Source organism: Haliotis rufescens, unplaced genomic scaffold (genome assembly GCF_023055435.1).
Source record: "Haliotis rufescens isolate VD_foot unplaced genomic scaffold, xgHalRufe1.0.p SCAF_11, whole genome shotgun sequence".
Taxonomy (NCBI): domain Eukaryota; kingdom Metazoa; phylum Mollusca; class Gastropoda; order Lepetellida; family Haliotidae; genus Haliotis; species Haliotis rufescens.
Genome location: NW_025963791.1, coordinates 22,511,830 through 22,800,187, shown reverse-complemented (window position 1 = coordinate 22,800,187; position 288,358 = coordinate 22,511,830). Strand labels below are relative to the sequence as shown.

Sequence of the window (288,358 nt, the reverse complement as noted above, 5' to 3'; positions counted from 1 at the left end):
TATGTATCGTGAATCGGGTTTGCAGATAATGTAATATCTTCATAACGACTGAGGGTGCTATTAAGCTAGCGAGGGACAAGTATGAATATGTCAATAGATTGGGCTTGGATTTAATTATTTTGTTTTGGTAGTCGCTAAGTTGCAGTTGGGGGTTAGCGTTTGGAAACCCCCCAGATCATATTGGTTTTTGGTTTTGGTGCTGGATTGTATGCTGGAATGGTGCTGAATCAACGTGTGGGCTTGTGGGGAGAGTGTTGTGGTTGCTATTGTTGTTGAGATGGAGTAGGGGTGTGGGGTAGATGCTAGGTGGTTATTTTCATGTTTTGATAGGCTGTAGCCATCAAGGATACCATGTAGTGTTGCAATATTCTTAAATGCGGCAGTCGTCAACATTTATCCGGAGGTAAAATAATAATAGAGCTTGGTACAGATAGTGAGGTGAGCTACAAGCTTATTGCACTTCTATAGCGACCTTCATGCACGTGTGTGTGTCTGCTTGTACCAGTCTGGACTGATGCCGAAAAATAGTGCAAGCCCACTGGAATACCATGCCGCAGTTCAACATGAATACCCACTCAGAGACGACCAGTCCTTGTTGTTGGAACTAATGCCGAGCGCCAGTCAGGGGAACAACAAGTAACATTTTTCTTTTGGTATGACGCGACCGGGGATCGAACCCCGGACCTTCCGCTCCCCAGGCGGACGCTCGCTCTACCACTAGACCACGGAGGCGGTCGTCCAGATAGTGAAACGAGTGAATGAGTTGGGGAATATATTTTTTTCTCACAAATAGTCGAGACTGGCCTAGAGTGACCGGTAGTTCATGGTGAGAACAGCGCTCATCGACGTCAGACTATGGTGACGTACAATAAACCGTAATAAAGCTTTCGTTCGTCACAACGAAGGCCCGGGTTCGATTCTCTATGTGAATACAATGTGCTAGGCCCCATATTGATACCAAATGACATATTGTTGTTGTATTGCAACAGTAACATAGTATTTAAGATAGTTTTATTACACAAATGGATTTATCTCTTTTTAAAATAAAATAAGTAAATATAAAAGTACAATGGTAATTTCATATATCCAGCCAAACTTGACAATTGTTTTCCATCTGGTTTTGATTACAATAAATGCTTATATTTCATAGTCAAGATACCATGTTACTATAGTTACAGGAGTAGTGCTAAAGACCGAAAAAAACATACAAATTGATTCTCAGACCTGTTAGAAATAGAAGTTCAACCCTTTTTAGAGAATTGTGTGTGGTCAGTTGGCTTGTTAGCTAACTTCAGTTGTGGATACAGCATGTCGGTCAACGTGTCAGTTACATCGTAATAGAATACCCCACTCATGGTAATGCAACGTCTTCTCTTTTTGCGAACGTTGACAGCATAGCAAGGCACATCTTATCGTGTTCTCCTACAAGCTCGTCGTGGAAGGAGTTCAGTATGGATTAATTAACATGATAAGGCTGTTGCCGTATCGTATGCATATCGATGTTAACGTTTTCAAACACACTTCCTCCGCTGCCGTCGAGTCACGACGCCACGTGTAAATATCAAACATGCATCAAAACTGTCCTGGGAGATCGGAAACGAACCATGATTTCAATTATTAGTTTAATGACGTGCATTGAGTGCGAGCATGCGGGCGAGTAATGCACTACTGCAGTGAGATAACCCACCTGGTCAGAGTGCCCTTGTTGTATAAAACATGGGCTGATGAAAGGATCACCGAGACATGTACTCTTGTGATTCAAAGAGCCACAGCAGCAGTAATTAACCGATGTAAATTTATTGTATCTACCATGCATTCGTTAGTTACTCCAGTAAAACAAGTTTCAGCTCTTAAAAGTTTTTTCCCCGCTAACTCGGTTTCTCACGCGATGTTTGGGACTTGGCAAATTCCACATATTAGCAAGTCATTGGAGTCGGCGCAACGTGCTAATTTGCCGTGATGCTCTATTCCTCGCAACTATTTGCTTTTTCTTTTCCGGTCGACGTGACCTTGTGTGACCTTGGATGAGGTGGTCAACTAATGTGCCAAATTCAAGATGGTGTTGACGACGTGGGTGTTTTGACGCAACTCAGTGGCTAATATTTGGGTTGTCAATAGCGCCTATCTCTCAATGTCAATATCCAGCGTCTGGGTGTCCCAGTCTTCTCGGTCTATGGACGCTGCAGCAGAAAGATGCGGGAACTAAACTCCATCTCAAACGCATCGGCAGATTACTGATGCTAACAGTGAAAACCAAGCATGTTCCTCTGGCGACGGGTTGGAGATGGTTTTCATGGAGGATGCGCTCTTTAGTTTTTTTGTCTTGCTGTTGTAGACCTGTTTATTGGCATTTCCATTCTCTCTTCGCCTATGTTTATGTTTGGATAGCATTTAATGGCAAAGCATCAAGTACGACTGCTCTTTTCGCCCAAAGTCTTCACGAATTTGAACACGGCTATAACTTAACAAAGAGCATGTTCTTCGGTAGGCCTTAATAATGTATAACCCCATTTTTCACTTTCTTTCAACACTTGTAAATATGCCAAAACTATAAAACAACAATTGAGTATTCTTATACTATAGACCCTAATTTTCTACCAAAACTAATACATAAACTGGTTGTGAAAACTCGACAAAGGCAACATCAAAATAGATCAAGCAGTAGGCATGTGTAGGTGAGCTGGATTTACTGTCAAACACTCAACGGTCGTTCTCAGCAGTTTGTAAGCTAACTCATCTCTTTTACTCACAACAAAACACAAACCATTCCAGTCCCATTGCAAACAAATACACAAACAACAATTAAGGATTAAAAACTTAAAATGACAAAATAACAAACCAAGTCATGGAATGAAAAATACCAAGAAATAAAAACGAACAGGCACTCAACAAAAAATAAACTTGCATCACAAGAAACTTGTAATACGTCATATATTTCAACGCTTAACATTTACTCTCATTCTTCCACCAAACCCCACAAACAGCACTGCATCAGGAGTACATCTTCGCCTTTCAAGACCGCATTAACTAGTGCCTTGTTCACACATTTCAAACAGCTGTTTGCTACAAGTGAGAATCACTAAATAGGCACCCCATCATTTTAAACGAGAAAAAACCCACTAAACTTTCAAACGCTCTTTTACGCCAAAACGTAAGTCAGGCGCTCGAAGCAATTTAAGCTTCCGGAATCTCGGAATTACCGGACTTATTTTCGTTCCAAGACATTTTTGTAGCTTTTAACTTTGTAGCTCAAAACGCAAATATTAGTTTGTGTGATTACTGTTATGAACGAGCCTAGCGTGTGTGAACACTTGCGTAACATGTGGGAGGCATTAACGAGCCTTGTGTCCAGAGTGCTCTTCAGGCGTTTGTCATCCTGCGCTGTAGCCTAGTGGTCCACGCGTTTGCTCGCTGCGCTGAAGCCCTCGGTCAATTCCCATATGTTTAAAGAAGGTTCTTGGTGTCACCGAATATTGCTTAAAGCATCTTATAACCGTACTCACTCTATGTTATTGTCATGTTAACCAACTATTGTGTAATCGTCATATTTAGCAATGATCGTGGTGATTATTGCCATCATATTCATCGTAGCTGTCACCCTCGGTTGTTGACAACGTTATAATTGTAGTCGTGTTTCAATCAACGACGGTGGCAATATCTGCAACATACGCGTCCTTCTAGTTTGTAATGATGACAAACAAACCCGTGATTGTTGTTCCACGATTTTCTGCTAACTCCTACAAGGCATTATGTACCAGTATTGGAACAGACAAGTACATGTATTTGGTGTGTGTGTGTGTGTGTGTGTGTGTGTGTGTGTGTGTGTGTGTGTGTGTGAGAGAGAGAGAGAGAGAGAGAGAGAGAGAGACAAACGCGTCCATGTGTTAATTTTAAAGATGCGAAGGATGTGTCTAGTGCTACAGTTTTAACTGGTGTTAATATAAAATACTTGTTGCAGTACATAATAATTAAATACATTTATGTTAAGTGAGTTAGGGAGTATGGTTTTTCGCTGCTTCTAGCAATAGTCAAGCAATTTCACGAAGGGGATTGGGGGGCACAAGAAAAGGGCTTCCCTTGTTTGTACACGGTTTTTTCCGCGTGACGACGTGCAAGACATATGATGATAATTGCCTATATGATAATTGCCTATACAGTTTCTGTATTAGAAGAATGCAATATTTATTATCATGGTTATCATGCAAAACGATGATTATCAGATTGAATTCTCTGTTGGTTTAACGCGAAGTTTATTTCGATTCAAAAACGACATTTATCAGTTCATTTCCGCGTCGGCTACACATAAACAGCGACTGTTACATGCTAACGTCGTTTCCTTGACAACCTCATAAATGTGCAACATTCTAACTGATATACAAACAATATAAATCCAACCGCTGATTCATTTGGTCCAGGTACATTTGTTCACGAGAGACAGCAATTCTCATAATGTGCACACCGTCCACGGACCGACCACATAAAAATTAACAACAGTACATCGACGTGGCAGACCGACGTGGACGTTACGCCTGGAGAACGCGGGGGCCAGGTATTCCTGCCCCTCCTTCGATCAATGCAGGCTCTCTACCTGGCCTCACACCTGTCTGGCGGTCTCTGCGGGGGGTCCATACACACCTTGCTTAACGCTGCACGTCGTCACTGCAGAAGCTGCAACGCGACAGAAGTTCCAGATACATGCGCCTTACCTTGAAAGCATAACGTTCAGAGCTGGCATATCATACTATCTGGTGAGTGCTTTCTTTGGCTAAATGTGTCATTCTTTTGCTTACTTTGGCAATACGTGTAATTCTTTCCTGGTTCAACGGTGGCCAAGCTATGTTCCAGAATACATGTACATCATATTATCACGTCAGTTGATTGGGACGGTGATTTACTTCAAGACTTTGATAATAACGGGATTCTATCTGTTATTGTTTTAAATGAGACATATATTTAGCTAAGGATTTTCACAAATGTTAATAATGTTTGAAGATTTTGTCATCTGGTTTCATATATGAGTAAAACTAATTCATCTTGGGATTCCAAGAATACTGGAATGGTAACTTTCTTACACAATTTTTCTATCATAATTTTGTCTGTGCACATTTGAAATAGAATTTCTCAGACGAATGTTATAACTAATTTCTGAAGGCGTCGTTATTATGTTTGGATATGTCTCATATCATCGTATGGAAATATACAGCTAAAAAAACGTTAAGTACAACCCGATTATATTATATTACTATTATTAATCTGTCATGGCGAGAACGATTAACTTAAGTAATATGAAATAATCGGGTGGTCCTTGACTGTTTTTGAGTAGTTTAAAGTTTTCTGCTATAAATATTATCTTACCATCACGTTATGTAGATTTATCCCTTTACCTGGTGAAAGAAACATATATAAGTTCGGATTGAGCTACTCATTTCTATATTGATGGAACTATAAGAAAGTTTGCTACGCCTAAATAGTGAAAATATCAGTGAAATACACAGTGATTGAAGTAATCAGTAAAAGACATAGTGAGTGAAGTAATCAGTAAAAGACAAAGTGAGTGAAGTAATCAGTAAAAGACAAAGTGAGTGAAGTAATCAGTAAAAGACAAAGTGAGTGAAGTAATCAGTAAAAGACATAGTGAGTGAAGTAATCAGTAAAAGACACAGTGAGTGGGTGAAGTAATCAGTAAAAGACATAGTGAGTGAGTGAAGTAATCAGTAAAAGACATAGTGAGTGAAGTAATCAGTAAAAGACATATTGAGTGAGTGAAGTAATGAGTAAAAGACAAAGTGAGTGAGTGAAGTAATCAGTAGACAGTGAGTGAGTGAAGTAATCAGTAAAAGACATAGTGAGTGAGTGAAGTAATCAGTAAAAGACATAGTGAGTGAAGTATTCAGTAGACATAGTGAGTGAGTGAAGTAATCAGTAGACATAGTGAGTGAAGTAATCAGTAGACATAGTGAGTGAGTGAAGTAATCAGTAGACAAAGTGAGTTAGTGAATCAATCAGTAAAAGACATAGTGAGTGAAGTAATCAGTAAAAGACAGAATAAGTGAAGTAATCAGTAGACATAGTGAGTGAGTGAAGTAATCAGTAGACAAAGTGAGTGAGTGAAGTAATCAGTAAAAGACATAGTGAGTGAAGTAATCAGTAGACATAGTGAGTGAGTGAAGTAGACAGTGAGTGAAGTAATCAGTAGACATAGTGAGTGAATGAAGTAATCAGTAAAAGACATAGTGAGTGAGTGAAGTAATCAGTAAAAGACATAGTGAGTGAAGTAATCAGTAAAAGACATAGTGAGTGAGTGAAGTAATCAGTAAAAGACATAGTGAGTGAGTGAAGTAATCAGTAAAAGACATTGTGAGTGAAGTAATCGGTAAAAGACATAGTGAGTGAGTGAAGTAATCCGTAAAAGACAAAGTGAGTGAAGTAATCAGTAAAAGACATAGTGAGTGAGTGAAGTAATCAGTAAAAGACAAAAATGAGTGGGTGAAGTAATCAGTAGACATAGTGAGTGAAGTAATCAGTAGACATAGTGAGTGAGTGAAGTAATCAGTAAAAGACAAAAATGAGTGAGTGAAGTAATCAGTAAAATACATAGTGAGTGAGTGAAGTAATCAGTAAAAGACAAAGTGAGTGAGTGAAGTAATCAGTAAAAGACAAATCGAGTGAAGTAATCAGTAAAAGACACAGTGAGTGAAGTAATCAGTAAAAGACATAGTGAGTGAAGTAATCAGTAAAAGACATAGTGAGTGAAGTAATCAGTAAAAGACAAAGTGAGTGAAGTAATCAGTAAAAGACAAAGTGAGTGAAGTAATCAGTAAAAGACAAAGTGAGTGAAGTAATCAGTAGACATAGTGAGTGAAGTAATCAGTAGACATAGTGAGTGAGTGAAGTAATCAGTAAAAGACAAAAATGAGTGAGTGAAGTAATCAGTAAAATACATAGTGAGTGAGTGAAGTAATCAGTAAAAGACAAAGTGAGTGAGTGAAGTAATCAGTAAAAGACAAATCGAGTGAAGTAATCAGTAAAAGACACAGTGAGTGAAGTAATCAGTAAAAGACATAGTGAGTGAAGTAATCAGTAAAAGACATAGTGAGTGAAGTAATCAGTAAAAGACAAAGTGAGTGAAGTAATCAGTAATAGACAAAGTGAGTGAAGTAATCAGTAAAAGACAAAGTGAGTGAAGTAATCAGTTAAAGACATAGTGAGTGAAGTTATCAGTAAAAGACAAAGTGAGTGGGTTAAGCAATCATTAAAAGACATAGTGAGTGAACGAAGTTTTACGTTGCGTATAAGAGTATCCCAGCATTCACACGACCGGGTAACATAATCAGGGATCCGTGCATTGTACCTATTCAGAGGATGGAACCCAGGCCTTCAGAGACGAGCGAGCGCTTTATCACATCCTGTTTTAGACCAAGTTATCCACGCATCGCGGCACAGGCATAAAACCAGTCTCGAGGCAAAGATCACGCTGCTCTGTTGGTTTTAGGTAATGTTCATGGGCGTTATTGTGAATTTATTACACGATAAATCTCGTATTTCAACTTAAATTGACAACAATTAAAGCTGCCTGAGCTGACGCGGTAACAAGCATGCACTCGAGTTGAGATGAGGTTGAATGCTGGCTGCAATGTCGCTTTAGAACCCGTGGACAGAGTCGGACCAGCTGTCCAAATTAATCACAGTCTGGGCGGTGAGGTGATGGAGACAACAAGTAGCATCTTATACCGTCTATTGGTATGTCTTCGGCCGTTAAACCCCTTGCCTCGGGAAGATGGCCAACTGACTTTCGGGCTCTCCGGACAGATGCTCTAGCCACGAGGCAGTCTCACAGTTTCGGCATGACCAAGATCGTTATGTGGACAGGTTTGATATACCTGCGCTAGTGGGTTTCGCCGAAGTGGTTAACGTTTCTTTGTGTTTCCACTGACACGCCAGGATTCATGAAATTTACCTCCGAATTATGATATATATCATATACCAGAGGATGGAGACATACATGTATTACACTTGATAATCGAGCATGCAAGTGAAATCATGTCTAAAGACTGTTTTGCACCTTACGTAGAGTTGTATTTCCATGGCAATGAAGATCGGTAATTTACCCCACTCAATGGTTTGTTGGTTTGTAAACAGAGCTGAATTCATCATAAAGCAGTTTGCAATGGTTCGAGGGGCGGTCGGGTAGCCTAGTGGTTAAAGCGTTCGCTCGTCAAGCCGAAGGCCCGGGTTCGATTCCCGACATGGGTTCAATGTGTGAAGCCCATTTCTGGTGTCCCCCGCCGTGATAGTGCTGGAATATTGCTAAAAGCGATGTAAAACCATACTCACTACAATTGTTCGACAGTATATTTCATTAAAAAAAATAAATTATGACATGACCTCATTATTTACAACGGGATGAAAAAGTTACTATACATGATAAGCAAGGGTCAATTGCACCAATCAACCGTATAGCTAAGGTCAACCTTAGAGTGTAATTTTAAAATTAAATTACCCCCACTGTTACATCCGCTATGACACGTCCTTGCCTCTACATTGCAATCCATGGGAACCTCGGCACAATTTGATTGCATAATGATACCGTTTATACTCAGCACTGCCTCGATATACCGCAACAGCAGGCAAGGAGCAGAACCTACAGAGCCGTCTTGGTGAGACTGTCGGAGCTTTGCATGTGCGAATTTAATATAGGCCATCCTCGGAAAACAGCGCACCAACTCAGCATATAATAGCTCCGAGGATTTAGGATGAACGCAGGCATAAACGCAGACAATCGTAACATTTAATGTCACTGTTGTCAGCCCAGCTGTGTCTACATTGACGTCGCGTGGATCATCGAACATATTTCGAGCTATCCGCAGTTGGAGAGAACGAGAGTGCCGATATTAGACCAATTTGGGGAGAATAGTTCTGCTGGAACTTGGACCAAAATGTTACATCGTCTTATACTCGATATTGAGTCAAGGAAGTGTCAATGTATAATATGCATGGTATTTGCGACATTGCCTCCATTCTGGTTATAGAGATCAATTCATTCTTCATCACGAATTTGTCTTTTGTGCCCCATGGAATCTGTTTCAGTAGAAATTGGGACTGATTATTTTCCTGGGTTGACATTTTGAGTTAAACAAATCCAATGATTGAATGGAATTTTACGGAAAGTGCTTTCTTTTGTTTTGTACATTCTGTACTTGGAGATTATTAAATCAACTAATGTTTGTCATAACATTCCTATAACCACTTTCACATAAAGATAAGTAAATAACACTCAGTTCTTACACAAACAAGTGTGCGTATTTATGGGTCGCAATGCAGTTAGGACGTCGTAAAGGTAGAATTAATGTGGACATTATTACGATATGCTGTGCTGGGTCTACCGTTTATCATCTCAGTGAAAGTTTGTCTCTATAACATATACTAGTTTGTTTAGAGCATGACGTCATTCAATACTGCCACGTAGCGGATTTAACGCCTATTTGAACAATTAATTTGAAATTACAGTCAGGGCTGGGAGGAAGAGAAAATAATCAGGCTCAGGGACAGCGAGACAGACTGGGACGCAACTCTGTTCAGCGAATTGCCGCTTGTTAGACAACTCGGCACCCGTATCACGTGGTTGCATAAAGGCTGTCTTGTCAAAAAGCACGTTCATCGAATGGTGAAAATTGATATTTTGAGTGGCCCAGTCACTGAAAATATCAGCGAGTGAGTATGGTTTTACGCCGCTTTTAGCAATATTCCAGCAATATCACGGCGGGGTACACCAGAAATGGGCTTCACACATTGTACCCATGGGTCTTCGGCGTGACGAGCGAACGCTTAAACCAGTAGGCTACCCGACCGCTCCTCTGAAAATATCAACTTTCAAAAGACACCAAATAAGTAAACCATATTATTAGACAAGAAAAACCAAATACTCTACCGGTTATGTCATTTCTTAATGCTCTTCGTATGATCTTACTCTGAAAACCGAAGTGCCAGCAGGCAGACTTGAACGAAAGTGTCATATCAGTAGAGTTAAATATCGAATTCATTAACCTCGCATACTATTGTAATTCATCAAAACCATATAATGAATGTATGATCCCATAAATGGAATATGAGAGTCATTTGCTAGCTTTTGAAATCAAAGCGCAAATATGATGATGAATGTTCACTGGTGAGTGTTTATCGAATGCATTACTCATAATGAACTCCCCAACACCTGACTCCGAATCCGTTACATATCTAATTTCCCTGGTCCTGCTTAAAATAAGATATGGAAGGAAATGTGGCAATATAACTTCAACAAAACAAGCTGATTCAAAAACTCGAAATCAGATACGGACAAATATTCCCAACACGGAGTGACCTAAATACACCAAACTGTGTTTTGAAACCACCGTTTCTGTTTGCAAAATTGCAATTTTAATCAATCAGAATAAAAATCCAAATGTTCTGGAAATATTTAAACAATTTCAAGTAATGAACTTTTATTTACGAGTTGTTTTCGCCGATGGCCCCAACCTTGGAAACCTCCCACTTTCAAACAGTGGAGTCATGCTTTCCCCTCAGATCCATCCTTCTAGGAAAAAAGACGTATTAGTCGTGAACATAAAGTGGCAAATTGTTGTTTGTCTGGATGTCGTTGACCCGGGAAACTTAACGGCTGAAGAATACATTCTGTTATTTATCCTTGCTGTGTCGCTAACATGGCAATCGGTTCAGCCAGTTATGTAAACTCCTCACACCAATGAAGTTCAAACTCCAACATCACTTTAGGCGAGCTGATGAGCATAAATTCCGGGTTGACAAATGTTGACACGGCAAACTCTCACGTGATTCTAATGAATCAGATTTATTGTTCAAGTGGTCGGGGATTAAAAATCGGTTGACACGGAAATGAACAATATATTTGCGTGGTCAGTTTTTATGTTACTGAGCTAATTTTAAAGATTTCTTTTCGGTTGACGCCAGTTAAGGTGATACGCCGATTTCACTGCCTGTCACAAGTAATATTATAGGACATTCTTTTAAATTCAAATGTAATTGAATTCCGATGCCTGAAAAACAAAGTCGAGGTAACATTGAAATAACGTTTGTGTATTGTTAAACGCAGCACTCGGCAATATTCCGGCTATATCACGGCGGTCTGTATATAATCGAGTCTGGGCCCGATATTCCAGTGATTGACATCATAAGCATTGGTCTACCCATTTGGGATACGATGAAATGCATCAACCAAGTCAGCGAGACTGACCACCCGATCCCGTTTGTCGTCTTTTACGGCAATCATAGTCGCCTTTTACGGCAAGCATGGGTTGCTGAAGACCTAGTCTATCCCGGATCTTCGCGGGTGTTGAAATAACGGAAACGTGAAGAAAGTGACTGGGCGTTTTCCGTCGCCTTCGGAATCCCATCTGTATGACGTAAATACAGCGGGGGAAAATATCGAATCTGGACTTATGGGTGACAACATGAGCAACGATTCAGCCGCCCGTCTACGACCTCACACATTGCACAACAACCCGAGCGATACCTTAGCCGACTCTTTCGTGTCGACAAACATGGGGTTACTGTGTACCTTCCTGTGATATCCCAAAAGGATGCCCAGAGAGAGAGAGAGAGAGAGAGGCTGGGACTACAACTCCTTGATGAAGTTTTGGGTAGCTCTACATCAAGATACTGATAACTAAAAGGGGCGGTCGGGTAGCCTAGTGGTTAAAGCTTTCGCTCGTCACGCCGAAGACCCGGGTTCGATTCCCGACATGGGTACAATATGTGAAGCCCATTTCTGGTGTCCCCCGCCGTGATATTGCTGGAATATTGCTAAAAGCGGCGTAAAACCATTCTCACTCACTCACTCACTCACTCACTGATAACTAAACAGTCAACGCCTAGTTCTCCAGTCAAAAGAAATGACGATGAATACGGACATATTTGCAGAGTTTGTTTGTTGTTTTACGCCACACTCGGCAATATTCCAGCTATATGACGGATAATCGTCTGGATCAGACAAACCAGTGATTGATATTATGACAACGACCCATGCCTTCGGGGTACGATTATCAGCAATCAAGTTAACACAAGATCAATGGGTCAAGGTGGGTGATGTATCACATACCATAGACAGGGCAAACGAATCAAAGTAACTCAAGAGTCCTATCAACGCCACTTCTCTTCACTATGATGTAATTCCGGTTGTCCACTTTGTTTGTCTCGAAGTACGGATGACTCGATGTAGTTGCATCACTTTGGTGTGCCAGAGTCCTATGAACGTGGTTTGAGCCCTAGAATTGCCTTGATCACGATCTTTGCTCTGTCGGTAATTCCCGCTCTCGCTTTTTCACCAAAGTGGTAAACGTTTAAGACCAACATAGCTTAGGAGGTTTTCTTTCCACATTAACACCTCCGTCAAGCGGCTGGAATACCTTAAACCCTACCCTTTTCCTTCATTCACTTTGAATTTAAACATAGTTATCCACTTATAGTTCTTCGTGTGGGTACAGTTTTGTGGCTAATGTTCATTTAGGCCTCGCGCAGCTGCAAATAAAAGCAAGCTGCCAAGTTTATTGGGTATAAAAGATAAAAATGCATTCTAGTTACCATTAATTCACTTTCCCATACCTTTTCAAGATATCAACATGTGGTCGCCACAAATAACACGAGTCATCTAACCAATGATATTTTCAATGGCTTCTGACCACCGAGCGCAAATGAGTGCACTAACCAGACCATTAGGGACGGATTAGTGGCATGTGCAGTGTGTCTGTTGACGCCACATCAGCATGCGGACAGACGGCCCAACTCAAATTAAATCTGCAATGTGTCTGTTATCGGTATAGCTGATTCAGACCAGATTCCAAAGCATCTAATCGACATGATGAACTAAAACTAGCTCTGTGTTTACCTGGGCACGGTCTGCGAAGTTTTTTTAAACGGCCTTGGGCAAGACTGGGTTCCTGTCTACAGATGAATGTGATAAAACCTACGGGACGGGGTCGGGCCTTGTTGTGACTAGGGAGTTTTGCCGATGATTGATTGTCTACAAACTTCACGAATGAGAAACCTAACGTTTCACATCTACACGTATCAGGTTTATTTGCAATCGAAATAACGTCATTAAAGAAACAAGGACGACGAAGATAGGATTCTTCAGACTGTTTTGACAACTGTCTATTGTTTGCTGTTTGTTGTTTAACGCCGCACTCAACAATATTCCCACTATATGGCGGCGGTCTGTAGTAATCGAGTCTGGACCAGACAATCCAGTGATTGACATCATGAGCATCGATCCCTGCAATTGGGATACGATGACATGCATCAACCAAGTCTTCGATCCTGACCACCCGATCCCAGTTGTCGCCTCTTACGACAAGCATAGTCGCCTCTTACGGAATGAAGACCTATTCTGACCCGGATCTTCGCGGGTGTGACCTTGTCAACTGTGACATAGTGTAGCCCTTACATAGAGATGATCGTGACATGTTTCATCCCTGACTGAAAATACATGCGTGGGTTTGTGTGACTCAGATCAAGATATTTAAGCATATCTAAATCTCCAATTTCAGTCACCTGTCTGGTGACATTAAACTTGGCCAGGGGCCACATAATATAATACGTAGGAAGATAACGGATTGTTTGTTTGTCGTAGGATGGCCGTTCATGATAAATATTTATTATCATACCAGAATGATGAGATCTGACTAGTCCACATGATCTTGATAAAATACTGTGTAACCCGCCTTGGAGGGTAATAAATTTCTCAGCGGGGGAATAAATCTCTTATACCCCGCCACGAGCAATACAGGATCACTCGGGCTACATGTGTTTTTTATGCGTCATTCGCCTCCGGCTCGTGGTATAAAACCTAACGCGGGACGCATAAAACCCCACGTACCCCGAGTGATCCTGCTACAACAAATTTATCTTACCGACATGTTTAAAGGTGACACTGTAAAAGATTTAACACAAATTCAAAATTGATAGAAATGTTACTTATGTGGCGGTTATGTCCGGAACATTGTATCAATCGTCTCGGTAATGGCGTATTAATGAAAATCAAAATCTTTGACAACTTCTAGCCGTGCAAGGATCAATCGTGTCCCTGAGTAGAGTCCTCTGGTCTGTTTACACCATAATCTCATTATAGTTTGATCGTTGGTTTCGCCAACGCCAAAGTAATGCAGGTCTTAGACGTGAACCACTTTGGTTAGACCCACGAGTATGGGCATGATGCTGACAAATCGAGAAACACGGGATTCGAACCCACGACGCAAGGAATCCCGACGCCTTTGACCGACAGTACCACCCGTGACCACAGATACAGCGAGACCTCATGAAGACCGAATGACATTGACCTTTTGACATTTTTTTATGCAACATAACTCAAGTAATAGTCTATACTGCAGCGTAAATGATTTTTATCATTCAAGTATCGAGTTCATGTAAATACTTCTCAAATCGCTGCGTCAGCGGAAGTAAAAATGTCATCGTAATATATGTACTATATTATACGAGCCAAGGCCTTATCAGAGAAGTTTCTCTGAACACACGCCCTTGGAAAAGTTTACAACTGACCAACGCCACCAGTTGACACACCATCTTGGTTCTGTGTTCTTGTTTGTGTGTGACAATAACACCAAACGTTATGTTTTCTAATCGATTTTCGTCACGAGTACTCGAAAAACATTGCAATTCATTGCTTTGCAAACACTGTTACTGTTTGTCTATTGATCGGTACGCAGAGAAAATAATTTTATTGGAACCACTAAGGTGCAATTTGATCTACTGACCCCATAGGAGCTCGACGGTGAACTAAACTGCCGGGCCAAAGAAGGTATACACTTGAAAATGAGATTTGACCAATTAATTACAAACTTTATCGAACCGTAACTGGGATGAAAACAGTCGCCGAAACACCGTAAACTGAAGATCCAAAACACAACTATGCTACCCGTATCAAATACATCGTCAACGAATAACCATTTCTTGTTTGTTTCATGTTTGCCGCCATTAAACACGGGTGAAAACTTACTTTTGCCCGTGTTTACCAACCAACTGAAGCAACGGAATAAATATAGTTTCTGATTCAGAACTCTCGACATATGAACCACCAGGTCACGTGTAAAGAGTACCACACAGTATAGCTGTGGCATCAACGAGCTTTGTGCAGTATTCCCGTTATATCACAGCGTGACAGCTTAATGTGGCGGGCCAAGGTGCTGACAGGCTAAGGATTATAACCGAGAGGAATCTAGGATTCGAACAAACAGGTGCGCATCCTGGCAAGACAAAGGTACGCAACTCTGCACTTCGTAGGCGGCGCCTTTAGAACATTAGGCAGGCTGGGGTGGCACGATTTGCTGTATCAGTGGCTCCGGGTAAAAATATAGGTCACAGCAACATAAGCATGTAGCAAGAGGCGAGTAAACGGAGCGGGGGTGGGTGGGGGGTGTCAGGTTCGCATGTCATCATTTCTGAGTTGCCTGGATTGCCTGGTGTGTCATTATGAGGGTGGTGTTAAACAAAACAATGTAAGCTGTAGTGGACAGTGACTGACAACAATTATATGCCATCATTCCTTGAACTTCGAAAAATGAGTTACTTTAAGGCGAGAATTCTGGTTATACGTCATATATTCGTGTTGTCATTGTATTTGAGGCAGGGTTGGGAAGTCTTTATACAAAAAGAGTTAAGTTCGGTTTTCTGTGTGTCAGCTTAGAACGGGCACACATGGGTTCTATTCCTACCGATAACACCTTTAATTCAATCCATAGTGCACACGACCATAGTTCTTTCCACCTGAATACTCAGCAACAACTAAAATATAAAATTGTAATCCACCATCGGGCATGCCAGAACAGTAAAATCATTGTCCGAATCTCAGATTATAAACCTTGGTTTGTCAGCACCATGTGCTTGTTTGTGGGTTTCACTGAAGTAGTAATCTCCGCGAAGATCCGGGTTAGCATAGGTCTTCAGCAACCCATGCTTGCCGTAAGAGGCGACTATGCTTTTCGTAAGAGGTGACTAACGGGATCGGGTGGTCAGGCTCGCTGACTTGGTTGATGCATGTCATCGTGTCCCAATTACGTGGGCCGATGCTCATTATGTCAATCACTGGATTGCGTGGTCCAGACTCGATTATTTACAGACCCCCGTCATATAGCTGGAATATTGCTGAGTGCGGCGTTAAACAACAAACTAGAGTGGTAAACGTCTACAACCTTCACCATTACAGACCTTCCTCCCACATCAAGCTGACACGCCGTGATATAACACTAAAATACTGTTCAACTCTATGTTAAGCCAAACCCACCCACCTACCTTGTTACTCCGTACAACCGCAACATGGACGCTCAAGCGTATGCAGAACGCCCTTACGCATATGCACATGAACAAAGAATTCATACTGACGTTGAGTAATGCAGAAGTTGAATAATTTAGTACATCATGTGATTCTGCAGAAGAAGCGGTTATAACTATGTGTTCGTGGGTAACGTACGGTATTGATGTTTCCTACTAGTTGAGATGCGCGTAGGATTAACCGATCCGAACCTATTACACAAGCACATTCGCCGATCATATCAAAACTCAACTATCATAATGAAAAGGGCCTGCTGATTCATCAACAAAGGAACTAATCTATAATTCATGAAACACATTGTCCGACAAATGTGAACAAAATGATTGACTAACAGAACCAGTCTCCTTAGGGCATGCGTGCCGCGTTACGCAGGCATTCAAATCTTCAGATCCATTATTATAACGAAAGCATCATTTCTAAACCTACTACCAGAGGGGACCAAGATGCCACGGCCAAATTCTATTATCAGCGTTCACAGCGGAACTCGATGTCCACGAAAAGAATTTCGTCTCGCATCAGTTTTCACATTTACTGTGTAGGAAGCGAATTGGAGCAAATAAACACAACCTTCTGCCACAGAGAACCAATCAGGTAAACTAGCGTTCTTCTCACCTGAAATTTAGCACAGGTGTGTGATTTACCTCAATGGACCCTCCCGCCCATGGAGCTGAATGCAGTTATTCTATGTTTATTCTTCATGACCTGAATGGATCGTCTCGCAACCCACCGTACATTAGAATTAACATTGGAGGTAAACAAGTTGTACGTATATGCATTGTGGCTGCCCACCGACGCCCTACATGTTTCTATTATTAAGGTGGGGTGAGGTGAGGTGAAATGGGGGATTATAATAAATTTTGGATCGCGTCCAAGATTATTGCACTTATAAGCGACGTGCATGCACGTGTGTGTGTCTGCTTGTATATACTTGCCCGGACTGATGCCGATTTTATAGTGCCAGCCCACGGAGATACCATGCCGCAGTTTAACATGAATACCCAACTCAGACACAGTATACTGACTCAGAGCCCTTGTCCTTGTTTTAGCCCCTTAATGGCGAGCGTCAGGCGGGGTAACAACAAGTACCATCTTTTAACGTCTTTTAGTATGAAGCGGCCGGGGACACGGTCCTATTAAATAAGAAGTCTATGTAAGACTCCCTGATATTATCATATAGCGAATTTTACGTATATGTTGTACATGAAACAGGTATTATATATTATGTTTTGGAGCTACCATTAGTTGGACGCCACTATTACCAAAATCAATAAATATTTGTCGATTTTTGCGTTTGTATCAATCTCAAACCTGGTGATAAGACATTGTTTGCCCTTAAACAAAACGTAGGTATCGGGAAAACATAAACCCTGATTACACAGGAGTAAAATTATATTGGTCTAACTGAGGTTATCGACGTATGTTTTATAGCATTGGACAAACAAATATATTGACCCAACTTTTAACAAGATCAAAGCAACAAGCATTGTTTTGTACCGACACATGCGTCTTGATAAATAAACTGCGCACTTAAGGCTGTTACCGAAATCCCCATCAGTGCGATCTGAAATGCCAGAACCAGTTCAACCGTAAAAACCTTGACAATAATACCCGCTATTGACCTGCACGATGTCAACATTGTTTATTGTGCGGCTAAAAACAGATGTAAACAAACGTTCGCCGCGAACGTGACAGCTGACACAAGAAGTGATTTGGGTTGACTACTGTTTTGGGTTGCTTTGAAAAGCTGGTTTATACAGGTCGTTTGTACCGCATTTTCTCTCTTAACAGTCGATCTCGCTGGGTGGTTCGCTTCATAGTCTGGTACCCAGTCTGGGTCTTAGCTTTTAAATTGTGCCCCGTCAAGCTCCTCACATCGATAACCCGGTCGTGGAGCTCTTTATACCATGGCTACCACCGGTCACTGGTTCCTACCCGACTCACCCTTGTGTTTACAGAAAGGTAAAAAAAAAAGTCCTGAAGGCCGAAATTGAATGGCAGTAACTTCCAACAGGCTATGAAAAGTCTCTTCCGTTTCAGATGTTCATGGTAATTGTCGTTCGGAATATGTCCCGTGTTAACCTTTTCGAGGTCACATGATCAAAAAACACATTCAGACATTCACTTTCGCGATCTCGTAATCGACGTTGTATTGAAAGGACGTTCTGAAGCGACCTGTAATGGTATGTCCCCAAACCTTTGTGTAGCGGAAGCGAGCACTAAAAACTGATTTTTATGGGCTTGTATAAACATTCGACTGTATCATTAACATCAATCTCGGGTTCTGAACCTCCCATCTTACTGGGACTCCTTTTCAAGTTGCACATTAAACATCGATCTACACACCTGGGCCCACTTGCACAAAGCGATCTTAGCGCTACGACTATTGTAAGCCTATGTTAAAGTATGGAGTTACGATCATCTTAGCGCTACGATCGCTTTGTGCAAGTGGGCCCTGGGTTATGGTACCTCAGCCAAGACAGCGAGCCTGACCACCAAATCCCGACATCAACTGGAGATGCCTGGTTGCAAAATAACTTCTTCCACCATTTGGTAACTCAGGAAAACATCTTTTCCAGCAAACAGCTCTTTTGTTCTGATTTGACTACATATATCGAGGATTCGCTCGGACTAGGCTGCAATTCTAAGTGTGTATACTCTCGTTCTGAAGAGTAATTTTGATAGGTTGTGGATTTCAAGGTCATGAGCGAGAGCGAGAGAAATTCTGTGCGAAGTTGGTGATTAGAGACGGAGATAGTGACGTCACTTCCGAAAAGAAGCTTTAGCGGTGAACGGGTATTGGATGGGTATGAATGGAAATATAATACACTAGATACTCTAGGATTTGCAACAAGCGTCGTTGAGACTTCCTAATGCATTGTATATAGATCTCGTGGGGTAATTACCATATTCCTCCGCGATAAACTGACAATTTACGCAGTGTTCTACCGCCAAGAGAGACCAGTGTTCTTATCTTAGCGCGGCAGCCTATAACGCCATCAGCACAGCCGACAACTCAATCTTATACCTACTATGTAAGTACATGGTAATGAGGCATCACAGACAGCCCCTCTCGGCCGTGAGTCCTCGACACGCCCAGTAAAACACAGATTAGAAAAGACCTCAATCACCTAAGTCAGTTCCCGTGTTTGTTTTTCGATTAAATCTAATGCTGTGTAATTCAAAAGCAAACGTAACCTGTTGTTGCAGATAACGATATTTCTTACTTGCGCGAAAATCAGCCTGTTGAGCAAAGAAAACAATGTGATTAGTTGCCAGGAGTTTGGGGGGTATCCGGCTAATCAGCTACGAGGTAAAGAGTTATCTTTTAACAAAAGGCTTCAGTCTTGTATGCTTCACATCAAGTGACATCTCGTTGTCTAGACTGGGCGAGTCTACCTTCGTTAATAATCATCTGATATGGTTCGTTAAATTACACGCAAACTATTGAGTTTGTTTGTTGTTTACCGCTCCACTCGGCAATATTACAGTTTTATGTCGACAGTTGTAATACTATCGGAAGACAATCCAGTGACTGATATTATGAGCAACGGTCCACGCCGTCGGGGTTCGACGACACGCATTCAACCAAGTCACCGAGCATGACCACCCGATCCACTAAATCGCCTCTTACGACAAGCATAGTTTTAACTCGTTGGTTGGTTGATGCTTTGTTGTTTAACGCCGCACTCAGCAATATTCCAGCTATATCACGGCGGTCCGTAATAATCGAGTCTGGACCAACCAATCCAGTGATTGACATTATGAGCATCGATCTACACAATTGGGATCAATGACATACATCAACCAAGTCAGCGAGGCCGACCACCCGATGCCGTCAGTCGCCTCTTACGACAAGCATAGTCGCAGTTTTAAGGTTTGGTTCACAAACCTACTCAACGAAGTACTGAGGTTTTGCAAGAATTAACGTTACAATATCACGAACATAAGGATCTCACAACATATTTACGTTGAGAGGGGAATAAGGCTTACTGACTCGCCAATAAATCTGGTCAGCGGCTGTGTATGTATTTGAGTTACGTGAAAACCACGACTGCATGTGTGCGTTCATCATCATTATATGACTGGACTGTTGGTAAAACCGCGTTCACTGACTAACCCACTGTCATAACCCATCTGAAGTAACAATGCTAACACTTTGTTAGTTGGCCTGGACTGAGTGAGTGAGTGTGTGAGCGAATGAGTATGGTTTTACGCCGCTTTTAGCAATATTCCGGCAATATCACGGTGGGGAACACAGAAATAGGCTTCACACATTGTACTTATGTTAGGAATCGAACCCGGGTCTTTGGCGCGGCGAGCGAACGCTTTCACTACTAGGCTACCCCACCGCCCCTAAACGGGACCGACTTGGTCTAGTGGTAGAGCGTCCGCCCGGAGAGCGGATGGTCCGGGGTTCGATCCCCGGCCGCGTCATACCAAAAGACGTTAAAAGATGGCACTCGGCATTAAAAGTTAAAACAAGGACTGGTGGCTCGGAGTCAGAATACTGTGTCTGAGTAGGGTATTCATGAGCTAGCACTATAAATCAGCATCAGTCCGGACTAGTACAAACAACCACACACGCGCGCGCGCGCGCACACACACACACACACACACACACGTGCATGCACGTCGCTATGTAAATGCAATAATCTTGGACGCGACGTTTAAACCCAATTTCACCTCACCTCACCTTAACTGGGACTGAAACCAGTCTATCTCGTGATTTCTCAAACGCTGTTGGTTTTGGACACTGTGCTAATCTCCCCTTTATAAGAAAGATACGACATAATCCCCCAGTTTGTACTTGGCAATGTAGTTGTTTCTTCAAATAACGCTGCAATGCAGTGAGTAAGCTTACCTATATGTGCACTCCCGTTAGGCTGCTTTGCCATACTCGGTCCTACGCACAATGGCGTCCGTTTGGTTACTTAAGAGCTCACTACACGTGTATTCGAATCCATGTTTGCCTAGATAAATACACAAGCAGACCCACCTGTCGGTGCGCGGAGCTTGAGGGTTTGTTTGTTTCTCCTGGCTACTTTGACATGCACGCGCGCCACAGTTGTTTCTGAGCTCCCACCCTAAGACGAACAGATGGTCGTGTTGAAAATTACCTCTCACACTGATGTGCCCGGAGCATGTATTGATATAGGAGTATGTAGTCGCAAAGTGTTTAGTTTTTAAAACTTCTGGATATTTCTTTGATGAAGCATTTTGATTATTTCTCAAAGACCGTTATCTAGTTTTGAAACAGATGTTTAGTTGAAGGTTTTACCAAGTCAACTGATTTAATACCAAGCCCTGGGGTGCAGTTCTATATGATTATTGTTCTTCTGATTAAACAACCGTAATCGTTGTCAAGAGAACAACTCAAGCTCTTGTTCAATCAGAGCGCGTTGTTTGATCACGTGATGTACATATTTGTCTTACGATAAGTGCAGTGTAGACAGTACATTTCGTGAGACAGCGTGATGCAGGTGCGTTTCGTGAAGTTTTTTATAGATATTTTAGAGAGTTGGTGACAATCACATACTTGTAAGATATATATATATTTATATTTTCCGAGAGAGAGAGAGAGAGAGAGAGAGAGAGAGATTGCAAAGCGAAATGTATCCACCCTTGCTATTAAGTTACTGAAGATATTGACAAATTGATCAAAGGACATGAACACTTGTCGCAGTACTAATTCCCTCTTGGTCTCCCTCAAATGAATCGTTATATAACCAAGTAGCCAGCATAGTTCACACAATAAAATACTAAAGCACGAATGGCTCCTCGCGTCGTTGTCGATGAAGCCACCACTGGTATTTCGACCTCCCAGCCTAGACTATTCAAACTAAATTGCAAATCGACACAAATTCTTATATTGATGCACAACTGCGAACAAACGACCACTGTTTGGTTATACCCGCGTGACGTCATTTTTCATCTACAGTTTCTGAAAACCCGGAAATTTTGTTTCTCTGCCACGTTATAGTTAATCTGAGACAGTTTGCAGATTCTCCCGATATCTTGTAGGATTCCATTGTTCCGCCAGCGGAACAGAACAGAGATACGCGAATGCACCATAGCTATGACAATACCATTATCGATTCCATTCACTTCCTGGATCAGGGTATTGAACCGTTGAGTTCCACTATGAGGAATTACTCTTTGAACCAATCTATAAGACACAACTACATACTGTTATATATTCTGAACGAGCTGCCGTTGGTGTTGGGTGAGTAAGGCTTTGGTTTATTTAGCATACCACCTTTCTAGATATTTATCCCCATCAGATGATTATTAATTTTGGAAAATGAGTTTACAATTATTGTGTCAATGGATATAATTCAATGGTTTGCAATTAATACCTAAAAAGCCTTGGTGGCATGGCTATACCTTTGGTGGTCTGTTTATTGTAAAGGCGAGGAGCATTTTAAGATGATACAGGGAGAAGCAAGTTGCATTAGTCCCATGGTGCCACCTTCAAGAATTGACTGACAATGTTTGGTTGGTCCCTGGCACCAATTTCTGTTAACGCCAAATTTGAATCTTTATGAATCGATGAATCTATTTACACGTACGTGTTACATGGAACTGTTATTTAGGCAAATATGTAAATTCAATTTAAACAACCCAACTGTACTAGTGACTTATTATATTGAATTCCGTGCTGTTTCCGGACAGAATAAGCACACGCATTCCACTTCAAATATAGTCGTCAGTATTAATTCGTATAGCTTCTAGCGAAACTATCGATAGTGTAGTGTGGCATCGATCTCAACCATTGACATTTTGCCTTGGCATCGATGTAGCGATAGTACCATCATCAATCCTTGTCCCAAGGCTGTACCGATTGATAATCCATGGATGTATTATAATTATATCCTAATAATAGATACGCCGACAGTACGCTAGTCTTTTATTGGGAAAACATGTTGTTGTTATTTGTATAATCTAGGAATTAAGATTGAAAGTAATAATCATTTCCTTATAGACTTGTGCAAGTCTAGATCAATCGTTACACCACCAACTAGGCTGCTGCTGTAACTGCAGCACGAGACTCATTAATTCACATACTCAATATTACATTAAATATCTCAAGTATAGCGAGTGTAGATTGTATTGATCTGTTATACTCTGAGGGAAGTGGTTTATGTTTTTTTAAGAAGCGTAAGTGTTCAAGAGTGTGTTTGTCTTAATTTTGTAAGTGTGTTACACTTGTGAGTGAACACCAGTTTTGTAGCATAACTACATAACTTGTCAAGTGGACAATGCATAGCTTGTTGCGTCCTGAGATTCTTGGGAATCAAAGGGGAGAAGAGGATTGTACTGAGAGAGGTTATTTCATTTGTATAGCGACGCGCGCGAGAACGCGCGCGTGCGTGCGTGTGTTTTTGTGTGTGTGCTTGTACTAGTTGTACGGACTAATACCAGGTTTATAGTGCAAGCCCACTGAAATACTGTGCCTTGGTTTAAATATGGACCCCCACTCAGACTAAGTATAAGAATAAGCATCATATAACGTCTTCAGATTGTTATTACGCGGCCAAAGAAACGGTGCATCGACCTTGCGCTCTCCCGGCAGACACTATCCACTAGACCACGGAGACGGTCACCTATTGATTCGGGAATGTTGGCGACAGCATGTTCATTTGACATTCTGGCGGAGTACCCCCCCTCCCCCCTCAATCCCCGAATATTAAATGATTGGACCCTAATTAAGCGTCTGTATCGTGTGTTCACATTAATATTTAATTAAATCGTTCCGACGAAGAAGAACACCTACTCATCTGCGTTAGTGGCCTACATCTTGTGTGTCTACCATTAAGAGTTCATTCGAGTGTGGCGCAATCTACAATAAGTGTATACTGTATATTAATATTTAAAAAAAATATTCGATAGGTTGTACGTAAAAGAAGGACGCCGTTATGCGGGTAACAGAGTGCTTGGGAAGGCCTGAATCACGGGAGATAACTCTTTTGATGTTGGAGTAGCTCACAACTTCGACCTCCTTCACTGCGATTACTCTGATTACGTGGAGATCAGGTTACAGCCGATCTCCGGTTACCCCCCTTGCTAAAGAACTGACATTGTAGTAATTTCTTTCAAATCTGGTATTAGACAGGCATGATGTACAAGCTGATGTTAATTAAAACCACGACCTGGCAGAAATTGCTTTCAGTTTGAGCTGAATCCCGACCAAGATGCAGCCTCCGATTCCAAAGGAAGAGCGTGCACAAAGACGGCGTGAAGTCGGATTTCAGACTTAATCCGGCCTCTGATTGGATGGCGGCTGAGTGTAATTAGTTTGTCAATTCGTATCTTTTGAAAATTCTCCTCGGATTCTTTCTAGGGGGGCACTCGAGCATAAAGTTTCCATAATCAACGCTTAAATAACCATTGTGAGTGTTCTTTTCACTCCAGACCCTCGACAAAATTATCCCACGTCTTCTCGTTGCTCGGCCACCAGGCTGAAAGGTCGACCAATGCAGACAGTCATGCTTCGCGCAGTTTGAGCGACTCCGTTGAAATCCTCCATATAATTTTATTTCGTCTGGGGTTTTTTCCCTCCAAGTCGTGTTTTTGTTGAAATTTGTCGATTTGTAAGAAGATATTTTGAACTGCAGTTCGCGACCGCCATTACCCCGTATTCAAACACCCTGTGAGCTCGGATATGAAACAATCGAAATATTTCGTGTGATCACTGAATTAAGTAAGGATGAGACATATGGATGAACAAGTTCTTTCTCGCAAGTAGGAGCGACGTTTCGGTGTATCAAACAAGTGATGTACAGAGTATGGCTGACGCACATATTAACAGGTATGAGACAGTGTTTATACAGTTGGGTGGATTAGGATGTAATTACACTGGAGTGGAGAAGCCAGTTATGTACACTGAAATGTGTCACGTAATGTATGTATATAGCGATGTGGATATGTAACGTGATGCATGTATATAGCGATATGGATATACAATCGGATGTTTTCCTGCGTTAACTTACGAATCTTGGATGAAGAAGAAGAAATCGGCTTGCCTTGATATACCAATTTGTATTTGGGTATAACAACGACCATTAGATATCCTCGTGTATATGAAAGGAATAACAGGTAATTTAAATCTTCGTAATCTTTGAAATTCACACATGTTTTCGGGACTGTCTAAGCGTACCTTCACCCGGGTGCGAGTTTGAACATAATCGGTAGGTCTATAACAACGTTACAGGTATTGAACCCATCAGTATATGGGTTAATTTATCTGTTCAAATTGGACTTGCGATTTCATATGAGGATCCAGAGGGATGGGGTGTGTATGTTAAAATTAATTTTTAATTTTATTTAAAATTAACTTTTTTCGACTGTATAGCTGTAAACCACAGCAAGTAAATGGCCAGGAATAGTCATTGTTTTGACATAAGGTAATAATGTTGAGGTACAAACACGATCCTTTATGTATACAAATTTAGAACATTTCACCTATTAACATGTCAGCCAATATTAACACGAACTGTGTTACGTATACATAAATCCTAGATCACACAGTTTTGTTTTCTAGTGTTGTAATGACGGCGATGAGGTTTCTTGTTGAAATGATTTTTCTTTTGATTCTGTATTCATAAAAAAACCTGCGTCAATCCGCAAGATGCTAAATTCAATCAAACATAAACAATGTCCAGCCGACTGAGTAAATATTGAGCGTGAACTGAAGCCTAGGAATATTGAAAGGGCAAACAATGTTATTTTTACCACTGTAGAAACAGAGAATTAAAATTACCTTTCAACAGCGTTCCATTGTTTAGCTGTTGTGTCTGTTTTACTTGAGTAAATAGACGTTTATTATGATATTCCAGTTTGTTTGTATAATTCATATTAAAAAAACCCTAAACATTTTAATACAAATACATAAAAAATAATTGTAGTGCAGGAGAAAATATTGTTTTTCAATGCTGCTTGTATTCTAAATCATACATCACGCATTACATTAAAACATTCCCTGGTTCACGTGGTAATTATACCTTATCAATAGAGCGATCAGAGGTCACTCCTGGCCTAACTGACTTAGATAAAAAATAATAATAATCCAAATCAGCACTTAACTTTAATCAGTCCCCCGCCTGTAGTCCGGAGGGTGGATATTTGGATGAGTTTACCCAAGCCGGAATCAAATCAGCTGTTGAACGTGAAGTGTAATCATTTTGAAATTTGTTGTGTACCAAGAGATCGCGGAATTTCCCGTGAAAGCGTTTCGAGAAACCACGTGGTTTCTTTCTGAACGTTTTTTGCTGGTATACACATAATGATTTACAATGCATATATATTCACACTCTAGTGAACTAAAAATATGCCTGATTACACTTATTTATGAATGGGCTTTACTGATAAATCCATCAAACAAACGCAGTATGCGGCTGTGTATTTCAAGGGGATACTCGAGTTTCAAATGTCATTACAAATCAACCCCAGGTTCAAGTGGGTGTAGTTTATGTTCTTCCTTGTCGAACTAGCAAATACGTTTCTCCTCGGTTATAAGTTTAAGTAGAACCTTAAATGTGCAAAAAATGTTTTATATCCCCCCAAGTGGCCTAATCTTGCATTATATGATGTTGTTTGACACAAACCGGTTTATCTCTTGGTTGTCTGTATTTATCAGTGAGGCTTGCTCGCGGGGTCGGCTAACTGTGTAAACATTAACCATAGCTACTGACCTAGTAAGTCTTCAAACACGCTCTTTCGTTTTTCCTTCACAGATCAACATCCAGAGAAGTTCTGGGAGCGCTGCGAGCCGAGCGGTTACCCTGATGAGAGAGAGAGCAAGCCACTGAGGCGAGTAGAGAAGCTCCACTCGAGTGACTCTGGTAGGTTGACCCTGAGCGGAGAATACGCCGTGCTTGTCAGTCCGGTGTGAAGTGTGGCGGTGTGAGGAGTTTAGCTGCACTCCACTGCTGGTGTGGAGTCGGTATATAGACAGACGGAGAGAGCCATTCATCATGAGTTGATATGTGAAGCAAGCAATGCCTCGTTGTAGACGGAAACTTTCTGTTATAGTGTGTGTCATCTGTACATTTGTACTCTGTCTCAACACTTTGATTGTCCTGAGACTATCCAACACTGCCACCCTCGCGGAGGGGGGTGGGGGCAGTCATCCCCACCCCGTACAGGACTTCGGGGACTCGGCCGGTTTGGCCCACCTGCCTGCATGGCGGAAAAGACTAAACAAGAGCAACTATACCAGCGACACTAGTCCGGAGGGGGAGGGTGTTGGGGTGGGCGACCACGAACCCTATAGACTCAACTATATGCCCCAACAGAAGGCAAACGAGCGAGATCCAGAGAAACCTTTAAAACACGTGCAAGAAAACAACAGTGTCAGTTCGAACCCAAGGACGTTCAAATCTAACTATTCCGACCAACAACTGGATAATTTTCTACGTGTTCTGAATAGAATAAACAACGAAAGCTTCCCCTTTTCTACACACGATGAAGTCCCATATTTTAAGTTTTTGCGGATGTACCGGAAAAGCTCGAGGAGGAAAGGATTTGGTCTACCTGTTTACAAGAATTACAAGGGGTAAGTGAATGAGAATTATCAACACCCTTGTGTTATTTGAAGCTTGTGTATATGTCATATGTCCATGTAAAATAACTATAGGCGGTACCAATGAGCTGTCTTCTCTGCAGTACCAGTGATGTCAAACTACGAGACTGCACCGATGAAAAGCGTCAAATCGGTATCAGCCATGTTAAAGAAATGCCCCATAGTATTGTGAGGAATTGAAACGCTAAGTAACATTTGGACAATTTCAAAAGTTAAGCACACATAACCAAATGACTTGTTTCTGTATAATGTTTTATGATAAATTCTAAAACGATGTAGGGATAGAAACAATAATACTTAATAGTTTAAAATAATTTTAAATAATACTCTAACACAACAGCTTACGCACACTTGGCTATTAGACCATTACGTTACCCTGACAAACGGTACACTGCCAGCTTGTATCCCATTTAAACAGCAGATGACCAATGTAACGACACTTATGTGGTGGCTGTGTATAATTGTATATTATTTATTTATTTCTGAGAAAATTGGTAAATTATTCATATATTTTTCGACGCCGGTGCATCAGATATTTTGTATCAGCTTTAAAGATACCCTCTGTAAACTCGTTTTTTAGTTCATTAATCCTCTTCCACACATTGCATCCATACACTTCACACATTATTCTCGCAACTAAATGGGTCGTATATTTCACCTGAATAATTAAAGGAGCTTGAAGGTACTTTGGTCGCTTCACTGAATGTCACCTCGCAATGGCCAGTTATGGAACAGTCACGTTGATGCTGACGATACATTTGCCATTTTCACTTTTTGGTTAATAACCAGTTTAAAGGGAAGTGGTATCCATGTGCAGGTCGAATGAAACATTTTCATGCAATGCATCCGCGATAAACAACTTATGTATGTCTATGGTTCTGTGTGACGCTAAATACGACCGTACATCCTTACGTATTGCGCGTATCGAAAACCGGAGAACATACAGGCAAGCTCATCAAACGCACGAACCCACCCTTTTCATACATTTATTATTCAAACATGATCATACTCATTTCCATCGCCACGTACAGTGAATATTCATGAACGCTGTTATAGAATAGATGAGACAGGATATCACACGTATTAAATGTAGCCAATGCTGCATAAGTAAAGAACATACTTAATAAAATATATATGACAATATGAATGTATGAACTTCTTTAAAGCACTATAGTTGATTGATATCAAAGTACGGCATAACATGTTCCGCATCTGTTCACATGAGATGGGAGTGAGTGAGTATGGTTTTACGCCGCTTTTAGAAATATTCCAGCAATATCACGGCGGGGGACACTAGAAATGGGCTTCACATACTGTACCCATGTCGAGAATCGAACCCGGGTCTTCAGCGTGACGAGCGGACGCTTTAACCACTAGGCTACCCGACCGCCCCACATGAGATGGGACGCAAACAGATTTGATGAATGTGACCATCAGTTCTTTTCAATGAGACCAATCCTCATTAAAATGAAGACATGAAGGACAATGCTTTCTAGCAGGTAAGGGTCTGGTAATTTATAATAGGGATGGGTGGGTCATAGGGAATCAGGGGAATGTATTTATGCACATATTTGGGGAGGGTCCGGAAAAAATGGACCTTGTATAATAGAAAATATAGTGCTTTTGCATTTTGTTCTTTCGGAAATGTCATGAAAACAATGTACACGGGGAGGGACATCCAAAAATATGACAAACATTGGGGATCCCAGGTGTCGCATGATCCTGTCAGTCAAGCAAGGCGTCACCTATGTCGCCGTCATTCTGTCAAGCATGTACGGGCCCTATTGATGCTGTCAGTCGTCTACGCGGTCATATGTTTCGCTCGCGAATCTGGCAGACATGTACAGGGTCCCATTAATACTGTCAAGCCTATTAGGGAAGCCATTTGTCGCTGTGATACTATCAAGCAAATTCGGGAACCCATGTGTCGCCGTGATACTGTCAAGCATGCCCGGGGTCATCCGTGTCGCCGTGATACTGTCAAGCATATACGGGAACCCGTGTGTCGCCGTGATACTGTCGGATATTGTCCCGGCGCGGGGTCACCTGTGTCGCCATGATACTGTCAAGCATGCCCGGGGTCACCTGTGTCGCCGTGATACTGTCAAGCATGTACGGGTCCTCTGGGTCGTGTTAATACTGTCGGATATTGTCCCGGGGTCACCTGTGTCGCCATGATACTGTCAAGCATGTACGGGTCCTCTGGGTCGTCTTAATACTGTCGGATATTGTCCCGGGGTCAGCTGTGTCTCCATGATACTGTCAAGCATGCCCGGGGTCACCTGTGTCGCCATGATACTGTCAAGCATGTACGGGTCCACTGGGTCGTCTTAATACTGTCGGATATTGTCCCGGGGTCACCTGTGTCGCCGTGATTCTGCCAAGCATGTACGGGTCCTCTGGGTCGTCTTAATACTGTCGGATATGGGTCGTCTTACTACTGCTGGATATTGTCCCGGGGTCACCTGTGTCGCCATGATACTGTCAAGCATGCACGGGTCCACTGGGTCGTCTTAATACTGTTGGATATTGTCCCGGGGTCACCTGTGTCGCCGTGATACTGTCAAGCATGTACGGGTCCACTGGGTCGTCTTAATACTGTCGGATATTGTCCCGGGGTCACCTGTGTCGCCGTGATACTGTCAAGCATGTACGGGTCCACTGGGTCGTCTTAATACTGTTGGATATTGTCCCGGGGTCACCTGTGTCGCCGTGATACTGTCAAGCATGTACGGGTCCACTGGGTCGTCTTAATACTGTCGGATATTGTCCCGGGGTCACCTGTGTCGCCGTGATACTGTCAAGCATGTACGGGTCCACTGGGTCGTCTTAATACTGTCGGATATTGTCCCGGGGTCACCTGTGTCGCCGTGATACTGTCAAGCATGTACGGGTCCACTGGGTCGTCCTAATACTGTCGGACATTGTCCCGGGGTCACCTGTGTCGCCGTGATAATGTCAAGCATGTACGGGTCCACTGGGTCGTCTTAATACTGTCGGATATTGTCCCGGGGTCACCTGTGTCGCCGTGATACTGTCAAGCATGTACGGGTCCACTGGGTCGTCCTAATACTGTCGGACATTGTCCCGGGGTCACCTGTGTCGCCGTGATACTGTCAAGCATGTACGGGTCCACTGGGTCGTCTTAATACTGTCGGACATTGTCCCGGGGTCACCTGTGTCGCCATGATACTGTCAAGCATGTACGGGTCCACTGGGTCGTCTTAATACTGTCGGATATTGTCCCGGGGTCACCTGTGTCGCCATGATACTGTCAAGCATGTACGGGTCCTCTGGGTCGTCTTAATACTGTCGGATATTGTCCCGGGGTCACCTGTGTCGCCATGATACTGTCAAGCATGTACGGGTCCACTGGGTCGTCTTAATACTGTCGGATATTGTCCCGGGGTCACCTGTGTCGCCGTGACACTGTCAAGCATGTACGGGTCCACTGGGTCGTCTCAATACTGTCGGATATTGTCCCGGGGTCACCTGTGTCGCCGTGATACTGTCAAGCATGTACGGGTCCTCTGGGTCGTCTTAATACTGTCGGATATTGTCCCGGGGTCACCTGTGTCGCCATGATACTGTCAAGCATGTACGGGTCCACTGGGTCGTCCTAATACTGTCGGATATTGTCCCGGGGTCACCTGTGTCTCCGTGATACGGTCAAGCATGCCCGGGGTCACCTGTGTCGCCATGATACTGTCAAGCATGTACGGGTCCTCTGGGTCGTCTTAATACTGTCGGATATTGTCCCGGGGTCACCTGTGTCGCCGTGATACTGTCAAGCATGTACGGGTCCTCTGGGTCGTCTTAATACTGTCGGATATTGTCCCGGGGTCACCTGTGTCGCCATGATACTGTCAAGCATGTACGGGTCCTCTGGGTCGGACATTGTCCCGGGTTGAGGTGTCACGTTCGGGAGTAGTCGGGGTTGTTTGTTTGTGACGTGTTTAGTGCGACAGGACACATTACCACAAACTTAACTGTGACAACGTCCGGCTTAGGGAGTCTTGAGACTGTGTCACGCCCACGGGCCTTAACAGATTTAGTATTTTGTTAGTCGTAATAAATGATATATGTGTACATGAACTTCTCACTTTATGCAGAGAGAGAGAGAGAGAGAGAGAGAGAGAGAGAGAGAGAGAGAGAGAGAGATGTATCCACCTTTGTTGTCAAGTTCCTGAAGATATTGATAAATTGATCAAAAGACAGGGTTCGCTTAAGAGAAAGTTTTTGAAAAAGCGATTGAGTGAGTCAGGTTTACCGCCGTACAGTTATATCAGATTAATGTGGGAAGAAAGCACGAAGTGTCGTTTGGAATGAACAATATTCAGGCTATGTGACGGCGGTCTGTAAATAATCGAACCCGGTCCACACAATCCAGTGATTGACATCATAAGCATCGATCATCAACCAATTCAGCGAACCTGACCAATTGATCCAGTTAGTCGGCTCGTACGCCAAGCATGGGCTGCTGAAGACCAATCCTCACCCGGATCTTCACGGGGGCCAACGGCCAACTAAGAGCCAATGCATACTCCAATATATAAAGTCACTGTCACCTGTGTGTCGCTATATGTCATGTCTGTGTCACTACATTTCATGTCTGTGTCCTCGACACATATGTTCTCTGTCCACAGCGACACGGGTACTACATTTGCATACTTAAAGTACAATGTACCTGATGAAGTGAAAAAACACAAACCTAATACACTGCCAGACGTGCTAACAGCTGTTAATCAAAGCTACATATTGTGCACAAACAGGACTTTTTATGAATTTTACAGGATTGACGAACACACCACAGATGTTAAGAGATGATATGCTGGATTGATTCGATGGTTGCAGATGTCAAAATGGAATAGTTTAACTAACAGTACATCACTCAATGCTTCAAACAAAACACTGAACGTCCTCAGGCTTAAAGCATACAATCGTTGGTTTGGTTTGGTTTGTTTGTTGCTTAACGCCGCACTCACCAATATTCCATAATAATGACGGCGGTCTGTAAAATAATCGAGTCTGGACCATACAATCCAGTGATTCACATCATGAGCATCGATCCACGAAATTGGGGTCGATGACATGTATCAACCAATTCAGCGAGCCTGACCACCCGATCCCGTTAGTCGCCTTTTGCGACAAGCATGGGTTACTGAAGACCTATTCTACCCCGGAATCTTCAGGTGCCTGTATACAATCGTCATCACGGATAAGTCTCTCACAAAGTATACAATCGTCATCACGGATAAGTTGTGAGACACTTTTACAGTGCAATTCTACGTATCTCTCGTAATACTGCAAACTGTCGAATGGCCAAGAAGTATTTCGATCTTCAACCATTTTACGATACACTACCACTAATTTTGATCTGAAACCCAAGCCATAATGCATTCAATATACAGCAATGGGGATATGTCACGTTCGCGTACGGGTAATGTCATCGACGTATGCTCCACTTACGGGTAATGTCATCGACGTACGTTCACATACGGGTAATGTCATCGACCCTTGTTCACGTACGGGTAATGTCATCGACGTGTGTTCACGTACGGCTAATGTCATCGACGTACGTTCACGTACGGGTAATGCCATCGACGTATGTTTAGGTACGGCTAATGTCATCGACGTACGTCCACGTACGGGTATTGTCATCGACGTATGTTCACGTACGGGTATTGTCATCGACGTATGTTCACGTACGGGTAATGTCATCGACGTACGTTCACGTACGGGTATTGTCATCGACGTATGTTCACGTACGGGTAATGTCATCGACGTACGTTCACGTACGGGTATTGTCATCGACGTATATTCACGTACGGGTAATGTCATCGACGTATGTTCACGTACGGGTTATGTCATCGACGTCGACGTATGTTCACGTACGGGCAATAATGTTATCGATGACTGTTCAGGCACAAGTAGAATCGGATTGATGTACGTTCAAGTACAAGTTATAATGACACCGACATACAATCGGCTACTAGTAATACATTGATAATATTCTTACTTTGATAATATGCAATTATTTTAATACAGCTTTTGTTTAAAAAAACACAAAGAAATGTTGTTTTTAATACTGTTTGCATCTAAACTGTATTTCGTTTGTACGAAAAGGCCCAAGTACTGAATACAGTGAGGTACTCATAGTGATATCAGGAAGAGAATTAATGAATGTCAGCTTCATTATTATGACCAGCTCATAATAATGAAGTTTGTATCCATAAATTCTCTTCCTTATGTGTAACACTTCTAAATGCCTTTCAAAGACGTAATAGTGAAATCGACATTCATTCACAAATCAGTAACATTAAAACTGAAATAGAAAAGAAAGCAATTTTGATTAGAAAGTCTCATTAAACAAATCGTTGCTTCTATTACAGTTACGCAAATCATTTTTGAAAACTCAACCAAGGTCATTGTTACGAGAAATGTAACAAGCGAGCTGTTTTCAGCTGTGTTAAATCAGGAACGATTGTATCCCCGAGAAACAAAGATACAAGCGTCTTTCATTCCGTCTTATCTCCAAGCATCCATCTCCACTCATTTAGCTGGCAGAACCACGACGTATATATACACTGCTAAAAATCGACTCTCAGAGACGTGTTTGTGTTTCCTTTCTTTGTTGTTTAAGGCCGCACTCAGCAATATTCCAGCTATATGACGGCGGTCTGTAAATAATCGAGTCTGGACCAGACAGTCTAGTGATTGACATCATGAGCATCGATCCACGCAATTGGAATACGATGACATGCATCAACCAATTCAGCGAGCCTGACCACCCGATCCCGTTAGACGCCTTTTGCGGCAAGCATGGGTTGCTGAAGACCTATTCTACCCCGGATCTTCAGGGGTGCTCCTCAGAGACATGTTTTAGTGGACTGTCAGTGGGAGGTTTGTACTTTACAATAGCCTTCCTGTGTCGACCCATTCGTGACCAACCCGTGTTATTCCGGCACAAGCCGAATAGCTTGCAGGTTACGGAAAGAGGCGAGTGGTGACGAATGGTGTCGACCTTACCCTGTTATATTCTCTCTGACGTTACAAATAACACTCAGTATTGTATAATTGGATGTAATTCAACTGTATGCCATTAGCATCACAACGCCCATCGATTTCTGAAACGCATGACTTTATCTCCACCCGTGCTTCTTTGAAGTTTAAGAGAAATGTGTATGTAATAATGTAAAGCCTTCAGCCTGTCACTCTGTGTTAACTTTTTGAGAGAAGCGAAATCGTCTCGGGAATGCTTATCTTTTTGATTATATGACACACATTTTTTAGGTACTGACCCCTGACCTGGATATTAACGCCAAACAAGGAGTGATTGTTACAACCACGCCTGACCTAGAGATAAACCAGGACTATATTATCTCGCGGATGTGTTAATCTTGACACTTTGCCGTTTAACGTGTAATAATACTGTTATGCAACATAGAAGACCTCTCAATGTGACCAAGCGCGGAATGTTCACAGAATTTGATATTTACTGCGAGACTGCCATGATGTATTGTTGAAGAGAAGAGAAATTCGATGGAAAGCGGATGTTGCTGTAGTTTTATATGTTTATGTCAAACATATTTGATTGTTGAAATTCAAGATGACATTGAACCGACAATGCACGGAAGCAGTCACAAGTCAGCATGTCAAACATATGTACATGTTCAGACTTCGATAAGAATAGCACGTGCACGTGGAACTGCGTGTTCAAAACAGACTCTCAAACGTTCTGACAAGTGTGTTTATTTACTTATCGCTATGTCTCATTAGCCAAGACCACACTTTTCGAAATACATACACAATTATTGTAATCATATAAACTAAAATTTATAATCTAAACCAACACAATGACAATGTCAAACTCTCATTAACACCATCACAAAAGAGGATGTCCGTTAAACTGAGGCCGTTTCAAATCTGTATACTCGAACTCCGCTCAGTTTATACAGTAAACTACGTTTATAACGAACACGCTTATAACGAACTGTTTCTTGGTGCCGTCCATTTTCTGTATGGATGTTGTACATATGCTTGTAGCGAACTACGGTTATAACGAATTAAAATTAGTGGTCCCTTTGAGTTCGTTATAACCGTAGTCTACTGTATATCATTTAAGATTACAATTTTATGGTACTTGCATCTTCCTTATCGGTATTAGGGGAAATTATTGAATACAGACACTCCGCTTATATCGAATTGCGGTAACTTGATACATCGTCGAAGTGTTTTGAATTTCATGCTACATACACATTCCTTATCGGTATAAGGGTCAGATTTTTAACTATCGACTCTCTGCTTCTATGGAACTACGGATATCTCGATACATCTATCAGGATTCCTAGTATTGCGAGTAAACGAGGCTTCAGTGATCGTTATGTTTATCGATACTATTCATGCTCCGTCGGACGCGACATACACTGTCCTACCGTGCCTTGAATATAACATTCAACTGTTTAATGAATTAAAATAATTCTTCCTTTCCCCTCGAGATCCACTGCAATGTTAATAATGTCCCCTTTTGAAAAGCAATAATCCTTTTCAGACTACACCGGATAATGTATTCGCGGCAACTTGATCTTGAATGGTAACGTCAGAAGCGGGATACATTATGCATGCGCTACTGAACACAACCGGATTGACTGCACGGGTAAAAACGAGTGCATCAAATCATACGTCATGTTCAGAGCATGACACTCTCAACACACGGCTCCGCTACACAAAAAAAGATCTTGGCGTTAAACTGCGACAACAACCATACTGTATATATAATCAGAAAGCCTATATACCTTTATTTAGACTCCCTTCTCTGAATTATAGCGTTACGGCAGTTGTAATATCAGCCTGGCTCCCTGCCTATGTTCAACCAGGCTGTAACACTCGCTTTGTTGAACCAGGCCTAAGGGCTTCGGGATAAAGTAGATCCTAGTCTGTCTTCCAAACCCAAGAGCGGGGTATCGGATGATCACAATGGCTGCGAAGTATGGACTCATATGATATATAAATATAAAACACCGCTTGGTCATGGTTATGTAGTCATTACAATTAATATCGTATATATTATTTTATCTTCATTTTCAACTTATCATCAACCATGTTTTCATATTGTCTATTTAACAGTTAATCTGCGACATTTACCTTGAGTAATATACAGACAGTTCTTGAATTGTCAATCATGTTTTTTGTATGGGCTGGAGACAATGATTGGACAATGGATTTCCACTGAGGGGCAAAAGAAAATATACCGAGTTTGTTGTTAAATTTGTTGTCTTTTAAATAATCATTCATTCCTGCAACAGACTGTAAAAGGTAATTGTTGGCTGGGTAATTTTGTGTACAAATAAATTGGGTCAACGAAGACTGAGGTAAGAAATGAATTTGCCACCACAAAGCCCCTACCGTGTTTGATATTTACCTCTGTGCTTAAAAAGCAAATTTATTGATTTTTACAGATACGATGTGTAGGATACCTGTTAGCAGTTGTGTATTTCGCGAATAATTGTTTTTAATGTTTAAATTTTTTAAGTCATTTTATTTTTTATTAAAAACACCCTGTAGAAGTATTCTTTGTGTGCTGACTAAGCGCCTGTGCAGCTTATGTTTGGATATAAGATCGCCTATTTCAAATGAATATCAAACGTGATATAACAATATATATAATCACACACACACACACACACACACACACACACACACACACACACACACACACTAACACACACTAACACACACACACACACTAACACTAACACTAAAACACATACACACACTAACACTAAAACACACACACACACACACATCCACACACACATACGGGTATTCTCACGAAGAACCAAATTGACATAGGCGCGGTCACGTTGACCCTGCGGGTATGACGTCACGGCGTCGACGTCAGGGCAAACATAACCCCGATGGGGCACAGAGAAGCGTTGGGGAAGCGGACTGGGCAAATAGAAACAAGGATGTAGGTCATTTTTTAACAAATACTAGAAACACCAAAACGACAACGATTAATGAGTGTTTATGTAGGATACCCCTAGCAGAAAGCTGTTGGCGGCAACGCAGTTTTAATAAGGTCAAAGTCATTACGGTCGTATGTTAAGTCATGTCTAGCTTTTGTTTGGACCAGAAATGCCAAAAGAAATGTGAGGGTCAGAGGTTAATATTCATCATTTACAATCCCTCCTCACATCTTGTTTACCGAATCAACTAAAACACCTGACCTTTAGAGCGATTTCGCTTGCAATTCTTACATGTCCAAGTAAGAAGCTTAATGTAAGTAATTTATTATAGGCTGATGTGTCATCCTAGGTTCAAAGGCACGTCTTCAAAGAGTGGACGTGTTTTACAAGATCGTTAGCTAACGGCGTCTATCACTACCTCGCAACGCCCTCTGTCGGGAAGATGAGTTCGGCAGTTTGTTAATATATTACCCAACTTAAGTATGGGGTATATTTGTACTATGATTGGAAGCGGGCCCAATAGCTTCCAAAAATATGTTTATTTAGTTTTGTGTATCGTGGAATAATACGAATATCCTTAACAAGAGTTGAGTAATATATTTTCAATGTTAACAGAAGATGTGAAAAGGGGCTAAGGGTATTAAGAGCTCTTTTAGGAAGCGCGGATACAGCGTTGTTAAGGAGGAGGGAGCACTTTGTGATTTGGCAATTGGGTAGTCGTGAAATTTCTATTGAAAACATGTCACTAAGTGAGATACTTATATTCTAGTAATACGTTTGTACTTGCTATACACGATCACGTATAAAACGTCCGAATAAATAAATATTGTGTGTGCTTCGAAAAGGAGGGTTAGCACCCTTCGCCACTCTTCAGATAAATGTACAGTGAGTGCCTCCTGACACTATTCATTTCTGGTGTCCGTGATATGGCTGAAATATTGCTTAAAGCGGCGTAAAACTATACTCACTCACTCGCCCACTCACTCACTCACTCGCCCACCCACTCACTCACTGACTGTAGGCGTTAAACATTCGACAAGGGTCGAGGCTGCTCAGTGAACTGGTTATTATTTTTACACGAGTGAGCTTACATGCGTACACACTTTATATCAACCTCACTTAAAACATATACAGTAATCTACGGTTATAACGAACTAAAAGGGACCATTAATGTTAGTTCGTTGTAATCGTAGTTCGTAATAGGCACATATACAGCCTATATACAGGAAATGGACGGGACCCGTCAGTTCGGTATAAGTGTGTTCGTTATAAACGTAGTTTACTGTAATGTCATTTTTGTGAGATTCAAATGCTTGTCGCCCCCTCTGTGATTACAGGTTGTTTGTAATCGTGAAAACTGTACGAATTGTAACATCAGTTACACTGTTGTACATCTCTGCCACAAAGCGTGTCTATTTAAGTTTCATGTCTTACCCTTTTCCTGAGCACCTGGTTCCCCCAGTGATCTATTCCTATTATTTGAAATAAGAGCCCGCCAACAGAAGAAATATCCAACAGATTTGTAACTTTCGTCCACATTAGTTACTTTTTCACATAATCTCCACATTAATTCATAATTAATTTCAGCGAATATGGGGAAATATATAGCTATATTCACAATAAACAGGTAACAGCCCAAACTGTATAATAAAGTATATTCATTTTGCCAACAGTATGTAATATCCAGTCCGGTATAATGTGTATTATTCAATGAATAGTGTTCCGTGAGTGTATCTTTCCGCCCGATCGAATAATCAGTGACTAATCTCTGAAACCCACCTCTGTCTAATAGAGTACACACATTAATCTCGTCAAGCAAAACGTCTGTGTGATATTCATGCACATTTATTATGTCGCGTAGGCAACATGAATGCAGTCTGTTGCTGCAAAAACACAATTTAGAAGTAATTTCCCAACATAAAAATACACAATCAATAAAACTGACTCACTCGCAACAACAGGTTGTCATTAATTGGTACATCAGATGTTTCGTTATGGGTACATATATGGATAGTGCTTAATTAATGTACTGGTATATCGTGTCTATTTTGTATTAAACACATCTGTCTCATAACGTGGGATGTAAACTGCCGTTAAAAAATTGTAATTTATTGATAGTGACTGAAAATGAGACAAACACAAAAATATTATTTGATTGTGACGTATTTGATACGGGTATCCTAGTTATGTGTTGGACCTTAAGTTTGCAGTGTTTCGGCAACTGTTTTGAAAGTTTTGATAACGTTTGTAGTTTGCTTGTCAAATCTATTTTTCAAGTCTATACTCAAATTTACCCGGCAAAGCATCTGCTACTCATAATAAGTTACAGAACACCCGGATGTCCATGACAGATTAACTGTAGTCCCGTGGGAAAATGTGTTCTTAAGCTTCATTATTGTAGTCATTGCGTTAGATAAGGGTCGAGGCTGCTCAGTGAACCGGTTATTATTTTTACACGAATGAGCTTACATACGTACACACTTTATATACCCTGCTGTAATGCCCTGCTGTGGAAAAATGTGTTCTTTAACTTCATTATTGTAGTCATTGCGTAAGATAAACGTTGTAGTCTTTTTTAACTGTGTTGGTCAACAAATGTTTTCTAACGAACAAAGTTTCGGCTATCCTATAATGTATTACAAACAAAGAAAACCAGTGAGATTTGTTGAAATAAAAAAGGGGAGAATATTCCCTTTCCCCGGACGCTAACATTGAAACAAAACTATGAATATTTCTAGTTGTACCTTCATCGACTATGGGGAGCATGGGTGCCCCAGTCGTCCAAGGAACCGAAATTCGAACAACAGAGTTGCGTCCCTTACGCGGACCAGGAACCAATGATTTGAATCACGATTTCTACATTTTTAGCACCATGTCCGTTCTCGTGGGTTTCACTAAAGTGGTAAACGTCTGAGAACTGCATCACTTCGGGCTTTCCTCCCACATTAAGCTGACACGCCGTGATATAACTGCAATACTTTTCCAACTGTGTTAAACCCAACTCACTCACATCCACTATTTTGAGTAGGTATACGTTTTTATTCGCGACTGCAACACTGACATCCTAAACTAAGTTTGGCAATACGTGAAGCAGATGATTGGGAAAATGAATGCACTTTGTGAAACCATGTTCAGAGACCGAAATATAATTGTTTGAATCTGCGTGAAACGAGGGGATCAGACAGGGAATCCACGTTGCAGCATCGTTCTTCTCCACGAACTGCAGTGTCGTACATGTTTTATAACTCACAGCAGTGGAAACCGTAGTCTGTCTCACAGTTTCTTAAACCATATAATTTCCCTCTGCCCAGCCCTTACTGTAATGTAATAGTCCTAAATGATGTAAGTCTAGATTTTCCACAGGTTCAGGCCTGAATCTCCTATCCCACTGGGGCTCCTTTTCAGCTTGAATGGTGTTGTTTGTTTCTATCCAAATTACAGATTAGTCTAAGTCCATCTCTGGCTTGTCTGGTGATGCGTGGCTTAGGTAGCGAATTAGATGGGGGTGGGGGTGGCGTTTGACAGAGCTGTTTGTTTCTGTGGTTTGAGGGGGAGGGGGACGGGTGTCATTTCTATAAGTAGGGATGGTGAAATGCAACTTGTGGCAATGAATTCCTGCCTATTCCTATTCGTAAGTAGTCCGTGGGGATTCCAGGTTAGACGAGGCCCCCAACAACTTGTGCTGGTAGAAAGAGGCGGTGAAATGGATCGGGTGGTCAGGTTCGGTGACGTGATTGATTCCGTGTCATCGTATCCTGACGGTGTGGATCGTTCTTCACAGTATCAATCACTGTATTGTCTGGTCCAGACTCGATGATTGCAGGCCGCCATCATGTAGTTCGAATATTGCGTATTGAGTGTTGTTGAACAACAAACAAACTATGCGGTCCGTTTGCTCATTCCGCTGCCGATTAAGATCCTGCTCCGCAGTTATATATTTCGACACTGACTTACGGCTGACATAACGCTAAGATTACGTTGTGGAACCACTCAGAACCGGTTTTACCTGTTTTATTCCCTCCCATCTCATTTGTTTACCGCTGTCAAAACGATCAAGTGTGTTTAGCTGTGCTTGAACGATCGTTTGAGCTTTACCTGTGCAGCTTTTCCTGTGCCAGAACGATCGACTGAGCTTTACCTGTGCCAGAACGATAGTTTAAACTTCACCTGTGCAGCTATTGTAGTTTGCCATCTTCGTTTATACGGATGCTATGGCGATGATACGACCCTTGTTTTGTATGAGGCCATCTTCGTTGACACGATCCCTGTTCTGTATTAGTCAATCTTCGTAGACACGGACCCTGCTTTGTGTTAGGCCATCTTCGTAGACACGGACCCTGCTTTGTGTTAGGCCATCCTCGTAGACACGGACCCTGTTTTGTATTAGTCAATCTTCGTAGACACGGACCCTGTTTTTTGTTAGGCCATCTTCGTAGACACGGACCCTGTTATGAATTAGGCAATCTTCGTAGACACGGGCCCTGGTGTGAATTAGGCAATTTTCGTAGACACGGACCCAGTTTTGTATCAGGTAATCTTCGTAGACACGGGCCCTCTTTTGTATTAGGCAATATTTATAGACACGGATCCTATATACTCATGGACTGCTTTCATTAACCGGTAACAGTTAATCTTCGTTGACTACGATCCAGTCACACCCAGTGATCTTCACCAACCATATGTTCAACTACGTTTGATACACATGGGTGAACTTTAACGTGGCTGACATTGTATGTTAACATTACTATCGGGTATTGTGAGCTGCTTTCATTGTTACAGAAGGACTTCGTGGACTGATCTGTAGGGCAGAACATGTTTGAGTTGCAGTGCTGACGATTGTTGTATGGATTTTAAAATTAAACTTGTGTCGTTTTACGTTGAAATAATTTATTTATTGATATAATTAATAATGTTTGAAATGATATTGCATAAATTAGTCTCATGGGCTCCAGGATGAGTGTTTTATCGTGGTTTAGAAATGAATACAATGAATACAGCGAGCACTTATTTAACTTGCCAGAATGGTATCGATTTTAGAAATCTTAATCGCTGAATCAAACAGCCCTGACACTGTCTCCCTTCTTTGTTCGACGGCCACAAAGAGACGAATGAATTAAACCCATCCAAGGATTCAAACACATTTTAACGGAAATAAGCACTAAAACATCGGGTTAAACCCTAAAGGCTGCAAGGTAAAGGCTCCAAGGCGAGGGTACCGTTCCAAACGCCAGCCCATTCTTTAACATAGACTTAAAACAGTCGCAGCGCCTCGATCTTTTTGTGGAACTGTGAGTAAGTGGATTTAGCGCCGCTTTGAACAGTATTCCTGTTAAAAAACTTTAATGTTGAATTATCTTAATAAAAATATGATAAAAAGCAGCCCAGAGACTATCTGCACTGCAGTAATCTAGACTTACCAAACATTAGAATCTTGCATGGGGTGTTTCAGGGTCTGTATGACAGACTAAGCTTGTCGTTTTAGTTTCACTTTGTCGTGTAAATAAAACTGATTGTTTATGATACGTTACATTGTATTTACTCGTATTTGCCCTTAAATCTCAAACTTTTGCAAAGGTTGTGATCACCAATATCATGCTCTATCAAATATATAGAATGTCAACGTCAGAGAATAATCAAAATATAGTCACCTATTTAGCAAGTTCCGGGAATACGCAGACTACTAAATTACAACAAACAAACATAGATTACTATATCGAGTGGTTCCACAAAGTATCTAACTTGCGAAGGCGTATCCAATCATGGACCTGGAATTCGATCTCACACACATGTTTGTTGCCAGTTATGTCATGTGAGTTTCCCAATCATTAGTGTGTAAGAAATGTGTACTGTCTGTACCAGTCTAATTTTGTTTGGTCAAAGTCTTGCTTTGTTACAGCTAATTTGTAATTTGAACGTTAGGCTGATAACATGCAATATTAAAGTCGTTTTATAAAGTCAATTATTGCCTTGCAATAGATGGATAATTCCTATCAAGGACGTATCACAAGTTGACATTGAAGGACGTGTTATATACCAGTATATGTACCGGGTTTGACATGTACTAAGAGTGTGATGTTATAACGAGGGACGTTGTGTATAGTACGAGAAGAACGACCTTGAACTAAACACGCTAAGGTCAATATATATTTTGATATTCCCCTGTCATATTAATCGTTATTCCAGATTTTCTTCTATTCTCTTCGCATATCCCATCCTTAATATTTTATTTTTTTTAATATTCTGCTCGTGTAGATAGTCCTTAATGAACTCTCAGTAGTTGTTTTTATACATACATATATTCATATTTTTTTATCACTTACAATTTCTGCGTACAACGTTTACCGTGCCACCACACACATATTCCTGAGAGAAATGACCCATGTGAAAATGGGTCAGCGTGGAGTAACTCAAGGTGATATGCTGTGTCACTGTTTTTCATGTTTTAGACATGAGTTATTCCTTTTAAGGCCACAGAGCTTCCAAAATAACAAACAGGCGGAGAACATGTCTTAGAATTTCTTGAATGTGAAGCGATGCCTATCTTTGTCCATTTATATCTGATAATAGTTTTAATGAAAGCCGCTCCGTGCAGTTGTATGGGTGTAGTACAGCCTGTTTAAAAGGACACGTTCTTCGTGTGTTTGCGTTGTGGTAATATACAATGAGGTTGTGTTTGTTTTGGGTAGCAGTGGGGTAGACTATTGTCTGTCTCCTGGCCCAGTAGGGTATTTAGACGGGACGATTTATGCATTAAGCAAGGGCGTATCCTGACTAACACGAGATCAAACTGTACTTTTTATTAGTCCGGTGTTATTATGTGAAACGGGCGTGGTTGGGATCTTTTAAAGTGGACATTAATTGAAAGGTTGAAAAAAGTATAAGATGTCTATCAAGGTGCATTTTTATACCAGCTTTCAGCAATTTTCTTTGGGGTATGTATGACAATAATAAATTTTGATGTAGGTCTCTTGTGAACAGTATATAAAAAACGTCCTTGTTATGCGATAGTAAGTACTCTGTTCAAATAATATCATTCAGTTGATGCTCTTAGGGATGCATGGTTGTATATATACTACTCAAAGGAAGTTAAAGATACCATGACAAATTAAAAATTGTAATTTGAAGGAATCGTGTGTTCTTTTACATCTTTTGAGTAGTATAGATATGACAATTGGCAGTAGCATGAGGTGATTACCATGGTATGTAGAAGTATTCGTTTCCCCAGTGGTAATGTCTGTCGAACAGTATGGATTTGAAACTTTGCCAAACGTAGTGTAGTCACTCAACTTATGTCCCTGAGGTGGTATATCATCAGTAGCCTACATCGGTGTTCTGTTTAGCTGATTTTGATTTAACCTTTTCACGGTATCTATATAGCTACTGACCACACCCTTCTCCTCTGTCTCACGCATCACACCCCCACCTCAACCTCATCCTCCACATCGCACACCGCCACGCCCAACCCTCACCCTCAACCCCAATTACACACCGCCAACCCCAAGCCTCACCCTCACCAACACCCCAACATCACACATACACCGCCACGCCCAACCCTCAACCCCACATAACACACCGCCAACCCCAAGCTTCACCCTCACCAACACCCCAACATCAAACTCCGCCACGCCCAACCCTCACCCCCACACACTGCCACGCCCAACCCTCACCCTCACCAACACCCCCACGTCACACACCGCCACGCCCCACCCCCACACACTGCCACGCCCATCCCTCACCCTCACCAACACCCCAACATCAAACCCCGCTACGCCCAACCCTCACCCTCACCCCCACACACCACCACGCCCAACCCTCACCAACACCCCCACACACTGCCACGCCCAACCCTCACCAACACCCACACGTCACACACCGCCACGCCCCACCCTCACCCCCACACACCGCCACGCCCAACCCTCACCCCCACACACCGCCACGCCCAACCCTCACCCCCACACACTGCCACGCCCAACCCTCACCAACACCCCCACGTCACACACCGCCACGCCCAACCCTCACCATCACCCCCACACACTGCCACGCCCAACCCTCACCAACACCCACACGTCACACACCGCCACGCCCCACCCTCACCCCCACACACCACCACGCCCAACCCTCACCCCCACACACTGCCACGCCCATCCCTCACCCTCACCAACACCCACACGTCACACACTGCCACGCCCCACCCTTCACTCAAAATAAAACAGTCATGGAATATCATTTCAAGTGCTCCTAATGACTTCTTGGATAAGACTCCCACATTGGGTGGTGCCGCCCTCATGTATTCTGATGGCATGTCACGGCGACCTCTGCAGCCTACAGTCTGGTAGGCCGTCATTCTGTGGGCTATCCGAGCATGGCGAGCAGATATGATGAAATGAATATGAAACTCTTCATCTGCGAGGATCATTCCTGTATATAATGATGTAATTAACAGGTGGAGGCTCCTGTGTAATTATCTTCTCATGTGCTTCATCTTCTCGGCGTATTACCCTAATTCTATTCCATGCGCAGATACAAGGCAAAAACTCGAGCTTGCCACTCAGGCTAATTTTGTCGCCATTTCGAGAAAGATGTCGGCAATGTATTTGATGAAGATTGACTCGAAAACAGTTTAATCCTTTACATGTTCCATCTCTGATTTTTAAGTACCCTAATTTCGCCGACGTCTCCTTGTAAACGTGTTCGTTTGGGGTGTATCAAGAAAATACAGCTTGCTGAAGACAGGGAATTTGAGTGATTGAAATGTGGAATAGATAGACATTTCACATGTTGAAATGGCGAAGAGAACTGTGTACCAACCCAATTAGCCAAAGGAAAGTCTGATTATTGAGTCTTCGTTGTAGAAGTGTGATTTGTTTATTTGTCTTGTCTCTTATATGGGTGAGGACTAAATAACATCATGGTGCATTCCGACATGCTGATTTGTGGTATTACAAAACACTAGTGTAACATGAGTTGCCACATCTTGACACGTTACCTGACAAATCTGTGTGATGAGGCAGTTCAGGTGCGATGTGAAATTCTGTTCATAAGTATGCATAGCTGCACTTCTTGTTGGCAGATTCGATGCGCTGTATTTCGTTTTTCAGCTACTCGAGTAATAAATTGGATGCATTGTATTTCATTTTTCAATTACGAGAGTAGCTGATTCGATGCAATGTTTTTCATTTTTCTTTCTCGAGTAGCTGATACGATGCGTTGTATATCATTTTTCAATTACTCGAGAAGCAGATTTGATGCATTGTATTTCATTTTTCAATTACTCGAGAAGCAGATTTGATGCATTGTATTTCATTTTTCAATTACTCGAGCAGCAGATTTGATGCATTGTATTTCATTTTTCAATTACTGGAGAAGCATATTTGATGCATTGTATTTCATTTTTCAATTACTCGAGTAGCAGATGCGATGCATTGTATTTCATTTTTTCAATTACTTGAGTAGCAGATACGATTCATTATATTTCGTTTAGAAATTACTCGAGTAGCAGATATAGTAGCAGTGGTATTGTTTTGCGTTTTCATTGACTCTATTAGCAAATTTCGATTATTTCCTTTGAACAGTTGTTGGCTCGAGTGGCAGATTCGTGGAAATATGTTGCATAATCATTTAATCTAGTGGCAGACTCCATTACTTCCTTTGAATAATCAGTGTCTGTGTTTGTGGTGGGTGCCCCGGTTGGACAGGATCTTCAGATAAACAATTGGCTTTCCTTTGCATGTGTTTGTGACGGGTTAGATGTTCACCTGGTATCATCGGTATTTGATAGTGATTCATAAACGCCTGCTAATGGTATGGTCGGAATCGTACAAAGGATATTACTTATGAATATGGAAAGGACTTTGTCGCTTTTATTTATTTGAATAATCATTGGCAGATTCGCGTGGCATGATTTTTCATTTTCATTGACTTGAGTGGCAGATGCTATTGATAATCTTACATTAACATGGACTCGATTGACAGATAGAAGATTTTTGTATTACCATTGACTCGATACATTATTTTGCATGCCCATGAAAACGCGTATGAATGCCATTAACTATTTAAGTGATAACCGACTAGTCGACCCCATGCTCGTCAAACACGAATAAATGTAATACATTTAACTATTGATAAATGAAGATGATTTATCTTTGTTATATTCTATTTTTTGGCGTATAATAGGTGCATGATAAAGAACTAAAATTGGTTCATAAATTATGAAGTTGCGTCCCTTAGCACTACCAGGATCCTACTGGTCGTGGGTTCGAATCCCAGATTGGCCCCGATTATGAACTGAAAAATTGTTCAGAGAGGCGTTGGAGGCAGGGATGGCACCAAGTCTAAGGTGCAGAGTTGCGTCTCTTAGATGTGCCAGGATCCATGGATTACGGGTTTGAATTCTGGATTCTCACAGATTATGACTCTTGGTATGTCAGCTCTGTACCCATGCTCGTACCTTGGGCTTCCCGACCACATAACCATTATTAAAGATAACGCAGCATCAAACCCAATGAAGCTCAACTTACTCACTCACTCGCTTCCTCATAAATGCAAACTGTCTTCTCTTTTATTATAAACGTTGTTTCCCCCCTCCAGAGTGACGAACTGGGAGCGCTTCCACATGGGAATACACCAGTACGGTCTCTACAGCCAGGACGACCACTACATTGACGACCTGCTCAAGGACCTCGCCACGCTCCCCGTCGTCGATGTTGGTAAGTACTCTGATGTCGTTGATTAAACCTCACACTGTCGGACACAGCTAACACGTACATGGATCTGACTATCAAGTGTGGACAGGCGTGCAATCAAAGTATGGCACGTTGATAGGTATGGAAAAATAGAGACTGACGACTGATACAAATACAGATTACATATTGGACACTGTCATATAGAAACACGTACAAAACAATTCGAGGTTGATACTTATAAAATGCGCTTACAAAATAACATCCCCACGAATCTGGTCGCACCTTCGTTTCGCGATCTTACAAGATATGGATCGCGATCCGGTCCCGACATGGTTGCTATCGAGGTGGCGTTAGTTTTAAAGTGGTACTTCATACCATATTTAAAATGAGTATGAAACACCCGATACAGTTGTACTGGACACCCAGGTACATTATGGAATAAGTCTTTAGCAATCCATACTTGTCGTAAAAGGCGACTATGCTTGTCGTAAGAGGCGACTAACGGGATCGGGTGGTCAGGTTCGCTGACTTGGTCGATGCATGTCATCGATCCCAATTGCGTGGATCGATGCTTATGTTGTAAATCACTGGATTGTATGGTCCAGACTCGATTATTTACAGACATATAGCTGGAATATTGCTGAGTGCGGCGTTACACAACAAACCAAAACCAGGTACGTTGCCAACAGAGGGTGAGTGTAGTGAACCCAGTTAAAGACCTCTGAAACACGTTACGCCTGACACAGACTGTTATGTGATAGAGATATCACTTGAAACACCAAGGCTAAAATCTTTCCTAATAACTAACGACCAACCACACTGGACACTATCACGTCATGATATGACTGGAATACTGTTCAAAGCGGCGTTAAACTCACTCACCCACACACTCACTATCTTACGTCATTTCATATCCCTCGTGCGGTATCCGGGTTAAAATACGTTCCTAGTAACCTATGCTGTTCTTAAGGGTGAGTGTGGATTTACGCCGCTTTTAGCAATATTCCAGCAATATCACGGCGGGGGACACCAGAAATAGGCTTCACACATTGTAAACCCATGTCGGGAATCGAACCCGGGTCTTCGGTGTGACGAGCGAACGCTTTAACCACTAGGCTACCGTACCGCACCCTGATCTTAAGAAGATCGGATGGTGAAGATCGGTTTGGTGAATTGGTTGATTGTGTGTCATTCTTCCCAGACAGCATCATAAAACAGTTGCTCATAATATCAGTCACTGGATTTACTGGTCCTGACTCGATTACATACAATTCGCTGTCATGTAGCGGCAATATTGTGCGGCGTTAAACTACAAATAAACAAACAAAGGCCATCGTTATGAAGTAATACAGATGCTGACGCAGCTTAAAATGATAATTATTAACTCACTCACTCACTCTGCGAATCTTGCTTCGATACGATTTCTGAGTTCGGTGTTAAACAACAAATAAACAGACACTGCATCAATAGCCCTTCAGAAAGGAGAAAACCGGATTTTTCTTTAGATTTCGGTCAGAATGTAGTCATCAAAAACTAACACCAGAGGACATCAAAGCGACATGCCTTTAACCTATACTGTCTCAAATCGAATCTTCCGAACAGAATTCGGAAAATTCTCCTTTCAAATTTGTAACATGGTTCAGATCACTGTTCCTGTTTATTTGTATACCAAGCCCCGCGATCTTGTCTATAATGTTTTCCTAACCCGAACAATGTTCTAATATGTACCCCGGCCGTGTCTGTATTCGTGATTCTTACTGAGATAATGGGTAGTGCCGGTGTTGGTTCGGGAGTGCATCGGAACAGAAAGGGCCGGGGCCTGCTGCGGCTGAGAGGGTTCATGAGTAGGAGAATGTGTCTATTCTTAATGAGATAAGAACACTGGCCCATGCTGTTGGAGAGAGGGATCCCGTTTCACGAACCTGGCTCACATGCCGAACATGTGGCTTAGATTGTTGCGAAAACGGCCTTTACCTTCTTGATGTTTTCATGCAGTTTGACGGATTAGGTTGCATGTGGTATTATTTGGCAAATAAATTAATTCATATTTAACAGATAAATAGTTAGCTAAATGATGAGATGAATGGATAAATAATATAGAAAGGTATAAAACTAATCAGTGAATGACCGGTAGGCAGGACTTGCTTACTTACCCTTTTCGCGAACATGGTGTCATCACTAATTTTCAGTGATCCATTCATATTATATTCACTCCTATTTTGATTCTATGACCAATGGAATCTGTTTAGGAAGATTATCAAGACTGATTTTTTCTGGCCTTGACGTTTTATATATTTGATAAATAAATACCTTTGAATAAATGAATTGTGACAATTTTGAAAGAAAAAAGATATATTTGAAACTGAGTGTACATCGTGAGCGATGATGAGGAAGCATTTTTATACGCATTTTTAAAAAAAATAAATGTCCAACATTTTTATAAAGTATTCTGTTTTAACATTGGTACTTTAAGGAGTGGTCACTCAAAGAGAACACATTATGACCATATTTAGACTTAAAGACGTCATGGATATTTTTGTGACATTATTTCCTCGTATTTGGACTGGAAGCACACCATTTTATAGTGTGTTTAGTTCATTCGAAACTGAATTATATTTGGTTTGGGATATTTTCAATTTTGTCATTGACATTCCTTGAGTTCACCCAGTCCGCGTCTCTATCACCCAGGCGAAACTTGGCACGAATGCAAATCTTCTAACTGCCGACAACTGTGTTAATGAGAGTAATATTTTCTCAAATTATTCTCCGGTTGATATGTTATTTCCTAAATTTGTAAATTTGATGGTAAAATTGCACCCCAATTCGTTTGATCTGACGAGAAACGTGTGATTGTGAGACAAACTTGAGGAGACACGAATACCCAGACATCGCTACTCAAGTTAATCCACGACATGCAAACCGTTGCAAGCCTAACAACAGACGTACCAGACAAATGTTCAGGTACAATACTCCAGGCAATGACAGCCTCCACAACAAAAGAGTTCCTGGAAGTTTTTCCATGGCGAGAACGCAAAAAGTAAACCCGTGAAAAGAAACGCAATATTGAAAACGTCGCAAAGAATCAACTACGAGGGAGTACGTTATCCTTTGTGACATGGCAAGAAGCGAACTGCCGACATTTTCATATTCCGTGAATTTTGTTTGCGTTTTGTTGCCTCCAAATATGAAGAGATTTGTTTGCCTTCTCACACCACGGGGAGAACTTGGGGAGGAGTTAAAAACTGCGTTATTTTGTGTTGTGTGGTCGATTCATTTGAACTTAACGTTTCCTCTGCAGACAAGCTAATTGTTGTGTCAGGAGCATTATATTTGAATTAGATTGACATTTGATTGTTGAAACCCTTGTCATACTTTAAACAAGAAATAAGATCGCTACTCCAAGTTTCCAAATGGTACACATGAGTGCATTAATAATTTGGTTACGATTTAATGTGCATGTTTGATAGTTTTAAAATAAGTTGCAATGCTTTGCTTATACATATTGATACTACGTACGGATAAACCTGGACAGAAAGGTTACTTAAACTTATTTTTTTAATAAATGTTATAAAGGTATATATGTTACAGGGAATATGTATAATCAGGGAATATGTATAATCCCTGAAATTTTCAGGGAATAAATTTAATGTCTGATTCACTTAGGGAATATACATAAGCCCTAAATTTTTCAGGTATTATACATATTCCCTGATTTATCATCAAGTTTTTTAGACATATTCCCTGAAATTACTTTTGAGGCTCTTATATGGTCAAACTTGATAAAAAAATATTTATGAGAAGACAAATTTATTTGACATGATAACAAATACCTTTCACTTAAAAACTAGTCTTCACTGTAATCAAAACAATGCTACATCAAACATAGGATAGACTTAACAAACAAGAACAATTTAGTTTTTGTTGACACATGTCAGATTTGAGTGGCACCTTGAGTTACAAAGCAGCTAAGCCTTGAAACATTTACATCTGTTGGTCTGACATTTCTTTGTACCAGCACAGTAACTTTAAAAGGTTAAGAAGTTAAGGACCATATTCTTTAATATTGCTCTAGTTAATCTGACATATGCGTATGAAACCGATGAAGCAGTTCAGTAGAAATCTCAATCACTTCCGATGGAATAAGGTTTCAAGTTGTCTCATTTCTTATGTTTTCCCGGGCAGGGGGGCTCCATTGGTGAAAGGCGGTTAAATTCGCTGTAGAGTCCGCTTGTCTCTCAGTATTACATTCATGCTCGTTGTTTTCCTTTTGGGTAAGTTTGGTGTTCTCCAGCTAGAAGCTCACGCACCGATATATCACTTAAATACTGTTCAAGCTCACCCTCATTTTAATGTCGACCAATTTTTGATAAAGCCATCTCCGTATGTTTGGGCCATCACTAGAAAAATAAGATGAACGCAATCCTGTCGTAGTTTGAACCGTCCGAATGACGTCATTTGACATTCTGCGCTCCCGCGACATGCCATTTTTGATTCTTTGTGGCACGTTCTAAAATAATCAGTTCTGACATGCGCACTTGTAGTTCATGCAATCCCGTGACCTCATCTTTAACATCTCCAGCTACAATAATGACGGTCCCTGCATTGTTAGAAAATGTCAGATTGTATCTAACTTTATCGTTTCGACGACTTGACGTTGCAGTGTCCATTATTGCGTTCCTTTCAGCTGACTCTATCACATAACAGGGTGGGAACAAGCCGCGACTTGCAGTGCAACAATGAACAAGTCGTTTTCTATTTTTCCCAGTCTCTTTCTATTTAGTCCTGGCTCCACTCAGTCTGTATGGCATCTTCGCCCCATACCCAGATTGTACACAATTCACCCAATCTCTGCTTCACACCAAGACGTAGACCAGTCTCCGCTTCATACCCAGATATTGCTGAGTGCGGCGTAAAACAACAAACCAACCAATCATACCCAGACTGTACACAATTCACCCAATCATTGCTTCACACCAAGACTGAACCCAATCTCCGCTCCATACAAGACTGAGCCCAATCTCCGCTCCATACAAGACTGAACCCAATCTCCGCTCCATACAAAACTGAACGCAATCTCCGCTCCACACCACGACTGAACCCAATCTCTGCTCAACACCAAGACTGAACCCAATCTCCGCTCCATACAAGACTGAACCCAATCTCCGCTTCACACCAAGACTGAACCCAATCTCCGCTCCCTACAAGACTGAACCCAATCTCCGCTCCATACAAGACTGAACCCAATCTCCGCTCCATACAAGACTGAACCCAATCTCCGCTCCACACCAAGACTGAACCCAATCTCCGCTCCATACAAGACTGAACCCAATCTCCGCTCCATACAAGACTGAACCCAATCTGCGCTTCATACCAAGGCTGTACACAATTCACCCAATCTCTGCTTCATACCAAGACTGAACCCAATCTCCGCTCCATATAAGACTGAACCCAATCTCCGCCCGTCACCAAAACTGAACCTTATCTCCGCTCCACACCAAGACTGAACCCAATATCCGCCCCATACCCAGACTGAACCCAATATCCGCCCCATACCCAGACTGAACCCAATCTCCGCTCCATACAAGAATGAACCCAATCTCCGCTCCACACCAAGACTGAACCCAATCTCCGCTCCATACAAGACTGAACCCAATCTTCGCCCCTCACCAAGACTAAATCGAATCTCCGCTCCATACAAGATTGAACCCAATCTCTGGGCATGCTCCACACCAAGACTAAACCCAATATCCGCTTCATACCAAAACATCTCAACTCATACTGTACTAAGACTGAACCATTAGTTAAAAGTGGAGTCAATTCCACTGGCAAATAAGGGACATCCAGACAAAATCTTTACTTTACAAATCCGCATGGTTTAATAAATATTCTGATATGGATTCCGAACTTTGTTGTTATGAATATTTCATAAATCATCGACAGAGCCGTCACTTAATGAACTCACCCTATGTTGGCAATAGCAACGGAAACTATATCGCTTCACTTTGCCACGTCATATGTATATTGCCGCTATCTGAAATGTCAAATCTTGTTTTCATCAGCAACACATGTATTTTAATATTCAATCCATTATCTGAAAACAATTACTGTACAGCACAAGCAGGTACAGGAACGAGACCGGATATTGCTCACCGGAAGTGAGTGACATCTGTTTTATTCCAGCTATAACCGGCTGTCGTAGTTTCATATCCTGTTTTATTAATTCACATTTATGCATGTACTACGATTCATGTTTTTCACAGCAGCATTAGGAGATTTCTTTCTTCAAAAAACATTTTTTCATAATATTTCAGAATTCTCGTTACCGTCGTCACATGTCCGTGATGTTAAAGTTATACAACGCGAGTTATCACATTTTTCTTGTGTTTTCTTCCCTAGGTGACACGTATAAGAAATAGGGGAACTAAATATGTCACATATCAACGCTCGGCTTTGCGAGACTTACGAGACTTTCTGAAGAACATCTGTAGGCTGATAAATTTGGTGACATTTTAACGTCCCGATATGAAGTCACGTGGTAAAGTTGCCAGGACTTGTTTTTGTGACCATCTACTCTTGGCATGACTAAAGAATTGTGGTTTTCAAGAAATGAATAACTTTGATATGACTTATGTTTTCTTGCTTAATCATCGTCACGACTGAAGATGAACTGGTGACATCATCGTGTGAATAAGATGTTTATCCGGCACTTGATTTTTTTCTGAAATGTTCATGATGATTTAACTGAGCATGATAGGGAGTCGCCATCACGAAGTGTGTCCTCCTACATCTTTCTCCATCACTTTGATCTGGATCATGTAGACTTTCTTGTAACGTGTCTAGGTAACGAAGGACCTCTGCTACATCTGATGGCATAATACTCTCTCTTGCTTTCTAGGAAAATATCCAAAAGGTCCGATGCGAGTCCCTAGTCTGGCATGTCTATATATTTATTCAATTCCAAAACAGGATGAGTATGTCGGGGCTCATTTCTATTACATATAAAAGACAATTTTTATATTTTACCATTTTCTTTTCTCGAAACCCATTTGTGTTGAAATAACATAATTCACATTATAATTGCATCTCTTTACTTATTTATTCACACAGCGTTCTGTTTCTCGAAACACGTCCGTAAAAGGTGACTATGCTTGTCGTAAAAGGCGACTAACGGGATAGGGTGGTCAGGTTCGCTGACTTGGTTGATGCATGTCATCGATCCCAATTGCGTGGATCGATGCTAATGATGTCAATCACTGGATTGTCTGGTCCAGACTCGATTATTTACAGACCGCCGTCATATAACTGGAATATTGGTGAGTGCGGCGTTAAACAACAAACCAACCAACCAACCACTCTAAGTATGTGCGAAAAACGTTTGTGTCGAACCGAGCCTAAGATCACAGTTGAATCTCTAAACGCCATGTTTCAATTTGAATTTGCCCATAATGTGCTTTTGATTATTAAATATTGCTCTTGAGAAGATAAATCTAGTAGACGCCTCGAAAATGTTGAAAACATTCTACGCCAAACTTCAAAGCGTTTGTCCAAGGATTTCGCTTTTGAAGTGTTACATTGAATGCAACATGAGAGAATGTTGGCACAGAGACCACTTTGCGCGGCTACATGAAACTGTCTGAGGCATGAAGGCGGACAGGTTTTGTGTAGCGACATGTCTTTTTAAATAGAAGGATGCCCCGAGCTTGTCTGCCGCCAGGCGGGAGATTGTTACATGGTTCAGCCGCCTTAACAATACCAGTTGCGTCTGAAGCAGGTTCTTTTACTATGAAAACCAGTACCTTGTACTCAGTGTCGTGTCATCTTTTTTTAAATTGTTAGGCTACCATGTGTCATCTAACTAATTCTAAAGTGTCATCTCGGGGGACATTTCAAAGTGTTTTTGGTCTTGAATAGTTTAATTTTGCAATTCTGCTTGTCGGACAAATTATGATAAAATTTTAATAAACCATAACGTTAAGAACAAATAAATACAAAAAAAATGAATAACAACTCAACCGCATCCCAACTCTTGAACCAAAGTTCAGTACACAGCCCCTATCAGGTGTATTGTCGTCGTGTTTATGCCGTCATCTGGTCGCCGTGCTGGTAACCGAGCCCCCTCAAAGAGATAACTGGTTTTCTGAACCAGCTGCGCACTTTCTATTTCGACCGAGAGCTAATTCCTCTCCTCAAATTATATCCTCTCAAAGATCCATCTTACGGCTTTTTTTTTGTTCAAATGAGAGTATCTTCAAATAAATGATCTACTCTCGTACTCAATCTGGTTGTTCATGATGCAGAAAATACAGACGCACTTCATGGCTTCAGTGGCTGGACTGGCGCAGGTGCGTTCTGTTGCATTTCTCGAAAGAGCGGACGAGACAGAATCTTGACACATGTGTCAACCGATTGACACAGTTTGTGCATCTGGGTGCAGACACACGTACAGGGACAGTGAGGTAACATTTGTTGACCAGACAGGGAAAAGTGTTGAATAGCGTGAATTAAGAGCACTAGACTGCTCCAACATGAACCAACTGAGAGCAATTGGACGATGGTCTGGCAAAACTGGACAGTATACATCCATCTTTCCGAGGTTGATCTTTTTGTTGACCATCCTTGAAGTACGATCGACGCTCAAGCATTTTCCTAATCGGTGAATTCTATTCCATTTCCTCGGAAATTCTGTCCAACGACAACCTAGGTTCAACTAAACGCAGCCACACTGTCGAGGAAAGGACGGTTTTATTATGGGAATTATTGAATAAATTCCACATACAGTGTCGGACAAAAGAAGTATAGCCTTAAAGATTGGATTTGACCAAAAATAACAAACGTTACTAGACTGAAAACAGTCGCCGAAACACTGCAAACTTAAGGTCCAAAATGCAATTAAGATACCAGTAGCAAACACATCACCATAGAATAATTACTGCTGATTTGTATCATTGTATACAATCATTAAAAATGGGTGTATACTTTCTTTTGCCCGGCAGTTTCATTTCCCAGGAGTCCCAACAAGAGAGGATTTCTGTCCAAGGACAGACTAGGTTCAACTACACGCAGATACACTGTCGAGGGAAGGATGATTCCATTTCGGGGATTATTAAATAATCAATATTGATTCGTGGCAGCACAAATTCGAATACAAAATATGGAAGCCATTGCATTTTAGAGATCGCAAATTACATGTATTTAAGTCACCAATTTTATCGATATAAAATATAATCGGGTTTGTTAAATAAACAAATATTTGTGACATTTATTGTTAATTAATATTAATAATAACTCGAAATTACCCGGCAATTACAGTTACTGATATAATAACATCAATAATGAACAACTTAAAATATGGAATGAATATAAAACGGCGCCTCGTGGGCACACCCATTTCTTCAACGACTAGCCTGTTCAGTCTGGGCCAGTGTGAAACAAGGCACGTCCTTATCTCTTTGGATAATTACTTGTAGCAATAGATAACGAGATCATCGTACAAGACGGAGAAATCTCCATAGTCAGTAATTCAATCACAGTCCATATGACTGACTGGTTGGTTGGTTGGTTTGTTGTTTAACGCCGCACTCAGCAATATCCCAGCTATATGACGGCGGTCTGTAAAAAATCAAGTCTGGACCAGACAATCCAGTGATTGATATCATGAGCATCCATTCACGCAATTGGGATAGATGACATGCATCAACCAGGTCAGCGAGCCTGACCACCCGATCCCGTCGGTCGCCTTTTATGACAAGCATAGTCACCTTTTACGGCAAGCATGGGTTGCTGAAGACCTGTTCTACCCCGGAATCTTCACGGGTCCCATATGACTGAGATGAAACCTTCCATGTACGTTTGTGTAAACAATAAATATTGATATTATTTCTAGTACATTTGTATTTCATACAGTGTGTATATTATGAATTTCTCCTCCACAGAGCAAAAGGAGGGTGGCACCCAGCTGAAGCTTATCATGACCTACTCTGACGAGGGACAGGCGTTATTCAAACCGAGAAGGTAAGGAGAGAGAAATTTATAGAAGCGCCATAAAATCCCTTTAGTGAGGGTGTGTGCGCGGCGTGGACAGATATTGTACGACACCTCTTTAGGCTTATGGATAAGACTAATTTGTCGATAAAACCTCCGAATTTTGTGAACAGTGACTGGGTTGTTTGAAATAAGAAGTTGCTTGAAAAATGTCTAGCTAAATAATCGCCTTATAGGATTTTCACTATCTGAAACACCCTTCCTCATATATAAAGTCCTCACATACTTGTAATTATTTGTACTGAAGACTTAATCAAACTCATCCACCTCAGATACAGTTTGTTTGATTGTTTGTTGTTTTACGCCGCACTCAGCAATATTCCAGCTATATGACGGCGGTCGTTAACTAATCGAGTCTGGACAAGACAATCTAGTGATTGACATACCATACATATATCTACGCAATTGGGATACGATGACATGCATTCACCAAGTCAGCGATCTGGATCCGCCTCTTAGGACAAGCATGGGTTGATGAAGACCAGTTCTAACCCAGATCTTCACGTGTTTTCAGTCCAGTAATGTAATATGTTACCAAGCAATCACGTGACAGCAATCACGTGACAGCAAAATCTCGAAACGATGTCGAGTTATCACCAGTTGGAGACAAGCGGAGTGGCGATTTACGACTAAAGTACTGAAAAGGACTATGTCAGGGCCATGGACGCTATCTCATCTTAGAAACCGCCGGGTAAAAGAAAGTATACGCCCATGTTTTGTGGTGGTTAAAAATGAAACAAATAAGAAATGGGAATTCGATGGCGATTTACTTGAAACGGGTACATAGTTGTGATTTGGACCTTACGTTGGCATTATATCGGCGTTTGTAACTTTTTGGTCAAATCCAATTTGGAAGTGTATACTTTCTTTTGCATGAAGGTTCAGGATAATTTTCGTAATATATATATCTCTACGGTACTTTCAATATTCAAACAATCACCCATGAGTCGGACACCTCTAACTGTGTCTACACAGAGAGGTGAACTACTTCTACTACTACTACTACTACTACTACTACTACTACTACTACAACTACTACTACTGTAATGCGCCGTGCTCACAGCGCTACATTATATTATTACCCTGGTCAATGCTCTCATTTTAAATTCATCTCCCTGGGAAATAAACACAAGCCAAGGTGCCCCGGGTATTCCCTGCTGGCTGAGGACCGCCTCCGTGGTAGTGATAGAGCGTCCGCCCGGAGAGGGAATACCGGGGTTTGAGCCCCGGCCGCGTAATACCAAAAGACGTTAAAAGATGGCACCCTGTCTGGCGCTCGGCATTAAGGGGCTAAAACAAGGACTGGTCGGCTGGGAGTCAGTATACTGTGTCAGAGTGGGGTATTCATGTTAAACTGCGGCATGGTATCTCAGTAGGCTAGCACTATAAATCGGCATCAGTCCGGACTAGTACAAGCAGCCAAACACACACACGCACGTGCATGCACGTCGCTATATAAGTGCAATGATGTTGGACACGACGTTAAACCCATTTAACCTCACCTTCGCTGCTGGCCGAAAATTCGCCGATTTGTGACCCATGGGCTGGACACAGGACACACAATCAGGACAATCGGTGTGACGTATGTTCAACACAAATGGACAGACTCGTGTCCAAGCCCCTATCGCTGAACTAACATCTGACTTTTTCTCATGCAGGTTTCCACGGACATATGAGACGCCTCCGGACCATTTCTACTTTGTGGACTTTGAGCGCCATAACGCTGAGATAGCTGCCTTCAATTTAGACAGGTGTGTCCACAACGTGATTGACAGATTGCCATCATAAACTAATAAACTCTGAGTGAACTAATAGTTCATTTTGTAGTGACAGCATAATGGTCCAGACTTAACACGTGACCTGTCACCTAAACCAGCTCGGTATTTGATGAAAATTGTAATTTGTTACAAGCAGTGTTCGCCAAGGTGATTGTTTTTGTCAGGTGACATTTATGTCGTTTATCAACAAGACAGTGGAAAGTCACAAGTCTGAAGCCTCTCGCAGTTCCAGAGTCCTCGAATTTTACTTCGTCAGCAAAGCTATACAACATATAAGTTACTTTAAGTCACTTCTACTACCACTACTACTTGTACAACTGCCTCCGTGGTCTAGTGGTAGAGCACCGCCTCCGTGGTCTACTGGTAGAGCGTCCGCCCGGAGAGCGGAAGGTCCGGGGTTCGATCCCCGACCGCGTCATACAAAAAACGTTAAAAGATGGTACTTGTTGTTACCCTGTCTGGCGCTCGGCATTAAGGGGCTACAAGGACTGGTCGGCTCGGAGTCAGTATATTGTGTCTGAGTGGGGTATTCATGTTAAACTGCGGCATGGTATCTCAGTGAGCTAGCACTATAAATCGGCATCAGACCGGACTAGTACAAGCAGCCACACAAACACACACACGTACATGCACGTCGCTATATAAGTGCAATAATCTTGGACGCGACGTAAAACCCCATTTCACCTCACCTCACCTCTAGTGGTAGAGCGTCTGCCTAGAGAGCGGAAGATCGTGTACAACCCCCAGCACCATCATACATACAAAAGACGTTAAATTATGGCTCTTGTTGTTACCCTGCCTGGGGATAAACAAGGACTAGTGGGATCGGAGTCCACTATGTCGGAGTGGGTATCACTTAAACCCCATTTCACCTCACCACCCAAGGTGTACAAGTGACGGTGTTGTAATCCAACTCACAATTTCCGTAGTTGCATCTGCAAGGTTAATCATATTTGTTTGCTGTTTGTTTGTTTGTTTGTTGTTTAACGCCGCACTCAACAATATTCGAGCTATATGACGGCGGTCTGTTAATGACCGAGTCTGGACCAGACAACCCAGTGTTTGACATCATGAGCATCGATCCACGCAATTGGGATCGATGACATGCAGCAACCAAGTCAGCGAGCCTGACCACCCGATCCCGTTAGTCGCCTCTTACGACAAGCATAGTCGCCTTTTACGGCAAGCATGGGTTGCTGAAGACCTATTCTGACCCGGATCATCGCGGGTTAATCATAAATAAGGCATTCCACAATTGTATACCAACAGCAATAATCGCATACTGGATACATGGAAGACACACGTTAATAATATTGTTGACATAACGTATATCGCCCAAAGCAAATGTTGACAAGATAAATTGTTTGTCCTTTGACACAAGAAACAGGTATAGAAGTAAGTAAAATAAATTAAACAAAGCTCTTCTTTCAGGCAAGTCGACTGATGCATGTGAAAGAATGTTAACCAAAACCATGTGACACATAAATCAACTGACTGAAATACACGAGAAAAGTGGTGACCCTCTTTCTACAGGTGCATGAACTTGATATCGAAGTGGCTCATTTAAAATATGATTGTGTCGCTTCAGGCTGCTAGGTTTTCACCGAGTGCCCCCGACGGCCGGTCGCAAGATCAACATGACCCACGACATCAAACGCTTCGCTGACCACAAACTGGTCAAGACCTTCTTCTATTCCCCAGGTGAGATTCTTGTAATGCGGTAATCAGTTTGTTGGAATAATGCCACTCAGGCCCTTAACTCACCCTCGCCAGCCTTGGAAGGAGCCCATGCCAGACTGACGAGTTCACGTGACCATCACATCGGACAACATACTTTGTTACGCGATACTATATGGTGTACTACTACCTAACGTCTTTAATTTCAGTAATCGACTCTGGACCAGACAAACCAGTGATTGATACCATGAGTAACGATCCATACCATCTGAGTACGGTGACACGTTTTATACTGACCTGTCCATCAATCACGGAATAAGACCACTTCGACTCTTGGACGATTCATTTAGACTTACCAATATCCAAGTTCCACCATATTTCTTGTGAATGTGGATCACAATACTACAGTAAACTACGGTTATGGCGAACTCAAAGGGACCACAAATTCTTGTTCGTTATAACCGTAATTCATATATAAGCATATATACAGCATATATATAGCAAATGTCAGGGACCTAAAAACCAATTCGTTATATCCGCCGGTTCGTTATAAGCGTGTTCGTTATAACCGTAGTTTACTGTATAATTATTCTTTTGGGTCCAAGAAAATAGTTCCCAAGAAAGATGTTCCTGATGTGATGTGAGATGTGACTATACCAATGGCTCTGTTTCAGCGGGCAACGTGTGTTTCCACGGCACGTGTTCCTACTACTGTGACACGACCCACGCCATCTGCGGCAACCCAGACACCTCGGAGGCGTCGCTCGCAACATTCCTTCCGCCAGAAAAAATAGCACCAAGAAAAACATGGCGGAACCCATGGAAACGGTCGTACAGCAAGCACCGCAAAGCATACTGGGAAGTTTACGATGATTTGTGCGACAAGGTGAGGAGTCGCCCTCCCTACAACTCTGGTCGTCGGCTCCTGGATCTCATGGATATAACAGTGTTCGACTTTCTGACAGGTACAGTGAACATGTCCAATCTTACACTCACTTGAAGTCAAATTCTGTAAAATATAATGGAATGAGTGAGGTTTTCGCCTAATGCTGGGACGAGTCCAAATTAATTACCCGGGTACCCGACCCCCAATTACCCGACCCTACCCGGGTACCCACTGCACGTCTCAAGAGTTGGGAACACAATGTCTGATTGGTAATTGTTTTACCGCAGGTCTGGCTAAGACTATTTAGATACATGTATCAAACAATCAGATCATGCGTTCACTGAAATTAACTGAAGCATTATCTTTACTCAAACATATACAAGTCAAAAGGAATGTGTGCATCGTCAGAAAGAAATGCGAACATTCGCGACTTGTAGTGTAACCACTGAGCTATAGTAAGCTTTTGTCATTAAACAATATATCTCGTGACTTACCACGGGTCCGGGTAGTCCTGTGAGTACCCGGTTCTTACTCAGGACCCACCCGATCCGAGTACCCGAGTTACCCGTCCCAGACCTATTAAATTTCGCCGCTGTGAACAAAAATTCATTTATATCCGCTTGGTGTGGGAGGAAAGCCCCACGTGATGCAAGTCACATTTATCACTTTGGTGAAACCATGATCATAGGTTCCTGCGATACCCATGGGACGCAACTCTGCACAGCGTATTGCGGCGCGTTTGACGTCTGGGGCCCAAGTTGTCAACCGCGTGTTTGATTAGTTATGTATAAATCACGGACATAAAGATTTGTCTTTCTTTACTATGGGTAGAATGTACATTAAGCCGAATCCTTATTGTGGACTGTTGTTAAATGAGCTACTGTGTGCTGGTTGTATTACTATATCGCCATCCAAGGGCAACTTGCACCAGAACAATTGCTTCGTTGTGGGCTTTGCTCGGATGGCAAATTACTGGTGCGAGGTATAGGACACAGAAATGATAATATTTTTTAAATGGTTACCAGGCAACATGGACAGGCATCATTATGAGACGTTTCTGGACTTCGGCAATGAGACTTTCCTCATGCACCTTGACAATGGGAGATCGTAAGTAGAAATAAGAATGAAACTTTGCTATCACTTCTTGAGGATAAAACATTTGTTGTTTATAACAGAATATTGTCTATATTACGCACTCCTAGAAACACATGAATGATGTGGTAAATATGACTTTTCTTTATGACATGGTACCGGTGAAGATCCGGGGTAGAAGAGGTCTTCAGCAACCCATGCTTGCCGTAAAAAGCGTCTATGATTGTCGTAAGAGGCGACTAACGGGATTGGGTGGTCAGGCTGCTGACTTGGTTGATGCATGTCATCGTATTCCAGTTGTGTAGATCGATGCTCATGATGTCAATCACTGGATTATCTGGTCCAGATTCGATTATTTACCGACCGCCGTCATACAGCTGGAATAGTGCTGAGTGTGGCAAACAATCAAAATATATTCAACCATCACTCCATACTCCACTCCAGGTTCGGGAAGACGAAGCACGATGAGATGTCCATCCTAGCTCCCATCAGCCAGTGCTGTTTGATCCGCCATTCCACCTTCATTAAACTAGTGAAGCTGTACCGAGGCCCCGAGAGTCTGAGCACTGTGATGAGGCGAGTGCTAGCAGTAGACATGATTAGCCCCGTTCTCCTTGACCCCTTCCTGGACTCGCTGGACAGAAGGGTCATGAAGGTCCTTCAAATGGTCATGGACTGTGTCAACCGACGTGGTCAACCGTACAAGTCCGTCATCGTCGATGACTTCTTCTAATGTGGATGAACGAATTATCAAAAAGGTTCAAAGAAGATGTTCCCTTGAGCAAGGTGTATCAAAATGGTTTCTAAACATTCTAGACAAACATATCAGACCAAACACCTTCAGGATCACTATTTGTCCCTACGGAGGGCATACTTCGTGTGGCCAGGCAACTAACCTGTGCATTAATCATGGACAATGGCCACTTCTTCAACTTTGGGACAATTCATTTCAACTTGGATATATACCATTGATCAAGGGATCATTTTAATTCAGTCCAGTCAAGTGTTCAACTCATGTTATGCTTTCTTTTACAGTGTAAACTATGAAAGTCTAGTAAGATGATATTAATATCATATTATTATCTGAAATGAGTCAGAACTACGAATCAAGCGCTGATCTCCCTGAAGAGAAACATTGACTCGTGGAGATGAGCCGCTAGTTCGCAGAAGCTACAGTAAAATCCTTCTTTGTGCCGAAGGACTGTCACTCTTTCTTTCAAAATCCAAAGGACTTCGGCAGCCATTCTGTGATCTTAAAAAAACTGTCTTCTGTGACTTCGTGAACAACGACGTATCTACGTATGTGTTCCTATGTGTAACGGACTCTCGCGGTCTCAGTTGTTCAATCAACAAATGGTTGTGGCCGTTTGGCGTCTCTCTGTGTCTGTGTTTGTGGTGTCCAGTGGATCCTCAGAAATCTATGGTTAAAAGAAACTGTTCTCTTGCAGTGGTGTAGAGACAAAATCACCGAGTATCTATGTCATGATATCTACGTTCTATTGTGATCAGTTCCAAGGACTCATTCGCCTCCATAGCCTGGTCGCGGAAGTGACGTCACTATCTCAATCGCTACTCTCACTCATTTAGCACATACTTTCTCTCGCTTCTGATTGTAATTTGATTGGACGGTTATGTTAACGTCATGCTATGCGAATTAAACCCAAATCAAAGCTGTGGTGGCGAATGAATCCAGGGTATCTATCATAATAGAATGGAGATATAATACTCTGGATAAACGAGGATGATATAACATTGACGTAGTCCGTATAAAATTCAGAGTAGAGGAACCAAAGTAAGCGTACTACAGAATCATCAATAATTCATGTGCCAGTGAAACTGTAAAGAAACCAAACAACTTAAATCTGTTTATCTTCCGGTGAGAACTGTAGCATGTAACATGTAACATGTAACAAGTCACAATCCGGTGAAAATTCAGCTGGACCTCATCCCAAATTGACCACAATTTAATAATTGAATCAAAATGGCAAAGTGTGTGCTATCAAATGTCACCATATTTGGAAACACGATCTTGTTCAGTTGTAAACGGTGTATTCCATTTTGTAGCACCCGGACCAGTCTCTTTCAGCTGACGCGTCCAGACAACTTCCACGAAAAAAAACCTGTTTTCTTCCGTTGCTTTAATAATTGTTACCGGAAGTTAACTCAACACTCCGATTTCATCGTCAGTCATTCGTCACAACTCGGCCCGGAATGACGTCTTGAATGCTTCAGTCTCTACTTCGTGTGATGGTCTTGTTCGTGATGAAACCTTGGGAAAACTGCTGAATGTATTGTCAATAATTGACTCTCTGGCTTAAATGTCTCGTACCTTAATGTATATGGTTAATGAATTCCTGTGTTTTCTGAATCATCAAAAATTGGTTATTACTGGTTGTTGAATACAGTGAAACCTCAATACCTCGAACTCGACAACTGGACATATCCTTGATGACAATGTTATTTTATGGTGCTGACTGAATCCTTATCGGCACTATGAAGTAACATATTCACTTCAAACTACCTAGATATATATAGATATAGATTTGGAGTTCCCCAGGATTTCGAGATATGGAGATGTCATTGTATTGACATTTATTGAGGGAAGTGCTGTGGGCTATGGTTGGGTTTAACTCTGATGTTACTGGTGTCTTTATTTGGAAATTATTTAATCAGGGTTCTGTCTCTACGTATAAATCTTCTATTTTCGTCTATTTTTAAACCATTAATCTATTTTAATGCTATAACTGATGGGAATTCGCATATAGTGTGGAATATGTCAAGCTCAGGTCTCAATCATTAGACGAAGGGTAAATTTTTTTTAAAAAAAATCAGTATTTTTACTCGTATAATTAAAGCTTGGAACTGTTGATTGCACATTTCTATTTAAAAAGAAAATGTGATTAAGTGTTTAAGACTATATCAACAGTGTCCTTATGAACGCACTACATTTATTGTTGCATTTATGTTATTTAAGTGTACACTAAGAGCTTAGATATGAATTTGCCATTAGGGGTAAACGTATTTTTATTGGGCAATTATTGATCGCTTGGGCGAGGGACATCAATGCATTTCAACTAAAGATAACGAGAACCTTAATTTGGCATGTTCAATTCAATATTACCATATCCAACTGAAAGTGATTAGTTCATTTGTACGGAAGCCCATCAGGACCATGTCATGTTAGTATTATCTTGACAATTCAAGGTAGTAACTTGAAAATTAAGTTCAAAATTCTTAACTTGTTATCTTGAAAACGCAAGTTATAAAATTGAAAATTATCTTATACTATCTGGAAAAATCAAGTTATTAAGTGAAGAATTCAAGATGTACTGCAATCAACAAATGAAGTTCCCAAGGCTTCATTTTGTGCTCTGAGCTGTTACTGTTGACAGACAAGAACTTTTTTTCAAGATAATTTATTTTAATTTTGTGGCCCTAATGAGTTTCCGTACATTTGACAGTAAAATTGGTTTCATTATTTTGTAATGTGTCATGCAGTGGCTGCAATGGTTGATAATTGATTGAATGTGTTTATAAGACTTACCCGCAATGTTTCATAGACTGTCAGCAAAAGAAGTGGTTATTTCATTTCATTTCTATGGTAACATTGACACGTGATACATGTCAGTATCATATGTCAATCACGGCGACCGTGGGACATTATCGCAGTGTGTATGTGCTGTCTCCATGTGCCTACGGATAAAATGCATATATATTTTGTGAAATATTTTCCTAGACGTGTAAATGATTGTAAGAAGCGGTCGACGTGCAAACACGTGGTGCACACATTGTACGGCAATCATCTGTGATATTAGACCTGCAAGACGTGTTTGTTGTACATATATTTATATACATTCCTTGAACATGCATAGAGGTCGTCTTTACTGTGCGAAATAGCGGAATATGATGAAAGTGTTGGGGTTGAGAATTAAGCTGTTGAAATGTATGTACACGTTCAATTCTGTTTCAACAATCTCCCAGTGCTGCTGTTGAAATTTATATTGTACTATTTCGTACAGTATTACAATTTTACATAGTCATCTTGTGAATTGATTGGAATTGTGTGACAAATATTGCTGAGAAAACTTACTTAAGGAATTTCATATTTCATTTTTGCTGATGCATTTTGCAACAACTTTGTATTATATGAACTAAATTTAAATTTGGCTGTTCTCTAAGAACTGTTCAAATGCCTTTTACAATTTTTATTTTTAGGACATGCTTTAACGAATAAATTTGACTTTGCCGTTTTAGAAATACATATCGAATAATCATGCTATTTTTGTCATTTTTAGGACATACTTTAACGAATAAATTTGATTTTTTCACTCTTAAAAATACGTATCGAAAAATAATGCCATTGGCAAATTTCATTTTTGTGTTATGATTTAGTAATTCGTATTATATGAATTATTTTATTATATGAATTTATTTTATGACATTATTTTATAATATTGACCTAAGAAGCCATAAACCAAGTGACAGTGAGCACAGGCTTCAGTTAAACCGAATTGTAATAGAGAGTGTTTGACACACACTTCCTGTCACGTAAGAGTATGGAAGGCCAGTTCTGTAAAATGTGATGGCTTTAGTGAGCGCAGTAATGCATTGTTCACTTAATGCATGAGTGGTAAGAAATACCCTTCACGTGTTGACTAGTATAAATGTCCTATAGCTATGAACACGCAGGGGCGTCTATGGTATCATAATGTACGGACGGCCAGATGTAATACATTTGACCATTGGCAATATCAATAGGTGACCGTTACTGGTCAGTATTAGGGAAAACAATGGTTGGCTGACGTGGTCATCAAGGTTAATATGGCGATCATTCCAGTCATCTCATGTAATAAAAAATTCAAATAAATGTATTTTTGTTTTTTTATTTAATATATCTTTTCGTGAGGAAGCACACCGTCAACACTTCGCGGGTTTGTGAACACGACGTGCCTCAATCATCTGTGAATAATCTGGCCGCTTTGCAGATTTGTATCCAAGGAATCAAGCGACAGTCGTTACAACGATAGAAACGTCATTAATATACTTCCCTATCAGACTGATGAGATCTGATTGGTCCACATGATCTTGATGAAATACTGTGTAACCCGCCATGGAGGGTAATAAATTTCTCAGCGGGGGATTAAAGGTCTTATACCCCGCCAGGTACACTGCACGCTGCACGTGGATTTCTGAGAGGCAGAATATATCCTTATACCCTGCTTCGATGCAAAAAAGAAAGCCGCACGCTTTTCCCGAGCAAATGAAGTCACGTGACACAGCACAAGTTAACCTCAGCTTAAAAGTCACATTTTACTAGGTCCGGCTATAATGTTTTACAACTTATAATGTTACCCGCTTGACAGCGTGTACAACGTGTGTCATGGCCTTCTGGTTGACTGGGGCAATGGGTGGTCCAGTCGTCTAAGGCGCCGCGATTCGCTGTGCAGAGTTGCGTCCCTTGGGCACTCCAGAAACCTATGATTGTGGGTTCGAATCCCGGTTCGCCCCGATTATGTTTCTAGGTTTGTCAGCACCATACCCGTGCTCGTGGGTTTCACCGAGGTGGTAAACGTCTGAGACCTGCATCATTTCGGGCTTTCCTCCCACAGCAAGCTGACACGCCGTGATATAACTGGAATACTGTTAAAAGCGGCGTTAAACCCAATTCACTCACTCACTCACTCACTCACTCCGGTGGACTATTCTACAAGCTGCTTCAGTGCCAGGCTATGGCGTTGTTTATACAAACTTGGAGTATGGCTCATTTGACTTTCATGAGTTATAAACGGACACATTTCATTAGCTTACAATAAACACTCGTCACTACCCTATGTGTTCACGTGTAATGGAAAACGTTGTGTATGCAAGACCGTGAAATACTGAACATGGATGAAACCAGGGGGGTTTAAGGCGCAACAATTCGCTGTGCATAGTATAGTAAGTCCATGGATGTGTAGTAATTCTATCCTCCTAATAAGCAAGTCTAGATATGTGGACAGCAAAGACAAAGGACTCCAGTCTCTTACTGGGACAACATGTTTTTATTATTTACATAATCTAGAAATTATTATTTGAACCAGTAATTACTGCCTTAGAGACTTGTGCAAGTCTATGCATAGTACAGGTATGCATAATACAGTTCCGTTAGTCGTTGGTTCAGGTGCCCTGAGATTTATATTGGCTTGTCAGCATAATGTGTAATTGTACCCGAGACGTTCAGTGAGTGAATGTTTCTTAACACCAAAGTCAGCAATATTATAGCTATATCACCACCTGTTAATAATCGAGTCTGGACCAGACAAACCAGTGACTGAAGGCATGAACATCGTTCCTTGCCCTCGGGGCCCGGTAACACACGAACAGTCTAGTCGACCTTCTGTGATCTACCCGATTTTTGAGGTTCTCGATTTCGCTACAAACTCATTTGTACACCTACCTCTAGACATGCAAAATATCTTAAATATGGCGCACAAAATACGCCAGGTTTGGGGAAACATTGGCGGCTGCTGTTTCTTAGATGTTTTCTTCGAGAATGTCATAGTGCAGCGTTTTTCAAATTGTCTAGAATTAATTGCTATTATTATTATTTATTTATTATTATTATTATTAACGTTATTTTCCTCTTTCAACAAATATTTCAAGAGGGGTAGTCATCTCCTCAAAACGCATTGACTTCTTTATTGCCAATTAACACAACGCTATTTCAGCTCACCAATGGCGGGTAAACGTTTGTCCGCTTCTTTCTACCTAGACTGATATTCAGACCCAGAAATAAAGATGAAAATATATATCTACACAATAACAATAATATAAACCAAATGGAGCCCAGAACAATTAATAAATTCAGGAGCTGAGGCAAATCTAGACTAATCAAATCATTCTAGACTTGAGTTGGACACTTTTTTTAAACTTTCTACGATAAACTGGTGCCATAAACTATTGGTGAAAGCAGCGAAAAACAAGGAAACTCAATCTTTTATAAATTTTAACCCCTCTATTAGGAAAGTCTATAGTAGAATCCGGGACAGCTGTCAGGTAACGCAATTCACTTTGCAGAGTTGCGTCCCCTACCCGTGCCACGATCCGCTAATCCAGAGTCACTCCAACTATGATCTTCATGTGTGTTGATGTGTGTTATAAAAAAGGTATTATTTTCTGGTTCATGTCACTGGGGTCCATGCATAAATTTCAAAAAGTGGGATTTGAACACGATTATCCACGCAAGAAAAAACACCTCATGATTTCAGTCACTTGATTGTCTGGTCCGCCATATAGCTTTTATGAGAGCGGCGTTAAACAAACAAACGAAACCCCAACAACTTTTATATGCCTATTTACGATATTTCCCGCGCCGAACATGCCCATTGTACCCGTGGTTCTCGTGAAGTGTTGCTTTTCTGTATTGGAATTTATAGATTATGCAATTGGTCGTTGCTGCTTTTTGAGTCCAACAAGTTCACATATTTGGCACGTAGTGACATATTTATGCTAAACATATCATTCATGTGCTGTGTCTCAAATATCACGTATGCATTTCTTTTTTTGATGAGTATGTTCTTTCCCACATGTGACAATCATCACGAGAATATCTCCATGCCACGTTGAAAGGGTTAACAGGAGCCATTAGAGGAGATAGGAAGTGACTGCCGACCTACTTCATTATTTCACGTAAATAAGACACAAATCCCTAGCCGTGATCGTTTGCCAGATGTGTGTGGGCACAGAACCTATGGAGGCTCGTTTTAGGCTGTCATGTTAACTTGTCGCGTGGAGGTGTGATGTCGGGCTTCGCTGATTTACCTCGTCAGATGGATGTATAGAGGCTTATCAGTAGTCTTAGTGCGTCATCTTTGTTTTAGCCCCTGAAGTGCGAGGATGATACAGCTAAAGCTCACTTAGTTTTATTTTGTTGTATTGAAACGTCGAATTAAGCTGGAGATTCGGGGTCGTTAGTCAAACTTCGTGTCCTGAGTACACGGAAGAACAAATGCTGTTTAACGGCGCACTTTTTAAACAAATGACCTCTTTGGTCTAGTGGTAGAGCGTCTGCCCTGAGCGTGGAAGGTCGGGGGTTCGATACCCGGCCGCATCATGCCAAAAGACGTCAAACGATGACACTTGTTGTTACCCTGCCTGGCGCTCGGCATTAAGGGGCTAATACAAGGACTGATCGGCTCGGAGTTAACACACACGCACGCACGCACGCACGCACGCACGCACGCACGCACGCACGCACACATCTGACAAGCATATCTGATTACGAATGCAAAATAGGAAAGCCGCGTAATTATATTTTTCGGCTGTTCTCTACATCCTTTCATTTCTGATCGCCCTGCCATCTCCCTTGGAGATGTCGGCAGATCTACACACAGAGAGTGAGTAAGTATAGTTTTACGCCGCTTTTAGCAATATTCCAGCAATATCACGGCAGGGGACACCAGAAAATGGGCTTCACACATTGTACCCATGTCGGCAATCGAACCCGTCTTCGGCGTGACGAGCGAACGCTTTAACCACTAGGCTACCCGACCGCCCCTACACACAGAGAGGTGTCGTATCAAAGTAAAAGATCAGCTTTTAATGCGATTTCAATTTGTCAAGTCCGTGATTTACATTTTTTTAGAAAAAACACCCTTGAAATAAACTGCATGATATTACAAACAGAGATCTGAACACGATAAGAACAACGGTGGCACATTTTCCCAGTCATGATAATACATATTTCAAAATGTAGAACATGACTTCGTGGGCGTGTCAGACAACACTTTAGTCTTAATCCCATCGACCAGAATCCACCACAGCAGTTTATGGTTTATTTGATAATTCTGTAATAAACATATTCCATAAATAAGCCGAATTCTATTAACTGTATTGCACATTTCTGGGTAATACAGTAAAGTACGTTTATAACGAACACGCTTATAACGAGGGATATAACGTACTGTGTTTTGGTCCCGGGCATTTGCTGTATATATCCTGTATATTTTTATAATGTACTACGGTTATAATTACTGGTCCTTTTGAGTTCGTTATAACCGTAGTTTACTGTATATTGTTCGGTGATCGATACAATTGTGGACTTTATTTTATTTTGCGAAGAACGACACATGAAAAAAACATGGAAAAAGGACGCCCACAATAGACAATGATATGTTTTATAACCATGAACGCAGAAAGATTTACATTTGTTTTGATGGAACAGTCTACATCTGAGATACGATTGGTGGTCTCGCAGCCAGAGGGAGGCTAGTGGAACTGCGACTGTGACTCCTGTTACAGCCGAGATCGGTACCGTCGACAACGGTTTTGTGATTGTAAAACATTTTCTTAAATGCTCCCCTGAAGTTGCGGTTGTAGATGGCGTAGAGAACGACGTTGTATGCCGTGCTGAACGACGCTAAGGATATTTTGATCATGTTTATAGGGCCACCCACAAACATATGATCGTCTCTACCCGATATTTTCTGAAATATTAAAACAAACCGTTAACTTGCTGATGATAAAATGAAAGGACTCACTGTAAATGATTTTAAAAAATTAAAGACAACATGACTAGTCATGTATGAATACAATTATCTTTTTATCACGTGTCTGAATGTCCAACATCTTCTCAACAAATTATTGTCGAAATTATAAAGGTTCACGTGGTTATAAAACATTCAGGTTGATAAACGCCCCTGATAACATCTAGAAATCTCATTTTATGGAACATCCCGATTATCTGCCGGAACAGATTCCATTGGGTTGGTTGGTTTGTTGTTTAATGCCGCACTCAGCAATATTCAAGCTATATGACGGCGGTCTGTAAATAATCGAGTCTGGACCAGACAATCCAGTGATTAATATCATGAGCATCGATCCACGCAATTGGGATCGATGACATGCATCAACCAAGTCAGCGCGCCTGACCACATGATCCCGTTAGTCGCCTTTTACGACAAACATAGTCACCTTTTACGGCAAGCATGGGTTCCTGAAGACCTATTCTACCCCGGAATCTTCACGGGTCTCCATTGGGCGTAAACGGCAAAATAGTGGTGGACATTGTGTGAATGGATCAGCGATGGCACCAGATGTTAGTGAAAGGTCGGTATGTCCTGAACACAACACAACTTCCAAAAACATTTCTGAAACGTTGGTTCATTTCAATGATTCTGAATTTCCATCATGTGGGTCCTAAAGTAAAGGGTGCTTATAATACCTTGTCCTCTTTTGGTCAATATGGATAAAACGTCCACGCCAGAGAATAATCAGTCTCGATGATCTTGCCTTTACAGGTTTCCAAGAAAGTTTTCTTTATATGGGAAACACCTCAACGATCTGTTTCTTAATTGAAGGATTGTACCATACTTACAGTTCCCTATCATACAAGAAGTCACCATAAATTGTCAGAGGGTAATTGTTTGGTCTTGAAACAAGACATCGTTTATTACTCTTGGCTCCTCTGTCGCACGCCAATCCAACAACAAAGGCGAAGAGCGTATGCCCATGACAGGCAATCAGAAATAATGCGGTACCCGCATGTTAGACATAATGTGAAGGATGCCTGAATTGCATGGTATTTTCTCATGAAGACGGGGAAGTCAGAATAAGATGTGACTTCTTAAAGGAAAGCAATACGCGATCGTTAGTTTAGGTCGATTTCTGGAGAAATATCGTGAGGGCAATAAGGGAGTTATCCCTTGAGGCTCAGTTGTGCAACGATACCCAGCTTATTAACTCGCCATAGAACACTCGGCAATAAACGGTATTTCAGTTATATGTAAATGTTGGAGGCAGCCTGAGGCGATGCAGGTCGCAGACATTTGCACTTTGGGCAAACCAACCAGCATAATACTGCACGATACCAGAATCATTCTAACGAACCAATGCTCATAACAGAGGCGAATCTTTAAACTCCCGATCAGCGGATCCTACATGACTAAGGAAGGCAACTCTTCAAGTAGAATGTTTTCTGCAAAAAGAAACCTCACCTGTGATATGAGTAGTATAAAGTAAGGCAGCCAGGATATGGCGAAAAGGGCAGCCACGAGTATGAGCATCTTGACTATCTTCACCCGATGGCGGTAAATGAAGAACCCTCTGGGAGTGCTCTTCCTCCGCCTCGACCCATCACAAAGCCCGTGCTCTCGGAGAAAGTTCAGTATTCTCAAGTAGTTGCCCAGGATGAAGATGAGGGGGATGATATACGCCGTCAACAGCAGCACGAAGCCGTTGGAGATGGAGGCTGCCGAAGAGAAGGTGACTGACGCGCATGACGTGGCGGAGATGTTGTTGTCGTCTGAGACGCTGATGTAGACGGAGTACTCGATGACTGTGGGGATGATGACGACGGCTGCACCCGTCCAGATTACTGGGATGATTTTTAAAGCTGCATGACCTACAAAATTGGCATTTATTTGTCATCACTGTTTGATAATGGTGCATAAGCACATTCTAATGATATAGTCGGAGTCGTACAATGGACTCTGTTTTAGTAGAGACTTCTTATGATTAAGGAAATGTTTTTCGTTCTTTTTATGTAGCTTTCTTCCAGTGTCTGAATGAACGCAGAGTGAACAAAACAGAAAGCAGAATTGTGAGTGAGTCAGGTTTTATGCTACTTTGAACAGTATACCAGTTATATCATTGCGTGTCAGGATAATGTGGGGGAACATTTCATCCACGAGTACAGGTATGGTGCTGACAAGCCCAGAAACATAATCAGGGCGAACCTGGATTTGAACAAGCGATCATAGGTTTCTGGGGTCCGTAAGGGAGGCAACTCTGCACAACGAATTGCGGCGCTTTCGACGACTGGGCCACCCCGTGTCCCATTTATTTTTTGATTCGCACAATGGTTTACCAACGAATGATTAACGGAAGATCCTTTCCTGATAACCTGACCGTTGAGTCTGCCTGATACAGCACGTTTAGCTGAGGTAACCAATCTCCCTGCTGCTCCCTGTAAACGATTTTAATTTTGACTTGTTGCTGTGGGTTGTAGCAAAGTGTTTTCCTTATTGATCGCCAATCCAAATCTGCATCGCACCTTATACGCTTCAGCAAACTGCTTCCTCGTGATCTAACGACAAAAGCAACATGATTCACTTCCTAAAACACTTTACTTAAAATACGAGGACGTATATTTTAGATCGTGGAACAATATATATAACTATCGAGTTGGAAACTACGTGATCAAACCTCAATGGTGGTGTTTATCACTAGGAAAATGGAAATTTCTTGAAAAGCGCACTTTGCAATTTTTGTCATTACTGTAAGTAATATTTCTTATCGACGGAATGGCGTGTTTTCACTCAATAAGTATCGGCACGTGTGCAGCTGTCTTCATTCATCAATCACCGCGTTATGCTTGTCGTAAAAGGCTCCTTACGGGATCGTGTGGTCAGGCTCGCTGACTTGGTTGATGCATGTCGCTGTATCCCCAATGCGTGGATCGATGCTCATGAGGTCAATCACTAGATTGTCTGGTCCAGACTCGATCATTTACAGACCACCGTCATATAGCTGGAATATTGCTGTGTGCGGCGTTAAACAACAAACAAACAAACCGCGTTATTTCGTGATTCTATTTCACGTGGCCAGGACTAAAGGATAAAAACAGTCGCCGAAAACACAACAATGACACCCGTATCAAATACATCACCATCGAATAACCATTAGTTCTTGTTTGTTTCACCCCATCAAAACATGGATGTTTTCTTCCTTTTGCCCGGCAGTGTATTAACATGAAGTTGTTTAAAACACAAGGTGAATCTCTGGCGTACCTGGTCGCTCAGGTTCCACCCGCAGCAGGATGGCCTTGCGTCGTTCACATGATATGGCGACCAGACTGTAGATGGACACGACAATACAGAAGATGGGCATGGAGTTGGTAATCTTGCACAGCACCACGCCTGAAACAAACATGTGGAATTGTTTTCTGATTATCTGAAACAAGAATGATTTTTCTGAGTTTGTTAAAACGTATCTGTTCTAGACGTATTTTTAACTGTTGTAGATGAAATAGTTCGATGTAGGTTATAGATTCAATGTCGTAGATATGACAGTTCAATGTTGTAGATGGAACAGTTCAGTGTTGTAGATATAACGGTTCCATGTTGTAGATGTAACAGTTCAATGTTGTAGATGTAACAGTTAAATGTTGTAGATGTAACAGTTCAATGTTGTAGATGTAACAGTTCAATGTTGTAGATGTAACAGTTCAATGTTGTAGATGTAACAGTTCAATGTTGTAGATATAACAGTTCAATGTTGTAGATGTAACAGTTCAATGTTGTAGATGTAACAGTTCAATGTTGTAGATGTAACAGTTCAGTGTTGTAGATGTAACAGTTTAGTGTTGTAGATGTAACAGTTCAGTGTTGTACAGGTAATTGTTCACTGCCACATTAAAGTGATGTAGGTTACATATGTTTGAATACGCTTGTGCTGGTGTTAGTGTGAAGAATCCTTTTTTGAACCAGTAACAGACAAGGTAATTATATAGTGACGATGTCTATTTCGCACAGGAAACTAATGCCAGTCGCTACCGTTGCTGTTGACCTCATATTTCTTCTTTAAAAGATCATTTATGAGGATGCTTGGGAACTGTATTCCTGGCAAATGGTCTTGCCGGGCGCTGAATCAATGATGAAGGTTTTCTGAATCAGTATGATAGACGCACTATTTACTCTCTCTTTTCACCCCGGAGTAGGAGGTGGGAAGCGGCGCAATAGGTTTCAATTGACCATACGTGGTGGTAAAATGAGATCGGCCTCATGAGGATGGTTGCTAATTGTGACTTGGCCGATTGTAGGTCATCTGGGATCTTGCTGGCCGACCCAGAAACAATCATGTCTCTCCCCTTACACTGACTGCTGTGCGTGTATGGGCAAACTGTTATCCTGAATGAGGATCCCACTGCAGGCTTTCTATTGATAATGCACTGTTGAATAACATTTAGGAACGTCCCAACATACTCATTATAAGAACGAAATGAAGTGTGACGAGTGTGAAGTCCTGGGTATTGACATATATTTGTCACTGAAATATAAACAAGTGTTTCTATAATTATAAGAAATATCTGCTTAAGCTGTCCATTGTAATATTCCGACTATTTAAAAACTAAACGACGAGTTGAAGTTATTTTATTGTTAAAGCAAACACACATCCTCCCACACCGAACACCTTGAAGATGAACGAACTGTGTTTTGAAATTGGACCAATTCAATTTGGGACCCAGCGCTCCTACTGTAGTCCTCGGACAAACACGCACGCACACTCAGAAAAATAAGAAAAATGTAGATTCCATTAATCACACAATATCACACCTTAGACCCACTGCTACTACATTTCGCTTGTGTTAGATGACAGCAAGGATGAGGACATATCTCAGCCTCCATTCTCCAGGGAAACAGGTTCCTTTGGTCTTACGAATCTGTCCTCTAAACAATCCAGTCTGGACCGGACAATAGAGTGACAGCAAATCTCGGCCAGACAATCAAGTGACACGATAGCGCGTATACTGATTTTGTTGAAACTAAAAACGATGTGTTAACTATGAAACCCCGAGAATAGTTCTGTGTGGCGACAAGTCAATATCAAAATCGTTTATAAGGAGCAGCACGGAGATATGGTTACCACAGCTAGTTCCGCCTGGCAGCTTGAGTAGAACAAGAGGTCTGCTGCATGTCCGGTTAGTCTGGCCCATTGTACTCTGAACCTGATCACCTCATGCAGTGAGTCTGGCCCATTGTACTCTGAACCTGATCACCTCATGCAGTGAGTGTTTGTATTATTCCGCAGTCGGCAATATTTAAATATAAATTGTCAATGCGAGAGACTAGGTAAATGTTACTGGGCTTATGATAAAACTCAGGGACTTCCGTCCATGGTCAGGCACGCTGACTTGGTTGATGCATGTCATCGATCCCAATTGCGTGGATCGATGCTCATGATGTCAATCACTGGATTGTCTGATCCAGACTCGATTATTTACAGACCGCCGTCATATAGCTGGGATATTGCTAAGTGTGGCGTTAAACAACAAACAGACAAACAAACAAAACTTCCGTCCACCAGCCGGAACATTGATCCTGTTCAAGGACATACATGTACATATTGTCAATGCAAGTGAACAAATGAACGTTACTGGGCTTATGATGAAACTACGTCGGCCTTTACAAGAAAAACTAGTGGTTGAAAAATATGGTGAGGGGTAAACGCAGATGGGTCTGATGGCACACACTCAGACAATACAGGATCACAGAGCTTGACTATTCAGTTCCTGGTTTTTGTCGGCATTTAATACATAAAGGCCTGGGGACCTGTATTTATCTTGACTCCCCCGGGTAATCGCGGTCAGTGAGTGAGTATACTCTTTGTCGTTTTAGTATCTTTGTCGTTGTAGTAAATGTTCTCGTAAGGTCACGACGGGAGACAAGAACTGTCTTAGGGGTCAAAGCTCAACGCTTTAGCCACTCTGCTACAAGACCGCCCCCTCTAGCAGTGAGCAGCGTTCTGTGATGGCTTGACATTGTGACAAGACGAACAACTGTTTAAGTGATAAACGAGGAACTGAATACATGTGATTCACGTTCACCCACTAACACACATTGAGCCATTGATCAAATCCTATTGTTATGATGAACATACAGATGTCCATTGCGAAATGCAAATGCGCGGGTTAATCGTCTGTTTATTCCATATTCCCTGGAGCGTCATCTGTCAGTCTATCACAGATATGCGTTCCACGATAACAGTCAAAGAGTAGAAAGAAGGGACTGATCTAATCCGAACTGGAGTACACCTTGTATACAACACTGCTACCAAGACTCTTGCGACCCATAAATAAGCACATCAGCGCTGGACAGACTCGCAAATCTTGTTTTGGACTCGCTTGTGTCCTCTTGTTATCTTTAACACAATACTTCAGTTTCTGAGGACAATCACAATTCCGTTGCCTAGCAGCTGCAGATTTCAGGCCATCACAGTATTCACTGGATGTCAATGGGCTTGGTTAATTGTCACAGGTGTCAGCGAGCGAAATGATCCCGGTATACGGAATCCCAGGAGGGACATTGTCGTTAATCTTGACACATTTTGCTTGTTTGTGTAGGGACAACAACACGATAGTGTCCCTTCAAGGATTCCATACCTTGGTGATTTACAACGGTCTCAGTACAACCAGTCACGTGTTGTATTCAAATGCATGATTTATAGTAAAACAATATTTTCTCTTGCTTAAGTGAGCGAGACAATCAATGTTGTTTAACGCCGCGGCGAACAGATATGTTACTTTGGAATATGCTACCCCGGAAAACCCCTGGGGGTTTAGTACAGTATATGTTACAGGCAGGGGTCTATGAGGAACTACCTTCATGCACATTTTGTCTGCACTTTGATTAAATGTTTATTACATAAATATTATCTTTCCTTAGAACTGATCGACTGAGACCCATCCTATTATTTTCAATTGACACCACTAACATGTAAGGTCTCATGCTCCCCGCTCTCATTTGCAATATATCAAATGCAATTTTGTATCTCGATTTAATTATGTAAGACGCCATTATCCAAATAGGTCGATAGTTTCCGAATGAAATAGCGCTATGGGAAAGAACTGTAAATTTGTTTTCTGCCGTCTGTTATTTTTTTATGAATGTGAAAAATAAAGGAAGTAAATAAAAAGGGGTATTTTACCGTTATTCTTATTCTTTGGGCTCTGGGAACATGAACTAACATAGAGGTTAACCCAAGTCCCCCTTGAGACCGCTGGACAACTTATAATGACTGCCGGCATGTACCTATAGCCATGGCCATGTGGCACACAATACGTCCCCGCGACCACGACCGGTATTAACATATGTGCCAGAGAGAATGAACAGAGGTAGCTAAGTAATTTATGTTCTATGTAATTGTAACCTGTTAGTTTCCTTGTGGCCATGTGACAAATATAGAACGTTAACGCCAGGGAATAATCAGACTCGAATATCTGTGGAAATAGATTCCACTGGGCAAACAAAGTATTGAAAATCCCCCTCTCCTACCAACAGCCGCCAGCAGCAGCTGTTACTAATTCATTGCATTGCGTGTTTCCACTTGATACAGATTCCCGATTTCCACTAATTGATGAGCTAAAGAGGTACCCTTGGGGCTTGTCACAGTCCGAAAAAGGACGGCGAAATGAGGTTTTAAGTCCTGTCATTTTCCTTTCATGTCTGAAGCCCGCCATTTTTGTTACATTGACAGGTACATCGGAAGCGATCAGAATGCATTTCATTCTGGTGTGTTATAGTGCTGGATGCAAATGACATCAAGGCTAGGTGTTCCCCGTAGTAATATGACTGGAGTATTGCGGCCAAAACCCAACTCACTCACTCAAAATACAAGGATTCAGTTATAATGTACAATTGTAATGTAACTTCATATTGGCACCAGTTAAAATTTTGGAATATTTTACAGTGATGGAACTATACACCCCCATCGCTTTTTTTTGTAAATAACATATACTGAACAACAAGTCCCTGTGACATTGAATAAGATTTAATGCAAAGTTATGTTTTTTACCAAATCTGAAACAATTTCGGTTTGCAATAGAAAAAAGACTCCTGTAAGTGTTCAAATGGTTTAATTTGTCATACTGACTTCAGAAAATGCGTGATTTCATAAAAAAAAACATGAACATGACAAAACGTCAATTTACACATTAATAGCGTGTGTGTTGACCTCTGGTTGCGATGCAAGCAACACATCTTCGTCTCAGTATGAGGCTGGGTGTTGTCATGTTGAAAGGTAATGCCTGGGCCATGACGACGCAAAAACGGTAGAACAACAGGGCCGATGATCTCGTCGCGGTAGCGCTGTCCATTGAGATTTCCCTCTACCACTATCAATCGGGTCCTCTGTCTTGCTGTAATCCCAACCCATACCATAACGCTGCCGCCCCCGAACCGATCTTCTTCCATGACACAATGATTGACGGAACGTTCACCTCGACGTCGGTACACTGGAATCCGTCCATCGCTGTGGCTGAGGTGAAAACGAGACCACTGTAGACGTGCCTTGACGGTTGTTTCCTGTCAAAATGGGACGTCTGGCGGGTCTTCTGGCGACAATCCCTGCACATCTGAGGCGACGACGTACGGTTTGTGAAGATAATCGTCGACGGCCAGGGATGCTTCTTGCAGTCACTGTTGCTGGCTGGAATCGATTTCGTAGGTGTGTTGTTCGAATCCAGTTGTCTTCTGGTGTTTCTGTGGTCGTTAAATTGTCTTGCAACATCACCTTGACTCGATCCTGCTTCAAGCATACCAATGGCTCGCAGACGCTCATTTTCGGACAGGCGTGGCATTTCGTAATGTTGAATAATTGCGTAATTTTGTTGTTGTCAGCACGATGCTATACAATGCATATGGGATCCCGTAAACGCACATGTTTTTAAACCCATTCTTGGGTAGTGAAATGCATCGGTCTTGCATAAAAGTCAACTTTTGCATGGAATGCATGCTTTTCTGTAGCAGTTGCGTTTTTGTGACTTGATTCGATACATGTACTACACCATTTAAAACCAAACTTTACTTGTTGGAAAAATACACTAAAATATTTGTGTCACAGGAACTTTTGTTGTTGAGTATATATACGCCTTTCCACTCAACCCTCCTTTGCCCACACACACATGCACACACGCACGCGCGCCCGCACACACAGACACGCGCACGCACATGCAGACACAGAGACACGCACGCAGAAACACACACACATACACTCAACACACACACATTGAGGGGGAAGACAATTAAAAATAGTCAACGCCAGAGAATATTCAGCCTCCATTCTTCCACGAAACAGGTTCGTTTGCGTAAAAGTCAAAAGAGCGGTGAAAATTATATTAATGGATCACTGAAAATCAGTCATGACAATGGGTGCTCGCGAAAAAGATAAATAAGACGTGATGTTTGAGGGACAAACCTGCTGGGGTTTGCGAAAAGGGAATACGTTGATAGGCCAAAACATACAGGTACGTCAGTGTATAATTAACAAGTTAGAAAGAAACAGTAAAGTTTCGTCTTTTATCACGCAACTGTCAAACAAATTGCAAACTCTGTTCACTCTATAAATCCGAAATGTCACCACAAAGACTCTCCTACTGAAGCACGGGGCCTAAAGGACAGTCTTGCTCAGTAAGTATAGGTTAATACCACATCAAAGTATATATGGCGGTTTGAAGAGTGTTATCGATAATGTCAACAACGATCCATGACGTCATTCTTTGCAGTCAAGTTATCCGTGATAGTCTTTGGAGAATTCTTCAAGTTCATTTATGTGGTGGACAGATGGCCAATATAAAAAGTCAATACAAAAGAATATACAGTCTTCAGGAGCCCCCGATATAGATTACATTTAGCGTAAAGGGCAAAAAAGCAGTGATGAGACCAGGTGTTCGAGGAAAAAACCAACCGATTTCACATGGCCTCCTTTCTAAAAGATCGCCTCCGCCCGGAGAGCGGAAGGTCCGGGGTTCGATCCCCGGGAGCGTCATATCAAAAGACGTTAAAAAGATGGTACTTGTTGTTACCCTGTCTGGCGCTCGGCTGAAACAAGGACTGGCTGGCTCGGAGTCAGTGTAGTGTGTCTGAGTGGGGTATTCATGTTAAATTGCGGAATGGTATCTCAGTGGGTTAGCACTATAAATCGGCATCAGTCCGGACTAATACAAACAGCCACACACGCACGCACACACGCACACACGCACACACGCACACACAATATGACCCCACAATGAATCTATGAATTAGATGTATTGAAGATGACGACATTAGTGCTGCAATTCTGTTCAGTTAAGTTCAGGGTGTTCACTGGCTATAAAAATCCAGTTACCACCCTTGCCGAACTAGGCAGGAATTATGGAGTTTTGACTTGGCAAATTATATGAGAGGTGGAATCTGATTGGTCAATAGGAGGGACATAGAAGGGACATAACTTGTAAAAAGTAATCCAAAATGCAAGATTGTGATTTGAAATGTTCAAGACACATGACATACACATGGTTGGCTTGAGGGCACTATTTATCCATTTATCTTATTTCCAGACCACTTGTAGGTGTGCATACTGCGATTGCCTGTCCCAATAATGATAAAACAAAGGTATCTGACTATCGCTAGAGTGAGTGAGTGTTTGTTGGGTTGTTGCTTAACGCGGCACTCAGCACTGTTCCAGCTATATTACGGTGGTCTGAAATAATCGAGTATGGACCCGGCAATCCAGTGATTGGCATCACGAGCATCGATCTACGCAATTGGGATACGATGAAATGCATCAACAAAGTCAGCGACCACCCGATCCCGTTAGTCGCGTCTTACAGCAAGCATGGGTTGCTGAAGACCATCACGGATCTTCACGGGTGTGCAAGAGTGAGTGAATGGTAATGGTCTAACGCCACTTTTAGCAATATTCCAGCAATATCACGGCGGGGGACACCAGAAATGGGCTTCACACATTGTACCCAAGTGGGGAATCGAACCCGTGCCTTCGGCGTTACGGCTCACGCTTTTACCACTAGGCTTTTTACCAAGAGTACAGCTGGACAGTACTAGGTCATACTGCTAGAGCTCTTCATTGTAATGATTTGAATGAAAAGGTTAATCTTAGTAACTAGTTTATTACTAGGTTACATCAAGAGGACCTTAATTCAAATGCGTAATAGATATCTGCCATCAATACTCGTTAAGCTTTACTAAATTCTTAGAACATAAATCATTAGTTACGACAGCTAATGAAAGATTTCAATTAATTAATTCAGTGAACTGGGAATGAACAAACGAACGAACATTAATCTTAGGCGCACTCTTTTGAAGTCTTTTTTGGGTTTGAAATTTTATTTGAGTATCGTCTTTTTCTTAATTAAGTGTTTAACCTGACTCCCATGTAGCCCTTTCGAAGACCTACCGATAAAGTACACCATAGGTTAGGTGATAGGTACAGGAGAAAGCCAGATGTGGTTAAGAAATATCGCTATAATAAGTATTCAATAGCCCAAATGATTAACACTAATTAGTTGTGTGTATATTATGTCTTATAATGTGACAGCGATACATTTGAAACCAAACGCCGAATGTATCTTTGTTAGAAAATATGAAGTATGAATCTTTGTTCGAATGTAACAAGTATGAATCTTCGTTTAAATATAACACGTATGGATCTGTGTTTTAATGTATCAAGTATTAACATGTGTTTGCAAGTAACAACTTTATGAATCTTTGCTTGAATTCAAGTATAAATCATGAATGTCAGGAACGCTATAAATAGTGACATTGAACCAGGATATGTGTCTGTCTTGTTACTGTGGCCATATGTACACTCTACAAGCTAGATCATACCAGCATTGCAGAGGTAGCAGATGGACACATAAAATATTACTGGTGCATAAAAAACCGTTTATTTAAAAGGCCTAATGCCGGTATCCCTGGAATACAATATGAATATAAACCGTCAACGCCAGAGAATAACCAGTCTCGATTATCGGCGGAAACAGATTCCACTGGGCGTAAAAGGCAAAATTGTAGTGAAAGTTAATAAATGGATCACTGAAAATCAGTGTGTTCTTGAAAGGAGAAAACATGTCATGCATGCCCTACCGGTAGCGCCCGTACTCACACAATTTACGTGAACTGTTTGTTTGTTGCCTGACGCCGCCCAGGAGTATTCCTGTTAACTAACTAGACAATCAACTGAAAGCCCAAAGGCATTTAGAGTTTATAGCTTTGTTTTAATAACCTAGGGACCTTATCATCGATGTAAACTTCACGTCACGTTTTGAGCCAGTCCATTTCCATTGATGTGAAACAAAATGTCTGAGGAGAACAAGGCTTTTGTTGCTGCCATGGCAACCTCCTGCCAGGAGCATCCAAAGAGGAGGACATATAGCCAGCTGGACAGTCGATTTGCCACAGACATGGAGCGATTGCATAATCAACGGATCTCGTTATGGAATTTGTAGATGAGGTGTCAGTATTTATTCATTTCAGACTTAATTATGTATGACGCATGCATCAAGTCCGTTCTAATTTAACGATATATAATTTAAGTGGATATATTTTATTATGCAATGATATATTGGGACAACAAACATATTAATTCCCCAAAATGATGTTGATATTATATAGGAGGGGCGTTCAATAAGTTTTGCAACTTGGGCATTTGTGTTTACACAAACAATGTCACCTTGCGACAGGTGTGACACTAGTCATAACATCAGGTTGACACGTGTCATAACCAGTTCCAGACACAACAATAAGTTAGATGTGATGGCTTTATTCACCTAAGGGTGGTCACAATCATGGATTCTCTCAAACCTGAACAACGCGCTTTAATAAAGTTCCTTACCAAGGAGGGATGCAAAGCAAAAGAAATCCATATGCGAATTATGTGAATGTGGATTCGAACAGTTAAATCACCCACCCTACAGCCCAGACTTAGCCCCCAGTTGTTATTTCCTGTTCCGGCAAATGAAATCTGCCCTACGTGGAAGATGCTTCCAGGATGACGAGGACATAAAGGCTGCCATAGAGAGGGCCAATCTGCGGATTTCTATAAAAGTGGTATTAAAAGCTTGAAGGACAAATGGAATGAGTGTATTGAGGTGAATGGAGATTATATTGAAAAATAAAAGTGCAAAATATATTCTGCGACTTATTGAACACCCCTCGTATATATACTCTGCCAAAAAAGAGCAATGTGATTTTTGCTGTATATGTTATAATGTATAATCAACAGATGGAAATCGATTGTTCAATGTTGCACACATCATTCTCATTGACCCAGGTTCCATATGGCACACAGTAGATAGTAGATTTCAAGGTGAAGGTCATCTGTTCTCAATATCTTTTATTGCCACCATTACAGTCCCAAACTGACTGACATCGTAATCACACGGAAGCAATCAGATCCTGAATTGTGGCCTGAGGAATGTTCACCCAGCTCTTGTGCCAACTGTTGGAGGTTCTGTGGTTGTTGCTGACATGCTCGCAGTCGATCCAGTGCATCCCCTAAATGTTCGATTGGGTTTAAATCTGGAGACCTGGAGGGTTCATGACAGGACCTGGATGTTGTGAATCCTGTAAAAAGTAGTCAGTCTTGCCATGTGATGTCGGGGGTTGTCTTGTTGGAAAATGACGTTCGCTTGTTGCATAATGGGAAGGACGTGTAACGTTGTGCCGTAAAATTACCGAGAACTTGCACCAAGTCAGTTCTGACAGTCTAGGAGATGGCTGCCCACGTCATCAAACTATCACAACCAAGGCTGTCCATGTATGCAGTTTCGTGTATAACGTTCCCCGTGACGCCTGTAAACACGACGTCTACTATCCGCAAGGAGAAGCATAAAACGTGACTCATCACTGAATCAAACTTGTCTTTATCGCAGTTGTGGCCATGCCCTGTGACCTTGAACTTTTGACGTCGTAGCCGACGATACACGTCCGTCAAAATGACACCTCGAGCTGGTCTTCTAGCGCAAATACCTTCAGCGCGTAAACGGTTCCTCACTCCTCACTGTCTGGGCTGATATCCTACGAAAATCTGGTATTGCTAGCTGGTGTCAGTGACGTAGCCTTATGAATCTGTTCTGTGCTCTAGTAGTAATGAATGGTCGACCGGATCTGGAAAGGTCCCGTGTTGTCCCGTGTGTCTGATAACGGTTCCAGTCCAATGGTGTTTGGTGCTACGTAGAAAAAAAACCCTGGCTACATCTGAAGATGATTCTCCTGTTTGCACTCGGCTGGTGGCGTTGTTGCGTTTGGCTTCCGCCAGTCGTGGTGTTTTCGCTGTGCACTTGAAAACCCAACGTTGTTCTAGCCCAACAAGTGATGTTGCAATTGCAAGTCATGTGGTTGTGTATTTGCGATTTTTCCATCTTGTCACCAAATTTCTGCAGTACCTCATTCTTTCCAAACAATTCAATCCCAATCCATGCAGAAAGGACCAGTTCATGTTTGGTAGTAATTTTGTATGGATGTTGGCAACACCCTGTCAGATATTTGCGTTTCTTTTTCGAAGAGATTATTCGTTTTCAATTAAGGAGGTAGTTAATCAAAGTTATGAAAATCTATAAGGGTAATAAACACTGTTTTCTACATATACTTAGTGTCAGGGTTTCATGGAGATGCCCCCCTCCAACAACAACAACAACAAAACATAACAAACAACAACCCGAAATAAAAACCAAAAAAACCACAAAAGACAATACAAAAACAAAATCCAAACAATAAACAACATATTAACGAAAACAACAAAACAAAATTATAACAACATTTAAGAAACTAGACATAAACAAAACAAAAAGAAAGATATGTTAATGCCATTCCTTGCCCAGCCCCCAATATGGCATAGGTAGAAAGTATTTCGAGGCTGATATTCTGACCACACGTGACCATTGGTCGGGCACGTGGTACGTAACGTGCACAGGAGAAGGTTGCGCTCCTAATTTCCAACACAGAAATGAAATCATCCTACTCTAAATAAACACAGCATCTAAAACTGATTAGGTATCGAACATCCAATTAGGATTCTACTGTTTTTTTCACTCATTAAGTTCGTCACTGTTCACGTCCATGTTTGTAATGTGCTGGTAAAATAGTTCTTGATTGCGACCAAATATTTTAAAAACCAACAGGACCAAGAAAATTGCTACGATACACATGTTGCCTTGTTTCTTTACGTGATGGAATAACATCACTAACTAGTCATACCGAACATGCTTCATTTGGTATTCTTTAACTGTTATCGTATGTTATTTTTAAACTTTAATTATTATTATTAAGCTCTATAATGAGCTAGGGCGAACTGTAGTGAATGCGATGCATGTCCCGTCACAAAACGCAGCACGGGATGTGTTTACACTGAAAAGTTCACTTGCACGAGTTCCATTACTTGTATTGCTACCTTAGATCATCTTATATGAATAATAAAAACTGCTTATGTCACCGGAAATATCGACTATGAAATATATCGCAAGTAGATCGAATAGTAAGGAATTAAAACATCTCAGCAAGTTCCTTACGCTGAATACGCTACTCCGAAATACAGAGTAATAAAATAGTCGTCCAACCAGCCACAGCTGCGGGTGGTTCCTGAGAGGCTAACTTGAAGGGTTTCCGTTTTGTAAAGGGTCAAGTTGCGGAATTACTTCATGAAACCAATTAGCATCCGCCAGCACATGACACCACTCGTGTCTGTCCATAACATTCACGAAAAGGTTTTCCCGGAAAAAACACGATTTGTCACAAATGAAATAGTAACTTTCTGATGGGGTAAAATATATCGTCGTATATGAACATTTTGTATGTTGGATATTTCATATTGGCTATTTTGATATATTGACATATTTTACGTAAAATAATTCTAAAAAAATATTCTCGGACCAAAGTCTTTACAAATGTTTGTTTGATATGAAACCTTAGGAGATAGTTTTGTTCGAAATCGATATATATTTCTCCATTAACTTATTCAAGGCATACACTAGGGAAACATTTCCTGAACCGTGCATTTAAATGTAGCAGATAGAGGGAAAGTGAAGTCTCATTAAATTTCTTTAGTGGTGATGGCAACAAGTCGCTATTTGACCGGTGCAAGAATCAGTGCATTGCCCTTGATGAAGATCATGGCGGTCAGTAACAATCAGTCGAGAGAGATGGATATCGACGACATGGATTGTTATTCAGCCACGCCACGACTCAATTTGTCGTGACATAGCTGAAGTTAACTGCGGCGTTAAACAACACTCATTCACTCAACGTGAAGGTACATTCAGAATAACCAGGCAACCCATAGACGTTTTTCTGACCAAATTAATGGCTGAGATGTGAAAGATGTTTATAAATCTATACAAACAGAACGTAAACTGGCTGGTCCCTATTTTGTACACGAATGTCATCATTCGTCACCACTCGCCTCTTTTCGTAACCTGCAAGAAAACACGCCCCCCTATCAATGAATGTTATGTGCGAAAATACGACAAACCAATCAGAGTGCGCGTATGATTTCAAGTTCTTCGTCAAAAAATCCCTCAGAAATAATTTTTGATTTTACACATGTCTTGCATTTAAAAATGTTAAATGTGTTCAATCATACTGTATAATTCCGCATGTCGAGATGAGCTTTAAATTCCATCTGAAATATATATAATATATGGGGAAATATATGTGAACCACTACGCAACGAGTTGACAATTGTTTTAGGTATGCCCGTTTGCGCTAAGACGGAACCCGGTCGCAAAAATGGCCATGAAAGGGGCACGAGTCGCTATTCGGCTTGTCCCGGAATAACACGTTTTGGTCACGAATGGAATGTCATTTGATTGCCATGATCTTTCTCTTATTCTATGATGACTCTGCCACTGAACACTCCTTTCAGGGGTAGCAGTTTCGAGCAAATTGGCAGTCTCAACTGTGGACTTCAAATCCTTCAAAAGTTTTTCTGTTATATCTTATGGTGTATATGAATCCTATAGTTACACTGTACCAAACACATTCTGGACTAGTTTAGCTTTAACGTGTTTATGACTGTGTATAAATCCTAAACGGATCAAGGTTTTGCGTGGTTTATCTGAACACGTCCTGAACCTAAAACACTGAGATCTCACAGTATCCCAAAAATCTATTTGTTTTACTTCAAATATCTTTAAAATCTAAACATAATCTTAATCTAGATATGTTTAGAACTTAAATATGTTCACGATAAAGTAAGAACATACTTATCGGTTCAAATACACGAATTGCCTTGGATGAGGGAGTGGGCGAGTTTGGTTTAACGCTGTGAACGGTATGTCAGTTAAGAAGAGATTTCATAACACTGCGAATTCAATCAAGAAGTGCTAAACATTTTGAAGTCTGAAGATAATGATGTTGTCGGGTAATCAAACTCATAATTATATTAGATTTCCTTTTGGTTTGGTTTGTTGTTTTACGCCGCACTCTGGAGTCTGGACCAGACAATCCAGTGATTTACATCATGAACATCGATCCACGCAATTTGGATCGATGGCATGCATCAACCAAGTCAGCGAGCCTGACCACCCGATCCCGTTAGTCGCCTTTTACGACAAGCATAGGTTGCTTAAGACCTATTCTACCCCGGATCTTCACGGGTCTAATTATGTTAGAAACTATATTGAAGTACAAACATATTTACACATTAAATTTTGTAATTCTCTGAATATTAATTTTCAGTTTGTTTTAACAAATACCACAGGATGCACGAGCATTTTGACAGCCGACACACACACACTGTTGTATTACCACCAACGAAAACATGAAAATACCTCATACCATATTTGGCAGAACATTGTTATAAGTTCCTACCTTCATAGTAATCCGTTGGATGAGAAACATCATGTAGATTCTGAGGTAGGACGATGCCGGCGAGCAGGATGTCGCTGATGGCAAGGTTGCAGATGAAGAGGTTGGTGACGTTCCTCAATTTGGGGTTTTTAATCACCAACACTATAACCAAAATATTACTACACACAGAGAACAACAATACGACCCCTGTCACCACTATAAACACAATCTCCAGGTTTCCCAATGGCATTGGGATTTTTTTCACACGCTTCTCTGGCGCTACAAATCATCCATCTCTGTATGGCACTTATGAATGAAATGTGTCATTCTGTCAAACAGTTTGTTTCACCTCCATAACTCCCCTCAGTCGCCCTGCTGGTGAATTAGTCTTCAAACAGGGCTCCATGACTGGCGCCTCCCACACACAGTGAGAGCAAGTGACCGGTGAACACAGGTACTGAGAGTATCTGATAATCGATCCGTATGGGTTATTGTCACAGTGAGGACTGTACCGTATTGGAACAGGGAGAGGTTGTTAGTCAATGTCTTGGGCGAGACTACAGTATATTATCATGTATGATGAGTGAGTGAGTTGGTTCTAACGCCGCTTTGAAAAGTATTCCAGTTATATCACGGCGATAAATGTGTGTGTGTGTGTGGGGGGGGGCAAGTGATACCACTTTGGTGGAACCCATGGGTGTGGTGCTGACAAAACTAGAAACATAATCGGGGCGAAACGGATTCGAACCCACAATCAAAGGTTTCTGGCGTGCCCAAGGGACGCAACTCTGCACAGCGAATCGCGGCGTGGTGGATATGAACACGAGAATACTATGTGCAAAGGACACACGAGTATTTTAAACCACAGTTTGAATATGATTTTATTCTTAGTTTTAGAGTTGATAAACAATCCAAGGTTTCTGGCGTGCTCAAGGGATGCAACTTTGCACAGCCTATTGCGGCGCCCCCGACGACTAGGCCACCCATGTCCCCTCATCTATAGTGAACTGCAGCTTGTTTATTAAGTAGCGCCATTTCATAAGGCTGTAAAAGTGTGCTTCATCCTCCAGCCTTATATTTATGACAGATAGCCAAGCCGTCTACGTCGCCGCAATCCTTCAGAGGAACGTGTCAGAATCCGATGGTGAGGATTCGAATCCCACTTTCACCATGATTATGTGGTTTCTCAGAACCATTTATCACTTTCGATTTCCCTTCCACATCAAGTTGACACGCAGTGCTCAACACGTCGTCAAAACCAAATTAATTCATTCACACTCATTTTTAACATACCTTTTGACGATTATTCTATTTAACGTATTTCTGAGGGTAAAGAACCGGTTTTATTTTAAAACAGGAATGATGAGCATGGTATGGTACGGTACGGTACGGTACGGTACGGTACGGTATGGTATGGTATGGTATGGTATGGTATGGTATGGTATGGTATTTGGGTTCGGGGCGACTTGGACCATTAAAGGGCTATTTGCGCCCAACTCATCAAACGTTTTAAACAAGAGCAAACGGATAATGGAAAGGAGATTATGAACTGATCTGCTTCATGATCTAATTCATATATTAAAACTGTAAATAATCAATATTTCATTACTGAAAAGTAAAAACTCATTCCATATGAAACAGATCAGACAAAAAATCATACACAATGTATGTGTATTTAATGTCGACAAAATATCAAATTTTCCTGATGCAGTCACGAAGTCTAATATTGCCTGCTGACTTGACCAGAAAATATGTTGGGGCCCAAAAGTGTAAAAGAGAAAATGAGTCGTCTCTCTCAAGTACTGTACTTCTTAAATTTAATCTGATATGAATGTGGCCTGGGCATTCAATAAAGTAATGCTTCACTGTCTCGGGAGTATTTTCGTCAGTGTGTAGTACATACAAGGGAGACCTCTTCATGCATGACACTGCGGTAAGCATTTAACCCACGGTGTCCAGGACGAAGTCGACGAACTGTCCTGTTTGTTTTTACAGAAGGACAAATTGAATACAGATGTCGGCCAGTTGCCCCAGCATCCCACAACTGTTGCCAGCTTGTGTTTAAATAAAGTCGAAATCTGTTTGTTGGTGTATGAATTATGATATTGTTAACTCAGAGTATTGGACGCCAGATTTCGCAAGTTGGTCTGCTGTCTCTTGTCCATGCAGTCCAACGGGAGCTGGAATCCACACAATATCACACGTAATATAGTTTGAGTTCAACAATGTATTCAACTTTAATATTTCATAAACAATGTCATTTCGTGAACCATTGATACCACAGGTTCAACTACTTTTACAGCCGCCATGTCAGTAAATATAACCGCCTCTGGATCATTTTCATCAACCCACCTTAGAGCTTCAAGGATGGCTATAAGTCCAGCAGCAAATACTGAGAGAAGGTCATTTAGCCTGAGCACACATGACATGAAATAATCAGAAATCCAATATGTCCGAGCAGTACGTACCATGGCCGAATCCTTTGAGGTACAGTAAACAAGTGCGTGAAGTAATAATGTTCAGGTATGAAGTCCTGCGATACGGCTTTTATGACATGTGGGCTGATTCCTTTGCTTATGGCTGAATTCAGATCATAACAAAGCCCTGGTTTCAAAAGCAACCATGGATGAGTATCTGGAGGTGAAGATGAATCAACTGGGTCGCACTGTATCCCATGCTTAACTGCAAGTTTCTGAATGCTAAATCTGAAAGGGACCTTGGCATGTGACCAATCGCAAATCACATACTCAACACAGTCATTAACAACACTATCAGCGAACTATAGTTGGTTTTAGATTTGATTGGGAGAAAATGTTTGAGAGACTTAAGTTCACGACGGTGGCCAAGTGGCACGTCTGCGCATTCAACCCGAAACTGGGGTAGTTGAGTATGCACCAGTGCAAATTTGCAAAGCCTTGACTGAATGCGGTCAAGTTTAGAAAAATAACATTTTGAGGCCGACAATGCCTGGCAGCCATAGTCAATACTTTATACTATTAGTGCTTTACATAGCAATAACATTTAGGATTTATCAGCCCCCTATTTGGTTTTGGCAATGCACTTCACCAGATTTATAAATCTTGTTACATTTGTTCACAACATGAGATATGTGAGAACCCCACGTTAGCCTCGGATCGATATAAACACCAAGAAATTTACACTTACGAACAATTTCTATTTTCTGGACACCAAGACTTAACTCTATATTTGAAGGATGTTTACGTCTGGCCACCATCATTGGAACAGATTTGGACTGAGAAACCTTGAAACCCCACCTAGAACACCACACAGCATATCTGAATTGATTCAGTGACAAATTTTAAATTTCCAAAGCGTCTCCAAAATGATCCATCATCAGCAGACTGTGCTGCTTCTATATTCAGTGGAAAGTCTGTGAAAAAATGCCTTATTTGTTATAGGTTTGAGTGAGTGAGTGAGTGAGTTGGGTTTAACGACGCTTTTAACAGTATTACAGTTATATCACGGCGTGTCAGCTTAATGTGGGAGGAAAGCCCGAAGTGATGAAGGTCTCAGACGTTTACCACTTCGGTGAAACCAACGAGCACGGGTATGGTGCTGACAAACCTAGAAACATTATCGGGGCGAACTATAGGTTTGAGAAAATTACATGAGGGCATAGGGCACTGGGATGAATAATCGTTAAAAAGATGTAAACAAAGATTTAAAAGAAACCTTATCTTCATATTTATATATATTTTTTAAAACATTACTAACTGTAAATTATTACACAAAACGTGTTTATGTTGCTCGGCAACAATCATAAAAGGGAGCCACCTCCTGTCATACACTGGTTTACCTGCCCTAGAGCGCTAGCGCTCCTCGCCTGCTGCCGCTAGGAGGCGAAGGGCAGGGTACCACTCTAGCTCGATCCGACTTATTTTCCCCAATACAGCATTAAAACGTTGACCCATTTCAGTGAAGAGGATCTGTCTTTCGAGAGGGCCGGAGACAGGCCTATCGCATATCACTATGCGGGAAACTTTGACCCATTTCCGTGTAGCGAGGTCTGTCTGTCGAGAGGCTCGGGAACATGTCTATAACATATCGCTATGCGGGAAACGTTGACCCAGTTTCCATGTAGCGAGATATTAGCACTTTTGGAACTTTTGAATAACTGACGTATCTGACTGCAGGAGTAAAACATATTACCATTAGGGAGGTAACTCATACAGAAGTACATGTGTGGTTCATGGTTAAACATAACAAACGCACTCACAAACATTGTGGGTTTCAATTTCAAAACAATATCTACATGTCTGTATGGGCAGATCTACTTCTATTGTAGCTATTACTTTGAAAAGATTAATTATGAAAAATATTATTGACTTTGCTTCTGTAGATATATCAATGTCAACAGTAGCATGTATACATGTATTTCTGTGATTGTGCCAACTTAACAGCCCAGGTTCCTTGAAAACAGTAATAAATGTCTAGGAAAGACATTGTTTTGAAAACATATAATCAGTTTATTATTACATAAATATTTAAACAGAAATGTACCATATTCTAATTCCTGATTCTGAAGGTACCACGTGCAAATTACAACTTGTTTTATCTTCTGGTTTACACGTGTGCGCTTTATTACAGTATAGTTACTTGCATCAATAGGTAGCTAAGCTACAAAATGTCTAAGCTTCGAGTTGATCCTCTGGATCAAAGTTATCTTGTCATAATATTGAAAAGTACAGGTCTTATTAAACTACCTTGTGGGTTACCATTTTAAATATAATGAATAATGGTTCAATGCGAACTTGAATAGACCTTTCAGAAAGAAACGAGTGAATTCATCTGAACATGTTGCCTTTTATCTCCAGCTTCTGTAATTGGAAAAGAAGTCCTTGTCTCCAGATTATATCATTTGCTTTCTCAATATTAAGGAAGACACACTTAATTACATATATCATTTTGTGCTCCTGTCCGAAGCCGTACATGATGATCTGTACATGAAGGTCTCTTTCTAAAGCCTGGCTGCATTCTTGACAGAAGCCTAATCTTCTCAAGAAAATGATGAAATCAATTTGTGACAAATCTTGATTTTGCATAGATTGGAAGTTAGGTAAATTGGTCTGTATGAAGCAGGCATTGTTGGATCCTTCCCTGGTTTGGTTACTTGGACAATGATGGCATGTGTCCAGGTTTTAGGAATAAACCAAGAACTCCAACAAGTATTAAGCAGCTCTTGGATAATTAAAAGAGCAGAATCAGGCATGTGCTTAAACACCTCATAACATAAATTATCTGCCCCAGGAGAGGAATTGTTTGTTTTCGATGTGGTACCTTTAAGTTCATCGTATGAGTAAATCGATTTATACTTGAACTATAGTTACGCCAACTGCAGCGTTTTGCCCCACGAACGACACGTTGAAACTCGACACGTTTCTTTCTGAACACAGCCAGGTCACAAGGAAGAGAAGCATGTCAAACTAGGCTTGTGTCCTTCCTTTGTTTGCATTTTCACATTCATCGTAACACCACACTTTGGGAATGAAAGAAGACTGCTTACCTGACGTTTGTCAAATAGTAGCCCTGGATTTCAATGTGGGAAGTAATGTTGCCATTTAAACATCAATTTCTTCGTTTATTAGTTCAGAAGTAATATGCTGCTCGCAAAGAGGACAAAATCGGACCAGTTTGCATCTTTCCAGTGTTGAACATGTACACAAGAATCTCTAAGTGGACTGTCATGAATTTCAATGAATACTGGAAAGTGATCACTACCAAGAGCATCGTCTTGGAATACATCCCAGCTACATTTAGATGCTAAAGAGGAAGATGTGATCGAAAGGATACCTATATGAATTCGGGTCATTTTACCATTATTTAAAATCACCAGGGCTCACTTGCACAAAGCGATTTTAGCGCTAAGATGATCTTAACTCCAATACTTTATCATAGGCTTACAATAGTCCTATCGCTAAGATCATTTTGTGCAAGTGGGCCTAGGTCAGATTCATCGAAAACGTTTTCGATAACTGTTCCGTTGCGGTCTGATTTAATGATTCATCACATAACATTGTGAGTGTTAAAATACCCACAAATGAGTAGGGCTTATGACCATCCTCTGTTAATTTGATATTATCGTTTACATTAGAATTTCCTGTGTTCTACACATTAATCACTGTCAGGATATATTTTCATCAAAGTAAATCTTAACTGCATTGGCTTGTGCTCTTTCATGGACAGGGACGGTCCGTTAGCCTAGTGGTTAAAGCGTACGCTCGTCACGCCGAAGACCCGGGTTCGATTCCCCACATAGGTACCATGTGTGAAGCCCATTTCTGGTGTCCCCACCAAATAGTGCTGTAATATTTCTTAAAGCGGCGTAAAACCATACTCACTCACTTCGAGCGGTGTTCATCAAATTACTATATGCAAGTACATATACTTGTATAGATTTGTACAAGACAAGAGGCACAATACAAGTTGATCATAAATCAAATGTCAAAAAGAATATTTACTGATACCAGCATTATGGTATTGACACTGTAAGATTATATACTACTCAAAACAAGTTAAAGAACACCCACAAGTATACGTTTTGCAATACAACCACTCATGACTGATTAACCATAGACATATGAAAGAATCGGGTATTCTTTAACTACTTTTGAAAAGTATATCTTTAGAATTTAACCTGATTTATTTAAAGAATATTGCCATGACCCGCCACGCTCTGACTGCGTGATGGTTCCATAAAAACCTAATTAGGGCCATAAATTAATGGCTGAAATCCGTGGATTATTTTAAAATCACCTCCGTCTGTACAATTATTATGTTTAAGTGAATAGAGAGTAAATTTCAACATTTGAAATGTGACTGGAAAAACTCTCTTTAAGGAAGAAAAAACTTCTATGCACCACAAAAAACCCCAGCAACATAAGCCCATGCACTTCCGGTTTAATGATGTCACTTCCGGCTTGGGACGATACATGTCTGGTGACGTACAACCATAGTGACATGCCTCCAGGTACCCCAATAATGAAGCCGTGTGGCAGGAGAGCTGATGTGCGGATTAGGCCACAAACACTTACTTTCTTTATGAAAATCGTGCGAGTAGTGGGTGCCATCGGTAGAGTTGGACACGCCCATTTCGCACCTGGTGTCAGCATTGATTTTAAGCGATCCATTCATATTCATGTAAATGCCGCCACTATTTTGCCTTTTACACCCAATGGAATCTGTTTCTGCGGATAATCGATTATTTTCTGTCGTTGACGTTTTATGTTTAATGAAAAAGGCTGTTTGACCGATCTGTGGCGAGTTCCTACATTAAAGGACTAAAGAATTTTTTTAAAGAATGATGCCGTGAGACACTTCACCCTTTGATGAAAGACATCCTGTTATCTCACGATGAAGATTCCTGTAACTATAGCAATAACAGCTAAATGGCACCCAAGTCGATTAATGTCAAAGGAACAAGTTCGTGCAGTGTAACATAGCAGCAAACATAACAACATCTTGAGAAGAAAATCATTTTGGTTGTATCCGAGCTTCAAACAGATCACAGATCACTGAGTACAGTGGGATTTTTAGTGTGTAGAATGCAGCATGACTTCAGAATGCTCGGATCTCGTTTTGAAGCGCTATAAAATAACTAAAACATAAACAACAGCCTAACCTAGAATATATTATGGCCGTTCCTAAACTACTTAATATCTGTTGTTGCAAAGTTTGAGAAGAAATGGTCAATGCAATTTACTGACATACTTTAATAACAAATAGTTTCTAGGTCTGTATGTTTAAAAGCCTTGATTAAATATTTAAAAATATGAATATTATTCTGTGTAATACAAAATATGCCCTTTGACTACATCACAGTGACATGCTTGCCCGGACAATGTGAAATATATGTCTGAACGTCCTGAGCTGTATGATGAATACTAAAAGGAAGACATTAAAATAACTGTTTTGTCTCAAACAAAAATCACAGACACCTCTTCTTCCACCACACAGACACGGCTGATCGATAGAGGCGTGGACTACTCAGTCGTGGTGTTGGCTTGTTGATGAAAACTGTTCCCTCGGAAGCATGCACGACACACCGCTAGATATTGGTCTGTGCCTCCGATCACCTCCACCTGATAACATAAACATATTGTTTAATAATAATCCACGAGGGCCGCAGGGTTTATTATCCCTGTAGTGTTTTATTGTGCGCAAAACAATTCATATTCAGATATGAATGGGTATTAAGTATATTATGAATATCAATGTAATAGGGTTTGACAACTGAGGGTAACACATAAAACAAAACAAACTGACATGCACTTAATATAGTTTTATTGTAATTTGCTACAGTAGCATTCGTTTTATTAATTCTGGAACACAGGTATAACAATTTCCCAACTTTTCTCAAATTACCCCACTGATAAGATGTATAAGCGTAACATTTTTTCTATTGAATATTCCAACGTTAATCATTTGATGCAGACATTCACGTTTGCATGGCGCCATTCCATCTTACATGAATATGTATAAAACATTGTTTTATTAAATATCATATGAAGTTCATTGTCTATATTAACGCTCTGTAATACTGCAATGGTATAAGGCGTTTTATTACAGATGTAGCTTTGAAAGCTTTTAAAAACCCAGCTTATTATATGACAATGATAGAAATTTAGATTATACTGTACTGTGAATATTTATGGTCGAATATTTAAGTCGAAACTGACATAGTCCTATATTTTACATATTGTTTACACAGTAAACTTTAGATGACATTTGTCTTCCTTTTTGACAAATTGTCCTTAGCATATGGTCACCATATTTAGTGTCAAATGCCCCATTGACCATGGAATGAAGCTTTTCCTAGTTAGCTTTGTCCTGTCGGTGGCGTACAAAATTAAAAAATAAAATGTTTTGACATATTTGAACTTGTTTTTTTCTGGTATTACAAAACGTGAGTCCTGAGAATCCACATGGTGTTAATACTATTTGTATCAAATACTCTGGGTGACGATTAAGAACGTTCTTCCTTGATTGTAGTCAGGATCATGGTTAATCTTTGGGATAGAGAGTTGGTGGTTCATTTGTTGGACCCTGCAATCGAGTTTTATGGAGCCTTGGAACCCTGGACCAAAAAGGAATGCACATGTCTTCAGGTTTGAATAGTACTGATTTGTGATTTTGTCAAAACTCTCAAATGTGGCATTATATGATTTGTCACTTAAACCAAGTTCATTGATCAAACAATTGATGCAGTGATGCATGCATAATGCACATAATAGCTATGGTTTTTAAGTCCTGTTAGCTGGAACAAACCTTACATGTAGGACAGCCAGACGTTAGATGGCTGGGACAGAAGGGGTTTATTCCGATTCTGTTTTCTCAGCATTCTACCAATGATAACATCAGCCACTCAACAGGTTTGTCTTCTCTGTTTGTCCCTGTTTTTTTGCTATATAAGACCTTACTTTTCCAGTGGAGAAAGAATCGCGTGTTCCTTTGTGGTTCTATTAAATTATTGTGACGCTTTGAAAACGCATATTCGATATTTAGTAATACTAGTATTTGGCAAACTGGCCCTAAAAAAGCATTTAAAGTTGTTCTTTGTGTTAAGGCATGTGATAACACAAAAGTCATTGTCAAACACAACACATTCGATGTGTTTCGATTTGGACAAAAACACATCTTGTCTAAAGCTTGAAAACATCATGACGTTTTGCACGTGCGTCCCTTGAATGTGGACGCATAGAAGGCAATGTGATTACACCTCATGAGTATGCCACCCTTGACGTCAGAAGAGAGTCCTCTCCCGTTGTTACAGTTTCCTATGTACTTTGAATTAAACCCATCAACAATATAATTTAACAAAAGAAATTCTGTACATGATTGTCCAATGATACTGAAAACATGAGAGTTAGTGAGAAAGACGCATCAGCAGTATTGCAGCTATTCGCGGTTACACCATCAGTCATAGAAATAATCACAGGCCGGTGGGTTTCTCCATGAGGCGATATTATACACGGCTAGCATATTCATTAAAACAAAATTCCCTCGGACCAATTCGTAGCATTCGGCTAAAATGAGATTGTCCGACGTTTAACTCGACACCATATTCGCTACTTTAGGCCATACAAAAGTAATTACATTAGATTTCCATCCGCTCCCGCCTGATTACAAAAAATCCCGCCTTACATTATTCTATTTCCTCCAAGTTCCTAGAAATAGAAATATCGCTTATTTGAGTGTTCCTACTTTCTTTAAATGATGGACAATCTCAATAAAATCAGATCTTAGTTCTCGCTACTGCATGTCTCTGAAATATGGAGATCTTTCACATGTACAAAAAAAGTCTCTGAAATATGGAGGAGATCTTTTACATGGACAAAACATGTCCCTGAAATATGGTGGAGACCTTTCACATGTACAAAACATGTCTCTGAAATATGGAGGAGATCTTTTACATGTACAAAACATGTCTCTGAAATATGGAGGAGACCTTCCACATTTACAAAACATGTCTCTGAAATATGGAGGAGATCTTTCACATGTACAAAACATGTCTTTGAAATATGGAGGAGATCGCTCCCATGAACAAAACATGTCTGTGAAATATCGAGAAGATCTTTCACATGTACAAAACATGTCTCTGAAATATGGAGGAGATCTTTTACATGTACAAAATATGACTCTGAAATATGGAGGAGATCTTTCACATGTACAAAACATGTCTCAGAAATATGGAGGAGATCTTTCACATGTACAAAACATGTCTCTGAAATATGGAGGAGATCTTTCACATGTACAAAACATGTCTCAGAAATATTGAGGAGATCTTTCGCATGCACAAAACATGTCTCTGAAATATCGAGGAGATCTTTCGCATGCACAAATCAGGTCTCTGAAATATGGAGGAGATCTTTCACATGTACAAAACATGTCTCTATAAAATGGAGATCTTTCGCATGCACAAAACATGTCTCTGATGTACATGGGTGAGCTTTTCATATGTACAAACAGTGTCTTTTATATATATTACAATGTATGTCTCATGCACATAGAGGGCACGTTTCATATATACAAAAGCATACTGAATGCAATCGAGATGGTACTTCGAGCTTGGCGGAAAGTCAATGCAACATCGATAAAGAACTGTTTCAGGAAAGGTGGCTGCGTATTGACGGATGGGGAAGCTGAATCCGACAGTGAATCGGATGACATTCCGTTATCAGACTTGCGGGATGTATGGACAGAGTTAAAGAAGGTCACAGACATTCCACCAGAAGTGACACTCCAAGAATTCATAGACGCCGACAGAGGTGACACATGTACACACAGAATATCAGTGTACAACGTAGTTATACATAATGACACATGTACCCAGGGTGTCAGTATACAACGTAGCTATAAATAGTGGTAGATGCACATATGTATACACAGGATGTCACTATACAACAGAGTTATACATAGTGACACATGTACACACAGGATGTCAGTATACAACGAAGCTATATAAAGTGACACAATTAGACGCAGGGTGGCATTATACAACGTAGCTATATCAAGTGACACATGTACACAGAGGATGTCAGTATGCAACGTAGCTATATATAGTGACACATGTAGACGCAGGGTGGCATTATACAACGTAGCTATATCAAGTGACACATGTACACAGAGGATGTCAGTATGCAACGTAGCTCTATGTAGTGACACATGTAGACGCAGGGTGGCATTATACAACGTAGCTATATCAAGTGACACATGTACACAGAGGATGTCAGTATGCAACGTAGCTCTATGTAGTGACACATGTAGACGCAGGGTGGCATTATACAACGTAGCTATATCAAGTGACACATGTACACAGAGGATGTCAGTATGCAACGTAGCTATATATAGTGACACATGTAGACGCAGGGTGGCATTATACAACGTAGCTATATCAAGTGACACATGTACACAGAGGATGTCAGTATGCAACGTAGCTATATATAGTGACACATGTAGACGCAGGGTGGCATTATACAACGTAGCCATATCAAGTGACACATGTACACAGAGGATGTCAGTATGCAACGTAGCTATATATAGTGACACATGTAGACGCAGGGTGGCATTATACAACGTAGCTATATCAAGTGACACATGTACACACAGGATGTCAGTATGCAACGTAGCTCTATGTAGTGACACATGTAGACGCAGGGTGGCATTATACAACGTAGCTATATCAAGTGACACATGTACACAGAGGATGTCAGTATGCAACGTAGCTCTATGTAGTGACACATGTAGACGCAGGGTGGCATTATACAACGTAGCAGTATCAAGTGACCCATGTACACAGAGGATGTCAGTATGCAACGTAGCTATATATAGTGACATATGTAGACGCAGGGTGGCATTATACAACGTAGCTATATCAAGTGACACATGTACACAGAGGATGTCAGTATGCAACGTAGCTCTATGTAGTGACACGTGCACGCCAAGTATGTCAGTATATGAAATAGGTTTTCCTGGTGACACCTGCACAACCAGGATGTCAGTTTACAATGTAGCTATATATAGTGATGCATGCACACCTAGGATGTTAGAGTATATAATGTAGCTGTTTATAGTGACACATGTACACCCAGGCTGTCATTATGGAATGTAGCTGTATATAGTGACGCATGCACACCCAGGATGTTATTTTACAACGTAGCTATATATAGGGGTACATGTACACCCAGGATGATAGTCTATAATACAACGGAGCTTTATACGGTGGTACATGTACACCCAGGATGCCAGTAAACATCGTAGCTATATAAAGTGCTACATGTGCACAGCCCGGTTGTCAACACAGAACATTATGTTTCAGAAAATGTGTAAAATCAGTCAGCGTGTCAATGGACAATGAACAGATTTGTCACTTAATTTGTGAAAATATTTGTGTAAAATATGTAGACATTTTAAAAATTGCCTAAATGAATCAGATTTAACACATTGAGTGCAACATGTATATTGGTACGTATTCACATTGGGTGTTAGTGTAGATCATAGCAGGATGCGCATGCGCCTGAATAGCATGTCGCTGAAAAGAATGCTCCGTCACAATCGCATTAATTATGAGATGATGTTGTGCAAAAATAATGTAATGTGATCTTGAAGCAACCCGGAATGGGTATATGTGAGTGAATCATGATCATTATTGAGCGTTTTGCTTAAAATCAAGTGTCCTAAATGTAAACAAATGTGAAGGCGAATTTACACAAGTATTGTCACTGCTGACTGACCCAGCGTCCAGGCAATCAACAAACAATGGGCAGCCCGAGCAGGGTCATTGAAGCACTGACCAGCTCTCACAGCAAGGAAGATGGCCTACGATATCGAAAGTGTGGAGGATACACGCATTGACATTTTCAAAGCAATACACAGACGGCTTGGACAACGTGATGGATTTTATTTTGAAAATGAACTGTTTGAAACATACACTGATGATAAAGAAAACGGAACGAAGAGAGGAAGAGTAGACAAGAATAGTCGACGTGACATCCCAAAATGGACGTCCACCAAAACGTGTTCACCTAGAGCATTCCAGGAAGTCGGTGATTGAGAAATGTGCGTCTGGTGTATATTGCCTATGTGACTGTTTTACAAACACAACCCCCTCCCACATACTGGAAAAAAACCAAGCACTCAGCAATTGCAAGCCCGGCCCCCGCCCGACCCACATGGAGACAGTTCAAAGGACAAACAACGAGGTAAAGATTTTTCTATCCTTATCTATACCACGTCCAATTTTTATTCTTTAAAAATCTGTTGTTCAGAAACTCTAAGCATTGTGGCCGGTTTTACACAGTTGATCGTGTTGTTTCCACGGAGACATCCTAAGGTATGAAAAGCGCAGCAATATGCTGTCGAAAAACCACGTGGTGACCAATTTTCCTTTGCACCATACTGATATTTTTGCAGTCAAGACATATTACTCAACCGATGTCTAATATAATTCAATGTTTAGCGTCATGAAAACATTTGTCCCATGAACCAGCGCGTGTTCCTTCACTCAAAAATCATTTCTTTGTTTTGAAGAAACACAACCGTGTAAATACAAATATCACCAAACGTAAGTTTTGCTTTTATTAACTATTATATAATAGACACTGTGATTTCACAAAATAATACATGTTGTAAAACAACCGTGTGATAAAACCTGCGCACTTGTCAACACCTACCGTTGGATATTTATGATCAGTCAGATGTGGTGATGGGTAAAAACAATGAGGGGAGGGGTGGGATACTTGTGTTCGGAGGGTCACCTCACCTGTTAGCGATAGCTTGGTGTGTCACTTTACCAGAATAAGGGTAGGGAGTTCGGACATTACCGCAACACCAGATGCACTTTGCAACATGCGCATGCGCCGCAATGTAACATGTCTGCAGTTTCTAAATAAATGTCTCTACAAATATTGAATGTTTACTGATAAAAGAAGCTGTCATATTACGATTTCTCGACAGAAACCCTGTAAATTCATTTACAAGTAATTGCCGCAGTTTGTCATCATTCATTGATACTGACTAATATATCACATAGATGTATCTTTGACGATATTCATCTTTACTCATGTGCTTCCAAAATCTTTCCATTCTCAAGTTCGACTACTTCAAACGTGTAAACCTAGTTAAATTGCATTAAACAATATTTTGAAATGAAATGGCATAGTTTTCGTATTTACAGCTGTTACTTCCATGGTGTTTACCGATTAGCATACAACGCTGACAAAATAATATAGCGAAACAGATGGTCATGTGCGCCTATTGAAAATCTTTATTAACAAAGTATGTACGTAATTTAAAGTTTTGATGCTGGAGACAAAAACGTATTGCCGTGACCTCGTGAACAGGAAGTAATGAACTATTACTCTGTGAACTCTATGACATAATCTCTGGTGTTTTCGCGGGTAGTGTCGGATATGGTCGACACATTTCACTCACTACCCCGTACATAACTCGGTGTCCGTTTGTTGCATAACATTGGACTGAGATGAGTTGACTGTCAAGCCAGTATTCCTCTTTTAAACATCAAGATACTACTTTGTATACACCGGTCTAATGCTCATTTAATTGTAAAGTACTCTTTGTTAGCCATTTAGAAGTTGTAGGAACATGGGGACATAAAACGGTAATGGATAGCAACTTTAATGTTTGTAGCGATGTTTCAGGGTTACGCTATCACGCGAATGCTGAGTAAGCCTATTGAGTAACATTGTTTATGTATTTTTACTTAAGCGTAATTTTACTTTGATTATATTAGTTCCGTATGGAACGGCTAAATGGTTTAATGCATTTCATCTTGTATACTTTTTTTATTAGATGTTAAGATGATAATTTAAAAACCATGTTTCTTTACTCTACTCTTTTGCCACATGCCACATATTTCATGACACATGACACATGTCACATGTCACACATCACACATCACATAAAACATATCAACTGACACACTACGCACGACACATATCACATGATGCACGACACATATCTCATAACACATATAACATGTATGACATATCACATGATGCACGACCGATATGTCATAACACATATCACATGTATGACATATCACATCATGTACGAATATACCACATTTAACTTGGCGCATTAAACGTATCATGACACATATCACATGACACATGTCACATTCCACATAACACATAACACATGACACATATATATCACCTATTACCTGTCGTTTATTACATTATACAGATAGCATGACACATGACATATATCACATTGCACTTGTTGAATTCCAAATATCAAATAGCGCATGATATTTGGCAAAATAACACATCACACATCATATACCACTTGCCACATACCATCAAATGACACATCACACAACACAACACATATCATATATCACATCGTACATATTAGATGACACATATCATAAGACACATCACGCAACGCATATCACATATCACTTCACACATATTAGATTTTAGATGACACATATCACAGGGTGCATGACATATTTCCCATATCACATGACACGTGACGCACTACACATATCACATGACACATATCACATTTATGACATATCACATGTCCCGTGACATATACCACATCAAACATGTAAAATATAACGCATATCACATGGCGCATGACACATATCAAATGTCATATGCCATATGACGCACGACACCTATCGTATGACACATCACATATTACATTTCATACATACTACCCGTCATCTATCGCATGACACACATGACATGACACATAACGCATATCACATGTATCCACGAGGAATGACAAATATCAAATATCAAATATCACATGACACATATAACATAAGGGGCGATGGAGTGGCCTTGTGGTTAAAGCGTTCGCTCGACACCTTTCAGACCCGGGTTCGATACCCCGCATGGACACAATGTGTGAAATAGAGATTACTACACGAGTGTCTATCAGACACCATTGATCTTACAACGATTTGTTTCAAAACGTATCTAACGAGCGAAAGCGAATTGGATACGCTTTGTAACGAGTTGTAAGATCAATGGTATTTGACAGGCACGAGTGCAGTAATCTGTTTCTTACACACCCTAAAATAGCACCTTTTTAGCATCGAACCGATAAACTGTGTCTATTCTTATGATTGCAGTAGCGCATTAATACATAACACCACTGCCATAAGTGACGTCATCCTATGTGCTGCTTACTACTAATAAATAATGTGACCCTACACAAAAAGGTTTCCGTCATATCTTCGGAATATCAAGGCGATGATGAATGTGCAAACTAGACAAAAAACAAGAACACTCTGGGTGCCAAGTTGAAAGTTTGCACCTCAAAGAAATTACCAAATATGTACAACAATGTTTACTTCCGTATGGCATCACTACCGGTGACCGACAAATACAAAAAGGGTGTTCACTGACAACAGTATGCGGGATTTCCAGAGGAGGATTTTCGTTGATTGAGGGATCGTATACACATAAATGTGTCACGTAAGTAATCAGAACCATTCTGACAATCTGCGTACTGTTATTTGTTTACCATGTTTTCCAATGTAACAAAGAGAATTAGTCAGAAATGCAGATGACTACCGTCATCGTTGTGCGTGATTTAGCGTCAGTCATGGTGTCACACAGGACGGAAACTTTTACGGCTTCTGTTGAATTTACCACATCATTGTTATGTATACATGTGTATTTCCATAATTAGTGCAACGATACTCTTCCCATGAATATTCTCAAACGCCTCATCGAGCCAATGAATGCAACAATTAGACGAAAGTACCTCTAAATATGCTACACAGTGTAAATTCTGAATTTTGCTTTGTTCACATTTCAGCAAGTATTGTTTTCCGAGCAGTTTTCGTTTTCATACCTAATTTATTTCGCATGATAATTTGCATTTGTGACAAAAACCATTTACCCATTGTTTCGAAAATGTTTGAGGAATTCAGGGATGCATGTTTAGCAGATGAGTTTGAAATATACCTGATCGAATAGGCGTATCATCACCGGCATTTTGTAAGCACAATCTAAAATCGCACCTTTTTAGCATCGAACCGATGAATTGTGTCTATTCTCATGATTGCAGTAGCGCATTATCAATTTTGACAAATGACAGTAAATGATAAACAGAAGGGGGAATTCATTAGTCTGCGTGATGTATTTTGAATTTTATTCGATTTGATTTCGAAGTGAGGGTTGAAGAGGAGGGACATATGTGTCGCTGTGGCATCCAGGGTGTTTACACTCTGAAAAAACGATAATGTTGACATAACAACAGATAATATAATGTAACTGATAATAATACCAAACAACTCGCAGATGAGGACGAGTTTGTTTATTTTTATTATCAATTACACGGTCCTGTTGTTCAATACAGACGTAAGTGAACATTCGACTGAAGCACGAGCAACTTATGAATGACTTACACTCAGGAAAGTAGTCCGTCATCATCTGACCTCAGGTCATCACCATGGAGTAGCCAATCACGGGCCTGGAATTCGATCTCACACTTATGTTTGATACCAGTTATCTCAAATGGGTTTCTCACCAACAGGTGTGTAAGAAGCCCATTTCTGGTGTCCCCCGCCGTGATATTGTTGGAATAATGCTCAAAGCTGCGTAAAACTATACTCACTCACTCACTATAACATATTACGTAACATTTAATGTATACCATGATATATTTCGCGTGACGCAATACATGATACATCACACAATTCACATTTCACATGATACGACACACGACACATGACATTACAGAACACATGTCACAGGATACATGATATATATGGCACATTACTTAATACATGACACAGGACACATAAACGAACTCATGACAAACGTCACATGAAACATATCTCCTGATACATATCGCAAGACACAGGACATATATCACCTATGACATGACACATGACAAAACAGGAATGACACTACACACATCATATGCCACATGACAAATACCTGACGCCACATATGACGAAAAACATTTTCGTGGCTCATACCACAGAATACATATGACAGGTAAAATGATGCATATCATAAACATATCGCATATCACATGAAACAAGACACATCACGCATATAAAGTTAATCAAATATCACATAACACATTACATAACACATATCACAGGATACATGATATATATGGCACATTACTTAATACATGACGCACGACACAGGACACATATAAACGAACTCATGACAAACGTCACATATCTCCGGATATATATCGCAAGACACAGGACACATTGCATATAACATCGCATTACCCATATCTCATATAAAATGACAAATGATATATGAAATGAAATATAGCACATATGATATGACGCATATGGCACGCATACATGACATATATGGCACATCACAAATATCAATGGATCACATCACAACAAAAAACATTGCATGCTACAGATCACAGGATACATGACACATATGGCACATATGGCACATTACACATATACAATAACTCACAAAACACAAAAAAATACATGACACATATCACAGGATACATCATCATGACAGATATGGCACATGCCACATTACACATATACAATGACTCACATGACATATCACAAACAACATTGCATGACAGATCACATGATGCATGACATATATAAGACATCACATATATAGAGGTTATCACGCGAGTGTGTTTGGGGATGGTAAATATCCTGCATTAGGAATAAACATTGTATTTAGCGAGCCTTGGCGAGCTAAATACATAGTGTTTATTCCTAATACAGGATATTTACCATCCCCAAACACACAAGCGTGATAACCTCTTTATCATATAATGTCATTCTTTAATTTTGTGCTTGAAAATCGCTTTCCCTCCCTCACAAACATTACCTAAACATTGCGAGTTTTCCTTGATTGCGCGCATTAATATTTATTACGTCACAGGGTAAGTGATGTGTCAGTCGGACAGTGACAGTAGCCAATATAGTTCCAACTGAAATCTGTTTCTTTAACAGTGGCGAAGCAAAATATACGCATAACAACAACAAAAAATTACTTGCGTTTCGCCGCAATCCATCGGTCTGTCCGCTGGAGTAACTGCCCTTTGTCAAAGGGAAGCTACTCTAACCCTTGTCTATGAGACGTCATGGCCAATTATCTCTGTAGTTTATCCAGATTCCCGATGGTTAATTCTGACTCGATTGCCGAATGACAAGGGCGACGCCATGTTTGTTTATAAACAGTGAAAGTAGTCCCTACTTGACCTTTGATATTTGCATCTCTATCCGCATATGACCCCAACGGATATCGTTTTTATCCGTTGGCTTTATCCTGCCGAAAAACCTACCCATTATATGATAAATACAGTTACACACATTACATGTCACAAAAAAATATATCACAGGATACATGACGCATAGAGCATATCACATATATACAATTACTCTTATCATATATCACAAACAACATTCCATGTACCAAACGTCATATTACGCCTGTTTTATTCCTCAATACCTCCCTGGCAGCCAGAAATGTTTGTACCAATCTGGTTAAGATATCATGTAACAAGCCCTACTTTCTGCAAGATGAATTCACTTTGAACTCTCGCCGTGAAAGAATTGAAATAAAAAGAAATATTCAAAGTTAAAAACATGTAAAGAATCATATCTTTTTCAGAAAATATACACATCATAATCAAACTTTGCACCAACGTTGGCCCAGCGTAGGATCGCCGATCAAAATAACGTTGGCCGAATGTTGATAGCTAACGTTGGCCCACCGTAAGATTACGCCTGTTTTATACCTCAATACCTCCCAGGCAGCCTCAAATGTTTGTACCAATCTATACTATTCCAAAAAAGAAACGCATAAGGCAGAAATCTGAAGAGACAAAGGTTAAATTCAAACGTGTATAACAATTCAACAAACATACTCAGGAGCATGAAATTTGACGTGCACATGGCAGAACCACGTGTGTATACGATAATAATGATCACCACAGGCTAAACAGTCATGATTTTGTTCAGAGTCCACAGAAGTGTCAGTACATGTTATGTCCACCACGTGCACGAATAACAGTTCGGACCCGCCTCGTCATGGACTGGATCAGACGCTGTATAACTGGTTGAGGAATTCTCCTCCACTCCTGCTGAAGAAATGTAGCTAACTCCTGAAGAGTTTGAGGTTGACGTACACGCTGACGTAGACGCCGATCAAGTTCATCCCAAAGATGTTCTATTGGGTTGAGATCCGGAGAACGAGATAGCCAGGGGAGCACAGGAATGTTGTTATTTGCCAGATACTCCATGGTGACACGTGCTGTATGTGGCCTGGCTTTGTCTTGCTGGAATCACTCCCGTCGGACGTCAATGACTGGGAGAAGGTGTTGCTGAAGAATATTGTCCCTATAGCGCACATCCGTCAGGTTTCCTTGGACAGGGATAATATTAGTACGGTTTGTGTAGGAAATCGCCGCCCACATCATGACACTTCCTCCACCGAATCTGTCCACTTGACGAACACAGTTAGGAGCATAACGTTCATGGACCCGTCTGTAAACTCTGTTTCGTCCATCCCGTCTCTATAGAAGAAACCTAGATTCATCGCTGAACCATATGCACCTCCAGTTTCGTAAGTTCCAGACCGACATGTTATTGCACCAGCGGAGACGTTGGACGCGATGCTGACGTCGTAACACGTTCCCGAAGTAGGGTCTCCGGGCTCTCAGTCCAACCTCTCTCAGTCTGTTCCCTACTGTTTGCCCCGATATCCTTCGAAGTCCAGGCACCCTGGCCACTGTGCTCTCAGCTGTAACAGTACGATCACGTAAATGGAGGACCTGGATGTAGCGATTCTGAGCTGCTGTGGTGACTCGAGGTCTTCCGGTGCGTGGACGGTCGTTTGTGGTACCCGTAAGGTTGTAGCGTGTTGCGAGTCGAGAAATCGTACTCTGGCTTACATTTAGACGTCTTGCAACTGAAGATTGCGACTCACCAGCCCCCTAGTCTTCCAACGGCGATATTGCGAGTCGCATCGTCTAGAGGTGGCATAATGATTCCGTCGTGAAACTCTTCAAAACTGATTTCACATTTCGAATGCGACATGACATTTTATAGACAGATACAGCATGCAACTCATGGCCCAATTTGCACGTGCGAAATGAGTTTGGTTTCGTTTTGGTGATGTGTTTTCAGAAATTTGTAAAACGTCTTATCAAACACAACGTTTTGCGTTTTGGTGGTTTTTTAAAATACAGATTTGCATAGAAGTCTGTTATAAACAGATTTATAACATATTTTATCGATTCAGTTGACATATTCTTTGATCAGAGGAATTTTTAAAATTCAGAAACACTTATGCGTTTCTTTTTTTGGAATAGCATAGTTAACACATCAGGTAACAAGCACTTCATTCTGCAAGATGAATTCACTTTGAACTCTGACCATGAAAGAGTTGAAATAAAAAGAAATATTCGAAGTTAAAAACATGTAAAGAATCATATTTTTCCGAAAATATACACATCATAATCAAACTTTGCACCAACGTTGGCCCAACGTAGGACCGCCGATCAAAATAACGTTGGCCCAGCGTTAATAGCCAACGTTGGCCCACCGTAAGATGACGCCTGTTTTATTCCTCAATCCCTTCAAGGCAGCCTGAAATGTTTGTTCCAATCTAGTTAAGACATCAGGTAACAAGCACTTCATTCTGCAAGCTGAATTCACTTTGAACTCTATCCGTGAAAGAGGTGAAATAAAAAAGAAATATTCGAAATTAAAAACATGTAAAGAATCATAATTTTTCAGAAATTATACACATCATAATCAAACTTTGCACCAACGTTGGCCCAACGTAGGACCGCCGATCAAAATAACGTTGGCCCAACATTGTTAGCCAACGGTGGCCAAACGTTAGATAACGCCTGTTTTATTCCTCAATACCGCCCAGTCAGCCTGAAATGTTTGTTCCAATCTATTTGAGACATGATTTAACAAGCACTACATCCTGCAAGCTGAATTCACTTTAAACTCTATCCGTGAAAGAGGTGAAATAAAAAAGAAATATTCGAAGTTAAAAACATGTAAAGAATCATATTTTTCCGAAAATATTCACATCATAATCAAACTTTACACCAACGTTGGCCCAACGTAGGACCGCCGATCAAAATAACGTTGGCCCCAGTGTTGATAGCCAACGTTGGACCAACGTAAGATGACGCCTGTTTTATTCCTCATTACCGCCCAGTCAGCCTGAAATGTTTGAACCAATCAAGTTTAGACATCAGGTAACTAGCACTTCATTCTTCAAGCTGAATTCACTTTAAACTCTAACCATGAAAGAGTTGAAATAAAAAGAAATATTCGAAGTTAAAAACACGTAAAGTATAATATTTTTCAGAATAAAAATATAATAATAATAATATTTATCAATAATCAAACTTTGCACTGCACTCACAGAAAAAAATGACTTTGGAAGGAAGGACAGACGGATATCCTTGGTATGACTTTATAAACCCGCCCTTTTAGATTGGGGGTATAATTAAATAAGAAACATCTAATTTTCTATCATTGAAGATGTTTGTACATATAACTGCAGGGCACATTACATATTAATCACGTCACATATCGCAAAAAAACATTATATGACACAGATCACAGGATACATGCCACATTTGTCACATGGCAAATCACACATAAAAAATTAATAAAATTTATAAAAAAAAAATTGAAAAAATTCGTGACACATATCAGAAGATACATGACACATATGTCACATGGCAAATCACGCATATACAAATAATCATATCACAAACAAAAACATTACATGACACAGATCACTGGATACATGACACATATGGTACATGACAGATCACACATGACACATCGCACATAAAAAAATAATCACATTGCATATAAAAAAACAACAAAAAACCATTCCATGACACATATCACTGGATACATGACACATATGTCACATGGCAGATCACGGATATACAAATAATCACATCACATATCACAAACAAAAACATTACATGACAAAGATCACTGGATACATGACACACATGGTACATCACACATCACACACCACACATATAAAATTAATCACATTGCATGTTAAAAATAAAAAACACAAAAACCGTCCATGACACACATCACAGCATACATGACACATATGTCACATGGCACATCACGCATATACAAATAATCACAGTACATATCACAACAACAACAAAAATAGATGACACAGATCACAGGATACATGACACATATGGTACATGGCACATCACACATCACAAATATAAAATAAATCACATTATATATGACCAAAAATATTACACGACGCAGATCACAGGGTACATGACACATCCGAGAAAGAAGTTAGACATTGTGCCGTCGGTCAAAACAACGTTGGCCCAACGTTGATAGACAGCGTTGGTCCAACGTTAGATTACGCCTGTTTTATTCCTCAATACCTCCCAGGCTGCTTGAAATGTTTGTACCAATCTGGTTAAAGTATCAGGTAACAAGCAGTAAATTCTGCAAGCTGTATCTCACTCTGAACTCTAGTCGAGGAAGAGCATGTTAATGAAATGCGCTGTCTTCTGACAGGGTACCTCGGCATACATAGTTTCAAATACGGCCAAGACAAAATTCAAAATGTTTTTAATTACATGCACAATTTCGTGATATAATATTTACTTTCCCAAACAACTTTCAAGACTATGCGAAAATTGTTCACAAATGTTTCAACAATATTAAACGATATATGACTTTCCCATGAGTTTGCAAATTAAAAAACCCATCAGACAATAAGCCCGGCACGAATTGAAACATTTAATTTTCCTTGGCCTTACCCAATACATTCAGCATTGAGAGCAACTCGGAGACAGGCAAAATAGTCCATGCATCGGATGTCCTATGATTGATTGCCTTGATCCATTAAAAAATATGATGACAGCAACAAAATGACAATCGAATTCTGGTTTAGGTGACCTTTATTTATTTGTTAAATGACAAGTCAGAACTTGGCCTGAGTGGTTGAGGGGCCTTTTCAGTCCTCAAATGAGGAATCAGACGAACTTATCACAGGGATGATCTTCAACCTTATCCATGGTCACTGCTTTTGCCTTGGTAACTGAATAAAACAATGACACAAATATTATAAAATTACAAGGTAAGGGACATATTTTGACATAAAAAATGTTGCATCCCCCCAAATAATAATTTGATGTCTGTCATACATTGGCAGAAAGGCTATCTACATTTTAACACTAAAATGAACAAGGGTAACTTCGACTCATTTATTTTTCAAAGTTCAAAACATGAAACAAATAATATTTGTTCCTTAAATACACATATCAAAATCAACATTTGCACTGCACCTCTCATATTTGTATAGAAAGTGTTTCTCACATTTGGAAAGAATCCATGCAGCAGTTCTCAAGTAAAAGGTAGCACAAACATAGAATTAGAAACAACATTCCAGGTTCAAAACAGGAAACAAATCATATTGTTTCATAAAATAAACATATATCAAAATCAACATTTGCACTGCACCTCTTCTATTAGTATAGAAAGTGTTTCTTACATTTTGAAAGAATGCATGTAGGAGCCCTCAAGGAAAAGGTAGCACAAACATAGAATAATTTAAAAAACTTTCTATGTTCAAAACATACAAACATTTCATATTGTTTCATAAAATAATCACATCAAAATCAACCTTTGCACTACATCTCTCCAACTAATATCTCAAGTTAAAGGTCGCACAATGTTGAATTGAAAAAACCCATTCAAAGTCCAAAACATGTACAAAATCATATTGTTTTATAAAATAAACATATCAAAATCAACATTTGTATAGAAAGTGTTCCTCGAATTTGGAAAGAATCCATGTAGTAGTTCTTAAGTTAAAGGTCGCAAAATGTTGAATTAAAAAACACATTCTCAGTTAAAAACATGTAAAAGACCATATTGTTTCATAAAATATACATATCAAAATCAACATTTGCAATGCATCACTCCAATTTGTATAGAAAGTGTTCCTCGAATTTGGAAAGAACCCATGTAGTAGTTCTCAAGTTAAAGGTCGCACAATGTTGAATTAAAAAAAGACATTCTGTGTTCAAAACATGCAAAAAAAATAGATTGTTTCATAAAATACACATATCAAAATCAACATTTGGACCGCACCTCTTCTATAAGTATAAAAAGTGTTCCTCAAATTTGGAAAGAATCCATGTAGTAGTTCTGAAGTGAAATGTCGCACAATGTGGGATTAAAAAAATCATTCTCAGTTCAAAACACGCACAAAATTCATATTGTTTCATAAAATACATGTATCAAAATCAACATTTGCACTGCACCTCTTCTGTTAGTATAGAAATTTTTTCTTACATTTGGAAAGAATCCATGTAGGGGCTCTCAAGTAAAAGGTAGCACGGACATAGAAGAAGAATAAAAAACATTCTATGTTCAAAACATGTAAAAAAATCATATTGTTTCATAAAATACACATATCAAAATCAACATTTGCACTGCTCCTCTCCTATTTGTTTAAAATGTGTTCCTGAAATTTGGAAAGAATCCATGTAGTAGTTCTTAAGTTAAAGGTCACACAATGTGGAATGAAAAAAACAAAAACATCCTAAGTTCAAAACATGTAATAAATCATATTGTTTCATAAAATATACATATCAAAATCAACCTTTCCTCTGCACTCACAAAAAAATGTCTTTGGAAAGACAGACAGACGGATATCCTTAGTATGGCTTTATCAAACCCGCCTTTTTAGATTGGGGGTAAAATTAAGCAAGAAACAGTTCTAGTTAAAGTTAAAGGTCACACAATGTTGAATGAAAAAACCCAAAAACATCCTAAGTTCAAAACATGCAAAATTTCATATTGTTTCATTAAATACATATATCAAAATCAACCTTTGCACTGCATCTTTCCAATTAATATAAAAAAAAGGGTTCCTTAAATTTGAAGAGAACACATGTAGCAGTTCTCACGGTAAAGGTCGCACAATGTTGAAGTAAAAAAACAACATTTAAAACTTGTAAAAGAATAATATTGTTTCATAAAATACACATATCAAAATCAACATTTGGACTGCACCTTTTTTTTATTAGAATAGAGTGTGTATCTTACATTTGGAAAGAATCCATGTTGCAGCTCTCAAGTAAAAGGTAGCACAAACATGGAATAAAAAAACATTCTTGTTTTAAAATGTGAAAAGGAAACCTACAGGCGATACTTGTTAATTTACAATCATTTTCCTATCAAAACATACAATCAACTAAGGTTTAATCAATTTTACTGTCCTATCAGAACCAAACACTCAGTTTGAGTTTTGCCAATTGGATTGCCCTCACTCAAGGATCACAGTCAGTCATAATCATAGCGTCATATCATGAAATTGATCATATGTTGTTTTACATGTTCTGCTCATTTACTATTGTTTGCAATATACATGTAAAAAGAAATATAATTATATAGATCGATTGTTATATATTCATGGGTACAAAATCACGTAGCATTTTGGGTAGAAAATATTTTTACGGTACATCACAAACATCACGTATTTCTTGTTTCATCCGTTCTGAGAAGGGCTGTCGGATAGCATAGTGGTTAAAGCGTTCGCTCGTCACGCCGAAGACCAGGGGTATATTCCCGACATGGGTACAATGTGTGAAGCCAATTTCTGGTGTTCTCCACCGTGATATTGCTTGAATATTGAATAAAGCGGCGTAAAACCATACTCACTCACCCACCCAGCCGTTCTGAGTACAGGAGATTCTCAGAAAAAGTTTGTAAAGACATTCTTAGTTGTCCTTATTGCAATGATAGACCAATAACACCATTATTTGGCTACAATTATGTCAAATCAATATGTTATATATCTCTCCTCGCCGCCCTGTTTCAGAAAATAATTCGAAAATCATCGACCGTAGAATCCATGAATATTTACGATTTCGGCTTCAAAACTTAGACTTCGATATGTACGATGCTGTATGGGCTTCCGATTTCAGCAAGGAGTCATAAAATTACAAATAGTTTGATTATTAAACATAATCTGCATTATGTTTCTATTAAAACGTTTTGTAACTATGTAAATAAGTTCAGATTAGAAATAAACTTATAAAAGTTTTGATAATTAGAAAGCTTGAGGCAGAAAAGTTTCAAGAGGACAACTCGAGGCAATGATTGCTAAGAATATATTCAATGATACTTCACTGTCACGAAGACACCCTACAGGCAGTAGGTTTCTGAGAAGACGTTTCGAGGCATTGATTGACAAGAATATACCAAGTGACACTTCTCTGTCACGAAGACACTGTAGAAGAAATCTAATAGGACATTTCGAGGCAATGATTGCTAAGAATATATTCAATGATACTTCACTGTCACAAAAGACCAGTGAAGATTCCGGGGTAGAATAGGTCTTCAGCAACCCATGCTTGCCATAAAAGGTGACTCTGCTTGTCGTAAAAGGCGACTAACGGGATCGGGTGGTCAGGCTCGCTGACTTGGTTGATGCGCTGGATTGTCTGGTCCAGACTCGATTATTTACAGACAGCCGTCATATAGCTGGAATATTGCTGAGTGCGGCGTTAAACAACAAACCAGCCAACCACTGTCACAAAGACACCCTTGGGGCAGAAGAATTCCATTAGGACGGTCACGAAGACACCCTGGAGGCAGAAGAATGCCATGAGGACATTTCGAGGCGTTGGTTGCCATGAATATATCAAGTGACACTTCTCTGTCATGAAGAGACAGCAGAAGAGATCTAATAGGACATTTCGAGGCATTGGTTGCTAAGAATATATTCAATGACACTTCACTGTCACGAAGACACCCTGGGGGCAGAAGAGATCAAAGTGCATATTTCGAGGCATTGATTGCCAAGAATATACCAAGTGACACTTCTCTGTCATGAAGAGACAGCAGAAGAGATCTAATAGGACATTTCGAGGCAATGATTGCTAAGAATATATTCAATGACACCTCACTGTCACGAAGACACTTTACAGGCAGTGGAGGACATTTTGAGGCATTGATTGCTTAGAAGATAGTCAGTGACATTTCACTGACACGAAGACGCTCTGGAGGCACAAGAGATCCAAGAAGACATCTCGAGGTATTGATTGCCAAGAATATACCAAGTGACACTTCTCTGTCACGAAGACTCCTTGGATGCAGAAGAGTTTTAAGAGGACATTTCGAGGCATTGATTGCTAAGAATATAATCAATGACACTTCACTGTCACGAAGACACCCTGGAAGCAGAAACGTTTCAAGAGGACATGTCGAGGCGTTGATTGCTAAAAAGAAATTCAGTGGTAATTCACTTTCACGAAGACAAACTGAAGGCAGAAGTGTGCTAAGAGGACATTTCGAGGCATTGATTGCTGAAAAGATATTCAGTGACACTTAACTGTCACAAAGACACCCTAGAGGCAGGACAGGGCCAATAAGTCATCTATGAGTTACGTCCTGCAGCTCATTTACTAGAACATATTCGGTGACAATTCACTGTCAAGAAGACGTCCTAGAACTCTTGAACCAATGATTGCCAAGAAGATATTCATTGGCACTTCACTGTCACAAAGACACCCTAGAGGCAGGACAGGGCCAATAAGTCATCTATGAGTTACGTCCTGCAGCTCATTTACTAGAACATATTCGGTGACAATTCACTGTCAAGAAGACGTCCTAGAACTCTTGAACCAATGATTGCCAAGAAGATATTCATTGGCACTTCACTGTCACAAAGACACCCTAGAGGCAGGACAGGGCCAATAAGTCATCTATGAGTTACGTCCTGCAGCTCATTTACTAGAACATATTCGGTGACAATTCACTGTCAAGAAGACGTCCTAGAACTCTTGAACCAATGATTGCCAAGAAGATATTCAGTGGCACTTCACTGTCACGAAGACACCATGGAGGTTGAAAGGTGTCTTGATTTCTTCTGGAAACATTGATGTCCAAGAGGATAGTCTGTAACAAATCACAGAAGAGACACAGACGAATAGCAAGGAGACGTCTGGAGGCAATGTTTGCCAAGAAGCTGTTCAGTGGCAATTGACTGTCACGAAGAAACACTGGAAGCATAAGAGTGCCAACAAGACTTCTGGGGGCAGGAAATGACCAAGAAGACCTCTATGGTAATATGTCTGCCAATAAGACATCCTTGAGGCATAAGGCATCACCAGGAGACTCTCCAGGACCAGGTTTCCCACCTCCCATGGTCACTGGTACCCTAATAAGACCTCTGGAGACCTCGATCTAAGGGTCGGGTATGCTTCTAAGGCACGTTAGGTTCAGAGACTTAACACTCCACTAACCTGCACTAACCCGCACTAACAACCTGCACGTAGGCGCGTTACTTTATAGAAAGACACTTCCAAATTCTTTAGATTTAGGTTCAAAATCGGGGATTGTTTGGTTGTCAGAGGCAGTGTCAGCCTCTTTGTATCCGCCTGAAGCATGCCTGACCACTGGATAACGACGGTCACACACTGGAGGCAAAAGGGGGGTAAAAAGGAATTATGATGCAGTGATGCTGCTAATAAAATATTCAGTGGAAATTGACTGTCACGAAGGCACTATGGAGGCAGAAGAGATCAAAGTGCACATTTCGAGGCAATGATTGCCAAGAACTAGTTTGTGGCACTTCTCTGGCACGAAGGCACCCTGGAGGGAAAACAGTGGCATGAAGCATCTTGAGGCAATGAATGCCAAGAAGATATTCAGTGACACATCACAGTCACAAAGACACCCTGGAGGCAGAAAAATTCCATGAGGACATCCCGAGGCAATGATTGCCAAGGATATATTGAGTGGTACTTCTCTGTCACGAAGACTCCCTGGAGGTAAAAGAGTTCCAAGAGGACATTTCGAGGCATTGATTGCTAAGAATATGTTCATTGACACTTCTCTGTCACGAAGACTCCCTTCAGGCAGAAGAATTCCATGAGGACATCTCGAGGCATTGACTGCTAAGAAGATATTCAGTGACACTTCACTGTCACGAAGACACCCTGGAAGCAGAAACGTTTCAAGAGGACATGTCGAGGCGTTGATTGCTAAGAAGATATTCTGTGACACTTCACTGTCACGAAGACACCCTTGATACAGATGAGTTTGAAGAGGACATTTCGAGGCATGGATTACTAAGAATATATTCAGAGACCTTTCACTGTCGCGAAGACACCTTGGATGCAGAAGAGTTCTATGAAATCTCGAGGCATTGATTGTCAAGATTATATTGAGTGGCACTTCATTGTCACGAAGGCACATTTGAGACAGAACAGTTTGAAGAGGATATTTCTATTCATTCTTGAGGACACGTTCAGTGACACTTCACTGTCAGGAAGACACCCTAGAGGCAGAATAATTCTATGAGGACATTTCGAGGCAGTGACTGCTATCAATAGATTCAGTGACACTTCACTGTCACGAAGACACCTTGGATGCAGAAGAGTTCTATGACATCTCGAGGCATTGATTGTCAAGATTATATTGAGTGGCACTTCACTATCTCGAAGACACCCTTGAGACAGAAGAGTTTGAAGAGGATATTTCTATGCATTCATTTCTGAGGATACGTTCAGTGACACTTCACTGTCACAAAGACACCCTGGAGGTAGAAGAATTCCATGAGGACATTTCGACTCCTTGATTGCTAGGAATACATTCAGTGATACTTCACGGTCACGAAGATACCCTAAAGACAGAGGAGTTCTAAAAGGACATTTCGAGGCATTGATTGCTAAGAATACATTCAGTGACACTTCACTGTTATGAAGACACCCTTGGATGCAGAAGAGTTCTATGACATCTCGAGGCATTGATTGCCAAGATTATATTGAGTGGCACTTCACTATCTCGAAGATACCCTTGAGACAGAAGAGTTTGAAGAGGATATTTCGACTCATGGATTGCTAAGAATATATTCAGTGACATTTCACTGTCACGAAGACACCCTAGAGGAAGAGGAATTCGATGAGGAAATTTCGAGGCATTGGTTGCTAAGAATACATTCAGTCACACTTCACTGTCACGAAGACATCTTGGATGCAGAAGATGCAGAAGACGGTTGTATTTACTTTCCAAAACAACTTTCAAGACTATGCGAAAATTGTTCACAAATGTTTCATTCCTCAATACCTCCCAGGCTGCTTGAAATGTGTGTACCATTGTGGTTAAAATATCAGGTAACAAGCAGTAAATTCTGCAAGCTGAATTCACCCTGAACTCTATCAATGAAAGAGCATGTCAATGAAATGCATTGTCTTCTGGCAGGGTACCTCGGCATACATAGCTTCAAATACGGCCAAGACAAAATTCAAAATGTTTCTAATTACATGCACAATTTCGTGATATAAGATTTACTTTCCAAAACAACTTTCAAGACTATGCGAAAATTGTTCACAAATGTTTCAACACTATTAAATGATATATGATTTTCCCACGAGTTTGCAAATTAAAAACCATCAGACAATAAGCCCGGCACAAATTGAAACATTTAAGTTTCCTTGGCCTTACCCAATACATTCAGCATTAAGAGCAACTCGGAGACAGGCAAAATAGTCCATGCATCGGATGTCCTATGATTGATTGCCTTGATCCATTAAAAAATATGATGACAGCAACCAAATGACAATCGAATTCTGGTTTAGGTGACCTTTATTTATTTGTTAAATGACAAGTCAGAACTTGGCCTGAGTGGTTGAGGAGCCTTTTTAGTCCTCAAATGAGGAATCAGACGAACGTATCACAGGGATGATCTTCAACCTTACCCATGGTCACTGCTTTTGCCTTGGTAACTGAATAAAACAATGACACAAATATTATAAAATTACAAGGTAAGGGACATATTTTGACATAAAAAATGTTGCCTTCCCCCAAATAATAATTTGATGTCTGAAAAATGTCTTAGCAGTGCTACCTCCACCCGTCCAAGTCATTAAACTGTTCAAAACTGCTAAAACTGGGAAGGTGGCATGGACAGTAATACCTTAATACTCTTGGATCATACATTGGCAGAAAAGCTTTTAACACTAAAATGAACAAGGGTAACCTCGACTCATTTATTTTTCAAAGTTCAAAACATGAAACAAATAATATTTGTTCCTTAAATACACATATCAAAATCAACATTTGCACTGCACCTCTCATATTTGTATAGAAAGTGTTTCTTACATTTGGAAAGAATCCATGTAGGAGCTCTCAAGTAAAAGGTAGCAGAAACATAGAATAATTTAAAAAAAACTTTCTATGTTCAAAACATGCAAACATTTCATATTGTTTCATAAAATAAACATATCAAAATCAACCTTTGCACTACATCTTTCCAACTTATATCTCAAATTGAAGGTCGCACAATGTTGAATTAAAAAACCCATTCAAAGTCCAAAACATGTACAAAATCATACTGTTTTATGAAATAAACATATCAAAATCATCATTTGCAATGCACCACTCCCATTTGTATAGAAAGTGTTCCTCGAATTTGGAAAGAATCCATGTAGTAGTTCTCAAGTTGAAGGTCGCACAATGTGGAATTAAACAACACATTCTCAGTTAAAAACATGTAAAAAATCATATTGTTTCATAAAATATGCATGTCAATATCAACATTTGTAATGGACCTCTCCCATTTGTATAGAAAGTGTTCCTCGAATTTGGACAGAATCCATGTAGTAATTCTCAAGTTAAAGGTCGCACAATGTGGAATTAGAAAAAGACATTCTGTGTTCAAAACATACACAAAATTAGATTGTTTCATAAAATACGCATATCAAAATCAACATTTGGACCGCACCTCTTCTATTAGTATAGAAAGTTTTTCTCACATTTGGAAAGAATCCATGTAGCAGTTCTCCGGTTAAAGGTCGCACAGTTTTGAATTACAAAACACAATCTAAGTTACATGTACAAAATCATATTGTTTCATAAAATACACATATGAAAATCAACCTTTCCACTGCACTCACACACACACAAAAATGTCATTGGAAGGACGGACAGACGGATATCCTTCGTATGGCTTTATGAACCCACCCTTTTAGATTTGGGATATCATTAAAAAAGAAACATCTAAATTTTTATCATTAAAGATGTTTGTTTATATTATTGCAGGGCACATGACACATATGGTACATGGCACATCACAAATATACAATGAATCACATATCACGAAAATACGTTACATGACACAGATCACTGGATACATGACATATATGGTACATGGCACATCACACATATAAAATCAATCACATCGCACATCACATACAAAAACATTACATGACACAGATCACTGGATACATGACACACATGGTACATGGCACATCACACATATAAAATTAATCACATTGCATATCAATTAATTTTTTTTAAATTCGTGACACATATCAGAGGATACATGACACATATGTCACATGGCAAATCACGCATATACAAATAATCATATCACAAACAAAAACATTACATGACACAGATCACTGGATACATGACACACATTGTACATGGCACATCACACATCACACATATAAAATTAATCACATTGCATATTAAAAAAAAATGAAAAAAATCGTGACACATATCAGAGGATACATGACACATATGGTACATGGCAGATCACACATGACACATCGCACATAAAAAAATAATCACATTGCATATAAAAAAAACAACAACAAAAAAACATTCCATGACAGATATGACAGGATACATGACACATATGGTACTTGGCACATCACACATCACAAATATACAATTAATCACATCATATATGACCAAAAATATTTCACGACGCAGATCACAGGGTACATGACACATCCGAGAAAGAAGTCAGACGTTGTGCCGTCGGTCAAAACAACGTTGGCCCAACGTTGATAGACAGCGTTGGCCCAACGTTAGATTACCCCTGTTTTATTCCTCAATACCTCCCAGGCTGCGTGAAATGTTTGTACCAATCTGGTTAAAATATCAGGTAACAAGCAGTAAATTCTGCAAGCTGAATCTCACTCTGAACTCTATCCGAGGAAGAGCATGTTAATGAAATGCGCTGTCTTCTGGCAGGGTTCCTCGGCATACAAAGTTTCAAATACGGCCAAGACAAAATTCAAAATGTTTCTAATTACATGCACAATTTCGTGATATAATATTTACTTTCCAAAACAACTTTCAAGACTATGCGAAAATTGTTCACAAATGTTTCAACACTATTAAATGATATATGATTTTCCCACGAGTTTGCTAATTAAAAACCATCAGACAATAAGCCCGGCACAAATTGAAACATTTAATTGTTTTTGCCCTAACCCCATACATTCAGCATTGAGGGCAACTCGGAGACAGGCAAAATAGTCCATGCATCGGATGTCCTATGATTGATTGCCTTGATCCATTAAAAAATATGATGACAGCAACAAAATGACAATCGAATTCTGGTTTAGGTGACCTTTATTTATTTGTTAAATGACAAGTCAGAACTTGGCCTGAGTGGTTGAGGAGCCTTTTCAGTCCTCAAATGAGGAATCAGACGAACGTATCACAGTGATGATCTTCAACCTTATCCATGGTCACTGCTTTTGCCTTGGTAACTGAATAAAACAATGACACAAATATTATAAAATTACAAGGTAAGGGACATATTTTGACATAAAAAATGTTGCCTTCCCCCAAATAATAATTTGATGTCTGAAAAAAGTCTTAGCAGTGCTACCTCCACCCGTCCAAGTCATTAAACTGTTCAAAACTGCTAAAACTGGGAAGGTGGCATGGACAGTAATACCTTAATACTCTTGGATCATACATTGGCAGAAAAAGCTTTTAACACTAAAATGAACAAGGGTAACCTCGCTCATTTATTTTTCAAAGTTCAAAACATGAAACAAATAATATTTGTTCCTTAAATACACATATCAAAATCAACATTTGCACTGCACCTCTCATATTTGTATAGAAAGTGTTTCTCACATTTGGAAAGAATCCATGCAGCAGTTCTCAAGTAAAAGGTAGCAAAAACATAGAAATCAGAACAACATTCTAGGTTCAAAAGATTAAAAAAAACCTATATTGTTTCATAAAATACATATATCAAAATTAACATTTGCACCTCTCAAGTAAAAGGTAGCACAAACATAGAATAATTTAAAAAGATTTCTATGTTCAAAACATACAAACATTTCATATTGTTTTGTAAAGTAATCATATCCAAATCATACTTTGCACTACATCTCTCCAACTAATATCTCAAGTTAAAGGTCGCACAATGTTGAATTAAAAAAACACATTCTCAGTTGAAAACATGTAAAAAACCATATCGTTTTATAAAATATACATATCAAAATCAACATTTGCAATGCATCACTCCCATTTGCATAGAAAGTGTTCCTCGAATTTGAAAAGAATCCATGTAGTAGTTCTTAAGTGAAAGGTCGCACAATGATGAATTAAAAAAAGACATTCTGTGTTCAAAACATGCAAAAAAACCATATTGTTTCATAAAATACATATATCAAAATGAACATTTTCACTGCACCTCTTCTATTAGTATAAAATGTGTTTCTGAAATTTGGAAAGAATCCATGTAGTAGTTCTTAAGTGAAAGGTCGCACAATGTTGAATTAAAAAAATAATTCTCAGTTCAAAACATGCAAAAAATTCATATTGTTTCATGAAATACATATATCAAAATCAACATTTGCACTGCACCTCTCCTATTTGTTTAAAATGTGTTCCTGAAATTTGGAAAGAATCCATGTAGGGGCTCTCAAGTGAAAGGTAGCACAGACATAGAATAATAATAAAAAACATTCTATGTTCAAAACATGTACAAAATTATATTGTTTCATTAAATACACATATCAAAATCAACATTTGCACTGCACCTCTCCTATTTGTTTAAAATGTGTTCCTGAAATTTGGAAAGAATCCATGTAGTAGTTCTTAAGTTAAAGGTCACACAATGTTGAATGAAAAAAACAAAAACATCCTAAGTTTAAAACATGTAATAAATCATATTGTTTCATAAAATATACATATCAAAATCAACCTTTCCACTGCACTCACAAAAAAATGTCTGTGGAAAGACAGACAGACAGACGGATATCCATGGTTTGGCTTTATCAAACCTGCCTTTTTAGATTGGGGGTAAAATTAAACAAGAAACAGGTCTAGTTAAAGTTAAAGGTCACACCATGTTGAATGAAAAAACCTAAAAAACATCCTAAGTTCAAAACATGCAAAATTTCATATTGTTTCATAAAATACACATATCAAAATCAACCTTTGCACTGCATCTTTCCAATTAATATAAAAAAGTGTTCCTTAAATTTGAAGAGAACCCATGTAGCAGTTCTCACGATAAAGGTCGCACAATGTTGAATTAAAAAAACCCATTTAAAACTTGTAAAAGAATAATATTGGTTCATAAAATACACATATCAAAATCAACATTTGGACTGCACCTTTTTTTTATTAGAATAGAGTGTGTATCTTACATTTGGAAAGAATCCAAGTTGCAGCTCTCAAGTAAAAGGTAGCACAAACATGGAATAAAGAAACATTCTTGTTTTAAAATGTGAAAAGGAAACCTACAGGCGATACTTGTTAATTTACAAAAATTTTCCTATCAAAACATTACAATCAACTTAGGTTTAATCAATTTTACTGTCCTATCAGAACCAAACACTCAGTTTGAGTTTTGCCAATTGGATTGCCCTCACTCAATGATCACAGTCAGTCATATCATGAAATTGATCATATGTTGTTTTACATGTTCTGCTCATTTACAATTGTTTGCAATATACATGTAAAAAGAAATATAATTATATAGATCGATTGTTATATATTCATGGGTACAAAATCACGTAGCATTTTGGGTAGAAAATATTTTTACGGTACATCACAAACATCACGTATTTCTTGTTTCATCCGTTCTGAGAAGGGCTGTCGGATAGCATAGTGGTTAAAGCCTTCGCTCATCACGCCGAAGACCAGGGGTAGATTCCCGACATGGGTACAATGTGTGAAGCCAATTTCTGGTGTTCTCCACCGTGATATTGCTTGAATATTGAATAAAGCGGCGTAAAACCATACTCACTCACCCACCCAGCCGTTCTGAGTACAGGAGATTCTCAGAAAAAGTTTGTAAAGACATTCTTAGTTGTCCTTATTGCAATGATAGACCAATAACACTATTATTTGGCTACAATTATGTCAAATCAATATGTTATATATATCTCTCCTCGCCGCCCTGTTTCAGAAAATAATTCGAAAATCATCGACCGTAGAATCCATGAATATTTACGATTTCGGCTTCAAAACTTAGACTTCGATATGTACGATGCTGTATGGGCTTCCGATTTCAGCAAGGAGTCATAAAATTACAAATAGTTTGATTATTTTACATAATCTGCATTATGTTGCTATTAAAACGTTTTGTTACTATGTAAATAAGTTCAGATTAGAAATAAACTTATAAAAGTTTTGATACTTAGAAAGCACAACTCGAGGCAATGATTGCTAAGAATATATTCAATGATACTTCACTATCACGAAGACACCCTACAGGCAGTAGGTTTCTGAGAAGACGTTTCGAAGCATTAATAGACAAGAATATACCAAGTGACACTTCTCTGTCACGAAGACACTGTAGAAGAAATCTAATAGGACATTTCGAGGCAATGATTGCTAAGAATATATTCAATGATACTTCACTGTCACAAAAGACCAGTGAAGATTCCGGGGTAGAATAGGTCTTCGGCAACCCATGCTTGCCGTAAAAGGTGACTCTGCTTGTCGTAAAAGGCGACTAACGGGATCGGGTGGTCAGACTCGATTATTTACAGACAGCCGTCATATAGCTGGAATATTGCTGAGTGCGGCGTTAAACAACAAACCAGCCAACCACTGTCACAAAGACACCCTTGGGGCAGAAGAATTCCATTAGGACGGTCACGAAGACACCCTGGAGGCAGAAGAATGCCATGAGGACATTTCGAGGCATTGATTGCCATGAATATATCAAGTGACACTTCTCTGTCATGAAGAGACAGCAGAAGAGATCTAATAGGACATTTCGAGGCAATGATTGCTTAGAAGATAGTCAGTGACATTTCACTGACACGAAGACGCTCTGGAGGCACAAGAGATCCAAGAAGACATCTCGAGGTATTGATTGCCAAGAATATACCAAGTGACACTTCTCTGTCACGAAGACTCCTTGGATGCAGAAGAGTTTTAAGAGGACATTTCGAGGCATTGATTGCTAAGAATATAATCAATGACACTTCACTGTCACGAAGACACCCTGGAAGCAGAAACGTTTCAAGAGGACATGTCGAGGCGTTGATTGCTAAAAAGAAATTCAGTGGTAATTCACTTTCACGAAGACAAACTGAAGGCAGAAGTGTGCTAAGAGGACATTTCGAGGTATTGATTGCTGAAAAGATATTCAGTGACACTTCACTGTCACAAAGACACCCTAGAGGCAGGACAGGGCCAATAAGTCATCTATGAGTTACGTCCTGCAGCTCATTTACTAGAACATATTCGGTGACAATTCACTGTCAAGAAGACGTCCTAGAACTCTTGAAACAATGATTGCCAAGAAGATATTCAGTGGCACTTCACTGTCACGAAGACACCATGGAGGTTGAAAGGTGTCTTGATTTCTTCTGGAAACATTGATGTCCAAGAGGATAGTCCTTAACAAATCACAGAAGAGACACAGACGAATAGCAAGGAGACGTCTGGAGGCAATGTTTGCCAAGAAGCTGTTCAGTGGCAATTGACTGTCACGAAGAAACACTGGAAGCATAAGAGTGCCAACAAGACTTCTGGGGGCAGGAAATGACCAAGAAGACCTCTATAGTAATATGTCTGCCAATAAGACATCCTTGAGGCATAAGGCATCACCAGGAGACTCTCCAGGACCAGGTTTCCCACCTCCCATGGTCACTGGTACCCTAATAAGACCTCTGGAGACCTCGATCTAAGGGTCGGGTATGCTTCTAAGGCACGTTAGGTTCAGAGACTTAACACTCCACTAACCTGCACTAACCCGCACTAACAACCTGCACGTAGGCGCGTTACTTAATAGAAAGACACTTCCAAATTCTTTAGATTTAGGTTCAAAATCGGGGATTGTTTGGTTGTCAGAGGCAGTGTCAGCCTCTTTGTATCCGCCTGAAGCATGCCTGACCACTGGATAACGACGGTTACACACTGGAGGCAAAAGGGGGGTAAAAAGGAATTATGATGCAGTGATGCTGCTAATAAAATATTCAGTGGAAATTGACTGTCACGAAGGCACTATGGAGGCAGAAGAGATCAAAGTGCACATTTCGAGGCAATGATTGCCAAGAACTAGTTTGTGGCACTTCTCTGGCACGAAGGCACCCTGGAGGCAGAAAAATTCCATGAGGACATCTCGAGGCAATGATTGCCAAGGATATATTGAGTGGCACTTCTCTGTCACGAAGACTCCCTGGAGGCAAAAGAGTTCCAAGAGGACATTTCGAGGCATTGATTGCTAAGAATATGTTCTTTGACACTTCTCTGTCACGAAGACTCCCTTCAGGCAGAAGAATTCCATGAGGACATCTCGAGGCATTGACTGCTAAGAAGATATTCAGTGACACTTCACTGTCACGAAGACACCCTGGAAGCAGAAACGTTTCAAGAGGACATGTCGAGGCGTTGATTGCTAAGAAGATATTCTGTGACACTTCACTGTCACGGAGACACCCTTGATACAGATGAGTTTGAAGAGGACATTTCGAGGCATGGATTACTAAGAATATATTCAGAGACCTTTCACTGTCGCGAAGACACCTTGGATGCAGAAGAGTTCTATAAAATCTCGAGGCATTGATTGTCAAGATTATATTTAGTGGCACTTCATTGTCACGAAGACACATTTGAGACAGAAGAGTTTGAAGAGGATATTTCTATTCATTCTTGAGGACACGTTCAGTGACACTTCACTGTCAGGAAGACACCCTAGAGGCAGAATAATTCTATGAGGACATTTCGAGGCAGTTATTGCTATCAATAGATTCAGTAACACTTCACTGTCACGAAGACACCTTGGATGCAGAAGAGTTCTATGACATCTCGAGGCATTGATTGTCAAGATTATATTGAGTGACACTTCACTATCTCGAAGACACCCTTGAGACAGAAGAGTTTGAAGAGGATATTTCTATGCATTCATTGCTGAGGATACGTTCAGTGACACTTCACTGTCACAAAGACACCCTGGAGGTAGAAGAATTCCATGAGGACATTTCGACTCCTTGATTGCTAGGAATACATTCAGTGATACTTCACGGTCACGAAGATACCCTAAAGACAGAGGAGTTCTAAAAGGACATTTCGAGGCATTGATTGCTAAGAATACATTCAGTGACACTTCACTGTTATAAAGACACCCTTGGATGCAGAAGATTTCTATGACATCTCGAGGCATTGATTGCCAAGATTATATTGAGTGGCACTTCACTATCTCGAAGATACCCTTGAGACAGAAGAGTTTGAAGAGGATATTTCGACTCATGGATTGCTAAGAATATATTCAGTGACATTTCACTGTCACGAAGACACCCTAGAGGAAGAGGAATTCGATGAGGACATTTCGAGGCATTGGTTGCTAAGAATACATTCAGTCACACTTCACTGTCACGAAGACATCTTGGATGCAGAAGATGCAGAAGACGGTTGTATTTACTTTCCAAAACAACTTTCAAGACTATGCGAAAATTGTTCACAAATGTTTCATTCCTCAATACCTCCCAGGCTGCTTGAAATGTGTGTACCAATCTGGTTAAAATATCAGGTAACAAGCAGTAAATTCTGCAAGCTGAATCTCAATCTGAACTCTATCCGAGGGAGAGCATGTTAATGAAATGCGCTGTCTTCTTGACAGGGTACCTCGGCATACATAGTTTCAAATACGGCCAAGACAAAATTCAAAATGTTTCTAATTACATGCACAATTTCGTGATATAATATTTACTTTCCAAAACAACTTTCAAGACTATGCGCAAATTATTCACAAATGTTTCAACACTATTAAATGATATATGATTTTGATAAGTTTGCTAATTAAAAACCATCAGACAATAAGCCCGGCACAAATTGAAACATTTAATTTTCCTTGGCCTTACCCAATACATTCAGCATTGAGAGCAACTCGGAGACAGGCAAAATAGTCCATGCATCGGATGTCCTATGATTGATTGCCTTTATCCATTACAAAATATGATGACAGCAACAAAATGACAATCGAATTCTGGTTTAGGTGACCTTTATTTATTTGTTAAATGACAAGTCAGAACTTGGCCTGAGTGGTTGAGGAGCCTTTTTAGTCCTCAAATGAGGAATCAGACGAACGTATCACAGTGATGATCTTCAACCTTATCCATGGTCACTGCTTTTGCCTTGGTAACTGAATAAAACAATGACACAAATATTATAAAATTACAAGGTAAGGGACATATTTTGACATAAAAAATGTTGCCTTCCCCAAAATAAAAATTTGATGTCTGAAAAAAGTCTTAGCAGTGCTACCTCCATCCGTCCAAGTCATTAAACTGTTCAAAACTGCTAAAACTGGGAAGGTGGCATGGACAGTAATACCTTAATACTCTTGGATCATACATTGGCAGAAAAGCTTTTAACACTAAAATGAACAAGGGTAACCTCGACTCATTTATTTTTCAAAGTTCAAAACATGAAACAAATAATATTTGTTCCTTAAATACACATATCAAAATCAACATTTGCACTGCACCTCTCATATTTGTATAGAAAGTGTTTCTTACATTTGGAAAGAATCCATGTAGGAGCTCTCAAGTAAAAGGTAGCAGAAACATAGAATAATTTAAAAAAAACTTTCTATGTTCCAAACATACAAACATTTCATATTGTTTCATAAAATAAACAAATGAAAATCAACCTTTGCACTACATCTCTCCAACTAATATCTCAAGTTAAAGGTCACACAATGTTGAATTAAAAAAACCATTCAAAGTCCAAAATATGTACAAAATCCTATTGTTTTATAAATAAACATATAAAAAAATCAACATTTGCAATGCACCACTCCCATTTGTATAGAAAGTGTTCCTCGAATTTGGAAAGAATCCATGTAGTAGTTCTCAAGTTAAAGGTCGCACAATGTTGAATTAGAAAAAGACATTCTGTGTTCAAAACATGCAAAAAATTAGATTGTTTCATAAAATACACATATCAAAATCAACATTTGGACTGCACCTCTTCTATTAGTATAAAATGTGTTCCTCAAATTTGGAAAGAATCCATGTAGTAGTTAAGTGAAAGGTCGCACAATGTTGAATTAGAAAAAGACATTCTGTGTTCAAAACATGCACAAAATTAGATTGTTTCATAAAATACACATATCAAAATCAACATTTGGACCGCACCTCTTCTATTAGTATAGAAAGTGTTCCTCAAATTTGGAAAGAATCCATGTAGGAGCTCCCAAGTAAAAGGTAGCACAAACATAGACTTAAAAACAACATTCTGTGTTCAAAACATGTGAAAATTTCATATTGTTTTATAAAATAAACATCTCAAAATCAACCAAAGCACTGCACCCCTCCTATTTGTATAGAACGTGTTCCTCAAATGTGGAAAGAATCAATGTAGCAGTTCTCCGGTTAAAGGTCGCACAATTTTGAATTAAAAAACACATTCTAAGTTCAAAACATGTACAAAATCATATCGTTTCATAAAATAAACATATCAAAATCAACCTTTCCACTGCATCTCTCCAATTAATATCTCAAGTTAAAGGTCGCACAATGTTGAATTAAAAAACACACATTCTAAGTTCAAAACATGTACAAAATCATATTGTTCCATAAAATACACATTTTGAAGTCAACCTTTCCACTGCACTCACACACAAAAAAAATGTCTTTGGAAGGACGGACAGGCAGATATCCTTGGTATGGCTTTATCAACCCACCCTTTTAGATTTGGGATATCATTAGATAAGAAACATCTTAATTTTTATCATTCAAGATGTTTGTATATACTATTGCAGGGCACATGACACATACGGCACATGGCACATCACAAATATACAATTAATAACATATCACGAAAATACGTTACATGACACAGATCACTGGATACATGACACATATGGTACATGGCACATCACCCATATAAAATCAATCACATCGCATATCATAGACAAAAACATTACATGACACACATGGTACATGGCACATCACACATCACACATATAAAATTAATCACATTGCATATAAATTTTTTTAAAAATTCGTGACACATATCAGAGGATACATGACACATATGGTACATGACAGATCACAAATGACACATCGCACATAAAAAAATAATCACATTGCATTTAAATTTTTTTTAAATAAAAACATTCGATGACACATTTCACAGGATACATGACACATATGTCACGTGGCACATCACGGATATACAAATAATCACATCACATATCACAAAAAAAACCATTTCATGACACAGATCACCGGATACATGACACACATGGTACATCACACATCACACATCACACATCACACATATACAATTAATCACATTGCCTATAAAAAATAAAAAACTCAAAAACCGTCCATGACACATACCACAGCATACATGACACATATGTCACATGGCACATCACGCATATACAAATAATCACATCACATATCACAACAAAAGACATTACATGACACAGATCACAGGATACATGACACATATGGTACATGGCATATCACACATCACAAATATACAATTAATCACATCATATATGACCCAAAATATTACATGACGCAGATCACAGGGTACATGACACATCCGAGAAAGAAGTCAGACGTTGTGCCGTCGGTCAAAACAACGTTGGCCCAACGTTAGATTACCCCTGTTTTATTCCTCAATACCTCCCAGGCTGCTTGAAATGTTTGTACCAATCTGGTTAAAATATCAGGTAACAAGCAGTAAATTCTGCAAGCTGAATCTCACTCTGAACTCTATCCGAGGAAGAGCATGTTAATGAAATGCGCTGTCTTCTGGCAGGGTACCTCGGCTTACATAGTTTCAAATACGGCCAAGACAAAATTCAAAATGTTTTAAATAACGTGCACAATTTCGTGATATAATATTTACTTTTCAAAACAACTTTCAAGACTATGCGAAAATTGTTCACAAATGTTTCAACACTATTAAACGATATATGATTTTCCCACGAGTTTGCAAATTAAAAACCATCAGACAATAAGCCCGGCACAAATTGAAACATTTAAGTTTCCTTGGCCTTACCCAATACATTCAGCATTGAGAGCAACTCGGAGACAGGCAAAATAGTCCATGCATCGGATGTCCTATGATTGATTGCCTTTATCCATTAAAAAATATGATGACAGCAACAAAATGACAATCGAATTCTGGTTTAGGTGACCTTTATTTATTTGTTAAATGACAAGTCAGAACTTGGCCTGAGTGGTTGAGGGGCCTTTTCAGACCTCGAATGAGGAATCAGACGAACGTATCACAGGGATGATCTTCAACCTTATCCATGGTCACTGCTTTTGCCTTGGTAACTGAATAAAACAATGACACAAATATTATAAAATTACAAGGTAAGGGACATATTTTGACATAAAAATGTTGCCTTCCCCAAAATAATAATTTGATGTCTGAAAAAAGTCTTAGCAGTGCTACCTCCACCCGTCCAAGTCATTAAACTGTTCAAAACTGCTAAAACTGGGAAGGTGGCATGGACAGTAATACCTTAATACTCTTGGATCATACATTGGCAGAAAAGCTTTTAACACTAAAATGAACAAGGGTAACCTCGACTCATTTATTTTTCAAAGTTCAAAACATGAAGCAAATAATATTTGTTCCGTAAATACTCATATGAAAATCGACATTTGCACTGCACCTCTCATATTTGTATAGAAAGTGTTTCTTACATTTGGAAAGAATCCATGTAGGAGCTCTCAAGTAAAAGGTAGCACAAACATAGCATAATTAAAAAAACATTCTATGTTCAAAACATGCAAACATTTCATATTGTTTCATAAAATAAACGAATCAAAATAAACCTTTGCACTACATCTTTCCAACTAATATCTCAAGTTAAAGGTCACACAATGTTGAATTAAAAAAAACATTCAAAGTCCAAAACATGTACAAAATCATATTGTTTTATGAAATAAACATATAAAAAAATCAACATTTGCAATGCACCACTCCCATTTGTATAGAAAGTGTTCCTCGAATTTGGAAAGAATCCATGTAGTAGTTCTCAAGTTAAAGGTCGCACAATGTTGAATTAAAAAAAGATATTCTGTGTTCAAAACATGCACAAAATTAGATTGTTTCATAAAATACGCATATCAAAATCAACATTTGGACCGCACCGCTTCTATTAGTATAGAAAGTGTTTCCCACATTTGGAAAGAATCCATGTAGGAGCTCTCAAGTAAAAGGTAGCACAAACATAGAATTAAAAACAACATTCTGTGTTCAAAACATGGGAAAATTTCATATTGTTTCATAAAATAAACATCTCAAAATCAACCTTTGCACTGCACCCCTCCTATTTGTATAGAACGTGTTCCTCAAATGTGGAAAGAATCCATGTAGCAATTCTCCGGTTAAAGGTCGCACAATTTTGAATAAAAAAACACATTCTGAGTTCAAAACACGTACAAAATCATATCGTTTCATAAAATAAACATATCAAAATCAACCTTTCCACTGCATCTCTCCAATTAATATCTCAAGTTAAAGGTCGCACAATGTTGAATTTAAAAAAACACATTCTAAGTTCAAAACATGTACAAAATCAAATTGTTCCATAAAATACACATATCGAAATCAACCTTTTCACTGCACTCACAAAAAAAAATGTCTTTGGAAGGACGGACAGACGGATATCCTTGGTATGGCTTTATCAACCCACCCTTTTAGATTTGGGATATCATTAAATAAGAAACATCTTAATTTTTATCATTAAAGATGTTTGTATATACTATTGCAGGGCACATGACACATATGGCACATGGCACATCACAAATATACAATTAATCACATATCACAACATAAAAATACATGACACAGATCACTGGATACATGACACATATGGTACATCATAAATGTACAATCAATCACATCGCATATCCCAAAAAAAACATTACATGACACAGATCACTGGATACATGACACACATGGTACATGGCACATCACACATCACACATCACACATATAAAATTAATGACACTGCATATAATAAATTAAGAAACCCAAAAGATTCGTGACACATATCACAGGATACATGACACATATGTCACATGGCACATCATGCATTTACAAATAATCACATCACATATCACCAAATAAAAACCATTACATGACACAGATCACAGGATACATGACACATATGCTACATGGCACATCACACATCACAAATATTCAATTAAAAACATCATATATGACCAAAAAGATTACACGACGCAGATCACAGGGTACATCCCAGAAAGAAGTCAGACGTTGTGCCGTCGGTCAAAACAACATTGGCCCAACGTTGATAGACAGCGTTGGCCCAACGTTAGATTACCCCTGTTATATTCCGCAATACCTCCTAGGCAGCTTGAAATGTTTCTACCAATCTGGTTAAAATATCAGGTAACAAGCAGTAAATTCTGCAATCTGAATTCACCCTGAACTCTATCCGAGGAAGAGCATGTTAATGAAATGCGCTGTCTTCTGGCAGGGTACCTCGGCTTACATAGTTTCAAATACGGCCAAGACAAAATTCAAAATGTTTTAAATAACGTGCACAATTTCGTGATATAATATTTACTTTTCAAAACAACTTTCAAGACTATGCGAAAATTGTTCACAAATGTTTCAACACTATTAAACGATATATGATTTTCCCACGAGTTTGCAAATTAAAAACCATCAGACAATAAGCCCGGCACAAATTGAAACATTTAAGTTTCCTTGGCCTTACCCAATACATTCAGCATTGAGAGCAACTCGGAGACAGGCAAAATAGTCCATGCATCGGATGTCCTATGATTGATTGCCTTTATCCATTAAAAAATATGATGACAGCAACAAAATGACAATCGAATTCTGGTTTAGGTGACCTTTATTTATTTGTTAAATGACAAGTCAGAACTTGGCCTGAGTGGTTGAGGAGCCTTTTCAGTCCTCAAATGAGGAATCAGACGAACGTATCACAGGGATGATCTTCAACCTTATCCATGGTCACTGCTTTTGCCTTGGTAACTGAATAAAACAATGACACAAATATTATAAAATTACAAGGTAAGGGACATATTTTGACATAAAAATGTTGCCTTCCCCAAAATAATAATTTGATGTCTGAAAAAAGTCTTAGCAGTGCTACCTCCACCCGTCCAAGTCATTAAACTGTTCAAAACTGCTAAAACTGGGAAGGTGGCATGGACAGTAATACCTTAATACTCTTGGATCATACATTGGCAGAAAAGCTTTTAACACTAAAATGAACAAGGGTAACCTCGACTCATTTATTTTTCAAAGTTCAAAACATGAAGCAAATAATATTTGTTCCGTAAATACTCATATGAAAATCGACATTTGCACTGCACCTCTCATATTTGTATAGAAAGTGTTTCTTACATTTGGAAAGAATCCATGTAGGAGCTCTCAAGTAAAAGGTAGCACAAACATAGCATAATTAAAAAAACATTCTATGTTCAAAACATGCAAACATTTCATATTGTTTCATAAAATAAACGAATCAAAATAAACCTTTGCACTACATCTTTCCAACTAATATCTCAAGTTAAAGGTCACACAATGTTGAATTAAAAAAAACATTCAAAGTCCAAAACATGTACAAAATCATATTGTTTTATGAAATAAACATATAAAAAAATCAACATTTGCAATGCACCACTCCCATTTGTATAGAAAGTGTTCCTCGAATTTGGAAAGAATCCATGTAGTAGTTCTCAAGTTAAAGGTCGCACAATGTTGAATTAAAAAAAGATATTCTGTGTTCAAAACATGCACAAAATTAGATTGTTTCATAAAATACGCATATCAAAATCAACATTTGGACCGCACCGCTTCTATTAGTATAGAAAGTGTTTCCCACATTTGGAAAGAATCCATGTAGGAGCTCTCAAGTAAAAGGTAGCACAAACATAGAATTAAAAACAACATTCTGTGTTCAAAACATGGGAAAATTTCATATTGTTTCATAAAATAAACATCTCAAAATCAACCTTTGCACTGCACCCCTCCTATTTGTATAGAACGTGTTCCTCAAATGTGGAAAGAATCCATGTAGCAGTTCTCCGGTTAAAGGTCGCACAATTTTGAATAAAAAAACACATTCTGAGTTCAAAACACGTACAAAATCATATCGTTTCATAAAATAAACATATCAAAATCAACCTTTCCACTGCATCTCTCCAATTAATATCTCAAGTTAAAGGTCGCACAATGTTGAATTTAAAAAAAACACATTCTAAGTTCAAAACATGTACAAAATCAAATTGTTCCATAAAATACACATATCGAAATCAACCTTTTCACTGCACTCACAAAAAAAAAATGTCTTTGGAAGGACGGACAGACGGATATCCTTGGTATGGCTTTATCAACCCACCCTTTTAGATTTGGGATATCATTAAATAAGAAACATCTTAATTTTTATCATTAAAGATGTTTGTATATACTATTGCAGGGCACATGACACATATGGCACATGGCACATCACAAATATACAATTAATCACATATCACAACATAAAAATACATGACACAGATCACTGGATACATGACACATATGGTACATCATAAATGTACAATCAATCACATCGCATATCCCAAAAAAAACATTACATGACACAGATCACTGGATACATGACACACATGGTACATGGCACATCACACATCACACATCACACATATAAAATTAATGACACTGCATATAATAAATTAAGAAACCCAAAAGATTCGTGACACATATAACAGGATACATGACACATATGTCACATGGCACATCATGCATTTACAAATAATCACATCACATATCACCAAATAAAAACCATTACATGACACAGATCACAGGATACATGACACATATGCTACATGGCACATCACACATCACAAATATTCAATTAAAAACATCATATATGACCAAAAAGATTACACGACGCAGATCACAGGGTACATCCCAGAAAGAAGTCAGACGTTGTGCCGTCGGTCAAAACAACATTGGCCCAACGTTGATAGACAGCGTTGGCCCAACGTTAGATGACCCCTGTTATATTCCGCAATACCTCCTAGGCAGCTTGAAATGTTTCTACCAATCTGGTTAAAATATCAGGTAACAAGCAGTAAATTCTGCAATCAGAATTCACCCTGAACTCTATCCGAGGAAGAGCATGTTAATGAAATGCGCTGTCTTCTGGCAGGGTACCTCGGCTTACATAGTTTCAAATACGGCCAAGACAAAATTCAAAATGTTTTAAATAACGTGCACAATTTCGTGATATAATATTTACTTTTCAAAACAACTTTCAAGACTATGCGAAAATTGTTCACAAATGTTTCAACACTATTAAACGATATATGATTTTCCCACGAGTTTGCAAATTAAAAACCATCAGACAATAAGCCCGGCACAAATTGAAACATTTAAGTTTCCTTGGCCTTACCCAATACATTCAGCATTGAGAGCAACTCGGAGACAGGCAAAATAGTCCATGCATCGGATGTCCTATGATTGATTGCCTTTATCCATTAAAAAATATGATGACAGCAACAAAATGACAATCGAATTCTGGTTTAGGTGACCTTTATTTATTTGTTAAATGACAAGTCAGAACTTGGCCTGAGTGGTTGAGGAGCCTTTTCAGTCCTCAAATGAGGAATCAGACGAACGTATCACAGGGATGATCTTCAACCTTATCCATGGTCACTGCTTTTGCCTTGGTAACTGAATAAAACAATGACACAAATATTATAAAATTACAAGGTAAGGGACATATTTTGACATAAAAATGTTGCCTTCCCCAAAATAATAATTTGATGTCTGAAAAAAGTCTTAGCAGTGCTACCTCCACCCGTCCAAGTCATTAAACTGTTCAAAACTGCTAAAACTGGGAAGGTGGCATGGACAGTAATACCTTAATACTCTTGGATCATACATTGGCAGAAAAGCTTTTAACACTAAAATGAACAAGGGTAACCTCGACTCATTTATTTTTCAAAGTTCAAAACATGAAGCAAATAATATTTGTTCCGTAAATACTCATATGAAAATCGACATTTGCACTGCACCTCTCATATTTGTATAGAAAGTGTTTCTTACATTTGGAAAGAATCCATGTAGGAGCTCTCAAGTAAAAGGTAGCACAAACATAGCATAATTAAAAAAACATTCTATGTTCAAAACATGCAAACATTTCATATTGTTTCATAAAATAAACGAATCAAAATAAACCTTTGCACTACATCTTTCCAACTAATATCTCAAGTTAAAGGTCACACAATGTTGAATTAAAAAAAACATTCAAAGTCCAAAACATGTACAAAATCATATTGTTTTATGAAATAAACATATAAAAAAATCAACATTTGCAATGCACCACTCCCATTTGTATAGAAAGTGTTCCTCGAATTTGGAAAGAATCCATGTAGTAGTTCTCAAGTTAAAGGTCGCACAATGTTGAATTAAAAAAAGATATTCTGTGTTCAAAACATGCACAAAATTAGATTGTTTCATAAAATACGCATATCAAAATCAACATTTGGACCGCACCGCTTCTATTAGTATAGAAAGTGTTTCCCACATTTGGAAAGAATCCATGTAGGAGCTCTCAAGTAAAAGGTAGCACAAACATAGAATTAAAAACAACATTCTGTGTTCAAAACATGGGAAAATTTCATATTGTTTCATAAAATAAACATCTCAAAATCAACCTTTGCACTGCACCCCTCCTATTTGTATAGAACGTGTTCCTCAAATGTGGAAAGAATCCATGTAGCAGTTCTCCGGTTAAAGGTCGCACAATTTTGAATAAAAAAACACATTCTGAGTTCAAAACACGTACAAAATCATATCGTTTCATAAAATAAACATATCAAAATCAACCTTTCCACTGCATCTCTCCAATTAATATCTCAAGTTAAAGGTCGCACAATGTTGAATTTAAAAAAAACACATTCTAAGTTCAAAACATGTACAAAATCAAATTGTTCCATAAAATACACATATCGAAATCAACCTTTTCACTGCACTCACAAAAAAAAAATGTCTTTGGAAGGACGGACAGACGGATATCCTTGGTATGGCTTTATCAACCCACCCTTTTAGATTTGGGATATCATTAAATAAGAAACATCTTAATTTTTATCATTAAAGATGTTTGTATATACTATTGCAGGGCACATGACACATATGGCACATGGCACATCACAAATATACAATTAATCACATATCACAACATAAAAATACATGACACAGATCACTGGATACATGACACATATGGTACATCATAAATGTACAATCAATCACATCGCATATCCCAAAAAAAACATTACATGACACAGATCACTGGATACATGACACACATGGTACATGGCACATCACACATCACACATCACACATATAAAATTAATGACACTGCATATAATAAATTAAGAAACCCAAAAGATTCGTGACACATATAACAGGATACATGACACATATGTCACATGGCACATCATGCATTTACAAATAATCACATCACATATCACCAAATAAAAACCATTACATGACACAGATCACAGGATACATGACACATATGCTACATGGCACATCACACATCACAAATATTCAATTAAAAACATCATATATGACCAAAAAGATTACACGACGCAGATCACAGGGTACATCCCAGAAAGAAGTCAGACGTTGTGCCGTCGGTCAAAACAACATTGGCCCAACGTTGATAGACAGCGTTGGCCCAACGTTAGATGACCCCTGTTATATTCCGCAATACCTCCTAGGCAGCTTGAAATGTTTCTACCAATCTGGTTAAAATATCAGGTAACAAGCAGTAAATTCTGCAATCAGAATTCACCCTGAACTCTATCCGAGGAAGAGCATGTTAATGAAATGCGCTGTCTTCTGGCAGGGTACCTCGGCATACATAGTTTCAAATACGGCCAAGACAAAATTCAAAATGTTTTAAATAACGTGCACAATTTCGTGATATAATATTTACTTTTCAAAACAACTTTCAAGACTATGCGAAAATTGTTCACAAATGTTTCAACACTATTAAACGATATATGATTTTCCCACGAGTTTGCAAATTAAAAACCATCAGACAATAAGCCCGGCACAAATTGAAACATTTAAGTTTCCTTGGCCTTACCCAATACATTCAGCATTGAGAGCAACTCGGAGACAGGCAAAATAGTCCATGCATCGGATGTCCTATGATTGATTGCCTTTATCCATTAAAAAATATGATGACAGCAACAAAATGACAATCGAATTCTGGTTTAGGTGACCTTTATTTATTTGTTAAATGACAAGTCAGAACTTGGCCTGAGTGGTTGAGGAGCCTTTTCAGTCCTCAAATGAGGAATCAGACGAACGTATCACAGGGATGATCTTCAACCTTATCCATGGTCACTGCTTTTGCCTTGGTAACTGAATAAAACAATGACACAAATATTATAAAATTACAAGGTAAGGGACATATTTTGACATAAAAATGTTGCCTTCCCCAAAAAAATAATTTGATGTCTGAAAAAAGTCTTAGCAGTGCTACCTTCACCCGTCCAAGTCATTAAACTGTTCAAAACTGCTAAAACTGGGAAGGTGGCATGGACAGTAATACCTTAATACTCTTGGATCATACATTGGCAGAAAAGCTTTTAACACTAAAATGAACAAGGGTAACCTCGACTCATTTATTTTTCAAAGTTCAAAACATGAAGCAAATAATATTTGTTCCGTAAATACTCATATGAAAATCGACATTTGCACTGCACCTCTCATATTTGTATAGAAAGTGTTTCTTACATTTGGAAAGAATCCATGTAGGAGCTCTCAAGTAAAAGGTAGCACAAACATAGCATAATTAAAAAAACATTCTATGTTCAAAACATGCAAACATTTCATATTGTTTCATAAAATAAACGAATCAAAATAAACCTTTGCACTACATCTTTCCAACTAATATCTCAAGTTAAAGGTCACACAATGTTGAATTAAAAAAAACATTCAAAGTCCAAAACATGTACAAAATCATATTGTTTTATGAAATAAACATATAAAAAAATCAACATTTGCAATGCACCACTCCCATTTGTATAGAAAGTGTTCCTCGAATTTGGAAAGAATCCATGTAGTAGTTCTCAAGTTAAAGGTCGCACAATGTTGAATTAAAAAAAGATATTCTGTGTTCAAAACATGCACAAAATTAGATTGTTTCATAAAATACGCATATCAAAATCAACATTTGGACCGCACCGCTTCTATTAGTATAGAAAGTGTTTCCCACATTTGGAAAGAATCCATGTAGGAGCTCTCAAGTAAAAGGTAGCACAAACATAGAATTAAAAACAACATTCTGTGTTCAAAACATGGGAAAATTTCATATTGTTTCATAAAATAAACATCTCAAAATCAACCTTTGCACTGCACCCCTCCTATTTGTATAGAACGTGTTCCTCAAATGTGGAAAGAATCCATGTAGCAGTTCTCCGGTTAAAGGTCGCACAATTTTGAATAAAAAAACACATTCTGAGTTCAAAACACGTACAAAATCATATCGTTTCATAAAATAAACATATCAAAATCAACCTTTCCACTGCATCTCTCCAATTAATATCTCAAGTTAAAGGTCGCACAATGTTGAATTTAAAAAAAACACATTCTAAGTTCAAAACATGTACAAAATCAAATTGTTCCATAAAATACACATATCGAAATCAACCTTTTCACTGCACTCACAAAAAAAAAATGTCTTTGGAAGGACGGACAGACGGATATCCTTGGTATGGCTTTATCAACCCACCCTTTTAGATTTGGGATATCATTAAATAAGAAACATCTTAATTTTTATCATTAAAGATGTTTGTATATACTATTGCAGGGCACATGACACATATGGCACATGGCACATCACAAATATACAATTAATCACATATCACAACATAAAAATACATGACACAGATCACTGGATACATGACACATATGGTACATCATAAATGTACAATCAATCACATCGCATATCCCAAAAAAAACATTACATGACACAGATCACTGGATACATGACACACATGGTACATGGCACATCACACATCACACATCACACATATAAAATTAATGACACTGCATATAATAAATTAAGAAACCCAAAAGATTCGTGACACATATAACAGGATACATGACACATATGTCACATGGCACATCATGCATTTACAAATAATCACATCACATATCACCAAATAAAAACCATTACATGACACAGATCACAGGATACATGACACATATGCTACATGGCACATCACACATCACAAATATTCAATTAAAAACATCATATATGACCAAAAAGATTACACGACGCAGATCACAGGGTACATCCCAGAAAGAAGTCAGACGTTGTGCCGTCGGTCAAAACAACATTGGCCCAACGTTGATAGACAGCGTTGGCCCAACGTTAGATGACCCCTGTTATATTCCGCAATACCTCCTAGGCAGCTTGAAATGTTTCTACCAATCTGGTTAAAATATCAGGTAACAAGCAGTAAATTCTGCAATCAGAATTCACCCTGAACTCTATCCGAGGAAGAGCATGTTAATGAAATGCGCTGTCTTCTGGCAGGGTACCTCGGCATACATAGTTTCAAATACGGCCAAGACAAAATTCAAAATGTTTTAAATAACGTGCACAATTTCGTGATATAATATTTACTTTTCAAAACAACTTTCAAGACTATGCGAAAATTGTTCACAAATGTTTCAACACTATTAAACGATATATGATTTTCCCACGAGTTTGCAAATTAAAAACCATCAGACAATAAGCCCGGCACAAATTGAAACATTTAAGTTTCCTTGGCCTTACCCAATACATTCAGCATTGAGAGCAACTCGGAGACAGGCAAAATAGTCCATGCATCGGATGTCCTATGATTGATTGCCTTTATCCATTAAAAAATATGATGACAGCAACAAAATGACAATCGAATTCTGGTTTAGGTGACCTTTATTTATTTGTTAAATGACAAGTCAGAACTTGGCCTGAGTGGTTGAGGAGCCTTTTCAGTCCTCAAATGAGGAATCAGACGAACGTATCACAGGGATGATCTTCAACCTTATCCATGGTCACTGCTTTTGCCTTGGTAACTGAATAAAACAATGACACAAATATTATAAAATTACAAGGTAAGGGACATATTTTGACATAAAAATGTTGCCTTCCCCAAAAAAATAATTTGATGTCTGAAAAAAGTCTTAGCAGTGCTACCTTCACCCGTCCAAGTCATTAAACTGTTCAAAACTGCTAAAACTGGGAAGGTGGCATGGACAGTAATACCTTAATACTCTTGGATCATACATTGGCAGAAAAGCTTTTAACACTAAAATGAACAAGGGTAACCTCGACTCATTTATTTTTCAAAGTTCAAAACATGAAGCAAATAATATTTGTTCCGTAAATACTCATATGAAAATCGACATTTGCACTGCACCTCTCATATTTGTATAGAAAGTGTTTCTTACATTTGGAAAGAATCCATGTAGGAGCTCTCAAGTAAAAGGTAGCACAAACATAGCATAATTAAAAAAACATTCTATGTTCAAAACATGCAAACATTTCATATTGTTTCATAAAATAAACGAATCAAAATAAACCTTTGCACTACATCTTTCCAACTAATATCTCAAGTTAAAGGTCACACAATGTTGAATTAAAAAAAACATTCAAAGTCCAAAACATGTACAAAATCATATTGTTTTATGAAATAAACATATAAAAAAATCAACATTTGCAATGCACCACTCCCATTTGTATAGAAAGTGTTCCTCGAATTTGGAAAGAATCCATGTAGTAGTTCTCAAGTTAAAGGTCGCACAATGTTGAATTAAAAAAAGATATTCTGTGTTCAAAACATGCACAAAATTAGATTGTTTCATAAAATACGCATATCAAAATCAACATTTGGACCGCACCGCTTCTATTAGTATAGAAAGTGTTTCCCACATTTGGAAAGAATCCATGTAGGAGCTCTCAAGTAAAAGGTAGCACAAACATAGAATTAAAAACAACATTCTGTGTTCAAAACATGGGAAAATTTCATATTGTTTCATAAAATAAACATCTCAAAATCAACCTTTGCACTGCACCCCTCCTATTTGTATAGAACGTGTTCCTCAAATGTGGAAAGAATCCATGTAGCAGTTCTCCGGTTAAAGGTCGCACAATTTTGAATAAAAAAACACATTCTGAGTTCAAAACACGTACAAAATCATATCGTTTCATAAAATAAACATATCAAAATCAACCTTTCCACTGCATCTCTCCAATTAATATCTCAAGTTAAAGGTCGCACAATGTTGAATTTAAAAAAACACATTCTAAGTTCAAAACATGTACAAAATCAAATTGTTCCATAAAATACACATATCGAAATCAACCTTTTCACTGCACTCACAAAAAAAAATGTCTTTGGAAGGACGGACAGACGGATATCCTTGGTATGGCTTTATCAACCCACCCTTTTAGATTTGGGATATCATTAAATAAGAAACATCTTAATTTTTATCATTAAAGATGTTTGTATATACTATTGCAGGGCACATGACACATATGGCACATGGCACATCACAAATATACAATTAATCACATATCACAACATAAAAATACATGACACAGATCACTGGATACATGACACATATGGTACATCATAAATGTACAATCAATCACATCGCATATCCCCAAAAAAACATTACATGACACAGATCACTGGATACATGACACACATGGTACATGGCACATCACACATCACACATCACACATATAAAATTAATGACACTGCATATAATAAATTAAGAAACCCAAAAGATTCGTGACACATATAACAGGATACATGACACATATGTCACATGGCACATCATGCATTTACAAATAATCACATCACATATCACCAAATAAAAACCATTACATGACACAGATCACAGGATACATGACACATATGCTACATGGCACATCACACATCACAAATATTCAATTAAAAACATCATATATGACCAAAAAGATTACACGACGCAGATCACAGGGTACATCCCAGAAAGAAGTCAGACGTTGTGCCGTCGGTCAAAACAACATTGGCCCAACGTTGATAGACAGCGTTGGCCCAACGTTAGATGACCCCTGTTATATTCCGCAATACCTCCTAGGCAGCTTGAAATGTTTCTACCAATCTGGTTAAAATATCAGGTAACAAGCAGTAAATTCTGCAAGCTGAATTCACCCTGAACTCTATCCGAGGAAGAGCATGTTAATGAAATGCGCTGTCTTCTGGCAGTGTACCTCGGCATACATAGTTTCAAATACGGCCAAGACAAAATTCAAAATGTTTTTAATTACATGCACAAGTTTGTGATATAATATTTACTTTCCAAAACAACTTTCAAGACTATGCGAAAATTGTTCACAAATGTTTCAACACTATTAAATGATATATGATTTTCCCATGAGTTTGCAAATTAAAAACCATCAGACAATAAACCCGGCACAAATTGAAACATTTAATTTTCCTTGGCCTTACCCCATACATTCAGCATTGAGAGCAACACTGAGACAGGCAAAATAGTCCATGCATTGGATGTCCTATGATTGATTGCCTTGATCCATTAAAAAATATGATGACAGCAACAAAATGACAATCGAATTCTGGTTTAGGTGACCTTTATTTATTTGTTAAATGACAAGTCAGAACTTGGGCTGAGAGGTTGAGGAGCCTTTTCAGTCCTCAAATGAGGAATCAGACGAACGTATCACAGGGATGATCTTCAACCTTATCCATGGTCACTGCTTTTGCCTTGGTAACTGAATAAAACAATGACACAAATATTATAAAATTACAAGGTAAGGGACACATTTTGACATAAAAATGTTGCCTTCCCCAAAATAATAATTTGATGTCTGAAAATAAAGTCCTAGCAATGCTCCCTCCACCCGTCCAAGTCATTAAACTGTTCAAAACTGCTAAAACTGGGAAGATGGCATGGACAGTTATACCATGATGCTCTTGGATCATACATTGGCAGAAAAGCTTTTAACACTAAAATGAACAAGGGTAACCTCGACTCATTTATTTTTCAAAGTTAAAATATTTGTTCCGAAAATACACATATCAAAATCGACATTTGCACTGCACCTCCCATATTTGTATATAAAATGTTTCTCACATTTGGAAAGAATCCATGCAGCAGTTCTTAAGTAAAAGGTAGCACAAACATAGAATTAAAAAAAAAAATTATGTTCAAAACATGTAAAAAATTTGATTGTTTCATAAAATACACATTTTAAACTCAACATTTGGACCGCACCTCCTCTATTAGTATACAAAGTGTTCCTCAAATTTGGAAAGAATCCATATAGGAGCTCTCAAGTAAAAGGTAGCACAAACATAGAATTAAAAACAACATTCTGTGTTCAAAACATGTGAATATTTCATATTGTTTCATAAAATAAACATATCAAAATCAACCTTTGCACTGCACCCCTCCTATTTGTATAGAACGTGTTCCGCAAATTTGGGAAGAATCCATGTAGCAGTTCTCCGGTTAAAGGTCGCACAATTTTGAATTAAAAAACACATTCTAAGTTCAAAACATGTACAAAATCATATCGTTTCATAAAATAAACATATCAAAATCAACCTTTCCACTGCATCTCTCCAATTAATATCTCAAGTTAAAGGTCGCACAATGTTGAATTAAAAAAAACACATTCTAAGTTCAAAACATGTACAGAATCATATTGTTCCATAAAATACACATATAGAAATCAACTTTTCCACTGCACTCACACAAAAAAAATGTCTTTGGAAGGACGGACAGACGGATATCCTTGGTATGGCTTTATCAACCCACCCTTTTAGATTTGGGATATCATTAGATAAGAAACATCTTAATTTTTATCATTAAAGATGTTTGTATATACTATTGCAGGGCACATGGCACATCACAAATATACAATTAAACACATATCACAACACAAAAATACATGACACAGATCACTGGATACATGACACATATGGTACATCATAAATGTAAAATCAATCACATCACATATCCCAAACAAAAACATTACATGACACAGATCACTGGATACATGACACACATGGTACATGGCACATCACACATCACACATCACACATCACACATATAAAATTAATCACACTGCATATAATAAATTAAGAAGCCCAAAAGATTCGTGACACATATCACAGGATACATGACACATATGTCACATGGCACATCACGCATTTACAAATAATCACATCACATATCAGCAAAGAAACATAACATGACACAGATCACAGGATACATGACACAGATCACAGGATACATGACACATATGGTACATGGCACATCACACATCACAAATATGCAATTAATCACATCATATATCACCAAAAATATTACACGACGCAGATCACAGGGTACATCCAAAAAAGAAGTCAGTCGTTGTGCCGTCGGTCAAAACAACGTTGGCCCAACGTTGATAGACAGCGTTGGCCCAACGTTAGATAACGCCTGTTTTATTCCTTAATACCTCCCAGGCAACTTGAAATGTGTGTACCAATCTGGTTAAAATATCAGGTAACAAGCAGTAAATTCTGCAAGCTGAATTCACCCTGAACTCTATCAATGAAAGAGCATGTCAATGAAATGCACTGTCTTCTGGCAGGGTACCTCGGCATACATAGTTTCAAATACGGCCAAGACAAAATTCAAAATGTTTTTAATTACATGCACAATTTCATGATAAAATATCTACTTTCCAAAACAATTTTCAAGACTATGTGCAAATTGTTCACAAATGTTTCAACACTATTAAAAGATATATGATTTTCCCACGAGTTTGCAAATTAAAAAAACCATCAGACAATAAGCCCGGCACAAATTGAAACATTTAATTTTTTTTTTAGCCTAACCCCACACATTCAGCATTGAGGGCAACTCGGAGACAGGCAAAATAGTCCATGCATCGGATGTCCTATGATTGATTGCCTTGATCCATTAAAAAATATGATGACAGCAACAAAATGACAATGGAATTCTGGTTTAGGTGACCTTTATTTATTTGTTAAATGACATGTCAGAACTTGGGCTGAGTGGATGCGGAACCTTTTCAGTCCTCAAATGAGGAATCACTGCTTTTGCCTTGGTAACTGAATAAAACAATGACACAAATAGGATAAAATTACGAGGTAAGGGACATATTTTGACATAAAAAATGCTGCCTTCCCCAAAATAATAATTTGATGTCTGTAAAAAGTCTTAGCAGTGCTACCTCCACCCGTCCAAGTCATTAAACTGTTCAAAACTGCTAAAACTGGGAAGATGGCATGGACAGTAATTCCATGATGCTCTTGGATCAAACATTGGCAGAAAAGCTTTTAACACTAAAATTAACAAGGGTAACTTCGACTCATTTATTTTTCAAAGTTCAAAACATGAAACAAATAATATTTGTTCCGAAAATACACATATCAAATCAACATTTGCACTCCGCCTCTCATATTTGTATAGAAAGTGTTTGGAAAGAATCCATGCAGCCGATCTCAAGTAAAAGGTAGCAAATCATAGAAATCAGAACAACATTCTAGGTTCAAAACATTCAAAAAAACTATATTGTTTCATAAAATACATATATCAAATCAACATTTGCACTGCACCTCATCTATTGGTATAGAAAGAGTTTCTTACATTTGGAAAGAATCCATGTAGCAGCTCTCAAGTAAAAGGTAGCACAAACATAGAATAATTTAAAAAGATTTCTATGTTCAAAACATACAAACATTTCATATTGTTTTGTAAAATAATCATATCAAAATCAACCTTTGCACTACATCTCTCCAACTAATATCTCAAGTTAAAGGTCACACAATGTTGAATGGAAAAAACCATTCAAAGTCCAAAAGATGTACAAAATCATAATGTTTTATAAAATAAACATATCAAAATCAACATTTGTATAGAAAGTGTTCCTCGAATTTGTAAAGAATCCATGTAGTAATTCTTAAGTTAAAGGTCGCACAATGTTGAATTAAACAACGCATTCTCAGTTAAAAACATGTTAAAAACCATATTGTTTCATAAAATATACACATCAAAATCAACATTTGCAATGCATCACTCCCATTTGTATAGAAAGTGTTTCTCGAATTTGGAAAGAATCCATGTAGTAGTTCTTAAGTGAAAGGTCGCACAATGTTGAATTAAAAAAAGACATTCTGTGTTCAAAACATGCACAAAAATTAGATTGTTTCATAAAATACACATATCAAAATCAACATTTGCACTGCATCACTCCCATTTGTATAGAAAGTGTTTCTCGAATTTGGAAAGAATCCATGTAGTAGTTCTCAAGTTAAAGGTCGCACAATGTTGAATTAAAAAAAGACATTCTGTGTTCAAAACATGCAAAAAAATTAGATTGTTTCATAAAATACACATATCAAAATCAACATTTGCAATGCATCACTCCCATTTGTATAGAAAGTGTTTCTCGAATTTGGAAAGAATCCATGTAGTAGTTCTTAAGTGAAAGGTCGCACAATGTTGAATTAAAAAAAGACATTCTGTGTTCAAAACATGCAAAATATTTAGATTGTTTCATAAAATACACATATCAAAATCAACATTTGGACCGCACCTCTTCTATTAGTATAAAGTGTGTTCCTCAAATTTGGAAAGAATCCATGTAGTAGTTCTCAAGTTAAAGGTCGCACAATGTTGAATTAAAAAAAGACATTCTGTGTTTAAAACATGCAAAAAAATTAGATTGTTTCATAAAATACACATATCAAAATCAACATTTGGACCGCACCTCTTCTATTAGTATAAAATGTGTTCCTCAAATTTGGAAAGAATCCATGTAGTAGTTCTCAAGTTAAAGGTCGCACAATGTTGAATTAAAAAATGACATTCTGTGTTCAAAACATGCAAAAAAATTAGATTGTTTCATAAAATACACATATCAAAATCAACATTTGGACCGCACCTCTTCTATTAGTATAAAATGTGTTCCTCAAATTTGGAAAGAATCCATGTAGTAGTTCTCAAGTTAAAGGTCGCACAATGTTGAATTAAAAAAAGACATTCTGTGTGCAACACATGCAAAAAATTAGATTGTTTCATAAAATACACATATCAAAATCAACATTTGGACCATATCTCTTCTATAAGTATAAAATGTGTTCCTCATATTTGGAAAGAATCCATGTAGTAGTTCTCAAGTTAAAGGTCGCACAATGTTGAATTAAAAAAAGACATTCTGTGTTCAAAACATGCAAAAAAATTAGATTGTTTCATAAAATACACATATCAAAATCAACATTTGGACCGCACCTCTTCTATTAGTATAAAATGTGTTCCTCAAATTTGGAAAGAATCCATGTAGTAGTTCTCAAGTTAAAGGTCGCACAATGTTGAATTAAAAAAAGACATTCTGTGTTCAAGACATGCAAAAAAATTAGATTGTTTCATAAAATACACATATCAAAATCAACATTTGGACCGCACCTCTTCTATTAGTATAAAATGTGTTCCTCAAATTTGGAAAGAATCCATGTAGTAGTTCTCAAGTTAAAGGTCGCACAATGTTGAATTAAAAAAAGACATTCTGTGTTCAAAACATGCAAAAAAATTAGATTGTTTCATAAAATACACATATCAAAATCAACATTTGGACCGCACCTCTTCTATAAGTATAAAATGTGTTCCTCAAATTTGGAAAGAATCCATGTAGTAGTTCTCAAGTTAAAGGTCGCACAATGTTGAATTAAAAAAAGACATTCTGTGTTCAAAACATGCAAAAAAATTAGATTGTTTCATAAAATACACATATCAAAATCAACATTTGGACCACACCTCTTCTATTAGTATAAAATGTGTTCCTCAAATTTGGAAAGAATCCATGTAGTAGTTCTCAAGTTAAAGGTCGCACAATGTTGAATTAAAAAAAGACATTCTGTGTTCAAAACATGCAAAAAAATTAGATTGTTTCATAAAATACACATATCAAAATCAACATTTGGACCGCACCTCTTCTATAAGTATAAAATGTGTTCCTCAAATTTGGAAAGAATCCATGTAGTAGTTCTCAAGTTAAAGGTCGCACAATGTTGAATTAAAAAAAGACATTCTGTGTGCAACACATGCAAAAAATTAGATTGTTTCATAAAATACACATATCAAAATCAACATTTGGACCGCATCTCTTCTATAAGTATAAAATGTGTTCCTCAAATTTGGAAAGAATCCATGTAGTAGTTAAGTTAAAGGTCGCACAATGTTGAATGAAAAAAAGACATTGTGTGTTCAAAACATGCAAAAAAATTAGATTGTTTCATAAAATACACATATCAAAATCAACATTTGGACCGCATCTCTTCTATAAGTATAAAATGTGTTCCTCAAATTTGGAAAGAATCCATGTAGTAGTTAAGTTAAAGGTCGCACAATGTTAAATGAAAAAAACAAAAACATCCTAAGTTCAAAACATGTAATAAATCATATTGTTTCATAAAATATACATATCAAAATCAACCTTTCCACTGCACTCACAAAAAAATGTCTTTGGAAAGACAGACAGACGGATATCCTTGGTAGTTGCTTTATCAAACCCGCCTTTTTAGATTGAGGGTAAAATTAAACAAGAAACATCTAAAATTGTTTTTGTACAAGTTGTTTGTACATATTATTGCAGGGTACATCATACATTAACACTTAATCACATCACATATCGCAAAAAAATTACATGACTCAGATCAAAGGGTACATGAAACATATGGTATATGGCACATCACAAATATACAATTAATCACATATCACGAAATAAAACATTACATGACCTATATGGCACATGGCACATCACACATCACACATATACAATTAATCGCATAGGATATAAAAAACAACCAAACACTCCATGACACAGATCACAGGATACATGACACATATGGCACATCATGCATGTACAAATAATCACATCACATATCACAAAAAAAACAATCCTTGACACATATTACTGGCTACATGAAACATTTGTCACATGGCACATCACGTATATACAAATAATCACATCACATATCAAAACAAAAACATTACATGACACAGATCACTGGATACATGCCACATATGGTACATGGCACATCAGACATCACACATATAAAATTAATCACACTGCATAAAAATTATTTTTTTAAAAACCATTCCATGACACATATCACAGGATACATGACACATATGTCACATGGCACATCACGCAGATACAAAAAATCACTTTACATATCACCAAGCAAAAACATTACATGACTCAGATCACAGGATACATGACACATATGTCACATGGCACATCACGCATATACAAATAATCACTTTACATATCACCAAGCAAAAACATTACATGACACAGATCACAGGATACATGACACATATGTCACATGGATCATCACGCATATACAAATAATCACATCACATATCAGCAAAAAAACATTACATGACACAGATCACAGGATACATGACACATATGGTACATGGCACATCACACATCACAAATATGCAATTAATCACATCACATATCAGCAAAAAAATATTAAACGACACAGATCACAGGGTACTTGACACATCCCAGAAAGAAGTCAGACGTTGTGCCGTCGGTCAAAACAACATTGGCCCAACGTTGATAGACAGCGTTGGCCCAACGTTAGATAACGCCTGTTTTATTCCTTAATACCTCCCAGGCAACTTGAAATGTGTGTACCAATCTGGTTAAAATATCAGGTAACAAGCAGTAAATTCTGCAAGCTGAATTCACCCTGAACTCTATCAATGAAAGAGCATGTCAATGAAATGCACTGTCTTCTGGCAGGGTACCTCGGCATACATAGTTTCAAATACGGCCAAGACAAAATTTCAAAATGTTTTTAATTACGTGCACAATTTCATGATATGATATCTACTTTCAAAAACAATTTTCAAGACTATGTGCAAATTGTTCACAAATGTTTCAACACTATTAAAAGATATATGCTTTTCCCACGAGTTAGCAAATTAAAAATAACATCAGACAATAAGCCCGGCACAAATTGAAACATTTAATTTTTCTTGGCCTAACCCCACACATTCAGCATTGAGGTCAACACTGAGACAGGCAAAATAGTCCATGCATCGGATGTCCTATGATCCGTTGCCTTGATCCATTAAAAAATATGATGACAGAAACAAAATGACAATGGAATTCTGGTTTAGGTGACCTTTATTTATTTGTTAAATGACAAGTCAGAACTTGTGCTGATTGATTGAGGAGCCTTTTCAGTCCTCAAATGAAGCATCAGATGAACAGGGATGATCTTCAAACTTATCCATGATCACTCCTTTTTCCTTGGTAACTGAGTAAAACAATGACATAAATATAATAAAATTACAAGGTAAGGGACATATTTATTACATAAAAGTAGTTCTCTTCCCCCAAATAATAATTTCATGTCTGAAACAAGTCTCAGCATTGCTACCTTCACCCGTCCAAGTCATTAAACTGTTCAAAACTGCTAAAACTGGGAAGGTGGCATGGATAGAAATATCATGATGCTCTTGGATCAAACGTTGGTAGAAAAAACATTAACACTAAAATGAACAAGGGTAACTTCGACTCATTCATTTTTCAAAGTTCAAAACATGTTCAAAATCATATTGTTACATAAAATACACATATCAAAAACAACCTTTGCACTACACCACTCCTATTTGTATAGAAAGTGTTCCTCAAATTTGGAAAGAATCCACGAAGTAGTTCTTAAGTTAAAGGTCGCACAATGTTAAATAAATAAACAAAAATATTCTCAATTCAAAACATGTAAAAAATCATATTGTTTCATGAAATGCACATATCAAAATCAACATTTGCACTGCACCTCTTCTATATGTATAGAAAGTGTTTCTCCCATTTGGAAAGAACCCATGCAGCAGTTCTCAAGTTCTCAGGTAGCACAAACATAAAATATGGAAAAAAAACATTCTAAGTTCAAAACATGCAAAATTTCATATTGTTTCATAAAATACATATGTCAAAATCAACCTTTGCACTGCATCTTTCCAATTAATATAAAAAAGTTTTCCTTAAATTTGAAGATAACCCATGTAGCAGTTCTCACGTTAAAGGTCGCACAATGTTGAATACAAAAAACCCATTCAAAACTTTTAAAGAATAATATTGTTTCATAAAATACACATATCAAAATCAACATTTGGACTGCACCTTTTTTTATTAGAATAGAGTGTGTTTCTTACATTTGGAAAGAATCCATGTTGCAGCTCTCAAGTAAAAGGTAGCACAAACATGGAATAAAAAAACATTCTTGTTTTAAAATGTGAAAAGGAAACCTACAGGCGATACTTGTTAATTTACAATCATTTTCCTATCAAAACATTACAAACAAATAAGGTTCAATCAATTTTACTGTCCTATCAGAACCAAACACTCAGTTTGAGTTTTGCCAATTGGATTGCCCTCACTCAAGGATCACAGTCAGTCATAATCAAAGAGTCATATCATGAAATTGATCATATGTTGTTTTACATGTTCTGCTCATTTACTCTTGTTTGCAATATACATATTAAAAGAAATATAATTATATAGATCGATTGTTATATATTCATGGGTACAAAATCACGTAACATTTTGGGTAGAAAATATTTTTACGGTACATCACAAACATCACATATTTCCTGTTTCATCCGTTCTGAGAAGGGCTGTCGGATAGCATAGTGGTTAAAGCGTTCGCTCGTCACGCCGAAGACCAGGGGTAGATTCCCGACATGGGTACAATGTGTGAAGCCAATTTCTGGTGGTCTCCACCGTGATATTGCTTGAATATTGAATAAAGCGGCGTAAAACCATACTCACTCACCCACCCAGCCGTTCTGAGTACAGGAGATTCTCAGAAAAAGTTTGTAAAGACATTTTTAGTTGTCCTTATTGCAATGATAGACCAATAACACCATTTTTTGGCTACAATTATGTCACATCAATATGTTATATATCTCTCCTCGCCGCCCTGTTTCAGAAAATATTTCGAAAATCATCGACCGTAGAATCCATGACTATTTCCGATTTCGGCTTCAAAACTTAGACTTCGATATTTACGATGCTGTATGGGCTTCCGATTTCAGCAAGGAGTCATAAGATTACAAATAGTTTGATTATTTTACATAATCTGCATTAATATTATGTTGCTATTAAAACGTTTTGTTACTATGTAAATAAGTTCAGATTAGAAATAAACTGATAAAAAGTTTTGATACTTAGAAAGCTGGAGGCAGAACATTTTCAAGAGGACAACTCGAGGCATTGATTGCCAAGATTATATTGAGTGGCACTTCTCTGGCACGAAGACACCCTGGAGGCAGAAGAATTCTATGAGGACATCTCGAGGCATTGATTCTCAAAAATATTTTGAGTGGCGGTTCACAGTCACGAAGACAACCTGGAGACTGAAGAATTCTAAGAGGACATTTAGAAGCATTGATTGCCAGGAGTATACCAAGTGACACTTCTCTGCCACGAAGACACCGTACAAGAGGCATTTCGAGGCAATGATTGTTAAGAATATGTTCAATGACACTTCGCTGTCACGAAGACACCCTGGAGGCAGAAGATTTCTGAGAGGAAATTTCGAGGCATTGATTGCTAAGAATATATTCAATGACATTTCATTGCATTTCATTTTAATGAAGAGTTCCATTAGAACTGTAACGAAGACATCCTGAAGGCAGAAGATTTCTAAGGGAACATTTCGAGGCATTGACTGCTGAGAAGATATTCAGTGACACCTCACTGGGAGGAAGAATGCCCAGAAGAGATCTAAGAGGACATTTCGAAGCAATGATTGCAAAGAATGTATTAAGTGGCACTTCTCTGTCACGAAGACACTCTGGGGGTTGAAGAGTTCCAATAGGACTGTCACGAAGACACCCTGAAGGCAGACAATTTCTCAGATAACATTTCGAGGCATTGACTGTTAAGAAGCTATTAAGTGACACTTCACTGTCACGAAGACACTCTGGAGGCAGAAAGCTTCAAAGAGGTCATGTCGATGCATTGATTGCTAAAAAGATATTCAATGACACTTCAATGTCACGAAGACACACGAGAGGCAGAAGAGAGGAAACTGCACATCTCGAGGCATTGATTGTTAAGAATGTATTAAGTGGCCCTTTTCTGACACGAATACACCCTGGAAGCATAAGATTTCTAAGAGGACATTTCGAGGCAATGATTGCTAAGAATATATTCAATGATACTTCACTGTCACGAAGAATACCTACAGGCAGTAGGTTTCTGAGAAGACATTTCGAGGCATTGATTGACAAGAATATACCAAGTGACACTTCTCTGTCAAGAAAACACTGTAGAAGAAATCTGATAGGACATTTTGAGGCAATGATTGCTAAGAATATATTCAATGATACTTCACTGTCACGAAGTCACCCTACAGGCAGTAGGTTTCTGAGAAGACATTTCGAGGCATTGATTGACAAGAATATACCAAGTGACACTTCTCTGTCACGAAGACACTGTAGAAGAAATCTAATAGGACATTTCGAGGCAATGATTGCTAAGAATATATTCAATGATACTTCACTGTCACAAAAGACCAGTGAAGATTCCGGGGTAGAATAGGTCTTCAGCAACCCATGCTTGCCATAAAAGGTGACACTGCTTGTCGTAAAAGGCGACTAACGGGATCGGGTGGTCAGGCTCGCTGACTTGGTTGATGCGCTGGATTGTTTGGCCCAGACTCGATTATTTACAGACAGCCGTCATATAGCTGGAATATTGCTGAGTGCGGCGTTAAACAACAAACCAACCAACCACTGTCACAAAGACACCCTTGGGGCAGAAGAATTCCATTAGGACGGTCACGAAGACACCCTGGAGGCAGAAGAATGCCATGAGGACATTTCGAGGCATTGGTTGCCATGAATATATCAAGTGACACTTCTCTGTCATGAAGAGACAGCAGAAGAGATCTAATAGGACATTTCGAGGCATTGGTTGCTAAGAGTATATTACAATGACACTTCACTGTCACGAAGACACCCTGGGGGCAGAAGAGATCAAAGTGCATATTTCGAGGCATTGATTGCCAAGAATATACCAAGTGACACTTCTCTGTCACGAAGAGACAGCAGAAGAGATCTAATAGGACATTTCGAGGCAATGATTGCTAAGAATATATTCAATGACACCTCACTTTCACGAAGACACTTTACAGGCAGTGGAGGACATTTTGAGGCATTGATTGCTAAGAAGATAGTCAGTGACATTTCACTGACACGAAGACGCTCTGGAGGCACAAGAGATCCAAGAAGACATCTCGAGGCATTGATTGCTAAGAATATATTCAATGACACTTCACTGTCACGAAGACACCCTGGAAGCAGAAACGTTTCAAGAGGACATGTCGAGGCGTTGATTGCTAAAAAGAAATTCAGTGGTAATTCACTTTCACGAAGACAAACTGAAGGCAGAAGTGTGCTAAGAGGACATTTCGAGTCATTGATTCCTGAAAAGATATTCAGTGACACTTCAATGTCACGAAGACACCCTGGAGGTAAAAGCGTTCCATAAATACTGTCACGAAGACACCCTGGATACAGAAGAAGTCCATGAGGACAACTCGAGGCATTGATTGCTTAGAATATATTGAGTGGTAATTCACTTTCACGAAGACAGACTAAAGGCAGGGGCATTGATTGCTAAAAAGAAATTCAGTGACACTTCACTGTCACGAAGACAACCTGGAGGCAGGACAGGGCCAATAAGCCATCTATGAGTTACGTCCTGCAGCTCATATACTAGAACATATTCGGTGACAATTCACTGTCAAGAAGACGTCCTAGAACTCTTGAACCAATGATTGCCGAGAAGATATTCAGTGGCACTTCACTGTCACGACCACACCATGGAGGTTGAAAGGTGCCTTGATTTCTTCTGGAACATTGATTTCCAAGAGGATAGTCTATAACAAATTACAGAAGAGACACAGACGAATTGCAAGGAGACGTCTGGAGGCAATGTTTGCCAAGAAGCTGTTCAGTGGCAATTGACTGTCACATAGAAACACTGGAAGCAGAAGAGTGCCAACAAGACTTCTGGGGGCAGGCAATGACAAAGTAGACCTCCATAGTAATATGTCTGCCAATAAGACATCCTTGAGGCATAAGGCATCACCAGGAGACTGTCCAGGACCAGGTTTCCCACCTCCCATGGTCACTGGTACCCTAATAAGACCTCTGGAGACCTCGATCTAAGGGTCGGGTATGCTTCTAAGGCACGTTAGGTTCAGAGACTTAACACTCAACTAACCTGCACTAACCCGCACTAACAACCTGCACGTAGGCGCATTACTTTACAGAAAGACACTTCCAAATTCTTTAGATTTAGGTTCAAAATCGGGGATTATTTGGTTGTCAGAGGCAGTGTCAGCCTCTTTGTATCCACCTGAAGCATGCCTGACCACTGGATAACGACGGTCACACACTGGAGGCAAAAGGGGGTAAAAAGGAATTATGATGCAGTGATGCTGCTAATAAGATATTCAGTGGAAATTGAATGTCACGAAGGCACTATGGAGGCAGAAGAGATCAAAGTGTACATTTCGAGGCAATGATTGCCAAGAACTAGTTTGTGGCACTTCTCTGGCACGAAGGCACCCTGGAGGGAAAACAGTGACATGAAGCATCTTGAGACAATGAATGCCAAGAAGATATTCAGTGACACATCACAGTCACGAAGACACCCTTGAGGCAGAAGAATTCCATGAGGACATCTCGAGGCAATGATTGCCAAGGATATATTGAGTGGCACTTCTCTGTCACGAAGACTCCCTGGAGGCAAAAGAGTTCCAAGAGGACATTTCGAGGCATTGATTGCTTAGAAGATATTCATTGACACTTCTCTGTCACGAAGACTCCCTTCAGGCAGAAGAATTCCATGAGGACATCTCGAGGCATTGACTGCTAAGAAGATATTCAGTGACACTTCACTGTCACGAAGACACCCTGGAAGCAGAAACGTTTCAAGAGGACATGTCGAGGCGTTGATTGCTAAGAAGATATTCTGTGACACTTCACTGTCACGAAGACACCCTTGATACAGATGAGTTTGAAGAGGACATTTCGAGGCATGGATTACTAAGAATATATTCAGAGACCTTTCACTGTCGCGAAGACACCTTGGATGCAGAAGAGTTCTATGAAATCTCGAGGCATTGATTGTCAAGATTATATTGAGTGGCACTTCATTGTCACGAAGACACATTTGACACAGAAGAGTTTGAAGAGGATATTTATATTCATTATGAGGCACGTTCAGTGACACTTTACTGTCAGGAAGACACCCTAGAGGCAGAATAATTCTATGAGGACATTTCGAGGCAGTGATTGCTATCAATAGATTCAGTGATACTTCGCGGTCACGAAGACACCTTGGATGCAGAAGAGTTCTATGACATCTCGAGGCATTGATTGTCAAGATCATATTGAGTGGCACTTCACTATCTCGAAGATACCCTTGAGACAGAAGAGTTTGAAGAGGATATTTCGACTCATGGATTGCTAAGAATATATTCAGTGACATTTCACTGTCACGAAGACACCCTAGAGGAAGAGGAATTCGATGAGGACATTTCGAGGCATTGGTTGCTAAGAATACATTCAGTGACACTTCACTGTCACGAAGACATCCTGGATGCAGAAGAGTTCTATTACGGTCGTATTTACTTTCCAAAACAACTTTCAAGACTATGCGAAAATTGTTCACAAATGTTTCAACACTGTTAAAAAATATATGATTTTGATGAGTTTGCTAATTAAAAACCATCTGACAATAAGCCCGGCACAAATTGAAACATTTAATTTTCCTTGGCCTTACCCCATACATTCAGCATTGAGAGCAACTCGGAGACAGGCAAAATAGTCCATGCATCGGATGTCCTATGATTGATTGCCTTGATCCATTAAAAAATATGATGACAGCAACAAAATGACAATCGAATTCTGGTTAAGGTGACCTTTATTTATTTGTTTAATGACAAGTCAGAACTTGGCCTGAGTGATTGAGGAGCCTTTTCAGTCCTCAAATGAGGAATCAGACGAACGTATCACAGGGATGATCTTCAACCTTATCCATGGTCACTGCTTTTGCCTTGGTAACGGAATAAAACCATGACACATATATTATAAAATTACAAGGTAAGGGACATATTTTGACATAAAAAATGCTGCCTTCCCCCAAATAATAATTTGATGTCTCAAAAAAGTCTAAGCAGTGCTACCTCCACCCGTCCAAGTCATTAAACTGTTCAAAACTGCTAAAACTTGGAAGGCGGCATGGACAGTAATACCATGATGCTCTTGGATCATACATTGGCAGAAAAGCTTTTAACACTAAAATGAACAAGGGTAACCTCGACTCATGAAACATGAAACATGAAACAAATAATATTTGTTCCGAAAATCAACATTTGCACTAGACCTCTCATATTTGTATAGAAAGTGTTTCTCACATTTGGAAAGAATCCATGCAGCAGTTCTCAAGTAAAAGGTAGCAAAAACATAGAATTAAGAAAAACATTCTAGGTTCAAAACGTGCAAAAAAACCTATATTGTTTTATAAAATACATATATCAAAATCAACATTTGCGCTGCACCTCTTGTTTTAGTATAGAAAGAGTTTCTTACATTTGGAAAGACTCTATATAGGAGCTCTCAAGTAAAAGGTAGCAGAAACATGGAATAATTAAAAAACATGCAAAACATTTCATATTGTTTCATAAAATGAACATATCAAAATCAACCTTTGCACTACATCTTTCCAACTAATATCTCAAGTTGAAGGTCGCACAATGTGGAATTAAGAAACCTATTCAAACTCCAAAACATGTACAAAATCATATTGTTTTATGAAATAAACATATCAAAATCATCATTTGCAATGCACCACTCCCATTTGTATAGAAAGTGTTCCTCAAATTTGGAAAGAATCCATGTAGTAGTTCTCAAGTTGAAGGTCGCACAATGTTGAATTAAAAAACACATTCTCAGTTAAAAACATGTAAAAAATCATATTGTTTCATAAAATACACATATTAAAATCAACCTTTCCACTGCACTCACTCGCAAAAAAAAATGTCTTTGAGAGGACGGACAGACGGATATCCTTGGTATGGCTTTATCAACCCACCCTTTAAGATTTGGGATATCATTAAAAAAGAAATATCTAAATTTTTATCATTAAAGATGTTTGTATATATTATTGCAGGGCACATGACACATATGGCACATGGCACATCACAAATATACAATTAATCACATATCACGAAAATACGTTACATGACACAGATCACTGGATACATGACATATATGATACATGGCACATCACGCATATACAAATAATCACATCGCATATCACATACAAAAACATTACATGACACAGATCACTGGATACATGACACACATGGTACATGGCACATCACACATCACACATATAAAATTAATCATATTGCATATTAAAAAAATGAACAAGGGTAACTTCGACTCATTTTTTTTTCAAAGTTCAAAACATGAAACAAATAATATTTGTTCCTTAAATACACATATCAAAATCAACATTTGCGCTGCACCTCTCATATTTGTATAGAAAGTGTTTCTTACATTTGGAAAGAATCCATGTAGCAGCTCTCAAGTAAAAGGTAGCAGAAACATAGAATAATTAAAAAAAACTTTCTATGTTCAAAACATGCAAACATTTCATATTGTTTCATAAAATAAACTCATCAAAATCAACCTTTGCACTACATCTTTCCAACTAATATCTCAAGTTAAAGGTCGCACAATGTTGAATTAAAAAAAACCATTCAAACTCCAAAACATGTACAAAATCATATTGTTTTATGAAATAAACATATCAAAATCATCATTTGCAATGCACCACTCCCATTTGTATAGAAAGTGTTCCTCAAATTTGGAAAGAATCCATGTAGTAGTTCTCAAGTTGAAGGTCGCACAATGTTGAATTAGAAAAAGACATTCTGTGTTCAAAACATGGAAAAAATGAGATTGTTTCATAAAATATGCATATCAAAATCAACATTTGGACCGCACCTCTTCTATTAGTATAGAAAGTTTTTCTCACATTTGGAAAGAATCCATGTAGGAGCTCTCAAGTAAAAGGTAGCACAAACATAGAATTAAAAACAACATTCTGTGTTCAAAACGTGAAAATTTCATATTGTTTCATAAAATAAACATATCAAAATCAACCTTTTCACTGCACCTCTCCTATTTGTATAGAACGTGTTCCCCAATTTGGAAAGAATCCATGTAGCAGTTCTCCGGTTAAAGGTCGCACAGTTTTGAATTAAAAAACACATTCTAAGTTCAAAACATGTACAAAATCATATTGTTTCATAAAATACACATATGAAAATCAACCTTTCCACTGCACTCACACACACACACACACACACAAATGTCATTGGAAGGACGGACAGACGGATATCCTTGGTATGGCTTTATCAACCCACCCTTTTAGATTTGGGATATCATTAAAAAAGAAACATCTAAATTTTTATCACTAAAGATGTTTGTATATATTATTGCAGGGCACATGACACATATGGTACATGGCACATCACAAATATACAATTAATCACATATCACGAAAATACGTTACATGACACAGATCACTGGATACATGACATATATGGTACATGGCACATCACACATACAAAATCAATCACATCGCATATCACATACAAAAACATTACATGACACAGATCACTGGATACATGACACACATTGTACATGGCACATCACACATCACACATCACACATATAAAATTAATCATATTGCATATAACTTATTTTTTAAAAATTCGTGACACATATCAGAGGATACATGAGACATATGTCACATGGCAAATCACGCATATACAAATAATCATATCACAAACAAAAACATTACATGACACAGATCACAGGATACATGACACATATGGTACTTGGCACTTCACACATCACAAATATACAATTAATCACATCATATATGACCAATAATATTTCACGACGCAGATCACAGGGTACATGACACATCCGAGAAAGAAGTCAGACATTGTGCCGTCGGTCAAAACAACGTTGGCCCAACGTTGATAGACAGCGTTGGCCCAACGTTAGATTACCCCTGTTTTATTCCTCAATACCTCCCAGGCTGCTTGAAATGTTTGTACCAATCTGGTTAAAATATCAGGTAACAAGCAGTAAATTCTGCAAGCTGAATCTCACTCTGAACTCTATCCGAGGAAGAGCATGTTAATGAAATGCGCTGTCTTCTTGCAGGGTACCTCGGCATACATAGTTTCAAATACGGCCAAGACAAAATTCAAAATGTTTTTAATTACGTGCACAATTTCGTGATATAATATTTACTTTTCAAAACAACTTTCAAGACTATGTGCAAATTGTTCACAAATGTTTCAACACTATTAAACGATATATGATTTTCCCACTAGTTTGCTAATTAAAAACCATCAGATAATAAGCCCGGCACAAATTGAAACATTTAAGTTTCCTTGGCCTTACCCCATACATTCAGCATTGAGAGCAACTCGGAGACAGGCAAAATAGTCCATGCATCGGATGTCCTGTGATTGATTGCCTTGATCCATTAAAAAATATGATGACAGCAACAAAATGACAATCGAATTCTGGTTAAGGTGACCTTTATTTACTTGTTAAATGACAAGTCAGAACTTGGCCTGAGTGGTTGAGTAGCCTTTTCAGTCCTCAAATGTGGAATCAGACGAACTTATCACAGGGATGATCTTTAACCTTATCCATGGTCACTGCTTTTGCCTTGGTAACTGAATTAGACATATGCACAAAATTAGATTGTTTCATAAAATAAACATATATCAAAATCAACATTTGCACTGCACCTCTCATATTTGTATAGAAAGTGTTTCTCACGTTTGGAAATAATGCATGTAGGAGCTCTCAAGTAAAAGGTAGCACAAACATAGAATAATTTAAAAAAAACTTTCTATGTTCAAAACATACAAACATTTCATATTGTTTCATAAAATAAAAAAATGAAAATCAACCTTTGCACTACATCTCTCCAACTAATATCTCAAGTTAAAGGTCACACAATGTTGAATTTAAAAAAACAATTCAAAGTCCAAAACATGTACAAAATCATATTGTTTTATAAATAAACATATACAAAAAATCAACATTTGTATAGAAAGTGTTCCTCGAATTTGGAAAGAATCCATGTAGTAGTTCTTAAGTGAAAGGTCGCACAATGTTGAACTAAAAAAAGACATTCTGTGTTCAAAACATGCAACAAATTCATATTGTTTCATAACATATCAATATATCAAAATCAACATTTGCACTGCACCTCTCATATTTGTATAGAAAGTGTTTCTCACGTTTGGAAATAATGCATGTAGGAGCTCTCAAGTAAAAGGTAGCACAAACATAGAATAATTTAAAAAAACTTTCTATGTTCAAAACATACAAACATTTCATATTGTTTCATAAAATAAAAAAATGAAAATCAACCTTTGCACTACATCTCTCCAACTAATATCTCAAGTTAAAGGTCACACAATGTTGAATTTAAAAAAACAATTCAAAGTCCAAAACATGTACAAAATCATATTGTTTTATAAATAAACATATACAAAAAATCAACATTTGTATAGAAAGTGTTCCTCGAATTTGGAAAGAATCCATGTAGTAGTTCTTAAGTGAAAGGTCGCACAATGTTGAACTAAAAAAAGACATTCTGTGTTCAAAACATGCAAAAAATTCATATTGTTTCATAACATATCAATATATCAAAATCAACATTTGCACTGCACCTCTTCTCATAGTATAGAAAGTTTTTCTTACATTTGGAAAGAATCCGTGTAGGAGCTCTCAAGTAAAAGGTAGCACAGACATAGAAGAAGAATAAAAAATATTCTATGTTCAAAACATGTAAAAAATCATTTTGTTTCATAAAATACACATATCAAAATCAACATTTGCACTGCACCTCTCCTATTTGTTTAAAATATGTTCCTCAAATTTAGAAAGAATCCATGTAGTAGTTCTTAAGTTAAAGGTCACACAATGTTGAATGAAAAATACAAAAACATCCCAAGTTCAAAACATGTAATAAATCATATTGTTCCATAAAATATACATATCAAAATCAACCTTTCCACTGAACTCACAAAAACATGTCTTTGGAAAGACAGACAGACGGATATCCTTGGTATGGCTTTATCAAACCCGCCTTTTTAGATTGGGGGTAAAATTAAACATGAAACATCTAAATTTGTTTTTGTACAAGTTGTTTGTACATATTATTGCAGGGCACATCATACATTAACACTTAATCACATCACATATCGCAAAAAAAACCATTACATGACACAGATAAAAGGGTACATGACACATATGGCACATGGCACATGGCACATCACAAATATACAATTAATCACATATCACGAAATAAAACATTACATGACATATATAGCACATCACACATCACACATCACACATATACAATTAATCACATAGGATATAGAAAAACAAAACAAAACACTACATGGCACAGATCACAGGATACATGACACATATGGCACATGGCACATCATGTATCTACAAATAATCACATCACATATCACAAAAAAACATTCATTGACACATATTACTGGCTACATGAAACATTTGTCACGTGGCACATCACGCATATACAAATAATCACATCACATATCAAAACAAAAACAGTACATGACACAGATCACTGGATACATGCCACACATGGTACATGGCACATCACACATCACACATATAAAATTTATCACATTGCATATAATTTTTTTTTGTAAAAACCATTCCATGACACATATCACAGGATACATGACACATATGTCACATGGCACATCACGCATATACAAATAATCACATCACATATCAAAACAAAAACATTACATGACTCAGATCACTGGATACATGACACACATGGTACATGGCACATCACACACCACACATATGCAATTAATCACATCATATATCACCAAAAATATTACACGACACAGATCATAGGGTACATGACACATCCGAGAAAGAAGTCAGACGTTGTGCCGTCGGTCAAAACAACGTTGGCCCAACGTTGATAGACAGCGTTGGCCCAACGTTAGATAACGCCTGTTTTATTACTTAATACCTCCCAGGCAACTTGAAATGTGTGTTGATCTGGTTGATCCGGCATACAGAGTTTCAAATACGGCCAAGACAGAATTCAAAATGTTTTTAATTACGTGCACAAAGTCATGATATAATATCTACTTTCAAAAACAATTTTCAAGACTATGTGCAAATTGTTCACAAATGTTTCAACACTATTAAAAGATATATGATTTTCCCACGAGTTAGCAAATTAAAAACCATAAGACAATAAGCCCGGCACAAATTGAAACATTAAATTTTTCTTGGCCTTACCCCACACATTCAGCATTGAGGGCAACACTGAGACAGGCAAAATAGTCCATGCATCGGATGTCCTATGGTCCGTTGCCTTGATCCATTAAAAAATATGATGACAGCAACAAAATGACAATCGAATTTTGGTTTAGGTGACCTTTATTTATTTGTCAAATGACAAGTCAGAATTTGGGCTGAGTGGTTGAGGAGCCTTTTCAGTCCTCAAATGAAGCATCAGACGAACTGATCAAAGGGATATTCTTTAACCTTATCCATGGTCACTGCTTTTGCCTTGGTAACTGAGTAAAACAATGACACAAATATAATAAAATTACAAGGTAAGGGACATATTTTGACATAAAAGTAGTTCTCTTCCCCCAAATAATAATTTGATGTCTGAAACAAGTCTCAGGAGTGCTACCTCCACTCGTCCAAGTCATTAAACTGTTCAAAACTGCTAAAACTGGGAAGGTGGCATGGACAGTAATACCATGATGCTCTTGGATCATACATTGGCTGAAAAGCTTTTAACACTAAAATGAACAAGGGTAACTTCGACTCATTCATTTTGCAAAGTTCAAAACATATACAAAATCATATTGTTACATAAAATACACATATCCAAAAACAACCTTTGCACTACACCACTCCTTTTTGTATAGAAAGTGTTCCTCGAATTTAGAAAGAATCCACGAAGAAGTTCTTAAGTTAAAGGTCGCACAATGTTGAATAAAAAAACAAAATATTCTCAATTCAAAACATGTAAAAAATCATATTGTTTCATAAAATGCACATATCAAAATCAACATTTGCACTGCACCTCTTCTATTTGTATAGAAAGTGTTTCTCCCATTTGGAAAGAATCCATGCAGCGGTTCTCAAGTAAAAGGTAGCAGAAACATAGAAAACAAGTTCAAAACATGCAAAATTTCATATTGTTTCATAAAATACACATATCAAAATCAACCTTTGCACTGCATCTTTCGAATTAATATAAAAAAGTGTTCCTTAAATTTGAAGAGAACCCATGTAGCAGTTCTCACGTTAAAGGTCGCACAATGTTGAATTAAAAAACAAAATTTAAAATTTGTAAAAGAATAATATTGTTTCATAAAATACACAAATCAAAATCAACATTTGGACTGCACCTTTTTTTATTAGAATAGAGTGTGTTTCTTACATTTGGAAAGAATCCATGTTGCAGGTCTCAAGTAAAAGGTAGCACGAACATGGAATAAAAAAACATTCTTGTTTTAAAATGTGAAAAGGAAACCTACAGGCGATACTTGTTAATTTACAATCATTTTCCTATCAAAACATACAATCAACTAAGGTTTAATCAATTTTACTGTCCTATCAGAACCAAACACTCAGTTTGAGTTTTGCCAATTGGATTGCCCTCACTCAAGGATCACAGTCAGTCATAATCATAGAGTCATATCATAAAATTGATCATATGTTGTTTTACATGTTCTGCTCATTTACTATTGTTTGCAATATACATGTAAAAAGAAATATAATTATATAGATCGATTGTTATATATTCATGGGTACAAAATCACGTAACATTTTGGGTAGAAAATAGTTTTACGGTACATCACAAACATCACGTATTTCTTGTTTCATCCGTTCTGAGAAGGGCTGTCGGATAGCATAGTGGTTAAAGCGTTCGCTCGTCACGCCGAAGACCAGGGGTAGATTCCCGACATGGGTACAATGTGTGAAGCCAATTTCTGGTGTTCTCCACCGTGATATTGCTTGAATATTGAATAAAGCGGCGTAAAACCATACTCACTCACCCACCCAGCCGTTCTGAGTACAGGAGATTCTCAGAAAAAGTTTGTAAAGACATTTTTAGTTGTCCTTATTGCAATGATAGACCAATAACACCATTATTTGGCTACAATTATGTCAAATCAATATGTTATATATCTCTCCTCGCCGCCCTGTTTCAGAAAATAATTCGAAAATCATCGACCGTAGAATCCATGAATATTTACGATTTCGGCTTCAAAACTTAGACTTCGATATGTACGATGCTGTATGGGCTTCCGATTTCAGCAAGGAGTCATAAAATTACAAATAGTTTGATTATTTTACATAATCTTCATTATGTTGCCATTAAAACGTTTTGTTACTATGTAAATAGAGTTAAGATTAGAAATAAACTTATTAAAGTTTGGATACTTAGAAAGCTGGAGGCAGAAAAGTTTCAAGAGGACGACTCGAGGCATTGATTGCCAAGATTATATTGAGTGCCTCTTCTCTGGCACGAAGACACCCTGGAGGCAGAAGAGTTCTATGAGGACATTTCGAGGCGTTGATTGCTAAAAAGAAATTCAGTGGTAATTCACTTTCACGAAGACAAACTGTAGGCAGAAGTGTGCTAAGAAGACATTTCGAGTCATTGATTACTGAAAAGATATTTAGTGAGAACTCAATGACACGAAGACACCCTGGAGGCAGAAGCGTTCCATAAATACTGTCACGAAGACTCCCTGGATACAGAAGAATTCCATGAGGACAGTTCGAGGCATTGATTGCTAAAAGGATATTCAGTGACACTTCACTGTCACGAAGACACCCTAGAGGCAGGACAGGGCCAATAATTCATCTATGAGTTATGATTGCCTAGAAGATTTTCAGTGAAAATTCACTTTCACGACGACGTCCTGCAGCTCCTTTTCTAGAACATATTCGGTGACAATTCACTGTCAAGAAGACGTCCTAGAACTCTTGAACCAATGATTGCCGAGAAGATATTCAGTGGCACTTCACTGTCACGACGACACCATGGAGGCTGAAAGGTGCCTTGATTTCTTCTGGAAACATTGATGTCCAAGAGGATAGTCTATAACAAATCACAGAAGAGACACAGACGAGTTGCAAGGAGACGTCTGGAGGCAATGTGTACCGAGTATATGTTCAGTGGCAATTGACTGTCACGAAGAAACACTGGAAGCAGAAGAGTGCCAACAAGACTTCCGGAGGCAGGAAATGACCAAAAAGACCTCTATAGTAATATGTCTGCCAATAAGAGGCATAAGGCATCACCGTAAAAATCTCCAGGACCAGGTTTCCCACCTCCCTTGGTCACTGATACCCAAATAAGACCTCTGGAGACCTCGATCTAAGGGTCGGGTATGCTTCTAAGGCACGTTAGGTTCAGAGACTTAACACTGCACTAATCTGCACTAACCCGCACTAACAACATAGGCGCATTACTTTATAGAAAGACACTTCCAAATTCTTTAGATTTAGGTTCAAAATCGGGGATTGTTTGGTTGTCAGAGGCAGTATCAGCCTCTTTGTATCCGCCTGAAGCATGCCTGACCACTGGATAACGACGGTCACACACTGGAGGCAAAAGGGGTTTAAAAAGACTTATGAATGCAGTGATGCTGCTAATAAGATATTCAGTGGAAATTGACTGTCACGAAGGCACTATGGAGGCAGAAGAGATCAAAGTGTACATTTCAAGGCAATGATTGCCAAGAACTAGTTTGTGGCACTTCTCTGGCACGAAGGCACCCTGGAGGGCAAACAGTGGCATGAAGCATCTTGAGGCAATGAATGCCAAGAAGATATTCAGTGACACATCACAGTCACGGAGACACCCTGGAGGCAGAAGAATTCCATGAGGACATCTCGAGGCAATGATTGCCAAGGATATATTGAGTGGCACTTCTCTGTCACGAAAACTCCCTGGAGGCAGAAGAGTTCCATTAGGACATCTCGAGGCATTGACTGCTAAGAAGATATTCAGTGACACTTCACTGTCACGAAGACACCCTTGAGACAGAAGAGTTTGAAGAGGATATTTCGAGGCATGGATTACTAAGAAAATATTCAGTGATATTACACTGTCACGAAGACACCCTAGAGGAAGAAGAATTCGATGAGGACATTTCGAGGCATTGATTGCTAAGAATACATTCAGAGACCTTTCACTGTCGCGAAGACACCTTGGATGGAGTGTTCTATGACATCTCGAGGCATTTATTGCCAAGATTATATTGAGTGGCATTTCATTGTCACGAAGACACATTTGAGGCAGAAGAGTTTGAAGAGGAAATTACTATTCATTGATTGCTGAGGATACATTCAGTGACACTTCACTGTCACTAAGACACCTAGAGGCAGAAGAATTCGATGAAGACACTTCGAGGTATTGATTGCTGAGAGTACATTCAGTGACACTTCACCGTCACGAAGACACCTTGGATGCAGAAGAGTTCCATGACATCTCGAGGCATTGATTGCCAAGATTATATTGAGTGGCACTTCACTGTCACGAAGACACCCTTGAGACAGAAGAGTTTGAAGAGGATATTTGGAGTCATTGATTGCTAAAAATATACATTCAGTAATACTTCACGGTCACGAAGACACCCTACAGAGAGAGGAGCTCTAAGAGGATATTTCGAGGCATTGATTGCTAAGAATACATTCAGTGACACTTCACCGTCAGGAAGACACCTTGGATGCAGAAGAGTTCCATGACATCTCGAGGCATTGATTGCCAAGATTATATTGAAAGGCACTTCACTGTCACGAAGACACCCTACAGAGAAAGGAGTTCTATGAGGATATGTCGAGGCATTGATTGCTAAGAATTCATTCACTGACACTTCACCGTCACGAAGATACCTAGGGGCAGAAGAATTCCATGAGGACATTTCGAGGCATTGATTGCCAAGATTATATTGAGTGGCACTTCACTGTCACGAAGACACCCTTGTGACAGAAGAGTTTGAAAAGGATATTTCGATTCATTGATTGCTAAGAATACATTCAGTGACACTTCACCGTCACGAAGACACCTTGGATGCAGAAGAGTTCCATGACATCTCGAGGCATTGATTGTCAAGATTAGTTTGAATGGCACTTCACTGTCACGAAGACACCCTTGAGACAGAAGAGTTTGAAGAGGATATTTCGACTCATGGATTGCTAAGAATACATTCCGTGACACTTCACTGTCACGAAGACACCTTGGATGCAGAAGAGTTCCATGACATCTCGAGGCATTGATTGCCAAGATTAGTTTGAATGGCACTTCACTGTCACGAAGACACCCTTGAGACAGAAGAGTTTGAAGAGGATATTTCGACTCATGGATTGCTAAGAATACATTCAGTGACACTTCACTGTCACGAAGACACCTTGGATGCAGAAGAGTTCCATGACATCTCGAGGCATTGGTTGCCAAGATTATATTGAAAGGCACTTCACTGTCACGAAGACAGCCTACAGAGAAAGGAGTTCTATGTGGATTTTCGAGGCATTGATTGCTAAGAATCCATTCAGTGACACTTCACTGTCACGAAGTACCCTTGAGACAGAAGAGTTTGAAGAGGATATTTCTATTCATTTATTGCTGAGGAAACAAAGACACCCTGGAGGCAAAGAAATTCCATGAGGACATTTCGAGGCATTGATTGCTTCCCTGTCACGGAGACGTCTTGGATGCAGAAGAGTTCTAAGAGGCCATTTCCAGGCATTGATTACTAAAAAAATTAAATGACACTTCACTGCCATGAAGACATCCAGGTGGCAGAAGATTTCCATGAGGACATATCGAGGCATTCATTGTCAAGAATATATTTAGTGAAACTTCACTTTAGTGAACAGTGCCTTTCACTTCAATGTCTATTTCTGCAGATATTTGTTAGGTCACAGTGACCTATTTTCAATGAAAAGCATGTACCATATTTTCGTTGTGACATTGGATTCCATCATGAGACTTCATATTTGGTTTTATATACTGGTTAACTGGTCAAGGTCACGTGTTCTCAATAATAAAAAGCGTTTAATGTAGTTACAATTAATTGAAATGACCTACTGGAAGGTCCAAATGACTAGGCAATTAAATGAAATTTTTCATAATAATCCCTCAAATGTTTTCACGTCGAAGGTAAGCATTTATGTTTGTTTGTTTGTTGTTTGTTTGTGTTAAGTGTATTCTCTGGACATGGCACTGAAAAACATTAAAATGACACAAATCAATTTATCCCTAAGATCGATTGGTTGGCACGTCACTCGTTCAGCAATTATGATTTTACAACCAGTTCTCATCACCAATTGTGGAAGGACGAAGTCCTAAGGGCGGCGATTTGAAGTGGGGAGGTTTCGAGTGACCTTCTATGAAGATCAAGGTCACTGGATTGGTCTATCTTAGAGTACGTCTGCTCCCTTCTGTACTGAGGAAATAATGTGTGTGTATAACATGTTTGTAAGAGTAATCAAACATGTGATTCTCTTAAATTGAGGTCAAGGTCATTACACCAAAAGTGCTTATAACTTTCTGTTTATGGTAGCTAGTGGGATAGCACTTTCTGTTTTGAAGTTGTCTTCTTTCCAAACGGGAAAAGATGTCATTTAACTGGAAGTGCCAACAACTTTCTTAGTAATGTTGGTGCAGAACTGTTTTTAAGTTGTGATGCATTAAGCTTATGTTATGTTTGGCCTTTACTACAATTAAGTCAGTTTGTCTGTTTTCCCATTACAGAGGTGAAGTTATCAAACCAAGAGTGCTTACATTGACAGCTTGAGGCACAGGGCTAATTTCTACTGCATTTGGCAACAGCAGGTATCTGAGATGAATATAAAACATGTATTGATGAGGTCATCTGTCACTTGAGTAGATGGAAGTTAAAATTGGTCATGATACACGTTTGTTGTGGTAAAGTTTTCGCTATTCAAGAAAAATTATGATGGGACTAGTTCTGTATTGCATGTAATTTAATATATTTATTCATATATGTTTTACATGTTTATCCTTGCATCTGTAGGTACTTGTAGAATAGCATTGCTGTTGTAAATATGTAAGCTTAGTGCCATAAGGTAGAAATGGATCCCATACACCTGGGAATATTGTAACAATTTAAACCTTTAAAATTATGGTCGCGGTTGTTTGATCAACAGCCATGGCGAGATGAAATCTGAAATGCATCGCTTCGATGCTGTCAGTGCCTTTCAAATTGATTAGCAGAGACAGAATTCGAAAGCATTAATTATGAGAAACAAAACGCGCTGATGGCAGAAAATCAATTTTACGACAATACTAATTCTCCATGTCACCAATTTGTAAGTGCTTTCTTGTAACGTTGTCTTTCTTTTTCATTCAGTATGAATCATTTCATCCACTAAGACTTGAACGAGCTGTTGACGACAAGTAGTTGGTACCTGACAAAGGCCACTGTGATGGACAATACTTGGACCGGTTACCACCTGGAAAACTCGCAGTGTGCCCTAGATGATTGTGCACTTTCCTGTAATCACTCGAACGTGATGCCACACTTACAACTACTGTGCATACTACCACTGTAGTTTTTCGCTGGGGACTAGTTGGTTTCAATATCATACTTGTGAGGCTGATTTTCATGAACTAAAGTGTCACGCCATTTTTCTGTATCAAACCATGTATAATAAAAGTATGAAAAATCCACTGATTGGTTTTCATTGTAGCTAGTCGGGCATTGATCTAGTGCAAATGATCTGTTGGAAATCTTGATATGATTCCCTAGTCTATCAGGCCCAATGATTTTCTCTCGATGCAAAATATATTGATTGACCACAGAGCCTAATATTTCAACACAAACGTGTTGTTTACTTCAAAAATGACTGCTGGGCGATATTTTGTAAGTACATAATACAAAGTGGTAAATAATAAATGTCTGGCAGGAATTTCTGGAGGTATAAAAAAGATTCTTCCAGAAATTTCTGCAGTAAAAACAAATCAGTCAAAATTTTCTTCAGAAATGCATTTGAGCTCATTTGAGGAACATACAGTTTCCTATGTGATTAAGTGTGTTCCTGTAGGCTCGATCCCTTTAAGGTCATGTTCGGACTGCTGACCATTCCAAAGTTGTATCGCCTTTCCTTCATTTAAGTTATATCCCAGCGTGTTACATGTAGGTCCATGCGGAGGAAACGTCTGAAGCGGTACAGAACGTAGGAGAACCCAAATGTCAGTAAAATGATAAAATATAAAACCTAGCAAATTCGAAAATTAGGCTCTCGCTGTCAGTTGACAATGCATTTGTTTCAAAACTAAAGTCCATTTGTTTGCAAACAACTCTCGCAATGCAATTTAATTTTGATTTTCTTACAAAAATGATCACACATATCTTCACACCACGATTAAGTGGTATTCAAGGTGAAATATTCACGTGAAACGTGTGACGCACCACCTGAGAAGGGATGTATCAGGGTGTTTCTGTTCAAATAATATGTTTTCTCATCAACTGACCTGACAAAAATGATCATTCATTCAATATTTGGCAAGAAATGACATACATGTACATGTATGTTCTCTTCTATGGAAACTCATTGAAACACAAAGAAAGTAGTTCCCGCAGCTTCGTTTTGTTGAAAATGTTTCCACTGACGCGTTCAGCAAAACTCAGCGTTCTAAATGAGCAAACACCACAACATGGACAGATCAGAATATTTTAGCGAAGTGAATTACACTTTGAGGACAAAAGACGCATCAACAGCCACTGTTTTATTCGACTATTTAACGTTACAAAAACATCAGTCGAAAAAAGAGGAAGTAAGAAATATAAGGAAACAAAAAGTGAAACATAAAAAGTAGCCATATCCTGGGACTACATATCACCAATTCTGAGTCACTCGGTTGAATGAGAGAGCTCAGCATTATTCCGGACGTAAAATGTTAAAATTGCAGAATAATCAGTCAATGTAGTTTAACTATGCGCTGCTTGTTGATCAGTTCGGGAAACATGCGTCTACATGTAATTGATGTGTGATGGCACCAGAAACCCTGGATCTGCCTATGCCTCTGCTTGCTACACAATAACATAAAATATAATTTCCATCGCTAGCTTGTCAGTTTTTGCTGACTGTGTCGTTAAACAAAATTCAACATGATATACCACACATCACTTCACGTACAATAGAATCATTGTGGATGTCCTATCTTGTGTAAACGGGACAATTATAATAGCTTTTCGCCACAGGGATCAAGTTTTACACATGGTTCTTATTATTGATCCATAAGAGAGAAATGTTCAGAGGAGATAATGCCGGACTGCACGTTCCACTCTTGCCTATGAAAACATTACATTACCACTTTCACATGGCTGTCCAAATCGCCAGATATTTGGGCTAGCTAGGATCCAAAGCCTTCTTCAATCCATGCCGGGACGATGCGGATCAGTTTTGGAGTCACGTAGTGGTCTCAATAGCTACCGAGAACAAGGCCCATTTGTGAACTAACATCATCACTGCTTGAACTTTTATTGACTTATTTACAATTACTAACATTATCACATTCAGGCCATCATTTTCATGTGAGACGTTGACTTGCCTTTACACGTGTTCTCAATGGGTGGGGCAGAAAAATCGCACCTTTTCGCAAACATCTGATGTCATCACTACTTTTCACAGTTATTCATGAACACTTGATATGGTCGCACTCGTAGAATGGACACGGATGTCACTTTTATTTCCAAGTTCTAATTTTAGCGGTTACAGTGTGTGTAACACTTACGCACATTAATTTAATTTATCAGGGAATTGTGTTGGCGTTTGCTGTATATTACAAGATACATGTGGAATGGAGCAATTCCTTTGATCCCGTTTGTGACATGTATAACACGTTCATCAACTATCCGGGTTAGGATTGGCCTTCAGCAACCCATGCTTGTCTAACCCCGTGAAGATTCTGGTTAGGATTGACCTTCTGGAACCCATGCCTCTCTGCCCCCGTGAAGATCTATGTTATAATTGGCCTTCTGGAACCCTTGCTTGTCTACCCCCGTGAAGATCTGGCTTAGAGTTGGTCTTCAGCAACAAATGCTTGTCTACGCCCGTGAAGATCCGGGTTAGAATTGGCCTTCTGGAACCCATGCCTCTCTGCCCCCGTGAAGATCTATGTTATAATTGGCCTTCTGGAACCCTTGCTTGTCTACCCCCGTGAAGATCTGGCTTAGAGTTGGTCTTCAGCAACAAATGCTTGTCTACCACCGTGGAGATCCGGCTTAGAGTTGGTCTTCAGCAACCAATGCTTGTCTACCACCGTGAAGTTCCGGGTTAGGATTGGCCTTCAGCAACCCATGCTTGTCTACCCCCGTGACGATCCGGGTTAGAATTAGCCTTTAGCAACCAATGCTATCCTCAGAAGCGACCAAGTTGATCGGGTGGTCAGGTCCATTCATATTCTTTCACAGGTATTTGACCTTTACGCCAAATTCTAACCTGTTTCGGCGGATAATCTAGACTGGTAATTTTCTTGCATTAACAATTTATATTAACTGATCGATGCTCATTTTAATCACTGGACTGTCCGGTCCTGAATCAATAATTACAAGACGCCGTCTTACAGCTGGAATATCGCTGAGTGCGGCGTTAAAACCAACCTCACTTATTCCAGCAAATATATGCTTTACATGTTATGTGTTACAAGTTTCTCACAAATTGTCTTGCTATTTACATCAAGCAAATAATCAGAAGCAATTCTTGCAAATAGAGAGCAAAGAAATGGGATAGTTTGACCCGGAAGTGTTCGGTATTCAACTGTTCTGACATTAACAGGCAAGTCACAAAACGGATTGAGTTATTCACTCATAGAAAACACATGAACTACAATAAGCAAGCTATTCGGGTGAACAAACTAAAAAACAGATTCTTGTAAATTAAAATATTACTCATAAATCATGATGATTGAGTCTATTAATTTGTTTGATGGTTTCCTATGTGAAAGCGTACAGTGTAAAGGTTGGGCAAAGAAGCCGTGTCAATTTACCTTAAATACTTGAAGAAAAACCCTGTTTAACCACGAAGGAAAGCGAAGAGCAAACGTCTTGAATACTTTGTTTTAGCCTGGCAGGCTAACATCCTCATTACGCTGACAATTAACGTCGTAGTTAAGTCTCTTAAAGCCGGCTCGTGGCTTTATAGACGACTAGAGTTGATTCAGATTGAAGTCATTCAAACAACACTTATCGTGTTTGCCTAGTTTAAAGCCATTAAGGTGGCGACTATGTCTGATACAAATGATGTGGTCGTCGGGGGTTTCCACGAAACAACAGGAAGCTGAAACCAAAAATACACATGCTTTATCGGTTTCCACACAACACCAGGGACCATACAGCACAAACATATATGGTTTACGGGTTTTCACACCACTCAAGGGACCAGACAAAACAAAGATTTTGTTGTCTTCGGGGGTTTCCACATCACACTAGGAAGCTGAAACCAAAAACACATATGGTTTATGGGTTTTCACACCACACCAGGGACCAGACAGCACAAATATATATGGTTTACGGGTTTTCAAACCACACCAGGGACCAGACAATGCAAAGATTTTGTAGTCTTCAGGGGTTTCCACATAACACCAGGAAGCTGAAACCAAAACCACATATGGTTTACGTGTTTTCACACCACACAAGGGACCAGACAAAAAAAAAAAAATTGGTCTTCGGGGGTTTTCACATCACACCAGGAAGCTGAAACCAAAAAAACATATGGTTTACGGGGTCTCACACCACTCCAGGGACCAGACAAAACAAAGATTTTGTGGTCTTCGGGGGTTTCCACATCACAACAGGAAGCTGAAACCAAAAACACATATGGTTTACGGGTTTTCACACAACACGAGAGACCAGACAGCACAAACATATATGGTTTACGGGTTCTCACACCACTCCAGGGACCAGACAAAACAAAGATTTTGCAGTCTTCGGGGGTTTCCACATCACACGAAGAAGCTGAAACCAAAAACACATATGGTTTACAGGGTTTTCACACCACTCCAGGGACCAGACAAAACAAACATATATGGTTTACGGGTTTTCACACCACTCCATGGAACCAGACAAAACAAAGATTTTGTGGTCTTCTGGGGTTTCCACATCACACCTGGAAGCTGAAACCAAAAACACATATGGTTTACGGGTTTTCACACCACACCAGGGACCAGACAGCACAAACGTTTACGGTTTACGGGTTTTCACAGCACTCCAGGGACCACACAAAACAAAGATCTTGTGGTCTTCGGGGGTTTCCACATCACAAAAGGAAACTCAAACCAAAAACGTATATGGTTTACGGGTTTTCGGAGCACACCAGGGACCAGACAGCACAAACATTTATGGTTTACGGGTTTTTACACCACTCCAGGGACCAGACAAAACAAAGATTTTGTGGTTTTCGGGGGTTCCCACATCAGAACAGGAAGCTGAAACCAAAAACGTATATGGTTTAAGGGTTTTCACACCACACCAGGGACCAGACAGCACAAACATTTATGGTTTACAGGGTCTCACACCACTCCAGGAACCAGACAAAACAAAGATTTTATGGTCTTCGGGGGTTCCCACATCAGAACAGGAAGCTGAAACCAAAAACGTATATGGTTTAAGGGTTTTCACACCACACCAGGGACCAGACAGCACAAACATTTATGGTTTACGGGTTTTCACACCACTCGAGGGACCAGACAAAAAAAAGATTTTGTAGTCTTCTGGGGTTTCTACATCACACCAGAAAGCTGAAACCAAAAACACATATGGTTCAGCGTTTTCAGACCACACCAGGGACCAGACAGCACAAACATATATTGATTACGGGTTTTAACACCACTCCAGGGACCAGACAAAACAAAGATTGTGTAGTCTTCGGGGGTTTCCACATCACACCAGGAAGCTGAATCCACAAACACATATGGTTTACGGGTTTTCACACCACTCCAGGGACCAGACAAAACAAAGATTTTGTGGTCTTTGGAGGTTTCCACGGCCATAATATATTCTAGGTTAAGCTGTTGCTTTTGCTTTAGTTATTTTATAGCGCTTCAAAATGTGATCCGAGCATTTTGAAGTCATGCTGGATTCTTCACACTAAAAAACCCACTGTACTCAGTGATCTGTGATCTGTTTGAAGCTCGGATACAACCAAAATGATTTTCTTCTCAAGATGTTGTTATGTGTGCTGCTATGTTACACTGCACGAACTTGTTCCTTTGACATTAATCGACTTGGGTGCCATTTAGCTGTTATTGCTATAGTTACAGGAATCTTCATCGTGAGATAACAGGATGTCTTTCATCAAAGGGGGAAGTGTCTCACAACATCATTCTTTAAAAAAATTCTTTAGTCCTTTAATCTAGGAACTCGACACAGTTCGGTCAAACAGCCGTTTTCATTAAATATAAAACGTCAACGACAGAAAATAATCAATTATCCGCAGAAACAGATTCCATTGGGTATAAAAGGCAAAATAGTGGCGGCATTTACATGAATATGAATGGATCACTTAAAATCAATGCTGACACCAGGTGCGAAATCGCACAATTTGCATAAAGAAAGTAAGTGTCTGTTGCCTAATCCGCACAGCACCATTCCTGTCACACGACTTCATTAATGGGGTACCTGGAGGCATGCCACTATGTTTGTACTTCATCAGACATGTATCGTCCCAAGCCGGAAGTGACATCCTTAAACCGGATGTACATTGGCTTATGTTGTTGTTTTCTTTGTTTTGTGGGGCTGAGGTGTTTTTTCTTCATAAAAGAGAGTTTTCCAGTCACATTTCAAATCATCACATGGAGGGAATGTTGAGATTTACTCTCTATTCACTTAAACATAATAATTGTACAGACGGAGGTGATTTTAAAACAATACACGGATTTCAGCCATTAATTTATGGCCCTAATTAGGTGTTTTATGGAGCCATCACGCCGTCAGAGCGTGGTGAGTCATGGCAATATTATTTAAATAAATCAGGTTAAAATCTAAAGATATACTATTCAAAAGTAGTTAGAGAATACCCGATTCTTTCATATGTCTATGGTTAATCAGTCATGTCAGTAAATATTCTTTTTGACATTTGATTTATGATCAACTTGTATTGTGTCTCTTGTCTTGTACAAATCTATACAAGTATATGTATTTGCATATAGTAATTTGATGAACACCGCTCGAGGTGAGTGAGTATGGTTTTACGCCGCTTTAAGAAATATTACAGCACTATTTGGTGGGGACGCCAGAAATGGGCTTCACACATTGTACCTATGTGGGGAATCGGACCTGGGTCTTCCGCGTGAGGAGCGAACGCTTTAAACAGTGGCTAAGTTACCTGGCCGCTCCCATCTCTGTGATAATGGTGTTATCACATATCAAATATGTATGTATGTATGTATGTATGTATGTATGTATGTATGTATGTATGTATGTATGTATGTATGTATGTATGTATGTATGTATGTATGTATGTATGTATGTATGTATGTATGTATGTATGTGTTTAATTGCGGTAGATATCTACATAACACTTGACAACAATGTCAACAATCAGACAGTTTAATAGAGAATTGTTACATAACTATGAGTGTTCCTGCTTGAACAAAGAGCTTTTCTATAATCGCATATCTAGTCTCACATGGCTGGAAAGCCCACTTTACGTCAGTTAAACTCTATGGACATTAGGATTAGATTTATTGTCCGACGACATTTTGATTGAAAGGAATAATAAGAAATTAGTTGGGGCTTTTCAATAGTATTTAAAACGCATTCCATTTTTTTTGTCCAATGAATGGGGTTACGGTTTAATGACGCTCTCAAAAGTCGTATATGTGACTTAAGGTAAAGACATGTATCTAATCGATCCGTATTTTTTAAGGGAAATATCACAGTGTACATGTATAGCTTTTGTCTGTATAATTTTTGCTTGCATCATAATCAAGATAATTGTCATTTCTAAATCCGACGCGCACGTATTCGGCGTCAAGTCCAAAACTGATGGCCGACAAAATATTACTTTAGACAATGCAAACAATACACACAATGGCTGATAATACCGACAATTATTTATCAATGTATAATTTGTATGTAATCCATTATTTGTTCCAGTTCAATGTATCTTTCAACATTGAAGGAAGAATGGGGTAGTATTATGAATAAAATGAAAATATGAATAGCGAAAAACATTCACAAGTATCCCAGACCATGTTGAAACATGGAGAGACTAATGTCATCCTACACAACGCTTGTGTCGGGGGTTTTAGGCATAAAACTAATAACTCACATTAAGGGGTCAATGGAGTTTCGCACAAGATCGCAAATAATCCGCGGACTTTCTGTAGAGTTTTTGCGAAATAAAGGAAAAGACTTTTCCGTGGTAGTGTATGTTAATCTGTCTAATTTACTGCAATACAAGAAGGTAAACATGCGTGTGTGCAAACGAAACGCGATAGAATTCTCTCTCTCTCTCTCTCTCTATATATATATATATATATATATATATATATGTAACAAATCTATCTCTACTACAAAATTGTGAAAGGTTTTATGTAGAAAAGGCAAAATAGCGGTGAAGATATACGAATGGATCAATGAATATCAGCAAAAACCTTTTCAATGTATGGCATAATGGGAAATATCACTTTCTCGTTCTCTCCTCTATCGCTATCTCGTTTTGTCTCTTTATCGTTTTCTCGTATCTTTCTATCTCTTTCTTGCGTTCTCGCTCTATTCCTTTCTCGTTCTGTCGCTTTCTCGTTCTATTGCTTTCTCACTTTCTTGTCTCGTTCTATCATTTCTCGCTCTATCGCTTTCTCGTTTTCTCCATACATAGCTTTCTCGCATTCTCACTTTATCGTTTTCTCGTATTGTTCTATCACTTTCTCGTTCTATCGCTCTATCGCTTTCTCCCTCCATAGCTTTCTCATTCTATCGTTTTATCGTTTTATCGTATCGTTCTATCCTTTCTCTCTCTATCGCATTCTTGCTTTCTCCCTCCATAGCTTTCTCACTTTCTCGTTCTATCGCTGCTCTATCGCTTCCCCTCAAATATTCATGACCTTCAATGCAACCAGCAAAGAACATCACATAGATCGAACTGTGTCAGCTGCTAAGGCTCATCTCCTGATTGATGTCGCAAAATATATTAAACAGTTCACCTGTTGAAAAGGAGTAATGGATAGATTTTGCAATGGAATACACCGAATCTCGTAGCTCATGGTGATAATCTGAAAGCATTTATTTCAAATTTATCTGAGCTTCCATATGTTATCTGTGTCCAGAAGTCATTCCTCTGTGTAGAGAGTAGTTTTAATATCAAGGGATAGGCCAGTTTCCGACAGGATACAGTAATTAAAATGAGTAATTAAGATGTCTCAAATCCTCGTAGAGGAGCCTGTTCAATTTTCTAAAATCTGATTTGTCCTTCATTGAGTGAGTGAGTGAATGAGGTTAAAGGGCGCTTTTAGTATTCCAGCAATATCACGGCGGGAGACACCACAAAAAAGGTTCACACATTGGACCCATGTCGGGAATCGAACCCGGGTCTTCGGTGTGACGAGCGAACGCTTTAACCACTAGGCTACCCGACCGCCCCTGTACATGAAAGAGCACAAGCTAATGCAGTTAAGATTTACTTTGATGAAAATAAATCCTGACAGTGATTCATGTGTACAACACTGGGAATTCTAATGTAAACGATAATATCAAATTAACAGAGGATGGTCATAAGCCCTAATTCATTTGTTGGTATTTTAACAGTCACAATGTTTTGTGGAGAATCATTAAATCAGACCGCAACGGAACAGTAATCGAAAACGTTTTGGATGAATCTGACCTGGGCCCACTTGCAAAAGATGATCTTAGCGATAAGACTATTGTTAGCCTATGTTAAAGTATGGGAGTTAAGATCATCTTAGCGCTAAAATCGCTTTGTGCCAGTGAGCCCTGGTGATTTTAAATCATGGTAAAATGACCCGAATGCATCTATGGATCCTTTCGATGATATCCTCCTCTTTAGTATCTAAATGTAGCTGGGATATGTTCCAAGACGATGCTCTTGGTAGTGATCACTTTCCAGTATTCATTGAAATTCATGACAGTCCACTTAGAGATTCTTGTGTACATGTTCAACACTGGAAAGATGCAAACTAGTCCGATTTTGTCCTCTTTGCGAGCAACATATTACTTCTGAACTAATAAACGAAGAAACTGATGTTTAAATGGCAACATTACTTCTCACATTGAAATATCCAGGCTGCTATTTGACAATCGTCAGGTAAGCAGTTTTCTTTCATTCCCAAAGTTTGGTGTTACGATGAATGTGAAAAGGCAAACAAAGGAAGGACACAAGCCTAGTTTGACATACTTCTCTTCCTTGTGATCTGGCTGTGTTCAGAAAGAAACGTGTCGAGTTTCAACGTGTCGTTCGTGGGGCAAAACGCTGCAGTTGGCGTAACTATAGTTCAAGTATAAATAGATTTACTCATACGATGAACTTTAAGGTACCACATCGAAAACAAACAATTCCTCTCCTGGAGCAGATAATTTATGTTATGAGGTGTTTAAGCACATGCCTGATTCTGCTCTTTTAATTATCCGAGAGCTGCTTCATACTTGTTCGAGTTCTTGGTTTATTCCTAAAACCTGGACACATGCCATCATTGTCCAAGTTACCAAACCAGGGAAGGATCCAATAATGCCTGCTTCATACAGACCAATTTACCTAACTTCCAACCTATCCAATAGATTAGGCTTCTGTCAAGAATGAAGTCAGGCTTTAGAAAGAGACCTCTGATATGAATGTGGCCTGGGCATTCAATAGAGTAATGCTTCACTGTCTCGGGAGTATTTTTGTCAGTGTGTAGTACATACAAGGGAGACCTCTTCATGCGTGACACTTGCGGTAAGCATTTAACCCACGGTGTCCAGGACGAAGTCGACGAACTGTCCTGTTTGTTTTTACAGAAGGACAAACTGAAAGCAGATGTCGGCCAGTTACCCCAGCATCCCACAACTGTTGCCAGCTCGTGTTTAAATAAAGTCGAAATCTGTTAGTTGGGGTCTGAATTCTGATATTGTCACCTCAGAGTATTGGAAGCCAGATTTCGCAAGTTGGTCTGCTGTTTCATGTCCATGCAGCCCAACAGGAGCTGGAATCCACACAATGTCACACGTTATTTAGTTTAAGTTCAACAATGTATTCAACTTTAATATTTCATAAACAATGTCACTTCGTGAACCATTGACACTCTATTCAATTATTTTAACACCCGCCATGTCAGTAAATATAACTAGGATGTGTTGGGCGCAAATAGCCCTTTAATGGTCCAAGTCGCCCCAAACCCAAATACCATACCATACCATGCTATACCATACCATACCATACCATACCATGCTTATCATTCCTGTTTTACAGTAAAACCGGATCTTTACCCTCAGAAATACGTTAAATAGAATAACGTCAAAAAGGTATGTTTAAAATGAGTGTGAATGAATTAATTTGGTTTTGACGTCGCGTTGAACACTGCGTGTCAAAACGATGTGGAAGGGAAATCGAAAGTGATAAATGGTTCTGAGAAACCACATACTCATGGTGAAAGTGGGATTCGAACCCATACGTTCGGATTCTGATACGTACCTCTGCCAAGCAAATTGCGGCGACGTAGACGGCTTGGCTATCTGTCATAAATATACGGCTGGAGGATGAAGCACACTTTTACAGCCTTATGAAATGGCGCTACTTAATAAACAAGCTGCAGTTCACTATAGGTGAGGGGACAAGGGTGGCCTAGTCGTTGAGGCCGCCGCAATAGGCTGTGCAAAGTTGCATCCCTTGAGCACGCCAGAAACCTAGGATTGTTTATCAACTCTAAAACTAAGAATAAATCATATTCAAACTGTGGTTTAAAATACTCGTGTGTCCTTTGCACACAGTATTCTCGTGTTCATATCTACCACGCCGCGATTCGCTGTGCAGAGTTGCGTCCCTTGGGCACGCCAGAAACCAATGATTGTGGGTTCGATTATGTTTCTAGGTTTGTCAGCACCACACCCATGGGTTCCACCAAAGTGGTATCTATTGCCCCCTCCCCCCCCCCCCCCCCCCCCCCACCACTTCACACACTCATAACTGGAATACTTTTCAAATCGGCGTTAGAACCAACTCACTAACTCATCCTACATGATAGTATCCTGTAGTCTCGCCCAAGACATTGACTAACAACCTCTCCCTGTTCCAATGCGGTACAGTCCTCACTGTGACAATAACCCATACGGATCGATTATCAGATACTCTCAGTACCTGTGTTCACCGGTCACTTGCTCTCACTGTGTGTGGGAGGCGCCAGTCATGGAGCCCTGTTTGAAGACTAATTCACCAGCAGGGGGAGTTATGGAGGTGAAACAAACTGTTTGACAGAATGACACATTTCATTCATAAGTGCCATACAGAGATGGATGATTTGTAGCGCCAGAGAAGCTTGTGAAAAAAATCCCAATGCCATTGGGAAACCTGGAGATTGTGTTTATAGTGGTGACAGGGGTCGTATTGTTGTTCTCTGTGTGTAGTAATATATTGGTTATAGTGTTGGTGATTAAAAACCCCAAATTGAGGAACGTCACCAACCTGTTCATCTGCAACCTCGCCATCAGCGACATCCTGCTCGCCGGCATCGTCCTACCTCAGAATCTGCATGACGTTTCTCATCCAACTGATAACTATGAAGGTAGGAACTTATAACACTGTTCTGCCAAATGTGGTATGCGGTATTTTCATGTTTTCGTTGGTGGTAATATAATACAACAGTGTGTGTATGTGTGTCGGCTGTCAAAATGCTCGTGCATCCTGTGGTATTTGTTAAAACAAATTGAAAATTAATATTCAGAGAACTAAAAAATTTAATGTGTAAATATGTTTGTACTTAAATATAGTTTCTAACATAATTAGACCCCTGAAGATCCGGGGTAGAATAGGTTGTTGAGACTGCCAATTTGCTCGAAACTGCTACCCCTGAAAGGAGTGTTCAGTGGCAAAGTTATCATAGAAAAAGAGAAAGATCATGGCCATCAAATGTCATTCCATTCGTGACCAACTCGTGTTATTCCGGGACAAGCCGAATAGCGACTCGTGCCCCTCTCATGGCCATTTTTGCGACCGGGTTCCGTCTTAGCGCAAACGGGCATACCTAAAACAATTGTCAACTCGTTGCATAGTGGTTCACATTTATTTCCCCATATATTATATATATTTCAGATGCATTTTAAAGCTCATCTCGACATGCGAAAGTATACAGTATGATTGGACACATTTAACTGTGTCTTGGGTATATTCTGAGGGATTCTTTGACGTATTTTCGCACATAACATTCATCGATAGGGGGGGGGGGGGGGGGGGGGGGGGGGTCTTCTTGCAGGTTACGAAAAGAAGCGAGTGGTGACGAATGATGACATTCGTGTACAAAATAGGGACCAGTCAGTTTATGTTCTGTTTGTATAGATTTATAAATATCTTTCACATCTCAGCCATTAATTTGGTCAGAAAAACGTCTATGGGTTGCCTGGTTATTCTGAATGTACCTTCACGTTGAGTGAATGAGTGTTGTTTAACGCCGCAGTTAACTTCAGCTTTGTCACGACAAATTGAGTCGTGGCCTGGCTGAATAACAATCCATGTCGTCGATATCCATCTCTCTCGACTGATTGTTACTGACCGCCATGATCTTCATCAAGGGCAATGCACTGATTCTTGCACCGGTCAAATAGCGACTTGTTGCCATCACCACTAAAGAAATTTAATGAGACTTCACTTTCCCTCTATCTGCTACATTTAAATGCACGGTTCAGGAAATGTTTCCCTACTGTATGCCTTGAATAAGTTAATGGAGAAATATGTATCATTAACAAAACTATACTCCTAAGGTTTCATATAAAACAAACATTTGTAAAAAGTCTTAGGCCCAGAATATTTTTTTATCATGTCAATATGAAATATCCAACATACAACATGTTCATATACGACGATATATTTTACCCAACAGAAAGTTACTATTTATTCGTGACAAATCGTGTTTTTCCGGGAAAACCCTTTCGTGAAGGTTACGGAAAGACACGAGTGGTGTCATGTGCTGGCGGATGCTAATTGGTTTCAGGAAGTAATTCCGCAACTTGACTCTTTATCTAACGGAAACCCTTCAAGTTAGCCTCTCAGGAACCACCTGCAGCTGTGGCTGGTTGGACGACTATTTTATTACTCTGTATTTCGGAGTAGCCTATTCAGCGTAAGGAACTTACTGAGATGTTTTAATTCTTTACAATTCGATCTACCTGCGATATATTTCATAGTCGATATTTTCGGTGACACAAGCAGTTTTTATTATTTATATACGTTGATCTAAGGTAGCAATACAAGTAATGGAACTCGTGCAAGTGAACTTTTCAGTGTAAACACATCCCGTGCTGCGTTTTGTGACGGGACATGCATCGCATTCATTACAGTTCGCCCTAGCTCATTTTAGAGCTTAATAATAATAATTAAAGTTTAATAATAGCATACGATAACAGTTAAAGAATACAAAATGAAGCATGTTCGGTATGACTAGTTAGTGATGTTAGAAACAAGGCAACATGTGTTTCGTAGCAATTTTCTTGGTCCTGTTGGTTTTTAAAATATTTGGTCGCAATCAAGAACTATTTTACCAGCACATTGCAAACATGGACGTGAACAGTGACGAACTTAATGAGTGAAAAAACCCAGTAGACTCCTAATTGGATGTTCGATACCTAATTAGTTTCAGATTATTTAGAGTAGGATGATTACATTACTGTGTTGGAAATTAGGAGCGCAACCTTCTCCTGTGCACGTTACGTACCACGTGCCCGACCAATGGTCACGTGTGGCCAGAATATCAGACTCGAAATACTTTCTACCTATTCCATATTGGGGGCTTGGCAAGGAATGGCATTAACATATCTTTCTTTTTGTTTTGTTTATGTCTAGTTTCTTAAATGTTGTTATAGTTTTGTTTAGTTGTTTTCGTTAATATGTTGTTTTTTGTTTGAATTTTGTTTTGATATTGTCTTTTGTTGTTGTCTTTTCTTTGTTTTGTTTATATTTTGTGTTGTTGTTTGTTTTGTTTTGTTGTTGTTGTTGTTGGAGGGAGGCAACTCCATGAAACCCTGACACTGTATATGTAGATAACAGTGTTTGTTACCTTACAGATTTTCCTAACTTTGATTAACTACCTCCTTAATTGAAAACGAATAATCTCTTCGAAAAAGAAACGCAAGAGTAGTAAAATCGTAAATATCTGACAGAATGTTGCCAACATCCATACAAAATTAATACCAAACATGAACTGGTCCTTTCTGCATGGATTGGGATTGAATTGTGTTGAAAGAATGAAGTACTGCAGAAATTTGGTGACAAGATACACAACCACATGACTTGCAATTGCAACATCACTTGTTGGGCTAGAACAACGTTGGGTTTTCAAGTTCCCAGCAAAAACATACCACGACTGCAAACAGGAGAATCATCTTCAGCCATAGCCAGGTTTTTTTCTACGTAGCACCAAACACCATTACAAGACTGGAACCGTTATCAGACACACGGGACCTTTCCAGATCCGGTCGACCACTCATTACTACTAGAGCACAGAACAGATTCATAAGGCTACGTCACTTACACCAGCTAGCAATACCAGATTTTCAGCCCAGACAGTGAGGAGTTAGGAACCGTTTACGCGCTGAAGGTATTTGCGCTAGAAGACCAGTTTGAGGTGTCATTTTGAAGGACGTGTATCGTCGGCTACGACGTCAATTGTGTCATGGTGACAGGGCATGGCCACAACTGCGATGAAGACAAGTTTGATTCAGTGATGAGTCACGTTTTATGCTTCTCCTTGCGGATTGTAGACGTCGTGTTTACAGGCGTCACGGGGGGAACGTTATGCACGAAACTACATACAGGAAGTGGACAGCCTTGGTTGTGATAGTTTGATGACGTGGGAAGCCATCTCCTAGATTGTCAAAACTAACTTGGTGTACGTTCTGGTGAATTTAACGGCACAACGTTACACGTCCTTCCCATTATGCAACAAGCGAACGTCATTTTCCAACAAGACAACCCCCGACATCACACGGCAAGACTGACTACTTTTTACAGGATTCACAACATCCAGTTCCTGCCATGGCCCTCCAGGTCTCCAGATTAAAACCCAATCGAACATGCATGGGATGCACTGGATCGACTGCGAGCATGTCAGCAACAATCACAGAACCTCCAACAGTTGCCACAAGAGCTGGGTGAACATTTCCCAGGCCACAATTCAGGATCTGATTGCTTCCGTGTGATTACGAAGCCAGTCAGTTTGGGACTGTAATGGTGGCCATAAAAGATATTGAGAACAGATGACCTTCACCTTGAAATCAACTATCTACTGTGTGCCATATGGAACCTGGGTCAATGAGAATGATGTGTGCCAACTTTGAACAATTGATAACCATCTGTTGATTATTAATATGATATACATGTATAACATTTACATCTAAAATCACTTTTGCTCTTTCTTGGCAGAGTATATATACGAGGGGTGTTCAATAAGTTTTGCAACTTTAATGTTAGACCAAGTCGCAGAATATCTTTTGCACTTTTATTTTTCAATATAGTCTCCATTCACCTCAATACACTCATTCCATTTGTCCTCCAAGCTTTTAATACCACTTTTATAGAAATCCGCAGATTGGTCCTCTAACCACGCCTCTATGGCAGCCTTTATATCCTCGTCATCCTGGAAGCGTCTTCCACGTAGGGCAGATTTCAGTTGCCGAAACAGGAAATAATCACTGGGGGCTAAGTCTTGGCTGTAGGGTGGGTGATTTAACTGTTCGAATCCACATTCACATAATTCGCATATGGATTTCTTTTGCTTTGCATCCCTCCTTGGTAAGGAACTTTATTAAAGCGCGTTGTTCAGGTTTGAGAGAATCCATGATTGTAACCACCCTTAGGTAAATAAAGCCATCACATCTAACTTGTTGTTGTGTCTGGAACTTGTTATGACACGTGTCAACCTGATGTTATGACTTGTGTCACACCTGTCGCAAGGTGACATTGTTTGTGTAAACACAAATGCCCAAGTTGCAAAACTTATTGAACGCCCCTCGTGTATAATATCGACATCAATTTGGGGAATTAATATGTTTGTTGTCCCAGTATATCATTGCATAATAAAATATATCCACTTTCGTTAAATAAGAAGGGACTTGATGCATGCGTCATACATAACTAAGTCTGAAATGAATACATACTGACACCTCATCTACAAATTCCATAACGGTGATCCCTTGACTTTGCAATCGCTCCATGTCTGTGGCAAATCGACTGTCCAGCTGGCCATATGTCCTCCTCTTTGGTTGCTCCTGGCAGGAGGTTGCCATGGCAGCAACAAAAGCCTTGTTCTCCTCATACATTTTGTTTCACCTCGATTGGAAATGGACTGGCTCAAAATTTGACGTGAAGTTTACATCGATGATAAGGTCCCTGGGTTATAAAAACAAAGCTTTAAACTCTAAATGCCTTTGAGCTTTCAGTTGATTGTCTAGTTAGTTAACAGGAATACTCCTGGGCGGCGTCAGGCAACAAACAAACATTTCACGTAAATTGTGTGAGTACTGGCGCTACCGGTAGGGCATGCATGACATGTTTTCTCCTTTCAAGAACACACTGATTTCCAGTGATCCATTTATTAACTTTCACTACAATTTTGCCTTTTACGCCCAGTGGAATCTGTTTCCGCCGATAATCGAGACTGGTTATTCTCTGGCGTTGACGGTTTATATTCATATTGTATTCCAGGGATACCGGCATTAGCCCTTTTAAATAAACGTTTTTTTATGCACCAGTAATATCTTATGTGTCCATCTGCTACCTCTGCAATGCTGGTATGATCCAGCTTGTAGAGTATACATATGGCCACAGTAACAAGACAGACACGTATATATCGTTCTTGACATTCATGATTTATACTTGAATTCAAGCAAAGATTCATAAAGTTGTTACTTGCAAAAACATGTTAATACTTGATACATTCAAACAACGATCCATACTTGTTACACTCTTCAAAAAAAGAAACGCATAGTTAAACAACAAGGATATTTATTAAGCGGATGGAAAAGTATCTACACAGAATATGCGTGAACACAATCAAATGAAATTAGACACAGTGATCCACAAAATCATTGTCGTCATTGTCAGCATTAATTCAGTTCAGTCATTGCACATGTGTAGCCACAAGGGGGCGTCATGGTCAGTACATGGTCACACCACCTCTTGTAAGGCGTTGGCGAGTTTTGCCAGTGTGTGGTGACGTTGATGGACGCATCGATCAAGTTCGTCCCACAAATGTTTAATCGGGTTGAGATCAGGCGATTTGGACGGCCATGGAAGGACATTGATGTTCTCATTAACAAGGAAATTAACTGTTGCACGTGCTGCGTGGGGCCGAGCGTTGTCATGTTGAAACAGCTCCCTCTGGCGGTCCAAAGTTGGGAGGAAGTGAGGACGCAGAATTTGGTCTATGTATCGGTTTGCTGTAAGATTGCCCGGGACAACCACTAACTGTGATATACCCGTGTAGGATATGGCTCCCCACACCACGACACTCCCTCCACCAAATCGTTCCACCTGTTTAACGCAGTTCGACACAAAACGTTCATGTCGACGTCGGTATACACGTTATCTTCCATCCCGTCGTGAAGAAAACGTGACTCATTGCTGAACCAAACGCGTCGCCAGTTCCTGAGATCCCGTACTCTATTGCACCACCGGACACGTCGTTGACGGTGTAGACGTCGCAAGACAGGTCCAACTTTCGGTCGTCTAGCTCGAATTCCCACTTCCCTCAGACGATTTTTGATGGTTTGGTCGGAAATTCTTACGAAGGTGATGCAACTGGATGTACCGATCCTGAGCAGGGGTGGTCACTCTTGGTTTCCACTTCTGGGATGATCTTGAGTCAAATTAGTGCGGGTATATCGATCCCATAGTCCAGATATGGTGCTTTGGTGAACGTTGAAGTGTCTTGCAACGGCAGACTGGGACTTCCCTGCTTCCAAACGTCCAATGGCGATATTTCGGTCAGTTGCAATTAATCTTGGCATTTTTCGATCTCCGTTCACCTAAGAAAATTCGTAATGAACTGATGAATTTTGTACGGTCTTTTATAGTCAGTGTCTCTACTCTTGTTTCCAACATTTTGCACGTGCATTGTGCTGAAAACCTTTTCCGAAAGCAATTTCCGTGCATCCTTTGCATTTTTGCTGATAAACGTTTACAAAAAAACATTTTGAGATATGTTTGCGTGCAATCCACAACAAACATGACATGATTAACGGGAATGAAACATAAGAATTGTCTTTATGACGATTGCTGGGGAAAAAATCTAATTCGAATTCTCACAACACCTATGCGTTTCTTTTTTTGAAGAGTGTATATTTAAACGAAGATTCATACTTTCATACATCTGGCTTTCTCCTGTACCTATCACCTAACTTATGGTGTACTTTATCGGTAGGTCTTCGAAAGGGCTACATGGGAGTCAGGTTAAACACTTAATTAAGAAAAAGACGATACTCAAACCAAATTTCAAATTAAAAAAAGACTTTAAAAGAGTGCGCCTAAGATTAATGTTCGTTCGTTTCATCATTCCCAGTTCACTGAAGTAAATAACTGAAATCTTTCCATAGCGGTCGTAACAATTGATTGATGTTCTAAGCATTTAGTAACGGAGTATTGATGGCAGATATATATTACGCATTTGAATTAAGTTTCTCTTGATGTAACCTCAAGTAGCACGACAGTAATAAACTAGTTACTAAGATCAACCTTTTCATTCAAATCATTACAATGAAGAGCTCTAGCAGTGTGACCTAGTACTGTCCAGCTGTACTCGGGGCGGTCGGGTAGCCTAGTGGTAAAAGCGTGAGCTCGTCACGCCGAAGGCACGGGTTCGATTCCTCACATAAGCACAATATGTGAAGCCCATTTCTGGTGCCCCCGCCGTGATATTGCTGGAATATTGCTAAAAGTGGCGCAAGAACATTACCATTCACTCACTCTAGCACACCCGTGAAGAGCCGTGATGGTCTTCAGCAACCCATGCTTGCTGTAAGAGGCGACTAACGGGATCTGGTGGTCGCTGACTTGGTTGATGCATTTCATCGTATCCCAATTGCGTAGATCGATGCTCATGATGCCAGTCACTGGATTGCCGGGTCCATACTCGAGTATTTACAGACCACCGTCATATAGCTGGAATAGTGCTGAGTTAAGCAACAATCCAACGAACAAACACTCACTCACTCTAGCGATAGTCAGATACCTTTATTTTATCATTATTACGACGGGCTATCGCAGTATGTATACATACAAGTAGTCTGGAAATGGGATAAATGGACAAAAAGTGCTCTCAAGTCAACCATATGTATCTGTCATATGTCTTGAACATTTCAAATCACTATCTTGCATTATGTCCCTTCTATGTCCCTCCTATTGACCAATCAGATTCAACCTCTCATATAACTTGCATTAACTTAAAACAAAATGGCGGTCCCCAGTCAAGACGATCAGATCGATAATCAAAATCTATATTATAAAAAAACGGATCTTACTTCGCGAATCGCATCCAATCACGTGAGCACCTGGATAAAAAACATGAAAGGGTTTGGATAATATTTGTTGACAACGAGTTGACGGTACACAGACTTAACAAATCCTGCAATAGACCGAAATGTGCCAAGTCCAAACTCCATTATTCCTGCCTAGTTCGGCAAGGGTGGTAACTGGATTTTTATAGCCAATGAACACCCTGAACTGAACAGATTGCAGCACTTTGATAATGTCGTCATCTTCAATACATCTAATTCATAGATTCATTGTGGGGTCATATTGTGTGTGAATGTGTGCGTGTGTGCGTGCGTGCGTGCGTGTGGCTGTTTGTATTAGTCCGGAATTATGTCGATTTATCCCCACTCAGACCCCACTCAGACACACTACTACTCCGAGCCAGCCAGTCCTTGTTTCAGCCGAGCGCCAGTCAGGGTCAGAACAAGTACCATCTTTTTAACGTCTTTTGATATGACGCTCCCTTGGATCGAACCCCGGACCTTCCGGTCTCCGGGCGGAGGCGATCTTTTAGAAAGGAGGCCATGTTAAATCGGCTGTTTTTTTCCTCGAACACCTGGTCTCATCACTGCTTTTTTGCCCTTTACGCTAAATGGAATCTATATCGGGGGCTCCTGAAGCTATTCTTTTGTATTGACTTTTTATGTTGACAATCTGTCCACCACATAAATGAACTTGAAGAATTCTCCACAGACTATCACAGATAACTTGACTGCAAAGAATGACGTCATAGATCGTTGTTGACATTATCGATAACACTCTTCAAACCGCCATATGTACCTTGATGTGGTATTAACCCATACTTACTGGGCAAGACTGTCCTTTAGGCCCCGTGCTTCAGTAGGCGATTCTTTGTGGTGACATTTCGGATTTATAGAGTGAACAGAGTTTGGAATTTGTTTGACATTTGCGTGATAAAAGACGAAAATTTACTGTTTCTTTCTAACTTGTTAATTATACACTGACGTACCTGTATGTTTTGGCCTATCCACGTATTCCCTTTCGTAAACCCCAGCAAGTTTGTCCCTCAAACATCACGTCTTATATACCCTTTTCGCGAGCACCCGTTGTCATGACTGATTTTCAGTGATCCATTAATATAATTTTCACCGCTCTTTTGACTTTTACGCCCAAAGGAACCTGTTTCGTGGAAGAATGGAGGCTGAATGTTCTCTGGCGTTGACTATATAAATTGTCTCAATATGTGTGTGTGTGTGTGTGTGTGTGTGTGTGTGTGTGTGTGTGTGTGTGTGTGTGTGTGTCTGTGTGTCTGTGTTCGTGTGTGTGTGTTTCTGCGTGCGAGTCTCTGTGTGACTGCATGTTCGTGCGCGTGTCTGTGTGTGCGTGCGTGCGTGCGTGCATGTGTGTGGGGGCAAAGGAGGGTATATATACTCAACAACAAAGGTTCCTGTGACACCAATATTTTAGTGTATTTTTCAAACAAGTAAAGTTTGGTTTTCAATATTGTAGTACATGTATGGAATCAAGTCACAAAAACGCAACTGCTACAGAAAAGCATGCATTCCATGCAAAAGTTGACTTTTATGCAGGACCCATGCATTTCACTACATAAGAATGGGTATAAAAACATGTGCGTTAACGGGATCCTATATGCATTGTTTGGCATCGTGCTGACAACCACTCAGAAAAACAACAAAATTACGCAATTATTCAACATTACGAAATGCCACGGCTGTCCGAAAATGAGCGTCTGCGAGTCATTGGTATGCGTGAAGCAGGATCGAGTCAACTTGATTTTGCAAGACAATTTAACGTCCACAGAAACACCATTTGGTGTTTATGGCAACGTTGGCAATAGACGAATGCAGTCAGAGACCATCCTCGGGTTGGAAGGCCACGCGTAGCCAATAATCGACAACACACCTACGAAATCGATTCCAGCCAGCAACAGTGACTGCAAGAAGCATCCCTGGCCGTCGACGAATATCTTCACAAACCGTACGTCGTCGCCTCAGATGTGCAGGGATTGTCGCCAGAAGACCCGCCAGACGTACCATTTTGACAGGAAACCACCGTCAAGCACGTCTACAGTGGTGCAGACGGCGACTACGCTGGACGGCCATGCAGTGGGGACAAGTTCTATTCACTGACGAGTCTCGTTTTCACCTCAGTCACAGCGATGGACGGATTCCAGTGTACCGACGTCGAGGTGAACGTTACGTCAATCATTGTGTCATGGAAGAAGATCGGTTCGGAGGCGGCAGCGTTATGGTATGGGGTGGGATTACAGCAAGACAGAGGACCCGTTTGATGGTGGTAGAGGGAAATCTCAATGGACAGCGCTACCGCGACGAGATCATCGCCCCTGTTGTTCTACCGTTTTTGCGTCGTCATGGCCCAGGTACTTCCATTCAACATGACAACACCCAGCCTCAAATTGTTCGACTTGTTCAGGATTCTCAGGATTCTCAACGTGATTGTCATCCCCTGGCCGGCTCGCTCCCCTGATCTCTCACCAATCGAGCACATGTGGGATGAGATGGATCGGCGCCTTCGACGTCAACCACGTGTTCCACAGACACTCCAGGAACTTCGAAACATGCTCCAGCAGATATGAACAGATATCCCACAGGACTTTGTGCGACGCCTGGTCCATTCCATGAGACGAAGATGTGTTGCTTGCATCGCAACCAGAGGTGGATACACACGCTATTAATTTGTAAATTAACATTTTGGCATGTTCATGGGTTTTTTTTAAATCACGCATTTTCTGAAGTCAGTATGACAAATTAAACCATTTGAACACTTACAGGGGTCTTTTATCTGTTGCAAACCGAAATTGTTTCAGAGTTGGTTAAAATCATAACTTTGCATTAAATCTTATTCAATGTCACAGGAACTTTTGTTGTTCAGTATATGTTATTTTAAAAATAAGCGATGGGGTGTCTAGTTCCATCACTGTAAAATATTCCAAAGATTTAACTGGTGCCAATATGAAATTACATTGTACATTATAACTGAATCCTTGTATTTTGAGTGAGTGAGTTGGGTTTTGGCCGAAATACTCCAGTCATATTACTACGGGGAACACCTAGCCCTGTAGTCATTTGCATCCAGCACTATAACACACCAGAATGAAATGCATGCTGATCGCTTCCGATGTACCTGTCAATGTAACAAAAATGGCGGGCTTTAGACATGAAAGGATAATGACATGACTTAAAACCTCATTTCGCCGTCCTCTTTCGGACTGTGACAAGCCCCAAGGGTACCTCTTTAACTCATCAATTAGTGAACATCGAGAATCTGTATCAAGTGGAAACACGCAGTGCAATGAATTAGTAACAGCTACTGCTGGCGGCTGTTGGTAGGAGAAGGGGATTTTCAATACTTTGTTTGCCCAGTGGAATCTATTTCCACAGATATTCCCTGGCGTTAACGTTCTATATTTGTCAAAAGGAAACTAACAGGTTACAATTACATAGAACATATGTTCATTCTCTCTGGCACAAATGTTAATACCGGTCGTGGTCGCGGGGACGTATTGTGTGCCACATGGCCATGGCTATAGGTACATGCCGGCGGTCATTATAAGTTGTCCAGCCGGCTCAAGGGGGACATGGGTTGACCTCTATGTTAGTTTATGTTCTCAGAGCCCAAAGAGTAAGAATAACGGTAAAATGCCCAATTTTTATTTTACTTCCTTTATTTTTCACATTCATAAAAAAATAACAGACGGCAGAGAACAAATTTACAGTTATTCCCCATAGCGCTATTTCATAAGGAGACTATCGACCTACTTGGAGAATGGCGTCTTACATATTGAAATCGAGATACAAAATTGCAGTTGATATGTTGCAAATGAGAGCGGGGATCATGAGACATTACATGTTAGCGGGGTCCATTGAAAATAATAGGATGGGTTTCAGTCGGTCAGTTCTAAGAAAAGATAATATAAATGTAATAAACATTTAATCAAAATGCAGACAAAATATGCATGAAGGTAGTTCCTCATAAACCCCTGCCTGTAACATATACTTTACGAACCAACCAACCCCCCCACCTCTCACTCACTTAAGCAAGACAAAAATATTGTTTTGCTAAAAATCATGCATTTGAATACAACACGTGACTGGTTGTGCTGAGACGGTTGTAAATCACCAAGGTATGGAATCCTTGAAGGGACACTATCGTGTTGTTGTCCCTACAAAAACAAGCAAAATGTGTCAAGATTAACGACAATGTCCCTCCTGGGATTCCGTATACCGGGATCATTTCGCTCGCTGACACCTGTGACAATACACCAAGCCCATTGACATCCAGTGAATACTGTGATGGCCTGATATCTGCAGCTGCTAGGCAACGGAACTGTGATTGTCATCAGAAACTGAAGTATTGTGTTAAAGATAACAAGAGGACACAAGCGAGTCAAAGACTAGATTTGCGAGTCTGTCCAGCGCTGATTGCTTATTTATGGGTCGCAAGAGTCTTGGAAGCAGTGTTGTATATAAGGTGTACTCCAGTTCGGATTAGATCAGTCCCTTCTTTCTACTCTTCGACTGTTATCGTGGAACGCATATCTGTGATAGACTGACAGCTGACGCTCCAGGGAATATGGAATAAACAGACGATTAACCCGCGCATTTGCATTTCGCAATGGACATCTGTATGTTCATCATAAGAACAGGATTTGATCAATGGCTCAATGTGTGTTAGTGGGTGAACGTGAATCACATGTATTCAGTTTATCGTTTATCACTTAAACAGTTGTTCGTCTTGTCACAATGTCAAGCCATCACAGAACGCTGTTCACTGCTAGAGGGGGCGGTCCGGTAGCAGAGTGGCTAAAGCGTTGAGCTTTGACCCCTAAGACAGTTCTTGTCTCCGGTCGTGACCTAACGAGAATATTTACTACAACGACAAAGATACTAAAACGACAAAGAGTATACTCACTCACTGACCGCGATTACCCGGGGGAGTCAAGATAAATACAGGTCCCCAGTCCTTTATGTTGTAAAAGCCGACAAAAAACCGGGAATTGAATAGTCAAGCTCTGTGATCCTGTATTGTCTGAGTGTGTGCCATCAGACCCATCTGCGTTTACCCCTGACCATATTTTCCAAACCACTAGTTTTTCTTGTAAAGGCCGACGGAGTTTCATCATGAGCCCAGTATCGTTCATTTGTTCACTTGCATTGACAATATGTATGTCCTTGAACAGGATCAATGTTTCGACTGGTGGACGGAAGTTTTGTTTGTTTGTTTGTTTGATTGTTGTTTAACGCCACGCTCAGCAATATTCCAGCTATATGACGGCGGTCTGTAAATAATCGAGTCTGGACCAGACAATCCAGTGATTGACATCATGAGCATCGATCCACGCAATTGGGATCGATGACATGCATCAACCAAGTCAGCGTGCCTGACCATGGACGGAAGTCCTTGAGTTTTATCATAGGCCCAGTAACATTTATCTAGTCTCTCGCATTGACAATTTATATTTAAATATTGCCGAATGCGGAATAATACAAACACTCACTGCATGAGGTGATCGGGTTCAGAGTACAATGGGCCAGACTCACTGCATGAGGTGATCAGTTTCAGAGTACAATGGGCCAGACTAACCGGACATGCAGCAGACCTCTTGTTCTACTCAAGCTGCCGGGTGGAACTAGCTGTGGTAACCATATCTCCGTGCTGCTCCTTATAAACGATTTTGATGTTGACTTGTCGCGACACAAAACTATTCTCGGGGTTTCATAGTTAACACATCGTTTTTAGTTTCAACAAAATCAGTATACGCGCTATCGTGTCACTTGATTGTCTGGCCGAGATTTGCTGTCACTGTATTGTCTGGTCCAGACTGGATTGTTTAGAGGACACCGTCGTAAGGCCAAAGGAACCTGTTTCCTGGGAGAATGGAGGCTGAATATTCCCTGGCTTTAACTATTATAAATTGACTTCTCCCTGTGTGTGTGTGTGTGTGTGTGTGTATGTGTGTGTGTGTGTCTGTGTGTGTGTGTCTGTGTGTGTGTGTGTGTGTCTGTGTTTGTGTGGTGTGTGTCAGAGAGAGAGAGAGATAGATAGTTAGATAGAGAGAGAGTGATCTATGTCCTCATCCTTGCTGTCATCTAACACCAGCGAAGTGTAGTAGCAGTGGGTCTAAGGTGTGATATTGTGTGATTAATGAAATCTACATTTTTCTTATTTTTCTGAGTGTGCGTGCGTGCTTGTCCGAGGACTACAGTAGGAGCGCTGGGTCCCAAATTGAATTGGTCCAATTTCAAAACACAGTTCGTTCATCTTCAAGGTGTTCGGTGTGGGAGGATGTGTGTTTCCTTTAACAATAAAATTGTACGATAACCAACTTCAACTCGTCGTTTATTTTTTAAATAGTCGGAATATTACAATGGACAGCTTTAGCAGATATTTCTTATAATTATAGAAACGCTTGTTTATATTTCAGTGACAAATAAATGTCAATACCCAGGACTTCACACTCGTCACACTTCAGTTCGTTCTTATAATGAGTATGTTGGGACGTTCCTAAATGTTATTCAACAGTGCATTATCAATAGAAAGCCTGCAGTGGGATCCTCATTCAGGATAACAGTTTGCCCTGACACGCACAGCAGTCAGTGTAAGGGGAGAGACATGATTGTTTCTGGGTCGGCCAGCAATATCCCAGATGACCTACAATCGGCCAAGTCACAATTAGCAACCATCCTCATGAGGCCGATCTAAGTTTACCGCCACGTATGGTCAATTGAAACCTATTGCGCCGCTTCCCACCTCCTACTCCGGGGTGAAAAGAGAGAGTAAATAGTGCGTCTATCATACTGATTCAGAAGACCTTCATCATTGATTCAGCGCCTGGCAAGACCATTTGCCAGGAATACAGTTCCCAAGCATCCTCATTAATGATCTTTAAAAGAAGAAATATGAGTCAACAGCCACGGTAGCGTCTGGCATTAGTTTCCTGTGCGAAATAGAGATCGTCACTATATAATTACCTTGTCTGTTACTGGTTCACAAAAGGATTTGCGCCTACAGCCCTTTCTGACTTCACACTTACACCAGGACAAGCATATTCAAACATATGTAACCTACATCACCTTAATGTGGCAGTGAACAATTACCTGTACAACATTGAACTGTTACCTGTACAACATTGAACTGTTAAATCTATAACATTGAACTGTTACATCTACAACATTGAACTGTTACATCTACAACATTGAACTGTTAAATCTCCAAAATTGAACTGTTACCTGTACAACATTAAACTGTTACATCTACAACATTGAACCGTTACATCTACAACATTGAACCGTTACATCTACAACATTGAACTGTTATATCTACAACATTGAACTGTTATATCTACAACATTGAACTGTTACATCTACAACATTAAACTGTTACATCTTCAACATTAAACTGTTACATCTTCAACATTGAACTGTTACATCTACAACATTGAACTGTTACATCTTCAACATTGAACTGTTACATCTACAACATTGAACCGTTACATCTACAACATTAAACTGTTACATCTACAACATTGAACTGTTACATCTACAACATTGAACCGTTACATCTACAACATTGAACTGATACATCTCCAACATTGAACTGTTATATCTACAACATTGAACCGTTACATCTACAACATTGAACTGTTACATCTATAACAATAAACTGTTACATCTACAACATTGAACTGTTACATCTGCAACATTGAACTGTTACATCTACAACATTGAACTGTTACATCTACAACATTGAACTGTTACATCTACAACATTGAACTGTTACATCTACAACATTAAACTGTTATATCTACAACATTAAACTGTTATATCTACAACATTGAACTGTTACCTGTACAACATTGAACTGTTACATCTACAACATTGAACTGTTATATCTACAACATTGAACTGTTACATCTACAACATTGAACTGTTACATCTACAACAATGAACTGTTATATCTACAACATTGAACTGTTATATCTACAACATTGAACTGTTACATCTACAACATTGAACCGTTATATCTCCAACATTGAACTGTTATATCTACAACATTGAACCGTTACATCTACAACATTGAACTGTTAAATCTACAACATTGAACTGTTACATCTACAACATTGAACTGTTACATCTACAACATTGAACCGTTATATCTACAACATTAAACTGTTAAATCTCCAAAAATTGAACTGTTACCTGTACAACATTGAACTGTTACATCTACAACATTGAACCGTTACATCTACAACATTGAACCGTTATATCTACAACATTGAACTGTAATATCTACAACATTGAACTGTTATATCTACAACATTGAACTGTTACATCTACAACATTAAACTGTTACATCTTCAACATTGAACTGTTACATCTACAACATTGAACTGTTTCATCTTCAACATTGAACTGTTACATCTACAACATTGAACTGTTATATCTACAACATTGAACTGTTACATCTACAACATTGAACTGTTATATCTACAACATTGAACTGTTACATCTATAACAATAAACTGTTACATCTACAACATTGAACTGTTACATGTACATCTGCAACATTGAACTGTTACATCTACAACATTGAACTGTTACATCTACAACATTGAACTGTTACATCTACAACATTAAACTCTTATATCTACAACATTAAACTGTTATATCTACAACATTGAACTGTTACCTGTACAACATTGAACTGTTACATCTACAACATTGAACTGCTATATCTACAACATTGAACTGTTACATCTACAACATTGAACTGTTACATCTACAACAATGAACTGTTATATCTACAACATTGAACTGTTATATCTACAACATTGAACTATTATATCTACAACATTGAACCGTTATATCTCCAACATTGAACTGTTATATCTACAACATTGAACCGTTACATCTACAACATTAAACTGTTCAATCTACAACATTGAACTGTTACATCTACAACATTGAACTGTTACATCTACAACATTGAACTGTTACATCTACAACATTGAACTGTTACATCTACAACATTAAACTGTTATATCTACAACATTAAACTGTTATATCTACAACATTGAACTGTTACCTGTACAACATTGAACTGTTACATCTACAACATTGAACTGTTTCATCTTCAACATTGAACTGTTACATCTACAACATTGAACTGTTATATCTACAACATTGAACTGTTACATCTACAACATTGAACTGTTATATCTACAACATTGAACTGTTACATCTATAACAATAAACTGTTACATCTACAACATTGAACTGTTACATGTACATCTGCAACATTGAACTGTTACATCTACAACATTGAACTGTTATATCTACAACATTGAACTGTTATATCTACGACATTGAACCGTTATATCTCCAACATTGAACTGTTATATCTACAACATTGAACCGTTACATCTACAACATTAAACTGTTCAATCTACAACATTGAACTGTTACATCTACAACATTGAACTGTTACATCTACAACATTGAACTGTTACATCTACAACATTGAACTGTTACATCTACAACATTAAACTGTTATATCTACAACATTAAACTGTTATATCTACAACATTGAACTGTTACCTGTACAACATTGAACTGTTACATCTACAACATTGAACTGTTATATCTACAACATTGAACTGTTATATCTACAACATTGAACTGTTACCTGTACAACATTGAACTGTTAAATCTACAACATTGAACTGTTATATCTACAACATTGAACTGTTACATCCACAACATTGAACTGTTACATCTACAACAATGAACTGTTATATCTACAACAATGAACTGTTATATCTACAACATTGAACTGTTATATCTACAACATTGAACTGTTATATCTACAACATTGAACCGTTATATCTCCAACAATGAACTGTTATATCTACAACATTGAACTGTTTCATCTACAATTGTTAAAAATACGTCCAGAACAGATATGTTTAAACAAAATCAGGCAAAATCATTCTTGTTTCAGAAAATCAGAAAACAATTCCACATGTTTGTTTCAGGCGTGGTGCTGTGCAAGATTACCAACTCCATGCCTATCTTCTGTATTGTCGTGTCCATCTACAGTCTGGTCGCTGTGTTTTAAACAACTTCATGTTAATACACTGCCGGGCAAAAGGAAGAAAACATCCATGTTTGATGGGGTGAAACAAACAGGAACTAATAGTTATGCGATGGTGATGTATTTGATACGGGTGTCATTGTTGTGTTTTCGGCGACTGTTTTTATCCTTTAGTCCTGGCCACGTGAAATAGAATCACGAAATAACGCGGTTTGTTTGTTTGTTGTTAAACGCCGCACTCAGCAATATTCCAGCTATATGACGGCGGTCTGTAAATGATCGAGTCTGGACCAGACAATCCAGTGATTGACCTTATGAGCATCGATCCACGCATTGGGGATACGGCGACATGCATCAACCAAGTCAGCGAGCCTGACCACACGATCCCGTAAGTAGCCTTTTACGACAAGCATAACGCGGAGATTGATGAATGAAGACAGCTGCACACGTGCCGATTACTATTGAGTGAAAACAAGCCATTCCGTCGATAAGAAATATTACTTACAGTAATGACAAAAATTGCAAAGTGCGCTCTTCAAGAAATTTCCATTCTCCTAGCGATAAACACCATCATTGAGGTTTGATCACGTGGTTTCCAACTCGATGGCTATATATATTGTTCCACGATCTAAAATGTACGTCCTCGTATTTTAAGTTAAGTGTTTTAGGAAGTGAATCATGTTGCTTTTGTCGTTAGGTCACGAGGAAGCAGTTTGCTGAAGCGTATAAGGTGCGATGCAGATTTGGATTGGCGATCAATAAGGAAAACACTTTGCTACAACCCACAGCCACAAGTCAAAATTAAAATCGTTTACAGGGAGCAGCAGAGAGATTGGTTACCTCAGCTAAACGTGCTGTATCAGGCAGACTCAACGGTCACGTTATCAGGAAAGGATCTTCCGTTAATCATTCGTTGGTAAACCATTGCGCGAATCAAAAAATATTTACTGGGACACGGGTGGCCCAGTCGTCGAAAGTCGCCGCAATTCGTTGTGCAGAGTTGCCTCCCTTACGGACCCCAGAAACCTTGATCGCTTGTTCAAATCCAGGTTCGCCCTGATTATGTTTCTGGGCTTGTCAGCACCATACCTGTACTCGTGGATGAAATGTTCCCCCACATTATCCTGACACGCAATGATATAACTGGTATACTGTTCAAAGTAGCATAAAACATGACTCACTCACAATTCTGCTTTCTGTTTTGTTCACTCTGCGTTTATTCAGACACTGGAAGAAAGCTACATAAAAAGGACGAAAAACATTTCCTTAATCATAAGAAGTCTCTACTAAAACAGTCCATTGTACGACTCCGACTATATCATTAGCATGTGCTAATGCACCATTATCAAACAGTGATGACAAATAAATGCCATTTTTGTAGGTCATGCAGCTTTAAAAATCATCCCAGTAATCTGGATGGGTGCAGCCGTCGTCATCATCCCCACAGTCATCGAGTACTCCGTCTACATCAGCGTCTCAGACGACAACAACATCTCCGCCACGTCATGCGCGTCAGTCACCTTCTCTTCGGCAGCCTCCATCTCCAACGGCTTCGTGCTGCTGTTGACGGCGTATATCATCCCCCTCATCTTCATCCTGGGCAACTACTTGAGAATACTGAACTTTCTCCGAGAGCACGGGCTTTGTGATGGGTCGAGGCGGAGGAAGAGCACTCCCAGAGGGTTCTTCATTTACCGCCATCAGGTGAAGATAGTCAAGATGTTCATACTCGTGGCTGCCCTTTTCGCCATATCCTGGCTGCCTTACTTTATACTACTCATATCACAGGTGAGGCTTCTGTTTGCAGGAAACATTCTACTTGAAGAGTTGTCTCCCTTAATCATGTAAGATCCGCTGATCGGGAGTTTAAAGATTCGCCTCTGTTATGAGAATTGGTTTGTTAGAATGATTCTGGTATCGTGCAGTATTATGTTGGTTGGTTTGCCCAAAGTGCAAACGTCTACGACCTGCATCGCTTCAGGCTGCCTCCAACATTTACATATAACTGAAATACCGTTTATTGCCGAGTGTTCTATGGCGAGTTAATAAGCTGGGTATCGTTGCACAACTGAGCCTCAAGGGATAACTCCCTTATTGCCCTCACGATATTTCTCCAGAAATTGACCTAAACTAACGATCGCGTATTGCTTTCCTTTAAGAAGTCATATTTAGTTCTGATTTCCCCGTCTTCATGAGAAAATACCATGCAATTCAGGCATCCTTCGCATTTTGTCTTACATGCGGGTACCGCATTATTTCTGATTGCCTGTCATGGGCATACGCTCTTCGCCTTTGTTGTTGGATTTGCGTGCGACAGAGGAGCCAAGAGTAATAAACGATGTCTTGTTTCAAGACCAAACAATTACCCTCTGACAATTTATAGTGACTTCTTGTATGATAGGGAACTGTTAGTATGGTACAATCTTTCAATTAAGAAACAGATCGTTGAGGTGTTTCCCATAAAAAAATCCTTTGGAAAACTGTAAAGGCAAGATCATCGAGACTGATTATTCTCTGGCGTGGACGTTTTATCCATATTGACCAAAATAGGACAAGGTATTATAAGTATCCTTTACTTAAGGACCCACATGATCGAAATTCAGAATCATTGAAATGAACTAACGTTTCAGAAATTGTTTTGGAAGTTTTGTTGTGTTCAGGACATGCCGACCTTTAACTTACATCTGGTGCCATCGCTGATCCGTTCACATAGTTTCCACCACTATTTTGCCGTTTACACCCAATGGAATCGGTTCCGGCAGATAATCGGGATGGATTATTCTCTGGAGTTGACGTTTTGATTTCACATGAATGAAATTCAGATTTCGTTTTGTTCCAATCTCATAAAAATCAGATCTTAGTTCTCGCTACCGCTGAACAAAGATCTGAGGACATCCCATTACGGGTCACGTCAGACCGACCTTGCGCAAACTTTGACCGACCAATGGAATGACCAATCAGAAGGCAGATTTCTCGTGCTTTACGGCACTAATTTCAAATTGGCGACTACTCTTCGAAACATTTTTTGACAAATTTTCGATTACAAATTTGAAACCTAAACAAAAAAACATTCTGGAATGGCTGATAGATGGTGTAGATTATTTGGATTCAGTCGTTAAACCCGTAACTATCGTTCGGAATACCCTGTGTTAAAGTTTTTGAGGTTGCATGATTAAAATTCACATTCCGACTGTCACTTTCATGATCTGGTAAGTGACGCTCTGATTGGTCGGATGAAAGGTCGGTCGTTCTGACGTGACCCCTAATGGGATGTCTTCAGATCTTTGTTTAGCGGTAGCGAGAACTAAGGTCTGATTTAAATGAGATTTGTTTTGTTCAAATGTTCCACGTCTTTTTTTTGTCAGCAACAAAATTAATGTTTAACTGATCCTAAAATGTTCCATAAAATTAAATTTCTAGATGTTTTCAGGGGCGTTTATAACCACGTGAACCTTTATAATTTCGACATTAATTTGTTTAGAAGATGTTTGACATACAGACACGTAGTAAAAAGATAATTTTATTCATACATGTCTGGTCATGTTGTCTTTAATTTTTTTAAATCATTTACAGTGAGTCCTTTCATTTTATCATCAGCAACTAAACGGTTTGTTTTAATATTTCAGAAAATATCGGGTAGAGACGATCATATGTTTGTGGGTGGCCCTATAAACATGATCAAAATATCCTTAGCCTCGTTCAGCACGGCATACAACGTCGTTCTCTACGCCATCTACAACCGCAACTTCAGGGGAGCATTTAGAAAAATGTTTTACAATGACAAAACCGTTGACGACGGTACCGATCTCGGCTCTAACAGTAGTCACAGTCGCAGTTCCACTAGCCTCCCTCTGGCTGCGAGACCACCAATCGTCACTCAGATGTAGGCTGTTCCGTAAAAACAAATGTACATCTTTCTGTGTTCATGGTTATAAAACATATCATTGTGTATTGTGGGCGTCCTTTTTCCATGTTTTTATCCATGTGTCGTTCTTCGCAAAATAAAATAAAATTGCACCATTGTATCGATCACCGAACAATATACAGTAAACTACGGTTATAACGAACTCAAAAGGACCAGTAATTATAACCGTAGTACATTATAAACATATATACAGGATATATACAGCAAATGCCCGTGACCAAAACACAGTACGTTATATCCCTCAGTTCGTTATAAGCGTGTTCGTTATAAACGCACTTTACTGTATTACCCAGAAATGTGCATTAAAGTTAATAGAATTCGGCTTATTTATGGAATATGTTTATTACAGAATTATCAAATAAACCATAAACTGCTGTGGTGGATTCTGGTCGATGGGATTAACACTAAAGGGTTGTCTGACACGCACATGAAGTCATGTTCTACATTTTGAAATGTGTATTATCATGACTGGGAAAACGTGCCACCGTTGTTCTTATCGTGTTCAGATCTCTGTTTGTAATATCATGCAGTTTATTTCAAGCGTGTTTTTTTTTTCTAAAAAATGTAAATTACGGATTTGACAAATTCAAATCGCATTAAAAGCTGGGCCCCGTTCCACAAAGTGACTTTAGCACTACGACGAACGTAAGCCTATGTTAATGTATGGGACTTACGATCTACTTAGCGCTAAGATCGCTTTGAGGAACGGGGCCCTGATCTTTTACTGTGATACGACACCTCTCTGTGTGTAGATCTGACGACATTTCCATGGGAGATGGCAGGGCGATCAGAAACGAAAGGATTTAGAGAACATCAGCAAAATGTAATTACGCGGCCTTCATATTTTGCATCCGTAATCGATATGCTTGTCTGAATGCTTTGCTCACCAGTACAGAGAACTGAGAAGCCTCGACACTGATTGGCTGGTTAGAATGTTCACATAACTTTTAGCTTGAAAAGGTGAGGTGAAGTGTGTGTGTGTGTGTGTGTGTGTGTGTGTGTGTGTGTGTGTGTGTGTGTGTGTGTGTGTGTGTGTGTGTGTGTGTGTCTGTCTGTGTTTGTGTGGTGTGTGTCAGAGAGAGAGAGATAGATAGTTAGATAGAGAGAGAGTGATCTATGTCCTCATCCTTGCTGTCATCTAACACTAGCGAAGTGTAGTAGCAGTGGGTCTAAGGTGTGATATTGTGTGATTAATGAAATCTACATTTTTCTTATTTTTCTGAGTGTGCGTGCGTGCTTGTCCGAGGACTACAGTAGGAGCGCTGGGTCCCAAATTGAATTGGTCCAATTTCAAAACACAGTTCGTTCATCTTCAAGGTGTTCGGTGTGGGAGGATGTGTGTTTGCTTTAACAATAAAATTGTACGATAACCAACTTCAACTCGTCGTTTATTTTTTAAATAGTCGGAATATTACAATGGACAGCTTTAGCAGATATTTCTTATAATTATAGAAACGCTTGTTTATATTTCAGTGACAAATAAATGTCAATACCCAGGACTTCACACTCGTCACACTTCATTTCGTTCTTATAATGAGTATGTTGGGACGTTCCTAAATGTTATTCAACAGTGTATTATCAATAGAAAGCCTGCAGTGGGATCCTCATTCAGGATAACAGTTTGCCCTGACACGCACAGCACTCAGTGTAAGGGCAGAGACATGATTGTTTCACCAGTACAGAGAACTGAGAAGCCTCGACACTGATTGGCTGGTTAGAATGTTCACATAACTTTTAGCTTGAAAAGGTGAGGTGAAGTGTGTGTGTGTGTGTGTGTGTGTGTGTGTGTGTGTGTGTGTGTGTGTGTGTGTGTGTGTGTGTGTGTGTGTGTGTGTGTGTGTGTGTGTGTGTGTGTGTGCTAATTAAGCCTCTAAACATCCATCTGACGAGGTAAATCAGCGATGCCCGACATCACACCTCCACGCGACAAGTTAACATGACGGCCTAAAACGAGCCTCTATAGGTTCTGTGTCCACACACATCTGGCAAACGATCACGGCTAGGGATTTGTGTCTTATTTAAAGGAAATAATGAAGTAGGTCGGCAGTCACTTCCTATCTCCTCTAATGGCTCCTGTTAACCCTTTCAACGTGGCATGGAGATATCCTCGTGATCAGACAATCAAGTGACTGAAATTATGAGGTGTCTTTTCTGACGTGGATTATCGGGTTCAAATCCCACTTTTTTAAATTTATGCATTGACACCAGTGACATGAACCAGAAAATAATACCTGTTTATAACACACATCAACACACATGAAAATCATAGTCCGAGTGACTCTGGATAAGAACCCACGACCAGCGGATCGTGGCACGGGTAGGGGACGCAACTCTGAAAAGTGAATTGCGTAACCTAACAGCTGTCCCTGACTCAACTATAGACTTTCCTAATAGAGGGGTTAAAAAATTGCGTTTCCTTGATTTTCGCTGCTTTAACCAATAGTTTAGAGCACCGGTTTATCGTAGAAAGTAGTCTAGCAGAGCCTTGAGAAAAGTTTAAAAAAAGTGTCCAACTCAAGTCTAGATTTGCCTCAGCTCCTGAATTTAAGAATTGTTCTGGGCTCCATTTGGTTTATATTATTGTTATTTTGTAGATATATATTTTAGTCTTTATTTCCGGGTCTGAATAACAGTCTAGGTAGAAAGAAGCATTGGTGAGCTGAAATAGCGTTGTGTTAATTGGCAATAAAGAGGTCAATGTGTTTTGAGAAGAAGCTGACTATCCCTCTTGAAATATTTGTTGAAAGTGGAAAATAACGTTAATAATAATAATAATAATAATAATAATAATAATAATAATAATAATAACAACAATAACAACAACAATTTATTTTAGACAATTTGAAAAACGCCGCACTATGACAATCTCGAAGAAAACATCTAAGAAACAGCAGCAGCCAATCTTCCCCCAAACCTGGCGTATTTTGTGCGCCATACTTAAGATATTTTGCATGTCTAGAGGTAGTTGTACAAATGAGTTCTGGGACACTGTAGTGAAATCGAGAACCTCAAAAGTCGGGTAAGGTCAGAGTAGGTTGACGAGACTGTTCGTGTGTTACCGGGCCCCGAGGGAAAGGAACGATGTTCATGCCTTCAGTCGCCGGTTTGTCTGGTCCAGACTTGATTATTTACAGGTTGTGGTGATATAGATATAATATTGCTGACTTTGGTGTTAAGAAACATTCACTCACTGAACGTCTCGAGTACAATTACACATTATGCTGACAAGCCAATATAAATCTCAGGGCACCTGAACCAACGGTTAACGGAACTGTATTATGCATACCTGTACTACGCATAGACTTGCACAAGCCTCTAAGGCAATAATTACTAGTTCAAATAATAATTTCTAGATTATGTAAATAATAAAAACAAGTTGTCCTAATAAGAGACTGGAGTCCTTAGACTTGGCTGTCCACATATCTAGACTTGCTTATAAGGAGGATAGAATTACTACACAACCATGGACTTACTATACACAGCGAATTGTTTTGCCTTAAACTCCCTTGGTTTCATCCATGTTCAATATTTCACGGTCTTGCATACACTACGTTTTCAATTACACGTGAACACATAGGGTAGTGACGAGTGTTTATTGTAAGCTAATGAAATGTGTCCGTTTATAACTCATGAAAGTCAAATGAGCCATACTCCAAGTTTGTATAAACAACGCCATAGCCTGACACTGAAGCAAATTGTAGAATGAGTGAGTGAGTGAGTGAGTGAGCTTTTAACAGTATTCCAGTTATATCACGGCGTGTCAGCTTGATGTGGGAGGAAACCCGAAGTGATGCAGGTCTCAGACGTTTACCACTTCGGTTTCTGGAGTGCCCAAGGGACGCAACTCTGCACAGCGAATCGCGGCGCCTTAGACGACTGGACCACCCGTGCCCCCAGTCAACCAGAAGGCCATGACACACGTTGTACACGCTGTCAAGCTGGTAACATTATAAGTTGTATAACATTATGGCCGGATCTAGTAAAATGGGACATTGTAAAAGAATTAACACAAATTCAAAATTGATAGAAAACAGATGTTCGATTGAGCTGAGGTTAACGTGCTATGTCACGTGACTTCATTTGCTCGAGAAAAGCGTGCGGCTTTTTTTTTGCATCGAAGCAGGGTATAAGGATTTATACTGCCTCTCAGAAATCCCCGTGCAGCCTGCATTGTACCTGGCGGGGTATAAGACCTTTAATCCTCCGCTGAGAAATTTATTACCCTCCAAGGCGGGTTACACGGTATTTTTTCAAAATCCAGCGGACCAATCAGATCTCATCAGTCTGATAGAGGTATAATAATGACGTTTGTATCGTTGTAACGACAGCACTAATTGGTCAGTGTACTCGCTGGTTCCCCTCTCGTTTGAACCAGACTGTCGCTTGATTCCTTGGATACAAATCTGCAAAGCGGCCATATTATTCACAGATGATGGAGGCACGTCGTGCTCACAAACCCGGGAAGTTTTGACGGTGTGCTTCCTCACTAAAAGGAATATTAAATAAAAAACAAAAATACATTCATTTCATTTTTTTATTACATGAGATGACTGGAATGATCGCCATATTAACCTTGATGACCACGTCAGCCAACCATTATTTTCCCTAATACTGACCAGTAACGGTCACCTATGGATATTGCCAATGGTCAAATGTATTACATCTGGCCGTCCGTAAATTATGATACCATACACGCCCCTGCGTGTTCATAGCTATAGGACATTTATACTAGTCAACACGTGAAGGGTATTTTTCTTACCACTCATGCATTAAGTGAACAATGCATTACTGCGCTCACTAAAGCCATCACATATTACAGAACTTGCCTTCCATACTCTTACGTGACAGGAAGTGTGTGTCAAACACTCTCTATTACAATTCGGTTTAACTGAAGCCTGTGCTCACTGTCACTTGGTTTATGGCTTCTTAGATCAATATTCTAAAATAATGTCATAAAATAAATTCATATAATAAAATAATTCATATAATACGAATTACTAAATCATAACACAAAAATGAAATTTGACAATGGCATTATTTTTCGATACGTATTTTTAAGAGTAAAAGAATCAAATTTATTCGTTAAAGTATGTCCTCAAAATAACAAAAAATAGCATAATTATTGGGTATGTATTTCTAAAACGGCAAAGACAAATTTATTCGTTAAAGCATGTCCTAAAAATAAAAATTGTAAAAGGCACTTGTACAGTTCTTACTGAACAGCCAACTTTGAATTTACTTCATATAATACAAAGTTGTTGCAAAATGCATTAGCAAAAATGAAATATGAATTCCTTAAGTAAGTTTTCTCAGCAATATTTGTCACACAATTCCAATCAATTCACAAGATGACTATGTAAAATTGTAATACTGTACAAAATAGTACAATATAAATTTCAACAGTAGCACTGGGAGATTGTTGAAACAGAATTGAACGTGTACATACATTTCAACAGCTTAATTCTCGACCCCAACACTTTCATCATATTCCGCTATTTCGCACAGTAAAAACGACCTCTATGCATGTTCAAGGAATGTATATAAATATATGTACAACAAACACGTCTTGCAGGTCTAATATCACAGATGATTGCCGTACAATGTGTGCACCCCGTGTTTGCACGTCGACCGCTTCTTACAATCATTTACCCGTCTAGGAAAATATTTCACAAAATATATATGCAATTTATCCGTAGGCACATGGAGACAGCACATACACACTGCGAGAATGCTCCACAGTCGCCGTGATTGACATATGACACTGACATGTTTCACGTGTCAATGTTACCATAGAAATGAAATGAAATAATCACTTCCTTAGCTGACAATCTATGGAACATTGCGGATAAGTCTTATTAAGAAATTCAATCAATTATCAACCACTGCAGCCACTGCACGACACATTACAAAATAATGAAACCCATATTACTGTCAAATGTACGGAAGCTCATTATGGCCAAAAAATTAAAATAAATTATCTTGAAAAAAAAGTTCTTCATTGTCAACAGTAACAGCTCAGAGCACAAAATGAAGCTTTGGGAACTTCATTTGTTGAATGCAGTACATCTTGAATTCTTCACTTAATAACTTGATTTTTCCAGATAGTATAAGATATTTTTTATTTTATAAAGTTAAGAATTTTGAACTCAATTTTCAAGTTATTACCTTGAATTGTCAAGATAATACTAACATGACATGGTGGTCCTGATGGGCTTCCGTACAAATGAACTAATCACTTTCAGTTGGATATGGTAATATTGAATTGAACATGCCAAATTAAGGTTCTCGTTATCTTTAGTTCAGTGCATTTATGTCCCTCGCCCAAGCGACCAATAATTGCCCAATAAAAATACGTTTACTTTAAATGGCAAATTCATATCTAAGCTCTCAGTGTACACTTAAATAACATAAATGCAACAATAAATGTAGTGCGTCAATTAGGACACTGTTGATATAGTCTTAAACACTTAATCACAATTTTCTTTTTAAATAGAAATGTCCAATCAACAGTTCCAAGCTTTGATTATACGAGTATAAATACTGATTTTAATTGTTTTTATTTGACCCTTCGTCTAATCGTTGAGACCTGAGCTTGACATATTCCACACCATATGCGAATTCCAATCAGGTATAGCATTAAAATAGATAATTGGATAAAAAATAAACGAAAATATATGATTAATATGTAGAGACAGAACCCTGACTAAAATAACTTCCAAATAAAGACACCAGTAACATCAGAGTAAAACCCAACCATAGCCCACAGCAACTCCCTCAATAAATGTCAATACAATGACATCTCGAGAACATAGATATCATGACATAGATACTCGATGATTTTGTCTCTACACCATTGCAAGAGAACAGTTTCTTTTAACCATAGATTTCTGAGGATCCACTGGACACCACAAACAAAGACACAGAGAGACGCCAAACGGCCACAACCATTTGTTGATTGAACAACTGAGACCGCGAGAGTCGGTTGCACATAGGAACACATACGTAGATACGTCGTTGGTCACGAAGTCACAGAAGTCAGGTTTTTTTAAGATCAAAGAATGGCTGCCGAAGTCCTTTGGATTTTGAAAGAAAGAGTGACAGTCCTTCTACACAAAGAAGGATTTTACTGTAGCTTCTGCGAACTAGCGGTTCATCTCCACGAGTCAACGTTTCTCTTCAGTGAGATCAGCGCTTGATTCGTAGTTCTGACTCATTTAAGATAATAATATGATATTAATATCATCTTACTAGACTTTCATAGTTTACACTGTAAAAGAAAGCATAACACGAGTTGAACACTTGACTGGACTGAATTAAAATGATCCCTTGATCAATGGTATATATCCAAGTTGAAATGAATTGTCCCAAAGTTGAAGAAGTGGCTATTGTCCATGATTAATGCACAGGTCAGTTTAAAACATGCCTGGCCACACGAAGCATGTCCTCCGTCCGGCTCTAATGACCAAATAGGGATCCTGAAGGTGTTTGGTCTGATATTTAGAAACCATTTTGATACACCTTGCTCAAGGGAACATCATCTTTGAACCTTTCTGATAATTTGTTCATTCACATTAGAAGAAGTCATCGACGATGACGGACTTATACGGTTGACCACGTCGGTTGACACAGTCCATGACCATTTGAAGGACCTTCATGACCCTTCTGTCCAGCGAGTCCAGGAAGGGGTCAAGGAGAACGGGGCTGATCATGTCTACTGCTAGCACTCGCCTCATCACAGTGCTCAGACTCTCGGGGCCCCGGTACAGCTTCACTAGTTTAATGAAGGTGGAATGGCGGATCAAACAGCACTGGCTGATGGGCGCTAGGATGGACATCTCATCGTGCTTCGTCTTCCCGAACCTGGAGTGAAGTATGGAGTGATTGTTGAATATATTTTGTTTGTTTGCCGCACTCAGCTATATTCCAGCTGTATGACGGCGGTCGGAAAATAATCGAGTCTGGACCAGATAATCCAGTGATTTACATCATGAACATCGATCTACACAACTGGAATACGATGACATGCAACAACCAAGTCAGCAACCTGACCACCCAATCCCGTTAGTCGCCTCTTACGACAATCATAGCCGCTTTTAACGGCAAGCATGGGTTGCTGAAGACCTCTTCTACCCCGGATCTTCACCGGTCCCATGTCACAAAGAAAAGCCATATTTACCACATCATTCATATGTTTCTAGGAGTGCGTAATATAGACAATATTCTGTTAAAAACAACAAACGTTCATTCTTATTTCTACTTACGATTTCCCATTGTCAAGGTGCACGATGAAAGTCTCATTGCCGAAGTCCAGAAACGTCTCATAATGATGCCTGTCCATGTTGCCTGGTAACCATTTAAAAAATACTATCATTTCTGTGTCCTGTACCTCGCACCAGTAATTTGCCATCCGAGCAAAGCCCACAACGAAGCAATTGTTCTGGTGCAAGTTGCCCTTGGATGGCGATATAGTAATACAACCAGCACACAGTAGCTCATCTAACAACAGTCCACAATAAGGATTCGGCTTAATGTACATTCTACCCATAGTAAAGAAAGACAAATCTTTATGTCCGTGATTTATACATAACTAATCAAACACGCGGTTGACAACTTGGGCCCCAGACGTCAAAGGCGCCGCAATACGCTGTGCAGAGTTGCGTCCCATGGGTATCGCAGGAACCTATGATCATGGGTTCACCAACGTGGTAAATGTGACTTGCATCACGTGGGGCTTTCCTCCCACACCAAGCGGATATAAATGAAATTTTGTGATATATTGTTTAATGACAAAAGCTCACTATAGCTCAGTGGTTACACTACAAGTCGCTAATGTTCGCATTTCTTTCTGACGATGCAAACATTCCTTTTGACTTCTATATGTTTGAGTAAAGATAAAGCCTCAGTTAACTTCAGTGAACGCATGATCTGATTGTTTGACACATGTATCTAAATAGTCTTAGCCAGGGCTGCGGTAAAACAATTACCAATCAGACATTTTGTTCCCAACTCTTGAGACGTGCAGTGGGTCCCCGGGTAGGGTCGGGTAAAACGGGGTCGGGTACTCGGGTAGTAAATTTGGACTCGTCCCAGCCCTAGGCGAAAACTTCACTCAATCCATTATATTTTACAGAATTTGACTTCAAGTGAGTGTAAGATTGGACATGTTCACTGTACCTGTCAGAAAGTCGAACACTGTTATATCCATGAGATCCAGGAGCCGACGACCAGAGTTGTAGGGAGGGCGACTCCTCACCTTGTCGCACAAATCATCGTAAACTTCCCAGTATGCTTTGCGGTGCTTGCTGTTCGACCGATGCCATGGGTTCAGCCATCTTTCTCTTGGTGCTATTTTCTCTGGCGGAAGGAATGTTGCGAGCGACGCCTCCGAGGTGTCTGGGTTGCCGCAGATGGCGTGGGTCGAGTCACAGTAGAAGATACACGAGCCGTGGAAACACACGTTGCCCGCTGAAACAGAGGCATTGGTGAAGTCACATCTCACATCACATCAGGAACATCTTTCTTGGGAACTATTAAAGAATTAAAGACGTTAGGTACTAGTACACCATATGGTGTCGCGTGACAGAGTATGTTGTCCGATGTGATGGTCACGTGAACTCGTCAGTCTGGCATGGGCTCCTTCCAAGGCTGGCGAGGGTGAGTTAAGGGCCTGAGTGGCATTATTCCAACAAACTGTTTACCGCATTACAAGAATCTCACCTGGGGAATAGAAGAAGGTCTTGACCAGGTTGTGGTCAGCGAAGCGTTTAATGTCGTGGGTCATGTTGATCTTGCGACCGGCCGTCGGGGGCACTCGGTGAAAACCTAGCAGCCTGAAGCGACACAATCATATTTTAAATGAGCCACTTCGATATCAAGTTCATGCACCTGTAGAAAGAGGGTCACAACTTTTCTCGTGTATTTCAGTCAGTTGATTTATGTGTCACGTGGTTTTGGTTAACATTCTTTCACATGCATCAGTCGACTTGCCTGAAAGAACAGCTCTGGTTAATGTATTTTATTTTATTCTATACCTGTTTCTTGTGTCAAAGGACAAACAATTTATCTTGTCAACATTTACGTTATGTTGACAATATTATTAACGTTTTTCTGCCTTCCATGTATCCCGTAGGCGATTATTGCTGTTGGTATACAATTGTGGAATGCCTTATTTATGATTAACCCGCGAATATCCGGGTCAGAATTGGTCTTCAGCAACCCATGCTTGCCGTAAAAGGCGACTATGCTTGTCGTAAGAGGCGACTAACAGAGTCGGATGGTCAGGCTCGCTGACTTGGTTGTTGCATGTCATCGATCCCTATTGCGTGGATCGATGCTCATGATGTCACTGGGTTGTCTGGTCCAGACTCGATTATTTACAGACCGCCGTCATATAGCTGGAATATTGTTGAGTGCAGCGTTAAACAACAAACAAACAAACAACAAACAAATATGAATAACCTTGCAGATGCAACTACGGAAATTGTGAGTTGGATTACAACACCGTCACTTGTACACCTTGGGTGGTGAGGTGAAATGGGGTTTAAGTGATACCCACTTTCGACATAGTGGACTCCGATCCCACCAGTCCTTGTTTATCCCCAGGCAGGATAACAACAAGAACCATAATTTAACGTCTTTTGTATGTATGATGGTGCTGGGGGTTGTACGCGATATTCCGCTCTCCAGGCAGGAGCTCTACCACTAGACCACAGAGGCAGTTGTACAAGTGAGGTGAGGTGAAATTAGGTTTAACGTCGCGTCCAAGATTATTGCTCTTATATAGCGATGTGCATGCACGTGTGTGTGTGTGTGTGTGTGTGTGTGTGTGTGTGTGTGTGTGTGTGTGTGTGTGTGTGTGTGTGTGTGTGTGTGTGTGGCTGCTTGTACTAGTCCGGACTGATGCCGCCTTATAGTGGTAGCTCACTGAGATACCATGCCGCAGTTTAACATGGATACCCCAATCAGACACAGTATACTGACTCCGAGCCGACAAGTCCTTGTTTTAGCCCCTTAATGCCGAACGCCAGACAGGGTAAGAACAAGTACCATCTTTTAAGTGTGAATGAAAGAATACAAAAGATAACACGATACTTCAGTGGCAAAAAACGGGCGCAGCTTTATTACATAACAATACAGGCGGAAGTCGCGACAAGCAGTGTTACACAGTACACAGAAATGCAGTTACATTGCTTGCGTCCGAGGTTTAGCTGGGTACACATCGTGACGCAATGGAGTAACTTCTAAATCATGACCAAATGGGCCGGAACATACACATCATGACCAAATGGGCCGGAATATACACATCATGACCAAATGGGCCGGAATAGAGATGACAGTTCAGTTCATCCTCCGTGGCTAAACACAACGTGAGGCATGAGCTGCAGTCCATCCTGTGTCATTACATACACTGTCATCCTCTGTGGTTTGGGTACACTACATGAGGTGTAGTTAGCATGTTGAGGCTGAACTTACATACAGTTAATGAGTGTTAATGAGAAAACTGAGTTGCCTGCCACGACCTCCGCCGACTATTGCTGCACCAAGTTATATAGTATGCTGGTGAGAGGCACTGAAACACCAAGAAAATTAGAGCAAGAAACACATTCTTATGCATTAATTCGATCATTGGTTTATATTGCTAATGAACAGATATGCATACTCATTGTGCGTGAAGTATGATGCAAGAAGTATTGATTTACCAAACTTGGTCCTGATGAAAAACATGTTTACATTACAATATTAACATCCAAACCAATGAAAAAAGAAAGCAAAATTGGGCTGGGAGGGAAGGGGTAAATAATATGTTGACTATGAGATTCACGTTTGGCTGCTTGCTGGTGAATGCAGAAAGAGGCTTGCTGTAGTCACCTGCGTCGCGTGATCGGTTTACGTTTACCAACACACTGGTGTAAGGGAGGCAAATCCACTGAACTGTGGTAGGGTGCCTAACCTCCCACTTAAACAAATTTGTTTCATACTGGCTTTCACAAATTAGATTGTGTGAATGAAAAAATACAAAAGATAACACGATGCTTCAGTGGCAAAAAACGGGCGCAGCTTTATTACATAACAATACAGGCGGACACCATCCTGTCTGAACAAACCCCTGTCTGCTATGTTAATTTCATTGTGTCCGAGAACGCGGCCTCCAAGGTCTAGTATACCTTTCCTACCAAATCTATTTAATCTCTTCCTCTTGCAATCCATTACTCTGCCGTCTGGTATACCCAACCATGTGACCCTCTGCAGAACATCTGACCATATGACTTGTGTGAAGGGTATCATGTGATGATTTTTTGTAAGATCCCGACTCACCGTTTGTAATAATACTGCGGTTGGCTCGTCCAATCCCACTGGCCTTGCAACTGCTCTCCGGTGAGCCCAGTAGATAAGGCTGGAGCCGACAAGCCATATTTCTGTCAAAAATGAGTTGTTAAACATATTGATACGAATTGTCTTACCGTATGCAGCAGACTTCCATCTGCCCCATGTGCAAAGTAGCTCATGTGGTATTCCCTGTGTTGCTGCATATGTCGCGGCTCCAATCCTGAATGAGTGTGTGTTGTTGTTTTGTGTGTGAAAGTTGAGGAACTGTAAGGCTTTCCGGAGTACTGCGGAGAACTGATATCTGGTGACGGCTTTACCATTCAAATGGATGAAGAACTGGCCTGGTTGGGCTGAGCGTAAAGACAGATATGCACTTAATGACCTGACTGGGCAAATTGTAGGATCAGACTTAGCAGGGATTATCAGAGTTGTGCCTTTGCCCTGTTGATCATTCTTCGAAAAGCAAATCTTAATGTGCACTGCCTGTGCAATGATACCGACATCTGCCAATTTGAGTGTTCTGTCCTGGTTCATCTTGGTCACAAGTGCTATCTCACCAATCCGTAGGAATGCAAACAATGCCAAGTTAAACATGGCAGTAAATAAACAAGCTTCGTAACCTGTTGTACAAACAGCCTGGAGCTAGGGCTCTAGGCAGCCTCTTCAACATGTCAATTGTGATTGGGTGTCTTGCATCAGGCGTCAACACCAGAGCTGCTGTATTTCTGTATCCCTGAATGCATTTGCGAACTAAAAAGTTTTCAGTAGGGTCGGACCAGCTATTAATTTTGTGAAGTCTGCCAAGAGCTGAGAGGAGTTGAGCTATAGTTGAGCTTGTAAAGGCCTTCCTAGACATACTGGCTATGTAACATAAAATATCATCTACCGGCACAGGCCAAATCTTAGGTATTTTATGATTATGACGAAATTTGTCAAATGACCTTAATGCAGCTGCATAGGTGTGTTGAGTATTGCTCGACATTGATGCTTTAATTAAAGCAAAGGCCTCGGATTTTAGATAAGCCACAGATTCTTGGGTACTGGTGTCGGTTTGGTTCTGGCTTCTGGTTTCAGCTGACGAAACTTCTGAAGATCAAAACGAGATAAGGAATCTGCAATGCTGTTTTTAAAACCAGGAATATACTGACCTTTGACTAACAAATTTATGTTGAGACAATGAAGTACAAACTGCCTCACAAACTGCATAGTATTCTTACATTTAGTTGACTGCTTGTTCAGTATGGAAACAACTGCTTGGTTATCACTTTTTATTATTAACTTTTGGCCCCTGAGGGCATCAGCCCAAATGTTAACCGCAACATAGACTGGGAAGAATTCCAGCAGTGTGATGTTTCATGTTAGGCCTAAAGTCCTCCAATGTCCTTGCCATGAACCGTTGGTCCAGCGTCCATGACTCTCCTGATGCACTGTCCCTGTAGAGGTGTAATGCTTCATTGGTAATCCAGCATTGATCCAGGAATAATGACGTTCCATTATGATTGTCCAGGAATGAAAGCCACATCTGAAAATCATCTTTCATATTCCTTGTAACCCTAACCTTATGATGGGGCTTCTTAATACCACAAATCGAATCAATGGATCTCCGTAGGAAGGCCCTGCCGATGGGAATGGCCCTACCTATGTAATTTAGTGAACCAATGAGACTTTCGACTTGCTGTTTGGTTGCTTTGGATTTTGACATGACAAACCTGAGTTTATCCTTAGCATCTTGTAGTTTGTCTGCTGGTATGGTTAACTCCATTCTGACTGTGTCTAGCTGAAATCCAAGGAAGCTGATTAATGTTGTTGGTGTTACTGTTTTGTGACTGGCTATAGGGATTCCGAGTTCGTCGCAAGTTGCTAATAATGTTGACAGGACTAACTGACATTCAGACTTATCTCTTCCAGATCCTCCGCATAGGTAGTCGTCCAAGTAATGCATTAACTCACCTTGAGAATTTTACTTTGTTTGAACTATCCACTGGATGAAGGTGCAAAGATTTTCAAATATTGAGCAGCTTATACTGCACCCAAATGGTAATGCTTTGTCGACATAATATTTATGTAAGAATCTTATTCCTAGTAAGTGAAAATCATGAGGATGCACTATGCATAACCGGAAAGCGCTTTTGATGTCGGCCTTTGCTAAGTATGCCCCCGGACCAAGCTGCTGAATCATCAAAATTGCATCGTCAATGGATGAATAGATTACAGAACAAAGGCTAGGGCTGATGAAATCATTTACCGACATACCATCTGGATACGATAAGTGGTGGATGATGCGGTACCCACTACTTCTTTCTTTGGAACAATTCCAATAGGAGAGCTCCTCAGGTTTGATAAAGGTGGGTTATGATATGGACCGGCCATTCGGCCTAATTGTACTTCATTGGAAAGTTTCCCAAGTATGATTTGTTCCATATTGGGATCTTGAGCTGATTTTAGGTTATTACAAACTAAACTGGCCTCTCTGGGGCCTGTGTAATGTAAATGAAATCCTTCGGTGAAACCGCAACGAAGAACAATGGCATCACTTAACAATGGGTAGGACTCCAGGTATGCTAACATCTTATCTACTTTGATAGGTGTGTGGCCCAATGCTTGCACGTTTTGAGAGGTTTCTGTTGCGAAACTGAAATGTATTCATCTCTGGGGCTGGTTGATTTCCTGTAACTGATTGGTTTAATCGGCACTTAGGGAATGGGTGGCTCCCACCACACCGATAACAAACATGAGGGAAACGGCAATGTTGCCTGCGACAAAATTTACCAGGGTCATTGAAGGTGTTTGCAGTTGGAGATTGTGAAGGCTGCTTGAAAGTGGTGAAACTGCGGTTCACAGGTTGAGGAGTGACATTCATGATTAGCATCCACAATTCCGAGTTGATTGTGCCCCATGCCTTGTCTGTGGATCTACTCATGCGCAACCTAAACTGCTTATCATAATTTTGCCAACCCTGGCCCATGCTGGCGGCCAATCTAATTGTGTGCAAATATTTAAGGATTTGCTAGTGGCTTTCGGGAAATTCTCAAGGTATATGCTGACAAATAGGATAAAGGCTGTTGTCCACTCTTCCACTGACTGTATGTCCTTCGACTGGCGTGACATTTCCAATTGACCCATTGAGTTTACTCTGATAGTGCTATCCATACTTTGCTTATTATCCAATCCCTTTATGAGGGTAGACAGATATACATATTCCCCATTGTGTATTTTATCCCTTATTGGTTGGGGTATGAAAGAACCAACATTGTCAGTTTACAAAGCAACCATTTTGTCACCACTGCATGCAATCTTAGCATTAGGCGTATCGTTGTCAATGGCAACAGATTCGAGAGCATGTGTGTTGTGATTAACTGACTGTACAAGTGGGATAGTTGGGGTATCTAAGCCTATCACTACATGAGACCGTGCATCATTATTGAAAACATGAGGTAATACATCACCTGATCCATTCCTCGCGTCGACGGGCTGCGATGACCAGGGGACGGTAGTTGACGCCATGTTGTCCGCAACGGCGGGCTGAGAACTTCGATTCGTTGATTTGTTGACTCGAGACGATTTCCGCGACGATTTCAGGTCACGCGGTGCTTGGATCTTCCGCTTCCTCGATCTCCGACCTGACATCTTCTTCTCACCAAACGTACGGACAAGAACTTACACTAAGACGATAAATAATATGTTGCCTATGAGATTCACGTTTGGCCTCTCGCTGGTAGGGCTTCAAACAGTGGTCGAGTACTCGGGCACGGGCCGAGTTCAGTGGGACTCGAGTCCAGTTTGAAGGAATCGAGTACTTGACCAAGGGAGATAACTTTAATTTGGTCGACTTTCAATAAGTTAATAGAAACGTGTCTTCAGGTAACTTTCTTTTTCATGAGTAGTCAATTAAATCAAATAAAAGTGCCAATAGCTTTTCTTTTAGTTGTTTTTCGAAACAATACACTTATTTACAACCATTTCATAAGGGTATTTCCTGGTTTAAGAAAGTATTTTATTTCTTGTTTAAAAGGGATGCTTTACGAAACTATTCAATTGTCGCAAGCAGTAGGCCTATTCATTCTAAATTAGCGTCGTAACGTTAATCATTATTAATTCAATATTTTCATAAGGTATTTATAACTGGACATCACTTTACTGAATATTAACATTGTGTTACTGTATCTCATTCGAATTATCTCTTCAAATGTCGGGAAAACGTCTTATATAAGTCAACTATCAACAAGCCTCGTAATCTTTCAATGTTTTGTTTACAATTAAGAAAAAAGTAAATACTGACCTTTGAATTTGCGATAACATTGAAAATGTTACTTTGAACTTATTATCTATATTTTGTCATTTATTGACAATTTCCCTCGGCGCTGGCATCAAACGATCTTATTTATCATATAAGGTATACCTAAGAAGCCAGCCCGCTAAAATCCAGCCAATCACCAATCGCAACATACATCTCGTGAGCAATATGTTTTCGCCCTGAACATGGCGTGTGTTACATTGAGATGTAAACAAATTCTTTTCCCAAGTTGACAATTCTTATTTCAATGAAGCTTCAGCGAATCAGCATTCAAATTTCAAAGGTATTTTATTTGATACACGATCACATTGGTTTTCTGAGTGATCTACGATGTCATTGTGACTCTTTCATTTTGTATACGATAGGATAATTGCCAATTTTATTGAAAAGATGTATAATTGCGGATACTCAAGCACGAGCCGAGTCTCACCCCTCGGGTACTCGAGTCCATAGTTTTGGACCCGTTGAAGCCCTACTTGCTGGTGTACCAGAAAGAGGCTTGCTGCAGTCACGTGCGTCACGTGATCGGTTTACGATTACCAACACACTGGTGTAAGGGAGGCAAATCCACTGAACTGTGGTAGGGTGTTTCATACTGGCATTCACAAATTAGATTAACGTCTTTTGGTATGACGCGGTCGGGGATCGAACCCCGGACCTTCCGCTCTCCGGGTGGACGCTCTACCACTAGACCACGGAGGCAGTTGTACAAGTAGTAGTGGTAGTAGAAGTGACTTAAAGTAACTTATATGTTGTATAGCTTTTCTGAAGAAGTAAAATTCGATGGAACTGTGAGAGGCTTCAGACTTGTGACTTTCCACTGACTTGTTGATAAACGACATAAATGTCACCTGACAAAACCAATCGCCTTGGCGAACACTGCTTGTAACAAATTACAATTTTCATCAAATACCGAGCTGGTCACGTGTTAAGTCTGGACCATTATGCTGTCACTACAAAATGAACTATTAGTTCACTCAGAGTTTATTAGTTTATGATGGCAATCTGTCAATCACGTTGTGGACACACCTGTCTAAATTGAAGGCAGCTATCTCAGCGTTATGGCGCTCAAAGTCCAGAAAGTAGAAATGGTCCGGAGGCGTCTCATATGTCCGTGGAAACCTGCATGGGACAAAAGTCAGATGTTAGTTCAGCTATAGGGGCTTGGACACGAGTCTGTCCATTTGTGTTGAGCATACGTCACACCGATTGTCCTGATTGTGTCTTGTGTACAGCCCATGGGTCACAAATCGGGCGAATGTTCAGCCAGCAGTGAAGCTGAGGTTAAATGGGGTTTAACGCCGCGTCCAAGATTATTGCCCTTATATAGCGACGTACATGCACGTTCGTGTGTGTATGGTTGCTTGTACCAGTCCGTAATAATGCCGATTTTTAGTGCTAGCTCACTGAGATGTCATGCCGCTGTTCAACATGAATACCCCACTCAGATACAGTATATTTCACATGAAAACCCCACTCAGACACAGTATTCTGACTCCCAGTCGACCAGTCCTTGTTTTATCCCCTTAATGCCGAGCGCCAGACAGGGTAACAACAAGTGCCATCTTTTAACGTCTTTTGGTATGACGCGGCCGGGGCTCGAACCCCGGACATTCCCTCTCCGGGCGGACGCTCTATCACTAGGCCACGGAGGCGGTCCTCAGACAGCAGTGAATACCCGGGGCACCTTGGCTTGTGTATACTTCCCAGGGAGCTGAATTTAAAATGAGAGCATTGACCAGGGTCATAATATAATGTAGCGCTGTGAGCACGGCGCATTACAGTAGTAGTAGTAGTAGTAGTAGTAGTAGTAGTAGTAGTAGTAGTAGTAGTAGTAGTTCACCTCTGTGTGTAGACACAGTTAGAGGTGTCCGACTCATGGGTGATTGTTTGAATATTGAAAAGTACCGTAGAGATATATATATTACGAAAATTATTCTGAACCCTTCATGCAAAAGAAAGTATACACTTCCAAATTGGGTTTGACCAAAAAGTTACAAACGCCGATACAATGCGAACGTAAGGTCCAAATCACAACTATGTACCCGTTTCAAGTAAATCGCCATCGAATTCCCATTTCTTTTTTTGTTTCATTTTTAACCACCACAAAACATGGGCGTATACTTTCTTTTACCCGACGGTTTCTAAGATGAGATCCCTGGTCCTGACAAAGTCCTTTTCAGCACTTTAGTCGTAAATCGCCACTCGTAAGAGGCGTGATCAAGATCGCTGACTTTAATGCATGTCATCGTATCCCAATTGCGTAGATATCTTTATAGTATGTCAGTCACTAGATTGTCTGGTCCAGACTCGATTAGTTACTGACCGCCGTCATAAAGCTGGAATATTGCTGATTGCGGCTTAAAACAACAAACAATCAAACAAACTGTAACTGAGGTGGATGAGTTTGATTAAGTCTTCAGAACAAATAATTACAAGTATGTGAGGACTTTATATATGAGGAAGAGTCTTTCAGATAGTGAAAATCCTATAAGGCGATTATTTAGCTAGACATTTTCCAAGCAACTTCTTATTTCAAACAACCCAGTCACTGTTCACAAAATTCGGAGGTTTTATCAACAAATTAGTCTTTTCCATAAGCCTAAAGAGGTGTCGTACAATATCTGTCCACGCCGCGCACACACCCTCACTAATGGGATTTTATGGCGCTTCTATAATTTTCTCTCTCCTTACCTTCTCGGTTTTAATAACGCCTGTCCCTTGTCAGAGTAGGTCGTGATAAGCTTTAGCTGGGAGCCACCGTGCATTTCCTCTGTGGAGGAGAAATCCATAATATATACCGTATTTCCTCTATAAGACGCTGGGCCTCTAATAGACGCCGGCCTCTTATAAAAGTCGGTTAAATTGTTCAGTGCAAAAAATAGAAGCCGGGCCTCTAATAGACGCCGGGTCGATCAATTGATACAATTAATTATCCCCTTTTGGGACCTAAATTGCATAATTTTGTGACGATTCGGGACATTCGTGGTCATAGTGAAATGGGGGCATTAATAGAAGCCGGGCCTCCAATAGACGTACGCCGGGCCTCTAATTGACGCCGGGTCAAAGGCTTGTCCGAAATAGATAGAAGCCCGGGCGTCTGTACGGTACACTGTATGAAATACCAATGTACTAGAAATAATATCAATATGTACTGTTTACACTAACGTACACGGAAGGTTTCATCTCAGTCATATGGACTGTGATTGAGTGAGTGAGTGAGTATGGTTTTACGCCGCTTTTAGCAATATTCCAGCAATATCACGGCGGGTGACACCAGAAATAGGCTTCACACATTGTACCCATGTCGGGAATCGAACCCGGGTCTTTGGCGTGACGAGCGAACGCTTTAACCACTAGGCTACCCGACCGCCCCGGACTTTGATTGAATGACTGCCTATGGAGATTTCTCCATCTTGTACGATGATCTCGTTATCTATTGCTACAAGTAATTATCCAAAGAGATAAGGACGTGCCTTGTTTCACACTGGCCCAGACTGAACAGGTTAGTCGTAGAAGAAATGGGTGTGCCCACGAGGCGCCGTTTTATATTCATTCCATATTTTAAGTTGTTCATTATTGATGTTATTATATCAGTAACTGTTATTGCCGGGTAATTTCGAGTTATTATTAATATTAATTAACAATACATATCACAAATATTTGTATATTTAACAAACTCGATTATATTTTATATCGATAAAATTGGTGACTTAAATACATGTAATTTGCGATCTCTAAAATGCAATGGCTTTCATATTTTGTATGTCGAATTTGTGCTGCCACGAATCAATATTGATTATTTAATAATCCCCGAAATGGAATCATCCTTCCCTCGACAGTGTATCTGCGTGTAGTTGAACCTAGTCTGTCCTTGGACAGAAATCCTCTCTTTTTGGGACTCCTGGGAAATGAAACTGCCGGGCAAAAGAAAGTATACACCCATGTTTAATGATTGTATACAATGATACAAATCAGCGGTAATTAGTCGATGGTGATGTGTTTGCTACTGGTATCTTAATTGCATTTTGGACCTTAGGTTTGCAGTGTTTCGGCGACTGTTTTCAGTCTAGTAACGTTTGTTATTTTTGGTCAAATCCAATCTTTAAGTGTATACTTCTTTTGTCCGACACTGAATGTGGAATTTATTCAATAATTCCAATAATAAAACCATCCTTTCCTCGACAGTGTGGCTGCGTTTAGTTGAACCTAGGTTGTCGTTGGACAGAATTTCCGAGGAAATGGAATAGAATTCACCGATGGAAAGAATGGTTGAGCGTCGATCGTACTTTAAGGATGGTCAACAAAAAGATCAACCTCGGAAAGATGGATGTATACTGTCCAGTTTTGCCAGGCCATCGTCCAATTCAACCCAGTTGGTTCATGTTGGAGCAGTCTAGTGCTCTTAATTCACGCTATTCAACACTTTTCCCTGTCTGGTCAACAAATGTTACCTCATTGTCCCTGTTCGTGTGTCTGCACCCAGATGCACAAACTGTGTCAATCGGTTGACACATGTGTCAAGATTCTGTCTCGTCCGCTCTTTTGAGAAATGCAACAGAACGCACCTGCGCCAGTCCAGCCACTGAAGCCATGAAGTGCGTCTGTATTTCCTGCATCATAACCAACCAGATTGAGTACGAGAGTAGATCATTTATTTGAAGATGCTCTCATTTGAACCAAAAAAAAGCCGTAAGATGGATCTTTGAGAGGATATAATTTGAGGAGAGGAATGAGCTCTCGGTCGAAATAGAAAGTGCGCAGCTGGTTCAGAAAACCAGTTATCTCTTTGAGGGGGCTCGGTTACCAGCACGGCGACCAGATGACGGCATAAACAAGACGACAATACACCTGATAGGGGCTGTGTGCTGAACTGGGGTTCAAGAGTTGGGATGCGGTTGAGTTGTTATTCATTTTTTTTGTATTTTTTGTTCTTAACGTTATGGTTTATTAAAATTTTATCATAATTTGTCCGACAAGCAGAATTGCAAAATTAAACTATTCAAGACCAAAAACACTTTGAAATGTCCCCCGAGATGACACTTAAGAAATAGTTAGATGACACATGGTAGCCTAACAATTTAAAAAAAAATTTCTTTAATATGACACGAAATTCTAATAACCTGTTGAACTGTAATTCTGACTACAGCTATGATTACAGTGAATCAATATGGGAATACACAGATGCAGATGACAGTGGCTATTTATGTGAATTAAATGACCCTTTTACACAAGATGAAGTAAATGCGAGTTTGAAATTGCTCAAAACAAGCAAATCTCCTGGCCCAGATGGCATAGTTAACGAATTCTTTAAAGCAACTAAGAACTATATCTCACCATTATTAACAAAACTATTCAATAAACTTTATGACAGTGGTATATTTCCTAGTAGCTGGGGTAAGAGTATTATTTGTCCCCTACACAAATCAGGCAGCTTCACAGACCCAAATAATTACAGAGGCATTTCCTTGATAAATTCACTGTGTAAAGTTCTTACAACAGTAGTTAACAACAGACTCCAACATTGGTGTGATACCAACAATATTATTTCTGAATTTCAAGCTGGCTTCAGAAAAAATTATTCTACTATTGACCAGATATTTACCCTACAAGCTATAATCAACAAATACTTATCAAAGAGAAATGGAAGGTTTTATTGTCTTTTTATAGACTTTTCAAAAGCTTTTGACAGTGTGAACCACAAAATGTTATTTAACAGATTCCTTCAACTGGGAGTTGAAGGTAAATTTCTCAAGTTTATAATTCAGATGTATTCAACACTATGTGCATGTGTGAGAACTGATTGTGGACTATCGCCATACTTCAAGTGTACCATGGGTACTCGTCAGGGGTGTATCTTAAGCTCTCAGATCTTCATCACATTTATTAATCTGTTAGTCTCAATGTTGGAGGAAGAAGGTGGTAGAGATGTGTTTATATCTACTCATATCCCTGATGTATTTGCTCTGTTATTTGCTGATGATGTGTCAACCGTCTCTGATACTGCTTTACAGCTTCAAAAGAAAATAAAGACCCTGGAGAAATTCTGTGATGAAAGTCAATCTGAATAAGACTAAAATAATAGTATTTCGGAATGGAGGTCCTCTTCGCAGTTATTAAAAGTGGTTTTTGAATGGTCAACAGATAGAAGTTGTCCACATGTACAGATATTTAGGAATTATTTTCTCACCAAAGTTATCTTGGACCAAGGCCCAAGCATGTCTAGCAGCCCAGGCAAGGAAAGCACTTCTATCAATATATAATTATCAAAAACAATTAGGATACATTAATCACCATGATCTTTTTAATATTTTTGATGCTATGATTTCACCAATCCTATGTTATGGATCAGAGATCTGGGGAACCAGCTACTGTACTGCTATTGAGAGTGTCCATAACAGATTCTGCAAATCCTTTTTGTAAGTAAATCAACAACAACATGGTTCTAGGAGACTGTGGTAGGATCCCCCTACAGTATAACTACATGTACATGTCAAGAGCAGTCAAGTACTGGTGCAGACTAATTCAGATGGAACAACAGAGGCTACCCATCCAAGCTTATTATATACTAAAATCTCTTGATGATAATGGTAAAATTACATGGGCATCACATATTAGAATGATTTTATTTCAGTTTGGATTTGGTTTTGTTTGGCTAAGCCAAGACATTGGTAATATTCAACATTTCATGACAGATTTTAAACGAAGTTTTTACGACTGCCTCACTCAATATTGGCACTTCTCCCTGACATCATCAACGAAATGCAATTACTACTCACAGTTCAAGTCATCACTAAATGTGGAATCATATTTAACTTGTGATATGTCTTCTTACCACCGTGTATAGCCATGTTCCGATGTAATAATTTCAGACTTGCTGTCGAACTTGGTCGTCACAACAACATCCCATATAATGAACGTGTCTGCACTTTCTGTTTTTCAAAGGGACATTACCATGTTGAAGATGAATTCCATGTTCTTATGATTTGTGACCAGTATTCTAGAGCAAGAAGAAACTCTTTTCCCAAGCGTCTCGTTACCCCTCCCTCTATTGAGACTTTTATAAGACTTAAGTCAGCTGAAAACGAAGAAATTATAAAAGGCTTAGGTAAATTTCTCTCCCAAGTCATGAACATCGAAAGGAAACAGTGTGGAACGGTAAATCATTATTAAATCTACCCAGTATGCAAATATATATATACAGTATATTTCCATTGTATCATGGGCCGGTGGCCTGAAGTACCGAATAAATTTGTCTGTCTGTCTGTCTGTCTATAAATGTGCAGTAATAAAACAGGATATGAAACTACAACAGCCGGTTATAGCTGGAATAAAACAGATGTCACTCACTTCCGGTCTTATATAAGCAATATCCGGTCTCGTTCCTGTACCTGCTTGTGCTGTACAGTAATTGTTTTCAGATAATGGACTGAATATTAAAATACATGTGTTGCTGATGATAACAAGATTTGACATTTCAGATAGCGGCAATATACATATGACGTGGCAAAGTGAAGCGATATAGTTTCCGTTGCTATTGCCAACAAAGGGTGAGTTCATTAGGTGACAGCTCTGTCGATGATTTATGAAATATTCATAACAACAAAGTTCGGAATCCATATCAGAATATTTATTAAACCATGCGGATTTGTAAAGTAAAGATTTTGTCTGGATGTCCCTTATTTGACAGTTGAAATGACTCCACTTTAACATGGTTCAGTCTCAGTACAGTATGAGTTGAGATGTCTGGGTATGAAGCGGAGATTATGTTTAGTCTTGGTGTGGAGCAGAGATATGGTTCAGTCTTGTATGGAGCGGAGATTCGATTTAGTCTTGGTGAGTGGCGAAGATTGGGTTCAGTCTTGTATGGAGCGGAGATTGGGTTCAGTCTTGGAACCGACCAGAGACTGGGTTCAGTCTTGGTGTGGAGCGGAGATTGGGTTCAGTCGTGGTGTAGAGCAGAGATTGGGTTCAGTCTTGGTGTGAAGCAGAGATTGGGTTCAGTCGTGCTGTGAAGCAGAGATTGGGTTCAGTCTTGGAACTGACCGGAGATTGGGTTCAGTCGTGGTGTGGAGCGGAGATTGGGTTCAGTCCTGGTGTGAAGCGGAGATTGGGTTCAGTCTTGGTATGGAGCGGAGATAGGTGTCAGTTGTGTTGTGGAGCAGAGATTGGGTTCAGTCGTGGTGTGGAGCAGAGATTGGGTTCAGTCTTGTATGGAGCGGAGATTGGGTTCAGTCTTGGTGTGGAGCGGAGATTGGGTTCAGTCTTGGTGTGAAGCAGTAAATTGGGTTCAGTCTTGGAACTGACCAGAGATTGGGTTCAGTCTTGGTGTGGAGCGGAGATTGGGTTCAGTCTTGCATGGAGCGGAGATTGGGTTCAGTCTTGGAACTGACCAGAGACTGGGTTCAGTCATGGTGTGGAGCGGAGATTGGGTTCAGTCTTGGTGTGAAGCAGAGATTGGGTTCAGTCGTGCTGTGAAGCAGAGATTGGGTTCAGTCTTGGAACTGACCGGAGATTGGGTTCAGTCGTGGTGTGGAGCGGAGATTGGGTTCAGTCCTGGTGTGAAGCGGAGATTGGGTTCAGTCTTGGTATGGAGCGGAGATAGGGGTCAGTTGTGTTGTGGAGCGGAGATTTGGTTCAGTCGTGGTGTGGAGCAGAGATTGGGTTCAGTCTTGTATGGAGCGGAGATTGGGTTCAGTCTTGGTGTGGAGCGGAGATTGGGTTCAGTCTTGGTGTGAAGCAGTAAATTGGGTTCAGTCTTGGAACTGACCAGAGATTGGGTTCAGTCTTGGTGTGGAGCGGAGATTGGGTTCAGTCTTGTATGGAGCGGAGATTGGGTTCAGTCTTGGAACTGACCAGAGACTGGGTTCAGTCATGGTGTGGAGCGGAGATTGGGTTCAGTCGTGGTGTAGAACAGAGATTGGGTTCAGTCTTGGTGTGAAGCAGAGATTGGGTTCAGTCGTGCTGTGAAGCAGAGATTGGGTTCAGTCTTGGAACTGACCGGAGATTGGGTTCAGTCGTGGTGTGGAGCGGAGATTGGGTTCAGTCCTGGTGTGAAGCGGAGATTGGGTTCAGTCTTGGTATGGAGCGGAGATAGGTGTCAGTTGTGTTGTGGAGCGGAGATTGGGTTCAGTCGTGGTGTGGAGCAGAGATTGGGTTCAGTCTTGTATGGAGCGGAGATTGGGTTCAGTCTTGGTGTGGAGCGGAGATTGGGTTCAGTCTTGGTGTGAAGCAGTAAATTGGGTTCAGTCTTGGAACTGACCAGAGATTTGGTTCAGTCTTGGTGTGGAGCGGAGATTGGGTTCAGTCTTGTATGGAGCGGAGATTGGGTTCAGTCTTGGTGTGGAGCGGAGATTGGGTTCAGTCGTGGTGTGGAGCAGAGATTGGGTTCAGTCTTGGTGAGGAGCGGAGATTGGGTTCAGTCTTGGTGTGGAGCAGAGATTGGGTTCAGTCTTGGTGTGAAGCAGGAAATTGGGTTCAGTTTTGGAACTGACTGGAGATTGGGTTCAGTCGGGGTGTGGAGCGGAGATTGGGTTCAGTCTTGGTGTGGAGCAGAGATTTGGTTCAGTCTTGGTGTGGAGCGGAGATTGGGTTCAGTCTTGGTGTGAAGCAGTTAATTGGGTTCAGTCTTGGAACTGACCAGAGATTGGGTTCAGTCTTGGTGTGGAGCGGAGATTGGGTTCAGTCTTGTATGGAGCGGAGATTGGGTTCAGTCTTGGTGTGGAGCGGAGATTGGGTTCAGTCTTGGTATGAAGCGGAGATTGGGTTTAGTCTTGGTGTGGAGCAAAGATTAGGCTCAGGCTTGGTGTGGAGCGGAGATTGGGTTCAGTCTTGGTGTGGAGCGAAGATTGGGTTCCGTCTTGTATGGAGCGGAGATTGGGTTCAGTTTTGGTGAGGGGCGGAGATTGGGTTCAGTCTTGTATGGAGCGGAGATTGGGTTCAGTTTTGGTGAGGGGCGGAGATTGGGTTCAGTCTTGTATGGAGCGGAGATTGGGTTCAGTCTTGGTGAGGGGCGGAGATTGGGTTCAGTCTTGGTTTGGAGCGGAGATTGGGTTTAGTCTTGGTGTGGAGCGGAGATTGGGTTCAGTCTTGTATGGAGCGGAGATTGGGTTCAGTCTTGGAACTGACCGGAGATTGGGTTCAGTTGTGGTGTGGAGCGGAGATTGGGTTCAGTCTTGGTGTGGAGCGGAGATTGGGTTCAGTCTTGGTGTGAAGCAGTTAATTGGGTTCAGTCTTGGAACTGACCAGAGATTGGGTTCAGTCTTGGTGTGGAGCGGAGATTGGGTTCAGTCTTGTATGGAGCGGAGATTGGGTTCAGTCTTGGTGTGGAGCGGAGATTGGGTTCAGTCTTGGTATGAAGCGGAGATTGGGTTTAGTCTTGGTGTGGAGCAAAGATTAGGCTCAGTCTTGGTGTGGAGCGGAGATTGGGTTCAGTCTTGGTGTGGAGCGAAGATTGGGTTCCGTCTTGTATGGAGCGGAGATTGGGTTCAGTTTTGGTGAGGGGCGGAGATTGGGTTCAGTCTTGTATGGAGCGGAGATTGGGTTCAGTTTTGGTGAGGGGCGGAGATTGGGTTCAGTCTTGTATGGAGCGGAGATTGGGTTCAGTCTTGGTGAGGGGCGGAGATTGGGTTCAGTCTTGGTTTGGAGCGGAGATTGGGTTTAGTCTTGGTGTGGAGCGGAGATTGGGTTCAGTCTTGTATGGAGCGGAGATTGGGTTCAGTCTTGGAACTGACCGGAGATTGGGTTCAGTTGTGGTGTGGAGCGGAGATTGGGTTCAGTCTTGGTGTGGAGCGGAGATTGGGTTCAGTCGTGGTGTAGAGCAGAGATTGGGTTCAGTCTTGGTGTGGAGCAGAGATTGGGTTCAGTCGTGCTGTGAAGCAGAGATTGGGTTCAGTCTTGGAACTGACCGGAGTTTGGGTTCAGTCGTGGTGTGGAGCGGAGATTGGGTTCAGTCCTGGTGTGAAGCGGAGATTGGGTTCAGTCGTGGTGTAGAGCAGAGATTGGGTTCAGTCTTGGTGTGGAGCAGAGATTGGGTTCAGTCGTGCTGTGAAGCAGAGATTGGGTTCAGTCTTGGAACTGACCGGAGTTTGGGTTCAGTCGTGGTGTGGAGCGGAGATTGGGTTCAGTCCTGGTGTGAAGCGGAGATTGGGTTCAGTCTTGGTATGGAGCTGAGATAGGGGTCAGTTGTGTTGTGGAGCGGAGATTGGGTTCAGTCGTGGTGTGGAGCAGAGATTGGGTTCAGCCTTGTATGGAGCGGAGATTGGGTTCAGTCTTGGTGTGGAGCGGAGATTGGGTTCAGTCTTGGTGTGAAGCAGTAAATTGGGTTCAGTCTTGGAACTGACCAGAGATTGGGTTCAGTCTTGGTGTGGAGCGGAGATTGGGTTCAGTCTTGTATGGAGCGGAGATTGGGTTCAGTCTTGGTGTGGAGCGGAGATTGGGTTCGGTCTTGTATGAAGCGGAGATTGGGTTTAGTCTTGGTGTGGAGCAAAGATTAGGCTCAGTCTTGGTGTGGAGCGGAGATTGGGTTCAGTCGTGGTGTGGAGCGGAGATTGGGTTCAGTCTTGTATGGAGCGGAGATTGGGTTCAGTTTTGGTGAGGGGCGGAGATTGGGTTCAGTCGTGGTGTGGAGCGGAGATTGGGTTCAGTCGTGGTGTGGAGCAGAGATTGGGTTCAGTCTTGGTGTGAAGCGGAGATTGCGTTCAGTCGTGGTGTGAAGCAGAGATTGGGTTCAGTCTTGGAACTGACCAGAGATTATGTTCAGTCGTGGTGTGGAGCGGAGATTGGGTTCAGTCTTGGTGTGAAGCGGAGAAATGGGTTCAGTCTTGGTATGGAGCGGAGATAGGGTTCAGTTGTGTTGTGGAGCGGAGATTGGGTTCAGTCGTGGTGTGGAGCAGAGATTGGGTTCAGTCTTTATGGAGCGGAGATTGGGTTCAGTCTTGGTGTGGAGCAGAGATTGGGTTCAGTCTTGGTGTGAAGCAGGAAATTGGGTTCAGTCTTGGAACTGACTGGAGATTGGGTTCAGTCGGGGTGTGGAGCAGAGATTGGGTTCAGTCTTGGTGTGGAGCAGAGATTTGGTTCAGTCTTGGTGTGGAGCGGAGATTGGGTTCAGTCTTGGTGTGAAGCAGTAAATTGGGTTCAGTCTTGGAACTGACCAGAGATTGGGTTCAGTCTTGGTGTGGAGCGGAGATTGGGTTCAGTCTTGTATGGAGCGGAGATTGGGTTCAGTCTCGGTATGGAGCGGAGATTGGGTTCAGTCTTGTATGAAGCAGAGATTGGGTTTAGTCTTGGTGTGGAGCAAAGATTAGGCTCAGTCTTGGTGTGGAGCGGAGATTGGGTTCAGTCTTGGTGTGGAGCGGAGATTGGGTTCAGTCTTGTATGGAGCGGAGATTGGGTTCAGTTTTGGTGAGGGGCGGAGATTGGGTTCAGTCTTGTATGGAGCGGAGATTGGGTTCAGTTTTGGTGAGGGGCGGAGATTGGGTTCAGTCTTGTATGGAGCGGAGATTGGGTTTAGTCTTGGTGAGGGGCGGAGATTGGGTTCAGTCTTGGTTTGGAGCGGAGATTGGGTTTAGTCTTGGTGTGGAGCGGAGATTGGGTTCAGTCTTGTATGGAGCGGAGATTGGGTTCAGTCTTGGAACTGACCGGAGATTGGGTTCAGTTGTGGTGAGGGGCGGAGATTGGGTTCAGTCTTGTATATAGCGGAGATTGGGTTCAGTTTTGGTGAGGGGCGGAGATTGGGTTCAGTCTTGTATGGAGCGGAGATTGGGTTCAGTCTTGGTGAGGGGCGGAGATTGGGTTCAGTCTTGGTTTGGAGCGGAGATTGGGTTCAGTCTTGGTGAGGGGCGGAGATTGGGTTCAGTCATGGTTTGGAGCGGAGATTGGGTTTAGTCTTGGTGTGGAGCGGAGATTGGGTTCAGTCTTGTATGGAGCGGAGATTGGGTTCAGTCTTGGAACTGACCGGAGATTGGGTTCAGTCGTGGTGTGGAACGGAGATCGGGTTCAGTCTTGGTTTGAAGCGGAGATTGGGTTCAGTCTTGGTGTGGAGCGGAGATTGGGTTCAGTCGTGGTGTAGAGCAGAGATTGGGTTCAGTCTTGGTGTGAAGCAGAGATTGGGTTCAGTCGTGCTGTGAAGCAGAGATTGGGTTAAGTCTTGGAACTGACCGGAGATTGGGTTCAGTCGTGGTGTGGAGCAGAGATTGGGTTCAGTCCTGTTGTGAAGCAGAGATTGGATTCAGTCTTGGTATGGAGCGGAGATAGGGGTCAGTTGTGTTTTGGAGCAGAGATTGGGTTCAGTCGTGGTGTGGAGCAGAGATTGGGTTCAGTCTTGTATGGAGCGGAGATTGGGTTCAGTCTTGGTGTGGAGCGGAGATTGGGTTCAGTCTTGGTGTGAAGCAGTAAATTGGGTTCAGTCTTGGAACTGACCAGAGATTGGGTTCAGTCTTGGTGTGGAGCGGAGATTGGGTTCAGTCTTGTATGGAGCGGAGATTGGGTTTAGTCTTGGTGTGGAGCAAAGATTAGGCTCAGTTTTGGTGTGGAGCAGAGATTCAGTTCAGTCTTGTATGGAGCGGAGATTGGGTTCAGTCTGGGAACTGAGCCGAGATTGGGTTTAGTCTTGGTGTGGAGCAGAGATTGGGTTCAGTCTTTATGGAGCGGAGATTGGGTTCAGTCTTGGTGTGGAGCAGAGATTGGGTTCAGTCTTGTTGTGAAGCGGAGATTGGGTTCAGTCTTGGTGTGGAGCGGAGATTGGGTTCAGTCGTGGTGTAGAGCGGAGATTGGGTTCAGTCGTGGTGTGGAGCAGAGATTGGGTTCAGTCTTGGTGTGAAGCGGAGATTGGGTTCAGTCGTGGTGTGAAGCAGAGATTGGGTTCAGTCTTGGAACTGACCGGAGATTATGTTCAGTCGTGGTGTGGAGCGGAGATTGGGTTCAGTCTCGGTGTGAAGCGGAGAAATGGGTTCAGTCTTGGTATGGAGCGGAGATAGGGTTCAGTTGTGTTGTGGAGCGGAGATTGGGTTCAGTCGTGGTGTGGAGCAGAGATTGGGTTCAGTCTTTATGGAGCGGAGATTGGGTTCAGTCTTGGTGTGGAGCAGAGATTGGGTTCAGTCTTGGTGTGAAGCAGGAAATTGGGTTCAGTCGTGGAGTGGAGCGGAGATTGGGTTCAGTCTTGGTGAGGAGCAGAGATTGGGTTCAGTCTTGGTGTGGAGCGGAGATTGGGTTCAGTCATGGTGTGGAGCGGAGATTGGGTTCAGTCGTGGTGTGGAGCAGAGATTCGGTTCAGTCTTGTATGGAGCGGAGATTGGGTTCAATCTGGGAAGTGAGCCGAGATTGGGTTTAGTCTTGGTGTGGAGCAGAGATTGGGTTCAGTCTTTATGGAGCGGAGATTGGGTTCAGTCTTGGTGTGGAACAGAGATTGGGTTCAGTCTTGGTGTGAAGCAGGAAATTGGGTTCAGTCTTGGAACTGACTGGAGATTGGGTTCAGTCGTGGAGTGGAGCGGAGATTGGGTTCAGGCTTGGTGTGGAGCAGAGATTGGGTTCAGTCTTGGTGTGGAGCGGAGATTGGGTTCAGTCGTGGTGTGGAGCAGAGATTCGGTTCAGTCTTGTATGGAGCGGAGATTGGGTTCAGTCTGGGAACTGAGCGGAGATTGGGTTTAGTCTTGGTGTGAAGCAGAGATTGGGTGAATTGTGTTCAGTCTGGGTATGATTGGTTGGTTTGTTGTTTTACGCCGCACTCAGCAATATCTGGGTATGAAGCGGAAACTGGTTTCCGTCTTGGTGTGAAGCGGAGATTGGGTGAATTGTGTACAGTCTGGGTATGATTGGTTGGTTTGTTGTTTTACGCCGCACTCAGCAATATCTGGGTATGAAGCGGAGACTGGTTTCCGTCTTGGTGTGAAGCAGAGATTGGGTGAATTGTGTACAGTCTGGTATGATTGGTTGGTTTGTTGTTTAACGCCGCACTCAGCAATATCTGGGTATGAAGCGGAGACTGGTTTCCGTCTTGGTGTGAAGCAGGTATTGGGTGAATTGTGTACAGTCTGGGTATGATTGGTTTGTTTGTTGTTTTACGCCGCACTCAGCAATATCTGGGTATGAAGCGGAGACTGGTTTCCGTCTTGGTGTGAAGCAGAGATTGGGTGAATTGCGTACAGTCTGGGTATGGAGCGGAGATGCCATACAGACTGAGTGGAGCCAAGACTAAATAGAAAGAGACTGGGAAAATAGAAAACCACTTGTTCATTGTTGCACTGCAAGTCGCGGCTTGTTCCAAGCCTGTTATGTGATAGAGTCAGCTGAAAGGAACGCAATAATGGACACTGCAACGCCAAGTCGTCGAAACGATAAAGTTAGATACAATCTGACATTTTCTAACAATGCAAGGACCGTCATTATTGTAGCTGGAGATGTTAAAGATGAGGTCACGGGATAGCATGAACTACAAGTGCGCATGTCAGAACTGATTATTTTAGAACGTGCCACAAAGAATCAAAAATGGCATGTCGCGGGAGCGCAGAATGTCAAATGACGTCATTCGGACGGTTCAAACTACAACAGGGTGGCGTTCATCTTATTTTTTTAGTGATGGCCCAAACATACGGAGATGGCGTTATCAAAAATTGGTCGACATTAAAATGAGGGTGAGCATTGTTTTGATTACAGTGAAGACTAATTGTTAAGTGAAAGGTATTTGTTATCATGTCCAATAAATTTGTCTTCTCATGAATATTTTTTTAATCAAGTTTGACCATATACGAGCCTCAAAAGTAATTTCAGGGAATATGTCTAAAAAACTTGATGTTAAATCAGGGAATATGTTTAATACCTGAAAATTTTAGGGATTATGTATATTCCCTAAGTGAAGTGACATTAAATATATTCCCTGAACATTTCAGGGATTATACATATTCCCTGATTATACATATTCCCTGTAACATATATACTTACTAGCAAAGAATTTGAAAATATATCATACACAAACCATGTGTTTCCCTTAACATTTATTACAAAAATAAGTTTAGGAAGCTTTCTGTCCCAGTTTATCCGTACGTATTATCAATATGTATAAGCATAGCATTGCAACATATTTTAAAACTAGACCCGTGAAAATCCGGGGTAGAATAGGTCTTCAGCAACCCATGCTTACCGTAAAAGGCGACTATGCTTGTCGTTAAAGGCGACAAACGGGATCGGGTGGTCAGGCTCGCTGACTTGGTTGATGCATGTCATCGATCCCAATTGCGTGGATCGATGAGCATGTTGTCAATCACTGGATTGTCTGGTCCAGACTCGATTATTTACAGACCGCCGTCATATAGCTGGAATATTGCTGAGTGCGGCGTTAAACAACGAACAAACAAACAAACAAAAATTTTAAACTATCAAACAGGCACATTAAATCGTAACCAAATTATTAATGCACTCATGTGTACCATTTGGAAACCTAGAGTAGCGATCTCATTTCTTGTTTAAAGTATGACAAGGGTTTCAACAATCAAATGTCAATCTAATTCAAATATTATGCTCCTGGCACAACAATTAGCTTGTCTGCAGAGGAAACGTTAAGTTCAAATGAATCGACCACACAACACAAAATAACGCAGTTTTTAACTCCTCCCCAAGTTCTCCCCGTGGTGTGAGAGGGCAAACAAATCTCTTCATATTTGGAGGCAACAAAACGCAAACAAATTTCACGGAATATGATAATGTCGGCAGTTGGCTTCTTGCCATGTCACAAAGGATAACGTACTCCCTCGTAGTTGATTCTTTGCGACGTTTTCAATATTGCGTTTCCTTTCACGGGTTTACTTTTTGCGTTCTCGCTATGGAAAAACTTCCAGGAACTTTTTTGTTGTGGAGGCTGTCATTGCCTGGAGTATTGTACCTGAACATTTGTCTGGTACGTCTGTTGTTAGGCTTGCAACGTTTTGCATGTCATGGATTAACTTGAGTAGCGATGTCTGGGTATTCGTGTCTCCTCAAGTTTGTCTCACAATCACACGTTTCTCGTCAGATCAAACGAATTTGAGTGCAATTTTACCATCAAATTTACAAATTTAGGAAATAACATATCAACCGGAGAATAATTTGAGAAAATATTACCCTCATTCACACAGTTGTCGGCAGTTAGAAGATTTGCATTCGTCTCAAGTTTCGCCTGGGTGACAGAGACGCGAACTGGATGAACTAAGAGAATGTCATTGACAAAATTGAAAATAATCCTACCCAAATATAATTCAGTTTCGAATGAACTAAACACACTACAAAATGGTTTGCTTTCAGTCCAAATACAAAGAAATAATGTCATAAAAATATCTATGACGTCTTTAAGTCTAAATATGGTCATAATGTGTTCTCTTTGAGTGACCACTCCTTTAAGTACCAATGTAGAAACAGAATACTTTATAAAAATGTTGGACATTTAGAAGCGTATAAAAATGCTTCCTCATCATCGCTCAGGATGTACACTCAGTTTCAAATATATCTTTTTTCTTTCTTCTATAATGTGTTCATTTACCAGACAAAATTGTCACAATTCATTTATTCACGGGTATTTATTTATCAAATATTTAAAACGTCAAGGCGAGAGAAAAATCAGTCTTGATATTCGTCCTTAACAGATTCCATTGGTCGTAGAATCAAAATAGCAGTGAAATAATATGAATGGATCACTGAAAATTAGTGATGACACCATGTTCACGAAAAGGGTAAGCAAGTCCTGCCTACCGGTCATTCACTGATTAGTTTTATACCTTTCTATATTATTTATCCATTTATCTCATCATTTAGCTAACTATTTATCTTTTAAATATGAATTAATTTATTTGCCAAATAATACCACATGCAACCTAATCCGTCAAACTGCATGAAAACATCAAGAAGGTAAAGGCCGTTTTCGCAACAATCTAAGCCACATGTTCGGCATGTGAGCCAGGTTCGTGAAACGGGATCTCTCTCTCCAACAGCATGGGCCAGTGTTCTTATCTCATTAAGAATAGACACATTCTCATACTCATGAACCCTCTCAGCCGCAGCAGGCCCCGGCCCTTTCTGTTCCGATGCACTCCCGAACCAACACCGGCACTACCCATTATCTCAGTAAGAATCACGAATACAGACACGGCCGGGGTACATATTAGAACATTGTTCGGGTTAGGAAAACATTATAGACAAGATAGCGGGGTTTGGTATACAAATAAACAGGAACAGTGATCTGAACCATGTTACAAATTTGAAAGGAGAATTTTCTGAATTCTGTTCGGGAAATTCGATTTGAGACAGTATAGGTTAAAGGCATGTCGCTTTGATGTCCTCTGGTGTTAGTTGTTGATGACTACATTCTGACCGAAATCTAAAGAAAAAATCCGTTTTTTTCCTTTCTGAAGGGCTATTGATGCAGTGTCTGTTTATTTGTTGTTTAACGCCCTACTCAGAAATATTCAGAGTCGTATCGAAGCAAGATTCGCAGAGTGAGTGAGTTAATATCATCTGTATTACTTCATAACGATGGCCTTTGTTTGTTTATTTGTGGTTTAACGCCGCACAATATAGCCGCTACATGACAGCGAATTGTATATAATCGAGTCTGGACCAGTAAATCCAGTGACTGATATTATGAGCAACTGTATTATGATGCCGTCTGGGAACAATGACACACAATCAACCAATTCACCAAGCACCATCCGATCTTCTTAAGATCAGCGGTCGGGCGGGTAGCCTAGTGGTTAAAGTGTTCGCTCGTCACGCCGAAGACCCGGATTCGATTCCCGACATGGGTACAATGTGTGAAGCCCATTGCTGGTGTCCCCCGCCGTGATATTGCTGGAATATTGCTTAAAGCGGCGTAAACCCACACTCACTCTTAAGAACAGCATAGGTTACTAGGAATCCTCACGAGGGATATTAAATGACCTAATATAGTGAGTGTGTGGATGAGTGAGTTTAACGCCGCTTTGAACAGTATTCCAGTCATACCAAGACGGGATAGTGTCCGGTGTGGTTGGTCGTTAGTAATTGGAAAGATTTTAGCCTCGGTGTTTCAAGTGATATCTCTATCACATAACAGTCCACATGTGTCAGACTTAACGTGTTTCAGAGGTCTTCTACTGGGTTCACTACACTCACCCTCCGTTGGCAACGTACCTGGTTTTGGTTTGTTGTTTAACGCCCCACTCAGCAATATTCCAGTTATATGACGGCGGTCTGTAAATAATCGAGTCTGGACCATACAATCCAGTGATTTACAACATGAGCATCGATCCAAGCAATTGGGATCGATGACATGCATTAACCAAGTCAGCGAACCTGACAACCCGATCCCGTTAGTCGCCTCTTACAACAAGCATAGTCGGCTTTTACGGCAAGCATGGATTGCTGAAGACCTATTCTACAATGTACCTGGGTGTCCAGTACAACTGTATCGGGTGTTTCATACTCATTTTAAATATGGTATGAAGTACCACTTTAAAACTAACGCCGCCTCGATAGCAACCTTGTCGCGACCGGATCGCGATCCACATCTTGTAAGATCGCGATACGAAGGTGCGACTAGATTCGTAGGGATGCTATTTTGTAAGCGCATTTTATAAGTGTAAACCTCAAATTGTTTTGTACGTGTTTCCATACGACAGTGTCCAATATGTAATCTGTATTTGTATCAGTCGACAGTCTCCAACTATTTTTCCATACCTATCAACGTGCCAAACTTTGACTGCACGCCTGTCGACACTCGATAGTCAGATCCATGTACGTGTTAGCTGTGTCCGACAGTGTGAAGTTTAATCAACGACATCAGAGTACTTACTAACATCGACGACGGGGAGCGTGGCGAGGTCCTTGAGCAGGTCGTCAATGTAGTGGTCGTCCTGGCTGTAGAGACCGTACTGGTGTATCCCCATGTGGAAGCGCTCCCAGTTCGTCACTCTGGAGGGGGGAAACAACGTTTTATAATAAAAGAGAAGACAGTTTGCATTTACGAGGAAGCGAGTGAGTGAGTAAGTTGAGCTTTATTGGGTTTGATGCTGCGTTATCTTTAATAATGTTTATTTGGTCGGCAACCCCAAGGTACGAGCATTGGAAGCGCAGTGATATACCAAGGATCATAATCTGTCAGAATCCAGAATTCAAACCCGTGATCGATGGATCCTGGCACATCTAAGAGACGCAACTCTGCACCTTAGACTTAGTGCCATCCCTGCCTCCAACGCCTCTCTGAACATTTTTTCAATTCATAATCGGAGCCAATCTAGGATTCGAACCCACGACCAGTAGGATCCTATTAAGGCTAAGGGAAGCAACTTCATGATTTATAAACCAATTTTAGTTCTTTATCATGCATTACATTTATTCGTGTTTGACGAGCATGGGGTCGACTAATCACTTAAAAAGTTAATGGCATTCATACGTGGTTTCATGGGCATGCAAAATAATGTATCGAGTCAATGGTAATACAAAAATCTTCTATCTGTCAATCGAGGCCATGTTAATGTAAGATTATCAATAGCATCTGCCACTCAAGTCAATGAAGATGAAAAACCATGCCGCGCGAATCTGCCAATGATTATTCAGATAAATAAATGCGACAAAATCCTTTCCATATTCATAAGTAATATCCTTTGTACGATTCCGACCATATCATTAGCAGGTGTTTATGAATCACTATCAAATACTGATGAACCAGGTGAACATCTAACCCGTCACAAACACATGCAAAGGAAAGTCAATTGTTTATCTGAAGATCCTGTCCCACCGGGGCACCCACCACAAACACAGACACTGATTATTCAAAGGAAGTAATGGAATCTGCCACTAGATTAAATGATTATGCAACATATTTCCACGAATCTGCCACTCGAGCCAACAACTGTATAAAAGATTCAATCGAAATTTGCTAATAGAGTCAATGAAAACGCAAAATAATACCACTGCTACTAAATCTGCTACTCGAGTAATTGATAAACGAAATATAATGAATCGTTTCTGCTACTCAAGTAATTGAAAAATGAAATACAATGCATCGTATCTGCTACTCGAGTAATTGAAAAATGGAATACATTGCACCGTATCTGCTACTCGAGAAATTGAAAAATGATATACAACGCATCGTATCAGCTACTCGAGAAAGAAAATTTAAAAAACAATGCATCAAATCTGCCTCTCTATTAATTGAAAAATGAAATACAATGCATCGTATCAGCTACTCGAGAAAGAAAAATGAAAAACAATGCATCGAATCAGCTACTCTAGTAATTGAAAAATGAAATACAATGCATCCAATTTATTACTCGAGTAGCTGAAAAACGAAATACAGAGCATCGAATCTGCCAACAAGAAGTGCAGCTATGCATACTTAGGAACAGAATTTCACATCGCACCCGAACTGCCTCATCACACAGTTTTGTCAGGTAACATGTCAAGATGTGGCAACTCATGTTACAATAGTGTTTTGTAATACCACAAATCAGCATGTCGGAATGCACCATGATGTTATTTAGTCCTCACCCATATAAGAGACAAGACAAATAAACAAATCACACTTCTACCACGAGACTCAATAATCAAACTTTCCTTTGGCTAATTGGGTTGGTAAAGAACACAGTTCTCTTCGCCATTTCAACATGTGAAATGTCTATCTATTCCACATTTCAATCACTCAAATTCCCTCTCTTCAGCAAGCTGTCTTTTCTTGATACACCCCAAACGAACACGTTTACAAAGAGACGTCGGCGAAATTAGGGTACTTAATAATCAGAGATGGAACATGTAAAGTATTAAACTCTTTTCGAGTCAATCTTCATCAAATACATTGCCGACATCTTTCTCGAAATGGCGACAAAATTACCCTAAGTAGCAAGCTCGAGTTTTTGCCTGGTATCTGCGCATGGGATAGAATTAGGGTAATACGCCGAGAAGATGAAGCACATGAGAAGATCACATCATTTTATACAGGAATGATCCTCGCAGATGAAGAGTTTCATATTCATTTCATCATATCTGATCGCCACACTCGGATAGCCCACAGAATGACGGCCTACCAGACTGTAGGCTGCAGAGGTCGCCGTGACATGCCATCAGAAAACACCACCCAATGTGGGAGTCTTATCGAAGAAGTCATTGAAATGATATTGCATGACTGTTTTATTTTGAGTGAAGGGTGGGGCGTGGCGGTGTGTGACGTGAGGGTGTTGGTGAGGGTGAGGGTTGGGCGTGGTAGTGTGAAGGGGTGAGGTGAGGGTTGGGCGCGGCGGTGTGTGATGTTGGGGTGTTAGTGAGGGTGAAGCTTGGGGTAGGCGGTGTGTTATGTGGGGTTGAGGGTTGGGCGTGGCGGTGTATGTGTGATGTTGGTGTGGGTGAGGCTTTGGGTTGGCGGTGTGTGATTGGGGTTGAGGGTGAGGGTTGGGCGTGGCTGTGTGCGATGTGGATGATGATGTTGAGGTGGGGGTGTGATGGGTGAGACAGAGGAGAAGGGTGTGGTCAGTAGCTATATAGATACCGTGAAAAGGTTAAATCGCAATCAGCTAAACAGAACACCGATGTAGGCTACTGATGATATACCACCTCAGATGAAAGGGACATACGTTGAGTGACTACACTACGTTTGGCAACGTTTCAAATCCATACTGTTCGACAGACATAACCACTCGGGAAACGAGTACTTCTACATTCCATGGTAACCACCTCATGCTACTGCCAATTGTCATATCTATACTGCTCAAAAGAAGTTAAAGAACACACGATTATTTCAAATTACAATTGTTAATTTGTCATGGCATATTTAACTTCTTTTGAGTAGTATATATACAACCATGCATCCCTAAGAGCATCAACTGAATGATATTATTTGAACAGGGTACTTACTATAGCATAACAAGGACGTTTTTCATATACTGTTTACAAGAGATCTACATCAAAATTTATTATTGTCATACATACCCCAAAGAAAATTGCTGAAAGCTGGTATAAAAATGACATCTTATACTTTTCTCAACCTTTCAATTAATGTCCACTTTAAAAGATCCCCACCACGCCCGTTTCACATAATAACACCGTACTATAATAAAAAGTACAGTTTGATCTCGTGTTAGTCAGGATACGCCCTTGCTAATGCATGAATCGTCCCGTCTAAATACCCTACTGGTCCAGGAGACAGACAATAGTCTACCCCACTGCTACCCAAAACAAACACAACCTCATTGTATATTACCACAACGCAAACACACGAAGAACGTGTCCTTTTAAACAGGCTGTACTACACCCATACAACTGCATAAAAACTATTATCAGATATAAATGGACAAAGATAGGCATCGCTTCACATTCAAGAAATTCTAAGACACGTTCTCCGCCTGTTTGTTATTTTTGGGAGCGCTGTGGCCTTAAAAGGAATAACTCATGTCTAAAACATGAAAAACAGTGACACAGCATATCACCTTGAGTTAGTCCACGCTGACCCATATTCACATGGGTCATATCTCTCAGGAATATGTGTGTGGTGGCACGGTAAACGTTGTACGCAGAATTTGTAAGTGATAAAAACAATATGAATATATGTATGTATTGCCACACGTGACTACAAACACATATACTTTTATCAATATGATTATGTCATTGTCACTCGTTCATCCACGCCGAGGTGTTGGCACACGTGTATGCCTACATGCGTACTACCATTCGTGTCTCCATGCAAACGTAGTGTCACGCGTATAATGTTCTTGAATGATCTTTGCTCTGTTGATAAATGATATGATCCTTGATGGAGTGAAACGAAGACTTTTATTCGTTGTCAGTGCAATGAATACAGGGCGCCGCCATTGATACTGGCTCGCACATGGTCAATCCCCCAAACGAGACCCTGACCTCTGATCCATACATATGCATACAATTATAAACCTTGATTGCATATACACTACAATCCTCCTTAACTTTACATTAAAAAGTAGGGCAACATACAACTGATAAGTAATAATCTAAAAACTTACTTGTTAAGCCAGATATCCTGATTGTCTAGAAGAATATTATCTTGAAAACAATCCTATTAGATTATATAAATCACAATATTAACTTAAACTTCTAAAATGATGAACAACCTCAAATACCGTCCTTAACACTGACATAAATCATTACTTTGCTGATTTTTAAGATAATAGGGATAATTCCTTGAACAAACATCAACTCTTATGTAAGAAATTGAAGAATATACAAATGTATTCTATCTGCATACTAATCAATAAAAGAACTAGACCACTTTTACATGAACTAACCAGTGGAATTATAAATCAACTGTTGTCAACCTTTATGTTAAACCTTTATGCTCCAGATAGAACATATCTTTGATGATCATAATGTTCAAAAACACTTTATAAAAGTTCTGATATAGAGATCACACTTCATGTGTACATTTGTGATTTTACATCACTAATGTTTCTGGATATAATGTATCATTTTGTAGTCCCGGAATCGAACTGGCAAAGTGATGGATCTGGTAGAACGTCTGTTTGGTTGTTTCAGGATGGAAGTAGGCGAAATATGTTCTCTTTGAACTTCATCTGATGTTTCACCTGTCTGATTTGAATTATCAATTTGAGAGTCACCGTCACCATTATCCATACTATCTGCAGATCTTGCCATCTCCTCTTGTTCATAGTTAGACAGTTCTTTTGAATCAATACTGACTGGTTTGAAATGTGAGGGGTTTCGGGTTATCTTTTGTGCACTACCTACACGCTTTGCAGTTAGCATCGATCCGTTCTCATCCGTGATCACATACGGATGAACATCGAATGCAGGTGTCAGCTTGTTCTTCCTCGGTTGGCAGACAAGTACTGAGTCGCCAACACTTAAACTGGATTCCTTAACTTGACGACGTTGATTAGCGTACAGTCTCATCTTCTCCTTGTTGCGGAGGTCGTCCAGTCTTATTTGAATCTCATTCTTGATCTTTGGTTGTAGATTGCGAGTATTCACCTGTGGTAATTGAGTATTCATAGATCTTCCTGTAAGCGCTTCGAATGGGCTTACATTGGTGGTTTAATGTGGAGTTGCCCTATAACTGCAAAGGAATTTGAAAATTTCCTGCTTCCAATTGAGTCCTTCTGCACACGAAGCTTGTGTACACTTTTTGAGATTGCGCATGAAGCGTTCTGCTTCTCCGTTAGCTTCTGGCCATAGGGGGGTGATTTTGCGATGCTGAAATCCAAGGTAATTTGCGAACTGTGTAAACTCCTCACTGTTGAATGGTGGACCATTGTCTGATTTCACAATTCGAGGTATTCCTTTCCTCGAGAATATGGCAACAAGCTTTGGACAAACAGATTTTGCTGATGTTGATCGAAAAATTCCACTTCTGGATATCGACTATAATCATCTACAACCACTAGCAAGTATTCTCCAGATGGATAAGGTCCTGAGAAGTCAATCGACACATTTTCCCATGGAGATGATGGAAGAATTGTCATTTTGAGTGGTTCTCTGTGAACAGGAGTGTCGATAGTTGACTGACATGCGATGCAGCGCTTGATCTTGTCTTCGACTAGATGATCTATACAAGGAAACCATACCTTTTCACGTAGGAGCCTCTTGGTCTTTACTATTCCTTGATGTCCTTGATGCGCAAGATCAACTGCCTGATGCTATAGAATTAGGGGGATCACAATCCTGTGGTCTCTCAAGACTGTTCCGTTGTATACAGCATATTCGTCCTTGAATCGTACGAATGGTTCAAGTTCAGGATCCAACCAGTTTTCTGTTTCGACTGCAATGATCACCTTTGTAGCTTTGTAGCTTTGTAGCTGCTTGAATTTCCTCGAACTTGAGAGCCTTGAGTACTGCGTTCATGGTAACGTAGTTTACATAGTCTTCTGCTATGTTAGGTAATGATGAAACCTGGGGTGGATGACGACTTATGTAATCTGCTGGGTTGTTTTCGTCACGACCCAGTTGGTAGGCAAGTTCATACTTGTATGGCATAAGTCGGATGCGCCACCTCTCTATTCTGGCTGAAGTTGGTATTCGTCTTTTAAAGATTCCGAGAAGCGATTTGTGGTCTGTGATTATCTGGAACTTCTTCCCGAATGTATACAGGTGATAGTGTTCAGCTGCCCATATGACTGCCAACATTTCTCGTTCCGTTTGGGAATAACGGGACTCAACATCAGATAATGCACGGCTGGCATAGCTAACAACTTGATTTTCCTGAGTGTGAATTGCACCTAAGCCTGATGGTCTAGCATCTACAAACAGCTTTACCTCCTTCTGAGGGTCAAAGTAGCACATCACTTCACTGCTACTAAGAGCGGACTTGAGTTTGGAGAAAGCATTCTGCTCCTTTTCATCCCATTTCCAAATGGCTTGCTGATGTGTGAGCTTCCGGGGAGGTTCCGTGATTTGGGCATATTTCGGAATGAATCGAGACATGTATTGGGACATGCCAAGTAGAGATTCACTTCACTTGCCGAATTTGGAGGTTCAGCCTCTACAATTGTTTTGACTTTCTCCGGATCTGCAGCATGCCCTTTACTTGTAAAGATATGTCCATAGAATTTGATCTGTGATTTTGAGTACTCGCATTTAGACTTGTTTAGGGTGATGCCATGTTCACAGAGTCTTGTGAATACAGCACGAAGAGTTTGATCATGCTTCTGCTGAGTAGCACCATGAACGATAATGTCATCTTGGATGTTTCTACAACCGGGAATCCCTCGAATAACTTCTGAAATGACATTCTGGAATATCTCTGAAGCAGAATTTATCCCAAAGGAGAGGCGTTTGTATCGTCGAAGTCCTGCATGGGTGCTAAATGTGGTCAGATAGCGACTTTCTGGGCTCAACTCCAACTGATGGAATCCTGCATTCAAGTCTAGCGTCTCACGTCGAATACACTTGTTGACCTCACGCATGTCAACGCATACGCGGATGCCTGACGACTTCTTAGGTACTGCAACGATGGGACTGACCAATGGAGTGGGCTCATTCGGTACTGGCTCTATGATGTCCAGATCTTCTAATCTTTTCAGTTCTTCTTCCACGTCCTTCCGTATGTGGAATGGGATTCGCCAGTGTGGTTGCCGGACTGGTTGTACTGATTTGTCAACATGTAGTCTTATCTGTTTGTTCCTGATTTTGCCAATTCCATTGAACAGTTCTGGAACATCACAAATAATGTCTTCCACCTCAGATGATTTCACAGTTCTGGCGATATGAATGATACCCAACGATTCACCAGATTGATAACTCAAAAGATTGTCACATCGACCTGATACCACATAAAATTCACATTCCTGTTTTATGTTTCCATACTGCACAGGTAGAACGGTCTTCCCAACCACATACAGTGGGTCTTGTGATCCATATGCGAATAAATGTCTCTTAGAGTCTCTAAGATTTCCAATTATGTGCCCTTCCTGTCTGAGAGCATCATATGTTGCTTGGTCAAGCATGTTTTCAGCTGCGCCAGAGTCTATCACACATGGGACTAATTTTCCAGCAATGTTCAATTCCCGGACTGGAATCTTGTTGTTTCCATTGTCCACTGTCATGTTGACTGAATCCTTACATTGGATGGAATAAACATATTCTTCATCAGTGTCAGAGTCATGATGGTATTGATTGTCAGAGCTTGTGTGTACAATGTTTATTCTTTCCTTGTTTGTGTGAGAATTTTGCTCATTGTCTCTATTCTTAGAGTGACACATTTTTTCTAAGTGATTTAAAATGCCACAATAGTTGGCTTCTTACCCTTGGCAGGGCACTTTCCAACATGGGGATACGAACCTCCACAGAAATAACAAGTTTGGTTTGACCCACTTAAAGGGGCACTGATCTAACGCAATTCCCCGGGACTGGTTGCTGCCTTTGTTATTGTTTTTCCCCAGTGAGTACCCGGATGTATAGCAGAAATCTAGACTAGTTCGCGACCTCTGCTGCGACATTCGTAAGCGCATTGGTCACTTTTCCGGGAAGTAATAAGGGCGTATGGTCACATTGATCAACAAAATGAAATACAGTTTTCGAGATAATAAGGAAATGTAGGTATCTTTGTGGGTAGCATCGGTAATGGTGACGAAGTTTTGATATGACACTTGCTTGGTAATTTTGCGATTTTCGTTTAAACTATTTTGACTTGCAACACAAAGTAAATATTTCACCTGAGCATTGCTTTTTTTATAGTGTGTATATTTTTTTACTGTCAAATGTGTAACAAATTTATGAAACGTCTAAATATTCAGTTATTTTACAAAGTGACTGAAAAACATTTCCATCTATATTATTATGATAACGAATTCCAAACATTTTGATGTTTAATGCCATCACCAAGAGACTGAAAATGCTACGTTGAAAAGTACATTCTATGTTGTTTGGCTTCTAATTCTACATAATAATCTGTTGTGATGTTTGTAGGCCCTTTTGATCGTCTTAATCAATTTGGACAGATTTTTTAGTCAAAATGACTGAAATATTTACACATTTTATAAATTGCCTGAGAGAATCACATTTTACAAATTGACGGTAATATATACACGCTTACAAAGGAAAAGACCTGTGAAAACAACGTCTATCGCTGATTGAAGAATTTTCCAACCAAGACGTAGAGAAACAAGAACGAATCGGTTCAAATGAAGGAAAACAAAATGCAAATATCATAATTACAACCTACCAAATTTATGTGTATAAATTTTAGGCAGCTTCCTTGTTCGAAGAATGTATCCGTGAATATCCACACAAAGGAACAATATCCCACTCGTCTGCAGCTGTACAAAGAAACTTATTCGATGTCACGTGTCTCAGTAACAATCAAATATTTTAAAAGATATATATCGTTTCGGGATATTATAACCCGTGTTCGTTTCTCAACTGATCACCTGGATTGTTTCAGGTGTTTAACATAGGTGTCAAGTCTCAATGGTCGGCTGAGAAAGCCCACGTGACAACTATTTTCATAACGTCCACGGTTCTTAAAAAATCCATTGAGTGATGGATAACAATAATCAATCAATCAAAGTATTAACAGTTAACCCTTTGAACAAAGTATGTTGTTTTTACATCGGCACTTCACGCCATGATATGAGTGTATTCCCTTTGTTTTAGTAAACCTAGACATGTAAACACTCACTCTTGACATATCCACTGTGCAAGATAACAGTGATTAATCAATCAACGTATTTTCTGTTAATCCTTTGATGACTAGGAACGATCCGTTGATTTACGAAAAAAAGTAAATCAACTGATCATTCATCTCTTGCTGGGCTGCCACGTGCATATTACATAACACACATTTCACCTCACTTCAAACCTGGATTTAGATTGAATAATTACCCCAGACACAATAAATGCCAAATGGGAACCTTTGTCAGGTAATCTAAGTGGTGCTACCACTAATTGTACCTGTAATAAATTCATTAACTGAGCATCAAGTGAATGACGACAAATACACAAGTGTAGGGTTATACGAAAAAACGTGGATGACAACAAGGGAGTAGTAATCGTATTATCGACGCAAGCCGAAATCCGAAAATGCTTTCACTGCATGGATACTTTTTTTAGTATTAAACTATAACCATCTGGGGTATTTCCAAATGACGACATCCGATGAGCTCCGCTGTTCTTTTTGTCTGTTTGTTTAGGCTGAAGAAATTAATTAAAATGCGCCCTTTGTTGAAATCTTTATAGATCACAGTTAACCAATCAGTGTTTATGCAAAAATGCGTAAAACAAATATTGCCTCCAGCCTCCAAGTTTATTTAGCTGTCCTTGCAGACGGTAGCCCAGTCTCTGGTCACGCTCAGTTGCGTTGCGTATCATCCGGGTACTCACGGGGAAAAAAACAATAACAAAGGCAACAACCAGTCAGGGGAATTGCGTTAGATCTGTGCCCCTTTAATTGTCTGACTCTTGATCGTCCGTATCATGACCTAGATTCTCCTTGCTGCGAGTGGGATTGAATTTTATCCCTTCTATTTCGGCGAGACTGTGATCGAGATTGTCTGTGTGCGGAATGATTGTTCTGTGAGTGTGAACGAGATACTGCATTTATTTCCGATTTTTCCACATTACTAGCTTGAAAATCGCTAATTTCGAGAGATCTGCCTGCAGTAAGCAATCTTGTCAAATCAAGATCTTCTTGTAATGCTCGTCTTCTAAGTCTCTGAGACGTACATGTCAAGACGATCTGCGAGAATATCTCTTTGTCGACATCGTGAAAGTCACAGGTTTGTGCTAATTTTCTCAATCTAGTGCAGTAAGCGTCAATGCCTTCACCAACATTTTGCTTTGCTTGACGGAAGTTATACATTTCAAAAGTCATGTTAACGATAGGAATTAAATAGTCAGTGAGTGCTTTGACTGCCTTGTCATACTCTTTTCCATTCCCTGTGTTTGGAATAGTGTCGAATATTTCTTCGACTGTAGGGCCAGCTAGATGTAACAACCATGCACGCTTTTGAGTTGGCTCAACAATGTTCAGACCTACCATTAGTCTTTTAAAACGGGTCAACCATTGCTTCCATCGTGGACCACTGTTTCCGTCGGCATGTACATCAAACGCGGGAAACACGGGTACGCTTCGTAATGAAACAGCCATGACAATGATTAGATACTTTTTTTCTTTTCATCTGTATATCCTCGTCGCCAATATAATGTTCTTGAATGATCTTTGCTCTGTTGATAAATGATATGATCCTTGATGGAGTGAAACGATTGATACTGGCTCGCATATGGTCAATCCCCAAAACGAGACCCTGACCTCTGACCCATACATATGCATACAATTATAAACCTTGATTGCATATACACTACAACGGGTGTCTCCATGCAAAACGTGGTGCCACGCGTGTCTCCATGCAAACGTGGTGTCATGCGTGTCTTCAAATTAAACAGACGTTTATAAATATTATTTAACTAGGGTGTGAACGTATGTACATTCATAAAACGCAGTGAACAGGAACTTTTGCATCTAGGGTGTGAACGTTTGTACATTCGTAAAACGCAGTGAACGGGAACTTTTGCAACTAGGGTGTGAACGTATGTACATTCATAAAACGCAGTGAACAGGAACTTTTGCAACTAGGTTGTGAACGTATGTACATTCATAAAACGCAGTGAACAGGAACTTTTGCAACTAGGGTGTGAACGTATGTACATTCATAAAACGCAGTGAACAGGAACTTTTGCAACTAGGGTGTGAACGTATGTACATTCATAAAACGCAGTGAACAGGAACTTTTGCAACTAGGGTGTGAACGCATGTACATTCATAAAACGCAGTGAACAGGAACTTTTGCAACTAGGGTGTGAACGTATGTACATTCATAAAACGCAGTGAACAGGAACTTTTGCAACTAGGGTGTGAACGCATGTACATTCATAAAACGCAGTGAACAAGTGTCAGGTCAATAAGGGCAGAAAGGTTGGTTCTTTTGATGTTGGGTACGCGTCTGGGCACTCAGTCAAAAGGCAGGCATCTCATCCACAGGAACAGAGGTAGGCAGAGGTATGAAACCATTCTAATACCATGGCCTTATTCTTGACGGTATCTTTCCAGGTGGTGGTGGTGGTGGAGGGAGGAGGAGGAGGTTTTTTGTTGTTGTTGTTGTTGTGGTGGTGGTGGTGGGTAGGTAAAGCAATTATGAAAGAATTCTGGGTGGCTCTGAAAAGGGCCGTTGGAAACAAACCGGACAAGGTTCGTCTCTGTTTTACATTACTTTTCCTTGATCTCGATACTAGATGATAATACGACCTTTCCTTGATCTCGATACTAGATAATAATACGGACAACCCCAACATTCGGGGACGTCAACTCCGCGTTGTATAGCTTGTTGTAATGCTGCCATAGCCACAGACTTGTTCTTAAACCAGTGTGGGCTCTGCGATAGGATCGTCTCCGATTCACCCAGTGGGTAGGCCACTATTGTCCATCCACGGACATTGCTGACTGTTGGTCTGGCACTTCATACAGCTGTATCGAGACGACATGGTTGATCTCTCATTCAGTGCAAGGACTGTGACGGTGTGCGTGATGTACGTTACTAACAGACTCTGGTGATGGTTCATGAGGCATCTACTAATGATGTACGTTACAAACAGACTCTGGTGGTGGGTCATGTGGCATCTACTAATGATGTACGTTACAAACAGACTCTGGTGGTGGGTCATGAGCCATCTACTAATGATGTACGTTACAAACAGACTCTGGTGGTGGTTCACGTGGCACCTATACTAATGATGTACATTACAAACAGACTCTGGTGGTGGTTCACGTGGCACCTATACTAATGATGTACATTACAAACAGACTCTGGTGGTGGGTCATGTGGCACCTATACTAATGATGTACGTTACAAACAGACTCTGGTGGTGGGTCATGTGGCATCTACTAATGATGTACGTTACAAACAAACTCTGGTGGTGGTTCACGTGGCACCTATACTAATGATGTACATTACAAACAGACTCTGGTGATGGTTCATGAGGCATCTACTAATGATGTACGTTACAAACAGACTCTGGTGGTGGGTCCCGTGGCATCTACTAATGATGTACGTTACTAACAGACTCTGGTGGTGGGTCACGTGGCTTCTACTAATGATGTAGGTTGCTGACAGGCTCTGGTGGTGGTCCATGGGGCATCTACTCATGATGTACGTTACTAACAGACTCTGGCGGAGGTCCATGAGGCATCAACTACTGATGTACGTTACTAACAGACTCTGGTGGAGGTTCATGAAGCATCTACTAATGATGTACGTTACTAAGAGACTCTGGTGATGGTTCACGTGGCATCCATACTCATGATGCACGTTAATAACTGACACTGGTGGTGGTCCCTGAGCCATCTACTAGTGATGTACGTTACTAACGGAATCTGGTGGTGGTCCCCGTGGTATCTACTAATAATGTACGTTACCAACAGACTCTGGTGATGGGTCATGTGGCATCTACTAATGATGTATGTTGCTGACAGGCTCTGGCGGTGGTCCATGGGGCATATACTAATGATGTACGTTACTAACAGACTCTGGCGGAGGTCCATGAGGCATCAACTACTGATGTACGTTACTAACAGACTCTGTCACAGTTAAGTTTGTGGTAATGTGTCCTGTCGTACTACCCGACTACTCCCGAACGTGACACCTCAACCCGGGACAATGTCCGAGAGTATTAACACGACCCAGAGGACCCGTACATGCTTGACAGTATCACGGCGACACAGGTGACCCCGGGACAATATCCGACAGTATTAAGACGACCCAGTGGACCCGTACATGCTTGACAGTATCACGGCGACACAGGTGACCCCGGGACAATGTCCGACTGTATTAAGACGACCCAGAGGACCCGTGCATGCTTGACAGTATCATGGCGACACAGGTGACCCCGGGCATGCTTGACAGTATCACGGAGACACAGCTGACCCCGGGACAATATCCGACAGAATTAAGACGACCCAGAGGACCCGTGCATGCTTGACAGTATCACGGCGACACAGGTGACCCCGGGACAATATCAGACAGTATTAAGAGGACCAGTACATGCTTGACAGTATCACGGAGACACAGCTTACCCCTGGCATGTTGACAGTATCACGGCGACACATGGGTTCCCGAATTTGCTTGATAGTATCACGGCGACACAGGTGACCCCGGGACAATATCAGACAGTATTAAGAGGACCAGTACATGCTTGACAGTATCACGGAGACACAGCTTACCCCTGGCATGTTGACAGTATCACGGCGACACATGGGTTCCCGAATTTGCTTGATAGTATCACAGCGACACATGAGTATTAATGGGACCCCGTACATGTCTGACAGATTCGCGAGCGAAACATATGACCGCGTAGACGATTGACAGCATCAATAGGGCCCGTACATGCTTGACAGAATGACGGCGACATAGGTGACGCCTTGCTTGACTGACAGGATCATGCGACACCTGGGATCCCTAATGCTTGTCATATTTTTGGATGTCCCTCCCCGTGTACATTGTTTTCATGACATTTCCAAAAGAACAAACTGCAAAAGCACTATATTTTTTATTATGCAAGGTCCATTTTTTCCGGACCCTCCCCAAATATGTGCATAAATAGCTTCTCCCGATTCCCTATGACCTACCCACCCTATTATAAATTACCAGACCCTTACCCGCTAGTAAGCATTGTCCTTCATGTCTTCATTTTAATAAGGATTGGTCTCATTGAAAAGAACTGGTGGTCATATTCATCAAATCTGTTTGCGTCCCATCTCATTTGGGGCGGTCAGGTTGCCTAGTGGTTAAAGCGTTCGCTCGTCACGCTGAAGACCCAGGTTCGATTCTTGACATGGGTATACAGTATGAGAAGCCCATTTCTGGTGTCCCCCGCCGTGATATTACTGGAATCTTTCTAAAAGCGGCGTAAAACCATACTCACTCACTCCCATCTCATGTGAAGAGATGTGCAATGTTATGCCGTACTTTGATATCAATCATTTATACCGAGGTGTTGACACTCGTGTATGTTTACATGCGTACTGTTACTCGTGTCTCTATGCAAACGTGATGCCACTCGTGTACACATACATACAAACATATTTTGAGACGTGGTGTCACACGTAGGCGTGTGCCTCCAAGAGGAGTGGGGGAGTGTGAGTTCTTTTGCATTGTTGTTTGTGTTGGCAAAGCAAAGGATCAAATCGTTCTTTCGGGAGAGATGGGTCGCCCTGAAAAGGGCCGTTTGGAAGAAGAAGAAGAAAAAACTTTTCTGCTGCTGTCCAAGAAGCAACATCATGTCCAATCTTATTGCAAGACAAGGATTGTCGAAGCGGAACTTGCTGCCATCTGGGTGCCCTACGTGGTACAACTTGTGGGTCCAGCAAAGAAAAGCTTGTTGGTAACAGGAAGCGGAAATAGACTGAACCATCCACAACAACAGCAGTAACAGCAACAGCAGCAGCAGCAGCAGACAAACGGGAACTTGAATGGTAATGAGAACCGGAACAGGAACAGGAACACAGGAAACGGGAAACGTCCTCCTAGGCAGCTGGCCATGCTACACCATTCATGTTCCTCTGATTCCCATTCTCCTCGCAGAGATAGTGTAGCTGTAGCTTCTTCTTGTGTCTCACCAGACCGCTTAGTTTGAGGTAGTCGCAGTGTGGGGACCACTTGTGGTGTTCCACCCAAGGATCGTCGTGGGACGCCCATTGTCTCATCCACGCCACATTGGAAACAGTACACGCCATCGGTACCCTGCGTGTAGACAAAGCCTGCATGGGCCATCTCTTCAGCAGTCTGATTCATTTGCGTCGGCCACGCCTCAAACGAATCGAGCCTTCTTTCAAAGCGTAGATAATAGGGTGATAGTGTGTTACTGACCGGCGACATCCCATCACCAGCATCAGTACTCTTTCTCCAGCATCCACGAGTATCTGCACTATCAGTCACCACGTCTCCGTCACACGGAGTCGTACAACCTTTCTTTGTCTCAGCTATTCTTGATGCGATGATGATGATGATTTTCCTCTCTGTTTTCACAAGTGACACTAACCCACTCGAGTGGTTGTTCTCTCTGCTTCCTGATTGGTTCAACACCCAGCGCCCTGATTGGTCTGTTCCGGCGCCTGGCCTGCACCTCGGTTTTCCAAAACAACCCGACCCTTGTGTTTCTTTTCCAAAGGAAATGGTTTTTTTTCATGGGAGAGAAAGCACAACTCGGCTCGGGTGCTGTGGGTGCCCGTTTGGAAGAAGAAGAAGAAGAAAAAACTTTTTCTGCTGCTGTCCAAGAAGCAACATCATGTCCAATCTTATTGCAAGACAAGGATTGTCGAAGAGGAACTTGCTGCCATCTGGGTATGCCATCTGGGTGCGTTATAATGACATCCGCTACCGTCTGAGTCTCTTGAACCAACACCCTGAGGTGAAACTGGTTGTCACCCCGTGGGAATGCGAGTTTAAAAAAATACAACATGAAGACTCCGCTTTGCGTGCTTTCTTGCAGGGACCCCACTGTATCAACGTACCTGGTCCGCTCAACCCTCGCGAATCCTTCTACGAAGCCTTAGAAGGTGAAACCATCAAATATATCGATATCTGTTCACTTTATCCTTACATTTGCAAGACCGGAGTGTTTCCCACAGGACACCCAACCCTTCTCCATCAACCAACTCTGGACAGGCTGTTTGAGCTGAAAGGACTTATCCAATGTCGTGTCCTAACCCCGAAACGACTCTACCATCTGCTACTATCCTACAGATCGGGTGGTAAACTGCTCTGTCCTTTGTGCCGCACGTGTGCCGATACCCGGTCAGACTCACCCTGCAAGCACACGGACGAAAAGAGGTCTTGGGTGGGCACGTACGCCACCGTAGAACTCCATGAAGCCGTGAAGAAGTATGGTTACAAGGTGCTTCAGATCTTCGACATTTGGCATTTCAACACCTTTGTACAGCATGACCCCGACACCCACCTCTTTGACACTTATATCGATCGTCATTTCAAGGAGAAGCTCGAAGCCAGTGGATACCCCGAGGGATGTACGGATCACGACGCTTACATCCAGGAGATCTATGAGAAAGAAGGCATTCGGTTGGACAAGGACGGCATCGGAAAAAAAACAGGACTTCGCACGATTGCCAAGCTCTTTCTTAATTCGCTCTGGGGCAAGTTCAGACAACGGTTAGACTATAGTCAGAACGTCTATATGAACGATCCCGCGCAGTACTTTGCCTTGTGGAAGGATAAACGAAATACCATCGAGAATGTCACCGTCGTCAACGAACACATGGTGGAAGTTACCTATACCCACAAGGAAGAATTTCAAACCCCTCATTCTCATTTCAATGTTGCCATAGCTGCTTGGGTCACTGCCCAAGCGCGTCTCAACACCATCAAGACGTTTGTGTCAGGAGGCCCCCAAAACTATGGCTATGAGTTAATGAACCCCAGACCCGATGGAACGCGCACGACCTGCAAAGTGCGAGGGTTCACCTTGAATTACAGAAACCAACAACACCTCAACTTTGACACCATGAAAGGACTGATACTGGGACAACGGCCTGGGAAGGAGGGGGAGAAAAGACTACCGCACCGTTTACGACAAGCGACGCCTCGTCTACGACGAAACCACAGGGCTTCCTTTAGACATGCTCCCCTTTGGGTACAGAGACGACTAGATCATTTTTTATGAATCGACAGGGACACCTACAGAAAAACTGGATCGAAATCTGACCAATCAGAAGCCCAGGGCAAAAGCGGCCTCTGATTGGTCGAAAGGAGGTTGTGCTTTCTCTCTCATGCTACAAGCCTGACCCTATGGAAAAGAAACACAAGGGTCGGTCCAGTTTGGAAAAATTGAGGCTCAGACCAGGCATCGGAACGGATCCAATCAGAAAGCAGGGTGTCAATGTCTTAAAACTGACAGACGCTCTCCGGTCATCACTTTTCACTGAACAGTCCAAGCAACAACATCGTCCCTCTGATTGATGTTCGTCACGTTGTGTTGGCTGTTGGCGTTTTATCTGGAAGAAACATGTTTGGAGAGAGTACCATCAAGTGTTGACACACATCCGTGAAGACTTGGAAAGAAACAACGAACAGAAAATCCGGACAACATCACATCGAAACTTATGAATGCCAAGACACGGAGCGACATGGGTGGTAAAGGGAGTGGAGATGAGAACAGTGAAATGACTGCTGAACTGTGGGGTGAAGTGTACGACGTGATGTGTGCGAAGATAAAGGGCGACGACATGTATGCCAAGTTACGTGCGAAGGCCGACGAAGTGATGTGCGACATGATACGTTCGAAGATGAGGAAACTGACTGAACCCAAGAAAGTAGCACCGAAGAAGACGATAAAGAAGACCCAGAAGAAAAAACAAGCAAACCAGCAGCTGCATCAACAACAACAGCAGGAGCAACTGCCACCACAGCAGCAGCAGCAACCACCACCACCACAACAGAACCAACCACCACCACAGCAGCAGCAGACAGTGAAACGAAAGGGACATCCTTTTTTAAACTTGCAACACCTTCAAAAAGACGACCACGGAAGAAATTGTCTCTGAAGATCTCTCATCAAGACCAGCTGTAAGTACCATGCTATTCTTTTGGATGTGTTTGCTGTTATGATGATGATGATGATGATGATGAATATCAGGAATGCATGATGATGATCGTGGGTATACTGAAGGGTTCTTTTCTTGTTGATTTGACAGGACACCCATCCTTCCTTCCCCCGATGTCGGTTCAGCGCAGTCCGTGTTGGAACAGTGGTGGGAACAAACCCCTCGGGAGCCAACCTTTTCGCCGAATGCGCCTGTGATGATGACGACCAGTGACGGTGATGATCATGAAACGCTCAAGCTGACAGCCCTCCCTTCCATGGATCTGGACACACCCACCCTGCTTGATGCTTCTTGGTCACCAGCATCACCGGAGGATTTTAATGTCTTCTCCTCAGGTATGCCCATGGTTTGCAACAACAACGACAACGTTGACCAGGATCCTTATGGAGAAGCTCAACTCACTTCCCTACAACGTGAATGTAGTTCCTGTCGGCAAAACAATATGCTGAGATACATAAGCTGCAACAGTGGTCAAGTAATGTGTCATGTCTGTTTCAGGGAGGCCATAGACTGTACCTGTTTTACTGATGGGCCCCTAACATGGTTGGGACCTGTTTGGGACAGTATGATGGAGGACCACATCTTATGGTGACCCCATCTTCACTCAAAGAGCTTGAAGATCGAAGATGAAAAGTTTTTGCGTTGTTGTTGTTGGGACATGCAAAGCACTCCCTCCTCAGTTGTCTTTTCATATTTCCTTTGTATCTGGTTGTTGTTGTTGTTGATTATTAAATAGTGATTGATTGAACTGACTCTTTGTGTCTTGATTGATCTCAACTCCAATATGGTGCTGAATTGAGGGTAGAGGGTGAGTTGAGATGTCGTCTACGTTGTCTGTCTGTCTATCTGTCTGTCTGTCATGTCAGTGCACATGCTCGTTGTAAAAGTAAAGAATAAAGTATTTTAAAAAAATACATAAAAGAAAAAGGCCATGCTTGAAAGATCAGTTGCCTTGTAAGACGTGATGGAGTCCACATCGTGTTCAGACTGTGTTCAGACATTTTCTAGAAGAGATGTCTTACTTCGTCATAAAAAACACGTCCATTGCGGGATCAGGAAAAAGTATGTCCATGTATGGAGCAGATGCATTGCCCCGAGGTGTTGGATACGCCACCCCATCTCATCGTGTTAGTGTACAGCGAATGGCAACCGCTTCATCATGAGCTGGAAGAGATGGCAGACCGCTTAGGGGTCGCTCTTGAGTTTGTGCACAGCGGATCGTGCCTTGCCTGAAAAAGGGGTGGCCCCGCATTGGCTGGTCATCGATGATTTGCTGGGCGACAATATGAAAGTCGTGGGTTATTTTGCTGCAGATTGTCCAGAACCCAGTCGAAAGAAGACTCCCCAGGGCCCATGTTACAACTGCCAAGTCGTGGGTCATTTCGCTGCTGATTGCCCAGAACCCAGTCGAAAGAAAACTTCAGCAGTGCCGTCCATAGTGACACCAGTGACACCAGTGACACAAGCGACACAAGTGCTTCATCTCATAGAAGCCATGCATATCGATGTGTGTGCCCTAAAAGAATGCATCACACAACTCCGTAAGGGCATCACACCACGTCTAGGGAAAAGAAAACGGGACAGAAGCACCTCAAGAAAGCACTCTTCAAAGCGCCGACGACGTCATCAGTCCGAGGAAGAGAAGGAAGAAGAAGAAAAAGATAGATCATCTGAGCAAAGTGACTAACGCATTGGACATGCTGCTCCACTGTTTTTCGAGTTTCCAATCGTTTCCAGTTTTTCCAGTGTTCCAGTGTTCCTACCGTTTCCTGTCGTTTCCAGTTTCCAGTTTGTTTTCCAACGGCCCTTTTCAGGGCCACCCATCTCTCCCGAAAGAACGCATTTCATCCATTGCTTTGACGACCCTCAAACCAAAACAAAGAACCCACCACCTCCTCCTCCCTCCTCCTCCTCCCCCTCCCCCTCCGCCGCCGCCGCCGCCGCCACCGACCTCCCCTCCCCCGCCGCCTCCACCTCCACCACCCTCCACCACCACCACCACCACTTCTGTAGTACCATACAACTACTATCTAAAATTATTTTAAACAATTAAGTATTATTGTTTCTATCCCTACATCGTTTCAGAATTTATCATAAAACATTTTACAGAACCAAGTCATTTGGTAATGTGTGCTTAACTTTTGAAATTGTCCAAATGTTATTTAGCGTTTCAATTCCTCACAATACTATGGGGCATTTCTTTAACATGGCTGATACCGACTTGACGCTTTTCATCGGTGCAGTCTCGTAGTTTGACATCACTGGTACTGCAGAGAAGACAGCTCATTGGTACCGCCTATAGTTACTTTACATGGACATATGACATATACACGAGCTTCAAATAACAAAAGGATATTGAGATTTCTCATTCACTTACCCCTTGTAATTCTTGTAAACAGGTAGACCAAATCCTTTCCTCGTCGAGCTTTTCCGGTACATCCGCAAAAACTTAAATAATGGGACTTCATCGTGTGTAGAAAAGGGGAAGCTTTCGTTGTTTATTCTATTCAGAACATGTAGAAAATTATCCAGTTGTTGGTCGGAATAATTAGATTTGAACGTCCTTGGGTTCGAACTGACATTGTTGTTTTCTTGCACGTGTTTTAAAGGTTTCTCTGGATCTCGCTCGTTTGCCTTCTGTTGGGGCATATAGTTGAGTCTATAGGGTTCGTGGTCGCCCACCCCAACACCCTCCCCCTCCGGACTAGTGTCGCTGGTATAGTTGCTCTTGTTTAGTCTTTTCCGCCATGCAGGCAGGTGGGCCAAACCGGCCGAGTCCCCGAAGTCCTGTACGGGGTGGGGATGACTGCCCCCACCCCCCTCCGCGAGGGTGGCAGTGTTGGATAGTCTCAGGACAATCAAAGTGTTGAGACAGAGTACAAATGTACAGATGACACACACTATAACAGAAAGTTTTCGTCTACAACGAGGCATTGCTTGCTTCACATATCAACTCATGATGAATGGCTCTCTCCGTCTGTCTTTATACCGACTCCACACCGGCAGTGGAGTGCAGCTAAGCTCCTCACACCGCCACACTTCACACCGGACTGACAAGCACGGCGTATTCTCCGCTCAGGGTCAACCTACCAGAGTCACTCGAGTGGAGCTTCTCTGCTCGCCTCAGTGGCTTGCTCTCTCTCTCTCTCATCAGGGTAACCGCTCGGCTCGCAGCGCTCCCAGAACTTCTCTGGATGTTGATCTGTGAACGAAAAATGAAAGAGCGTGTTTGAAGACTTACTAGGTCAGTAGCTATGGTTAATGTTTACACAGTTAGAGCATTGCCTAAAAGTCGGGCCGGGTCGGGCCAACACGGGCCAAAGTGTTATTGGCTAATTACTTCATTATCGGCGATCATACCTACATATTATTGATGCAACATACACACATGACATTACTAAACAATCACCAAACAAAAACGCGCACCATAATTTAGAAATTCGGAGTAAATCACTTGAAAACCAGAAACTGGAGCTATGTGTTAGGGACGGTGATCTAGGTAACATGTAAAAGAGCAATCGTTAAACGAAATAAGATTTGACACGTATCAAATACATCTAGCTATCGTGATACGAATTTCCATCTGTCGAATTAGCGTTTATATTTATAGGATAGTACTATATCTAAGTAAATACCACTTTTATAACGTCGCTGTTCGTCGTATTTAAAGCAGACACGTTGGTTAAAGTAGACCTCTTCTCCCTATACTCTCAACAGTCACACAAGTGTTCGGTCCGACTTGGCCCGGGCTGTCAAAATCAACTTTAAACTCACATATGTATCATCAAATGGATTCACGTCTATAGATTAGTATTATATCTACCTATATACCACTTTATAATGTCACAGATCGCAGTATTTATAGAAAACAAGGTGCGCAAAGTGAAGCCCTTTTTCTTCTACATTCTCAACATAGTCTCTATCAGAAGTGTTTGGCTTGTGTTGGGTCCGACTTGGCCCGGGCGGTCAAAATCAACTTGAACCTCACAGATGTATCATCAAATGGATTCACATCTATAGATTAGTGTTATATCTACCTTAATACCACTTTATAGTGTCTCAGGTCGCTGTACTTAAAGAGAACAAGGTGCTCAAAGTGAAGCCCTTTTTCTTCTACATTCTCAACATAGTCTCTATCAGAAATGTTTGGCTTGTGTTGGGTCCGACTTGGCCCGGCCGGTCAAAATCAACTTTAAACACACAGCTGTATCTTCAAATGAGTTTACATCTATAGATTAGTGTTATATCTACCTATATACCAATTTATAATGTCACAGTACATCGTACATATATAAAGAAAACAAGGGGCTCAAAGTGAAGCCCTTTTCCCTCTACATTCTCAACATAGTCTCTATCATAAGTGTTTGGCATGTGTTGGGTCCGACTTGGCCCGGGCGGTCAAAATCAACCTTAATCACACAGATGTATCTTTAAATGTGTTTACATCTATAGTTTAGTGTTATATCTACCTGCACACCACTATATAATGTCCCAGTATATCGCATTTAAAGAAAACTTGGCCGTTAAAGTCAAGCACTGTTACTGTATTTTCTTAAGAAAATCTCTTTCAGAAGTGTTCGGTCCGACTTGGCCCGGGCTGTCAAAATCAACTTAAACCTCACAGATGTATCATCAAATTGATTCACGTCTATAGATTAGTATTATAGCTACCTAAATACCACTTTATAATGTCTCAGATCGCGGTATATAAAGAAGACAAGGGGCTCAAAGTGAAGCCCTTTTCCGTCTTCTTTCTCAACATAGTCTCTATCAGAAGTGTTTGGCATGTGTTTGGTCCAACTTGGCCCGGGCGGTCAAAATCAACTTTAAACACACAGATGTATCTTCAAATGTGTTTACATCTATAGAATAGTATTATACAGACAGACAGACAGACAGTTTATCCAGTAAGAAGGCCATAGGCCAATAATACAGACAATGGTTGATTGCATGAACTACGCATGCCAAGGAAGTAGTCGATTTAAGTTTCTCTTAGCCGTTGGACTTTATATAGATATAAACATGTGTTATATACAACGTCAAAGTTTTCTGATGAAATAATTTCAGTAAAAGATGTTACAGTTTGAAACTTGATATACTGTTTAAGACACATATTTCTTAGGGCTGAATAACGCTCACATACAAGTAAAACATGAAATTCATCTTCAATAAAAGATATACCATTTTCTATACAATATTTACATAATCGTTCAGTGTATGGGGCATTTGTGTATCTCCCCAAGTCAACTGCAAGTTTAAACTTGCTACATCTGAAACGAGTCATACATATTCTCAGATGTACTGGTATGGGGAGTGTAAGATATTTTTCTACATTTAACAGGGATTTAAAATGTTTATAATAAAAGGTATCAGATAAACTATTGATAGAACTACACCATGATTGTTGAAGGTTATCAAATAATCTTTGCTTAAAAAGATGAATAAATACCTTCACATTGCCAACATCTTGTGTTAACCATACATATCCAAAACCTAATTTAAACAAAATATTCTTAATGTGAGTAGCCCATGTGGTGCGACCAGAATGGTCCAGTGATTTGAGCATTAAATAACATTGGCGAGGCAGTCTGCGATCGTCCAAACGCAGTAGCCTGCACCAATACTTGATGGCCCTTGTGGTATACACAAGTTGGAGAGGGGCTCTTCCGCACTCTCCTAAAACCATTGCATTGTTTGTTGTTTTACCTGTATTTAGAAACCATTTACACATTTTGTTCTGTACATCTTCAACAATTTCACAATATGAGATGCCCCATATTTCTGCGCCGTTACAGACAATAGGCACAATCATAGCATCAAATATCTTAAATAAATCTTGACAGGGTATATTACCAACCTTTTTTTTATATCTATATAATGTCATAATGGCCTTGTTACTCTGTGCAGCAAGAGTATTTAGTGCCTTAGTCCAAACAAGTTTGGGCGTGAACACAATACCCAAATATCTATAAAACGACACGGTTTCAATATATACACTATTAAATTTCCATTTTTCATAATGTCTAAGGGGTCCGCCATTTCTGAATACCATAACTTTAGTTTTCTTCAAGTTTACCTTCATACCTGTGGTATTGCAAAAATGTTCCAAGGCATTGATCTTCTTTTGTAAATTTAAAGGTGTATCAGCAATAGATGACACGTCATCAGCAAACATAAGTGCATATATTGCTGGGCAGTCTTTTGTAATAAAGACGGTTTGTCCTCCATAATTTTCCATAAAATTTACAAGTTTATTTATGAATATTAAAAACATCTGAGGGCTGAGGATGCATCCTTGACGGGTACCTATATTACACTTAAAGTATTTGGATAACCCAGTAGGTGTTCTAACACAGGCACACAGTTTATCGTACATTGATGTGATAATAGACAAAAACTTTCCGCAGACACCAATATCAGCCAAACTCTGTAACAACATATTGTGATCAACATTATCAAAAGCTTTTGAGAAATCTACAAATAAGCAGTAGAACCTTCCTTTCTTTTCACATGCATACTTTTGGATAATGGCCTGTAGTGAAAATATATGATCTGTCGTGGAATAGTTGGGTCTAAATCCAGCTTGAGATTCGTCAATGATATTGTTATCATTACACCACCTCTGTAGTCTAGCATTAAGAATAGATGTAAATACTTTGCATATGGTATCAATGAGTGATATGCCTCTATAATTGTTGGCATCATTCATATCACCAGACTTGAACAGAGGACAGTTGATACTTTTCCCCCCACACATCTGGAAAGTTACCACTTTGTTCAATGTAATAGCTAAAATTGGTGAAATTTGTTTTTCTGAAGACTTTAAAAATTCAGCAGCAATACCATCAGGCCCAGGGGATTTCTTATTCCCAAGCTGGTTTATTTGACTTGATATTTCTTGTGCTAGAATAGGAATGTTAATTGTTAGATCATTATTGTCAGGGATATGGTACATACTGCTATCAAGTGCAAGATCCTGCCTAAAAAGAAGAGACATAAAATGGTTTGTCCATTGCTCAGTATTAATTGATTGAGTGACTGCATTAAATGGTTTACTATCCTTGAGCAGTTTCCAGAACAACTTTGGGTTGTCTCTTGCAGCTATCAGTTTTTCTCTCTGTGCTTCAAGAAATTAGTTTTTCTTTCTACTAAAAGCATTTTTAAACATTGATCTTAAGTGTCTAAAAAGTGAAAAATCTTCCCCATGATCTCTGTGAGCTCTCAGGGCTTTGTATTTGTCATGTTTAATTAATTCATCTACCTATATACCACTTAATAATGTCACAGATTGCTGTACTTAAAGAAAACAAGGGGCTCAAAGTGAAGCCCTTTCCCCTCTACATTCTCAACATAGTCTCTATTAGAAGTGTTTGGCTTGTGTTGGGTCCGACTTGGCCCGGGCGGTCAAAATCAACTTTAAACACACAGATGTATCATCAAATGTATTAAATCTATAGATTAGTATTAAATCTACCTAAATACTACTTTATAATGTAACGGTACATCGTATTTAAAGAAAACAAGATGCTAAAAAGGAAGCATTTTTACTGTATTTTCTTAAGAAAATCTCTTTCAGAAGTGTTCGTTCCGACTTGGCCCGGGCGGTCAAAATCAACTTTAAACACACAGATGTATCATCAAATGTATTAAATCTATAGATTAGTATTAAATCTACCTAAATACTACTTTATAATGTAACGGTACATCGTATTTAAAGAAAACAAGATGCTAAAAAGGAAGCATTTTTACTGTATTTTCTTAAGAAAATCTCTTTCAGAAGTGTTCGTTCCGACTTGGCCCGGGCGGTCAAAATCAACTTTAAACTCACATATGTATCATCAAATGTGTTTACATCTATAGATTAGTGTTATATCTACCTATACACCACGTTAAAGTAAAGCCCTTTTTTCATGGTATGTGTTTGGTTGGAAAATCCCTTGCTTTTGCCTATTCCGTCGTGGGTTTTTTCAAAGGATCATACACACATTTTATTCGACCCGAAGTACATGACGGAATATGTACCAGGCCAGGCCACGAGGAGGCACAAGGAGTAATGTGTAATACTGCAAGCCCCAGAGCCACAAGAAAAGTTCTTACTTGGGTACCATTTAATACGGTTCTCCCAGGACAAAATAAGGTATCGGACTAATTACAATTTGCATGTTCCAGAAAATCATAAGCATAAACTAACATCAAATTGCTATTCATCGAATGTTATTATTTTATAAGTAGTCAGTGAACAGTTCCAAACATAAGGAAGTGGTGGTGCGTTGTCCCATGACCCTCCTTTACACCCGAATTATGGTACGATTTATTTCTCCTACTTGTGAATAATCTTTCTTTCTTCCAATTATTAGAGAATTACATGAAACTCACTGTAATCAAAGGACGAGAGTAGCGTAAATAGGATGTAGGCTCTGGAGCTAACAGCGGTCTTGGACCTCGGTGTTAGGTCTCATCCGAAAGACAGGTAACAAAGCTGCTACTGATAGAGAGTATATTGTGATATATTACTGTAAGGTGTCACTAACTGATGTGCAAAACGTAAACCAGTTATTAGTATCAGTTCATACCAAAAAAAAGAATCAAAGATCAAAAACTAAATATACGGACTATAAAGGTGTATAGATTAAGTGCCAAGATAATCCGGAAATGGTGCTGTGAAGTTGTAAAATTTGATTTGCTGAATCCTAGGAAAACATTAAGAACATTATTACAGGTGACATAATGAATAATACTTCAAACTCAGATATGACGGTTGGAATGGAGCCTATCATCAATACCATTATTATTTCATAGTGTCTTATAAATTGAGGAGACGCATATTGATATTTGATCCAGTAGAAACATCTGGCGTTGATTTGATCATAAACATTCCTCTGACTCGAACAGATCGATGAGATATTTGATGATACATCTGTGAGGTTTAAGTTGATTTTGACAGCCCCGCCCAAGTCGGACCGAACACTTCTAACATAGATTTTCTTACAGTAAAAATACAGTAAAAATGCTTGACTTTGAGCCCCTTGTTTCTTTAAATACGATGTACCGTGACATTATTAAGTGGTATATAGGTAGATTTAATACTAATCTATAGATGTAAACACATGTGAAGATACATCTGTGTGTTTAAAGTTGATTTTGACCGCCCGGGCCAAGTCGGACCCAACACAAGCCAAACACTTCTGATAGAGACTATGTTGAGAATGTAGAGGGAAAAGGGCTTCACTTTGAGCCCCTTGTTTTCTTTAAGCACAGCGACCTGAGACACTATAAAGTGGTATTTATGTAGATATGATACTAATCTATAGATGTGAATCCATTTGATGATACATCAGTGTGTTTAAAGTTGATTTTGACCGCCCGGACTTGATTTTCTTACAGTAAAAATGCTTGACTTTGAGCCCCTTGTTTCTTTAAATACGATGTACCGTGACATTATTAAGTGGTATATAGGTAGATTTAATACTAATCTATAGATGTAAACACATGTGAAGATACATCTGTGTGTTTAAAGTTGATTTTGACCGCCCGGGCCAAGTCGGACCCAACACAAGCCAAACACTTCTGATAGAGACTATGTTGAGAATGTAGAGGGAAAAGGGCTTCACTTTGAGCCCCTTGTTTTCTTTAAGCACAGCGACCTGAGACACTATAAAGTGGTATTTATGTAGATATAATACTAATCTATAGATGTGAATCCATTTGATGATACATCTGTGTGTTTAAAGTTGATTTTGACCGCCCGGGCCAAGTCGGACCCAACACAAGCCAAACACTTCTGATAGAGACTATGTTGAGAATGTAGAGGGAAAAGGGCTTCACTTTGAGCCCCTTATTTTCTTTAAGTACAGCGATCTGTAACACTATAAAGTAGTATATAGGTAGGTTTAATACCATGCTGAAGTTGTAAACACATTTAAAGGGGCACTGATCTAACGCAATTCCCCGGACTGGTTGTTGCCTTTGTTATTGTTTTTTTCCCCGTGAGTACCCGGATGATACGCAACGCAACTGAGCGTGACCAGAGACTGGGCTACCGTCTGCAAGGACAGCTAAATGAACTTGGAGGCTGGAAGCAATATTTGTTTTACGCATTTTTGCATAAACACTGATTGGTTAACTGTGATCTATAAAGATTTCGACAAAGGGCGCATGTTAATTAATTTCTTCAGCCTAAACAAAGAGACAAAAAAACGGCGGAGCTCATCGGATGTCGTAATTTGGTAATACCCCAGATGGTTATAGTTTAATACTAAAAAAAGTATCCATGCAGTGAAAGCATTTTCGGGTTTTGGATTGCGTCGATAATACGATTACTACTCCCTTGTTGTCATCCACGTTTTCTCGTCTAACCCTACACTTGTGTATTTGTCGTCATTCCCTTGATGCTCAGTTAATGAATTTATTACAGGTACAATTAGTGGTAGCACCACTTAGATTACCTGACAAAGGTTCCCATTTGGCATTTATTGTGTCTGGGGTAATAATTCAATCTAAATCCAGGTTTGAAGTGAGGTGAAATGTGTGTTATGTAATATACACGTGGCAGCCCAGCAAGAGATGAATGATCAGTTCATTTACTTTTTTTTGTAAATCAACGGATCGTTCCTGGTCATCAAAGGATTAACAGAAAATACGTTGATTGATTAATCACTGTTATCTTGCACAGTGGATATGTCAAAAGTGAGTGCTTACATGTCTAGTTTTACTAAAACAAAGGGAATACACTCACACCATGGCGTGAAGTGCCGATGTAAAAACAACATAATTTGTTCAAAGGGTTAACTGATAATACGTTGATTGATTGATCATTGTTATCTATCACTCAATGGAACCGTGGACGTTATGAAAATAGTTGTCACGTGGGCTTTCTCAGCCGACCCTTCAGACTTGACACCTATGTGAAACACCTGAAACAATATTCACGGATACATTCCTCGAACAAGGAAGCTGCCTAAAATTTATACACATAAATTTGGTGGGTTGTAATTATGGTATTTGCATTTTGTTTTCCTTCATTTGAACCGATTCGTTCTTGTTTCTCTACGTCTTGGTTGGGAAATTCTTCAATGCGCGATAGACGTTGTTTTCACAGGTCTTTTCCTTTGTAAGCGTGTATATATTACCGTCAATTTGTAAAATTTGATTCCCTCAGGCAATTTATAAAATGTGTAAATATTTCAGCCATTTTGACTAAGAAATCTGTCCAGATTGATTAAGACGATCAAAAGGGCCTACAAACATCACAACAGATTATTATGTAGGATTAGAAGCCAAACATCATAGAAATGTACTTTTCAACGAAATGTTTTTCAGTCACTTTGTAAAATATTTAGACGTTTAATAAATATGTTACACATTTTGACAGTAAAGGAATATACACACTATAAAAAAGCAATGCTTAGGTGAAATATTTACTTCGTGTTGCAAGTAAAAATAGTGTAAACGAAAATCGCAAAATTACCAAGGAAGTGACTTATCAAAACTTCATCACCATTACCGATGCTACCCCCAAAGATACCTACATTTCCTTATTATCTCGAAAACTGTATTTCATTTTGTTGATCAATGTGACCATACGCCCTTATTACTACCGGTATCCATAAAAGTGACAAATGCGCTTTCGAAAGGCGCAGCAGAGGTCGCGAACTAGTCTAGATTTCTGCTATACATCCGGGTACTCACTGGGAAAAAACAATAACAAAGGCAACAACCAGTCCCGGGGAATTGCGTTAGATCAGTGCCCCTTTAATGGTACATCTGTGAGGTTTAAGTTGATTTTGACCGCCCGGGCCAAGTCGGACCGAACACTTCTGACTTGGATTTTCTTAAGAAAATACAGTCAAAATGCTTCACTTTGAGCCCCTTGTTTTTTTTAAATACGATGTACCGTGACATTATAAAGTGGTATATAGGTAGATTAAATACTAATCTACAGATGTAAACACATTTGAAGATACATATGTGTGTTTAAAGTTGATTTTGACCGCCCGGGCCAAGTCGGACCGAACACTTCTAACATAGATTTTCTTAAGAAAATACAGTAAAAATGCTTCACTTTGAGCGCCTTGTTTTCTTTAAATACTGCGATCTGTGACATTTTAAAGTGGTATATAGGTAGATATAACACTAATCTATAGATGTAAACACATTTGAAGATAGATCTGTGTGTTTATAGAAGATTTTGACAGCCCGGACCAAGTCGGAAGCCACACTTCTGATAGAGACTATGTTGATAATGTAGAGGTTAATGGGCTTCACTTTTAGCACCGTGTTTTTCTACCGCAATATGAGACACTAAACTTACATACTTTGGAGATTTATCGTGCGCTTTCCGACTGATGCGTATTTCGCACACGGGCCCGGCCAGGCCATTAATGTGTTTCCGAAAGGGGCGAAAGTGGTGTGTGCAACCCAAGAGGGGGCTTTAGGGGTTGCTTATATAGAATTTGGGAATTTTGAGATTTGGACTAGATGCCCATGGGGTTGGGGAGGAGAACTAAGGGAGCTGGGTATGGTGGATTTTTATTTGTTTGTTTATGTGATTTTGATTTGGTAGATTATTTTGTTTTTAAAGCGTTTTATTAGTTCCGTTTTGATTAAGAATACGCCTAAGGCCTTGAAGTTTTCTAGTTTATTTTGTGGGTTTAGTATTGCTTCTAGAGTGAGAGCCTTGTTTAGATTGAGGGTGGTTTGTAATGCTGTTCGATGTGTTAGGTAGTGTGTGCAGTTGATGAGTACGTGTTCTGGGGTTTCTAGTTGTTTGCAGTGTGGGCAGTTACCTGTAGTGTGTTTTTTAATTTCTTTTAGGTGGTTATTTAGGTTGGTGAGACCTGTTTGGAGTTTAGTGATTACTCTGTCGATTCTTTTTGATGGATGGAGAATTTTTTGTTTGGTTAGTGGTTTCCTGAGTACTTTTTTGATTTGGCTATTTGAGTTTAGATATAGATACACTAAAGTGTTATATAGGGAGATATAATACTAATCTATAGATGTAAAGTATGTGTTGTCATTTTAGAAACGCTTTGACAGTTATTAACACGTGTCGTGTCGTGTCAGCCCTATGACAGGTGTCTAGCCGGGAGAGCCACATTTTCAGCTGAGTGCATTTCACCTATTCTAGCGGGTAATTCATTAATCCGATTACCGATACCTTTATATGAGTGTCTCACATTTAAATTACTAAGCGTGGTGTTCTTTAGAGATACCTTTAAATAAGTGTCCAAAATTTAAATTACTAAGCGTGGTGTTCTTGTAAAGTTTTGATGAATATGTTATCCTTGTTGAATAAAAAATGAGAAAACAAGACTTGTTTTGTTATATACGGTAACCTGTTAGAATCACAAAGCATGTTTTGACAGCAAAGCCGCGAGAGCCACCTTATACAATCACGCAACCATAACCATTGCCGCGAGAGCCACATCAATTTGGGCTATCTATTTTGAAATGTGGCTTTGCCGGCCTGTAACCCTATGACATTCGCGAATATCCACTTGCAGAAAACATCCTGTGTTGGATTAACATGAATTAGTAAAGGTTAATTAGGGATGCCAAACACGTTAATTAATAAAGAAGAGTAGTCAAAACACTGTCATTTCCTGCCCAGGACATCACACCCCTACACGCTAAGGTCGGTGAGAAACCTTCTCATCAAAGAAAAGACACAGTCAAGACACTGACTTTTCGGTATGGACTCTCGTTATGAAGTTATAATTTTCAGTTTATTACATTGCTGAAGATGCATTTTGATTCAAACTAAATTAAATGAGCAAAACTATACTTTTCTGGACAATTGAGATCTGCCTAGATATGCACGTTTCGTTTTATATTTCTGCAATCCATTTTTAGTATTACCCGCTGGCCCGGCCCGGCCCGACTTTTCTTGGCCCGACCTTTAGGCAATGCCCTCGGGCCGGGCCAAGACAGGCCAAAGTGTTATTGGCTAATTACTTCATTATCGGCGATCATACCTACATATTATTGATGCAACATACACACATGACACCTTCATATTATTGATGCAACAGACACACATGACACTACTTAACAATCACCAACCAAAAACGCGCAACAAAATTAAGTAATTCGGAGTAAATCACTTGAAAACCAGAAAGTGGAGTTGTGTGAAAGCGTCGCTGATCTAGGTAACATGTAAAAGATCAATCGTTAAACGAAATAAGATTTGAAACGTATCAAATACTTCAATAGAGAAGATGCTTTCCACTTTTTTCTATCTTGTCCACGCTATGCCAAGTTAAGAATTGATAAATACTTTTTTGTTAACCAGCTCAGCATACATACTATACTCCACGGCAATGAAGATTCATCTTCCTCAGTTCACAATTACATCATTGAAACAAACCGCTTTACGTAAGTCATGTGTCAACTTAAGAATATAAAATGCATTTGATATCTTGCTTTCCATTTTATTTCATGTTGTGTCACTCATTAATGTCTGCTCTAAAGACTTCATTACAATCTACATGTATAATGTACAATAATAGGAGAAGCATTAATATAGGCCTTTTTGGCCTGTTTGCTAGTCCTTTTTCCATTTTGTAATACTATGTAATGTAAAATCTGAACACTAATGGGAATAAAATACTGTTTAAATCAAATACTTCAAGCTATCGTGATACAAATTTCCATCTGTCAGCGTAGCGTTTATATTTATAGGAACGTACTATATCTAAGTAAATACTACTTAATAATGTCACTGTTCATCGTATTTTAAGCAGACGCTTTGGTTAAAGTAGATCTCTTCTCCCTATACTCTCAACAGTCACACAAGTGTTCGGTCCGAGTTGGCCTGGGCTGTCAAAATCAACTTAAACCTCACAGATGTAACATGAAATGGATTCACACCTATAGATTAGTATTTTATCTACCTATATGCCACTTTATAGTGTCTCAGATCGCGGATTTAAAGAAAACAAGGTGCTCAAAGTGAAGCCCTTTTCCCTCTACATTCTCAACATAGTCTCTATCAGAAGTGTTTGGCTAGTGTTGGGTCCGACTTGGCCCGGGCTGTCAAAATCAACTTAAACATCACAGATGTAACATCAAATGTGTTTACATCTATAGACAAGTATTATGTCTACCTAAATACCACTTTATAGTGTCTCAGATCGCGGTATTTAAAGAAAACAAGGAGCTCAAAGTGAAGCTCCTGTGTGTAATCGGTTTAATTGTACGGTATACATTGTAGACAGACAGACAATAATTTATTAATGTCTCACTTCTGTACATACATAAAACAGCTTTGTACAAATAAACATTGATAGAATGTACAGAACCATTCAATAGAATTATGAGAGATTATTAACAGAATATCCCACTGCTAAGTATATGATAAATTGTTGAATTAACATTAGATAAGGTTGAGAATTAAGTGTGTTTGTTTTCAATACATCTTAGAGTGGTGAGTCGTCTGCTCGATGATAACCAGCCTGCTCATAATTTTACCCTGTTCCCCATTGTTGGAAAGTGTCGTCTGCTTCCCCAGCTGGAGCCATCTGGTAACAACTGATCACAAGCTGTCAATATACAATACATTATAATACATCAAGATGGCAGTTTCCATGTAAAGAATAAGTATTTCTACGCAACTTAAAGATATGCACAATATCTGGATATATGTATCTTTAATTTGCTTAGAATAACTTAATCTTTACATGAAAACTGTCATCTTGATGTATTATTCTGTTTTGTATATTGACAGCCGGCGATTGAGTATGAAGTTATACTGTATCATTTTTACTATTTTGATATTTTGCAATATGTTGTGGTCATCAGTTATGCAAATCAGTTTCGGTGTGTCTTTTTAACAAGGTGTTTTTCATTAAGATTCGTGGCCAGCCCGGTTGTAACAATTACATGTACACTTTGCTTTGGCGATGCCGGTTGATGTTGTTCAATACAGACTGGCGGTGGGTGTTTTTGAATCTCTTCTACATGCCAATCATTTCGGGAAGATGATACACATTTCTCTATATTTTGGGTTACTTTGCTTATATAATTTCCGATTATCACTCTTTTTTTTTCTTTTTCTCTTCTGCTGCGGTGATATCCATCCGAATCAAGGACATTTGCATAGTCCAGATTTAAATATTATACATCTAAACGTATCCAGTCTTAAAGACAAAGTAGATTTAATCAGGGCTGAATTAGATATTTATGATGATGTATGTTTAAAGTAAGGACTGGTCGGCTCGGAGTCAGTATACTTTGTCTGAGTGGGGTATTCATGTTAAACTGCGGCATGGTATCTCAGTGAGCTAGCACTATAAATCGGCATCGGTCCGGACTAGTACAAGCAGCCACACACACGCACACGCGTGCATGCACGTCGCTATATAAGTCCAATAATCTTGGACGCGACGTTAAACCCAATTTCACCTCACCTCACCTACACTGATACCATTTTCAAATCGTAGCCTGTATTAAGGAATATATTTTAGATCTTAAATCAGAGTATAACGGACAGCCTGAGCTGGAGGCGCGCGTGGATATGTTGACAGTTTTTACGTAGTTAGTGTTAAAACCGAATGTTTGCGAGGATTAATAAGATTTCTGAATTTCAGTTACGACAGTAACCGTACATGTATTTGTTACATTAAGTCATTTCATTCAAATTGTTTGGTATGATATATGTCTTAAAATTATTTTAGGATTGAAGGTACAGTTACCAAATAAAATATGCTGAAATATCAATTCATTATGACCATATTTCATAATCTATTTTTTAAAGTAACCCTCCTTACATTAAAAATAACTAGAATTTAAAGAATATAGTACTTAAAGACATTGCAACAAACCGAATAATCAGAGGGGAGACTTTATACTGAGGGGGGCGCGAAACATGTCCGCCCGGGGGAGATTTTATTTCAGAACAGATTCTCCGGAGGAGAATCTGTACCGGTATTAAATATCCGGGGGGAGAATTTGTACGGGGGAGAGTTTATACCGGGACACCGGCAGTTCATGCACCCGATGTATTGAACACATGATAATAGTTGGTATGTCAGTACGTCATACCGACCTAGCCCGTGAAGCTCCGGGGTAGAATAGGTCTTCAGCAACCCATGCTTGCCGTTAAAGGCGACTATGCTTGTCGTAAGAGTCGACTAACGGGATCGGGTGGTCAGACTCCCTGACTTCGTTGATGCATATCATAGTATCCCAATTGCAATTGCGTGGATCGATGCTCATAGTGGCAATCACTGAATTGTCTGGTCCAGACTATATGCAGACCGCCATCATATAGCTGGAATATTGCTGAGTGCGGCGTAAAACAACAAGCAAACAAGCAACAACAAAAAAACATACCTGTATGAGATTTATGTTTTGATCTTTACATTTGTGTGACATATTTATATGCATACATTTATCCTTGTTTAAACACCAGCAATTATGAATATTTAATTGTACTCTGTTTATAGTGTTTTTTGCATTTAGTTTTGATGCGCTAATTAGTTTTTTTTAGTCAGTTGAAGAGTTTGAGTTGTCGGAGTGTGTATAAATTTGCTTAAACGTATTTCTAAATTTTGCTTCATCAAAGCTTAGCAAAAACTTAGTATTATCCTTTAAACAAGCTTACTTAATTTAGTATATTATTCAATTCAGTATTTGCACATTGCACTTTATTACTGCTGCGCTATACTGATTAATCTAATAACACCCCAAATCCCCTCATCGGCATTTAGTTGGACTTTTGTGCTTTTGGTTCTTGTATTCTGGTTTTTGTTTATATTTTGCATCAGGTCATAAGGTGTTCTGTTTATTTTTTGTCGCGTTTCTCGCATTTCTCTGATCGTATGTTGTGTGCTCGTGTTGTCGCGTTGTTGTCACGCAGTGTTGCATCGGCTTGATGTGATATTTTCGGGCAGAGCTGTCGAATTTGATATTGCATTCCGTGTATTTACGATGTAATTCAATATAAAACTTAGGTGTTTGTGTCATTCTTTTGCAATCTTCTCTGAATTTAATTGTGTTTATTACCTAATCTCAAATAGTTCAGTGATGTGCACTTCATGTAGTTGAGTACAAACGCACTCACAACGTTGTGGGTTTCAATTTCAAAACAATATCTACATGTCTCTATGGGCAGATCTACTTCTATTGTAGCTATTACTTTGAAAAGATTAATTATGAAAAATATTATTGACTTTACTTCTGTAGATATATCAATGTCAACAGTAGCATGTATACCTCTGTGTTTGTCCCAACTTAATACCCCAGGTTCCTTGAAAACAATAATAAATGTCTAGGAAAGACTTTGTTTTGAAAACATATAACCAGTTTTGTTTTCATAATTTTATATTACATAAATATTTAAACAGAAATATACCATATTCTCTTTCCTGATTCTGAAGGTACCACGTGCAAATTACAACTTGTTTTATCTTCTGGTTTACACGTGTGCGCTTTATGGCAGTGTAGGTACTTGCATCAATAGGTAGGTAAGCTACAAAATGTCTAGCGTCGTATTGATCCTCTGGACCAAAGTTATCATGTCATAATATTGAAATGTACAGGTCTTATTACATTACCTTGTGGGTTACCATTTTAAATTTAATGAATACTGGCCCAATGCGAACTTGAATAGACCTTTTAGAAAGAAACGAGTGAATCCATCTGAACATGTTGCCTTTTATCTCCAGCTTCTGTAATTGGAAAATAAGTCCTTGTCTCCAGATCATATCATTTGCTTTCTCAATATTAAGGAAGACACACTTAATTACATATATCATTTTGTGCTCCTGTCCGAAGCCGTACATGGTGATCTGTACATGAAGGTCTCTTTCTAAAGCCTGGCTGCATTCTTGACAGAAGCCTAATCTTCTCAAGAAAATGATGAAATCAATTTGTGACAAATCTTGATTTTGCATAGATTGGAAGTTAGGTAAATTGGTCTGATTGAAGCAGGCATTGTCGGATCCTTCCCTGGTTTGGTTACTGGGACAATGATGGCATGTATCCAGGTTTTAGGAATAAACCAAGAACTCCGGATCCAACAAGTATTAAGCAGCTCTCGGATAATTAAAACATAATATCAAGCAAGCAAACTCCGACGTTCATACAGTTTGGCCCTCACTATATGAAAGTTCATACCCAAATGAACTCACACAAAGTGAAGGTCAATTCTTACATACATACATACATACATACATACATACATACATACATACATACATACATACATACATACATACATACTTACATACATACATACATACATACATACATACATACATACATACATACATACATACATACATACATACATACATGTACATACATACATACATACATACATAATCATAGTAATTCACCTCTTATTGTTATCAACGTTAACTGTGTGGCAACACTAATTAGGATGTCTCTCCAAATGTGTAGTTTACTAAAGTAAACATATCAACTGTGATAACACCATTATCACAGAGATGGGAGCGGCCAGGTAACTTAGCTACTGTTTAAAGCGTTCGCTCCTCACGCGGAAGACCCAGGTCCGATTCCCCACATAGGTACAATGTGTGAAGCCCATTTCTGGCGTCCCTACCAGATAGTGCTGTAATATTTCTTAAAGCGGCGTAAAACCATACTCACTCACTTAGAGCGGTGTTCATCAAATTACTATATGCAAGTACATATACTTGTATAGATTTGTACAACACAAGAGACACAATACAAGTTGATCATAAATCAAATGTCAAAAAGTATATTGACGGACACCAGCATTATGGTATTCACACTGTAAGATCAAATACTACTCAAAACAAGTTAAAGAACACCCACAAATATAAGTTTTGCAATACAACCACTCATGACTGATTAACCATAGACATATGAAAGAATCGGGTATTCTTTAACTACTAAGAATATTGCCATGACCCGCTACGCTCTGACGGCGTGATGTTTCCATAAAACACCTAATTAGAGCCATAAATTAATCGCAGAAATCCGTGAATTGTTTCAATATCCCCTTAGTCTGTACAATTATTATGTTTAAGTGAATAGAGAGTAAATTTCAACATTTCCTCAATAGGAATAATTTGAAATGTGACTGGAAAAACACCTATGCCCCACAAAAAAACAGCAACAAAAGCCCATGTACCTCCGGTTTAATGATGTCACTTCCGGCTTGGGACGATACATGTCTGGTGAAGTAGAACCATAGTGACATGCCTCCAGGTACCCCAATAATGAAGCCGTGTGGCAGGAGAGCTGCTGTGCGGATTAGGCCACAAACACTTACTTTCTTTATGAAAATCGTGCGAGTAGTGGTTGCTACCGGTAGAGTTGGACACGCTTACCCATTTCGCACCTGGTGTCAGCACTGATTTTAAGTGCATTTAAATAACTGTTTTGTCTCAAACAAAAATCACAGACACCTCTTTTTCCACCACATAGACACGGCTGATCGATAGAGGCGTGGACTACTCAGTCGTGGTGTTGGCTTGTTGATGAAAACTGTTCCCTCGGAAGCATGCACGACACACCGCTAGATATTTGTCTGTGCCTCCGATCACCTCCACCTGATAACATAAACATATTGTTTAATAATAATCCACGAGGGCCGCAGGGCTTATTATCCCTGTAGTGTTTTATTGTGCGCAAAACAACGATCGCGAGTCGTTTATTTCTTATACAAGATAACAAAATTATGAACAGCTTCTTGAGGGTCTACGACGTCATCAAGTTGCGAGTGTATTCTCGAATCATTCGTGACCAACTCGTGTTATTCCGGGACAAGCCGAATAGCGACTCGTGCCCCTCTCATGGCCATTCTTACGACCGGGTTCCGTTTTAGCGCAAACGGGCATACCTAAAACAATTGTCAACTCGTTGCGTAATGGTTCACATATATTTCCCCATATATTATGTTTTTCAAATGCATTTTAAAGCATTTCGGGACAGTATGATTGAACACATTCAACTGTGTCTTGGGTATATTGGGTGTAAAATCAAAAATATGTCTGAGGGATTCTTTGACGAAGAACTTGAAATCATACGCGCATTCTGATTGGTTTGTCGTATTTTCTCAAATAACATTCATCGTTAGGGGGACGAGTCTTCTTGCATGTTACGAAAAGGCGCGAGTGGTGACGAATGTTCTCGAATCTGCAGATATGACGTAATGATAGAACAATGTTAAATCGCGAAATAAACCACTCTTCGTTATTCATTGTTCTTTGCGATTTATAGCGTAGTTCTCTTATCAAGCATTACATATTCAGATATGAATGGGTGTTAAGTAAATTACGAATATCAATGTAATAGGGTTTGACAACTGAGGGTAACACACAAAACAAAACAAACTTACATGCACTACATATAGTTTTATTTTAATTTGCTACAGTAGCATTCGTTTTATTAATTCTGGAACACAGGTATAACAATTTCCCAACTTTTCTCAAATTACCCCACTGATAAGATGTATAAGCGTAACATTTTTTCTATTGAATATTCC

The 288,358-nt window shown here is 39.9% G+C and overlaps 4 protein-coding genes across 8 annotated transcripts in view; 2 read left to right on the top strand and 2 right to left on the bottom strand.

Annotated features, from left to right (window-relative positions):
* Window positions 1-68,926, top strand: part of LOC124132816 (extracellular serine/threonine protein kinase FAM20C-like) — a 95,609-nt gene extending 26,683 nt beyond the window's left edge. For 2 of the 5 annotated variants that reach the window (XM_046496957.2, XM_046496956.2), the window contains exons 2-9: window positions 27,088-27,908; window positions 48,491-48,609; window positions 58,518-58,596; window positions 60,285-60,377; window positions 61,993-62,105; window positions 62,756-63,046; window positions 63,993-64,074; window positions 64,504-68,926. In XM_046496957.2, coding sequence (XP_046352913.2) covers window positions 27,352-27,908; window positions 48,491-48,609; window positions 58,518-58,596; window positions 60,285-60,377; window positions 61,993-62,105; window positions 62,756-63,046; window positions 63,993-64,074; window positions 64,504-64,792 — 1,623 coding nt within the window. In that variant the 5' untranslated portion in view covers window positions 27,088-27,351 and the 3' untranslated portion in view covers window positions 64,793-68,926. Of the gene's footprint in view, window positions 1-4,626; window positions 4,749-25,144; window positions 25,164-25,283; window positions 25,451-27,087; window positions 27,909-48,490; window positions 48,610-58,517; window positions 58,597-60,284; window positions 60,378-61,992; window positions 62,106-62,755; window positions 63,047-63,992; window positions 64,075-64,503 lie in introns of those variants that run through there. The other 3 variants (XM_046496959.2, XM_048392418.1, XM_046496958.2) reach the window with 3 other exon arrangements.
* A 4,334-nt stretch (window positions 68,927-73,260) lies between these two features.
* Window positions 73,261-91,789, bottom strand: LOC124132847 (RYamide receptor-like). The gene is made up of 4 exons (XM_046496988.2): window positions 91,398-91,789; window positions 76,827-76,955; window positions 75,033-75,439; window positions 73,261-73,523 (listed from the first exon to the last, which is right to left on the bottom strand). Exons 1-4 carry the CDS (start codon window positions 91,624-91,626, stop codon window positions 73,263-73,265), a joined length of 1,026 nt encoding a protein of 341 aa, XP_046352944.2. The 5' UTR covers window positions 91,627-91,789; the 3' UTR covers window positions 73,261-73,262.
* Window positions 91,790-102,447: 10,658 nt separating this feature from the next.
* On the top strand, window positions 102,448-212,141 carry LOC124132849 (RYamide receptor-like). Its single transcript, XM_046496989.2, has 4 exons — window positions 102,448-102,661; window positions 190,064-190,204; window positions 209,636-210,042; window positions 211,881-212,141. Exons 1-4 carry the CDS (start codon window positions 102,448-102,450, stop codon window positions 212,139-212,141), a joined length of 1,023 nt encoding a protein of 340 aa, XP_046352945.2.
* Window positions 212,142-219,382: 7,241 nt separating this feature from the next.
* Window positions 219,383-269,882, bottom strand: LOC124132818 (extracellular serine/threonine protein kinase FAM20C-like). Its single transcript, XM_048392885.1, has 8 exons — window positions 269,261-269,882; window positions 248,593-248,711; window positions 231,495-231,573; window positions 229,830-229,922; window positions 221,897-222,009; window positions 221,354-221,644; window positions 220,441-220,522; window positions 219,383-220,039 (listed from the first exon to the last, which is right to left on the bottom strand). Exons 1-8 carry the CDS (start codon window positions 269,815-269,817, stop codon window positions 219,751-219,753), a joined length of 1,623 nt encoding a protein of 540 aa, XP_048248842.1. The 5' UTR covers window positions 269,818-269,882; the 3' UTR covers window positions 219,383-219,750.
* Between the last annotated feature and the right edge of the window lie 18,476 nt (window positions 269,883-288,358).

Bases quoted from the DNA above. Each gene is read 5' to 3' on its own strand.
- LOC124132847 (XM_046496988.2), bottom strand. From the start codon at position 91,626: ATGCCATTGGGAAACCTGGAGATTGTGTTTATAGTGGTGACAGGGGTC. The intron at 76,956-91,397 runs GTAGGAACTTAT...TGTTTGTTTCAG, and splicing joins TCCAACGGATTACTATGAAG to GCGTGGTGCTGTGCAAGATT. The intron at 75,440-76,826 runs GTACGCCAGAGA...CCAATTTTGTAG, and splicing joins GGTGGAACCTGAGCGACCAG to GTCATGCAGCTTTAAAAATC.
- LOC124132849 (XM_046496989.2), top strand. From the start codon at position 102,448: ATGGTACTTCGAGCTTGGCGGAAAGTCAATGCAACATCGATAAAGAAC. The intron at 102,662-190,063 runs GTGACACATGTA...TATTGGTTATAG, and splicing joins ATTCATAGACGCCGACAGAG to TGTTGGTGATTAAAAACCCC. The intron at 210,043-211,880 runs GTGAGGCTTCTG...TTAATATTTCAG, and splicing joins TTATACTACTCATATCACAG to AAAATATCGGGTAGAGACGA.
- LOC124132818 (XM_048392885.1), bottom strand. From the start codon at position 269,817: ATGCCTCGTTGTAGACGAAAACTTTCTGTTATAGTGTGTGTCATCTGT. The intron at 221,645-221,896 runs GTGAGATTCTTG...CCTCTGTTTCAG, and splicing joins GACCTTCTTCTATTCCCCAG to CGGGCAACGTGTGTTTCCAC. The intron at 220,040-220,440 runs GTAAGTAGAAAT...ACTTCACTCCAG, and splicing joins CACCTTGACAATGGGAAATC to GTTCGGGAAGACGAAGCACG.